General features: G+C 36.7%; 1 protein-coding gene, 1 long non-coding RNA gene, 1 other non-coding gene and 1 pseudogene across 81 annotated transcripts, besides 1 other annotated feature; 3 read left to right on the forward strand and 1 right to left on the reverse strand.

The window, feature by feature from the left end:
• ARPP21 (cAMP regulated phosphoprotein 21) lies at positions 12,401-168,034 on the forward strand. Of its 79 annotated transcripts, none has more exons than NR_170705.1 (22): positions 13,073-13,946; positions 53,335-53,508; positions 55,262-55,428; positions 56,396-56,437; positions 57,274-57,363; positions 61,287-61,431; positions 62,855-62,933; positions 63,629-63,688; positions 64,413-64,553; positions 80,522-80,630; positions 80,999-81,089; positions 82,517-82,618; positions 88,987-89,024; positions 90,846-90,905; positions 95,153-95,382; positions 102,851-103,084; positions 110,726-110,910; positions 111,762-111,866; positions 112,865-113,125; positions 117,387-117,513; positions 165,930-166,078; positions 167,249-168,034. NR_170705.1 is itself a non-coding variant. In XM_011533303.4 (22 exons), the coding sequence occupies exons 4-22, from the start codon at positions 55,300-55,302 to the stop codon at positions 167,504-167,506; spliced, it is 2,547 nt and encodes an 848-aa protein (XP_011531605.1). In that variant the 5' UTR covers positions 13,073-13,946; positions 53,335-53,508; positions 54,374-54,465; positions 55,262-55,299; the 3' UTR covers positions 167,507-168,034. The 79 variants fall into 79 exon arrangements, 69 of the variants coding, with proteins under 69 accessions (NP_001372419.1, NP_001372418.1, NP_001372417.1 ...); XM_011533303.4 differs by lacking the exon at positions 80,999-81,089 and adding an exon at positions 54,374-54,465 and having other exon boundaries at positions 95,153-95,385; XM_017005580.3 differs by lacking the exon at positions 80,999-81,089 and adding an exon at positions 54,374-54,465.
• ARPP21-AS1 (ARPP21 antisense RNA 1) lies at positions 23,745-25,509 on the reverse strand. The gene is made up of 2 exons (NR_046679.1): positions 25,256-25,509; positions 23,745-24,032 (listed from the first exon to the last, which is right to left on the reverse strand). It is a non-coding gene; the product is annotated as an ARPP21 antisense RNA 1 (long non-coding RNA).
• Positions 118,024-118,107, forward strand: MIR128-2 (microRNA 128-2). The gene has a single exon (NR_029824.1). It is a non-coding gene; the product is annotated as a microRNA 128-2 (primary transcript).
• Positions 230,745-230,794: a silencer, noted in NCBI's record as "silent region_14194". NCBI's record gives its function as "represses an Ori minimal core promoter by ATAC-STARR-seq in GM12878 lymphoblastoid cells {active_cell/tissue: GM12878}" and the evidence as "EXISTENCE:reporter gene assay evidence [ECO:0000049][PMID:35858748]".
• On the forward strand, positions 245,406-245,764 carry RPL36AP17 (ribosomal protein L36a pseudogene 17; annotated as a pseudogene).

A 288,358-nucleotide genomic window follows, 5' to 3' on the forward strand; every position in this document is an offset into this window, starting at 1 on the left:
ACATCTATCTGGCTAAATAGTCATTCCCTTGATAATCTCACTGTACTGCCCCCTCTCTTTTTTTCCACCTAAGTGCTCTCTGGCCTGGTTCAAAAATCACATTGCAGGTGTGTTTATCTTTTTGACTTTTAGTACTACTCTTCCTCTCCTAATAGACCTAAAGATTCTGAATAAGTTACATCCTTTCATTGTTTTCTTTCAGATCATGAGCTTCTTCTTGTCATAGCTATGTGCTGTGTGGGATACCCTATTCACTTATGTAATACTGTGCTTATTACTGGTGTTCTTCCATTTATATCCTCATTGATATTGCTGCCAAATAGCTTCCATCCACTCAGGACCTTTTGTTCCTGGATTCATTTTATTTAACAACCTTTCTGATTAAGTTAGGCATTTGTGTTCTCTAGTAAGCAAGACAAGTCCTTCTAAAATATTTTTATGATATATACTAGAAATTTTTCACATGTGTGGAATATTCCTCCAATTTTAAAACCTTTAAATGTATCTTTTTACATTCTATTCAAGTCAATTCATTAGAGTGCAAGGAGTTTGCATGGCATTGTTAGAGAAATAACACTAAATTTATTTTTAAATTAACTAGAAAATAAAATTTAAATATTATTTGTAAGAAACTGAGACACATTTCACAACTGACTGCAACACTCTGGTATATTAAAACATTGTCAATAACCATTGAGCACCAAGAAACATTCTTAAACGTTTTTATTTTAAGCAGAGGGACTAGCTTAGATTTTATCCACCCTGAATTAGTGAATAGATCCAGGAGGAAGACGTACAAAACACTTCAATAAGCCCTGAGAAATAGTTCCTCTGTTTATATGCATCTAGTGAGAGGATTTAAGGATTTCTACTGCCATCTAAGCTTGAGAGCTGCTGAGATAAGATCTTTTCTTCTCTTTCTAGCAAACTTTATTCTCTAGAAACTATCCAACTTGTTACATGCATCATAGTTGGTTGCACCAAATATGGTTGTGTTTCAGAGAGACAGATCTAGTCTCTTAAGTTTCATAAGGAAGACAAGGCATGCAGTAAGTTTAGAAACCAGAATAGAGACAGTGGCAGACAATGCAGTACAGCCTACTTCACACTATTTCAGATTTCTTTTTCCAGACTTTCTCACTGTGGAAGATGAAAAGGGAACTATGTGAATGCCTGGACTCTATTATGTGGAGTTATGGTAATGGGGCATAGTTTGTGGCAATAAGATATAAGCAGCAGAAACTAGTGTCTCCCCACTAGCCCCAGAAGCAAAGTCTTATGAGTTAGACTTTCCTTATTTGTCTTCCAATTTTCCTCTCACTTTCTCAGTGAAACTCAGGGGAATATTGAGTCCTGCTTCCATTATGGATGCATAACCATTTAAAAGATCAAATTTTCCTGAGACAATAATAAATTGAGGAATCAAAGCCAGAACATTTGGGAAGAGAGTTGAATATTGAAACAAGGGATCAGCATGGATTGATTTAAATATTTTTTATGGCTTGCAGCCTGAGGAGAATCAAAAGTCAGCCCTCTGTGGCAACTAAAACTCCATTCAAAAACCCACTGGCTTAATAGCATGAAGGAACACTGAATAGTAGGGAAGGATGTCTGGAAATGATATATCCAGAAAGAAGGAGCCCAAATTCTGTCTATAAACTCTTCTGAAATCTTAGACTGATCCCTGGCAATGCATACCCTGGACAGACTGCAAGCAGTCCAGTTAAAGAAAAAGAGAAATAATCTAAAATTTCATTTGATGACTTAGATATTGAATGTGAAGTTTGAACCCAATCAAGTTAAGTACCTGGTAAAACAAAAATATCAACAGTCTTCATTGGACAATAGTACAAAGACTTTCAACAATATAACATTCATATGATCCATGATACAATTAAATATTAATTGATATTTGAAAAGATGCAGAAAAAGATGCAGAAATATGTTAATCATTCTCAATTTTTAAAAAAGTCAGTGAAGGCTGACTTCTAGATAGCCCTGATTTTGAAATTAATAAATAACAACATTAAAGCAGCTATTTTAACTAAGATAGATGAGATAAAGGAAAATACACATAATAAATAAAACGATAGGCAACCTAAGTAATGAAATAGAGGATGTAAAAAGAATAAAATGAAAATTCTAGACCTGAAAATTATAGTAGCTGAAATAAAAAATTACTGGATAAAAGTGACTTTTAATCACGGTAAAGAGAACGTTTTGTTTCTGGTGGATTTAAGACTATATAAGAAATAAAAGTTTGCAACACTACTTAAGCACTCAGATAAAATAAGCTATGCAGTTATCAAAGAAGTCTTCAAAAAGCTTTTTGATATGTAGGTATGTATATGTATGTATATATTTATTATATATAATATATAATGTGTTATATTTATATAGTATATTACATGTCATAGGGTATTATATACTTCAAATGTTCATTAGTATATGTGTATGGATGTATCTATATATGTATATATAAATAGTTATAAAATATAAACAGTGTTAATTGTATAACATATAAAATATGGTATATAACATATAAAATATGGTATATAACATATAAAATATGGTATATAACATATGTTATATATTTGTAATATGCTATATATGTACACTTGCCAGTCCATGTTTTAAGAAGCTAGCACAACTGAAAAAAAGTGGAGCTAGATATAATACCACATAGCTGTCAAAGAAATCTAGAAACTTTTCATATGATATATATAAAACATATCTATAATATATATTATGCCATGTATATATTATATATATTATACCATGTATATATGTAATATATTATATCATGTAATATGTTAGATGGTTACATATATGGGTAAAAATACACACATACACACAATATATATGAAATTCTTGCCTTTAGCCTGGTTAATATAAACCAACCAAGGAAATATTGCTTGCCAATGACAGGTTATGTAGAAAGTAATATGGTAATATGTTTTATTGTGTAAATCTAGGTTATAGTGTTATAGATATTTTGGAGAAAGGGTGAAGTTCTTGCTTCTTCCTGCTAAAAACTTTAGGCTGGGCATGGTGGCTTACACCTATAATCTCAGCACTCTGGGAGGCCAAGGCAGGATCATTTGAAACCCAGAGTTCAAGACCAGCCTAGACAACATAGTGAAACCATTTACCTACAAAAACATTTTAAAAATTATCCAGGCATGGTGGTGTGCACCTGTGGTCCCTGCTACTCAGTAGGCTGAGGTGGAAGGATCCCTTGAGCTCAGGAGATCATGGCTGCTATGAGCCATGAAAAAAAAAAAAAAAAAAAAGACTTCAAAAAACTACTTACTTCATTTTACCATGCCATACTAAATACACTGTGAAGTCTCTTCCTCCTGGTCTAAATCTATACAAATGACAAAACTGCCCAGGGAAATTAGAAGCTGTTTTATCAGTGCATTAGTAATTATAGAAAGGAAAACATATATTGAAGAGGAAATTACATTGAGGAAGTAATCCAAGTCCTTTGCTTTAAAAATAGCACTTCAAAGGAGTTTCTGTCCCAGAAGTAGTAGCTTTCTAAAAAACAGAGGGAGTTCAGTGCAATTGAAAAGATAGCAATTTGCAAGACCACAATTGTTATCCATAGTTTGATACTAACACATTCATTCATTCACTCCTATTTTTGTCAGGCAGCATGAGAAAATAAATAAAAAGGTACATGACTATAGCAGCAGCAGTAGTTTTTTCATTTGTTTTTTATGTATGAAAGAATAAAATATACAGTGTAGGAATGATCTGAGTATGTGGATGACAAGTACAGTTTTTCCCAATAAATATGAAGTTAAAAAGTTACTATAAGAATAACTAAAAAACTGGAATATGTCAGAAATCATGATTGAAACTGAAATGCATCTTTAATTCTATGTTTTAAAAAGCTGCCAAACTTAGACTTTCAAGATCCAGATAATTCTCCTTTTTATTTACACTTTTCTGGAAGATAGAGAATCTTGGAGAGTTAGCACAAAATTATTTTATTGAGTTCTCCGATACCTGAAATAGATAAGGACAACCCAAGATGGAAAGGTATAGACCAATCTAAATTAGGAACATGTAATAAATCACTGGAAAACAAAACAAAAAATTCTAAATATATAGTCATTGAAGTAACATTAAAAACCAATTGATAGTTTAAGAATACTAAACATACTGAAAACTGACAAAGCTAGATATGAGGAAATCATATAGAAATCCATGCAGAGAGATAAGGAAATGGTGTGAAGGAAAACCCATAGCTCATATCTAATATGTGTCACAAAAAAGAATTTTAAAAAGACAATAATCATATGGGGAAATTATTTAGAAATAAAAAAAGTAAGACTCTTCAGATGAAACAAAAAAGTACATGAAGTCCCTAGTAAGATAAATGAAAACAAATCTATAAACCTAACCTAAACCCAACTCTGAGATTATCTATATCTATATCTATATCTATATCTATCTATCTATCTATCTATCTATCTATCTATCTGTCTACACACACACATATATTTTTGTTGTTGTTGTTGTTGTTGTTGTCCAGGTGGGAGTGCAGTGGTGTGATCTCGGCTCACTGCAACCTCCACCTTCGGGGTTCAAACAATCCTCCTGCCTCAGCCTCCCAAGTAGCAGGCATGTGCCACCATGTCCAGCTAATTTTTGTATTTTTATTAGAGATGGGGTTTCACCATGTTGGCCAGGCTGGTCCTGAACTCCTGACCTCAGGTGATCCGCCTGCTTTGGCCTCCCAAAATGCTGGGATTACAGGTGTGAGCCATCGTGCCTGTCCTGAGATTATATTATTTTAAAAGACATCCAGCTGTATGATTTTAAGTAAAGCATGATTAGAGTACGGAAAATACTCATGTACAATACAGAAAATTTGAAGGACTGTAATATATATTAGCACCTGCTAGCCAAAATAAACTTCTAGAGTGGATATTAGGGCTCCCAACCCCCAGGCCTCAGACCCATATGGATCCCTGGCCTGTTAAGAACAGGGCTGCACAGCAGGAGGTGAGCAGCCTGCAGCAGCATTGCTCCCTGAGCTCCTCCTCCTGTCAGATCAGCAGAGACATTAGAGTCTCATAGGAGCACTAACTCTATTGTGAATTACACATGTGAGGGATCTAGGTTGCGTCCTCTTTATGAGAATCTAATGCCTGATGATCTGAGGTGAAACAGTCTCATCCTGAAACCATGTCCCTATCCCCTGTGGAAAAATTGTCTTCCACGTAACTGGTCACCGGTGCCAAAAAAGTTGGGGACTATTGGGGGACAACTTTTGAATAGCAGGCAAAATAGAATATAAAGTAAAAGCATTGATAGAGATAAAAGACATTGAAATAAACAATGATCTATCAAGACATATTATTTATAACTTTGTCCCTGTTTAACAAAACATAAAGAAATACAGAAAATGAAAATTGAAATGATTGTAAGAAAAAATTCAAAATTCCACAGTTCTCTCAGAGACAGATAGATCAAAACAGATAGAATTGATAGGATAATAAATAAATGATACATTATTATATTTAATATTTTATACTAATAAAATGAAAATATTTTAAATAATATAAACAGTTTAATTTTATATATCTGAACATATAGATTTATATAGAATTTTGTACTAAATAAAGAACATGCATTGTTTTCAAGAACACGCAGACTATGAACAGAAATTGTTTATATCCAGATGCTACCTGATTTCTCAACAAATCGAAATTGTTGACTACAATTAAATTAATTTAAACCTAATAATAAATAGTGAGCACTCCCTCAAAAAGACCTTTATAAACTAAAAGTAAAAAATTATAGTAAATCATCCATGGGATAAAAATGAGAATTACAATGTTGAACAAAATAATGAGAAAACTCCAATGGTAAAACTTTTGTTAGGCAGCTAAAATGTACAAAGATGAAAAAATATATACTTAAGTGGGTATAATAGGAAATAAGAAATAATACAATTTAATGAGCTAAGCTTTCTTCTTCAAGCTGGGTATGGTGGCACAAACTTGTAGTCTCGGCTACTAGGGAGGCTGAGGTGGAAGCATCACTTGAGCCCTGGACAACATAGCAAAAACCTCATATCTTCTCTAAAGAGAGAAAGACAGAGAGAGAGAGAGAGAGAGAGAGGCTATAAAATAATAATAATGAAACAAACCCTAAAATATTAGAAAGATTTAAAAGATAAAATTATAAAGAGTAATAAAATAGAGAATGTAGATGTTTTAATCTGTTTTTTGGAAGAAAGAATAAAAATCCGATTATATTGATAAACATAGTCAAGAGATGGCACAATTTAAAAATTCTAAGAAACTAATAAGGTTATCATGAGAAGTAACATGAATATATAGCAAAAGACACTAAAAAAACCTGAAAAAAAGGAGAAATTAATCAATTGATCTTTGGGAAGACAATAGCAAAAGATTTCAGTTCTCCCCGAATCGAACTATAAAGTCAGTGCAATAACTATGAAAATATCAATGAGATATTTTATAAAATGTTTTAAGCTATTTCTAGAAATCAAATAAAAGACAAAAAGTAAAATAAAAAATACAGTCAAAATAATACTGAAAGAAGAAGAAGAATGGGGTCTTGCCTGGAAGACATGAAGCTTTATTATAAATTGTCAGTAATTAGAATATCGTGGCATTGGTTAGATGAAAACTAATTCTTATCACCTAATTTTAGAAACTTAGAAATATAAATAGCTGAGGCAAAGGTAGAAATGACTTAAATCTCATAGCTATGGTGGCAGATTCAGGACCAAAATTCTTGTCTCCTCAATCCCAGGCCTGGACTCTGTTTCCTACAGTACATGCTACTCTCTCACATGCTGTTAGACAAGTAGAGAGTTTATAAATTAGAACAGTCTGGGTCGGCTATAGTAATAAGCAATTCCAAATCTTTGTAGCTTAAAACACAATATTTTTTTCTTGCTTAATTACATATCTGACTGGGTCAGTGTTGAAGTCAGCTCCACATAGTCACTTAGCAACTTAGGCTGATGGAGTCTCTATCATCTTACAGCTGAACTGTCTGAACCTCTTCTGTCATTTGACCTTTTCTGTCACTGTGTGAGGGTCAAGAAGAACCTAGAGGACTCCACAGAGGCTTTTCATTGCCTTAGTCCAAAAGTATTATATGTCAGTTCCATTCACATTTCACTGGCAACAACTTGTCACATGCCCCTGCCTGATTCCAGGATGGCTGGGGAGTGTATTGAGCTGTATGTGCAGGCGGGTAAGAACAGGTAGATACTGGTGGGCTCTAGATTACAATTACATGTAGTAAAGTGAAAGTAAGTCTGCATTGTTCAGCTGATGATTCATATAAAATTCTTTCTCTCCCATTGAGGTTTCTAGTTTTTTAATGTATTCCTGAATATCTGTATCCTTATCCTAGGATTTGGAGAATAAACATATGACAATGTAAATCAAATAAGTGCTTTTGACTCTGTGGTTCAACTGTTTAAAATGATAAGCAAAGAAGGAGGATGAAAACCATGGTTCGGAGGTTTGCCCATGGTTCCCAGGGATCTGCTTTATTTATAGAAGGGAAAAAGGCTGGTCCTTAGTTCACCGAATTCTAACTTCTTGGCCTGAAAATGTTCCCTCAGCTTCCCCCAATATTTACCCTTTTTACAGAAACTAGAGCCTGTTTCAGGGAAAAGTCTGAAGAGAAAAGATAATTAGTAAACTCATAGAATTTTAAGAATTCTTTTTTCATAAGAAAAGTTTTTGCCTGAATTTAGTACAATTCATTCAAAATATACATAGAAAAAAAATTTTTTAAACATTTCTACTGATATATTTATTTTTAAATCTATACAATTTATACCAAGAAGTCAAAGGTCAGTCAACTCTTTGATAAAGATTAGTAATCAAAACAAAAGCGATTCTGAAACTGATACAGCATCTTCAAATCTGCTGTGGTGCCAAAATGTAAAATATAGATACTCTGAGAATGAGGAATTCAAATTTTAAAGATTTGCCATAAAGAGAAAAATTTCCCAACTTGGAAACCATGCCCATCAATAGCCTTGATTTATGTATAACATACACATGTTCTGTATTTAATAGACAACTATGCTGTTATAAATGCATTTATATAGTCAATGTCATGGGAAAAACCCCATCAGTTATTCTAAAGTAGAGAGCAGATTATAAAATAGGAAAGCAGATTATAAAGTAATATGCATTCTGTAATCCATATATGAAAACTATAGCTATATTTTTATGGTTATATATGCAGAGAGATTAGCTAAGCACAAAAATGATGGCAGTTTGGGTGGTGGTATACTGGGAGACTTTAATTTTGTTCCTTTTTTATTTTGTCCACTCACTTTTTTATTTTTTTTTTACAAATCTCTATACATTTTGCTAATGTACATTTATTTTGAAAAGACAAAAAACTTAAAGAGTAGCTTTGGAAAACAAGTTGTGCATTTATGCAGAATTATATATCCGTATATTGTTTTTCTGCAGTTGCTGGGTGTTGAACTACAATTGGGTTTCCAGGAAAGACCTAAGTTCTCTTTTGGAATATTAACACTATGAATATGTTTTACCTCTTAACTACACACACACACACACACACACACACACACACACACACACACCATTTTAAGGTATGAAGAACAGTTTAAAAATGTCCTGTACCTCATTAGAGGTGGATTGAAGCTGTTTTATTCTAGTGGCTAATTGATAGACCTTTTAATATCATCTCAGGGTCAAGAAGCCAAATATATTATTCCAAGTTCTGAATAGCTTGGTAACCTTTGTCTTTCTTTGTGTGAAAAAGAGAACTGTGTCCATCGTAGAAGAAAGTGTGATCTCTGGAACAGCAATGCAAGCGAGGCAGGATCATAGACAGTGGTTTGGCAAATGTTAGGTTATGCTCTGTGTCATCACTTCTTGTGTTTCAGAGGGATAACATTTACCTCTGTTTTCCCCACATATGCTTCTAATGCTCCTGCTTTCAGTTCTAGGCTAGGTTTTGAAAAATTAAAAACATCTTTTGTGGGTTCCATAGGAGACTGCAAACGCTTTGTGTTGAAGCAGGTCCTGGAGGGGGTGATAACATAGGCTGGGTAGAGAGGGCCTGCTGCTGGGCATCCTGCCTCCAGCCCTGTTCTGCATCAGAAAAAGTCCTTGCATCTGTGCTCTGCTGGCTGCCTGGCCTGCCTCAGCCACACCAAAGCCACGGATCCCTCTGGGCAGAGAGGGCAGAGGAAGAAACACAGTGCTCTGTGGGCCAGGAGGAGAAAACCCCCAAATATTAAGGATGTGTCTGAAAAAATGGTATATCTATCCTAAGAGATGCTGAAAAGAAATACGAAATTTAGTCAGCAACCTTTCTTGTCTCCTGATGCTCAGATCTTTTAGTGACAGGTTTCCTAACCTTCTCTTTAGCTGTTTCTCCTATTTATTCTTTTTGTCCTTCCTCTGATTCATGCTTCTCCATGAAAGTACCACACACATTCATTTTTGAGGAAATTTCTTGGTTTGCATTTTCAGCAAAGCATCTTTGTGCATGTGCAGGCCAGTGTTCATTTGTGGCCTGCCTGTGAGAACTCCAAGGGTTCATGGAGATAATTTTCTCATCCTATACACAGCCTACTACAGAAGAGACATGGCTGTCATCAAGGGATCTGTGCCATCAGAACATTTGGTTTCTAGTCTCCCAAATCCTCTTTGTTTTTGATCGTGACATTTCTTCATGCTCAGATGCATACATGATGTAACATTCTTTGTTGATGTTCTGAAATGTGTTTTAGAGTTATTTTGGCTTCACACAAAATAAGAATGGGGCTCAAAACTTTCTGGTTGAAAAGCTAATCTTTGGGGCTTTTTCTTTTCTTTTTCTCCTGCTTTTTGGTACTATGCATATTTGTAAAGCTTTACACCCAAGAATGGTATGTAATGGACCCTAGACTGTTTTGTTGGAAACAGGGCAAATAAGAAGTCTCTCTAGGGGATTTGTGGGCCTTTATTGTGGTGTGGGAGTATGCCCTAAAGGGGAGCTCCTCACAGCCTAATTGTTGACGAGTGATGAAAGTTCAACAGCACGGCAACTCTACTTCTCGCTCCAGCTAAAAAGTGCTTATAAAGGTAGCTGGGCTATTTTAGCAATTTGCCTTATTTTGAAAATCCAATTTGGTAGCTTCATTAAAGGGCACTAATTTAGTGTCTTAGGGGAATATATGTTTAAAGGAGCTTGTCAACAATCTTAGATGTTTGCCAGTGTATAGGTGAGCTCATTTCCCCAAGCTGGGGTTACCCGGTTACATGCATGCTCCTTGATTTCAAACATAATACAAAATAGATTCAAAAGTCCTCAAACCAAAAGAGTAACAGTACCACTCCCTCTTTCCCAAGTACCGCCTCCCATTCCTCAGCGTAGGGTGCTCTTGGTGCATAAACACATCTGCAATTGACATAGTCAATCTGTCACCTAGAGGTCTAATACGGAGGACAAAGGTTTTATTTAGTTTAGTGATAGTTAATATATGACAATCTAAGGGACTTAAAGCATGATAACTGTTTTAAATAGTTTAAAAAAATAGAAAAACTTTCTGAACACCTAGAAGAATCACTCATTGCTCACTGCATGCCTGATACTCCCAATGGTATATTTCAGTCCCACATTGGGACAAAAATTTTAAAGTTGAGTAGCTGAATGCTAATTATCTACATAGCCTCAAATAAACTTGAGCCTTCTACAGTTCCCACTATGTTGACAAAATATTATGAGAAAAGATAGAAAATTTAGTTGAAGCAAATTATTCTTCTTTGGGATGCTTTCTTTGAAAAATAAAGCTTAAAATCCATGAGATAATACAATAAATATTGTCATCAAGTTTGACAATACGCAGTTAAGCTATGAAATCACTGTTTCGTTCTTTCACATAGGCACTGGAGTATGTACTAAGAATACTGAGTTCTCCCTAGGTATAATTTCTCATCCAGTTTATAGAACTGGGTTCCATTTAAAAAAAATAAACTATCTGAGTGAATTCTGATTTTTTTTTTGTAGAGACTTTGTGTTATGATCAATCTGCTAAGGTTTCCTGTTAATAGATTACCTGTCCAACCATTCAGGAGATGCCGAGATGTAGTTCTGTCCAGAAGAGAAATCAAATACGCCAACTTTCTTCCTATGCAGTCTCAATTTCCCTCAAAGAAAAATAGGTTTTTCAGAATGACTTGAGATGAAGGGAAGGGTAGTAAATTAGAAATGCTTTCATAATTTTCCTTTAAATTTTATATGTTTGGAAGGAAGGAGAAAATACTTGTAAAAAAGCACTTCTGGAGATGACTACGTGGAAATGATCAGGATGTAGATCAAAGTAACAGTTTTGAATTATTTGGGTTTGGTTTGCCTGAAACCTCATACAGCAGATTCATTCTTATTCTAGTGAGAGCTGAACACCAAGGGAGACAATTTCGAATAGTTGGAAAATAATTACCTACTCATCAAGGGTCGGTACAACCTCATTCCATTTTTACAGTAGTTTCTAGAAGTACATGTATCATTTATTTGAGATTTATAATCAATATCTTAGCGTATATGAACACAGCCATAGCTGTAGAAATCACATTTCTATAATAATGCAAAGGCATTTATGTTAATAAATCTGTTTGTAATCTCTGTCATTATGGTTGGGTGTCAATAAGTGAAACTAAAAGGATGTGGAAAATTTCATAACATGTTTTATGCTAGTTATTTGTTTGTTGTCTATTCATGGGGTTACTAATTACAACTGGTAAAAGTTGATTTTCTCCTCTTCAGTTTATTGTGGGATGGGGCGTTCATTTCGCCAGATACACAGTTATTCAGTGTCTACATTTCAGAAGCTGAATTGCTGGATATAGTCAAAATGAGCTTTGGCAATTCCATGTGTGAGTGTACAACTATAATTTTGCTGCACATTAATAACAACCTTGCAAAGAAGCCCAGAATCAAATGCCTTGCTCTCAGCTGGGAGCAGAAAGCTAGAGTGGTATATCTTGGCTGGTGACCTATAATGTTGGAAAAGTAGGCTCTACATTCACTCAGAAGGAGTAGGTGGAATTCCGGAAATTTATTCACTCTCCTTCACTACGCCTTTTCCTTTTTTTTTTTTTTTCCTTCCTTGTAGTGTGTTAGTGAGTGCTCCGAGACAATGAAAAAAAACAATGAATTACAGACAATAAAAATAGTGCATCTCTAGAACAAGCGGTAAAATCAAGGCTTTTATTTCTTCAGGTGTCAACTCTGTTCCTTCCCCAGGTCCTACCCTGCCCAGGTTTCTGTGGCACCTCTGTGATTCCAAATCAGCGATCAGGTGGGCAGCGGTCTGGGCAGTCACCCACAGGGAGTACACTTGGTGCTGCACGTTCGGACTTTCAGTCTTGCTCAAAGCAAAGAATCTCCAAGAGCGCTGAGGCTACGGATTCATTCGGGTGGGGCGAGGTGTTATTATTGTGGGATTGTCTCTGCAGAGTTGGCCTGGAGAGTGAGCGGTGGAGGGAGTGGAACAAGGCTTCGTCAAGAGTCCCCAGGAGTCCAGGGGCGCCCCCGAGACGGGTACGCTGGAGGGCCTGGGCACGGGGGACAAGAGAGAATACATGCCTGCTCGCTGGGAGCAGGGAGGCGGTGTGGCGGGGCAGGGGGCAACGTGCCAGTTTTCTTTCTGATTAATGATGCTCACGCTGCTGCGCGTGGCTCATGCGCTTTGTCTCCAGCCTTAGGGCTGGCGGAGAACGGCCCAGGGAATGAGTGGTACCGCGGGCGCCCGGCGCACCCAGCAGGTGCCATCACTCTGGATGGGCCAGTTCTGGATGCTCCCAGTGGCGCAGAGGCGGCGACACTGGCAGGCGTCCGGCTGCCGCCACCTCCCGGGTGTGGCGGGTCTGGGGCCCGGGGTCTCCGGCCAGAGCAGCTGTGGAGCCACGTGCAACACGCGCGTTGCCCTCAGCCCGGGCGGGGACCGGACGCATCCGGAGCTGCGGGGAGGAGCCGGGCGCCGCCCCCGGCGGCAGTGCCAGCCGCGTGGGAGGGCACGGACCGGCGGAGGGGCAGACGACGGAGGCGGCCAAGCTGGAGGAACGGGACCGAGGGATCGACCGAGGCTGGCTGGCTAGGGGTGGGACTGGCAGAGCTACGGACAGGTGGGAGCAGTCAGACAGCCTGAGAGAGGGAGACCAGAACGCAAAGAGAGCGAGAGCATTAAGTAGGCAGGGAGAGGCACACAGAAAGATAGACAGCAACACTCGCGTGCTCCCTCCCTCCACACGCCCTCCTCTTACCGAGCGAAGCGGCCAGGGGCACAGAGTGGGAGAGGACTGTGGGCACAGAAGACCGGAAGAGGGACGCTGCATTGCTGGTGGGACGGAGGGATTCGGACGGACGGACAGACCAGCGCACAGACTGGCAGCCTGCGAGAGTGGCAGCTTTGAGAGCAGAGCGCAGCAAAGCGAGAATCCCGCGCCGAGCTGCTAGTCGGACCCACAGACGGTCGGACTGACAGACGTGCAGACGGACAGAAGAGCAGACAGGAGGCGGGGGCGCGTTCACTCCCGGCGGCCAGCCGGCCAGAGAAGGCGGCGGTGGCACCTTCTGAGCGCGTCCGGAGCAGAGACCAGCAGCAGCAGGGGCAGCGGGGACACAAGCCGCGACCGAGCCGCCGCCGCAGCCCTGGCTGCCACAGCTGTGTGGGATCCCAGCCGACACTGCAGAAAGCTCCTTTTACTAGCAGTTAAATAAATCGACCAAAAACAAAACAAACAAACAAACCCAACAACAACAACAACAACAAAAGCCAAGCCAAAAGCCAAAACAAACAAATCCAGCCAAATCAATCATTGAGAAACAATAATATTAATAAAATCCAAAACTAAATCAAACCAATCAAGGCACCAAGACGCAGGGGGGATATCCACAGTTCGATCAAGGTAATAATCAAGGTCTTCCGACGTGAACATTGCACGCCTTTTGTGGATTTTTAGAATTCCTTCTTTCTTTCTGCCATATATCTGTCTGTTTCTTTTGAATTTTTTCTTGTCTGTATTTCTTCTTCGTGTTTGTAGAAAGCTGATGTTGTTATACATGTATTGTGTTTTTTATGTTTCGTCAAGGAGGGATGGACGCTCCTTCCCCCAGAAAAGACAGAAATGGAAAGCTGGAAGTTGGCAATGATTTTCATCAGAGAAGTCTACAGTGATTTGTATAGGCTTTATGGTAGAAAGTTTGCAATGCTCTTTTTGAAAGAGACCTATTGAAGAGGTAGAAAGTTATACTCTGTTTGTTGTCCTGGAAGGATTGGGGTCCTAGGTCCCAAAGGGCTCAAGGGGAAGAATAGAAAAGATGTTCAGTTTTATTTTTACATGCATGAAATCTGTGCTTCATTGCAATCGCCAATTTACTCTTTTCTGTCTCAGGTTGTAGATATGGTGGTAGAATTGAGTTGAATTAGGCAGGTGTTTAGAAAGTTTCTTAGGAATAGGAATTAACTCATTCAATGTTTATGCATAGAAATATAGCTGAGGTGGATGTGGTTGCTGTCAGCTATTCAGGTTTGCTACCTGATCACCTCCTGAAGATGTAGGGTAAGGACAGAATCCAAGCCTAAAAGAAAAAACAAGGAGAGAATTGAAAGTTATAGGGGTGGGCAGTTATATTTCTTAAAAGGCTGGTAGAAATCATTTTCCTAAGAATGTGTTTAGAGTACAGATATTCATTTTAATCTTTGATTTCTTTAAGTTTTTTGATGTTTGATTTTCTACCAGTATGACACTCAGCCTCTCAAAACAAGAAGGACATTCCCCAAAGTTGAAATGAATCTGTATAAGATTTCATTCAAATGCAGAATAAATTCAAATGATTCCTAACCCCTCCTCATCTACTTTGGAGATAAAAACTGCTATGATTGTTTTAAGTAAACAGAGAAGTGGAGATGACAGGAAATCATTTTTCATTTGTTAAAAATCAGAAAACCTTTGACACACTTTTAGATAAATACACCTACTCCTTTGATCCTTTGTGTATGTATTACCACAGGGCTTAAATATCTTAAGATTTTAGTTAATGTCATTTTCATGAAAGACAGTCATTTGGAAGCCAAGAGCTCTATCTATGTTTTGTTCAAATAGCCGAGTAATCTACTATCTTGGCAGTAATTACTTCTGCTGCATTTCTAATGTGAATTGCATGTGAGAGCTTATGAATACACTCTTTTCAAGTGTATGTGGGTTTTCAAGGTATGTATTTGTGTTTGATCCTATATTTCCTTTGTTATAACATTCTGCTTTTCATCACTTTGACAGAATATTTGTAAATTTTCTGGAGAGTGAGTTTGGGTATATGCTTTGAGGAATATGCTTCCTCATTACAAAAGATATGGAAACATAATTGATTACTACACTTGCTTATCAATAGTATTTTGATTTTGTTTAAATGAAATGTTTAAGATACGTGGATTGCTATGCATTCATGTTTTAGATTTATCCTCTCCAGGCATGATTTATGCCATTCAATAATTAAAATAACTAAGTTACTTTAGAAAAAGTGCCTATTAAACAGAGTACTTTGTTTAGAGGACGTATATTTAAATAAACTTATACAGCTAAAGAAACTGACTTTCACTTCCTCAGTGACTTAATTTCACTACATGCTGATTTGTCCTTTGCAGTATTTAGCTCAGACCAAGACAGAATTGTATGTGCTATTAGATTTGCAAATTGCTGATCTCCCAGTGACTTTCCCTCTTAGATCCCAGTTGAGTATGGTTACCTTGAGAACTGTGGTATTAGCCATGTTAGAGCATGCTCCACTGGGGAGTTCTGTGCAGTCTATTTTTAATGCTATTTAATGAAGGAGCGAGCGCCTCACTCAGCAATAAAAGAAGCATGAGGGAAGACAGAGCAGTGCATGGTTATGGATACTGGACAAGGATATTTGGAAAGGTAAAGGCTGACCATTGGATATGGTAATTTTAATTAAGTCCTAATATATCATATGAATGGAAATATGGATTTTTGTTAGAGAATTATACATGAATAGTTCAATAGGTGTTTTCGTAAACCTCTTCACTAGTTCTTAGAAAGAAGACTCAATAATTTGAGTTTTTAAAACTTGAGGGACATACTAACCAGGGAGTTCCTGCATGCAGACTATTTTTAATACAAGCTGTCATATTCTTGGGTGGTGAGAAGTACAGAAATAATTTCAAATTCCTAAAATATTGTTCGGTGAAAGGTTTGGAGCTTGTAAAACGTTCTGCGAATAAAATAACTAATATGCTTCTAAGATACTACAATAACCTGAAGCTCTGCCTTGTGAATTGCTTCATTTTCTTTTATGAACTTGGAGTCTAGGTCCAGAATTGTCACAACTAAGAGAAGCAGGAAGTTTTGTTTGGACTTGATAGAATATTTGGGGTGTTTTCTCTCCTTAGAATTAAGATAAGCCCTACAGATTATCTTACTGAAGTCTAAATATTTTAAAAATATAAGTAGCAGAGGCAGCACTGGTAACTTTTGTAATGTCACAATAAAGGGCAAAATATCTTAACATTATAGTGTGTACAATGCAAGAAGCCATCTGTCTGCAACATTTGTATATATGCAGAACACCTGTCTTGAGGTAGAAAGTGAGAATGTTCAATCAGAAAGGTCTTGTGTTGATTTTCATATTAACAACATACTATAATCAGGTTATTCTTTTGTTCAGAGTAAAGCTAATTAGACAAAATGCTTAAGTAGTTGCAAGGTTAATAAACATAAGAGAAAGTAAGCAGTTTCTATTAAATGGGGAAGTTAGTCATATAATTTTTAAATGAAGCTGTTAGAACAATGTGCAAAGTTGATCTGGATTTTTGCCAATTCCTATGAAAAATAATCCCCAGAAATAAACTACTAAGGAAAATACATCACAATGAGTTACTGTGATTTTTTGTTTGTTTGTCTTTTTGACTTAGTTCTAGAGGAGGAAGACAATTCACACTGGCTAAAGTATTTCCCTTAGTGGTCATGCCTTTTGGACCACAATGCTGATACCTTTCTCAAGCTTCTCAAATCAGTGGGAATCCTCATCGGAATTCAATGTCTATTTTGTCTGTGGACAAGATAATGATAAGCTACATAAGTAGAGTGTAGAATGAGTCAGCCACTGAAGACACAATATACAAGGTAGCCAGAAGTGAATATGATTGAGAATTCTCATTAGTGTGAGGAGACAGTTTGAAGTCCATAAGGTTGGAAATTGCAAATTAATCATTTGTATATAAGTCAGTTTAATTCAGATCTGCTTTGTGACAAGGTTAGGAGAGAATGTGGGGCTTAAAGGTGATGTCGACAATGAAAGCCATTTCTTCTTATGGTAAGTACTGGCATCATTCTAACTGGTATCACATGGTAGTAGCCTATTTAGAAATTTGTGAATCTCTAATCACAAAAAGAATTGACTTCCTTAAAAATATATTATATCACCTGGAAAGTTCTGAATATATTTTAAGTCAGCGATGATGCATTTGTAAAACATATACTTCCTTTCTTTAGACAAAGGATCTTTATGATTCTAGAAGCTCTACATTTCTGTGGACTTGTATTTTATTTTTTATTCTAGCATTTTATGTTAAATATGATAAATGAATTTCAAGCAGCAATGTAAGCAAATGCTGAAGGACTGTTGAAGGAAAAAGAAAATATTAACAAGATGTATCTGTAACTAGATTTGTTTGCTTAGGGTGTCTTTGCTTCTGAGTGTTAGTTTCCTTTAGGTAGCTTTATGCCAAGTTCTAATAAATTGATTATTTGTAGTGCCTTAGTCTTATAATTTAATTAATTTTGCTCATCTTGGATTAATTTTGGCCCTAGATATTGAAGTACATGTTACTTGTATTTATATCATAACCAATGATCTATGAGGATTAGATATGAGCTGAGATATGAAGTATTTAAATTATATACATAATATGTTTCATTAAGAATAAAGTGCACGAGAAAGAATATCTGGTTCATTCAGCAGTTTTTAAATGTCTGGTAACATTGTTATCTTATAGTCTCAAAATCTGTGGTCTGAAGATATTTTCTTTAGGCATGACATGCTCATATAACATTTTGAATGCACCTTTCTCTAAACTTACCGAGACATATCTGTGCTTTGAGAAATAGCTATGCAGCAAACCAAAAAAGTGAATTGAAATAATTACATCAAGACAGTGGAGGGGATATTGCAAAAACAAAGGGGTTTGTTTGAATGCATCGAATTGCTCTCTACTTTCAGACTGAATCCTTAGCATCATATTATGCTCCTGTTTTTTAGTCACCAGTATAGATCCTGGAATTGCCAGGTGGAGAGAATGTTAATCACTGTCCATGGTCACAGTAGATCAATATTTTTAAATATCTTTACACGATTTGCCCAAAGAAATGTCTTTTGGCAGTTGTATAACCCCCATTTAATATACCTTTCAATGTGACAGGTTTAGAAGATTTTTGTATACGTTTTGTAATAAACTGATATATATTAGGATACAATTGTAATTGCGACATTAAAATGTTGAAGCATTAGAAGCATTAGTCCAAAACTGTCTCATTCAAGGAATATATTTATAATTATTTATCAGTCATAAATTCATACATTTTAAAAGTAATATACATTATAATTGTTCCTGTTATCTAGCAAAAGAAAATCATTTCTTTTTATCCAGATAAAGAGGGCAAGTGTCCACTAATAATTATCCCCTCTAAAAACAGGCCTTTTACTACATTCTCACATTTCACACTACTTCAAGATGATACAATTCTTAAATTAGAAATCCATTATGAATAACACACAAAATATTAAGATTTTGTTAACAAAATCCCTTCTGTAAACATTGGTTTTAAGATAATTGCAAATAAAATTTGTTTTTAGTTTAAGGGAAACATTCAAAATTTTTCACAAGAAAACAATTACGTCACTTTTTATTTCAAATATTCCAGCGAATTTTCTAGAGTTTTCTGGTATATTATGGGTAATGTTTCTATGAAGAATTGTAAAGTGTAATATATGATCTTTTTTTCTGCAGCTTTTTCATTGAAAACAAATTCACAAAGCATATCTACCTAGATAAGCCTAGTCATCTCTCACTGATACCCACACAAGTTAGGAAATAATTCCTTGTGGTAGGGACATTTAAAAGAACTAACTAGTTCCAAATTCAGTGCTGGAACTCTTAATAATGGATAAGCATTCTTTTACATTTGTGTTATCCTTGGTTGCTTCTTTATTATACACTAAATACTTGAGATAAGATCAAGAACTCTCCCTAGGGAAACAGAAACAAGAGAAGTGGTTTTCATATACTTAGCAGATTTCCTTTTAATTGCTAAGATACAATACTCATTCAGAACATTCTAGTCCATTGGATCATACACTAAAAAAAAATAGTTTATCCATGTTGATATATTTTGGTCTAGTTGAAATTGAGAAACAACAAGTGAGGTAAAAAATTTCAACATCTTTAAAGAACAAAATTGAACATCAATTTCTAAAAGTTTTATGGTCCTATGAATTGTGATAAAATATGCTTTGACACGTAAATCAGAAGGCCTAGCTATCATCTAAATGTTCAGTGATTCAAGTTGCTTTCAGATTATCTCACTACTGTTACATAGACCTAGAAAAATCGAGCCACTGGTCAATAGAGGGTGAAGGAAGAGCATGTCAACTCACCGAAATTCAATGACTCCTCGTAATTGTTTAAATTTTATTTGCCCATAAATTCAATGGAAAAATGGAAGACTAACACATTTATTTTTCAGCTTTTTGTATGTTTCTAAAACTGCAAGCTAAAGTCCTCACAAAAAGTTCTAACATAGAGAGATAAAAAAACTATACTCTGCATTTACATGTTTTTCTTAGTGTTTTGCTTGTTAATATCTATGTAACTTTGATGGAAATCCCAGCGTTGCTAGCATCAGATTTGATTTAATCATCAAAGAGCTTTTGGACAGAAAACAAGTAGATTTGATGTGAGTATGTGACAGAATCAAGAATTCTGCAGCATTTGCAAGCTTTAACTACTCAATGCTTCTTTAAAACAATTTTTAAATGGGTGTAAAGAAGCTTTTGGTTAAAAATATGGAACTTTATTTTCTTTGTTTAAAGAAAGAAGATTAAGGTTTTTAGTCAAATCATGATTCTTTAAGCCAATGTGGCACATAGCTGTATTAAAATTGCTATTAAATTCTGCCAAATTAATTAATTGTTAGGATTCTGCAGTCATATTGGACTACTTCATATATCTGGCCTATAGGAATGATCAAGCTAACACTCTTCGATGACTTTGTTTATATTTTGTTTATTTTAAATTTACTTAGATATGCTGATGTTGTAAGAAATTTTGGAAATTGTCAAACAACTGGCATTGTACTAAATTCAAAAATTTCACAGCAAAGAACTAGCTGGTATTAATGATTCATCATTTTTTTCACTCCCGTGTCATTTAACTTTGGTCACAACACTTTTTTGTGTGGAGATTCAAATTTCTCTCCAACACTGAAATTTTCACGTAATCACTAACAGTGTTCTGGAATGATAAGTTAATCTAGCATATAATCATGTTGCATACACATGCTGCAGCTATCTGCTTACCCTTAGCATTGTTAAGCACTCTGACAACTGAATGCCTTAATCTTTAATTATCATTATAATTATTGTCTTCAGCCAGAACTATGGATAACTTAGTGTTTTAGTGTTTTGTCATCATCGAGAGGTAGGAGAGTATACACAGCTAATGTGATAGAATGTGTATATTGCAACAAACTTATACATCTTCCAGGATAAGAATACAAATATCCCTCTAATAGGGAAATTATTTTATTTCAGAAATAATTGTAATGCCTGTGTTATTTGTCTGATATAATGTGGGAAGCTGTAGACAGAGATGTTTTGAATTCAGTGGAGCTTCTGATTGAAACTCAGATTAAAAGTAATAGAGAGGTTGTATACCAAAGGTAGGCTAGTAGCTTATCTGAGAGGGAGCAGGTAAATGAGCTGTAAGCAATGAAGGAAGGCTTTACCAAGGAGGCGCATGGCCCTCCACGAGATTCTACAGGTTAGAGAAATGCACAAAATTAGGATTAAAATGAAAGGTCCAGGGAAATAAGGGCTAAAAGTGGTGTATCTGAATCGCATTTTCTGTGACTTACCTTCATAAATATGCAATTCACCACATGAATTGGTGCGTGGTACTGGTGTTTGGTTTCTGGGTCTGAGTAAATAGTGTGACTATGGCCAAAGCTCTAAACCTCTCTGTGCTTCACAGTTTCTACAGTTAAAGTTGTATAGTAACACTGGTCCCAACTCAACAACTTGCTAGTTGTGTGACTTTGGCAACTTAGTTAATTCCTCATTGCTTCAACTTTCTCATTTATGAGGTGGGAATAAGACCTACCTTGCAGGATCAAAGCAGAAACAAAGCACTTGACACATGGATATTATTCACTTAAAAGAAACCACTTTTCTTTCACATAAAAAGTTCAGAAAGAGATTTACTTTTCTTACATTTAAGGATCCCCACCTCCATTTAAGAAAAAAAAATATTTTGGTAATTTGGAATACAGCTCTCCTTCATTGCTATCCCATAATGTTTCTGATGGTTAAAATTGGTGATGCTTGACTCTTTCTGTGCTATGAAATATTGAAGGCCAAGCCAAGGTAGTAACTAATCTCAGAAGTGTTCATTGCATAAGGAACATGATGCTTAACAAGGCCATAATCTTCTGCCAGTTTGTAAGGGAAGAAATGGTCTAATTCAGTTGTCTAAAATGTTAACATATGGGTATTATTTCTCTAGAACATTTTAGTTGTGTAATTTCTACCATTTAAATGGGGTGAATAAATAACCAAATCATTGAATAGGAAACAACTGGAATGAATCCATGAAGGAAAAACCTAAAATCCTGCACTAGTGGATGGGAGCTGGGACTAACAACATATTTGAGGTGACATGAGAGAAACATTTTTCTATTCTGCAACAAAGCAAATGGAGCTTTGGCCTCACCAAGGGGTCCTTGGCACTACCACAGAAGGCTTCAGCTTCCTGTCTCCAAGCACTGAGTGAGCTGTTTGGACAGGGCCGCTGATCTGGCCTCTGATCCTAAAGTATCTGCATTACTTTTGCTGAAATGAGTCAGCACTGTGCCTCTGTGAACATGGCCAGAGGAGGGAAAGACTTCTCTCGTAACTGAGGTTTAAACAATTGGTTCCCCTATCAAAAAATTGAGAGCCACAGATAGTATTCAACACAGGAGAAGGTGAGTTATACAAAGCAGTAAATCCATCAGATAATTGCATTTTATTTCCTATTATAAAACAGATGTCAGCATTCTTCTGGGGAATAGCCTAATCAACTATTTATCCAATAAAATTTATCAGAAGGTGTCAGAGAATAAATTTATATTTCTTTGCTATCCAAATATTTGTTGGAAAACAAACAAAAACAAGGAAAGTGTAGATATATTTTGTTCCTATATGGATACATATATATTGCTAGAGTCGACATGCTTACGCACAAGTCATTTAACTAACTTACGTTAAATACACAAACAAAAGGCCTATTTCCCAGTCCATTTTTCATTGTCCTTAGCAGTTCTTGGCTAGTATAGTGCTTGCATGTGGCAGATATTTAATCAAAGTTTGTTGAATTAAAAATTGACCTTTCTACTGATACTCAGAATTTAAAACCTACTCTAAATAAGGTTTTAATTGTATTTTTTCCCTGAAGTTTCAGCTTAAGCAGATTTGATATTCATTTTTTTGAGAGGACAAAAACCTGCCCTTATATGTAGAATTGTAACTGCACTAGCTATTATTTTGGTTCTTACAAAATAGTTTCTTCCTCAGATCTCAGACAATGACTAGGGATTTTATGGGAATAACAAGGCTCCTAAAAGTTCAATCTGCTTAAACTGACTACAAACATTACTTTTCCATATAAGTGGGAGGGAATTCATTAACACTCAGTTAATATGGTCTTGGAAGAAAGAATGAGGCAAAAGCACGTTTACAAATATTTCCAAATCATTGTTACACAGAGCTAAAGGCAACCCATCTTTACTGGATGTGTGCCTTTGGAGAGATTAACCATGGTGAAGGACACCCAGCATGTGCGGAAGGAATTCACTCCTCCAAAGAACTAAGCAAGTAGGCAGTGCTGAATTAGAAGGCAGGGGTGAGGGACAAAGGGAGAAGAGAATATTAACAAATTCAAGACTTTCAGACCCCCCTCCTGCTTTAAGCAGAACAGGTGCCACCAAGCTATAGGAAGCTCTTCTCTTCCTGCTACTTTGGAAAAATGATAGGAATAACCAGAGTTAAATAGAAAATCATTTAATCCAACTGGACCATTGAGAACTGAATTCACGTTTTACCCGATCTATAAAAATAATCTTGTTTGAAAGGAAGGGGTCCAGATGATTACAAATGAAATGAGTTTGCTTTCTTAATTTGTTTCCAACATTTTAAGAAATGCTAAGTGTAATGTTGATGGAATGAACTTCCATTCACCCATCCACTTTAAACACACACAGACACACAAACAAAAAACAAAACCTTATACCTTAACTTAGAAGAGGAACACGTTATCTTCTCTGAGACTGTGGCAGGCTTTAGGAACATGTAGAAAGCAATAGATTTTGACACCGTTGATATTCTCATCAGGAAGCCAGCAAAATACATTCGAGAACACATTGTTTCAAAGTAAGGGAACTTCCATGGAAGCCAAGTTAAGTAGCCAGCTGAGTTCTTGGGTGACGGCTAACAAGGCTTGTCTTTGCATCAGATATCATTACCATCACTCATTTATTCATTCTTATTTTTCAAGTATTTATTGAAGTTTTCTATGTATTGTGTCTCAGGCTAAATACTTGGGAAAACTTGATGTGTAGGATTTTATAGGCACTTGGATGAGATGAATGCATTTTAACTTTTCTGAACAATGAATTGAGTAATTGAGAGTTTCACAAAAATCCAAAGTGATAGGTAGACAATATCTTGGATGATAAAGTAATATGAATTAATTCCAACAAATTAGAAAAATCTTTCTTTACCAATAAAGTTAATTAGGTAATCCCTAGAGCGTACACTTTGAGGGTAGAAAAATATTGTTTCCAGAAAACAAACATGGAAGAGTGAGCACCACTGAGAAGCTTTGGTGGAGAGGAAAGTTCTGTTGGTGGGAATAGGCCACAAAGTAAAACCAACATTTAGGTTGCTCTCCAACAAGAAAAAACACCATCAACCAAGACAAATGTATATGAAATTAGTATGAGCCAGTCATATTCTCTTTTTCACTCCCATTAAATCATACATTTACTGTATTAGTTACTAGGGCTGCAAGTAAATGGTTGAAATTACATTGGGATTGTGAACTGAATCCACAGTTTAAGGTACCTGATCAGAGTAAAGTATAGAAAATACATGAACCAGCCTACGTATTTAGAATTAAAAATTAGGTTTATCAAAAGACAAGTTATTCTTTGAATTTGTTGTGAGATTCCACATTTGTGTGTTTGAGAAAGGAAACAGGAAAATTATTTCAGAAAAAAATGATAAAATATTATAAAATCTGTTAATCCTTAATAAATTAAAAATAGTGCCTGTGATCAGAGGAAGATGAAATTTAAATGGTTCTGTAGGAAAACCACAGAGGAATAAAAGATTTGATCTGTAGGTCATCTGAAGGATAATCTTTTTTTAAAGAAAAAGATGCATTATTTTTTCATTGGCAGCAAAAACAATTTAGATATTTGGAGGCAGAGAGATGTCTGGAGAAATATATATTGCCTCTGACCTGCCTCTTGTTCAAATACCTTGCTCTGAAATACTGAGAAAGAACCTACTTTTTGAAATTACCTGTAAGCGACAGGATTATGCCAGATAATATCTAAGATCTCTTCCAGTTTATAATTTCCATTATTTAATGACACTTTTTTGTATAATATTCATGCATCCATTTTTATTGGCTTGTTCATAAATGTTAACTATGCTTTGTTCTTTAGCGCTGAAAGTAAGCACTAATGCTACCCAACAGGAGTGAAATTTTTAGAAGGTGCTCTTATCAAGAATAGTTGGTTAAGAAAAGAAAATCTGGGTTCCCAGACCTGGGCTCAGATCCAACTCTGCAACTTAGTAGAAAGTTTCTTAAGCTTTCTAAACCTCAGCTGTTTCATTTCTAAAAGGGGATTGTTCTAAGAATTAAATATAAACTTCTTACCTCATTTCTTGGTACTCATTTTTTTCTGGTGATCATAGTTTTGGAGTTTCTTATGTCCTTATCACTATTTTTTCTTGATTGCATAGGCCTCACATAATTAAAGCATCCCCATAAAACCCCTCCCAGTGTTGAGAATGTTTTCATGATGTGGCAGTTATCTTGGATATTTTGTTCAGGCATAATTGGAATCCGTTTTCAACACAGCTATACTCTATATGATGAATGCTTCCACATCAATGGTTCTGTGAGGAGAGGCCATCTGTGAACACAGAGTGCAGGTCATTGTTTCTAGAAGGCACTCCTTGCACAGACAGCAGGATTTGACCTTTTATAAGCTTGGATGGGCAGTAGAGACTTTGAAAAAGAGATGTGGGTATTCATAGGTGATTCAGAATTCTATGTGTACACAAGATTCCATGCAGTATTTTATAATCTACTAATGTGACTCAGCTTTGGGTAAGATTGTAGTTCTGGTGGTGATTCACAGAGGTCTCCTAGATTTGTCTAGTAATACTGTAGAGAGTTTAGTCTTAGCATCCTTCCAGGAGCAATTTGGGACTGTTATCTAAGAACTAAGAATGATTTCAAATAAAATTACAGTAAACTTGTGACTTGTTCACTTTGCAGATAAAACCAATGGTTATATCCAGCAGAAGGCCATTTGTATAATAAAAGATTTGCCCAAAGGATCTAGCAAGAGAAGAGAGCTCTAAAATCAATTTTTCTAAAAATCACTGAAAACATTACCTCATTGTTTTGATCTAGCTGTGAAAATAGACTGTTTTTTATGTTTTAAGAAAGGATGAGGAGATATCACTTGTTTCATCATTTATTGATTGGATCCTTAGGCTTAAGCAGGGATCAAACAGTTTGCACTGTTAGCCAAGGCATTTACAGCATTGAGACAGAAGCAGACCTACAAACTTGAATGGGCTTATATATTTTACTGGGTAAATTTACCTAATATATTGAATTGACAGCTAAAATGTAGGTATTCCTGATGAGGTACATCGATAAATGGTAAAGAAGATCTACATGAAAGGAGTGTGATGTTTTTCTGAACTTGTTAGGGAAGCTACCATGTGGCCATTTGTGGAGGAAATCTGTACTTATTTCTGTATTGATTAGGTCATTTGTGCCATTTGTTCTGCTCTGCGGGAATTACTTCACTTGGCTTGCTCTTTCTGCACTCTGAATTACCTTGTTTCTCCAGGCAAAAATTCTTATCTGTATAGAAATCCAAGATTTCTGTAGCCTTGTGAGTATTATTTGCTGAAGGCGCAGGGACAGTGATAAGTGAAAAGTCAGTATTCTTCTACTGATTTTGAGTTTACCTTTGGATTATGTTTGATCAAAAGCTACATGTGGCATTGTGATTTCAAATAAATAATTTGTTTTATTGTCTTGTACTGTAAATGTTACCTGATATTTATAAACTCCCTCCTGTGTGAAAGGGACTTTGTGTGCCTATGTAATGTCCATACCTATCTACTTTTTGGCTGTAGTCATAGCAGTGACATTATCTCTGTTATGATATATTTAGGGATTCTTGTTGAAGGAAGAATGAAAGAAGTTATTTCATCCTTAATTTTTTTCTTTGTAATATGAATTACCCTGTAATATGTAACGGCCACACAAAACAGAGAATTCAATTATCTCATCTGGGTATCATCTAACTAAGAATCAGGAGCTAAGGGAAGTAGGTATAGTGAAGCCATGACAAAGAAGGCCATGGAAATTAATTTTTGAAACTGCCGCAAAGTACACGGAAATTTGTCTGCATGCTTCACAGATCTATACTTGTGGTTGCCGTTTATGGCACGAATGATGCCACGGACTATCAGCTCCTGATTTTACATATCTTTGGGACACACTCTCCCCCGGTGTCATAGGAAGGGGGTAGGTTTGACATCATGGTGATCTAAATTTGAATTCCATCTCTGCCTCTTACTCACCTAGCAAAGTTAATTAACCATTGTGAGTTTAATATTTTCTTCATGAGTTACGTATAAAATACTTGCCACATAATAGAAATGATAGCTTGTTCCTGCTTTCTCTACATGTACTGACTATCCATTAAAACATTGAAACTTCTAAGAATATGTACACTGAAATTGTATGTATATCAATATTTGTTTTGAAAATACTGTAAAGTTGTGGTTTGAGTCACAAATATTGTATCAGTCCATGAATAACTGGAAAAGAAAAGTAAAATAAATTTGGAGGGTTGTCACATTCTATAGCATTGGCTTTTATAAAGTGTCAACAAGATATATAATTAAGTAAAAAAATAAGGAAAAAATACTACGGCATATCTAAATCCATATTTGCACTCACCACCCATCTTAATTTGAAGCAGTGAGGTTTCTTTAGGGGACCCAGTGATTCACACTTAAGAACAAACAGATGCCTAGGAATAAGTGATTAAGAGAAAATATTATTTTTTCAGAAAATAAATGGTGATAAAATAGATGAAAAATGGTTTTAAAGATGCATATTAAGTGATGAGTGAAGTTTAAAGGAAAATTGCATTTTCATTTTTTTTCCTAATGGATTCACATGGTTTGAGCTTTTAAGTGCATGTTTTAAGTTACTCTTTTGTGATTGTTTACAGTTAAGGCATATTACCTTGCTCTTCAAATACGTGCTCTAAGATATTCCTCTGTAAACTCAGGGAAAGGCACTACATTATTTATTTACAACCTGTCTTCTGCCCCATGGGGGAGAAGTAACACCAGATAGACAAAGGTATGGAATTTACCGATATTGAGCATGAAATTATCCTTTCTAACTAATACGTTTCTCCTGCAATTATCTTCTGAAAAACTTATATAAGAATTAGCCCATGTGAGCTTTCTTCGCAGATTGTTTGTCCTCAATTTGTTTTCTGCCAAGCAAACCAAACACCTGGAATGCACACGCTCATTCCTTGACTGTGCTTTCAGTGTTTGTTGGCAGAGGGTGACGGTTGCTTTTAGCAGATGTGCAGGATCAGGGTGGCCTTTTTATCTTTCTACCCTCAAGGAGTCAGTTTCTCAGATAAAGGAAGTGGTGAGGATAACGGATGTTTCAGCCTTACCATTAAATAAAAGTTAAGCATAGTAGGTATAATAAACATGTTTATTAATTATTTGTCAAAGGTAGTGACTTTGTTAAAACATTTGGAAAGAGAAATTTAAAGACAATGCTTAATTTTTATTAAATATTAAATCTTATTTTATGACCTGAAGTAAACTAACAACCAAAATAATTTTCTTTGTTTTCCCATTTACCTAACTTGATGAAATGGAAAATCTTAGAAATAATATTTATAGGTAAATATAAGGATTTATTTTATATCAATATATTTTACATTATGTACATAAAACATATTGCTACAAACTTCTTAACCTAATTCATCATATGCATTAGCTAGGTTTACTCCGGTAAGTTTTAACCCATGACAAGGAAATAAACTTTATTTTACTTTTGAGAAATATTTCTGCAGAGATAACAGAAAATAAATGTGCATACTCTTTGATAAATATATATGTGTGTATATTGATATCTACATTTATATATGTATATATTTGAGATTTCTTATTATAAAAAGAATAATCTTTATTATTATGACTGATGGGGTGCTCCAGGCTAGCTTATTTTCTACTTTTTTTCTTTCTGAATTCACTTTTTTCATTGCTAATAAACAATATCCCATTAAGGCTAGGATAATAGAAGAGAATCAATGAAGAGTGGAAACTTGCCTGTACCCCTCTTCTCTGCACGTCACAGCTGATGAAATGGCAAGATAGTAATAGAGAGTAAGATGATGAATTTATTGTTTCAAATGAGGACTCAGGGGTTTCTGTACACTTTAGATTTTGATTTCATAGCTCTGCCCCAGTGACTAAAATGAGCTGTACTGTATGTCTTTTAAATGCCAATTGGTGATTCAGGGCCCATATTTTAACACAAATGAGCCATCCTATTCCTTAAGTGAATACCATTACAGAAGGAAGTAAATGTGAGTTTTCTTATGTCACCTCAAGGGGAAATCTCAGATGGTGGCCCTCCTTCTTTATCACATAGGAGAGTTATTTCTGAAGCAGTAGTTCTCAAAACATCATATACATGAGAATCACCTGAAGGTTTATTGAAATACAGAATTTTTGGATTCAGCAGGTCTGTGATGGGGCCCAAGTATATGCATTTCTAACAAGTTCTTAGTGATGTTGATGTTGCCAGTACATGAACCAGAATTTGACAACTACTGATCTAAAACATAAAACTTTTTGCCAGAATGTAGAATTTGCATGATTGAGATTTTATAATCTAAAAACAAAGGAATATTATAAAATTTCAAAACAAACTAATCTTAGAATAACTTTGAATTTACTTTCATTTAAAAATTATTTTTAAAACATATTTTTAAAGGAGTAGATGAGGATAGTAGATTCCACTAGACAGAGTTACGCAGTCTCTGTTTTGAATGACTATTGAATACAAATTTCTCTCTAAGATTGTGTGTACTAAGAGTTTCCAGTGTAGGATTACAAAATCCACTGAGATATAATAATAATCCCCTAATCCACAAGACTGGATATTCTAAAAATCAAGGAAAATTTTAAAATAAAAATTGGTGAGCATTAGAGGTTAAAACTGTCAACACAAAAATGTGAAGACAAAGATTTATAACAGCTTTATTTTAATTGCCCCAAATTAGGAACAGCTCAAATGTCCTTTAGAAGGTGGATAAACTGCAGTACATCCATAGAGTGGAATATTGCTCAGCAGTAAAAAGGAGTGAATTACTAATCGACACAATAGTTTGGATGGGTCTCAAGGGAATTATTCTGAGTGAAAGAAGCCAATCTCAAGTCATTGCAGACTGTATGATCCCATTTATATCACATGTCAAAATGATAAAACTATCATGACAAAGGGCAGATTGGTGACTGCTAGGAGATATGACAAAGGGAGGGGTGTCACTGTAAAGGGGTCGTATGAGGAAGTTAAAAAACTGGAACTGTTCTGTAGCCTGATAGTGATGGTGGTTATATAAATTTATACAAGTGTTAAAATTAATAAAACCATACAGCCCCTAAAAAAGTCAAATTTACTGTATAATAGTTTTAAAATTAAAAAAGGCAGAATTACACTACCATTTAGTTACATCAAGTAACTGAATTTGCAGTTGTATGAGGTAAAAGTATCAATTTATATAAATAAAATATGCTTTATTTCAAACAAAATAGATAAGAAGATATGATCTCTATGAGAATCATTCTTCAAAAATGGTACTAATTCCATTTTTTCCAGGCAGAGATCCTAGGCAAATTTTGGAATTTGGAAAAATCTGACTGACATAGTCCTTAACTGTGTTACCCCTGGTACCCTTCCCCTATTTTCTCATTCGGTATTTTTCTTAGAATCCTTTCCTGTAAACTTTGCTGCTTTAAAAATGATTTTCATGGACACGTTTATTCCTCTCATTTAGACTAACTGTGAAAAACTGACAGCCTAGAACTTTCATCCAGTTACCTCCCACATATATGTACACGCCCTCAGAAATTGCCATCCATTCACAACTTAAAGAGCCCAGTGGCTTCTGAAGGAAGCCCATACCATTCTGAAGTAGCTATAATTTTTAAAGACACTAAGGTCTCTAGAAATGTCTGGAAGATCAGGTCTCCAGAAGAATTGGCAGTTTAATTCTAGCCAGGGATCTGATCAGGTGATATCAATAAACATCTGTTGAAAAAATGCATATGTTTCTCTCAGTGAACGAGTTAATAGCTAATACACTTATAATGGCAACTCTGTGTGAAGTACTTTTCTGAGTACTTTATGTATATTAATGTGCTTAATCCTCTCAGCCACTTTTGAGGTAGGGACCCTTATTATTTGCATTTTCAGATGAGAAAACTGAGGCACAAACACATTTGGTAACTTTCTCAGAGTCAGTGGTGGAGTCAGTCTTCAAGCCCTTGATGTCCAGCTTCAGAGTCCATGCAGATAGTCTCAGTTGACTTAGTCCTAAAGGCAGCTGTGGGTTGAGGTTCCAACAGCCTCTGGTCTGCTTCATTCCTCAAAGTAATCTCCAAGCCCGAATCCTAGCATGGTGGTAGAGGTGAGGCTCCATAAACCTTAGAAATAGCTCTCCCAGATATGACAACATTTGGGCCTTGGACCAGTGGTCGTGCATCCACTCTACAGTAACAGGGGCTTCTATAGTTAATTTGATTCTCAGTTTTAAGATTACTAGAGAATCAAATGTTGAGTATGCACTTTTGTATGTTAGTGGGATATCTGAAGCAACATTACTGATAAAAAGTAATTGCACATTTCTGGATAGTGATAACTGGAATAATACTCTCTTGTGATAAAAGATACAGTTTTTACATGGTTTGGCATCTTTCTTTAATCAGTACCCATGATTATATAGGTGAGTCTTGCATTCCCTTCTTGGTGAACACATTCCAGACTCATAGATTGGGCATGGTGATGGCAGGCAGTGGAAAAAGCATGGGTTTTTGAGAACTGTGTTTGAATAATTTTTATGCAGTTTGACTTTGGGCAGGGAATTTTATCCTTTCTGAACCGTTTTCTTTCTTTCTCTTTCTTTCTTCTTCCCTCCATGAGTGAATGATTCGTTGTAGTGAGGATTAAAAACACTATGTGTAAAGTGTTCTTTTTGGCATTTTGTACATGAAATAATGTATGAAAACATGATACCTATTATCTGCTTGCTATGAGTTAAGATATCTGTATTTAAGTGGAATTAAATATGAACAACTCTGGGAGTTTGTGATGATCGTTATCCAGGTACCAATTTTTAGATTTACTTTCAAAATCTAAAAATGATATGCAATATCAATTTCTCTTGGTTACAAAGACTGGTGCCAAGGTTTTTCTCCTGATGACATACCCATAAGCCTTGTGAGGAAATAAAGTAATTTAAATATGAGCTTAATGCCAGCACAGCCATAGAAGTAAATACATGTCTATAAAATGAAGCACTTAATTCCTTTAAGTAGCTGCCTTTTAGGTTCTTTTCTGAACTGACCCCTTTTTGGCCCCCAGGCTCTGATGTGTAAGGCTGGACCTGTGCTGTGCTGAATTTCAGGAGAGAGTGTACAAATGTTACTCACAGTGTGAGTAGTGAGAGATGGAGTGCAGGCCAATCTTCTGCAGCTGGGAAGAGCAATTAGCAGCTTCATGAATTAGGGTCTTGTTTACACTGTTGTCCAAGATAATCATTTGTTTGTTTTAACTAAGATGCTCTATCTTCATCAGAGGCATCAATCCTCATATTTAAATGATAAAGTCTTTGAATTTCACAGATAATGTTTGGATTTCACAGCGGGAACCCCACACAGCACATATTCTCTCTTGCTGACTTTGATAATCAAGACATGAGCTATGTATATTGCAAGTTTTTCTTCAAATAGATATGAAAACACGATGTCATCTATTCTTGCAACATTTTTTACACAGACCCATTTTAAGAAATACTTTTAACATTACGTCCCAGCACACATACATACATGCTTGTGAATGCACACAGAGTCCACAAACACTTGTGTTCTTCATGTAGACACAGCACACAAGCTCAGATTTTTTGGTTAAATTTATGCCTTCAAAACACATTTTAAAATATGATAATATGAATATAATATAAATAGTTAATATTTTAAGCAATTGAAAAATTAATACACCTTTCTGGGTTTAGATGATTAGAAGACATTTATAGAAGACATTTACATTTTTAGAAACATGCATTCATTTCCTATTGTATTCTAGACATCTTGGCGGGTCCTAGAGACCCAGAGATAAACAAAGCACAATCCCTGCCCTTGGTGAACTTACAGCCTGACTCTCATATCATTTCAAGGCCCTAGGATAAGTGCTGGAGTGCAGGTGTGTAGCCTGATAGAGACATCAAGGTGAACACAGAGGAGGAACAGATCATGAAAAGTGGGCGGTAGAGAGCTAGGAGATTTGTTAGTAAAGGGTTGAATCTCATTTTGTTGGTTAATATACAAGTTTAAAGCAGTAATTCATCACATGTTGTAAGATGAGTTTCTCAAAAGGAGAAAACCTTTAGAGAATAAAGGTGGCTGGTGTGTTGTTCTGACTGATGGAGGGGCTTCCTGTTTTATACCAAAAGCACTGTATTGTTCAGGAGCAGCTCAGTCAAAAGACATTGGTCCACAATGACACCTGGGTGTGTAAAGAGTCACATAAGTTCTTGTAATAAAAACATCAGAGAGCTGTTTTATGACAAGAGTCACAGGTGTGCATTGCACCATCTGCTGGCATAGGGAGAGCATGAGAGGCTTTGCCAAGGGACAGATCAATGTTCTAGCCCTGACAAGCCTTCCTGGCATCCTTCTCAGGGATTCTCAGCTTTTGGACCTTGACTTCTTTCCCCTTTTTGACATAGAGCAAAGCAAGAGGTGGTTTAATAAATAATCATGAGGTATCACTTCTAAATTACTGAAAAATCTTTTAAATATCTGCATTTACATGGTTCTTTCCATTTCCTCCAGGAGAACACAGGGGGCTGGTCTATTCCCAATTCTGAATAAAACACAAGATGGTATCTATAAATGATCGGCCCAGCCACCAGAGGACCTCTTGCTCTCCTGCATTTCTTTGAATTTGTTCTTAGCCTCAGCTTCTGCCTCTGGGCCCCATCCTTCCAGATGTGAGCAGGCCAAACTCTTACTCTGCTTCCACCCCCTTATCCGCACATACACCATAAAAGTGCACCTCACTTTTTGCCCCTTCAAACTATCCTTGCTATTGGCTATAGTCTTTGCCCTCGAAATCTCTTCTGTGCCATCCTTGGAGAAAGGTCTGGAAAAGGAGAGCAATACTTGAACTCTCAAGGAAAGACAGAGGAAAGTTGCTTCTAACTCTCAAGTGTGTGTAACAAGAGGTTAAGATAATGACTAACTTCATTCTCAAAGTTCACTTCTTGGGGGATAATTATCAGATTCTTGATGGGTATTTATCAGTAAGGAGAATGACTAACTTTTGACTGAGGATTTTGAGTAAATGCTTCTATTCTTTTTTGTGGGGTACTACTCTCTTTATCTTACTGGATGGGAGATAGTTGTGGGTTTTTTTCCCTAAATAATGAATTAGTCTAATTTAACCCTTTATCTTGAAAATTAGTGAACAATCCTATAATGACTCATTTGGAAGTCACTGCTTAGCATACTTACTGAAAAACAAAGAAAATATGTAGTTGGAAAGCTAAATTGAGTAACTCCTTGTTTTTAGCAGATTATAAATTTCTTAAAGGCAGGTACAGGGCTAAATCTATCTTTGCATCTCACAATTTTTAGCAGACTTTTTTACACCTAGTAGGAGCTGGGTAAATAATAGTTTATCAACTTCACTGGCATAACAAGGCCTAATTACACACATGATCACATACACATGGATTACCTGTACAATTGAAACTGGACCCTCCAGGAGAGCGAGTGCTTTACTTTGACCAATTTAAATACAAATCTCAGCCTTGTAAAACATCAAATACAGAATATAATTTAATATTCTCTCATTGATTCATTGTCATAGTATGAAAATCAGTTATTGAGCTATATCGTGAGAATGGTGAATTTGTGCTGTTAAAACTTCACCTCCTCCAGGCATATCCACAAGGAGAAATGGCAAACAATGGGACAAAAAGAGGAAAAGAGATAAAGTGACTCTGTCAGTCTTTACCAGTAAAAGTCATGGAATACTGCTCAGCACATAGAAACATGCTGTAAGTGTTAGTTGCTGCTATAATTATTTAGGCAGCTCCTTTATTAGAATCTTTGAACTGCTAGTATACATTCTCTGCATGGAGTATAGAAACTTGAAAATAAATACAGCATAAAGAAATCAGAACACTTATAAATTTCTTATGACCGGCTATAAAATTCAAAAAATCAACAGTATTCAATTCTCATTGACCTTTTTATGTCCTGCCTCATCTCTCAAAAGAGTACTTTTGTAGGCAACAATAATACATATTTCCTGGAGAGAGAATGAGGCACAGTGGATGCCTTTGTATTTATTGTGTTACCTTGGGCAAGTTCCTTGACCTTACTGAATTTTAGTTGTTCCATGTGTATAAAGGAGACAGTGACATACCTGTTTCTGGTTGTGAGGTAATAAATGAGATACTTTGTAAAAGTTTTGAAACACTTCATGGGCACTAACTAATTTGTAATCATAGTATCTTGAATGCCTATTATGTGTCAGGCCTGGTGTTAGCTATTGGTGATTTTAAAATTAAGTTTGAGGATATAATTTTCGGAGGTGTTCACAAGTAGACATACTTTGGATTTGAGATTAGAGAATTATGTAGCATTATAGTGGCCTCTGAGAGTTAAAGGTCAAAATAGGATGAGATTTCAGGTGTAGAAGATAATTCACACCATTGGAAAGAATCATAGTGTGTGTGGTTTATTTTTAAGCATTAAATATGTGGTCCCATATAAACCAACTTAGCAGTACCAATTGGCATACATGTGCGTACTGTATGTAGTTTTAATACTTTTATAAATATTGCAAGATTTGGAGCAGTGATGAGGTGCCAGGTATTAGAGAGGTGATTAAGAGGAGCTAACAATGGCTTAAAGCAAAATGGTGATTGTTAACCTGGGTTTTATCACTACTGCAAAGCATTTTCAACCCTTCTGAAAGGATGTCCTGTGATGTTGCAGGTAGGTTTCTGGAAAGCATACTCTGAGATAGAGTTAAGTGTGCAGGATGTTTACTAAGGAGAGTTCTTGGGACCAACCCCACAGAGGGACAGGGAGGGGAGCAGGACTGGGCAGAGAGAGAAGGTGAGCTGCAGTTCAGGCCAGAGGATGAGGACAGCCTCTGCTGATCCTGCAGAAAGCTCTGCCACTGGAATGACCTTCAGAGAGTCCCACAAAGGGTTGAGATCTCAGGGCTTCTAGTACCCTCTTGATCATTTATTGAATTATTGGATATGGATTATTCTAGGAAAGAGTGTGCTTGAGGTAGTGCAGCTCTCTGCAGCAGAGACAGTTCAACAAGAGGCAACAAGACCTTGAAGGGAGAATTGTGCCCACCAAGTGAAATCTACCAGAAGGGTAAAAAAAATTAACAAAGATTGCATATTCTCACTTGTATCTGGGAGCTAAAAATTTTGATCACATGGAGACAGAGAGTAAAAAGATAGATAACAGAGGCTGGGAAGGGTGAGTGGCATAGGGAAGAAAGGATGAAGAGAAGTTGATTAAAGGGTACAAACATACAGCAAGATAGAAGGAATAGATTCAATGTTTGATAACAGAGTAGGGTGACTATATTTAACAAAAAGATACTGTACTCAGGCGATGGACACCCTAAATACTCTGACTTTATCACTATGTATTGTATGCATGTTGTAGCATTTCTCATGTACCCTATAAATTTGTACAAATTAAAAAAAAATAACAACAGAAACTTCATGATGCCTAGAGCAGACGTATCTAAATGCTTACCCCAGAATTGAATAAAAATTGTGTATTGCTGCTAGGGAGAAAAGGCTTCACTGGATTTGGGTCAGTTTTTTCAAAAAAGCTGTGATCTATACGGTTTTTAAACCCCTAACATTCTCCTTGGAAATAACAATCAATCACCTACAAATCAGAGTCTCTCCCACCTGGACTGAAGCCCAGTCTGGGCGCATAGTTCTTGCATCTGACAATGATTTAATCCCCAGACAAATTTTTATACTTTGAACTTTTTATTATGGAAATTTTTTAAATGTGCACAAAATGGAGATAATTGTGTAACAAACCCCCATGTATGCATCATGAAGCATCAGCATTTTGCCCTTCTTGTTCCAGAGAAATTTTTAATAGCACAAAGCACAGCCTCCCGTGTTGATCGGAGACAGATCTGGAGGGATGTGTCCTCGGAGCGGGGTGAGATTTCACAATGTTTGAAGGTAGGAACATCTCTTAATAGCACTGACGTGAGTGCAGTTGAAGCTGTCAGAGCCACGGTTCTGGGAAGTGGCACGCTCACCCCCACAGTCCTCCGGAGTAATGCTGGGCCATATACTCGCATTTCCACTGTCCCAGCTTGCCTGCTGGGCCGTGGGAATTGGATTTGGACCTGGAATGTGTGCTGATGCCTGAGGCTATCTTAATGCTTCATGGCACCCAAGAAGGCCATACTTGGCATCTCAAAAAAGGTGCAGGGCATTTAACATGTTTGCTTTAGTTTTGTAATTATGCTGTGTAACCGAGGGTCCTCTTGGAAATTGTTGCAAATGAAAGTGAACTGTCCAGTCGTCCGTGTTCTTGGCAAATTTTCAGCCCACTATAAAGCGAAAATCAAAATTTCTGTTTAAGAAAGGAGTATCTTCAAAAAAGCTTGCAGACAATATCTAAAGCAATGTTTGAAATCTTAATAGAACCCTGTGACTTGAACACCTAAACTATTTTTTAAAGTTTGATTTTGTTTTTAATTGACACGTACATATTTATGGGGTATAATGTGGTATTTCAACACATGTATTCATTGTGTAATGATCGAATCAGAGTAATTAGCATATCCATCACCTCAAATATTTGTCATTTCTTTGTGGTGAGAACATTAAAAATCCTCTCTTCTCGCTATTTGGAAATATGCAATACAATATTGTTAACTGTAGTTACCCTATAGAGCAATTTCTAGAACAGAACTTTTTCCTCCTGAGTGTAACTTTGTACCTGTTGACCAGACTCTCTCCATCATCCCTCCCACGATCCCTAGACTCTGGTAACTGCTATTCTATCATTTCTGATACCCTGCAACTTCAAGTCCCCAGGTGGCTCTGCCAGAGCGTTCACGATGACGTCCCATTCCTGTTAAGCTATGCCTCTATCCTCAGTGGAAACAGCCCGGGCGTTCCTAGGAGTGAATCAGCAGTCCGCTTTATCCCTTCGAATTGAGCAGGAATTTGTTGGTTGTTTGGCTCCGGAGCAGGTGGCGGCGGGGGCTGTGGCGGTTGCGTTTCCTCTTTGAGGTGGGGGCTCAGCTGTTTCCTTGGTCATGCGCCCCTGGTAAGTGCCTGGAGGAGGCAGAAGGCCAAGAATACAGCTGAGACTTGGTCTGCTGCCAACTCCCAGCAGCTGCTGCTCTGTTCTCTGAGCTGGAACCGACTCCAGGCTGCTATGTGGCCTGATCTGGCATTCAGGGAGGGGCTTCAGAGGAGTGTCACTTGCATACTCTGAGTGACTTAGCCCACCTGCTATTTTGTGTGTGTGTAACCTAATTCAAGTGAGACTTCTCCAACATTCGAATTACATGAAAAATGTTAGGTCACTGAAAGAAACAAACTTTTCGCTCCTTTGGAGGCCAATGAATTTGCAGATCTTAAAGGAATGATTTTAAAAGTTAAAAGCTGAGTGGACCACCCTAACTCAGAATACATGAGTTTAATATAAGTGTGTCTTGGTTTATATTTATGTCTGTCTACATATGCACAAAAGCAACTTGGAAAGAATACAGGACTAGAAGAAGAACAGAGTCTTAGGCTTTATGTGGCCTTTATGTAGATAAATATAAAGGACAACAGCATTGCCCTTGGCCTAAGCTTTTTTTTTTAATATGATAACAAGATCATAAGCGGCCTAAGCTTTTTTTAATATGATAACAAGATCATAAAACTCTCATGAAATTATGAGAGCTTGTTTTTGAAGTAAAAATTTAAAGTAAGTGGAAAGTTCTGAGCAAAGTGCTATACATGGACACTCTAAAAATATCTGCAGAATCAAAATGTGTACTTAGATACCACACACATACATCCATGTATCTAGTTCTACATTGAAGTAGTTAATAGGTCTTTTCAAATGACTTTAACACTGAGTTGTTTTGTATAGTGAAAACATTCATTTGGAGGTAAGAGGTTATATCAAACATTCAGGATTTAGTCATTTCCTATATTTGAGAAACAAGAAAAGAATCCTCTGGGTAAATATTGCATTTGTTCATGAAACCATCCTCATTTTCAAAAGCACAGCTGCAGATGAAGAGCTACTTAATGAACCCTATTCCATTTTGTAAAAAGTTAATACAACTTCCCCCTGGAGTCTCCTAGAGGGCAGGGCTGTACTCCAGTCATCGTTGTAATGCTTGTTCTCATCAAGGTATTTAGTTAGTGTATGCACAATATGTGGAAGGCAGTAAAATGTATCCTGCTCATTAATGGTTTTTTAAAGGAAACGTGATAGAATGTGTGCATTGTTGTGGTTTCTAAAACACCCAGATCATTGCTCACTGTATGATGGCTCAACTGGGCTGTGCCCATATCCTCAGAACCTCAACTCCAACCTTACGGTTCAAAGAATAGTGGTTGGAAGTAGGAGCTGATTAAAAGTGGCAAACCTACTTGGGGGATACTCAGTCAAGGAGATTAATAAATAGTATATACTGAGAATGATACAAATGAATACCGATGTTGTCACTTATACACCCTTCCCTGAATCTAAACCTACCAAGCAGAAGGGAATTTAATTTCTTTAAATGGAGTTATAGGGTATTCCCACAAACTGCTATTTTTTTCTGAAAATTTTTTACTGGTTTCTTGTAGAGGGAAGCAAGCTTAGAACAAAATATTCCAATCAGTGGCTCCACACAAAAATATCCCTGAATTCTTAAGAAATTTTAGCCCAAGTCATATTGCAAAATTATTCTTGACTTTGTTTTCAGTGATTTTGAGTTGTTTTGATTTTGACATTTATTCCAAGCACAAAACATATTTTATGATAATTTAAATGTCTATTTAATTAATCTTGACATTCTTTTGGCATTATTCAACTAGTTTTAAAATTTTTGTTAAATTATTTGGTTGTGTGTAGGTGTAGGGTTTTTATTTTAGTTTGTCTTTGACATTAATTTCAAACATACATTTTTATAGACTAAATTCCTTTTATTGCACATTTTATTAAATGTACTTCTTCTTAATTTTAGCTTTATTAACAATTTTTCCATTATCTTTACTTTTCTATTTTTTGATTAAATGGGTAATTATATTTCAACCACAAACATGCTTTACAGTGTGATTAACACTGCAAACAGGCATCCAAATTAATTCATTATTTTCTATCTCTTCTCAGTCTTTATGTTTACTTTTTCCAAATATAAAATTAAACAGGTTTTTTTGAGATTTGGAAAGGTTAGAATAAACATGCAACCTCAACTATCCCCTGTGGTTCTACCCACCTGAATTGCCACTGGCATCACTATGGCATGCCTTCAGTATTTATTGCCAGTCATGTAGTAACTATTATCCTCACTCATTTCAAAAGCGTATGGATAAAATTGAAGTCCCAGAACCAATCTGTCAGAATTTAGGCTCTGCCTCACCCCTAGAGTGAAATATTTGATATGCTTAATGTATCTATGACTCAGCTTCCTCCACTCTAAAATGTGACTCTTTAAGGGCTAGTCCTATTATCCTACATTCTTTAATCAAAATACTGTCAGGCACAGAGTGAGTCTCCAATAAGTATATTTAAATTGTTTTAAATTGATACTATTTATATTAACATTTAACTTAAGTTTTATTCAAAATCTCAAACTGTATCATAGCAAAACTAGTTTTATTTAGCAATCTGATTTGTGGTAGTGATAATGATAATGGTAAACTAATTTAAGAATGAAACCACAGTCATTTTGCATTGTGATTACGTGTCATAATCTCATGACTAGTTAAATTTATGTATTAATTCATTAAATAACTAATTCATCAAGTTATTATTGAATTCCAAGCATTCTACTAGATGTTTTAGTACAATATTCCTCATTTTAAAATAACTTATGTGAGAGAGGGTTAAGTCACTTTCAGATTCTTCTCAAAGAAGCAGTAATCTTTTTGCATTGACTCTTGGAAGTTGGACTCTATTTGTAGCTTCAATCACTTCTTAATATATTTGAAAGAGGTGCTAGATTAAAAGAAGAGAAAAAGATATGTAAGAGTCCTTCTAGTTAATTAAAAGGAAATGTAATCTAGTCTTAAATTGGATCATAATGCATGACAAGTTAATTTATAATGAAATTTTGCAATGGTATTGATGCAGTATCACTCCAAAATACTGCACTTTGGAAGTCAGTAAGTCTTGAAGATCACCTGCAGTACTTTTATTCTCAAAGAAGAAGAAGAAGAAGAAGAAGAAGAAGAAGAAGAAGAAGAAGAAGAGGAAGAGGAAGAGGAAGAGGAAGGAGGAGGAGGAGGAGGAGGAGAAGGAGAAGAAGAAAAGAAGAAGAAGAAGAAGAAGAAGAAGAAGAAGAAGAAGAAGAAGAAGAAGAAGAAGAAGAAGAAGAAGAAGAAGAAGAAGAAGGAGAAGAAGAAGAAAGAAGAAAGTCATAAAGTAAGTGAGAACACAAATTTCCCTCTCAGGAAATTCACAATGTCCCTCCCTCAGAAATTTCTTGCTACTATTCATGGTAAAGTATCATCTCTGACTTTGTTCTTATCCATTTTGGGGGAAGAGTATTCCTAAATATAGAAGTGTAAATTTTTGGAAGTGTATATTTTTTAATAAATTAAAATAAAATGGAAACCTAAAAAACAGAGCATTTTTAGTATTTGGATGGGCAGCATTTCTTTTCAGTTTTGCAGCATCACCTTAAGTGTGGCATCTTGGTGAGCCTAGTGGATTGCCAGTAGAGCAAATAGCCAATGTAGTCCACTGGCTGGCATGCTATCTTCTCCTTGCTCCTGCTGGAGTCTCTGAAGTGTAGAGCAATCATGGCCTAATCTGGAATTGGCATCTGGGAGTATGCCCAAGCCCCATATGAGTGGTCAGGCCACAGAGTTGCCAGCAGAGAGCTAGTGCTCCCAAAACTGAAAACGAAGTCTACCAGGATATGAGGATAGTTTTGAACCACACAGGATTTTAGATACCTGGGATCTGCCGTTTTTACATTTGCAAATTGCCAAGATTCAAATTACACAAATTATCTATGCACACACATAAATATTTAAAATTATGATACTAATAATGCCTTGTGAGACTGACTAAAAGTAGTCATTTATGTAAATATGCTTAGACTTCTTTGGTACTTGGAGATTCAAGTTACTTCTCTCGTCATCATGCATGTTTTGAGATGCAACAGGATCTCATTTTGTTCTTTACTTTCTTTATATCTTATTTCCACTGAAAATATGTAATCTTTGAGGCATAGAACACATTTTTCTATTTAGCAGACTTTATCAAATACGGGGAAATGCTATTCTTAATATAATACTTAACTATAATTATGAACAGTCCTCTCTGCTAGGTGCTAGCAATAAAGAATAAATGACCCCTTTTGTTTTCACAGTTTTACATTTATTTTTGCTGCAGCCTTCATCATATTAATACATTCCTCCAAATATTTCATATTCTACTTTCATATATTTGCAGGAGAGTTTTTGACAGTTGGGTCTTCCTTCTTTCCTTCTTTCCTTCCTTCCCTCCTTCTTTCCTTCCTAATTATAATTATGAGCAAAGAAAGGTAATAATTTCTCCCACTACATAAGATTTTTCCCAAATATTAGGCCTTAGACTTTATTAAGGAGACTACTCAACAAAAAGATTCCACTTCTGAAAGTACCTTGCTATATGTTACAAATGCAACTACTGGCTTCTCCTTTCTTATCTACTTTAAAATCTTGAAGGTTTCACAAATAAGCCCACAGCTCAGAAGCTGAGTATTTTATATTACATAAGATTGACAGATAGTTCATTTCTGTGATATATCAAATTGTAAATTTGATTCTTTTTTGGATAATTTTATCCTAGCAATTTCCACATCCATAGTTTGGATGTACACTCTTTTAAACGTTCAAAACCACACTTTCTTATGTTTCCGTTCTTTTGTGTAATGCCAGATTTTCAGCCTCCATTTCAGGGATCAGATTGTTCCATTTGTCATAGGAATGCCACATCACATTTTCTTTTCAAGTGCAAGGTTACACATTACAGACACCCAAGTGGGTGGGTTAACTTCACATCTTTCTTTCTGAAGTGTCAATTTGCACTAGGTGTACCAACAGTTTTCTTCTATTGAAGTGTCTGTAAAGTACACTTTAAGACTATTTTGTGTGCCCATCACAACCATGTACAAAGCTAATTACCCCTTCCAGGCACTTAGCTTAGGCATTGTAGAATCCATAAATAAAATCCCCAAATCTTCAACTTCATCAACAGGACTCCCCAGGGAGTTTCTGAGCACAGTTTAACCGTTTTTCTTCAGTACTGCATGGACCATTCAGCCCTGGGACCACACACCAATGTCTGTCATCATCTGAGTTCAGATTGACTGTGACCCTCCAAAATATCAATAGTTTCTGCCAGGTCCTTCATTTAGTATAGTTTGAGAATCTGCTTTTTCCTCTTTCTTTAGTAACAGGTAATGATAGCAGGTTCTAATAATTCACAGAGATTATACCAGCATTTATTTTTATAAGATCATTGAAAAGTATTAAATATTTTGAAACATGAACATTACAAAAAGCAAACACCCATTTTCTTTGACTCTGGCTTGCTAGGATTGAAGGGTCTTATTGTCAGGTTTGTGCAGGGAACACCCAATTAGGAGAGTCCATCATGCAGATGTTCACCTGAAAATGCTTTTAGTCTTGAATGTAGTTACATTCAACTCTCTCACTTCTCCTTCAAACAAGAATGTTTTGTTTAAAAAGGAAAAAAAAAGGAATATCAGATAAAGTCAGTCTTACAGCAGGCAGGGGATATGAGGAGGTTGACATCATCGGGTCATATCAGGCTTTTTAGGTAGAGCATGCTCCTGTGATCGTAATTCTCACATTGAATGATGATAGGTCGGCCAAACTCAAACTGCAGCCCTTCTCTTACAGATGACCAACCACATGATCTCTTTCAGTTATTTTCAAAGCAGGGCATCTGGAGTCCGATCAGCATTGCCACAGATGGACCCAGAGCCTGAGTGCTGCCTGCCACAAACAAACACACGCCAATTCAGATGGTTTAAGTGGGAAAGTACCTTCTGGCTAAGCTGTGGACACATTGAAAAAAAAGAAAAACACGCAGATTCTGCTCCATCAATGTGTTGTGAGGCTCCTGAAAATGTTTTCCTCCCAGGAATGTATTCATTTATCCTTTCAACAAGCTGGTATCGATAGTGCTCCTGCTCTGCACTAAACAACAGTTGGAAGATACACTGGCCTGCGGGCCCTCTCTGTCCAAGGAACTTAGAGTCTAGTGCTGGCATTCTTCATCTGGAACATTTATTCAAAACGCTAGTATTTAAAGCATGGCCCCAAACACAAGTCAAATCCTTGACAGCTTAGAAATAAAGGCTTTGAGACACTCTTTTGCATATTTATTTTCATATGCCATACATTTGCTGTACCAGAGTCTCTGTAAAGGCACATAGCTCCTTTCACTCCCCTGGCTGCTTTCCTTGTCTCCCAGGAAAAGAGACATCAGATGAAAAACACTTCTGCAACCCGCTCTTCAGCACTTGAGGTCCTGAACATGGACACTTTTCCTGCAGTACATCCACACCCATTCTCAGGTAGTTTTGTTGTTATTCTCTTGCGTTTTCCATTTAAACACACTGAAAGATATTTAACTGTGGTGAGGAAAAATTCCAACACAATGTTGCTACCAAAATAAATGCCAATGTCAAATGAATTATTTTATATTTCAAGTTGACCTATTTTCAGAAAGTCTGAGGAGAGTAAGAATGATTTCTTGAACACTTACATTTTTTTCTAGCAAATATGTTGATCTCAACACAGCCCTTTTTTGTTTTCATGACTGTTTTCAGTGGTGTTAATATGTAATTTTATGTAACACTATATTGGGCAATGTAGAGAAAGGAAGAAACAAAACAGGGAGAAAAAACAAAAGACCCTAGCATTTAAGAGGAGGCAGAGCAGGCACATGTGATGAGAATATATTATCTTCCACTTTGTAGTAGGAACACCGTTGCCCCTGAACTGTGTGGCACTTCCTCCTAAGGGGAAAAATGACAGTTCGATGAGGACCCTGTTAGAGTAAGCACTCAGAGGAAACCTCATGCAATACTGAAAGAAGTCAAGTGTGGAAGAAAGGAGAGAAAGACATTGCTTTATCTAGTATTTTTGTCACCTAGCAATATAAGCAAGGCCTAGATGTTTGGCCAGTTTAATTATGATAAATCATGCAATTAATGATGCCATCACTTTCTCAGAAAAACTCAGAAAGCACCAAGAGCCTGAAGAAACTCAACCACATGTGCATCATCAGTTCAAAGGTTCAGCACTCTCCTTTTATCTTTAATGAGAATATCTTTTCCATTGTCTCTGTTTTTCCTTACTTATATGCTTTAGTTTCATTAAGATAGATTTTCAAAATTAGCTTTCAAGAAGACATTGAGAAAACCCTAAGTTTAATGTTAGTAGTGTCATATGTGTTTATATTATATGCTTCAGTCCTCTGAGTTGCTTTGCTCTCAAATCCCTTTGTCTGCTGACTTCTGTAATTAGTTTCATAGCTGCTTCCTAGCAAGCACCATCTCTTTCCTTTCCCCGGTATCCTATCCAGAAGGCCACAAAATATTCTGGACAGTAGGAGATCAATAAATATGCCTAGCTCTCTGTGAATGGATAGACCCACTATCACAGAGCTTAACAAGACCAAAACCTTCATGAGATCCAAACCTCCAGAAACATGTCCTGGTTTTACTTTCAGGTACCTTCTAGTGGCTGTTGGTTTAGTTTAAGAAAAAACTTTATTGCCACATTAGTTTTCATAGGTCTTTGCATGATTAGATATCTTGGCCTTTAGGTGGAGGATGCAGAAACACAGCAAAGTCACATAGCCATTACTGATTAGAATCCAGGTAGGGCTTTAAGCCTCTTTTCATTCACTGAGTCAACAAATCCTACTATGTGCCAGGCACTATTCTTAGTATTGGGGTTAATATAGAGATACACAAAATAGGCAAAAATCCCCATGATTGTGGAGTTTACATAATAGTGGGAAGAGAATCTTTTTTACTACTTGGTTCAAATTTTGAGCTTTGTTAAAGAATGATTCATCTGCTTTTTCTGAGACCTGGGGAATCCAGTGATTGAACGAGCCATCAGCCAGCCAACTTAACACTAAAGATATAGGACAGGCAGACAGCTTGCTGTCTTCCCTGCTGTAGGCTAGCAATGAATAGATGTATTTGATGTGAGGATAAGATGTAATAATCTGTGTAGAAAATTCAGTCAAAAATTATCCCTGTAGTACTCAGTAAAAGGTAGTTGTAATGATATATGTAATAATCTATGTAGAATTATTAATAGATGTAATAATCTACGTAGAAAACTCAGTCAAAAAATACCACTGTAGTACTCAATAAAAGGTAGTTGTTTCATTGGTGTGGTTGTTGAATCTTGCAGAAAGAGAATGCTATTAAGATGTTAACACAAAACTATAGCTCAGAGCTGCCCTATATAACTGGAAACTCCCTTTGTTCCTGTGTCTTCTGAAATTCCACAAGCTATGCTTAGGATGGCAGCATACATCCGTTTCTGCTAATCTCTCTCTGCCCTCTGTCCCTCCCTTTTGGAAGTGGAGTACACCTCCTGTGACCATAGCTTCTGTGATCACAGATTCTATATGCTCACATTTTGCCTTTTAATTTTGAGGACTTGCCCCCTTTCATTCTTTTGCGCCCCTAGAAAGAAAATCCTTTCATTCGTTTTGCTGTTAAGGAGGGAGCTGAGGTCATAGATGGGCAATTTAAACTTCTATGTTGATTCCTTTTTAAAAGGTTTGGGAGTGATGATTTTGGTAATAATAAATCTGAAAAGGCAATATTAAGGCATGAAATAGTCATTTATGGTAGCAAATACAAAGTATTGACATAAAACAAAGATGTCATAGCAATGGAAACATCTTATTTTCCCTAATGTATATATAGGAGTAAACATGGCTTTTATGGACATTTCAAAAATCAGACAAAATAACAACTTAGCAATTTTTGTTTGCTTTTATTCATTTTACCTAAATGTCTCTTCCTTTTAACTTTCTTTGAGAAAGGTTTTAATAACTCAAACACTTAGCTCCCATTTTGGCACCTCTAACTGCATCACATTTGTTATTTCATTGTTTTTGAAATGACAGATGCTTCTTTCACATCTTGGAGGAATGAAGAAGAAAAGAGTTCATGTCAGATATAATGATTACTATTAAAATTAGTATTTCTCCCCCATTTATAAAAAATGCCTTTTTTCTTTGTGTTGAATTGTATGTTTTTGAACCCTTTAAACCAGAATTGAAGATATGCATTTTATGAAAAATTCTTGTTCCATTAGAGAGTGTCTCCAATAGAAATAACTGAAAATAAATAATGAATTGTTTTCTTGACATCCAGATAAAGAAGAAACTTTTAAATATTTTATTGAATTGAATTGAACTGGATGTAGAATGCAGAATTTCCAGTACCAGTTAGATTAATAATGCCCAAACAAGAGTATCATCATTTCAGAGGATCATTTCACGTTTTCATCCCTGAAATAGTACTTCTTGATATAGGAGATCATAGAACAGTGATACTGAGAGAAATATATAGGATAAGTGTGTAACTCACTGAGATTAAGAACATTTTTGTCTTAGAAAAGTTATATGGTATCGTTATCCACAAGATCCCAACAGTATTATTTAAGTACCTGTGAAATTTGTTTCAGTTACACAAGGAATCATGAGGCCATTGCTCAAGTCTGAGATCCTGGCTTTTTGCTTGAAGATTAAGGAGATGTTTTTTTTTGAAATGTTACCCGTGTTTCAGCACCAATATGGATTGTAATTAATTGTTCCACATTAAAAAATTATGATGCCTACCTACAAAACCTGGGTATACTTTATCTGGGAATAATGCAGGCATGTGATTTTCTATGTGGCTTTTGGAAAGATGGGCACTATGAGTTATAGGTGTGGAAGGAGGAAATTGGGCAGCTAGATCTCAGACAACTTTATGGCATTCTGATAGCTATGAAAAATGGGCCTTAAGGATTTTCAAAAGGAGAAGCTGAGCATAATATTTAGAAACCCAAATGTGTCCATGTGATTTGGGGGATAAAACCAAGAAAGAGACACACATGCCATCATCAGATGATATGCTCAGGACATTTCTGTGCAGTATTTGTAGGCTCGTTCACAAGGAGAAAAGATAGCGGTCCTGTGAAAAACAATGTGTGGGTCTCTCTTGCGACATACTGGGAATTAATTGCACAGATTAGGTAAACTTGCCCTATATTTCTAATAGAACCATCACTAGAGAAACACAGGTTATTGAAAAGAGCTCTGACACCCAGTCAAAACGATTATGTTTCCTGAACCATCTCTGCTTGTAGATAAGTCTGGTTCTAGATCTTGTCCAAATCATTGAATTTAATGTCAGTTAGGCTAACTAATTTCAAGCTCCTTTGCAGCTCTGTGGTTTTCTGGGAATTTGCATTTTTTTTTTAAAGTTTGCATCATGCTGGAGGTTGATGACACCACCTTTCATGTGGGTAAATTATGCCAGACTCTTAATAGAATGATGTTGGAAATGTAAGGTGGTGATTTGCCTGTATGGGTTATGGAAGTTTAGGCCATTTAAAAATCTTTGGACTGGTCTCAATGGTCACACACTCAAACTGAAACTAACCTTGATGCTGTCGGATTCTTGGCTTATTTTCTAGCATGGGAGCAGAGCCTTTGGCTTCTTTCTCTGTGACATTGATTTTGGTCAAAAAAACCCTCCTTATCTGTAGCAGAAATATGCACAAACTGGGCCAGTCTTGTGACAAGGCTGCCCATCAGCTATTGCATTCCATCCAGCTCTCTCATTCAGATTATTGACATCCTGATGTTTGTATTGTTCCAGGACCATATCCAGGGTAAGCTTTGGGAAAAAAATTATAGAGTTGTCTTTTTCAGTGAAATATGATGTCTGTTACCCTTTGTTGGTGAAAGCACATTGGCTGTACATGCATTGATTCTGGTGGAGGTGCAGGTGTTCTCTGAACATTGCATTTTCTCTATCTAACCTTTTTATTCTTGCCGTGTCCACATTGGATAGATAAATAGCAATGTATGTCACCAGGTACTGCTAAGATGAAGATGATGATGATGATGATGATGATGATGATGATGATGATAGCATTTAGTAGGTACTGGTGTGAGTCAAGTACTAACCATGGAATGTTACATCCACAGAACTAGTCTGTATACATATGTGTCATCAATATGTCAGAGGAAATTTTGTAAAGCAGAATTCCAATTTCCCCTCTTATAGTATCATTTTCTGCCTTTGATCTGTAGGTGTGTATATTAATTTGCTTATTTTTTAATTTGTATTCAGGAAGAAAAAAAGATTTTGAAATGTGAGATTGTGTTAGTTCCTCTGAATAACATGTCACAATGTAGAACATTCTTGCTCATAGTAGAAGCTCAGTAAAGACTTGTTATACAAGTGAAGAAATAAAACACTGGCACAAGGCCTTTCTTCAGATGTTTTTATTGACAACAGACTTTCCTTAGTTTTAATGGCATTCATGATTATTATGGTGCTACTCCTTTGCACAGCTTTGGCATCAGTTCCTTCCACTTTTGGCATTCTGCTAAATGTTGATCTTGGTTATGTTTGATCCAGGTTACTACACTTAAAAAAGAAAATGTGAGATCCTATATATAACCTTCTACATGTTTATAAAATGTCAGGCTCTTAGATTAAAGCTTAAACAAGGATGTTCATTAAAACATTTATATTCCCTGAAATCTTAACCAGAAAATTTATTTTCTTAAATGTCCTCCTCTGTTCTTCCAATAAAATGGTTCTCTGGCAATTTTGGCATTTTCATGATGGCTCAAGAATCTAACAGAATGCCTGCACATGAGGTTGAGTTTAATTAAAGGGTAAAGCTCCTGGTTGAGTGTTTCTTATACACTATTGAACGATTGCATTTTGGGTGTGTAATTAATGTGAAAATTTCTCATTGATATTTTTGATCACCTTGGGAAAATTTCAGACTTGCTAAAGATATTAGTATGTGCATTCTATTCATGGCGTTGTTGCTCTTATTTTTGAAATGATTACATCCCAATGACTTTTTTTTACTTGCTTTAAACTTAATTTTAAAGGTTCAAAATCTTTCTTAAACTTTAACAGAATAATTGTTTTGAGAATGGGTTATATGCTTGGCTTATATAGTATTGCAATATTTATATATCTATGTGGCAATTTGACAAATCAATCATCACCCCAATATACAAGTGGTTTTCATTTACAGAACCATGCCCAGCTTAAAAAGAAGAAGCAGTGCATATAAGCAAAACATTTCAATTTCAATAAGTAAATCTTGACTGTGTTGTTTCATCATAAAGTACCCATTGCTAATTTGGGTTAATATTCGTCCTTCTCTTGTTTTTAGCATAAATATTGTGAAGAAAGTGACTAATACAGTGACACTCCCAACTTATTGATAAAAATTTACCTTTAATTTCCCTTTCATCGGTGAACTAAATTATTGCCGAAATTTGAATCAAATCTGACCTTTCTTTCCCAATTGGTAGCACAGTGATTAATATGTGTAATACACACACACACACAGACACACACACATACACTTAGGACATATCTATTTTGATAGTGATGATGAAAGACAGCATATCATATGTGGTGCTTTGCATTTTGCCTTTGTTCTCCCTACCTTTCTTCCTCATCTCCACAACCTGAATTGTTACTGTGTTCAACTCTAAACTAAAGAAATAAGAAACAGCGTGAATATAAAGTGATATAGCAATTATTTTACTTGCTTTCTTCATGGTAAATAGTTTACAGCATTGTTGATTAATTTCCTGTAGCTTAATTTGCAAACTATTGACAACCTTCTCTAAATGCTACCCATAAAATTATGTTTAAAATAGTATTTCCACTAAAAAAAGATAGTAACTTTTATTTTGTGCATTTATATATAGTCTCTTCTTTCTCCTTCCATCCTTCAAACTGTAACAGTTGAAATTTGGCCAGAATATTTATTAACCAAATGTTGAAGAAAAGATATTTGTTGAAAATAGTTTGGGTTATTTACAAAAATGAAAGAAATTGAAACAGATCAAAATGAAATGGCAGTGGAAGAGTCCGGTTAGTCTGGTGAGCAGAAAGCTGAAGTAGGGTTGATTTCCTGGCACTGCTTTCTCAGCAAAGAGAACAATTTTAATCAGTTACAAAAATATTTGTGATCCATATGTTCCTCTCTGCTCATTCCCATATGCCCATTTTCTCTTTTATCTTGGTAGATGATGACTTTATGATTCAGGCATGCAAGAATAATACCTCGCTGACTTTAGAGCTCGGTGCTATTTCAAAACGTGTCCTGGTAATTACGCATACACATATATCCAGGCTGTCCCTGCTTTGAGTTAGTTATGTGAATATCAGTTTGTTCTTTCTCTCTTCCTGGAAAGAATTATATCTTGCATCCTCCTACTGAGGCTGGAATAATGCATCTAAGACTTAGTTTTGGAAATTACATTGCTGTTCACCTGCTGAGTGAACTGTACAAATATGAGGGTCTTAAAGAGAAATCAAAAGAGTTTCTGTGATCCTTGAGAACTTCATTCAACTTGGAAAAAGTACAACAGAATCCAGAATGCTTTTCGTAACCATCACTGACATTTATGCTAAGACATATTAGATAATGGGCTTCTTAGTTAAATAGTTTCTAATTTTTAAGACACGATGATTTCTATTTAATATTGAGTATTATAGTAGCTATGGTGAAACTGATCAAAATTGAAAAACTAAAATTACTATTGATTAGCAATCCACTTTTTTCCTAAATGCATGTCTAGCTCTCAAAAGCCATATAATTTCCAAAAATGGAAGAAACATAGTTTAAAGTCTAATCATCCATCTTCATAAAACATGAATAAATCCAGAAACTATTGACTGTACTACTGATTGCATTTTCAACAGTTGCTTTCCCCTTGCACAACAAATGGCTTTGTAACCCAATATGTTATTAATATAGCCACAGTAAAATCCTGTAAGGAACCAGCTGTGCTCATTTAAACTTGGGAGAAGAGGGTAGCAAGGAGGAGGGAGAGAGGGTTTCTAACTCTCAAACTACGTAACTGGGATGCATTTAGTGTTTTCATAGATAGGTATGTGTTGGAAGAGGTGTGCATGCTGTTGGATTTAGCCGTTGTGCACCAGAATAGCGTTATAGGGAAAAGGAAGAGATGCAGCCTGATTTGGGCAAATATTATTAGGAGCCCGTCTCTGTGTTTGCATTCAAGCTGTCTTTGCCGCTGCTCCTGTAGGAGTTGTGAGAAAGAGAAAGTGCACATTATAGCGTGGATTGTTTTCAACAGGCTTGAAGTTTGCAAATCTGCTGAATCCCTCTGTCAGTGTTTCTTTGCTGTCAAACAGAATGCCCAGCTGGCAGTGGCAATCCCGATGGGGAGGGAGGGCTATGGATAGATTGTGTTCACCCTGCAACAAGAATATTAGGAATTCTTCTTCCCAAACTATAAGTAGAGAGAAAAGAGCTTTCTCAGCCATGCCATTATAAAAGTTTTCTTCTTCTTTTTTTTAACTTTTATAGAGAATGTTTCATTAAATCAAAACCTTTCTGTACACTTTATTCAGGTAGCTTTCATAAAGAGAGAAACCACATAAACAGCATTAAAATGTATAATGTAATCTATAATTAAGACAAAGGCTTTGGTTAGAAAAAGAGGCAAGACTTTTGCTCATAGGTGATCCTGATCCTCATTGAGGCAAACACACAAGCTTTTTTTTTTTTTTAATACAAAGTGCGAGATTTCACTAAAAAAGGTTAAAATTGAAGTGAGTAATCTTCGGTGCATAATGCAATTGTTAATTTTAGCTCCTTGCGTGGGTGCCGTTCTGACTTGAACAGCCGGCTGTAGCCTTCATTAGAGAAGAAGCAGGCAGCTTGAGACAGGTGGAGCTGGATCAAGCTGTGAACGTGATTTGCTGGAAGCTGGTCATTAGTGTTAGAAACCCCGTCTTATTTATTTCATCCTTCACCCTACCATGATTATTGCAATTATTATTATTTATTTTTCATCTTTTTTCAGGTTGACGATGTGTCACACTGTGTAAGGGAATCGCATGGAGATGGGCATTCCGAACTGTTAATGGGGACATGGGACTCCAGTTGTCTCTGATCACTTGTGTGGATTTTCCTGGCGTAGAACGACAGAAGCCGCTAGTAAGTCGCCAAGACCTACAGCAGGAATTCTGCACCAAAGGTAAAGGTCTTGTTGTCTGGCTGTCATCTCATCTGCATTTTAGATTTATTATTATATAAATGTGCCTGCTTGCATCCAGCAGTTCACTGAATGTAACCATGACAGGATCTGTATCAGAGACTCATTTGGCTTGTAGTTTGGAGAATTAGAGCTCAATTTGTTCACTCCATTTTAAATCTGGTCATGTTCTGTTTTTTACTTAAATACTCTAAAAAACAAGTTAGGGCAACAGAAGTCCCCTATCCAATGCACTGAGAAACAAGCTGTTTGCCAGTGGAAAATGGAACTTTTTATTTTGTTAACCACGCATACTGAGTGCCACTGAAATATAAGAAATCCGTCAGAATGCACTGGATGAAATATCCTAAAACCTCCCAAAACCTGAATGCATTGCTTACTAGTCACTTTACAGACTCAAACTACCATCCTTTTGGAAAACCTCCTTTTGCATTCCCACAATCCTTTGCTGAATAAGCCTGTGTATTTTAAAGATATCATTAGATACCATCTGTTTTGTCATGGTAGATTTTAGCAAAATTTCTGTGGTTTGTATTTTTCTCATACTTCCTATTTTCAGTTGGAAATAAAGTTACTGAATTAGTAAATGGTAATTGAATACTCCCAAAGAAACATATTAAAACTCTTATTTGTCTAGTAATAATTACCATTGTAATGACTGGGAATGGGACAGTTATTGCTTGGGATTTTTTTGAAAAGAACTAACTTTCTAAGCTACAGCGCCTCTCTCTGCTTCTCCTTCTCCTTCTTCTTTCTTTTTACTTTCTTCTTCTCTCTCTCCCCCTCTTCCTTCCTCCTCCTCCCTCCTTCTCTTTCTTCTTTTTTTTTCTTTCTATTTTTCTCACAGCTTAAAAAAGTGAGGAGGAAGTAAATGCTAAATTATTCATGAGCCTCATTTGACAGCACATCAGAAGGGGAAGTGTCAGGGGTTTTATAAAGGTAGGGAGAAAAAAATAATAACAGATTTTAACTCTGAAAAGCCATTTCCAGTGTCTATAGACTATTGTGAGCCTGGAGAAGTAGCATTTAGTTGGGATAGCTTCACTAGAGCTGCCTGCCAAAGACTTCCTTCCACAGGATCTTGTCGCACCAGCAACTGACAGGAGCTTGGGAGCTCGGGAGCTTGGGAGAGGGCTTATGTTTTTAATAATGTAGCTGTCAGTTCGAAGCCTGGAAATGTTGACCCTCAAAGGTTTATTGCCAAAATTAGATACCATATTTATGCTGAATTATTACCTTTTCAATAGTTTTTTTTGACCTTGCAGACTACTGTATTCTTTATACCTAGGGAAGCATGTCTATGTTTGGAACCTGCAAATAATTTTTCAGTCATCTTAGAGATGCTGCAGAACATCAATGCCACATCTTGAGTCAGAAGTCGAGGGTCATTTGTTCAAAAGTTGGAGAAATATCCTCTTTTGTTGCTTCTTCTACTCTGTAGTGGAGAATGGGGAACTGGTAGTTGTGTGGGAGTTATGTGTCTCTAAGATTTGTCGACCCATTTTGATGGCAAGGTGTATTCACAAGTGTGTGTAAAGGGGGTGTGGATGGGACAACTGCATCTGCCTCTTGTGCATGCCTTGGGTACTTGATTTCATCTTGTTTTTTCCCCCTTTTGTATAAAATTCTCAAAATTGCTCATTTGGATTTGAATATGAAAGGAGAAATGAAATCTCTAAAGAATGATAGTAAATACCTTGCACTGACTTTATTTTCTGATATCTTAACCTTCTAGGGCATAAAATCTTGTTATTTTAATTTGCATCTGGGAGAATGTCTGAGCAAGGAGACCTGAATCAGGCAATAGCAGAGGAAGGAGGGACTGAGCAGGAGACGGCCACTCCAGAGAACGGCATTGTTAAATCAGAAAGTCTGGATGAAGAGGAGAAACTGGAACTGCAGGTGAGTGAGCATGAAGAGACCCTGACTCTCATACAACTGTGTGCAGCTCCCTTCTTTTATTTTCAGAATACTTTAGAGATTTATTTTTTAAAGAGTTTCACTGGTTATATCATTAGGAAATGCTAGTCTCCTACTTTTTCAATTTTTGTCACTTTTTGTCCTAACCCAACCGTGCTCTAAAATGTGTTTTGTGGGGAAAAAAGTCATAGGAAAGTATTTATTTTCTGAATTTGCACACAGCATCCCCTTACCAATTTCCAGAACACCTCAAGGTGTACATAGAGGGCTTCTCCCAAGGCAGCTTTAGACTAGCTGAGTTTTAAAAATGAATTTGCTATTCTGTGGAAAGATGAAGACTCAATTCATGGTAAACTAAGAAAAATCAAAGGCAGGTGTTCCTTTGACTTTCATGGGCATGCTAAGGCTCAAATCTTAGTAGCAAACAAGCTAAACCCTAGAATTCCCAGCCAAAGAGAGAGTACTTGAAGGAGGAAAAAAGACTGGGAGTGATTAAAGGAAATGAAAAAGTGCTGTGAAACATATCATGATTTACAAGGGAAAGAGATTCGGTAGAAGGAAAGCAAACTGCACTTACAAATAGCTTGTAAGTATTGATTTTCTTTTAACTAAACTACAGAAGTGTTAACTCTTTATATACCAACAGTTAACAAAGGCAGATAACTGCATGATGGCCAAAAAACTTCAAAGCTGGCTTTTCCTTGTCCCCTTTCCAATAGTTGTTATAAACAGAAAAGAGCTAAAAGTTAGTCAAAAGTTTTTTAAAGCTAGGGAAGGAGGAGTCCTCCCTAATGGTTGTGATGTTCTGTTGCTATTATTATTGACTTCTCTACTGTAGCCGGTAGTGACATTTTTCTCTCTTTCTTTCTCTCTCTCTCTCGGTTGTTGATTTACTGTTCGTTTTTGTTTGTTTTATTTTATTTTGTTTTATTTTCTTTCCAACATACAGAGGCGGCTGGAGGCTCAGAATCAAGAAAGAAGAAAATCCAAGGTAGGGTTCTTAACATTCTAGGTAGACCTGATATCATGGGTATAAATTACATATTTTACATCAGAGTTAAAGGATTTGCCAGCATTTCAGATGATTGTGTCCAGATATTGTGGGGCATCTCGGCTGTACTGGTGCTGGCTGTTTTTGATGGGGTTATGTTTATGCATGTCTTACTTTATGGCACTGCATATTTTTTAGTTAGAGGATTTAGTGTTCAAATAGCTGCAAATGTATGTATTTGATCCTGTGTTCACACTTAAGAGATTTGACAGTACTTTACAAAACAAATGACCACTTGTTTTGTGTTCACACTTAGAGATTTGACAGTATTTTACAAAACAAATGACCATTTGTTTTGTTTTTATTTTAAATAAAATTTAGAGTAGAAATTTTATTCTCACTACTTGATTTCTGCCTTGAAGTAAACAGATACTACTGTTTAGTACACACTCTTCATCCTTTTAACCATCTTCTCAGTCAAATCTCCTGCAAACTTAGTTTTAGTAAAAATTAATTTTATCACTTTTTCCTCCTGATATTTTCATGAAATGACAGCAATTCATTCTTCCTATGTTCCCAATGTGATGCACACAATTTACTAAAAGTATTTTTTTTAATTTATCTATTCACATTCTTCTTTACTTCTATCCCCATCAATACAGAGGTATGATGCTTTGAGCCAATGTAGACAGTACTGATTGGCAGACTTGAAGTTTGGTTTTAAAAATCTCATTTGGGGAAGTTATGTAAATGTGGAGATGATTTGGCAGTCTGAGAATGCTTCCTGTTTGTTTTCTTTATTTTCCTTTCCTTCCCTTTTCTTTCCCCCCTCCTAGTCAGGAGCAGGAAAAGGTAAACTGACTCGCAGCCTTGCTGTCTGTGAGGAATCTTCTGCCAGACCAGGAGGTGAAAGTCTTCAGGATCAGGTATATCCCCTTGCCATTATCATTAATTGCATGAATGGGATCCACCTTTGTGTGCATGACTCTTAATTTGGTGTTAAACAGTGTTTTGGGGGAGAAAAATATAATTGAAGAAAATAATTCATTTTTTGGCTTTATCCCCTGCTTATGCAACATTCTAAAATAGTTTAATGGTTTGTCACAGAGTATTAAATTTGTTTTTTTCCAGACTCTCTGAAAACTGCAAATGGAAAGGAATTCAAAAGAATTTAGATTAAAAGTTAAATAAAAAGTAGGCACAGTAGTGCTGAATTTTCCTCAAAGGCTCTCTTTTGATAAGGCTGAACCAAATATAATCCCAAGTATCCTCTCTCCTTCCTTGTTGGAGATGTCTTACCTCTCAGCTCCCCAAAATGCACTTGCCTATAAGAAACACAATTGCTGGTTCATATGAAACTTAGGAAATAGTGAATAAGGTGCATTTAACTTTGGAGAAATACTTTTATGGCTTTGGTGGAGATTTCTCAATACTGCAAAAGTTGTCCAGAAATGAATCTGAGCTGATGGTGACTTTAAGTTAATATTATTAATATATCACTGCATATTTTTACCCTTATTTTTGCTCCTTACAGCAAGATTAGTAGGTTATAAAAATTTAAATTTAAACAAAATTATTTCATGACAAAATGGGAAACTTCACATCATACTTATTTTTGTTTGCCTTTCAGGCATCATATTAGCTTTTATAAAAAATGGTCTTGCTGCTGAAATTGTACTTATTTTATCAGAGGCTGGGTGCAGTCAAGACAAAAGTAAAATGGTTTACCTGAGCCCAGGGGAGGGAAAATTGATTAAGATATCATTATTTTTGTTTGGTTTGGTTTTGCTTTTTTCCTCTTACTTTAATTGAAATACTCTGAATTCCCCTCATGGAAACAGAGAGCATTGAGAGCACTTTCTTTAAAAGGACCAAAAATAAATTCCTAATAGATTTTGTCCTAAGAGAGTGTTTTTTTTTCTAGCATCATTTTCTTTACATGCCACTCATGTCATAAGGCATGGACAGGCTATCTTTCAGTGGCCATTACTATGTTTCGTACACATGCTTTATTTTACTTGGGCTCTGAGAAATGTGTGGCTTTCCTTCAGCATTTTATTTGTGCTTCTCTTTTTAATGGAGATTGAAAAGGGAGAATAATGTGAATATCACGGCTTATATTATTAAATGTTGATTGATGGCTTGTAATGTACTGCACACAATATATGTTAACTCTGCAGAATGACAGACCCTGGGAGAAGTAATGCCCCAGTTGTCCCCCACTCCTAATGCCAGGCAGAGAAGGACAGCCTTTATAGACTTAATCTGCTTTTTGTCCCATTTGACAAGGTACCAGGAGGAAATTTTTTAAGGGATCAACTGTATCACAGTGCCCACTCTGGACCTAAGTCTAGTGTATCCATACAATTGGTGCAGAGAAATAAGGTGTAAATGGTGCTTTGTTCCTGCTGGTTCCAAGCTCAGAAACCAAGACTAGCTTTGTAGGAGAGAATGAGAGCCTGCAAGCCTCTCTTTGGATTGGCTGAGGAGTGGTGGGAGCAGGGGGTTGATAGAAAACATCCAGACACACATATAAGCAAGTGGCCGTGCTACCTTTTTAGAGAATAAAGAAACAGACTTTTGAGTTTATATGCAATGCCTTCATTAGGTACCACCGGCACTTACAAAATGTGCGGACTGAATCCCAGAGAACACTGGCAGATGTATACAGTATATGGATTGTATCGCTTCCCCAATGTTTGTAAATTCACAGTATTTGGAAAACTGCCTTCATTTTCCAGTGTGGGAAAAACTCTTGCTACCTGTATTACTTGATCTCAGACCCATACCTGATGGTTCAGTCTGTCCTTAAGTTAAAAGAATTTTGCTTTTCTAATGTTATACTATTTACCTGTCAGTGTATTACTGCAACTTGAATCACTCTTTTACTGTTGTTGGATATAAACTTATCCTGTACCAATGTATTTATTAACACTTGTATTTTATTATTGAGCATATCAATAAAAATATTAAAAAATAACAGATTGTTTTTTACCAACTCTATAGCACTTTTGTGTGTTCTTTCAACACCGTAATATATATGCATAGAAAAGATATTTTTTTTCCTGAGTATAGTATTTGTCAACACATGGCATCAGTTTGTACATTTTTTTATAGTGGATATTCTTTAGCCTCTGCTCATGCATTTATAATATATGTCCAAGCCTCTATGATTTTAGATTCATACATACAGAGGCTGGTTGTTTCAGTCAGTTTTGAAGAAGCAATGAGATGACCTTCGTGGCCTGGGAGCCCTCAGTTTCCCTTGATGATTAACTGTCAAACTGAATCTTCCCCACCTCAGCCACGTCTTCTGGACCAGAAATGTCCCAGTGATTTCTTTAGCAAGTAGAAGCAAATCCTATCCCTAGAACCTGCCTGAACCTTTGCATATTAAGACATTTCTGTCCCAAACTGCAATAAATGACTCTATAATCAAATTACACTCAGGTTTTACAAAGTTTATATATGTACATCCCCAGGAAAAATGTGTTGAAGTTGGAAAACTCAGCTAAGATATTTATGATGAAAGTATGTTTTATTTCATCATTTATATTGCGTGACATTATAAGCATAGTGAAACAGGGAGTTCACAGTGGAGCCCCTTCCATAAAAGAAACTTAGCTTCAGAGAACTTTTCTTTATGCTTGTTAGATTAGCCAGGTTTACTGAGAACCATTAAGAATCCCAAATTTGAGAGGGTACAAGCATCAATTTAGTCACATGTAGTGTGAGCATTAGTTTAATTTTCAGTGAGAGACATTATTAGTCATTGGGATTATTTTTTCCTACATCATAAATTTTAATGTCACTAGTGGAAGAAAGCTTTGCCATCAAATGATCTCTTACATAAGAATAAGTGGGCTTAACGTTGGTTAATTTGTCATAGTTTTAATCATAGCATAGGTTTTACATAAAACTGAAAAATATGATTTGGCTCATTCTTCTTCAAAACAGTGAACATACTATCAATCAAATTGCTGATATATGTGAGTTAATACAAAATAATCTATTTTCAGTGCAAAATAAATAAGAATAAAAGTGGATCCAGTCCCAATGCTGTAAATGGCCAATCTTAAATCAAACATCATTTCAAGACAATATTATATTTTGGAAAGGACTAACTGATGCTAAAATAAAATAATATTAAATTTTATATATTATTTATGAAAAATATAATTCTACTTCCTACCTTTTCTAAAAGGCAATGCTTATTGTAACTATTCATTATAATGATTTATTAGTAGTATTTATAAACAATTATAATAAGTTTATACCTAGAATTCCTGCAATTCTATAGTCTGCTTTTTCATAGTAGTAGAAATCATTGTTGACCTGGGTCTAAAATTGAGTTTTTAATTGTAAATTCAGTAATAGGGGCTTTCTTTATGTCTGTTCTATTTGTAATTATGATTCCTAGTATATGTCTGTCTTTGTGCCAATTTCCCCTTATAAGGAATTATAGAATAGAACTACGGAGGACTTTTTTTTTTTAATACAATGGCTGTGATGAGAGCTTACTGATAAAGAAATTTTTTCTAGATGTTTAAAAATAAACCTGTAGAAAAAAATAAGTATTGTGATCTACAGGAATTCAACTTGGTTAAGGTTAATATTCATAAGGCAAAGTTTTAGTACTAGATGTTCCTTATGACCTCCCATTGACTCCTGAAGATTAAGTCATTTTAAAGGGCAATTAATTTCCTGACAGGTTTAATTTTTACCATTTAGAAAAAAAAAATCTGCACCTGGTTTTCATTTTTCTATACTTTATAACCTCTATGCAAAATGGGAGCCAGACAGAGATGATTAAACCTGGCCCTAAATTATTATATTTTTTCCCCAACAGGAATCAATTCATTTACAGCTTTCCAGTTTTTCCAGCCTGCAAGAGGAGGATAAATCTAGGAAAGATGACTCTGAAAGAGAAAAAGAAAAGGATAAAAACAAAGATAAAACCTCTGAAAAACCCAAGATCAGAATGTTATCAAAAGGTGAATGTGAAAATATTTCCTTAACTTACTCAATTTGGGCACACACATAGTCACAGAACACATTCTAGATTTCACATGCATATTCACCTCCCACCAAACCCTGCATATGATTCTATACGTGTACGTATCTGTGTGTGTGTAAAAAATGTGAACTTGATTTTCTTTCTGTTTATAGTGTCATTACTTGTGTTGCTAGACAGGTTATTTTTAGGATCACATATTTCTTTGGATTCACATTTTAATCTTCTGTTTTCAGTGACAAGCTTGTACAAGGAATAAATATAAATCTGCCCTAAATTTAGGTTTCTTGGACCGATTAACTTGGATTGGTGAACAGTAATGATACCAAGTTTGATATCTTAACTCTCATGTTTATCTTAAAAGACAGAGAGTGGATTAGCAATTCTCAGTTCATAAGTGATATGGTCCCCAAAGTACAGATGTATATGTCAACGGAATACATGATTCACATTTTATCTGGCTCAGAATTTAGTCTCTGAACCCATCTACTATCAAGTAATGTTTATTTAAGAAATACCCACTTCTACTTCAATAAATCACTGTGCAAAAAGTCATACATTTACAAACTCAAAACCTACAGTCCAAACTGTCCAAATTTTTGCCATACCTATCATGGTACAAAACAAAACTAAGTTGAAATGAAGAGTACCATGAGTAAACAGGCTTGCAGTAGACTTAAACAAACAAACAAACAAACTGGACAACTGGGAAAGAATAGAGCATCTGGTCAACTGAGAAATGACAACCGCCTCTAACAGTTATGTGTTCTATAACCATACATCTGCTTATAATTGTTGTTTCTGCTGAGGAATATCTAAAATCCAAGGTGTATATGACAGTAAAGAAGTTCAGGTTTCTAAAACAGTTTTAGAAATTAAGCTTTGGACAGCATTAGGATATTTAAAAGTCTTGGGAATATTTAGTGTCCTCCTGTATTTTGTACCGATTAATAGATAGTCTCATAACAGAACATTCATTTTTTTTTTTTTGCCTTCTTTGTTTTAAGAGAAAAAGGGTTCCATGGGATCTCAAACTCTTGAGAGCTCTCTCTGTAGGTGGGAGTTCTGTCATGTGGGGTTTGTGCCCTTGTTATTTACAATGCAGAATGAACACGTGATATTTGACTCCACCTCTCCCCCACACCCAGACTGTGCCCACTTCCCCTCCTATGACATTTGGATCTTTCCATATTCAGGATTTATTGGGTGTTTTCAATCCCGGAATCTAATTTTCATTCTGATGTTATATTGCCAGATTGCTAGTTTTGAAACATGTATTTTTATACCAACAGCTTCACCTAAAATTTATCTGAGCAGGGGGAAACAGGATAGGTTGGGGAAACCTTTTCTACCCCACCTTTCCACCATCATTCCTGACAGCTCCGTCCTGCTATTTGTTTCAGATTGCAGCCAAGAATACACGGATTCTACAGGCATAGACTTACACGAGTTTCTGATTAACACATTAAAGAATAATTCCAGGTAAATTATTAAATGAGCCTCTTATTTTTAGAAGGATCAAATAGAATATTACAATCAAAGTTATTAATCCAACACTTCTAAGAAAGCCATTGTGAAATGCAGATACCTTCCCTGACGTCTTAAACTGTCTCCTGTATTTTTTTTCTACTAATCGTTTGCATGTTTACTTTTTATAGAGAGTCTTAGTAACTGGGTAGTTACCCAATTAATAAATTATACTTTAACAGTTCTGCTTTTCAGATCACAAAGAGATACTGGCTAAGGTGGAAAAATAGCAAATAAAAATTATTGTTGTCAAATAAGCCAATTATGTTTTAATGCAGCTATGTATTCATTTACAGTCAATACTTGGCCTTCGTTTTGTTCCAGTTTCCTATTTATTTGAAATATACTATTTATTTGATGGGTTTTTTGATCCTAGTACTTTGCATGCCATAATTAACATTAAGACTACAAAATTTAGATATTTCAATATACTTAACAAATAAGATAAGGAATACTCTTAAACAATGAAATAAATTGTAATGAATGAAATGAAATAATATGTAAATGGTCAGCATATTCCAAAGAAGAGTTAGGTATAAGTTTGTAGCAGCATACATTTAAGTAATCTTTTCCATACATTTAATTAATTCTTTAGGTTTTTGGAAGTGGAACATACATAAAACCTTTTAAATTTAACATTTATTTTGCAGGGACAGGATGATACTTTTGAAAATGGAGCAGGAAATTATTGATTTCATTGCTGACAACAAGTATGTTAAACTTCAATGCTGGTTAATTTGATCATGTATCCTAGTTTGGTATTGGAGTTAAATTGTCCATTCTGGAAAGACTTAGGGATAGACAAAACATTGTTTAATATGTTCCTTGATTTGTTAAATGGAGACATTATTGGAGTTAGGACTATACGCTGATGAGAATTGTTGCTTGGACCATGTGTGCTTCTGCTTGTTAAATTCCTGACAAAATGGCTATAAACAGTGGGCCACTGATTAGCATAGAGTAGCTGTAACAAGAAGAGACCCTTTTCATTTTTATTATAGTTTTTTAATGGGCTCCAGCTGGCTGCAGTCAGTTATGCCTGGAAATAATTGTGCTGCTTCAGTATAAACCGTGTAATGACACATCTCCATATAGACATCTGCAATCACGTATTATGTCACATCATTTGTCCTGTGCCTGGCCCCGTTGATAAGGTATCATGGACTAAAATACAATACTGTCCAACAGACATTACATTCTCTTTGGCAAGAGAAATGTGCAACTATGAAACAAAGATGTTTATTGTGGCTTAATCAATAAATCTATAATAAGTAGAAAATTTTTCTAGAAATTAGGACATTAAGTGATGCCAGAAATGCAATAGGCTTAGTGGTTTAGATGAAGAAGAAATAGTTTTGTGTGTATACTTGTAAAAAGGTATTATGGGCAAAAAATGAAAATGCTGATTCCACTTTTTCTTGAATTATGTTCTAGTAATCATTATAAAAAGTTCCCTCAGATGTCATCGTATCAGAGGATGCTTGTCCATCGAGTGGCAGCTTATTTTGGATTGGATCACAATGTGGATCAAACAGGAAAATCTGTTATCATCAACAAGACCAGCAGCACCAGAATGTAAGCCCCATCACTGTACTTATTTAGCATTTTCTTTTTCTCCTATGGATTCATTTATAAGATCACAGTATAAAATTCACAGTACATGACATTTAAAATGTGCAGTGTTATTTATCTCTTGCTCTTATCAGAAGTAGTGTGGCATTTATCTGTAGAAGATTATCTGAGAACCAAGAAAGTTTATAAAATTCAGACAATAAAGTGGATTTATTTCCTGCTCTTTTACATAGCTCCTGAAACATAATTTTCTTTCTTCCATCAGTACTCTATGAAATTACATACAAAGCTGTGAAAAATTTTGTCAAAATATAACTTAAATTAAAAACAATAGATATTTTTAAATGACCATGACATACACAGAATAATTGTTATTTTCTTTCTTCTTTCTTCTGCTTTTTTAGACATCTATCTTATTGTAGTTTCTGGAGTAATAAAAAGCTCCGAACCTAGAGGCAGAAATCCTGCCTCTAAAACCCAATTCTACTTACTAGTTGTGTGACTTGGAGCAAGTCATTTAAAATCTGCCATCTCAGTTTTTTCACCTGTAAAATGAGAGTTTTAAGCTAGATGAAACATCTAAGACTTAGCTCTAAAAAGAGGATGACAAGTTTTTTCCCCCTAAAATAATTGTTTGTTTTTCTCTTAATACCGGTTCATTGTTTCACTGAGTCACCAAAAGCATAATAACATGAGTAGTCATTTGCTTTGAAGCTTGGAGCTGTTTTTCTTGAACCTATATATCTTTGGAGTACCATACAAGCCAATTTTATAACAAAAGGCATGTTAAACTAAAAAAACTGCCCACATAAAGCATCCATTTTTATAATTTTCTTTTTTCACAATGTGCTTGGTAAACCGTAAATTGCATGCTCTTTAGAAATGTTACTGAAGGGAGCTTTTGTGTCAAGCAGAGTATCATGGTTAAAATACTCTATATTTTCTGCTCACCAGAGGTTGGGACAAGTGGGGATGGAGATGAGGCGCTTTCTCAACTCAAGCATCAGTCTGTGCTCAGCAGAGGTCGGGGGAAAGTCATAGTGAAGAGAGCACAAACTGAGAGATCTGGGACCAAGCATGGCTATTATTAATATCTCAGGGACAATGAGCACTCCACTTCTGTGGGCTTCAAATTACTTATATATCTGCAGGATAGTTTGAACTGAATCGTGTTTAAGGGCCCTTGAAGTTTCAGAATCATTCAGTCCTGTAGTTGCATTCTACTGTGTTAGCAAAACACATTTTAAAAATTTATCAGGTTCCTATTTTATCTGGTTGTTTACACATGTGCCTCATATTTGAATAGTAGTAAAAATTAAAGGTAACTTTTAGAATCCTTTATATCTTCCCTCTCCATGCAATACTCTTTGTTGTTGTTGTGTTGTTGTTTCTTATTCTTCATTTTTTAATGGCTTTTAGATATCATCATGCAGGGACATGCTGATTGCAAAATAGAAAAGCAGTTGACTACTTCCTTTTAATTTTTTTCTTCTTCTTTGTCTATAAGGTCATAGCAAACATGGAAAACTCCCATAGTTCAAGTATATTAAATGTGATACAGTTTCAACTGGTGGACAGTAGATTTATTTTTAACTTACACCAATTTTGCAATCACATAGTCATAAATACTGGTACATATGTTTTAGACATGTTTCCTCGGAGAATGGCTTTGAGAAAATTAAGCATTATATCAAGACTCCTGGTCATCTTTGAGTGCTGGCTCTAAACCTGATCTGCCCGGTATGGTAGCCAAATATGGCTATTTACATTTCAATTCACATTTATTAAATTTATATAAAATTTAAACTTTAAAATTCAGTTCCTCTATCAGGTGAGCCACATTTCAAGCAGCTATTGGATAGAGCAGATATGGAACACTGATATGATTTTAGAACTTTCTATTGATCAGCTCTTTTTAAATCCTTGTGTTTCCTGCAAGTTCCCAAATACCACTGGAGAACATAATTTGTCCTTTAAAACTTTTATTTTCTGGCTAGTAGGTATCATATTACTAGAATTTTTCACTTCTAGAAGAGTGCCAGCTTTTTTTTTAATTAATGGCCATTTAAAAATAGATGCCACATGTTTATACCTTTAGGAAGAGTTGAAAGTAAGTGTGTGCAGAGAACACCCTCTCGAAGGTACAACTGCTACAACAGGAAGGCCAGGGCTCAGTCTCTGGCTAACTCCTTACTCTTACACACCGCCATTTAGACACCCTTTCGTGAGTCAAAGCAAATCATGCCTAAATAAAAAAGGCAAATGACTGTATGTCATGGACTTTCAAGGTATTTACTGAAGTGTTGAGCTCAATAATGTTCAATTCATAGCTGTCATGTTCTACTGTTCTATTCTAACTACACTTCTGACCATCCTCTATTTGAGTGGCTGTTGAGGTATGGTGGTGGTTCATCCTCTATTTGAGTAGTTCTTGAGGTGGGGGTGGATAACTGATGTATTTTAGCACACGAAAAAAGAGGATGAATTAAATCTCTGTATCCAAATAGGAACAAATCACAGTTTTCAGAACCTGAATCATTGTCAGCAATTTTAGTGAAAAGAAGTGTTGTTTTGTGGAAAATTATGTTTGATTTTAAAAGTCTGTTGCCATGCTCTTTGGGGTTGAAGTTCAAAATGGGGCATTATATTCAAAACATTCTATTTAAGTTCTAAGTGTCTTGGTTTTTTTGGTTTTGTGAAAAACTTCAGAGTTGTCTTATCAGGGCAATCAACATGTGTTGGTCATGGGAACCATATTAACTTCAAAATATTTCTGGATTGAAATGTCTTCATTTATTTAAAGGAGGGAATACTGAGATGAGAATCCCATGTGAGTTTTGTGTTTGGGGAATACCTTTTCAATATCTAGAGTTTTAATGCTACTCCAGTGCAAACACATGAAATGCATATTTTAATGGCACTATAGTCTGAGAGAAATGCAGAAAAATGTGGATTGAGGGTATTTTTGTTTACTAAGAGGTAGAGGGAAAAAAAACTTCCTTTTATATTGTTCTTCTTCAGTGACACTTCAATACTACTCTGACATCATTGTTTAAATAATTGTAACTATTTCAGCTCCTTATTGGCTAGAATTTATTTCCCAGAATCCTGATTTTCTAGATGATAGGCAGGTTAAGTAACTATAGAATGTGACTTGAGAAGGTTGGGTTTTTCATGGAGAAGAAAGAATTTCACATAAAGTTCAAAATATTCAGATCATAACAATACATTCTGTGAGGATTACATATGTGTGTGTACTGCACTGACCTCTGGTATTTTTAATAATATACCCAGATATAATCTATCTGCTCTTTTATGATGAAAACAACTTGTCTCAGGATATACTTCTGTTTGTTAGATATCATCCCTTACTTATAATAACATTGCCTACAGCTAATTCATTTCGCCAAGCACTTTACATCTTGTAATAATATACATTTTCATGAGGTAAATGTATATTATTACATTTAATACAAAAAAACCTTACCATATAAATAATTAAAGCTTCATTTTGCAGAAGAAGAAAATTAGGCACAAACTGAGTTTTAGTTTGGGGCTTACAGGGAAGCAATGGTTAGCATGACTGGGACCTAAACCAATGTGTCTAATATCAAAAAGATTTTTTTTAATAATCTTATTCTCTTAAAGCAAAAATACCCAGAAATTATTGAGCAGAGCCTTCAAGAAGAGTCCCTGGATTGGCTAAAAATTGCAATCCTTTTAAGTCCTTTGTTGTCTGATAAAAAACAGTGATTGATGGACAAGATATTTTTGAAGATTAACTCAATGGTATCATTAAGTAACAGAGCCTCCCTACAACTTGATAGGTCTTGCTAGATTTGCTGTGCTTATTACTGCCACAAGATGTGATTTTTTGAAGGAAAGCATATATATATGCATTATATATAAATATATATTTAGATATTATACATAATATATATATTTATATAAATGTATATTATATATAAAGTTTAAATAAATATGAAGTTTAAATAAATATAAAAATGTAAGCTTTACTCCATTTCACTCTTTTTTTCTAAGAATGAAAAAGCCATATTTATTAATTATGTTCGTAAGAGGGGGTGAACCTCTTCATTTTGTTATTACAAAACTACTGCCACAGCAATCTGATTGTTCAACTCCATAGACTTATGCCACATCTACAAGAGCATCAAGTGCGGTGAGAAGCAATGAGACAAGATGGAAAGATAGTTGAAGTAAAGTCAACTGTCTAGAGATTTTACATTAATACATTCCAGGTTTCTGTAAATTACCTGATAAGAGCAGAGATGTTATGTTTTTGCAGTCATATAATATACACAGACAAAACTTTCCAGATACTGAAAACATATTTCCAGCAACTACAACTCACCAACAACAGACTTCGGTGGCGGTGGTCACACAAAAAATTACAAGATGGGATTCATGTCCTCAAACGTTTTACACTATAGTTATAGTGGGGGAATAACTTCAGAATCTCAGTCCTCTTAAAACTTGAAAAATGTAGTGCAACTCTTTGTAGATCCAAAGTAGACACGTAACAAATGTCTGGACAATAGCTCCATAACTGAAGGAACAGTATACCAAACATCCAGCAGAATGTATGTAACAGATTCATTGGGGACTACCTGCCCATCCATTTCATGGTTCAAATAGGCATTTAGGAAGGCTTTGAGAAAGGGTAAGACTTAAACAAATGTAGTAAGGAGGGGGATACATGGCAAGCTGGAGTATGGGCTATAAACGAACATAAGATAAAAATCTCTACATTTTTTTAACATTTACTAAGAGCTGGGCATTTTGTTGAGATGGTTGTGTTAGGTTTTCAGAGCCACCTAATGAAAAGGATTTTTTAAAATTATTTTTCTAACTTTACTGAAGAGAATATGTACCAAAGGGAAATTAGTGAATTGTCTAAAGTCATACTGCTGCACAGTGGCAGCAGGATGCTAATTCAGGATATTTGACCTCAAATCCAGGAGACTTTAAAATAATGCTCTACTGGCTGGAGGCAAATATGGAGAGAATGATATTGTCAATGACAGTAGGAGGCTACATAAGATTGAATAGAATCTTGAAGGCGGGCAGCTCTTAGAGCTTTAGAACATGAGGCTTGATGTGTATAACCTGATACTTTAGAAAGGTTAGTCTGGTATTGACTAATGGGATGTATTCAAAAGGAAATGACCAAGAGTAGAAAGACTTAGGTGAGTGCTGCTGTCACCAAGGCATGGGGCTGGAACATTTATGAAAAGTAGGAAATAATATTTGTGTTCATTTGGGAAACAGTTCAAGGTGGTACTGTCACCTGAGCAAACTGATGCCTTTAGAGAATTAGTAAAGGAAGTCATCTTTCCTCTGCAGCACTGCATTTTTGTTGGTGCTCAGAGCCAACCAGAGTAAGAACAGATTTGTGTATGTGACCAGTAGCCTCCAACTACACTTTTTGGTCTACAAATTGGGTCTTAATAGCTGGGACTCCTGTAACAAATAGAGTCACTGAGCTGAGAAGCCCTCCACGTTGTGTTCCTTCATCTTTAGTTAGTTCCTGTCTTCTATCCCATTGTAGGTTGCCAGAAATATGTTTTGCTCTGACACTTTTTTATTTTTTTATGGAATTTTTTGTCAGCTGTCAGATTAGGTGATGCTGCTGAATGAGACCCTTGCCAGGGTGAAGGTATTAGGGTCCATGTTATTTTGATATTATAAATGATATTTATAATAGATTTACTCTACATAATGTTACATTTTTGATATTTAGGATTTAGGTTAAAAATATGAATAGTGATCTTATCAAAATATTTTAAATGCCACAAATATGTGTGTCTTTCTATATAAGAAATTTTGCCCTTCTCTTTCTCTCACTTTCCGATCTTCAGTTTCTCTCTCTTTTACTCATTTTCTGTGTTTGACACAAAGCAGTTTATTGTTGTCCTGTTAGATATATTTTTAACCTTCCTCTTCTTCATCCCAGAGAAAGGAAGCACACTTAGAGTGTACCATTGGAGACTAGAAACCATCCTCTTGCACAAGTGTTTTCCAAAAAGCCAAGATCAGCCACAGGCAATGAGAATCCCATGTATTATCTGAATGTTTTTGCATATGTCAGAGCAACTGTTTAACTCATCCCAGATAATTTTCATGTTAAAAGATTGTCATCTTTTGAACATTTTTTGTCTTGTCTTTTACATCCACCCACTGTCATTGCCTCAAATCCCCTGCTCTGACAGTGCAGAGCAAATAAAGGAAATAGCAAATCCACTGAAAGAGAGTGGATACAGGCCCTAGAAACTGTGAAACAAAAATAGTGGCCGACAGGCATTGGTTTGAGGCTATACCTTAAGTGCCCAAGGACATATCCAGTGATCCTGAGAAGTGTGAGCCTGGGTATTTTGCCTGGAGTGATGAATGGTGTGTAGTGACTATGGCAGTTTGTTTGTTGTATGTTCCAGAAAGGATGAGTAACTGAGTTGGCTGTTTGGTAAATCATAAAAGCCATGAAACTCATTCTAGAACTAAACAAAGCTTCCCTATAGATAGAGCAATGGAAACCAATTGATTTTATTAAGAACCCCTGAAGTGATGGATAGTTATTACTACATCAGAAAGGAGGATCATGGGACTTTCCACTTTCTCAGTGGGTAGACCCAGACAACAGTGTACAGCAGTATGCCAAGGTCACAGAACATCTACTGTGCTTAGTTTTCTGAAGAGGCTAAAGCTGAAAATGGGAATCCTCGGTGTTTGGCCCTTAAGCATTTCACTCCCTGCAGGTGATTAAGTACATTTATAACAAAACAAAATAAAGCAAAATATGCTTTTCCTTCCGTGTTTATTATATTTATCTTCCTTTGGCTAGGAATGTGCGTGGCTCTGTGAATAAACTGAGCATCATCCTGATGTGGATGCTTCCTTAATCATCCTCTGAAGAAGACCAAGCATCAATTTATTTAAGTGCCTCTTAAAAATCTATGAGTGGTTGGTTGGCATCCTGTCATTTCTAAACATGGTAAATTTACTCTGCACTTTTTACAGGAATGGCAGTGAAAATCATCTGACTAGTTGCCAAAGATCAGAAACCTAAGAATCACATTGTTCTCAGGAAAACTATGAAACTTTATTTACTGAGCAAGACACTTCGTTTTTTAATCTATACTCAGGCTCAAAATGAGACGTATTTGTTCACATTGGTCAAACTCCATGTCATTTTCTTCAAATATTATATTTTCTCCATATTATTATTCTCAAATACCTTAGAGAATATAAGATTCTGTAGATGAGATAGGTAAATACTAGAAATATACCGTAAGAAGGAACATAAGTTTGTCGTATTCCTTTCCCTACTCGAAATTATTTATGAGCCTTTGAGTGTGAATGTATAATTAACTATTTTGAAAATGAAACATGCGTATATGTTCTATAACATAGTATCCTTAATATAATATTTTATAGAGATTTTCTGTGGAGTCATGATATGTTTAATAATTTTATCTATTTATTTATCTATTTTACTCATGACATCCTAGGTAGATAAAGCTAAGCCATTTTAAAGGAGAGAAAACTGAGATCCATCTCTTGTTCTTATCTAGTCAATTCACAGAAGACCAAGATCAAAATTCAGTACTACTGTCACTCAGCCATGACTCTTCTCCTAAAGTTAGAGAAAGAGGAATTAACATTAACAGGCTTAATACTCTTAAATAATGATGAAAGAGAAACAGAAGTAAACCAAGCACTGTTCTTTAACTCGTACCTATTGATTCACTTATACAAATTCTAATTTGCATTTTATTGCCTTTAAAATTCAGCAGAGAACCAAATTAAACAACATCGGTACTAAGTTAGATGGTAAAAATATGATGCCAAAAAAAAGTCTCCAGAATCACCGGACACACTGGATTCACAATTGCCTTGGCATACTTAGAAGTGACACAAAACTGTTTCATGTTCTTAAATTATGTCAGATGAAAATCATTTCTCAAGTGTTCGGTACTGCGCTTTGAACAAAAGAAGTATAGCCTATAGCACATGTTAATTCTTTTCACAGTTTATTTGAGGAGCCATGACAATTTTGATCAAGACTGTGTGTGTGTGTATGTGTGTGAATACATAGTATGTAACTACAGGAGTGTCTGTGTGTGTAAATACATACTACGTATCATACAGTTTAGAAGTTAAAAGTTCATCATACATATACCTACTAGAGATAGTATTGTCCTAAATGTATAATAGTTTTGGAAGAAGCAAGATTATTGTGGCTTGATTTCCTCAATCTGCATCTTTGCTTGCTATAGGCAGGAGAATTATGCCCAGTACCTGAGGGTTTCCCTTGTTTCTTCTAAATTCTCCTGTAGGGCTGACAGTGATTTTAGCACTTGTACTTTGGGAAGTTTTAGAGAATACTTGAAGGTGAGATTCTGGTTGTGTATAATGAATATGATAATAATAATAACATGTTTTAATGTTCAGTACAACTCTTCAAACAATAAATTGGAATCTATCAAGAGCAGTGCACATTTATGTAACACATTTTATCCCACAACCTGACTTCTTTCAATGTACAGCCCTTCAGGTACCACAGTGTTCTCAGAGGAGCATAGCCTTTAACTTCCCAATCTTCACTTCCCACCTTCTGGGCTTCAAGCCAGAAAAATGAAAAAAATATATATAGCTTTTATTTACACGTACCAAAAATATTTGGCAATTCCCTGTCAAGTAAACTACACTAGTAAGTCTGTACCTTCACTGGGACTGAAATACTGTATTTGCATATGGGCTTCAATGGAATGCTTTTTTATATAACATTACAATATATAAGCAGAAAGCCTTTTGTCTCAAAAAAACACAACAATTATATTCAACAGTTTCCAAAGAAAACATCACTTTCAGAAAAATATGACTGCCATATTTGGAAATACACAGATCAATCCATTATTTTAGTATTACAATACAGATTATATCTATCCTACTTAAGGTTAACTCTAAAGAAAATTTTGGATCAATAATAATGTTGTGCCTTTAGATTTTTTCTACTCAAAAAATATGAACGGTATAACCATAGTTTCTAAAATTTGTTAAGTGCTTTACTAGTGCCCAGCACTGGGCTTAGTAGCTTTCTCACATGATTGTGCATGTACGTAATCCTCCCAAGCAAGTTAAGTATTTTATTTTCTATTTTTTACAAGAAACCAAACAACAGCCCTCTCCCTCAGAGAGGTTAAATATATTGCAGAAAGTCACACAGTAAGATGCAGAGCTGAAAAGACGTAATTGTTTTTAGGCTTGCTTCTCAGTGTTATGTCTGTATGCTTTAAACTATTTTAGCTATTGAAACTATTGCTATTTCAAATATAGTATGCTAGTTTATGCCCATTTTATATAAAGAAATTAGGTTATGTATTAAAATGCAATGGTTGTTTTAAGGGAGTGGAGCTTTGAGTCATTGTATGTATTAATGCTACTATCATTTAATGTTCTTATAGCACTGAAATTGAAGGATGGAGAATTTAAAGAAAAAAAAAAAGTACACCAATACTTTATCCCTGATTTTAGTCAGTTTATTACCACTGATAAGAAAAGCCTGAGATTAGAAAACTTGCAAGAAATTAGTACCCTGGAGCTGAAGAAGAAATCACTCATCATCAGTTCAGTGTTGGAAGTGAAAAGAAGTGAATTCAACATGCAAAGTATTGTGCCTTTCTGTCAAAGTAGCACCAGAGAGAAGTAAATGATCAAATATATTGAACCAAATATCACATTTGTAGATTAACACTAGATTATTTGTTTATAGGTTTACTTAGAAAATACCACTGGAGCTTTTGAAAATTTTATTTTACTTTTTTTATTATACTTTCAGTTCTAGGGTACATGTCGGGCAGTGGGGGGCTGGGGGAGGAATAGCATTAGGAGAAATACCTAATATAAATGACGAGTTGATGGGTACAGCAAGCCAACATGGCACACGTATACCTATGTAACAAGCCTGCACGTTGTGCACATGTACCCTAGAGTTTTTGAAAATTCAAGGAGCCTAAAATTGTCCTAGGCTAATCCTAAATCTTAATCATGATTGAGATTGGTGATAAATCGATCAATGGAATCAATTTGGTGGAATCCTCAATTTTAGGCTAATCCAAAACATTTCAAGTTTTACATAGGGGCCAAACAATCTGTAAAATGATCCCCATGTAAAACTTGAAATGTTTTGATAATCTCAAGAACCTAGGCATATATTTGATGTTATCCTCATATTTTAGAATATATGTGTGCAGTATTTCCTAGATAATTCATATAAGATCATCCTCATATCATTTAGAAGAATTGCTGTTCTATAAAGTAATTTTTCTACTGTAGACATTATTTTCATTTGTGGAAATTCTAAGTATATAGGTAAACTTGAAGAAATAAGTCTGTTTTGTTAAGCTAAGTATATCTATCTGACCTGTGTGACTGTTAGGTGCTGTCGCCAACACCATGCTCAATATAGATAATCAAGCTCACGCACCTAGTATATAATATACCAGGTCTGAATTGCGGGTGATTACTTTCCCTTTTTAAAACTTCGTATTTTCCCCTTTTCTCTTATCCTTGCAATCTTTCTCTATAACATCATTATTTAGTATTCTCCTATAGATAAGAGAAAAGAGATCTTCAGAGTGGACAGTATGATTTAGTTATTCTCATTATATTATCATTAGTAAATGGATGTTTATATAGATAGATAAATCAAAAAGGACACAGCAATAAAGGGAGTGATTGACAGGGTAGGAGTGGTTGACATATACTAGATGGCCTTAGAAGCAGGGATCATAATTAAATCTGATATTTTTTAAAGTAGCAGCGCAGTAGAACAATTAAGAATTGATTTGACAAAACAAAATATCTAAATACCTATTTTAGGTGATTGTAATAATACATGCTATGAAAGAGCATGTTCTAAATATTCAAAATATGTGAATATGTTAAATATCTATTATCCAGTAATTGGATGCAAACCACTACTAAGTTGTTGAATTGGTTTTCTATCTTTTTAAGCTAATAATTTGCATTATTTTGTTGTTATACAATAATAATTATTTTCATAATCACAAATATATAAAAGGTTAAAATAAAATTGTCTGTTATCCCGCCATCAGACATACTTACTCCTAGCATTATTATTCTTACATATTATAGTTTCAACATAAATATGATCAAAGCATATTTATGTTTGTATTAATTGCTTTTCTATGTTACTCAATATTATTGGATATAATTTTATAGAGTCACATATCCTACATTACATACCTTAAATTACTTACCTAATCTACTATAGATTTTTCACTATTTTGCTGTTGTGAATGATGGAACTCTGCATTCATTTATTATTTTCTTTGGATTCATTATTAGAAATCGAACTACTTTGTCAGGACAAAATGATATTTAAAAATTTTTAAGTCTCCAAATCCACGTAGCCAAATTGTTTGCTACAGCAGAGGTACCGGTGTAAGAGATATCTTCCAAATGCATGTTGTTTTTAAATGTTGTGCTTAATGTTGTTGTTCATGAAAAGTCTTATGTTAAAGGAGAGTCAAAGAGTTGGTTTGCATTCCTCTGCTTATATATACAGTACACTATAGAAACAGAGAAGAATAAAATGAATTTTGCAAGGGTGTTTCAAAATTTGGAACAAGAGTTTGAGAGATGCTAATAAAGAACATTGGCTACTTAGCACTGCACATATTAAGTTTATAAGGTATAGTCTCATTTAAAAGAAAATGAGGTGGTATAAAATGACAAACTGATAATGCAAATTGTGAGATACACTTATTTAAAAAGAAGAACTAAGACTTTCCTATTTTCAATAAAATACATCCAAAATGTACATACTTTTAATTGAAAATTTTTGAAATATTAAGGGAACAGTGTCATTAGATTTCTCTAATTTGTTTGACTATTAAAGTGCTTTTGATAGGTGTCTTACACCATCAAAATACTTTATACTGTTGTGCATAGAAACTTTTAATTTTATGAGATACGTATACATATTGGTAACCACCTTTCAGTTACTCAGGGTGAAATTCAAGACTTTTCTCTATGACTCTACATATTCAGTAGAATTAAATTCTTCATTTATGTTTGGAAAATAAGGGAAGGATTAAGGTTAACTATTTGGAAGAAAAGTAATAAATCTGGTCTTAAGAACCTGACTGTAAGGTAAACTATTAAAATACTTCAAGATAAGAAAGATTAAAAATACTAATAATAATGAGTGCTCATCTATTTCAAGCTTCAAGGGGGAAAAAACTAAAACTGGGACTGAATGACTAGAACACAAGAGTTTGATTATCTTCACTCAGCCACACTGTTTGTCAATTCATGAGCTATGCCCAGTGAAGGAACAATGAAGAATTAATTCTGACTTTTCAGAGGTTTGATTGGGGTTGCCAAGAAATTGACCAGAAATGCCAGTGCTCTTCACTATACATGAACAATGAGTTTCACAGTAGTTATGTGCTACAAATTGTGGAAAAACATATTTTTACCTTCAGAAGAAGAAAGTATTTTTCACCTAGAATAAGCATTACATTTATTTTCCATGCTTTTTTGATGATAATATAGAGAAAGATAGAAATAATGCCATATGTACTAAAATCTACCAGAAAAAAAAAAGTTAGGCATGAATGATGCAGGGCTGTAAAATATATAGTGAAGTCTAGTCATCATTGATTTAATAAATACCACCACCTTTTGCAGTTTTGAGAATGTTTTCATCCAATTACATTCACATATTAATACATTAAAAGTTATCCATTATCATTTTAAATAAAGGTCTACAATACATTATTTTAGTTCTATTCATTTTATTGCTTAGAAATAATATTGCTACGGTGGTAAATTAACTTTGAAAGGGAGTTGAGTTTTCAAAGCTATAATATAATGGTACATTACCAGTAATACCAGTAATTTTTAGTTTAATCACTTGCAATACTTCAGGTATATGCCTTAGTTTGCATGAGCTTAAACTGCAAAATTGCTCTTTAGCACTATAATCATAAACAATTCTCTATAAAATCAACCTAGAAAAATTTTATTAGATTCACTTGAATTTTTAAGCAAAATTCAAATAGTTTCTCCATGATCATTCAATATTTCTGGAAAAATACAAAAGGATTAATAATTTGAACTATTAAATTCCAATATTTGAGAAAAACCTAAGGTGTTTGAAATGCAGTTATTAAGGATGCATTTTGCATAATTTGTATTGGGAAATATTTTTGCTCTAAACAATATTTATATTATTAATTAGAATAAGCCTTATGATTACATTTTAGTTATGTTGTAGATGCATTTTTTTCCAAATATATGAAAAACAAATAAATGACTACTACAAAGAAATGGAAATGATATTTTTAAAATAATGTTTAAATAGCTCTTTTAAAGATACAATGACACTTGAAACTTAGAAGTTCCAAAACTAGGAAGGCCACGATTTTCATTCACACTTCCATGTCTTCCCAAGATACTCTCAGATTTAAAACAAACAAAAACATTTGTTTTTGTAACATGTTTAATTTTGGTCAATATAAATTGAAACATAAATCTGATTTTTAAAGATCTCACTAATGCTCTAAATTTGAATTTATACTCCTACTAACCAAATTATCTTCTGATTTATAATTATAGGATTTAAAATTTGATATATTATTGTGACTTTTTTAATCTGTCCCTGAATTATAGTGATTTATGAATAGCCGCGCTAAATGTTCATTTGCTTATACATTGGTTAATTTATTTATTCAGCCAAATGCCTCTCAGGTACCAGGCATGGTTCTAGGCACTAAGACTTAAGTATTTAAAAAAGACAAGGTCTGTACTGACATGAAACTTAAATTCTAATTCTGGTTAGTGCTTTAATGCTTTTCACTTTAATGCTTTTCAACCTAAATAAGTCAATCTATAACAAATTCACTTTATGCTCATGAATCAGAAAGTCCACATTCTGAGATAATTTTATTTGTAAATGAACAATTACAGACTATTACAAACAAATACAAACAAAATTTCTGTAAATTTAGAAGTTAGTAAATCATTTCACTTAACTGGAGTTTATCAGATTACAGAGCCTGGGGATATTAGAAGACACCAAAATAGCATTGATACAATCAACATCTGTATTTAAGTCAGCATCCTAATTTCACTTGCTATGGAAAAAAAAATGTGTAACAACATATAAATATTGGATGAAAATGTTGGAATGCTTAAAAACAATCTGGAGAATTTCTAGTGTTTACAGGGAACTGCAAGTCTACACTGTAATATCTTTACAGTGTAATAAGAAATTGAAGTGTCTTGTGACTATGCTACACTGAAACATGTTTAATTTCTCTACTGTAAATGGCCTTTTCATTGTAAAGTACAGGTTTACTTCTTTAGAATACTAATTTTAATATGTCATATTCGCACTTTCAGGTTTTTGGTTACATTTTAAGTTTGGTGGAAAACATTTACATTGAAAAGTAGGATAATTTGATGGAGGAATTTTGTTCTTTATCTTGAGGTTTGAGGGCCTTCAGCCCACTGTGTACAATATAGAGGAACAAAACTGAGTCTCTGAAAGGATGTGACCAGGCTGTGTGATGCCTGTGGCTTACTGGGCAAATTCATAAACGTGAAATCAAAAGAAGCATGGAGGGATGGTTTCCTTCTCTTTAAAAGAGGCAAAAATTATTTGCTTCTGCACCAAACTTTTATTGTAAGGATCGAATAAGATATTGACACCATGTTCCAAAAATTATACTCAGTTAAAAAAACTCTAACTGATATTATTCCAGTTTTTTGCTATTGTCTGCTCATCAAAATTATTATAATTTATGTACACGTATTTAAGGAAAGAAAAAAATGCTTCTCATCAAGATTTGAATTATACACTTAAACTACTTCTTTATTTTCAAAGTGCTATTTGCTTATTTTGGAGCTCGGAGCAAATGATAAGTTTCTCTTAATTACTGGTCACTCATATTACACAACAGACACTGTGAGTGGCTTCCTAATGACTCAAAGCATAATGAACGCTGTAGGGACAGAAAACCTTCTAGGCTTCAGAAGTAATATATCAGATATGACAGAGACCCTTTAATGAGAGTCATAAATTTTAACTGTCTAAACCAGAAACAAACGTTTTAGCACTTCCTCTGTGGATGAACCCAAGTCCAGATCATTCATTGAGTTCTGTGGTCTGCAATGACAACTGTGAGAAATTAACAAGGAAGTGGAGCCCTTTCCTTTAATAATACCAAATGATTAAAAAGACCTAAAAAAAATCAATTGACTAATCAATAGTGTGTAACTGCTTGAAGCATTTTCCCCATGCTAATCAACCATTAAGTTGTTTAAACTAAATACCTCCATTTTCTCCAATTACTGAACCGATTTACAAGACATGGTCAAGGGTGTCAGAGTCTACTGGAGCCAGATTCCAGAGCTTTCGTTATTGGAGGAGACAGAAAATAATTTTTAAGTGATCCTCTCTCACTACACAGTCTAAAGACTCTTAAAAGGGAAGATGTGATAGAAGATATTCTGCCAGTTCCAGACATTGGTGAATTAATGTGTTACTCTCAAGTTCTAAACATGTATATTTGTTTGAGAATATGGGTAGGAAGTTATTTGAATTTAGGAGTAATAGAGGTCAAAATAACTAAAGAAAACATCTATACAATATATACAGGCAGGCCTTTAAATTTGTTTTTCAATTTCAGCCATGATGAGCAGCATGTAGCAAACAAGACCCCAAATTCAAAACAACAAAAAGTATTCTAACATGTGAAGTGACATATTATTACCTACCTGTATATTGCCAGCAACTCTAGTATGAAAACCACTTGTAAACTTTTAAGTTAAATGACACTGTGGGGGAAGAACAACACTAAAAAATAACTTTAAACAAGGGGGAAAAACTTTTTTATTGATATGTTTTACTTTGCTGGCAGACCAGAGCAAAGGTTTTGTGAACATTTAAAAGATGAAAAAGGTGAAGAATCCCAGAAGCGGTTTATCTTGAAGCGAGATAACTCTAGTATTGATAAAGAAGACAATCAGGTTGGTTCTCAAGTTTGAGAGTGGCTGACATTGTTGTTTTTGAAGGTGGGCTGACTGATGTTCATGTCGTCCCTCTGTTGTCCCTGCCTTCCCTCCAATCCTCCCCTGCCTCTGATACCACTGTCCTATCTCCAACCTCCTTCTCCTCCTTCCCTCCCCCTTTGGCATTCAATGGGTAGCAAAAAAAAATATGTCCTGGTTGCTTTAGCAATGGCTCTGTGTTGGGCTGCATGGGTGGTGCTTGGCGCAGTTTCCGCTGCATGTCTGGGAGGGTCGGGATGCCACAGGCTCCGAGCTGTGGAGAAAAGCTTTGTCAGTCGCATATCCAGATGTCTGTGTAACTATGGCAGTCGTTCCACTCCCTACAGCTTTGTCCTTCAGTTGTGCACAAATTGAGCTGGATTATCAATACGGACCGATGATCAACCGGTGTAGCTGTAAAGAACAAACCTTGTTATGGTGAGGACAGGTGGATTTTGCAACTATCCTAAAATAAGTCTTCAGAGAAAAGAATTGAGTTCATGTTTTAGTCTTTTATCCCCTCTCCTTCCCATGTTTTATGGTCCATGTAAATTGTCTGCTTGTTTTGCATGAAGTGTAGCAGAACTTTATCCTTGTGTATTTTGCTTGTGACAAAACATTATGTTGTTCTAGAGTAGCCTTATTTGTGGTACCCGGACAGGAGCAAAGAGACCTTACTAAATCTCTTCTTTAGATTGGCGGGGGGCTATGGGATCCAGGGTGATTAGAAGAAAGCTAAGTAAATGGCAAAAAAAAAAAATTCCATAAATTTTTAAATGATGATAACAATAGAAAGTCATATAAATGCCATTACAATTATACTTTGTGTCTCTGACAATCAAAATAGACTTTTTTTGAAAATGACTTTGCTTTAGAATTCTTAAAGGTAAGACAATATGCATCTCAAGTTATCATTTTAATCACTCTCGGTGAGTCATTCAGCCAGTATGTGCATCTCTGACGCACTTTTTAAAAACTTGTTCATCATTTGTATCTCGTTTCCTCCCACTGCCACCAAGCTACACCATGGCTCCTGTTGACTATGAAACATGTGCCTGTGTCATGTTTAGTGGGTGTCTGTTGAATGGATGGATGAATGTGGTTAGTGCAGAGCAGTTTGTGAGGAATGGAAAGAATAGATGGAAGGAGACTTAAGATGCAGGAAGTAGTCAGAAAATAGGATAAAGAGCAGTCCTCATGCTGGGTTCTTTGAAGCATTACTTTAGAGTTCTTGGTATTGACTCTTGTCAACAAACAGGTTTTTAAAATTTAGCCTGTAAACCTGAGGTCATTCATTCTATGCTAAATGCAATTCATGGGATCAGTCACTGAATGAATTACACAAATTAGAAGATGAAGAAATAATGTCCACATCTTCCTTTCTGTTAATTACTTTCTTTGCTCACTTGCTTTTTCTCCAGTCCCCAAGCTTTCAAAATGATTTCTTCCCTCAGCTACCTTGAACTAGCCACTTCCTCTTTTTTCACCGGCATTCTGCCTCCTTCTGAGGAGTCAGAACCACACAGGTAAGCAAGACAGACAGAGTCCATCAGTGATGAGCCATCACGTATGTGAATTGGCTGAATACCTGAGGCACAGTGAGGTGCACTCGTTTTGGAAACACCTGTGCTACTTGCATCCAGTGAGGAACCAACCAGCAGCAGTAAACACCTCTCACCATTGCATGTCATGCACACACATGGTACATGCACCCAACACAGCCTCCTCAGGAAACAGAGAGAATGAGATTTTTCAGGCTCCATTTGTTTAAGTGAACATTTATTATTCTTAGCTGACAGTTGCTTAACCACAGATTTCTAACAACGCAACTTGGATAACCCTCCTGATTTCTTTTTTCTGTTCAGCAAAACAGAATGCATCCATTTAGAGATGACAGACGAAGTAAATCAATTGAAGAGAGAGAAGAGGAATATCAGAGAGTGAGGGAGAGAATATTTGCACACGATGTGAGTAGTTGTTTTAATTGCCTCTTTAGTGCGCTCCTTCCAACAGCAGTAAGGCTTCCTCATTCCCCAGACAGCGAGGTGGCAGGGAATAAAAAGGCTGGAGCCAGAGAACAAATCAAACTGAAGAAAACTAGAGGTGATTTTGGAAGAGGATCTGGTTCAGGGAAGTGATAGAAACCTAGCCAAGGGTTTGGGTGTGTTCTTAGGATATGACTGGTGGGGGCATGTAGAGAGGTATGATTTTGGTCAGTGATACAGACCTTAAATACAGAAAGTGTTTGTCAGATTTGAAGAAATGCCTTCACCTCCACATTAGCCAGCAGATTACCTACCTAGTGTTGTTTTCTTTTTAATAACAACATTGTACAGGGTAAAGAATTACAAAGAAGAGAGAATCTGTTTATCTCACACACACATCCATATACAACGAGTATTTTCTGGGTTGTTAGCAAATATGGACATTTCATTATACTAAATTTAGATTATTTTTCTCCTCAATTTCAAATCAAATCTGTGAACAGTTTGTCAAGGGAATAATCATAAAACAAATCCGAACAACAAAAAAAATGGTTGGAATTTTTTATCTTTACCCACTATGGTCAAGATAAAATGCAATTAATTAAACATTAAAAGGTAAAAAAAAGTAGAGGCTGGATTTAAATGCAAGGAAAAGGGCAAGCAACTGCCATAGCGTTTTCATTCCATGCAATCATTTAGCAGCCTCCTCAAATGATGTGGGTTCTTCCCCCTGCGTCAGTAGAAGTGTGAGCTCCTTTGTAAGACTCCGTGGCCAACATGGCAAGCTTTGCTGAGTCTAGTGGAATATCTGATCTCCTGCTGTGATCTGCTTCTGGAGACAACACAAAGCCAGCCCAGAGAAGTAGGCTTCAGTGCTTAGCTTGGAGGAAGACTGCTGTCCTGAAAAGTTTCAGGCCAAAGCCAGTTTCTCTGATCTTCCAGCTGGTCTGGTTCCATTAATATGAAAGTGCAGGGGAGATTCAACCTCCTCCAGCACTGCACTTCTTTCACGTTTATATCCCGCCCCCTACAACCCCCGCCACCTTTCTTGAACACACTGAAATAGAATTTTGAAGATTGGATGATCCAGCTAAGAGCTCTGAAATTAGAAGAGTGTGAGAGAGAGGGAGATGGAAGTTACCATTGTTGGAGGTCTGGATGCAATTTTAGGAGACTCTGCATATGTGTAGGCTACTTAGAATTTTATTATGGTCAGAATTTTAGATAATGCAAAATACAGCCTGACATATGGTGGGCCTTTAATTGTGTTTGGTGGATACAAGAATGAAGTGATGAGATGATCTTTTCCAGTCATAATAAGGATGCCTACAGTGGCCTGGAAAGTAGCATTTTCCTGTCTGAAGACCTTCATAGAGCTTCATAGAGATAATTTTTTTGAAAGTTAATTCATTTTTTGTTCTTATTCTCTCTCTCTTGCTCTCTCTCTCTCTCAAACACACACACACACACACACACACACACACACACACACACACACATTTTCTCTCACACTCTGGTCCTGGCAGGTCAAGTAATTTATGAATGAGTTATGTTGAAAAGAAAATACAAATCACACATAAAATGCACATGCAATATTATGCTGTTTTTAAAGTTGTGTCACATTGTTAGACACTTGACAGCTAGGTGACAAAGTCTGTCACTAATGCCTGTCTGTAATGAAGATGACACCTGTCCTGCTTATTTCATTTGCCAATTCTCATGGACAAAGAGAGGTCACTGGGAGACAGGGTCTGCATGACTTTCTCTATACATTGCATTTCCTTACAACCTTGTTAACGAGATTAACAGCTGGGGATCTGGGTTAAACATTTTAGGCAAGTGTTGCTATTTGAAGCATCTATGCCCACATGCTGTATCAACAGTTTTTAAAAAATAAAAGCACATTTAAATGTGAGAAATCTTAAATGTCAAGCTATTGCCATAGCTTTTTAAATCCATGAAATCATTTGGCAGCCTTCTTTAAAATGCTGTGGCTTCTTCTCTCTGTAGGAATAGAGGTGTGAGCCCCTTTGGTAGCCTCCCTAGTGGCCAGCTCTTCCGGCTTTACTAATTTGAGTGGAGGACCAGCCTGTTTCTAGCATGCTTTTTAACTTGATATCCTAGGGCAGCGTTTTAAATTGGCATCAGGTACCCAGACTATACTCACAGAAGGGCTTGAAGGATTAACTGAAGTCCCAGACATCATTTGCAAATCATGTTCATGAACACGTGTGCATTTTTTAAAGAAATGGTCCCTATTGTATATCATATTCTTACAAGTTTCCATAACCGTTAAAAGGCTAAGACCCTTTCTCTTAGAGGGCAAGAAACACCTAGTGTCTTTCTCTATCTGTATAGCTCTGCTAGAGATATGCAATCATACCACTGGTATTTTCTATGTGTTAGCTATTTGTTGCCTTATAACAAAAAATTCCAAAATTTGGCAGCTGAAAACAAACACTTATCATCTCACAATTTCTGTGGGTCAGGAGTCTGGGAGTAGCTTAACTGGGTGATTCTAGCTCAGAGTCTTACATGAGGTTGCAGTTAAGCTGTCAACTGGGGCTGCAGTCATCTGAAGGCTTGATCAAGTGGTTATCTGCTTTCAAACTCTCTTACATGATTATTGGAAGGCCTCAATTCTTCACTGGCTATAGGCTGGAGATCTCAGTTCCTTACAATGTAGGCTTCTATAGGCTGTTTGGTGTCTTCATGACATGGCAACTAACTTCCCCTGAAGAAAGTGATTTAAGGGAGAAAGAGAGAGAAAGCCCAAGATGGAAGAAGCCACAGTCTTTTATAACCTAATCTTGGATATGATATATCTTCCCAGCTATATTGTCTTGGACACTCAGATCAACATTGGAACAATGTGGAAAGTACCACACAAGGTTGTGAATATCAAAAGGCAGGGATCATTGGGGGTGACCCTGTATAAAGAGGCTATTACTGTATCCTCTATTGACACAAACATAAAGGCAGCACACTTTAGGGGACCCTCATCTAGTACTTCCAGATCCCCAAATGATCATTACTAGTGCCCAAATGGCTGAGGCACAAGATCATTCTTTCATAAGATGATAATTACAGTATATTAAATCAATTAGAGAACAAATGCAAAGAATCCAGCATAAGGAAACTGTGTTACAGAACTCTAATCTTTTTCATAGCTGGTCTTTAGTTTAGTTTCTTCATAATTTGAAAACTGAGCTAACAAAGCGGCTTTCCTTGGCAATTATTATTTAAGCAGTGGAGTGATTTAAATAGGTTCAAATATTGCTTAAGTGTATTTTTTTGCTACTTGAAGTAAAAGTAGAAAGTTCAGAAATACTTCCTGGTATTTACAATTTAGCAAAAGTCAAATTTATTTTAAAATCAGAAACATTCTTGAATATTTTCCAAATATATCTTGGTGTCTAAGGTGTCTGTGTGTGTGTGTGTGTGTGTGTGTGTGTGTGTGTGTGTGTGTGTGTGAAAGAGAGAGAGTGTGTGTGTGTATGTGTTTGTGTGTGCTTTTGTATACAGGCACATAAAATATGTGATTTGCTTTGGGGATTTTCCAGAAAAAAATTCAAATCCACTTTGAGAATTTTGAGATTTTGAGATAAGACAAATTTCTTCATTATTTGAGAACTAAATAGTTGTAAGTCAAAACAACAATTTAGAATTTAGTACCTAAATAATAAATGTATTTTTTGTAGTCAATATATTTGAAATGTAATTCTTTTTTCCTTTGGCAAAACTTTATATTTAGGCTTATTTTATGGTTAATTCTATGCAATGTAACTGACTTTGGGAAGGTTAAATTGATAAAGCAATATACTTGAGAAGGTATGTTTTGCCTGGAGGCTAATTTCTGAAGGATATTTGTGTATAAATAGAGATTCAGTGAAGAGTTCATCTGTGGTCCTCCTAACATGTGCTGGGACTCCTCTTCAGTGGGGATGGGTAATAAGGGCATGTGGTGCCACCAGAGCTGAGGGTGGGATGTGGGAGAGAACTCTATAACCCATTAAGCAAAATCGTTTTTCTTCTTTTGAAAAGAAGCAAGCCTTTTATATCCGAGAATGCATATAAGTGACAGCTTTGAATGTTGCACTTAATTACTGTGACAATTTTATCTTTCTCTGCTATTAAAATTATTAATACTACTTTTTTTAAAAAAAAGTTTATTTTCATCAGCTAGTGAATCACAGCCCATAACTGTATCTATCTTATTTATGAAAATGTAGTTGAGGGGATAATGAGATAATTTTTTAGGAACTTTCCAAAGAAAACAGAAAAATACTTGAGATATTATTGGGTAAGGTATTTTTTTTTTATTTTTTTGAGACAAAGTCCCTGTCACCTAGGTTGGAGTACAGTGGCATGATCTCTGCTCACTGCATCCTCTAGCTCCTGGGCTCAAGTGATTCTCCCACCTACTCTACCAATAGCTGGAACCACAGGTGTGCACCACCATGCCCCGCTAATTTTTGTATTTTTTGTAAAGACAGGGTTTCACCATGTTGCCCACGCTGGTCTTGAACCCCTGAGCTCAGGCGATCTGCCTGCCTTGGCCTCCCAAAGTGCTGGGATTACAAGTGTGAGCCACCACTTTGGCATGGGCAAGGTATCTTTGACTTGCTTGTGTCTTACTTTTTAATACAGAGTTTGGGGTTCTTAACTCTCCCCCAAATGCTATTAGATTGAGTCTAAAGAGGTCACTATGTCCTTAATTAATTCCTTCAGACAAATAGAGTCTCAATAATTCCAATATCCAGACAAAACATTATAAACACAATCAACCACTTTCCAACTATGAGAGCTGAGAAGTAGCAAAGTATGAACTCATAATGTATATCTAAGCTAACCTCGCTTTCTTTTACATACCTTACTTGACTCCAGCCAATAGTAAAACCAAATTAAAGGAAATAAAAGAAGTTAGGACATTTAGTGTACTGTAAAGAGCCCTTCATAGGCATATCAATGGCACATCATTTATGCTTGTTTCCCTTTCATATATAAATGTCAAGTTTTTTAAAAAAGCTATTCTCTGAAAAGCTTTATCTTTTAATTGTCTCTCTTTGCTTTTTCTTAAATGAGGTTTTTGCATACTTGAAATTCAGGATGCATGTTAAGTGCAGCAAGGTTAAAGCATAAACGATTCTAGAGACACCTTCACTGAAATGCTCATAAAACTGAGAGAAACACCATGTCTAAATCTAGCCCATTGGCTTAGTGGAAGGAAATTATTTCTCTAACAAAATGAACATAGAAACCAATATTCTGCCTGCCTCTCAGAAGTGGTTACATTAGCAGGATCTTTTAAGTCAATAATTGGTTATTAAAAGGTTATTATTACTTCTTTAGTTTTATTTTATCTTAAAATTGACCTGTTAAGTCTCTATTTATTCCTGTAACAAGTCATTTATTCATCATTTGGAAAATCTACGTATATAGCAGGATGTGTATTTATTTATGTTTAGAAACTTAAGTACTTTGGAAATGGTTTTGTGTTACTTTCTAAATACAGTCACCCTATTATAGGACCACAGCACCATATCTTGTCTAGACTTCTCTTTTGTATTTGTTTAAATTTAATTTGATCCACCTTTCCTCAGCATGTAATGGTAATGGAATTTTGTCCTCCCTACATTGTGCATAAACACAAGATAGAAGAGAAATGAATGCTCGGTGAATAGAAGCTAAGAAGAAAGTCATTGATTTTCTATGTGAAAAACTGGCATATATTAGATGGAGCTTGATTTTTTTTTTTTAATTAGCGTATTTTCATCCTCACTTGTCTTCTGGCCTTCCCCTCTTACTTAAGATCAATAATTGATGGCATTTCTTCTATTTTGAGAGTCTTTCAGTCAATCTCTTTATTTCATGAGAGTTTATCATCACCAGGTAATAATTTCAGGATTGTGGCTTTATGGCTCTCCCATTCTTAACGTGGATCGCATGGAGTCTGCACGCTCTGCTTTGATTTGAACCCTTTCCCTTGGCTTCTGTTGTTTGGTGGCTGCAGCTCTGCAGCTCCAGAAGAAACCACTAGCTCGGAATCCGACGGCCACACGTTTCTCCAGCTGTTTCATTCACATTTCTCTTCTTCTGACCTCCATGCCGAACAGACTAAATCTAAAACCTGGAGACGTCCTGAAGGAAAAATACCCTATGCTGCATGAGAATTGTTTACTTTTCTAATCCTAACCAACCTTTTTCCTTTTTTATTTCTATCTTTTGTACCTATTTTTCTTAATTCTTTTCCCCTATGAGGGGAAAGTTAGTTTTAAAATCAGGCAAGTATTTGGGATCCCTCAGCATATCCAGAACTTCTGATCCAATGCCTTTTTTTTATTTTTCAGTCAGTTTGCTCCCAGGAAAGCCTTTTTGTGGAAAACAGGTAAAATAAAATTTACTTTTCCATGTCTTTAGAGGAACAACGTCTGTCATGTGTGTCTTGTGTATTCATAAATATATATCCCATATATGTGTGTGCTTGAATATATGTATTAGCAGATACATATATCTATGCGTACACACATATATGTTATTTAACACATCTACAAATGATCTAATTTGGAAAAAAAATTTTCTTTCAGTTAATTCCAAACAGAATTGTAAAACTTTTTCTTATTTAAAGTCTCAATTTCTGGTCCTTGCAAAGGTATACTTCCTATTACCTTCACCAGGCATTAAGAATAATAAATATGGAGACATCACAGGAACTTGCAGTTTCATTGGCTTATTTAGTAGTCTGCTAGAGGCATGCATATATTTGGTATTATTGGCCACTTCCTGTGCCCCATAACAATATATAGCTATACAAGTAACAATTGGAATAATATTTTCAGTTTTTTTATTCTAAACAATCTATTTTTCTTCATAAAAGACTTGACCTTGAAAATCTTATCTAAACTGGCCTAGATTTAGCAGTGTACCTGGCATAGGAGTTAGTAGGGGGAGGTAGTTGTTGTAAAATAAATGGGTTATAAAATTTAAAGAAAATCTTGGTGATAAGAGCAAAAATTTTTCAAACTTAATATATACCCTTCAAAAATCATTCTAAATTGACATATATATTAAAATGCCCCATTGATTTAATTGCGGATACTCAGGGCAAATTAAGGAATCCAAATTAACTGCACTAATCACATTTAAGAGGCATCAAAATGAGCAACTTGATTTGAAAATGTGGTATCTATAAATAAAGTGGTGGTTAATTTTATTTCAGGGTTTTGCTTAATGTGTATTCCTATACCATTGATTAAAATGAAGACTGTTTGATTAAATGCCAGTACTCAGAGAAATTTAAACTGGACATTAAAGATGATTGGCTTAAAAAATTCCATCATTCATATTTGCAGTTGGAAATCTTCAAGTAACGTGACTAAACCCCTTAATAGAATAACCTCTTCAGAAGAAGAGATAAAATTGAGAAACACATAAAAGGGATTCACAGAAAACTTCAAAGTCCATATATATTTAGACAAATATTCCCTATTTACAGTAAAATCAGTAATCCATAAGCATTGACATCTTGCAGGTGATTTCTAAAGGATTCCAAAAATACTCTATCTTTGCCAGAAAGATTAAGTGAGCATTCACAATTCAGATTCATGGGAAACCTTATTCTCTCGTCTTCTAGCCAATGATTTTCCCTATCTTCCTCCCTAATCTTATCCATTTACACTTGAGTGTCCCTTATATTATGTTGGATTATATCCCACATTACAATAATTGGTCACATATATATGTATTGCCTTCTCTTTAGGTTAACAGGTCTTGATGGTCCTGGAAACCAAAAATCTAAGTGACTTACCACCAAAAATAAATACATTTCTTGGATATGTGCCTCTGGAATGCCAATATTTCATTATGCCAAAATATGAAGAATAGTTTTAATATATTACTCTAAAAAATCACTACTAATGTATTTAATTAAATCTCTATTATACCTATATCAATCTCTTTTCTCCTCTTCTATTCCCTCTGCTTCCTCTTTCCTTCTTTTCTCCTTACCTAGCATCGGTGTCTTAATCCTAGGGTAGAGATCTTAATCCTATCCTATGGGCATTAATTTATTATGGCAAAATTCAACATCATATAAATAAAACTTTGTATGGGATTGATTTGTGCTGTAGTAGAGTACACATCCATGTAAACACAAGGCATTTAGTACCCTTAGGTTTTATATCATAAAAATCATGTTTTTCATTTCCAGTAGGCTCTTGGAAGACAGTAACATATGCAATGAGACCTATAAGAAAAGACAGCTCTTTCGGTTGGTATGGTTTACTTTCTTAAACTGTGTTTTTTTCAAATTATGTGGTAGAATCAATGTTAAATATTAGTGTACTCGTGTAAAATATATCTGTTCATTTAAAAAAGTCTGGTTATCTCTTTGTAAAGCTTGTTAAATAGCTAGCGTGGAAGTCATATTGGGTAGTATGAGATATGAGACTGGAAATCTATCACTTCGTCTACAATTCGTTAGGGTTCTTCTGGTTTTCTGCTTTTTGGGGGCTAACTTTGGTAGCACACTGTTTTGATTTTCCCAAATTAACTTTAGTAAATTACACTGAGTTAAATTTTCACTGACAGATTGCAATTGTACATACATTCTCAACACTGGAAAATAAATCAATGATAGCCCTACTTGGGCAACTAATTTTTAATTTTATCTGTTATATTATTTCAAACAGTGTGTTTTCAAGGGTGAATTTTATTTCTGAAGAAAGATATGAGGTTCCTTTCAATTAAAATGAAATACTTAAATTAAAATCTGTGTAGGATAAGGGGATAGGATGATAATTTTTTTAAAGTTCTATACTAGACTAGAAGCTCTATGAAAGCAGAGCGACCATACCCATTTTCTCACTGCTCTATTCAATGTATATCTGACATCCATTGTAGAGAAAAGTGTACACAGTACTATAAGTATACTCAGTATCCAATACATATATTTAATGTGTTAATGTGTTTATGAGTGTTAGGATTTACCTCCGTTGCAGGAATTACTACAAGAACAACAACAAAACTCTTATCCACTTAAAAGAAAGAAAATACTAAGAAAATCAGATGAATTGAATGTTGAGAAAGTACATTTTCTGCAATAATTCTGGACTTTAGAACTCATTATGAGTAAAATTAATTTGTTATCTTACACTTTGATTGAAACAAAAAACAGAAGCTTCTTTTTGGACTTCTTTCACTTTTCTAGATTGAACTATTAAGTTTATTATGAAGTCTTCCTTATGTATCATTAGACAATTAATTTTCTTTTCCACACTTGAAGATTTAAGAAAATAACTTTGCACTTCTTTTGAAAACTCAGAGAAAAGCTAAAATTTACCATTAGTCCTGCGCTCACACACTGTGACCTAGTTTGTTTAGGGTGATATAGATAAAACATGGGTTCTTGTCCCCTAAAGGCCAGTTAGTTTTACATAATCCCAAATCTGTCCCCAAGCCAGAGCTACCATATACTCAGGTTAGCCATCTCAAATATGGATTTCATCACCCACCCAAATAACCAAGCACAGAAACTCAGAAGGGTAACTTAGCACAAAGCCATTCACACAATTGTAAAAGCAATTCAAGATGTAGATCATCCCTAGCCCGTGCAAAAAAGATGCATTTAGACATAAAGGAAAATAAATATTTTCAGTTATGTTAATCAGCACAGAAGCAGAGCTTAAAATATATGCCTTTGTAACTACCTTGGAATGAAATTCTAGTTACTTACAAGAGGGCCCAGCTCCAATGACAGATATCTCATTACTATCATCTTCCTGGATTCCAGTAGGTGATTCCAGTAGGAGAGTAACCTGTGCAAAAAAAAAAAAAAATGCATATAGACATAAAGGAAAATAAATATTTTCAATTATGTTAATCAGCACAGAAACAGAGCTTAAAATATATGCTTTATAACTACCTTGGAATGAAATTCTAGTTACTTACAAGAGGGCAAGCTCCAATGACCAGATATCCCATTGCTATCATCTTCCTGGATTCCAGTAGGGGAGGAACAAGACTGGGCTTAGGAGAGAAGGGAAGACACCTGTGCATGTGGTTTTCTACAATGCCTATGATCCCACACCCAAACAGATTTGGAATTCAATACTGGACCGCACTTCAACACTGTTAAGATGATAGTGCAATATAAAATAGAGGAGTACAAAATATATTTTAATGTATAAATACCTAGGAATCATAAATTAGAGTTACACATTATTTTTGAATCTCATTAATGCTAACTCCCTAAAGCGGCAACTTAAATTTTCTTTTTTAAATGTACAGATTATGGCTTAGGACAGTGATCTGAGCTAGTGAGGTAGAGGTAGAGAAGTTAAAGAAATCTTAGGTTGCCTTATTGAGCAGGTGATGTGACATAAGTCTAAAGGAACTTCTTACAGCTCTAAAACTAGCTCTACCAGGGAGAAGGGTGTAGACTACAACACACTAAATTGCACCCAGAAATAGTGGTGGCCACCTTCTTTACCTAAAAGGCACAGTCACACTGGCTTTTACAGAAAGTCTGGATTCCTGCCATGGAGGTGCAGAGTTCATGGCTAAAGAGATTATTGAAGCAGAATTAGTAATGGGAACAAGGGATCACCCCCATATGGAGAGCATCCATCTCATGCATCCTGTACTCTGAGGCTAAGCACCACTCCCAAATCATCAAGCCAATGTTTTTCTATAATAAATATTTCAAATTAGCTGCAAATGAGATTATTGTCATATTTCTGGTGCATTCACAGTTGCTAAACAATGATTTTGCTAGACTTTGTAAAACATAGTTTAACATACTCATGATTATATGGGAGAAGAATGAAGTTGAATTTGGAGATTTAAAGAGAAGACAATCAGAAATGGAATAGCAAGCCCTTGAAAAGGCTATTTATTTCTCCGCTCTATCTCCCAAGGCTTTCTTGAATGTCAAAGGAGTTTAAGAGGTAAAGCCACCTGGTCATTGGTGAAGGTCTGGCATTCATACCTACAACTTGGTTTTCATCAAGTGGTTCTTATTTCTAAAACCAGCCATCCGTGTGGTACTGAGAACAGAGAGAATGTAAAATATTAATAGAGGATGGAGGGCACTGAGTATTTTCATCTAATCTTTCACTCGAAAGCGCTTTTTGTTTTGTGAATATTCTGTACCCCTTCCTCCCTTTGCTTTACAAAGTTCCTGTCACAAATCAGTTATTTCATTTTTATTTCTTGGATCCATTTATCTTCTTATGTTTGGCTGAAATAAAAGAAAAAGTTTAGTGAGTAAAGTTAAAGCAACACTTAAAATTTTCTTTGTACTGTCTGTACAATTTTGTCGGTGAGTATTTCAATCACATAGTGCACTTCAAACATCTCAACAGTACATTATTGTCTTTAAAATATTTTTCAATGAAGCTACCAATCACATCTGTGAGATTTGAATCAAGGCTTAAATATGTCTCATTGTTAATATGAGTTAGGTGTTATATTTACTGACCAAGATTTATATTCCCTTTACTTATTTATAATCCATTAAACCTTAAGGTATTTTACGGATGCATTATTTTTATCTTCAGAAAAAGCTTTGAATTTATTAACAAAGTTATGCTTTAGACAGATTGGAAACCAATGAAAATGCAAATTTCGTCAAATTTCTCTATAAAACACATGCAATTTTGCATATTTCTTAGAGATACTCTACAGTCTTCAAACTTCACTTCTGGCTATTGGATCTCTTCCAATACATTTACTCTTTTTTCTATTTGAAGTTTGAACAAATGTGTTCTTTCACCTGAGGAGCTTTTTTTGTTATTTCCATTGTTCCCCTTGGAAAGTTTTGTGTCAGTGTATAGTGTTTACACTGTTGTTATTTTCAAAAGTTTTTCTACGTGAAAATAATTAAAGGGTTCTTTCCTCTGACCATGAAGGTTAAACTCAGTGGGCAAAATTCTTACCATAGGTTAATAGAGTAATTTCTGTGATTTCTATCCTATCTGTCAAAGCCTTGGTGATTTCAGATGTGTATCTCATAAAGCTGGAACATGAATTAACAGCTTCTCTGGATCTATGTGCATTTTTCCATTGACAATTATTTTGTGCTAAAGAGAGAGAAAAAGTCTTCTTTGGTGGGAGTTACTTTTAGAATCATTTAAGATCACAATTACTTCTGAACATTAATTAATTATTGATTTGAGTCAGGAGAAGTTATCCCCCTATTCTATTTGCAAGAGAAATTAACAATTACATTTTATGACATGTCTTTCTAGTTGTTTCTCCTTCACCGACAGAGGGATCATGTAACATTTCTAGGTTTGGTTTTTCTGTTTGTAACCTATGTGTTATATGTGATGTGTCATCTGTCTATACATCATCAAAGTATTTGTAACACTGGGAGGCAACTGGTTTAATGAAAAGGGTTGGCAGGAAGGGTCTTGTGTGGATCACCTTCCAAGAAAAGCCTTGCTCTGTGCCTACCAACACCATGCATGTAAGGTAATCCTGTCCCTGTGCATCTTTCTGGTGGTCGTACTCCAGGGGCAACAGAGATGGCTCAGGGAGAACATCTGGGAGTCGACAGAGCAGCTCAGAAAATGAACTCAAGTGGTCTGACCACCAAAGGGCCTGGAGCAGCACAGACTCCGACAGTTCCAACCGCAATCTAAAGCCCGCCATGACCAAGACGGCGAGTTTTGGGGGCATCACGGTGCTGACCAGGGGTGACAGCACTTCCAGTACTAGGAGTACCGGGAAGCTGTCCAAAGCAGGTAGTTAGTACTGAATGTGTTTATGTCCTGTGGTATTTTTTGGATTCTACCCAAGCCATATGGTCACCATTCCCTCTGACTTTCAGTTGACTGATAATGATGATATTAATCACAGGGATAGCTGGAAATCAGAAGGTACAATTTAAATAGGTTACTGACTCTTTCCAGTTATGTGCCTAGGTCAAGTTACTAACCTCTCCAAGTTTCAGTTTTCTTATCTATAAAATGTAGGTTATATAATGTTATTCAAACCCATCTCAGTAGACTTAGTGTTTATGTATTTAATTTAAGCACTTAAGTTTACTTATTTAAGTTTACTCAGTAAACTGAAGTTTAAATTGCATTATTTATATAAAAATGATTACCATGGCACCTGCATTACAGTAACTACCTAGCAAAAGTTTGCTGTTCCTTTTAAATTTAGTAATATGAATTATTCCTTAAAAACACGCCGTAGGATAATTATAATATTAATAGCTTTCGTTCTTGCATTGGAATGCTGTTAGTACGATCCTGGACCTGGTTTTTAACCATTCTGTGCCTCTGTTTTCTTCATCTGATAAATAGAAATAATAATAGTACCTATATTGTAGAAATATTATGAAGACTGAAAGAGTCAGTATACACAAAGCAACTTGAATAATGTCTGTCAAGTTATAAACCCCCAATAAACTCTAGTTATTATTCATTTTTATTACTGCCATTTAATGTTTGCACCCCTGCTTTGCAGATAAGACAGGTGAGTGTCAGAGAGGTTTAGAGTTTCCAAGTTACCAGGTGCTTGTATGTTTTTTTCCAAGTGAAGCAAATAACGATATTCTGAGGTAGGTAGTTCAAGTTTGCATGAACAGTCTTTGGAAGGTGAGTGATAATGAGAGATCTAGGAGAGCCATTAACTTGAAACAACTTTAAACTGATGGAAGCATACACCACGATGCTCACATGAGTCTGCAAAATGCCCTCATGGTCGGCCATTTCTAGCTCTTCTGTCTCCCAAAGATTATTCACTATTGTTTTTGATTATTTTCAAATGTTCACAATTAAAATACCTCCTAAAATCTCAGGAAGGTGACAAATGACCATTCAGTAGCACTCCATGAACTGAAGTTTGTGATTTTAGTATGTAATTGTTTTTGCTTTGTTTTGGTTCTGCCTTAGAAAATCAAATTCCCTGACACTCTCTTGGTTTGGGTGGGGAGGTGGTTGGGAGTTGTGATTCTGTTGTATGCTCTGGGTGTCAGATTGTATGGGTGGAGCATTCAGGCTCCTGAAGTGACAGGTGAGTGGGAGGCCAAGGCAGGAGTGGGATGAAGAATGGAGAACCCCAGTTAGAGTTTAGACATGGGCTGCCCTGGACTGTGGATATTTTCCCAATCACCCTTTACACTGATGTTAGGGCCAAGGGGTTCCCCACCTCCATGCAAAATCTGGGTTCATTTGCTAATGGTTTAACATAATTAGGTTGTTGACAAATTCCTTCTAAAAATTATCTCATGTTTTCCTATATTAGGAGAAAATTAATAGCATTTAGTTACAGTCACTACATAATACACACACCCTGATTCTTGGAAAGATTCAGATGGGTTCACACTGCCTTTCTGCAATTTTTATTCACTAATTGGTGAGTTCTTGATTTCTTACTCTAATTAATTGCTCTCATATTCCACTATTGTAGCAACTGAAGTAAAGAAAATCCACTGTAGTACACTTGAGCTCTTGTAAACTAAGATAGGTTTAATAGTTTTAAATCTCCTTAAAATGTGAAAACCAAGTACTTTAAATGGTGCACTTAAAAATTCCAGCACACCAAAAGAGCTCTTAAGATTTTTAAATTAATAGTCATTCTTCATGCACCAACCCCCAATCACTTCCAAAGCAAAGCTCTTTGGAAACATTTAAAACACTTCAAAAATGTTAAAATGCCATGTTCTTTGAAGAATGATTAGAGATTGTAAGTGCTTCAGAATTTTTTTTCTTTTAATCTAAGTGTCTCCATTTGAAAGCTTGTCAAAGTGCAGGCATGGGAAGGGAATAAAAACTTAAAGAAGATCAAGGTAGGATGTCAAAACAAACTTACAGTTTCCCAAGATGGATTTATGAAGCAAAGCTGTCAGTCTGGCTGTCATGGAGCTTCAGAACAGCACAAGTTTTCAGTTTTTTACCTAATTGTTCACAGTGGAATTGCAAACTTTTTTATGACCTTTCAGAAACCAAGTCTGGAGTTGTGACATTTAAGTTACTCTTCTCCTCCTCTAATTACATAGATTCTAGCTTTAAATAGATAATAATGAGACTTTTTCCACATTGGAAACACATTTTCCTACGTTTTGGAAGGAAGCATATTACTGAAGTATGAATGTACAAGCACATTCTCTTGAGGCCTGGGCTGCCTACCAGATGCCCAACACACATTTCTGGAGGCAGATGATGCGATTGTATCCTCCTTACCGAAAGCACTTGAATGACACCTGTGCGGCAACCTCAGCTGTTTCTTGTTAATAGCAATGTGGTTGAGAAATAAGAGTATGACATCTGTTTCTTACCACATTGGCCTAGCTATACTGTCACTATTGTTCCCCCATCTTGATCTTCAAAGCAGGGTTTCTGAACTTTAGCTCCATCAGAATCACCCAAAGGACTGGTTAAATCCCAGATTGCAACACCCACCCCCAGAGTTTCTGAGCCCATAGGTCTGGGATGGGGCCTGAGAATTTGCATTTCTGACAAGTTCCCAGTTGATGCCAATGCTCCTTGCCTGGGAACCACACTTCAAAAACAACTGCTCTGGAGAAATAAAATGTACTTTTGTTTTGTTATAATAATTTTAGGTGGTCTGGCTTGATGTTTTCTGGATGCAAGGCTATTCCTGCTATTGTCACATTCCTTGCCTACATCCTGGAGTGTTTTTTGATCCAATGCAAGACACCCCATGTTTCTACCACTTCCTCTTCTTTGTCTTTATTTTTATTACTGCACTAACACATCGTGGATATTCTCTTCCTTCTTGTAATTTTGGAAGCTTTAGGTTATTCTACTGAACACTGACCCCCTGAATCTGGAAATATTTTCTTGAATTATATAATTCAGAAATAAAACCTTTATGATTTGTGGTCCTTGTAAAAGAAAAATTGCACCAGATGGTACAGGCAAAAGAGAATGTATTCATTATTATTGCAACAGGGATCAAGACTATGATCTCTCTTTTTAGAGAGAGAACTGAGCTCCACTGAATCGAAAAGCAGGAGACTCTTCAAGCACTGGGGTGAGCTAGTGGCAAAATTTTGGAGGACATTATAGAGGAAATTGGGTGATGTGATTAGGCTCCATGTGCTTGCTAATTGGTGCTGTGGAAGTTAGGCTCCTATCCTCCCACAGAAATTGAGAGATAGGGGCTCTATTTTTCATGATGATTAGATTTCAAAGGGATGGCTCCCAGGTACCTAAGAAAGAGCTTCCTGGATTGTAAAAGTGGCAAGAGGCTAGGAGATTTACATCTCAAAGGAGCATAAATGTTCTAAGTATAGGGAGGTGAGGAGCCTCTAGTCTGGAAGAAACCAGTGAAAAGTTTGGTCAAGCTGAGGGGAACATTAAGGTCATCTTCCTTACCATTGCTCACCATTTAGTCTGGTACCTTATATTTTACAAAAGGGTATGTTGAGGTCTAAAGTAGTCACTTCCTGAAGAAAACACAGCTAGTAAGTGGCAGAACCAGAATTAAAACCCAGTATCCTTCCTCCTTGGGAAGTATCCTTCCTCCCTGGGAATGTTCCCTCTGCTCCAAGGGAATCTGCCTATGTCCTTCCCCTTCTGCCCTGTCCTTTCCTGGCTTTTCATTTTGTTTTGACTTGTGATCTCTTTTTCTATCTTTTGTCATGTTTCCCATTTTCTTTTTTCTGCTTTTCTCTTGAGGGTTCACCTGAGTCCCTCACCTAGCCACTTGGATGTCTTCTTTTTTCTCCTCCCTGTGGCTACCCCCTAGGGTTCAGCTTCAGTTTCTGAGCTTTCCACTGTGAGTAGCATGGAATTTTAATCTAGTATCTCCTAGAACTTGGCACAGGCTTGGTCAGGGCCCTGGCCCCCGTCTGTGCCTTGCTTAAATGATAAGAAGATGAACATGACCTACAGGCTTAGAGAGCCATCTGTGGAGTCAAGTTGCCTGGGTTTGAGCTTGGATTCTGCCACAAACTGAGCTTTGGGAAATTTAACATATCTGAAGATCAGTTCTCATCTTCAAAATGAGGCTGCTGTAAAAGTTAGATTAGACAATTCTTATAGAGAAACTAGCACAGTGATTGTCACATATGCATACTGTATAAATATTTGTCATGGTTATCATTAAACCTCTGAAGAAAGGGAATCAGAAATACTTTTAACTCTCAGCCATTCTAAATCTCAAAAGTTCTCAAATATCAATTTCATTTTTTAAAAAATCTTTGAACACTTCCAGTCCCTTGCCTTTTAGTAGCATTTGTGTTTTATCACAAACTTTAGCAACACTGGCTGTGTGTGGAATATGGCTCTCCCTGGCCTTGGTGATTGATGTTTACATGCTGGTCAAAGCCAGTCAGAAGGGCCAGTTAGTAAATCCTGGCCATATGTTGATTGCTGAGCCATCCTTTTGAAGAGGTTTGACTTTATTTTCATCTTTGCATGTGCAGAGAATTTAAGCCAAATTTAGGTTTCCTTCCTTCCTTTAACCTGTGGAATCAAATCATTTACATTGTCTTCTCATTTCTCCTATTGATGCTGCTTTTTTTTTCCCTCAGGTAAGGGAAGGGTATAATGTTGTAAATCAGTGATTAATGGCCATCCTTCTAAAACCAAAATTAAATTACTCTTTGGATTGGATTGTGACACTTCAGTCTGTCTGCATCAACCCATCCCTCCTAACACACACACTCATGCCATCACTGGCTTATAGCTCAAATCTGAGTTAGGACGTGCTCCCTTGGCCCCAACTCTTTTTCAGTGCCTAGCCCCTCAGTCTGGAGATGAGCTGAATCATGTTTGCATAACATTAAATACCTTGGTACAGGAGGTTTTGTTGTTGAATTGTTTACATTGTTGCTGTTGACTCTAGTGTCAAATGTGTAACGTAGCATCAAATTATACACAGCAGGTCCATAAACACACACTACAGTCTGCATTGGGAATATGACCACAGAGTCATAATTTCAGTGATATAGTCTCAAAACTATTATTAGCATTTTCAATATTCTTTTTACATTTTTTATTTTTTCTCCCCATGCCTTATTCGTAGCCCCATGAGCATTCTAAACCACTTAGATGGAGCATCCTGAATTGACATAAAACTATCACTATTAATAATCAAGTCATGGGGAAAGCAAGAGAAGATGCCCAACTGAGAACACTTGTGACAGGCCATGGTATATGCATACGTACAATTTCAAGTGGCAATGTGGGGTCGTGATTAAAGCTTGAGCTATAGATCAGTCTGCACAGACCAAATTCCAGCTCTGCCATTATCTAGCTATATCTAGCTGACCTGAATTACCTAACTTCCTTTTACTTCAGTTTTCCTATCTGTAGAGGCAGTATTAGTCATCATTTAAGTGTTTATTCAAGTGCTTACGCATACTAAGTTGTCAATAAATATTATCATTCTTCTAAAGATTATCATGCTCTCCAATTGCCCCTCTTCTCTGCACTTACATGTTATGTTCCTATCACTTATTTTAAAAGAACTCCAGTTTAATTTAAGGGCATATTGTAGAATCTTGAAAAGAGTGTTAGTGATGGATTATATATTTTGACTTTAATAATACATAAGAATGCATTTTTAATAACATAATCAATAGTGTAGGCTGATGATTTAATCAACCTCGTGTACTACATTCTTGCAACCTGTGATATTACACAAGTAATCTATTAGTTTGAATTTGCAGTAATATAAATTTTACTTAGTGTGTTTTCTCTTGGCTTCTCTGGTTAATACCTAGTACCCAGAAGAGCTGTGGTTAAGGGTACTGGGGTTGCTTGTCTCTTGCTGTAGTGAAATGCCAGTGAGTGCCCAATGGATATATTGGGATATGTTTCTATTTTTATCCATAAATGGTGGGACAGAAGAGATTGTTAGATTCACCTTAGGGGCTTCTGCACACTGTTCCTGTTACCTGTGTGTTTGAAAAATTCAGAATCCATAAACATCACGATTATTTTACTATTCTGTGTCATTTAAAGGATACTCAGTCATTATAAGGCCAAGCCCTCTTTGGTCCACCTCTTAGCTATATTGATAAGACTTCTTCAAATATGTAAAATTCAATGCAGTACCATAAACACTTAAATATATTACATTAATAATAATAATAATAATAATAATAATAATAATAATGCCCACCATCTATTTGATTCCTTGCCTTTTTTTTTTTTTTTTTTTTTTTGACGGAGTCTGACTCTGTCGCCCAGGCTGGAGTGCAGTGGTGCAATCTCGGCTCACTGCAACCTCCACCTCCCAGGTTCAAGCGATTCTCCTGCGTCAGCCTCCTGAGTAGATGGGACTACAGGCACGTGCCACCACGCCCAGCTAATTTTCTGTATTTTTAGTAGAGATGGGGTTTCACCATATTGGCCAGGCTGGTCTCAATCTCCTGACCTTGTGATCCACCTGCCTTGGCCTCCCAAAGTGCTGGGATTACAGGCGTGAACCACTGTGCCCAGCCCATCCTTTTTTTTTTTTTTTTAAATCCTTAATATCTAAAGTTTCAACTTTACACACAAAAATAATAACATTCAATGGTTTAAAGTTGCCTCTGGTCAGATGGTTAGAAAAAGTCAGTGTCCTGATTCATCTTTGTCTCCCTGACACTCAATCACATTCTGCTAAACCATGCCACTCCTTAAAAGGGATCCTATTTGATTTTGAAATGTGTTTGCTCATATACACTATGATCCCAGGTCTTCTACTCACACATGAAGGTAAAAGATTATTTATGACTAGGCCCCTTCAGACTTCAGCTGTATAGGTGTCGGAGAACCAGTACTTCAGAACCATGCACATGAACTTCACATCATAGGGCTCTTCCTTAAGCTGCAGTCTCTTTAACCACAATCCCTGTCATTTTATTCATATTTTTCAGCTTAGTAAGACATTTCCATGGTACTAACTACTTGGGGATATAGGAGGGATTTTTCAGGTACTGAGTTCAGAGCTTTAGGGTACCCTTTACCAGTTTATCACCCTAGTAGTTTGTGAAAAGGCTGAGAGAAAGTTCTCATTCTTAATTCCTCTTTTCCCAGAAAATTGACACACTTGAAAAATAAGTAGCAAATATTTCAATAAAATATGAGGCCAAAATATGAGAGGGGCATTAGTTAATCTCATCCTACAGCATGCGTCTCAAATTCTTTAATGATGTGTCGCAGAAAAGTGAGCATTTAGACTCAGATTGGTGCTTTCTCTCATCTCTGTGTGTTCAATGATTTGTTGATTGTATCCCTATGCCAGGTTCCGAGTCTTCCAGCAGTGCAGGCTCCTCAGGATCGCTGTCCCGCACCCATCCACCTCTCCAGAGCACACCCCTAGTCTCAGGTGTGGCAGCTGGCTCTCCAGGCTGTGTGCCTTATCCAGAGAATGGAATAGGGGGCCAGGTTGCTCCCAGCAGCACCAGCTACATCCTCCTTCCACTTGAAGCTGCAACAGGCATCCCGCCTGGAAGCATCCTTCTTAATCCACACACAGGTGAGTTACTACCTGCTTTATCAGGGACACAAGGCTTTCAGATGTTTGTTCTTATGTTTGATCTTATGAATTTGCTAGCAAGTATTCTGAAAATTCCTGAACAGGAAAGCTAGTTGCATGAACTGTTATGAAGCATTTTTGTTTAGAAAGAGCAGATTTACAGCAGTATCTATAACTCTATATTTATATCTTCATATCAATATCTATATTGATGTATAGATATAGATATTTCCAGAAGCATCCACTTTTCTGTCTTTTTTCTTTTACTATGGTGTCTCTCATGCATGCTTAAGAGCTAAGACGAGAGAAAATGGTGTGATGAGTTGGGATATACTAATTAAAACTTTGTGTTTGTCAATCTAAATCCCCAGTTAGCTTGTATTATGTCAAAAGTGTTTTTGCATCCAAGGATCTTTCTGGAATTGAAGTATCAGTTGAGACATATAGTGACCATTAACTCTAGAAGTTGCTTTTTAACCTTAGAATTTCAGCCAGCTCCTATGAAAGGAATAAGAAACAGCAGTGGCGAAGAGAATACAGAGAGAAAATTATTATGTATTTTAGAAATGTCAGGCTTAGACTGATTTTGGTGGGGTTTAGAAAATTGTTCATTTTATGATTACGGTTTCTTCTGTGATGAATGGCCATTGGTTCTTTAATTTTGCATTTTTCTAGTGGGTCAGTTGACTTCCACATTGATTTCAAAAGACTGAGGGCACTGAGATTCTAACATCAGCCAATGAACTCAGGAACATCTGCCAATTTGCAGGGGAAACTTCTCAACCCGGGGCATTTTTGTCTCTGGCCCCAAGGCCATTCCGCAATATCTGGAGACATTTTGATTATTATGACCTGGGGAGAAGAGGGCTGCTATTGACACCCAGTAGGTAGAGTACAGAAATGCTGCTAAACATCCCCCAAGGCCTAGGACAGACTTCCACAGCAGAAGATTATCCGGAACAAAATGTTGGTGGTACCATGGTTGAGAATCCCCGGCTTAGAAAGCTTGACATTGACTAGTCACTTCTTAAGATGTCTTTATTAGAGACTGGCAATAAATGGAGTTGTCTTGAAAGAGATCTGAAGTTTGGTTTCGATCCTTCCAGACTATTTCTTCAATTAGCTAAACTCAAAAATGCAAAACTGGATAAGTATCTCATAAAAATTATCTGACTCAATCTTCTCACAAATGTAATGCTACTAGTAATTAGGAAATTCAGAGAAATATGAGAACTGTAGTAAAATAGTTACTTGAATAATTGCCACATTTTCATAAAACATATGGCACATTCCCAAGTCATGGTGTTTGATTGAGACATATTGAAAATGCCATAAGCTTGAGGGAAGAAAGGCATAATCATTTTATTGAAAACCGTTTGAAAGCTTCAGATTAGATATTTCTAAGGAGGATTTTTAGATTGCTTTTATTTTATCTGGATTATTGTAAGCACTATAAAGAAAATCAAAAGAACACTAGGATCATATTCTTTACTTTGGGCACTAATCAAAGTACTGTCTGACTTTGTTGGCTTAAATTCTTTCACTTTTAATTGAGATAGAGGGCTTGCAGAAAAGAGAACATTTTAACCACTTGTTTTGAGTGGTTTGTTTTAAGCAAAATTACAGAGTGTTTTGAAAAAGCTCAACAGAGTATTTTTAGGGTACAATGCAGGAATATTATTTGTAATGACAGCATAGTTGTGCATGTGTATGTGTATATTATCATCTATAATCTTGTTTGTAGAAAAAAGAAACAGAATGTTGTTTGATGCCAAGTCCCAATTCTTTTTCATTGGACCGAGTCATTTAGAGCTGTTATCAAAATATCTCTTTTGTAAAAGGATCCCAGCTAAGGAAAAGGATTTAATAACACTGTTGAACAGCTTCTCCATACATATTTTTCTGATCTGACAAATGCTAAATTTAAAATATCCTAAACCAAAAGGAAATGTATGCATATATTGTATACTATACAATGAGATGCAGGGTGAATTATGTTTCTTCTTTTCTAGAATATATTTATTTTGTAAATTGAAAAATATGCACATGTATGTGTATGTACATATATGCATTATATATAATGCATGTTATATATATATAGGTCTATCTTTAGTATATGTATGTGTGTGATGTACGTGTATCTACCTATCAAATTTCTTATATGACTTTTACTGTTGAAGCTAAAGGTTTGCCTCCTCTGGGCTGGAACTCATCTTTTTCTGTCATTGCTGTGAATCTAGAAACTACACCTCTCACCCTTTTTAAAGTATCTTTCTGCCAAGTACACAACAGAAATACTTGGGTGTTAGGAACCAAGATTGTATGACTATTTTGCTTCTCATTTGAACTGCCCTTGGGCTCATTTCCTTTTTACAACCATACTTAGAAGCTGTTGTGCAGAGGAGCCATACTTAGTTATTTTATTTTATTTGTTGCTTCTCCAGAATGGATAAAAAAGTCTTAGGCACTGTACTGGTGCTCAATAATTACATCATTATTGAAGGAATATCTACTACCCATTATATATGTGGGATGGATAATGGAGCAGTTTTTCAGCTAATGTCATATATTTGGAATGTCGTTCATGTGCAAAATTATAATTGATAAAACATCTGTTTTAAGCAAGAATAAGACAAGTAATGATTTAAAAATACTAAGGTATCTGCCAATCATGTGCCTACTAAATGAAAAAAAAATGAAACTTCCTTTGTCAGCACAATTGACTTGGCTCTTACTAAGTACTAAATATTTGGCACACTGAAATCAACCTACTCACATATACCCTTGCAGTTTCCCCAATATAACCATAACTTTTAATTTTGTCTGGCCTCAGACTCAGCTTTCAACAGGTCCATTTCTAACTTAGGACCTCTTGCCTGTTCTTTCTTTGCTTTTCAGGCATCTGGATGAGTGAGGTGTCACGGAGGCTGTTTTTCAAAGTTGTCCCTGTATAACATTTTCATTCTTCCAAGGCAAGCCTGGAATCTTGGGTTTGATCTTCCTCTGGTTGTCTTGGACCTAGCCTCCTTTTGGAAATTTTTAGCAGAAAGCTCAGCTTTGTTGGGCTATTTTACTTCAACTCAGTGCAATCCAGAAATGTCAACAGGCATTGGCATCCCTCAAAAACTTGTTAATGTTCATATATGTTATTTTGATATTTTTCTTGGCCATTATCTGGTGCAAGTTCAAGACTGTGTTATATAAAGTCATGCCATTTGCAGTGACTTCACTTTGAGGAGCCTTTTAGAGCTGTTCTCTTTCAAATGCTTCTGATGGACTTCCATAATTCTATATTTTTATTTTTATCAGGACTTCTAGCATCTATTAATCCAAACTGCTTACACTTTTTTTTTATTAAATGAATCATGAATTTTGTGTTCTGTCTATAAATGTATCTTTGCAAGGTCTAAGTTAATCCTTGTCTATCCATAATCAGTAGCTCCCTTATAATTTAACTATCATCTTCTAAAGACTAGGAAAAGAAAATCTCTTTCTCTCACCCCTTCTCTCTCTTTTTAAATAATTACCTTTCTTGACAGAAGGGTAAATTCAGAAATGCTTTGGTGTTCAAAACCAAGAGCGCATGATTACTTCACTTCTTGTGTGAATTGCCCTTTGGTTCATTTCTTTGTGAGGAGGGTCCATGCTTATTTTTTATTTGCTTTTTTTTTTTTCCTTTCCTGAGATTGATGGCAAGGTCTTAGGCACTGTGCAGGTGCTCAATAATTACATTATTATTGAAATAATATCTACTACCCATTATGCATGTTGATGTGGATAGTAAAGCAGTTTTTCACCTAATGTCATATATTGGAGAGAAATGAGCATTCTGCATTTAATCCTTTTCTCTGCGCCTGCTCTGCATTCAAAGTGCCCCGGCTTATTTCTGTCATTGCACTCTCTTCACCTATGCCAGCACCCATGCCAAGGCCTGCTGAGCGTGCTTGTGCAGTTTCTGACGTGAAAACCTCCTCTAGGCTAACTAGGCCGAGGGCCAGCCAGTCCGTTTTTCCTCTTTAGTCTTCGGCAGCTGTCATTCAAACTAATTGCTTGTATTCAGTGTAATTGCATCTGGATTGGTAGAAATCATGGAATATAGAGAGGCTGTCATTGCCTGAATTGAAAACCAATCGTCACCTATCCCGGGTCTCTTAGGAAATTGCTTTTGTTCTGTTCTCTAGCATCCATCTTCTTTTATGTTTCTCAGTTCTTTCCATCTCCCCTTGGTGAGCATAAAAATCAATTTTTTGTACTCCCTTCTCTTTCCAGAAGAACCTGCCATCTCTCTCTACTTAAGCGAATCCTTAGTGCTTTTTCTGTGCAATTATTTAGAAACATCTCCTTCTTCTAGCCCACAGCATATTAATCATATTTCAAATGGAGGACCTAGAATTTATCAAAAGACACATGAATATTTTGGGATTATATTTTAAAATTCTAGTTATGATCAGTTTTTCATACTTCCTTAGTTTTCATTGGGGTAAATCAAAAGCCATACAGAAATATAGTAAAAATCCTTTCTTTTTCCTTTCCATTGTGCATGTACATGTGTATGTGCGTATGTGTGTGTGGCTGTGTGTGTGCACAGCATGAGACTTATTTTGAAATAATTCCAGATGGAGTCGTATGCCTGTCTCTCTGATTTTTTAACAAAAGTTAAGTACTTACAATTTTTATCTTGTCTTTTTAAAATATAGAACAAATGAAACACAAGAAAATTAAAGATTAGAACACTAAATGGACTTACACATTTTTTAATATTGAGCTTTTAAAAATCATTTTCCAAATTGCTGATTTGGGAGGAAAAATGGGTTGCAGTTTTGAAGCTAGAAGAAAGTTATTTTTCAAAAAGAATATTCATTTAAAACAATAAAATGCATCTACGTGATAGGAAAACAAGTGCCTGGAAAATGAAGAACATAGAAAAAAGAGAGAGCAAGACCAAACAGTTGATTTTGTCACTGTTTTGCAAATATAATTCTGGCACATTTGCTTCCCCATCACAGCACATTATTGTTGGTTATGAAACAGATCAGAATTTAGATATGTTTCTGAATATGCAACATTCAAAGTTTCTTGTTACTAACACACAAATATATTTGCACTCAAAATTTGTGGTAATAATGGGAAATACTAACCTCTGGTTGCCATTCGTAAGTGAGCTGAAGTTAAGGCTTTTGCTCTCTACGAGTGAGCATGTTGTTTGGCCTTACTACAATCTCAGCATTTTCCTCCCCAACCTGCTCCATTTTACTTTCCTAATTTATTGAGCTATACAATATATAGGCGAAGTGCATGACCTGCACACATCTGAAGTCCAGACCTTAATAAATTTTTGCGTATATGAAAATCAGTGTGACTTCACTCAGAATGAGACCTAGAGTATATCTAGTCTTCCTATCAGTTTCCTCAGGCTCTCCCAGAAGTACTGATTTCCTTTATTTAGAATATTCACTTAGCTAATTAGCTTAGTTCCCATGTTATAACAGTCTGTTCTTGTATGAATATCGTATGTACTTTTTTTCACTAGAATGTCTCGTTTTCTCTGGGTCAGTTTTTAAATTCTTTACCTGTCTGTCTTCCTTTTTTATTTTTCTTTTTAAGACAGGGTCTCACTCTGTCACCCAGGCTGGAGTGCAGTGGCACAATCTTAGCTCACAACAACCTCTCTCCTGGGATCCAGTGATCCTCCCACCTCAGCCTCCTGTGGAACCACAGGTGTGCACCACCATGTCCAGCTAATTTTTTGTATTTTTTTTAGAGACAGAGTTTTGCCCGGTTGCCCAGGCTGGTCTTGAACTTCTGAGCTCAAGCAATCTACCCACCTTGACCTCCCAAAGTGCTAGGATTATAGGCATGAGCCACCATGCCTGTCCCTTGCTCCCTTTTGTTGCAAATTTTTCTCATATGACTGATGATCCTTGGTTGTTCTTTATTTATATTGTTGAAGAATAAGGCTGTTGTTCTTTCCTCTGCCATCACACGCTTCTTACCCTGGATAAGAATGCTCATGCAAGCCTTATGTATCAGAACAATGTATGGACTGAGATGCTTTAGAACATGTGCTAGGGCAGAGCTCAGCATGCTGCCTCCACCATCTCCCTTATGCCAAGATAAGGAGGACTTTCCACTGAAATATCAACCCCATCCTGGGAGCCCCATTCTCTCTAAGTATTTTGCTCAGGTTCCTAGAGAATATTTCTGTGACTTCAACTTGTGAACAAATATTCCCACTGCTCCTTTTCCAATAGGGTTACAGGATTTACTGAAAAGGGAAGAAAAGACTCACAAGTAGTTCAATGAACAGTTTGCCTATCCATTCCCTCATGTTCTGATGCTTCTCATTATTTATCTGCCAATACTGGGTGTTACTTCACCTTGAAACATGTCCTTCACCTCACCTGACTTCTCATTCATTGATTAATAATTTTCAGTTACGACACATTTTTTTTCATCGTTACCCAGTTGTTCCATGTACTCATTATGTAAAATTGGATAATTCACTTCAGTTATTTGGCATAATGGAAAGTGAATAGACTTTGAAGTCTTACTGACCAGGGTCATTTTCTAGTTCTCTCACTTACTGTTTTTTTATATTTCTGAATAGGTTGCTTGGTCCCCCTGACTCCTAATTTCTTTAGAGTGGAAATGAGAATATACCTCTGCAGGTTGTTAGGAGAGCTAAGATCATACATGTAAGGTGCCTGTTACTGTGCTTGCCACATAGAAAATCGGTTTGTTCTCTCCTTTATGCCCCCACACCCGCTCCTTGACTGCACTTTGCTCTTCTCCTTTCAGCTTTTTATTCCCATAATTTTTCCAGGAATGGAGCTTCATTTTCTCTTCTGAAAAACAGAGAAATGATACCTTTCTTCCTCACAGGAATTGTGATGAGGCTCAAATGATGCTATTTTGTAAACTATAAAATACTCCTCAAAGACAAAGCAATACTATGACGAATAGCAGTATTAATAATAGTAAACCATGCCATTATTTCATAAGGCAAAAGAATATATATTAGCTTTTCCATTACAAGATGATTCTGTGATGTACTACTTTTAAAATCTAAAACCCCGGGTATCCTTGCTTATGTCTATTTCGAGAAATGAGTGAATGGATATGTTATGTTCCATTGTATATTTATTGGAAGAACTGATAATGATTCTGAATTGGTGACAAGGCTTAGTAGCAGCAAAATAAATGTATTGGTAAATAACTTGTGACTGAATGTAGCTGGAGGTGTGTAACTGGAAAGCAGCCGTTATCCTTCAGTGTATGTTATCTCACTAATGGCTGTGAGGTGCAGTGCAGCAAAACATCTAGCTTTGTGAAGATTGCTTCTCCACAGGTCTCTCTACTGGGTACCTCCGTCCACAGATACATTTAGCTTTGGCAAAGCTCCCTGAAGGGGGTCGATTTATTTGCTGCTTCTTAAATTGCTATGGGCTCCCACTGTCACCTAGCTTAAGCGATGGGTCACAAACAGTAAGGTCTTCACATTGGTGAAGGTTTTGGGGTCTTAGATTTCCACTGCCCTGCCCCTTTACTTTAGGTTACTTTTTGAGTATCTAACAGAGTGGTTCTTCATGTCAAAGGAGAGATTGAGAAGCTTACCTGGACTAAGTTCTGATTCCATTGCAGGCCAGCCCTTTGTGAATCCCGATGGAACTCCTGCAATATACAACCCACCCACCAGTCAGCAGCCCCTGCGAAGCGCCATGGTGGGGCAGTCCCAACAGCAGCCACCACAGCAGCAGCCCTCCCCGCAGCCCCAACAGCAGGTCCAGCCACCGCAGCCACAGATGGCAGGCCCTCTGGTCACTCAGGTAGGGGGCTGGTTGGAAGGCAGGGAAGGGAAGTACCCTGAGATGAAGGCTACATAGTCCTCAGAGCAGCAGAGAATCAGGGAGAAGCGTATATTTTACACTCAAGCCTCACAAATAAAACCTGGCAGCATAGAGTTCTTTGCAGATTGACAGGATTTTATCTGAATCCTTAAGTTTAGATAGAGGTGAGTGCCCCATGCAGTAACTTGCAAGTTGAAGGCATGAAAGTAGGGAGAATAAATGATTTTTTCTTAGGTCTAAATGCCCTTTTTTTAAATGTATGGAGGAGGCTCTCTCAGAGACTGAACTCTAGGTCTTTGCGTCACCTTCCTCCCCCATTCCCGTCACAGATCAAATGCTCATGTCTGCAAAGAGTCAATACTGAATTCTTCATCAATGGGAAGAACAGAAATCAGTCAATTCCAGGGAGGACTGGCTGTTCCTACATACTCCTCTTAGAGAGATGCGGAGCTGCCCTCCTTTGCTGGGAAGACACAGATGCGTCCATAGAAACCTGAAGTGTTTCTGGTAGGCTGCTAGAGTGAAACTCATTTTAAATTCTTGATATTACTTATTTGTTTTGGGGCAGTATTTTCAGACCCAGAGGATCTAACCAACAATATCAAACGTACATCAGTAACTTCTTAAAGAAATAATCACTAAGTGCAAATGAGCCTCTCTCAAATGTGTCTGGCTCTGGTCTTTCAGAGCCTTGACTTTCCTTTGGTGGCTAGTTCCCCTCTCTGGAGTGCACTGAACCTAGAGAGCCTATGAAGGACAGTGGTGTGCATCTTGTGAGATTTCAACCCCAGTGCTTTTCTGTCAGCTGATCAATTTTTTCTTTCCTCCAGTCTGTCCAGGGGCTGCAGGCTTCCTCCCAGTCAGTGCAATATCCAGCAGTCTCTTTTCCTCCCCAGCACCTCCTACCTGTGTCTCCAACGCAGCACTTTCCCATGGTACTGTATTATGTGTATATGACTTTTTCCCCTAGGAAAGCATATTCTCTGATTTTACTACTTTTTTGTGTGCCACTGGCTGACACTGGGGTGGGTGCCCTGGGCTGACTGTGAGGGGGTATGTGCGAATGTCTCATTTCTGAACATTACAGCCCATCTCTGCAAAACAATGGTTTCCTTTCTGTCATCTGTCTGTCCCATGCTGAGTGCTTCTGTGGTCTGTTACCCTTTTCAGAGTATACCAGCAAAGAAGGAACTGAATGCCTTCAGAGTTAGAAATCAGGAACAGAGAGATACAGGAACTTTGCATGAGGGTTCGGGAAAGATCTCAAGGATGGTGTTGGGATGGGAACCATTATCACCCTATGCTCCTGATGTAGGTGCCCCCGCAATTCCAATCTCCCAATTTTCTTTCATTTTTCCCTCAAGTCACCAGGTCATTTTGAGCAACAGCTTAAAGGATGAACATTGCTCCTAAATTTTAGATCAGGCCAGTGAATAAATACTCCCTCATATAGTAATATAATCCCACCCAGCCTGTTGGTGATACTGGTCCTGGCTCCATCTTTGCAACAGCACTGGGGATGATGAGTATAGTTGGTTCTGCCTTATGGGTGTTCTCGAGAGGCAAATTCTGTGGTTTCTGCTGGGAAGACAAGCTGACCCTTCAGGACAGAACATCAAGCCTTCCTTGTGTGCAACACCACCCTGAGGAGCCTGTGCCTTCAGTGGAAAAATAATTTGTTTCCATTGAAAGAGAAATATTTGGATCAAAATTTTTGTCATCTCTGACTCTCTTGGGATGATTAAAACCTGATTTGTCATGTTGTGTTCTCTTGTTATGTTCTGGCTGAAGAATTATTTTATTTTATTTTTTCCAAATTGTACTTCCTGTCTCTCCCACAACTCCAAGAATGTGTCCTGTGTCTGCCTCAGAGTGCCTCTCTTATTACCAAGCTGATCCTGTGAATTCCCTCATTTATTTCCATGACTTGCAGAGAGATGATGTGGCAACACAGTTTGGCCAGATGACCCTGAGCCGGCAGTCCTCGGGGGAGACTCCTGAACCCCCATCAGGTCCTGTCTACCCATCCTCCCTTATGCCACAGCCGGCCCAGCAGCCCAGCTATGTAATCGCCTCTACAGGCCAGCAGCTTCCTACAGGAGGATTCTCAGGCTCTGGCCCTCCCATCTCCCAGCAGGTCCTCCAGCCCCCTCCCTCACCACAGGGATTTGTGCAACAGCCTCCGCCTGCACAGGTAGGTGTGCTTCCTCATGCCTGTGACCTACAGCTGATTTCTGATGCATTTTGACCTTTATCTTTCTATGTAGAAAATAACCAGATTCACTCCCTCTTCCCTTTCTAGTCTATATTAATATTCCTCACCAACAGGAAGTAGTATATTTTTTCATGCATCAGTTGTTCAAAGTTATAGGGCTCAGAAAGTGAGTTGAATGAAACTGATCCAACTGCCCATGAAAACAACAGGGGAATATCCCATTTTCCAGGCTGCTGGTACAGAGACCATAAGAAAGCATTCCCTCCCATGTGATATCCAGCTCAGGGGATTGCCTAGGAAGGAAAAGCCTTGGGGAAGGGAAAGGTCTGCACCTAGGAGACTTTCAATACTCTCTTGCTGCTGCCCCAAAAATGCATTCTTTCCTTTCTTATCAATTCTCAAGCATTTTCTGGGGCTAATCTGCTGCTCCAGGCAGGAGCTCCTCTATGAATATAAAGGAGGAAGGTAAGCTGATATCCACAGTCCTTTTCTCTCCCTAAGGGGAAGCAGAGCTCACACATCTCTCACAGGTAGCCATTAATCATATTTAATTGACTTGAGCATGTAAGACACCACAGATCACTGATTTTTACTGTCTTCTCAAAGACTGATTATGTGTTACTGTTCACCACCAAACATCTCTGGTACTCTCTTGGGTATCCCTTGCAGAAGATTAGAAGTGATTACTGTCAAGATATAAAATGCACAGAGGCATTTTCTGGTCCATTTTCAAGGCACACCGATCCCAAGAAAATTCCATCCTAATTATGAAGTATTGCATTGGATGAGCTGTTTAAAGTGCAGTGTCACCTTCGTATCATTTGTTTCACTGCCTTAACATCTTGAATAAATTATTTTCTTTTCAAGCCACACAAAACCCTCTACCAAGAAATAATTGTCACTAAATTGTTCATTTTATTTTGAGTGATTAATTAATAGTTCATCTTCAGTTGCCTTCTCTGTAATATCTCTTCAGAAGTGGGATCTTAAAAGATGTGTAAAATAAGTTTAAGTTACAGGAGAAAGGGCTTCATTAAAGTATTAATACTTTTACCAATAAATTAATAACTTCAAGCTTAATTATTGGGAAAAATAATTTAGCTCTTTTGGCCTAAAAAGCGTTTAAGTGTCCTTACTAATTTCTGCTGTCAAACAAAATGTAAGCAGAATGTTTAATTAAAGATCTTTAAAATAAATAAATAAATAAATGAAAAATTAGCCAGGCTTAGTGGCTCAGACCTTTAACCCCTGCACTTTGGGGGGCTGAGGCAAAAGGACTACTTGAGCCTGGGAGTTCGAGACCAGCCTGCACAATATAGGGAGACTTCATCTCTGCAAAGAATTAAAAAAAAAAATAGCTGGGTGTGGTGGCACATTCTTGTGGTCCTACCTATTTGGGAGGCTGAGGTGGGAGAATCGCTTGAGCCTGGGATGTCAAGGCTGCAGTGAGCCATGATGATATCTCTACACTCCAGCCTAGGAAACAATGCAAGACCCTATCTCAGAAAATGAAATAAATGAGTAAATAAGTAGATAAATATTTTAATAGGAAAGTCTTTCTTCACTGAAGGAATTTCAATATTAATCCACTGCAGAAACAAAAGCAATTCATAACCCCTCTTGTGTCTGTGACAGAAATACTTTCATTCCTTCTTTAACAGATTTTTAAAAAGATAGAAAGAGAGGGAGATAAAACAGGTGTCCATGGTTCATAATCAGTCTAGACATTTATGAACTTCTTTTTGAAGAATCACAGATAAAGGTATAGGCTATAACCCATAGTAACTTTCAATTTAGTAAACATTTTAAAATCTGATTACCCAACTATGGAACAATGGAAATAACTTAGTTCAGATTCAGCCCACAAATATGTGGAAATATGTTAAATTTCTGCAGAAAATGAATCTATTTAATAAATGTAAAGGTCGATTTCATCTGACTCATCATGTATGCTTCCTAAATGCCCACTGGAAAGGTGAAGTGAAAAGCACATGGACGAGACAAAGAGGGATTTGAAGAAGGGAAATGGGAGAAGTGCATATTTTTTATAGTTTCTTCTTTCTTTTCTCTTCTAATCCACTCCTTTTTGGATTCTCCATATTTTAACATGATTGGCTGAAAATATACATTTCTGAGCTTTGGGGCTATTCTTACTCCTTTCTCCCTTCACCTCTCTCCTTTCAAACCTTTCATACTGATCTTTTAAAAGATTGCTGTTAACCTGGCTTTCTTTCCATCCTCTCTAAGAGAGGATGAGGTTAGACCAAGATCTCATTTGCTTCATCCGGTTGGGGATCATAGTTCCTAAGAGCTAACCAAAGCGCCACCTTGGAGTGGCGCTGGATTCAAGTAGCCAAATCTCTAGCACAGCTTGTGAAGGTATCACAGAAGCTATGTCTGGGGAAAAGAAAAAAAACAAAACAAACAACAACAAAAATTGAGTTCAAAATTTTTTTCCATGCAGCTGTACTTTTATTGTAACCATTAGTCCTCATCAGAACATTTTTAAGTATAAATTCCTTCATCCCTGAGGATATTTTATGTTTTATATTGAACATAAGAAGGGAGATCAAGGAATAGATATCACATTCATGAGCTTACATTTAAGCAAGACAGTCTTTTCTAAAGGAACAAAACGCTATTTCCTAAAAGACATGTAAATATAAATGCTGACAAATAAATTAGATGAAAGTTGTTCCTATTTTTAATATTGGGAGGCATCTGATGCATAATGGTAGTCATCTTTAATACCACCAAAGTTTGCCAGAGCATAGCTAAATGCTATTATTACTCCAGAATTATTTGTTTTTTATTGTTATAAACTGCCTGACAAAAAAGAGAGAAGTAGTAAGAGCGAATCACTATAAGCAAGGTATACAATGACTTAGTTGCCAGATACTGACCCAAGATTGCTTTAGACTCATTCAGCCTCTTGCCCTTGAATATCCATATGTTATGTAGCCACAGTTATAATTCATCATGATTCCATGAAATTGCAGAGCTACAGGTTCACACAGATTAAGTTATATTTTGTTCCCACTTTATCCTCAGGCAGCAAAATATGTTACATATGTTTCAACAGCAATATTGAAATAGAAAAGTGTTTCCTATTAGACCTGAGCAAATCAGAAAACAAAATAACCATGAAAATCACAGTTCTCAAATAATTGACTTGTAATTTTATCCTATGTATATAATGTTTGTAGGCGGTCTACTAGGGTACTTCAGTTGTTATTTTAGAGAATATGATAGGCGAAAACTCAGAAGCCCAGAGATAGAAAATAATTAACTAAGATCAGTAAGAAAGTGACCTTAATATAAATGAACTGAGGCAGGCAAAGAAGTCTATCAGATCAGGAAACATTTGATTTGGATCATAATCAAATAATCAGAATAATTTTATTCATTCTCAGTCATAAGAAAGTTAAGAAGGTAGCATAAACAACATTTTTATCATATTTTCCCTTTTAGATTGAACATACTTTTTTGAATAGTGGTGTGTACCAATCATTCTGCAATGTGCTTTGATAGACTACCATATTTCATGATTGCATTCTCTGCTCCTTTTAGGCTACAGATCAGCAGTTTTCATGTTTCACCCCTGTTTCCATTAGAAAAGCAATTCAAGTTAGATATAATATTTAAAATGTAGGTTTTCGTTGTTGATGATAACTGTTTCACTCTCTCTTGTTTCATCTAAAAAACACAAAAGTCTTGTTTTAAAACAACCATTGTATGATCACGACTAGGTCAGCAATTGAGCAGGATTTATCACAGATGGCTCATCTCTGCTCCATATGGCTGGGGTGGCTTGACTAGGGCTACACTTACATGCCTGGAACTGGAGGGTAACCAGTCAATTGGGGGTACCTGTGTTCCCCACATGGCCTTTTTCTGCAGCAGAATAGTCTAGACTTCTTTATCTCTTGGCTGGGTTCCCCGCCTACAGACGTGGAAGCTGCAAGTCTTCTTTAGGATCAGACTTGAAAGACTCAGACATCATTTCTGCCTCATGGCGTTGGTAAAAGAAAGTCACAGAACCAGCTCAGATTTAAGTTTGGGAAATGGATTTTGCCTCTTTACGGGAGAAGTAGCATGCACATACACATAGGCATGGGAGAAGTTTGCGGTGGCCATCTTCACAACCTACCACAATTATAAGACGAAAGCATATTTTAAGTTTAAAAATTTACATTATCTACATTTTCATTCTCTGCTTTCTTCCTCCTTTCTTCCACAGATGCCTGTATATTATTACCCATCTGGTCAGTACCCTACCTCAACCACGCAACAGTACCGGCCCATGGCCCCGGTTCAGTACAACGCTCAGAGGAGTCAACAGATGCCACAGGCAGCACAGCAAGCAGGTACTTGGAATCTGTTTCCCATTTGCTTCTCAACCCAGTTATTTTTGCTGGTGAATCTTGTACTCTTTGGATGAGTGTCCAAGCTTGGCAATTTAAACCAGCACATTTTCTCTACCCAGAGAAGATAACAAAGCATTTGATTGACTCTGTGTGGAAAAGTAGTAGGTACAAGAAGGTGAAGCATATGTCAGACTAGCATCCCTGGCATGCATGTTAAACAGTCTCCATAAATTATTTTTTGATCCTTCTTCTGTTAAAGCAGAAAGTCAACCATGTCCGTACCTTTCTAGTTCATACCTTCTTTTAATTTTTTTTTTCTTTTCAATTTGAAGAGAGTGCTTCCTCTGTTCTTAAGGCTAGGGAACCAAATTAGGTTGTTTCAATATCGTGCTAAAAGATACTGCCTTTAGAAGAAGGCTATTGACAATCCAGCGTGTCTCGGTGGAACTCTGACTCCATGGTTCACTTTCATGATGGCCACATGCCTCCTGCCCAGAGCCCGGCAGCCACTGTGCAGTGGGAAGGGGGGCCGATACACTGTACGAGAGTGAGTAGCAGGTCTCACAGTGAACCGGTCTCTTTCCCTACTGTGTCACACTCCTAATGGAATGCCGTTATCCAAAGAGCAGCACGAACCCGACAGGGCTGAGTGGCTTGTGCTAGGGAGAGGTTTGTGTCATTCCTGCTGACCAAACTGCAGGAAAAACTGCTAATTGTCATGCTGAAGACTGCCTGACGGGGAGACTCTGCCTTCTGTAAGTAGGTCATGTAAAGAGCACGTGCTCCTTGCTGCTACTCATAGATGCCTGCTCCGTGATCTGATTTCTGCACTGAATCTATGTTATGCATATGGAATGTATACAGATACATGTATGTAATATATACACAATATGTACCATTTTTATAACCTATGAGAAAAGTGCAGTTCTTGCCAAGGATTAGCACCAATCACAGACATCCTAAGAATACCAATGCTGACACTGCTAGCATCCTGTCAGATTGGAGAAAGAATTAAATTCCCCCGTATTGTGGATGGTTACATGTTCTTTGGTTTATCTCATGGCCTATTTAAAGTCTGTGGGAGAAGAATTAGAGAAACCTATATCTTCCAGCCAGATTTTGTCTTGTTTCAGCACTGTATTAGTTTGGGGAAGAATATATTTGACCTCTGAATTGACTTTAGACTTTTACAGTGTTTTGAGAACACTAAAGGGTTTCAAATAACTATTTATTTTTAAAAAATCACTTGGCAATATTTTCTCTAATTTGTGGAAAACGTTATTACCTTTATCATTTTGGTGGTAACGGTGCTATCAGTTTAGATACATGCTGTAGAAATGTGTTGCTTGCATTCTGGACTATCTTATTTTATGCTAACGTTAATTAAAGGGTTAATTTACAATCTTGAGGATCTTGGTTTAGAGGCTATGTGCAAGTTTTCTACTTGGTTACTAATGCCTTTAGAAGAAAAAAGATGCAGATATCTAATTATAATGATTTTTATTAGGTTTGGTGCCATTGTGTGGCAATTTTTAAAGAGATTATTTCAGTCTTGTGGTAGAGTGTCATCATACAAAGAAACGCAGTTACAAAACATGCTGCAATCCACTAAACCCATAAACTCTAGATCTATGTGAGGGGATGAGAAAGTTAGATGAATATGATAACTGGGCAACAGAATTAGATTTCAAAAAAGTTTAGGCCTCCCCCACTGACTTCTCCATTGCTTTTTCTCCTCTTCACTAACTTTGTTAGTGGATGTCAAAACAAGAGACAATATATGAGGCATTTTTTACTCTTTAATAAAGCACAATGGGAGAATTTAGGGATGTGGAAACACCCTCTCCCATTCAGTTAGAGACCTCACTGGCTCCACCTACATTCCATGGCAACCTGGTAGCTTTGGTTTGTCACATTCTCCCACATCACCGCAAAAATGACCCTCCCAAGGTAAGATAATGACACTGTAATGAGAAGAGTGCACTCTAGAGCAGCATCAAGCTAAATATAGAAGCAAGGCAGTGCCTAGGGTGTCAAGGAAGTGAGTGCCAGTTAATGTGGCCTGTACAGGGTGAGGAAGTGAGAAAAGTGAAATGATCATAAACAGTATTGTCCCCAGAAATGATGGCATTAGTATACACATGCACACTGAGACCTTTGGGCTCTTAGTTTTTGTGACCACCACACTGGATACCTGGCCTAAAATCCCAACACAGTTTCCACCACAGTGATGAATGTACCTAGTATTTGGGAAAGCAGATGGTGTTCCCTGACCTTACAGAGAATCACTTCTGCTAATAAAATCCAAGTAACCAGACCACACAGTGGCTCTTTGAGAGTGCACAGAGGCTCTGGGTCCTACAGCTGGGCGTCCTTTTGTTGAGCCTAGGGAGACTAACAGAAACTTTCCAAATGGTCATGGCAGTCATTTGTGAGAGCAACTCTATGTGGATGGACTATCTCATAGAGGAAAGAGCCTCTTCAGATAACTGTATAAGTTATATTTTCTGGAAGAACTAGAAAATAAGACTTCTCCATCTTTAAGTCAAACTATGGGCTACTATCAGCATGTCACCCTCCCACAGTCATGTTTTAACTTGTTCTTCCTCCTGCCTCCTGCAGCTGTGTGTCTTGGGATCTGACCCTTTTCCATCTTCATCTGATAATGACACCAGATTATGTCATAACATCCTCAGCTATCACGTGGTTAAAATTAGAGTGAGACAGAATTATGTCAGTTAAAGTCAAATGAGATTTTAATCTGAATTTGCTTCTTGGCGCTGTTCTTAATCTTTATTTAATTGCAGTAAAAAGCCTCTCTTCCTTCTCCTACATTCTTGCCAGAATTGAAATCTCTGTCAGTTACTACATCTTTCCTAAGACTTAAAACTCTACACAGTGAATTTTTGTAAAGTGAACTGGACACTATACTGTTGATTAAATAGGACACCTGAGTTCCCCTGTGGCACAGTAGGGAGACATAAGTTCTTTATCCTGGTGATTTTGTACTCTTCATCCGATCAGCACATGGTAAAAGGTCCTAAACATGTGGAAGAGGAAGCCTATGTTGGTGGTAATTATAAATAAAGAACACTAATGTTGGGGCCAGGTGTGGTGGCTCACACCTATAATCCCAGCACTTTGGGAGGTGGAGGCAGGTGGATCACCTGAGGTCAGGAGCTCGAGACCAGCCTGACCAACAGGGTGAAACCCCGTCTCTACTAAAAAATATATAAAAATTAGCTGGGCATGGTGGCGGGTGCCTGTAATCCCAGCTACTTGGGGAGGCTGAGGCAGGAGAATCGCTTGAACCTGGGAGGTGGAGGTGGCAGTGAGTCGAGATTGCACCATTGCACTCCAAATCCAGCCTGGGCAACAGAGCAAGACTCCATCTAAAAAAAAAAAAAAAAAAAGAACACTAATGTCGAGAAAGTTTAGAGAAATCAAATGGTGGAGTTGCAAAATGATATTTGGAATTTGTAGCTACATTTGTGAGAAAAATAAAAAACCTTCAATTTACAAATATCTCCAACAGAAGAATCCGTTTATTGCCAATCTGGCATTATCAGGTACCTCCAATAGTGGGGAGATGGTTTTCTTTCTGAGGGAATTATTGATAGCCCAAGTCTGTGTGGAAGAGCAGTTATCAGGATAGGTGCACGGCCTCATTAGCCAGGCATGGTGGTACTTGCCAGTAGTCCCAGCAACTTGGAGGAGTACAAAATCACGAGGATAAAGAACTTATGTCTCCCTACTCTGCCTCAGGGGAACTCAGATTTCCTATTTAATCAATAGTATAGTGTCCAGTTCACTTTATAAAAATTCATTGTGTAGAGTTTTAAGTCCTGAGGTGAGAGGATTGCTTGAGCCTGGGAGGTTGAGACTGCAGTGAGCCATGATCATGCCATTGCACTCCAGCCTAGGTGACAGAGCGAGGCCCTGTGAAAAAAGAAAAAGAAAGAAGGAGGAAAGAAAGAAAGAAAAAGAAAGAAAGAAAGAGAGAGAGAGAGAGGGAGGGAAGGAGGAAGGAAGAAAGGAAGGAAGGAAAAGAAAGAAAGACAGAAAGAGAAAGGAGAGAGAGAAAGAAAAGGAAGAAGGAAGGAAGAAAGAAAGAAAGAAAGAAAGAAAGAAAGAAAGAAAGAAAGAAGAAAGAAAGAAAGAAAAGAAAGAAAGGGAGAAAGGAGAGAGAGAAAGAACAGAACAGAAAAGAAAAGAAAGAAAGAAAGAAAGAGAGAGAGAGGGAGGGAGGAAGGAATAAAGGAAGGAAGGAAGGAAAAGAAAGAAAGAAAGAGAAAGGAGAGAGAGAAAGAAAGAAAAGGAGGAAGGAAGGAAGGAAGAAAGAAAGAAAGAAAGAAAAAGAAAGAAAGAAAGAAAAGAAAGGGAGAAAGGAGAGAGAGAAAGAAAAGGAAAGAAAGAAAGAAAAAGAAAAGAAAGGGAGAAAGGAGAGAGAAAGAAAAGAGAAAGAAAGAGAAAGAAAGAAAGAAAAGAAAGAAAAAGAAAGAGAGAGAGGGAGAGAGGGAGGGAAGGAAGGAAGAAAGGAAGGAAGGAAAGAAAGAGGAAAGAAAAGCAGTTATCAGCTTATGGCTTGTTTATAAAAAGACTGTAATTTTAAAATCATTCTATCTTTGGAAGACTTGGAAGTGAGAATATCTTAACTGGAAACAGAGTTTCTCAACCTTCAGATATTGAAATGAAGTGTTGATGAACAAACATTTCATTCCTTAATGTTTTAAGTTTATTTTAGTAGTTAGCTCTCATGCCATTTTTTTAGTTAGTACCTGTGTTGCTATGGTTTTGTTCTTGTTGAGAAACATATTTAAGGCCACAAAAATATTAGCAATTATCACATCTCCCATTGACTCGGGATCTCTAGTGGGCTAGTTTAATCACTACCACAAGTTTGCAAGGGAAATACACCGTTCCTTCTTTACAGATAGGTGAAACTATTGCTCAGGGAGGTGAAATAAATTATCCTGGGTCTCAAGGTTAACTGTGTAGGGAAAAGCACCCAGACGTGACTGGTTTTAAGCCCATGTGTTAAGCATTTTATTGGAACAACTTAAACATGGTTACTAGTTTTGCCTTTATATGCTAACATGGATGATTGCATAAAAACTGGCATGTGAGAAATAAACCAGCATGCCCATGTTATAGAGGCAGGTAATATTTAGTTAATTGTTCAAGTACACAGGTTGACCTAAAAGCAGAAAATATAAGAGCCTTGGTCTTCTGCCTCCCTACTGAGCTTGGGGTTCCATATCACTTTGTAGAGATGATCAATAACAACAAATGGCAGAAAGCAGCTGAGACATTTACATTCAAATCACACACTAGAAAGGAAAAGAAAACAAAAAAGAGTTCCTTTTAAATGGTTTCCAACTCCAAATTTCCTATGAAGTTTGACTTAAAAAGAAATATACTTAGCTTCATTCTCGGCTCTCCAAAATCTTGGTCATTCCTAAAAGCAAAAAAAAAAAAAAAAAAAGGAACTTATAAAATCCTATGTGTGTTCTATGTGTGTTCTTAAATGGGAATTGGGGGAAGAAGTTTGGTTTAGTGTCAGAGTAACACTAGCCTCATAAAATGAATGGGAAAGTGTTCCTTCCCTTTCTATTTTTGGAAAGAGATTGTATAAAATTGGTACTAAATCTTCTTTAAATGTTTGTTAGAATTCTCCAATAAATCCATTTGACCCTAGAGATTTTCAGAAACATTTTTTTAACTTTGTATTTTAAGATAATTTCTGGAGATTTTAAATTGTGAGTTAATTTTTTATGATTATAGTATTCAGATTATATATTTAATCTTTGCTTAGTTTGGGTAGTTTGTGATCATTAAGGTCTTCGCCCATTTCTTCCAAGTGGCTGAATTTAAGAGTATAAAATTGATAGTTTTATTTCTTTACTATCTTTTTGTAGCTTCAGGATATGTTGTGATATCCTGTTTCATTCCTGGTATAGATGATTTTTAACTTCTCTCTTTTTATTTTTGTCAGCCTTGCTAGATTTATCAATTTTATTGACCTTTTCCAAGAACTAGCTCTGTTTCATTGATTTTTCTATATTGTTTTAGCTTCAATTTCACTGATTACTGACTTATCTTTATTACTTTATTATTTTCTTCCTTCTGTTAATTTTAGGTTTATTTCGCTTTTTTTTTTTTTTTTGGTGGTTTCTTGAGATAAGAAGTTAGATTTTTAATTTGAGATTTTTTTCTCTTTTTTAATGTAAATATTTAATGCTATAAATTTCCCTTTCAGTCTTGCTTTAGCTGTGTCCCACAGATTTTGATATGCTGTATTTTCGTTTTCATTCATTTGTATATATTTTTAAATTTTCTCTGAGACCTTATCTTTGGCCCGTGGATTATTTAGTGGTGTGTTGCTTAATGCCCCAGTGTTTAGAGATTTTCCTTTTGTCTTCCTGTTACTGATTCTTGATTGATTCTGTGATAGTTAAATAACATATTCTGTATGATTTCAGTTCTTATAAAATTTTTGAGGTGGTTTTACGACCCAGGAAATAGCCTATTTAGTTGAATGTCCCATAAGCACTTGAAAACACTGGGTATTCTGTGGTTGTTGGGTGGGATGGTCTATATATATCAGCCAAATCAGGTTGGTTTATTTTGTTGTTCAGGTATTCCGTATTTTTTCTGTTTTTATGTTTACAGTTCCATCAGTTGCTGAGAGGTGGATATTCACAACCCCACCATAAGACTTTCTAAAGCCCTGGAATGAATTTCAAGGCAAAAGTTGCCTCCAGTGTCCCTGACATGCAAAGACAGAGGAGGGACTTGGTTTTTCAGACCATGCTATCTTTTAGTTCCTTTTGCAATTGAATAAGAAATGTTTTATCACCTAAAAAAAAGTTAACATTTCATAAAAATAGTCTGGAAGGTGAAAGTCCTGTGAACAGTGATTGGGCTTTGGGTGAGCTGTTCCTATAAGCTTCTGCCCGCATCTCTCACTTGCCAGGCTTTCAGCCCTGTTGCTTAATGCCAGTAATACTACTTTAGGTTTAGGTAGAGGAGTGATGAAGTTGACCGTTTACAAAGGACAGTTCAACAATCTGCCTTCCTAATAGACCAGGAGGGTCTATATTCTTGAATGCCGTGAAGATAGAACAATACGAAATCAAGACAGCTACATAGCAGAGTAAAGAGGGTAAAAAAGAGCATGAGGGAACCTTAAGTTAAATTAAATTATAACTGCAGCAAATCATTTGATATGGATTCTGAAACTGTAGGGATGTGTCTCACCTCTGCTTTATAAAATCCCTTTTCTCTTCTACCCTCCCCTACTCCCAACTATCTGCTGAATGATTCATTTTGGGTAAAAAGCAGTTTCATAGAGCATTTTCCATTAAAATGTTTTACTTTTGAAATTACAGTTCAGAAGGAGGCCATGAAAAAGAAATCCTAAAAATGCATAGTATTGCAAAACCCATGCAGCTTTTATGGGGCTTTCTTATGGTGATTTAATGTACCTCTGTTCTGCGTGAGTAAGTAAGCGATACTCCAATCTGCCTTGCAGTAGTAGAATTGGAATTTCTCACGGAAGACAATAGTGGAAGTCTTTGGAATTTTTTGGAATGTCTTTACTCACTCTTTTCACTTACATTTAAGATAAACCTCACTTTGGACTATCCCTTACAGTCTGCTCAACAGCCAGAATGAGATATGAGTACTATGAATATAAATGGAGTTTAAATACTTAATTTTGCTAAATGAGGAAAGTGAGGCTAGAAGGCCAGTCTCTGGTCCAATGCAGTCTCTCTTGTCAGAGCCAGAGAGGGTCTTCTGCTACTTTAGCACCTACAGAATTAATGACAGATACAGATTTCAGAAACTCAGCAAGTTTATTCAGTCTGACAAAGTCTGACTTGTCAGAGTCTACTCTGCCTATGTAAACTCAAAACCATCTAATACCTGCAAGTTGTAAAGAGAGCACACAAATAAGAGGAAACAGTATCTCAATAATTTGGAAATACGTCATTACCTATCCCCACTCATAAGAAAAGAACTGGAGATTCTCCAACTGTCAGAGTATGATCTTTTTCTTCCCAGATAGAGAAGGTGGAAATGAGCCTTTGCAACAGGCCTCTTGTTTGTTGAGCTAATTGGGGAAGCTAACGATGGATGCAGATAAATCAGGTTGCAATGAACTAAAAATACATGCAAATAAAAGATATAGGAAAGAATGGTGAGGGAAGAGGAAACCAGGTCAGGGAATGTATATCCTGTTTGTTTTATTTTGCTGACTGATACTATGATAACAGTATCAATCAGGAATCTGCAGACAGCACTCTGACCTTTTGGATCTAGATGCCATTGAATCAATCCTGTATTCTACATCTGAGGAAACGATGTATGTTTAAAGAGTTCTTTGGTGAAGAATTGTGAAGTTGGAGGGGGTCAGCCTGTCAGAAATACAAACTTTAAAATAGGCCAGTTTTTGTTTCCCTCTGGAACAAAAATTCAAAATGCCTTTCAACTCTTCAGTTATAGTTATTCAATTCCCTCTAGCTCTTCTGTACACAAATCAACTCTAAGCCTCTGAAGATTCGTAAAAACATCTTGCAAATGCTATCCCCAAGCCCTCTCATGGGAGATGAGAAGGTTACTATAACCAGGGTCCTAGAACTTTAATGTGCATGGAAACCCAGATCTTGTTAAAATGCATTTCAGTGCAGAAGCTCTGGAGTGTCTTGAGATTCTACATTTTTAGCAAACTCCCAGGTGATGCTGGCGCTACTGGTCTACTGTTTTGAAAGCAATGTAATAAATAGTACATTTTTATTCATTGCCAGCTCATATACAAGTTGTTGCAAAGGGAGAGGACCTACCCAAATTCATTATTTTATTTCACATTATTTGTATTAGGCACAATTCTAATATTTCATAGTCAACATTTCTAATCTTGTGAATTACAGCTAGTATTTAGAATTAATATGCTAATGTTTACAAATCCAAATTTTAAGAAAGCATATGAATATAATGTGATTCTATAACATAGCAGACACTCATAAATGCATGAATAACATGTGTACCTATTTTCACTTTGGTATGGCAGGAAGTGTGTGTGTGTGTGTGTGTGTGTGTGTGTGTGTAAGTGAGAGAGAGAGAAAGAGAGAATATTCATTTTAGCCAGATCTCTTGGTGGTTTATTTTTCCCTTGTGGAAAATACGGTGCTTCAGGTAAAGTTGTTGTGTGAATATTTAAAAGGCTAAAACAGAAATCTCTCAACCATCTAATTCAAATATAAATAAGAGCAAAACTGTGGTTAAATATTATGAAATAGAATAGAATGACAGCCTAACAAATCAATTCATGTCAACATATGAATATACACATTTTGTGTTTCAAAGTTCAAACACCCAAGGAATATGTCTCAGACCTTTTGGGAAATTTTCAAAGGTATAATATGTTTCAATTTTGGTACGCCTAGTGATTTGGGAATTTCAACAAATTTAAAATAAGAATACTTCCATGAAAGCTCATTTCAGTTGTTCGGATGGCAGAAAATAACCAGACTGTGAAAATGTATCCCTATCACCCTTTGCTCCTGGCAGCTCTTTCCTTCAATCATTTCAGTTTACTCTTGAATGAATAATAGTGGAATGGACTTAGTGGCATGGCTGGCAGGAAGATATGATTATCTGTGGAACATGTATATTTGAAAAGAGACCAAAGCCACAATTTCTTTTCTGATAGTTCTTCATAGAAATTCAATAAATAGTAACGTGTTTAGTTTTTTTGTTCCTTCTTTTAGAAGTAATGTTTCTGATATAATAGCGAGCTGTTAGTATTAACAGCTCCAAGTAAGAAATAAGGTTATTGCCTCTTTAATGTTGTTCTGAAACACATTTGGGATGGGGCAAAATGTACCTTAATGGAATTTACAAATTTATTTAACCAAAGCAGTTGAGTAAGGGTTGACAGTGAATTCAATATTTTTAGCTTGACTGATTAATGTAATTGTCAATGTAATTGAGAAGGTTTTTTTTTTTTTTTTTCAAATATCGCTTTTCTCATTCTTTGTGCTTCTGCTGTTCTTCACCTTGATTTTTTTGCTCCTTGGGGTTGGCTGGAGATGGGGAGAAGGAGCATCAGAGCTGAAGAAAGAATGTGGAATACTGGTATGACCAATAAGATGCATTAATTTATAAACAGTAGGATTTTTGTCTTTATACCTTAATTTGCCTTCTCTAAGAGTTGATGATTCTTTAAAAAGATGTATTTTCCTAATAAGTTACATACATTTTAATATTTAGAGTCCACTATTCTTTGTAATTTTTATTTGAGGAAATAGGTGTAACTAATAACACTAAGAGAAGCAATGCAAAAGTTGTTACACTTGACAGCTCTGAGGACATGATTTATACTTTGGGTGTCTGCATTATTATATTTCCAAAAGCAGAGGGGTGAGTTATTAAAGAGTGACACGAGGACTTAATTGTCTGATGTCTATTAACATCAGTGGGAGGAGTCACATGGATGAATCCTTGTGGAACATGCTGTTCTGAAAATATTAGTTTGAAAAAAGTTTCTATGGAAATGTTCATGTGTTTCTTTCATTAATTGGTCTAATTATTCCATTTACAAAAATGAGAATGAGAAGTATAACACTGGGATTAAGAGAAAAATTAACATTATTAAGAGAAATAATAAGAATCATGCTATTTTTAGACCTAAAAATCTTACACATTCCCAAAAACGGTATAGATGGCCAGGTTCTCTCTATCCCCTAGGAGGTTACAGTAAAAGGAATTTGTTCAGCACATTTGCAGTAATTGCTTTAGCACTTTGTATTTTATGTGATTTTTGGTGTTTAAATTTACATTTGTTATGCAGTTAAGAACTACTGGTATTATTAGAATTTTCTGTAAAGATGGAAAGTAAGACAAATTATAGCATTATCTGTTTTCTTTACTATACAAAAGAAAGTAGAAAGCAGTCGTTTGGCGAAAACAGAAAGAAAAAGGAGATTTGGATTAAAGATGGCAAGAAAAGAAAGGTGGCAAGTAAAGCATACACATATATGTTATTGAAAGCTCTAGCATTTCTTTGCAGTTTTTCTAGGAGACAAACTAAATAAAAAACAAAATAACCCTAAAAATTTCAAACTGCTTTTTCCAAGAATGTGATTTACCTGATTATTTAACTGAATGAAATCTTGACTCTCCCTTTTACTTTTCTCCTCCTTTTGTTTCTTGTTAATTTTTTGAGAGCAATTTCTGTTCTCAGTTGTCACCTACATCTATGAACTACCCTGTTTTTCAGTCCCACTTTTCTTCTGAAGCACATTTAAAACAAACAAACAAACAAAACTTTTTCATTGTCTCCACCACCTTCCCAAACCTAAGTCTGTTTTCTCATTGTATTTTCTATCTTTAACTCTTGACTGTACACAAGTTCCCTGCAACTCTCTTTATACTCTTTTTTTCTTTTTATATTAAATAAAATTTGCACTTCAAACTCAGGATGCTGCTCATGTTATGTTTTAGTTGTCTGCATTTTTCTCTTCATCAGTTCTTTTTCTTTCTATTCTGCACATGTCTCTCCATTATGAGATAGGACACTTCATTATTCCAGAGACAGTCTCAATCTAACAGCCAAATAATGAAGAAGAATTTCTGGGATTTTCTCCTTTTCTAGTAAAAGACCACAAAGAGTACCATGCTATTTCTTGTTCACCGTGGTATCCCTAGAGCCAATGTAAATTTGGCCCTCAGGATTTGTGACTTCACGTAGCAATTAGTTGTGACAAAAGAGTGAAGAGCATCTTAAGTAGTGTTATTTTTATCTTGCTTTCCAAATTCAGAGATGCAGTGGTACCCATGGGAAAACTGCAAGGCTTTTGGATGGTGTTTAAATTTTTCATTTCCAAGAACTACACATTTGGGTAAAAACTTTAGTGGTATTCCAATTTTGAATAGAAAGCAGTTTGCAAATTGCTGAACTTATAAGACACTATCTCAGAAGTAAGTACCCCTGAAAGACGCTGCTTTTTAAAACTCTTTCTTCATTCTACTGTCTTTAGACATGACTGCTTACTACAGGGACACAAACGCAAATTCAGCAAAACCAATCAGCATGGGCTCATTTTACTCATTACCTCCTAGTTTGTCTATTCCCCAGACCAACAGCATAAGATCACAGTTTTAATCACCCCCTCCAGCTCTGAAATACCAAGAGCGCTTCTGTCCAAATGAGTGGCACATAAATGTAATGGTTCCACAGCAACAATCACTGTAACCTAGGAAGGCTACAATACTGTCTGAAACTCATCGAATTAGTATAATTCTAAAAGAAACACTGTAACTTAGGCACTCTGTTTAGAGCTTATGCGAGTGACAGTCTTATGAGTGGGTTCACTAGTTGGTTCAGTAGTTATAGTATGATTCCATGGCTGAGGCATATTTGCACAAACGTTCTTTGGGAGAGTATGTTACCAACGTGCAGTAGCCTTCACATTTATGCTCCTGTCCAAAGCCACGAAACCACCACAGACCTTCCCCATGCTTTCATTTAGGTGCTATTCACAGTTGTCAGCCAATCCTTCCTGGTGGGTGATAGTTTTGATGGCTCTTCAGTGACTCCCACCAATCCCTAATCATGAGGAAGATGCTTAATCATGGGGAAGATGTCAGCCGACATCATGATTCCCACACTGTTTTTTACAGGTACCTAGAGACTTGTAATTCTCCCAGATGCTCTTACTGCTTTGGGGATTGTTTTGTTGTTGTTGTTGTTGTTGTAATAGGTCCAGCACAATTGCACCCTTTATAAGCCACTGTGTGTCATATTTGTTCTGAGAATAAAAAATAAATGGCAGAAAGAAGGTCCAGATTAAAACCAAAAGCACACCTTGCAGAATGCAGGATATTGCAGTAGAACACACATTTTGAGTATTGTAGGAATATGCAGTAAAATCTGTCAAGCTAGCTCCAAGTAGGTTTGCATTAATTTTTGTTTCCTAAGGAAAACAACTTATAAACAAATATCACTTTCATTACTCATTTATGCATGGGCAGTGTTAAGTAGCCAGTGGTGTGGTATTATGATACAGAGTTCAGAGGGTTTGAAGTGCCTTTTAGTGATTTTTTTTTTTTTTTTTGAGACAGGGTCTTTCTCTGTCACCCAGGCTAGAGTCCACTGGCATGAGAACTGCAGCCTTGAACTGCCGAGCTCAAATAAGCCTCCTACCTTAGCCTGAGTAGCTGGGATTACAAGCACCCGCCACCACATCTGGCTAATTAAAAAAAAAAAAAATTGTAAAGATACGGTCTTGTTATGTTGCCCAGGCTGGTCTCAAACTGCTGAGTTCAATTGATCCTTCCACCTTGGTCTGCCAGAATGCTGGGGTTACAGGAGTGAGCCACCACACCCAGACCCCTTCAATGAATCTTGATGAATAATTCAATTTTCCCAAGTTAAGACCTAGTAGGTCTACCTGCTAGAAAAGGCTCAGCTTTTGCTGACCTGGGCCTGTGGAATTGAGATGAGTCAAAGAGAACAATCCAATGACAAAAAAATAAATCCGAGAAAAAAGCTCCAGCCTAGCTGAAAATTGTAGCAAGAATCAGGAGAAAGAGAAGACAATCCAAGTGGTGGTTTTTGTTATGTTTGTTATGTTTTCTTTTATATGTAGAATATTTTATAAATTGTGAAAACAATGCAGTGCATAAAGAAGGCTTTTTGAAAAGACCTCAAAACTTTATGCTAACACAACAATGAATTTTTAGTTTTGACTCTTCTCTTTCTGCCTTTGAGCCTATGTATATATGCATGTTGTAGATTTAAACATGTATTGTGATCATAGAGTATCGCAATTTCTTATTTATTTGGTATTATATTTATTCAAAACTCATTATTTTACACTTGATTCTGATTTCTGTGAAAATTTTTTAAAGAAGTAAAACTGTATTTTCAGATTTCATGTGTTTTACATAAAAATTCAAAGCAATTCACAAAACAACTGGTAGAACTAATTAGTTAATTTAACATTGTTGCAGAATAGAGGGACAATATACAGGAATCAACTGTGTTTTTACATACTTGTGGAAAACAAATAGAAAATTTAAAAATTCTATTTATAATAGCAACACAATTTTAATAGTAATAATTAATCACAACATTCCTGACCTTGTGGCCCAGGGAGGATTAGATCATTGCCTCATTCATCTGAGAACCACTCCTTGAGCCCTAGACACAAAGCAGTGTCTTGTAGAGAAACAGCAATTACAACTTGAAATATTTCTCCATGCAGTCCTTGCTTTCCTGATTTCCTCATCAATAAAGAAGCATATACTTGGGGGGCGGGGGAACTAAAGCTTTCAAATCTCTCATGTATCTTCTTTAGCTTCTACATTCAACAAATATTTCACAATAAACTTTGGTTTTGCTGCTTCTCTCCCCAAACAAGGACAATGCCATAGAAGTTTCTGAGTATTTTTCCACCTTCTGTCAAGGGCTTTTGTCTTTTTAATTTCCCATTGTTAAAAATGACACAATTCAAGGAGCTCACACTCTTTGAGTTGGAGTCTACCTCAAGTGCCTCTCTGAATATGCTACACAAAGGAGACGGTTTCCTTAGCAACAGGAATGTGATGAGAAAAAAAAAAACATGGAAATATTTGCTCCCTAACTCCTTCCCCAGCACCCTTCAGCCCTGCTGTTTGCCAGGCACAGAAACTACGCTTTTGACAAGAATTCAAGCTCCTGATTAGTTTAACCATTGTCTATAAGTCCCTCTACAAACCACTTGCTCTATTTTTTTCATTAATGAAACCAGTTCAGCTGTGGAATGGTCATTTTCTCATTAGTGCCTTTAGCTGTTCTTTTCTATATATTTAAGTAAAGCAGAGAAAGGGAAATTGGGTTTTAAAAAGTGTGTGTGTGTGCATGCTTATGTGTGTGTGGGTGGTGGGTGGATATATGAATGTGATTGTCCAGATAAGTGGATTTTAAGTAACTGATAGCATTTATTTTTACATTTATTTCCAGTCTCTGAAATTTGCATGTAAGATATATTTTAAACTCTGGCAGGAGGCAATGACATGTTTAGTGACCTCTATGAAAAGTAATGTATTAATTTGGCAGTACTTATGACACACTTATTAAGTGTGCTTCTGAATAAACCCCCATGAGGTTAATGTGGTTTTCTCTGTATATTAAAAATTGGCAAGACAAACGTAGGTATATGAACTTACAGATAGAAGACTCTAACTGAGGTCTAAATCCAGGGACATCATTCAGCAATATGGAGATCAATAGATGTGATTTTCAGTCCTAAATGCTCGCTATGCCTAGGAAACCAATAAACCCACATCATTTGGGGTCCAAAGCACAACCTTTTCCCAATACAGTTTGTCCCTCTTTCCTGTATCTTTTACTTACTCAGAGCAATGACATAATATGCATATACCGTTGTTGTTCATTTCTAAATTATTTTACTGCTGAGCTTATCAGCTATTGAAGAATGTTTGGTGTGTTGTAGACTTTCTCTTTTTTTCAGGTAATTGAACAGGTAATTGAGCCACCTGTTCAGCTTGGAACTTTAGGAATCTATGAGTTTGCCAATATATTTACTGTATCTTATTCAGGAAGAAGTCTTCCGCATAAGTAGAAAAAACAAAAGAATTAGTATCTGCCATTTTTTTCTTTCATTTTTTTATTTTCATTTTTTTCCTTTCATTTTCTCTCTCTGTGTGTGTGTGTGTGTGTGTGTGTGTGTGTATGACTTAAACAACTGAAATTTATTTTCCCACAGTTGTGGAGGCTAAAAGATCATAATTAAAGCATTGGCAGATTTGATTTCTTCCGAAGCGTTTCTCATTGATTTGCCAATGTCTGCCCATTCTTTTTAAACTGAAGAATTAAAGAAAAATATTAAGTGTGGAAAACCAATGTGCTATGCCAAAGTGTTCTTATAATATGGCCAACAAACACTAACACTTTGGATTGTTTTACCACCAGCTAGCATTAACCAAAATAGAAACAGTGATCCTGTGTTCTTCCCATGTCGAGCCACTCGGTTGTTGTAAGAATTGCAGTATACCTTCAGGAACTAGAAGGCATATATTAAGCATCACATTGTATCTTCATGTGTATTTATAAATGGATCTTAAAACCCTAAAAATGACATGCCAGGGTTTATTCAAGAGGCTGTAAAAACACTAAAAAGACATCCAAAAGCTTTCCTTTCTCCCCCTTGTTGTCGTTGTTGGTTTGTAGCGACAGTATCTGACTGTAAATTATGTGACTCAGTAATGCCAGCTCTCAGGATCCCAGGGAGCTGTCTTCCTGTCTCTGCTCACACTGGTGGCCCTCAGGGTTGGTGGCATTGTCTTGAAGACTGGATACTTGAATTCTGTCCATTTGCCTGCTGGTGACAGCCAGCACTTGTACGATGACAACTGCCATCTGGCTCTTTCTGCTAGATTTGTAGCAGAAGCCTCAGTTGAGTTTGGGGGATGCGAGATTCTCCAGGGAAGGAAGAACCTCTTTGAAATCACCACAGATGGCTTTATTTGGGGAAGATAACAGGCACAGAAGTAGAAGGAGGAGGTAAAAAAAAAAAATCCGCTGGGAGTTTGATGTCTGCTCCTCTTAAAAGAACTTAAGATGAACTTCATTGATTGATCAGGACTGTAGTATGTGCATGGAAGAATTTGGAGGCATTGTGAAACCAAACTGAAACTTTAAAGATTTTGAAATTAAGCAGCCCATCATGGCACTGTGGATATTAGACTTTCCTAAGGAAATGTGTGAATGTGATGTAAATTTGCCATGGGAAAAAGTGCATTTTCATGGTTCCTAAATCATTGTTTCTTGAGAGATGTCCCACCCACATTAGGATTGGCAGGGTGGTGAATGGGCTTATAAAAAAAATGCAGATAAATGGATCTTCCTGAATTTCTGAGGGCTGGGCACCACCTTCCCCAAAAGACTACTCAGTTTTTGTGGGAAGAGTGCATTTCTCTAGTCTCTTTCAAAAGCACTTTTTTTCCCTGACTGTAACAGATTCTAATGCTCAGGCAGATCCGCTTTTCTAAAATGCATTCTCAAGCAATTAATATGCCATTAATATTTAAGAACCACTGCCCTAAAGCTAATCTACTTTGAGAATTCTTCTGAGTTTTATTTTCTTCTCTATGTTCAAAGGAATACAAGTTGGCAAGTATACCACTGAGTTCAAATCGAGGGCAAATTTTCTTCCACGTTTTCAAAGGCATCTAGGTTGTCAGGAACACTGTCTAATACAGCAAATGTTTGCTTTCTCTATATTTAGAGATGCATTTGGAGATGATTAAAACTATAAGGTGGGTGGGTAGGCAACGTTTAGATGTAGGTAAGGTACGTGAAAAATTTGACATCTGGCTAGCAGTTTTTGGCTACTTTTAACACAAATCTATTCATAAGACCTCTGTGTCTTCAAAAGAGCTTCTTCTTTATACAGTAACCCCACACACATGAAGACAGGGCTGTTTATTTGGGAACAGCCCTCCTGCACCACCTCTGCCTTGTACCTTAGTGTCTATGGAGGTGACCTGTTGCCACTGTCAGCAAAGTTTGTGCTTTACTCTGTTGCTAAAAAAACAAACAAACAAAACCAAACCTCTGGTTTTAAAGGGCATATTTCAATATTCTCAGAGGGAAAAATATCTGAGTGGAATTAAGCTCCAGTGAGATTCTTGATTATTCAATGGTGAAAAGTGGAAGCTAAGATAAGATGGATTCCCAGTATATGGAGACTAGAAGGATTAGCACCTCAGTCACCAGTCATCTGAAAGCTGTGAGCAAAAGAGCTTATGTCATAAGTTTTGTTTCTACAGGTTTAATTTCTAAGTAGAAGCAGAACACCAACTTTGTAGCCAGGCAGTTATTTATTCATTTCAGCAAGTGTTTATTGAGCCCCTACTAGGACGGCACACATTCAAGGAAATCTGAAGACACAGACTGGCATCATTCCACACTGAAACCGTTGATGCCATCCATCCATGAGTCCATTCAGACCTGCTGTGATTTTTACAACATGTTTAAATAACAAAGAATTTTTTCCAAACACATATCCCTCAACACCAAGGTCAAAAACTTTATAATAACTACACAGACTCTCTCTCTCCTCTCTCTCTCTCTCTCTCTCTCTCTCTCTCACACACACACACACACACACACACACACGCTTTTGGAATACATATCATTATTCTTACACTTAAAATTTTATTTTGTCAAGAGTCAATTGTTATTCTTCAAATATTTTCAATTAAAATTACAGAGATATTCTGTGGTAAAAATATTCTCCTTTGTGCTAGTAAACAAGATGGACTATATCTTGAACATGTTAAAATGATATTTGTGATTAATATCAGAGAAGTGCTGATATTATTTCTGAGTTTTTGCTTATTTGCTTTCTACATAGAATCAATAAAATTGACAACTAGCATTGCCTATATATGCAGGTGTGATACTATTCAGGGTACTAGTATATTGGCCACTCATTATGAAACTTTCAGGTCCTCATATATTTTCTTTTATTACAATGATCTACTTATTTCTGATAAATATTGGATTCATAGAGGCTAAAGGGCTGGGAAAGGAAAACATTCGTGACTACTTACAACCATTTGATACGAGTTGTGTCAATACAGACCTCACACAGCAGACATGCAGTCAATATTTCTTGAATAAGCAAATGACACACTTCCCTAAAATAACACTAAGTATTAGTAAAAATGGTTCAAAAAGGAGGGTTCTAAGACGATGGTTCCAATTTATTCTTAATTTGAAGGCAGGCATATATTGAGGTTTTATAAAACCCTAATTTAGCAATGTTTTAATGGCTAGAAGTTTAAAACCAGACTCAGACACTAGAGCCAAGTAAACTGTAAGACACGATCACACTCTGAGATTATTCAATGCTGGTGAGGAGGGGCCATTTCTCTGCTGTCCCTCAATGCCTTCTTTCATTAAACATTACTGATTCTGATGCCCAGACACACCAGGTCTTCTGAGTATTAGAAGAATATTTTAGACTTTTAAAATAGCATCTGGAGAATTGAGTCAGAGGCTACAATGGGGTACATAAATATAGTATCAGACAGTTAAACATGGGGAACCACTAGACAAGAGTTCTAATAATAATAGCTCTGTGTGTCTTTTTAAAAATTTAATTACACAGCTAGGGTTGAGAAAAATCCTTCAAAAGTCTCTGATCTAATTAAATGGCACTCTTCAGGTGCGTTAAAACACCATTGGTTTTGATTAATAGTTCTCTTACCTGCCTCATTTCTGCCTCTCTTGGGTATCTCCCTTACAACTGGGCTGTTGATAGAAGGTGGAATTTTTACATGGCCTTAGGGTGACACATTAGAGTTAATGTCATATTGTGAATTGAAGTCCCGTGAGGACCACCTGGAACTGCAGTTTGTGCATCTGGTAAATTTTAAAAGTCTTGATATGTGTTTAACATTCAACTGTCTCTCATTGATGTGCCTCACCAAGGTGTGGAGTTGAGTACTGGCTGACCCTCTGCCATGCTTGTCACCATGCAGTTACAATATTATGGACAAGAGCTATTATCTAATCCCATGGAACCACATGGAGCTTGGACGGTCACTAGAATGGAACAAAACCCCTGAAAATCCTTTAGCGGCTATTGTAAAATTGAATAGATATTACAGAAATGAATCTGGTGCATTGATCTTGACTTTGAAGGCATAACTGACTTTAGCGGCAGTTTAGATGTCTGGGTAGGGCCATCCTACAGTACCAGTATAGAAACCATGTGTTAAATTGTATTATTTCCGAAGTTTTCATCACCTTTGAGTATTTGTAGAACTATTCAGAAAAATCTTCATCAACAGTAAAATTTGGCGATGATTACTTTGTAACTCAAATATTATTTTCAGGCCGGGCATGGTAGCTCATGCCTGTAATCCCAGTACTTTGGGAGGCCAAGGTGGGAGGATCACTTGAGCCCAGGAGTTTGAGACCCGCCTGGGCAACATAGGGAAATCCCCATATCTCCAAACAAACAAACAACCATACAAAAGAAATATGATTTTCAGAGAGGATTGAATTGCTAAGGATGGCTACAATGAAAAAAAAAGTACATTTAGAAAGAATAACCTGTTTTATGAAATGAAATTAAATATTAGTGTCTGTTCCTGCCTCATAGAAGATTATGGCAAAAGTTTTCACTTTTTTGGTAACCTAAAAATATAAGGTGGATGAAAAAATAACATTTAATTTTAACCTCTAAGAAATCTCTTAGAGACACATATCTTGGTCAAGAAGAATTATAACAGTATAATATGCATGCTTTTGCATGATAAATAGCGTTTTTAGAAATGTTTACTTTTATTATCATGGCTTTGATTTCAAATGCTGACAGCTTGCACTAAAACATTTAAAAGTTGTCAACTACATAAAGTGTGTGGCAAAAGATTTTATGAGGTTTTTTTCCTCCAAGTATTTTCTTTTCTTCTCTTCAATGGCTGATGTATGCTCCTGGGCTTCTGAGTTAAATTTGGATTCTTATGTGCTTTCCTCCATGCATTCCCGAGGTGAGATACTGATTTATGACAGTGAGTGGATATTCCGGGATTGACCACAGAAAGTGACACACCTGCATCCCATACTTCAGGTGACCTTCTTAAGCATAGTTTTCTTTGGTCACAAAAGAGATTACTAAGGACTCAGAATACAGAGCCAAAAGGCAAGCCTAGATAATGTTTTGTGGGGTTTTAGTGTTCTGTTTGCATATATGTATACATTTTGTTTTTCTAACTGGTTCTGGAGAGATAAATGTAAGGACACCACTTTTACTAAAAAATTATAGTTCTGCCATTTGTATATCATAGAAATACATATGCATAGAGGAATATAGAGGAATTTTACATTCTTATTGAGTGTGGCAAGCAGTTTAACATTCATTATTTCTAAAACCTTTTCACTTCACAGGATCTGATTTAATGTTCTATATTCCATTGATTAAATGTGAAGTTATAACATCAGAACTAAAATCATAAGCAATACATTATGTTCTCATGTACCTACTATTGCTAAAGGACAAGGAAAATTCTACTTAGGTTAATTATTTTAAATCAAAATTATCCGTTTTAAGTAATTGAACTTATATGGAATTTTTGCAGAAATTATATCATTTTTCACACCTTACTAAACAATATATACACTGATAATATTATTATTTGTTGTTACCTTAAATATCCTGAGCTTACCCTTCTTTTTCAAGGTTTACATCTGTCAAAATGTCAAATTCTAAGCAGGATTGCCTTGCCCTCATCTTTTTTCTTCTTCGGTAATTTGTGTTGAGAGAGTGATAGCAAAGCTTGTTAGAAACATGTCTGAGATTGATTCTGAGAGATAGTTAAGAAGCTCAGCTAAGAACAGAAACCAAGCGAGTGGGGTAGAAGGGAAATGCTGTAATGTGTAGTTAACTGGATCCCCTCTTTCACCCTGAGTCCTTCAGTTTATTGCATAAGTGAAGCATCAGTATACTGAAATCAGCCAGCAAGCTTTCTTGTCAGTTGAGCATAGCTGGGATACAATTTTGCACACACCTTCTCGCCAAGGAACAAAACTCCACCATTCCAAACAAAGAGGTGACATGTAAATGTAAATGAAGACAGAGTGCTTTCAATGCTTCTTAAAATAAATTGAAATGTAAGGAGTTTCTTCCTAGTGAGTTATAAAATGAGAAAGATAGAAAAGACAAAAATAAGTCTTTTAAAATAGGTTAACCTCAATAATTACTACATATAAATAATTTATTCTACATAATGGAATGGTTAAGCATAAGAACTAAGGAATTTGATTTCCTGAGTTAAAATTTCTGCCATTTATATCTGTGTGACCTTAAACAAAGTAACTACTTTGTGGCTCAGTGTTCTCATATGTAAAATAAAGAAGATCTGAGGACTAGCTCATCAAGGATTAAATACAGTAATGCAAGTGAGGGGCATTTAGTGTTTGACACATAGAGAGCAATGACTGATTATTAATGTAGCTCTGGGTACCATGTAGAGCCTGTACAAGAAATGAGCACTGATTCTGAAAACTATTCTAAGTACCCCCTCTATTATTTATGTGGAGTATCCAATAACCAATGCATTCAGTGATCTTCCACGGAAATTTAACTCTCTGGATTTTAAATGCTACTCACATGCAACTAGAGTCATGTTTTTATTCTTTGAAAACAAAATGGGAATTTTGAATTCTATTCATTTGGTTAAATACAGCCACATGGCTCTCCCAAGTTCCATTCTGAAACTAATTTGTAAATCTTCACAAGTTGGAGTAGTAATGGCACACATACTTAAGGTAATGTTGAATGCAGCATGGAGGTGCCAATCTCTTTATTGATGTAAACAAGAGAGGCTTTGCTACTTAAAAAACAAAAAAGAAGAAGAAGGAGAAGAAGCACTAACACAGAATGAAATAATCAGGTGCTAATTTGTTTCTTTGCCTGCCCTAGATGCCACTGTATGTGAAGGATTATCATAGAAAATGCATTCTTTCTGGAATTTTGAGCCTTTAGGCATTTGACGTGCCAATTGCCTTCACTTGGTTGTAGTCTGTAATTTATCACTGGAGTGTCCTACCCTGCTCAAACGCACCCTTTGTGGGCAGAGGCAAAGCTAATATACTCTCCAAGTATATTTGAATTGCTTCAATAAATCACAGCTGCCACTGTAAGCAGTTTTATCATTTGCCAGAACAATAAGTTATCATTTTACCTTATAGATGCAATGCTTTCCAAGACTTTTATTTGTGTAAATTGTAATGCACCATCACCTATTTCTTAAAATACAATTAAGAAGCTCATATTATACATATGTGTGTGTGTGTGTGTGTGTACATGAATATATAAACATATTTTAAGGTGCAAGGAAGTATTCCAAGGCAATGGTGTGAGCTTACCAAGAAATGGGGCATTTTTTATCCTGCTTATTTTATAGCAGCAATTACTATAATGGTGTGAGCATTAAATGCTTGGAATTGGGGTTAAACTTCATTTAGCTCTTTACTGCTCCAGTGTCTCAGTGAAACCACTCTGTAAAGAAATAGGACTAAGCACAAATCATTCCTGTTAGGCCTGCCATGCATGAGATGGAGAAACCTGATGTTTTAACATATTGTCCACCTCTACTGATAACTCTACAGACAGTCATTTCAATAAATCAAGCTGTGGAATCAAATTTTTGGCCATAGTGATCTCTGGGACTTACTTTCAATTTCTTCTTTATTTCACGATGACCAAACCACAAGTCAGAATGCACCTGACTTAAATCCTTTAGACTTCTGAGGAAGTAAATGTACTATATGAAGATATCATGTCTTAAGTTTCTAATAAGGCAAAAATAATCTAACTTTTATACTGTTTCTGGACTCTCTTCACCATGATGGACAATAAAGTGTGCTCTTTTTTGTTGGCCTGACTGAAAAACTGCTTAATATTTATAAATTAATTTGCCATCAGTTCTTGAATGATAAGAAAATAATTTTGTTTGTAATTGCCTCAATAGTTCACTCCAAGCAGAGAAAAGAAGTCTATAAAAATGCCAAGTTTTATAATTAGAAACTAATTTATTTGTTTCAAAGCCAAGTGTTTTCCTATGTACATGGTAATATTTGAATTAGCTTTAATTCTGTCTGCATTTATTAACAAGAAGGGACTTATATGTCCTATCATGAAATTTCAGACTTTTCCATGCAGCTCTGTCAGTTTGCAATGGCTGTTTATTTTTATATTACACTCCTTGATAGCCATTACTAAGAACTTCATAAACCTCCTCTTCATGCCTGACTACAGGATCTCTAACCCAGTGTTTCTAGGTGGTGGTACCATCATAAAACCCTTGAACAAAACTCCCAGCCCACCAGTCCTTAAACATTATTATTCAAATCAGCATGGGAACTCTGCCATCATCCCCATCATTCAGGTGCACCCATGCTTTTCACCTCATCACTCACACTTACACAGTTTCTGGCTCTATCAACAACTTCCTTGCTTGTCTGAGGCCTGACCCAATAAACGCATCCAGCTCCAGGCTCATACCATGCCCAGTGCCCCATGCTTTTCCGTGTGTGTGTGTGTGTGTGTGTGTGTGTGTGTGTGTGTGTGTGTGTGTGTGTGTGTGTGTTTGCATGATGAATGAAGGATGGAGAGGATAGGCTTGAGATGAGGATTCAGATTCTCCACTGTTTTAAGTAGATAGAATTTTGCCTTTCCCCTTCCCATTTCCTCTTTTCCCCAGACCCTCACCTCATTCCCTTTTCTCTTTTAATCCATGGAAGGAAAGTGGTTTCCTGTTCTCCAGGATAGATTCAGCTGGCAAATTCTACTCCAAACAGTAAGTGGAAGGAGGCCTATCATTTGGAAGATTTGGTCATTTTCAGAAATATGGAACATTGGCTAACACGGACATATAGTCTAAATTCTTTTCTAGAAAACCAATTATGTGAGACTATCACTAGTTTATAATTACTCATTTAATAAAATAAAAATAACCGATATTTGATTTATGATAGCATCACTAATTTCAATAGTAGTGTGTCTTTGAAGAAAAGAAATATACAACAAAAGGAGCATTACTTCGTGTATGATTGCTTCTATAAGGAATCCCATTCACAAATTTGCTTTTTACTAAAAATCCCATTTTAGCATGTTGAGTTTTACATTTTTAAGGCTTAATTAAGCATGACTCACTCTGATTTGTCTTATCACTGAAAGGCCACCTGCACCCTTTTCTAAATCATTACCATAATACAGTGTTATTACTATAATCATTTTATCATTAACTGCTTGCTATTTATTGTCATGTTATCAGAGTATCCTTTAAACACTAGAATAACATTTTTAAATCCTAAATTCACTTTACAGGCATAGTTTACTAAAGAATTAGAAATGTTATATGTTACAGATATTAGAAAAGGCTAGTATATAAGAATCTCTTCTTTGAGTGTCAACCTATGTTAAGCCTAAGTGAAAGGTAATGGGAAATGATTATCAATAATCCTTGAAGAAATTTCTTTCTCTCTCTTCCTCTCTTTCTCTCTCACTCTCTGTCTATACATATGTGTATATTTATGTGTATGTGTATATACATGATTATATATGCATATGATTATATACCTATATCTTGAGAAAGTAAAAATCATCTGAGACCGAGAAAGTAGAAAGCTGCACAGCCTTTCATCAGGCTGCAGTAGCAGACACAGATTATTCCAGGAGAAAAATTAACAGGAAACAACATGCCCGCGAAGAGGCACTGCAACCATAGGGTATCATAATAACCCTTTTATTTGAGTGACTACTGCCCTCTCCACTCTTGCCTGGAACACCTATGTTACTGTAACATAAAGTAGCAGCCTCAATTTACAACCCAAGGGTGGAGCTTCAGGTAGACATTTCTGCTCACAAGATTCCACATCTATCTTAGCTTTGTGGTTCCAAAGGAAATAGGATCCTGAGTCTGCTATGCAGTCTAGGCAGGATGTTGACTCCTTGACACAGCCCCGCTTTGCTTTAAGTCTGTCAAAACACTGCTTCATTTAAAAATTATTTAATGGTCCTGAGTTCGCTATCTTTTGTTGCTGAGATACCCTGTGGCTCCTCTGCTTTACTGCCTCCCTCATTGCAAAGAATAATAATTTGTCAGACTGCAGTTTTGATCTTGGTTATCTTAGGTTCGCTAGGCTAACACTATCTCTATCTATCCTTCCAAGCCCTTTTGATGATAATTTGGAGCAGACTTTCTTTGTTCCCTGCATAGAAAAGAACACATTCCCGTAACTAAAGCCATACTATCTTGCTAAGAAACAGAAAAGGCCATTTGATATGGAAACAGTGGTAGCAGAGTCATTGCTTGGAAGGGCATATGGTGGTTTGGCTTGAAAATGTACAAACAATTTATTGCTAACTACCAAAATAAGAAGTGTACAACTCTTGTGGGAGTGTGGGAGTATGTAGCGACGAAGAAGTTTCACAATCCAGGTGACTCCCTACTTAAAGTTGCCATGTTGGTACAGTTAACAGAATACACTGCATCAGTGCAAATCTAAAAGAAGCTAGAAGCCTTCTCCATCAAAACAGTTGTTGACTACAAAATACTCATTCAAAAAAACATTTTTTATATTCCCTGGGATGAAATCCAAATCTATTTTATATGAGACTCTGCTTCCCTGCATAGCCCCAAACTATGCTTCTAAATTATCTTATAGAAAGAACATCTTAGTTCCGTAGATGTCTAAAATTCCTCCTTTTATTCATTTCTTTTTCTTCATCAACTTGTCCTAGGAAAGAGTGGGTTGGTGTTACCAAAGGTAGTTTATTTCAAGATATATATTGGCAAGATTAGTAAAATGGTTCAGCATTCTTAGCCTTGGAACAGTTTGATGCTTTCATAGCTCAGGCTGCCTCCAATCTTAGAAATGTGGCCTTTCATCTCAATTATCTGGAAACTGAGCATTCTAGAATAGCATATGGTTCTTTTCACCACAGGCAGAATTTACTGTTTGTAGTCAAACAGTTGCTGCCACATTTTTAGAAGACTCTTGAAGAATGGTCTGAAGACACACCCAGCCTTTAGAAAAGTGAATGCACTTGACTATGAGTTTTCATTGGTGGGCAGTGATTTTCCCACCTTGTGTGGATTTCACAATTGCTGAGCACTATTTTTGAGCTTGGTAGATAGCCTGCCAGAAGAATTAAACATAAAATGCTTAAATTGTAAACAGTAGCCTGCTGAATGTATCCTATGCCACAATTCTTTATGCCCTAATCAACAGTTTGTGTCATTTATGATTTATTCTACAATGAAAGGCTATGTTGAGAATCACTGCAGTAATATATCATTTTGATTAGTAGATGGCTGTTTGGTGCAACAAATAGAATGAATTACTAGTCAATAAGGAGGATCCAGGATTTTCAAAGTAAAGCAGGACAATACTCATCAATATTGGGTAAACATTAAGGTCATGAATTGAGGGAGCTGGAAGGGTCATCCAGTACTCTCATTTTTAACCTGAAGAAACTGCGGAATAGTTGGATATGCACCTTGCTCAAAGCTACAGAGCTCATCTGCGAGTGCCCTGGGGCTCCACTTAGAAATAATTTTCTTTCTCTTTTGTCGAGTGCTATCTCTCCCTAGGACCTACAGTCCCACTTGGCCAGCATGGGAAGTCAGAGTGTTGATGGTCACAGTTCTTTGCAGGCTGGCGTTTCCTGACCTCTGGGCACATTGGTGACCATTGCCTCAGAGTTACCTGCAGGTTCCACTCTCTAGAGTTAAGAAGTTTATGTGAAGTATCACATAACATCAGAAGGTAATGATTGTTTTTTTTTTTTTAAGATGCAGTCTCACTCTGTTGCCCAGGCTGGAGTGCAGTGGCATGATCTCAGCTCACTGCAACCTCCACCTCCTGGGTTCAAGCGATTCTCCTGCCTCAGCCTCCTGAGTAGCTGGGACTACAGGCGCCCATCATCATGCCTGGCTAATTTTTGTATTTTTAGTAATGACGGGGTTTCACCATGTTGGCCAGCCTCGTCTTCAATTCCTGACCTCAGGTAATCTGCCTGCCGTGGCCTCCCAAAGTGCTGGGATTACAGGCATGAGCCACCGTGCCTGGACAGGAGGTAATGATATTTTATCTATCAACATTTATTCAACAATAATACAATACATTTCTTAGGCACCTATTGTGTGCAGGCATCACACTGCATAGAATGTGCAGGGTAAGCAAAATGTGAACAGTGAGACAAAGATAAATAATATAGAAGTAGTCTCTTAAGGGAATTATAGTCAAGAAGGAAAGGAAAAGTGACTGAAAATCATGGCATAATCATATAAATTAAAGCATTTTCAAAGGCCTTTGGACTATATTATGTTCAGATCAAGAGTTTTATTTTGTTTTTGTTTTTTGTTTGTTTATTCTTAATCATGTTAATGTAGACTGACTTTAACAGACCTTAAGAAAATCTAATTCACATCAGGCAAGATTTATTTTTTTTAACAACTTAATATCAGATTTGGTTCAGGCTTAATATTATCTTTGTAACTAGCAAATGTAGCTGTTATTTGAAGCCATTAAAATACTAAATTTGGCTGCAGCTGGTTATTGCACCCAGTCAGAAATGTAAAACTGATGAATTTGACAAGTTTAATTTGAAGCATTTGTGGGCATCTGCTGAAGTATGAAGTATCCGTATCAGTTATTCTTGGAAATGAAATGAAAAGAAAGAATACTTAAATGGCAAACATCTTCCAGAGCTGAAAAAAATTGTGTCATAATAATATTTACCAAATTGTCCTAATAAAACAGTTCTGTTTGAATTTTAGAATGTTAGACTCAAAAGAAATCTTAAACAGATCCAGTTTAGCCCAGGCCCCTAGCTTTACAGTCAGATTAATGATGAGGAAACTGAGGCCAAAAAAAGTTAAGTAACCTACTCAGAGCCTTACTACTCAGTAAAATGTCATGAGCTGATATTCAGTTTGCTGAACAATTGGTTGGTGATTAGTCCAGCACTCCAGCACTCCTTGTTTTAGCAGTCAGGTATGTTTTCTGCGCTCAGAGATGAGTCAGCATCCTCCTGGGTGGACCTCAAAATCTCACATTCTCTACCACATTTCCATTATGCCTTTTTCAATCCCAACATGTTTTTCTTCTAGTCCAGTGAACTTACTCTACAAGATATAGTCCTCCTCTCTTTTTATTCCACTTTATTTTGGGCAGTCATCTGTGTGGCAATCACAGATTTATTAGTTGCAAATAAATGAAAGAGCTTTGGATGCCTGAAAACAGCTGCACAGGCTTGCCTGGGTTGATGCATTGATGTCAGCCTCCGAGCTCAGGGTGTGTGCCAGAGTCTGGATCAGCTGCTCTTACAGAATTGCACTCCTATAACACAGTCTGTCATTATTAGGTTGCAATTATTTTTGCCTACAGCTGGCTATTTTTCATAGCCATTTTACTTTTTATCAAAGTGAGATAAAAAGGATTTTGTGCTTGAAAAGCTGCTGTTTTGGCCATATCTTGAGCATAAGCATTGAATTTCTTATCATTCATAGGACTCAAGCAGGGTCTTGAAAATGAGTAGAAAGTATATCATCTTAAGGATAAAACATATTGTTACAATATAATGCATTTTTGGTGAACCCTGGGAGTGGCGTACTCTTAGCAGGAAGTGAATTTCAACTTCAAATCGTTTTTTAAATTATAATTATGGGCAACTTGAGTGCTTTCTATATACCAGACAGTTTGCTTAAGGGTATTACATGGCTTAATCTTCTCCCTGACCGTATGAGATTGATATCATTAATTGTGTCACCTTCCCTATTTTACAGATGATGGAAGTAGAAATTTGGCAGGGGAAGTAACTGCCGTAGGATATACAAGGAGTCTGTCTTAAAGACCAGGTCTTTCCATAATAAATTGCCTCTCATGACTTGACAATTTATGCCTACAAAATCAAACAATAATTGTATTTACTTCCTCCCTCAAAATGGTTTTTACCAGTGTTAGAATGTTTGCATCCCCTGAGACATCATTAGATGTCTAGTCATGGATAGTAGGTATCAAATAGCAGCTCTCTCACACCTAGGTAAAGTGGTTGTAATCATTTATTTTTAAGCTACTGAACTATGTCCTTCATCATGATCTTGTTAATAATGCCAGGCCACTAAGGAGTTATAGTTCATGAAATTTCATCATGTAAGCTTTCCAAGGGCCCTCACCTGCTGAAATGACAACTTTTTTTAATTAAAATTTTATCCTCAAAAGTAACAGCCGTATGTGTTTTTTTAGTTAGTTAATAATAAAACTAATTATTGTGCTACATCTTAGACTACATCTGTTTTAAATATGGGCACTTGTAGCTTTGTGTTCTCTGGCATCATTAACAAGGCAATATCAACTAAGCTGATGATTCTATCAGGAGGTACTGGGGACACATTTTAATCAGACACATTTGTAAGGCAGTGACTGTGTCCCGCTTTTGCTGTAAGTCATATTGATGGTGAGGTACTAAAGCTTCACTGCTCAGTTAAGTGTTCCTTACAAATGTAGCTATGGTAAGATAGAGATCATTTCCAAAAATGTGCTTACTGACTTGATAACAGTTTAAAAATGACTTCCTATCAGGTGCAGTGCTGTGCGCCTATAGTCCCAGCTACTCGGGAGGCTGAGGCAGGAGGATTGCTTGAGCCTAGAAGTTTGATGCCAGCCTGCGCAACATAGCAAGGCCCTTATAAGAAAATTTCCCATATGATAAAAAATGTTTTTAAAATATGGCTGAAAATATTACTATGTGAGACAAAATTTATACTTTGGGATGTCATATCAGGAAAATTTGCTTCTACATTAAATTTACAAAGACCTCTCCAAGCTGTGGGTTGTCCCTCTTGGATCAGTCTTAGATGCCTGAACTTATCTAAGTGACATTGAATTGCTCTTTATCAATGGATATGCATTCTTTGTGAATTCTTCAAGCTCTCCCTCCCTCTTCTACCCCCTTTTAAATACTTAGAATCCTTCTGGAGGAGTGTATTGAGAAGCAGACTCCGTTTGAATTGTGTTATACTTGGATGATAAAGAATGAGTTACTCATCTCTCCTGCTGAATTAAGGATTTTCAATTCTGGATTCTTGTGACTGGGTTTCTGGGCTTCCAGAAGAAACCAGAGAAATTTTATTCAAATTGCTTTTATATGTGCCTATGTACAATTAAGTAGAAAAGTGGTTCTAGAGAAATTTTCTCTGGAGAAAGTTTCAGAGAAATTTTATGCAAAATAACTTTTGTATGTGGCTAGGTACAGTTAACTAGAAAAGGGCCTCAATACTTTTATCAAATCTTTGATGTGATCCATATTTCTTTATAAATATTAAATGTCAGTGTCCTTGATCAATAATTTTTCTTAGTAGTGCCCTGTTCTTCCCATTTCAAAGATGAGTGAGAAAACTAAGCAGCAGTTCCTAAACTGAGGACTGAAGGTTTCTGGGAGTTTCTGCTGTTAAAGATAGTAAGTAAAATATGTCAATTTAAATAAGATTAATACAAATTAATATAACCATTCTATCCCACCCCACTCCCCAAAGAAAGAATTTTGGAAATGCTCTCTGAGTGACTGGTAGTAGAAATTCGATGAGGGAGCATGCCACAACTTAATCATTCATTTCTGTAGGCACTGTTTTGAACCTAATTAGATGCCAAGCTGTTTTAAATAGTTTTAATCCCTTGTCTTACACTGATTAACTTACATGCATAGTGAACAATTGGTTAAAGACAAAGAAAATGAGAAACAAATGCAATTTATCAGGAGCGCAGAATGAATCCCATTTCTCTAAGTTCATTTCAACAAAACTTTCACTGTGTTTATAAAAATGTATATGCATATGCATACACATGAAAACACAGTGTATGTGCATATGTGTGTAAATGTACATATGTGTGTGAATGTGAGTGTATATACATATGTGTGTGTATATATATGTAGTTACTGTACAATTTACCATCTGAGCCCATCCACATTTGACAGGGAAAAAGAGGGCTATTAATAAATAAACTAGAGCTATAGCCATTAACAGACATATCTGGTCATCCCATATAAAACTGGAAAATTTGTGTTTTATTAAAACAAAGTTAGGAGTCAGAAAGTTGGATTGGATTTTAATCTTCATTTTATGCAATATATTTTACAATATATATTAAATATAAGCTACTGATTAAAAATAAGCAAATAAATTCCAAAATATAGAGACAGAAAATAGTGACATTTATATCTCATTTCCTTTTTTTTGAAAGAATAAAGGCTATCTATAATCTGTAATATGTTTTTCTGTGGATAAGTGCTTGCAGTGAGCAGCATAAATGCTTTTGTCTTATTGATCAATTAGAAACAAAACACAAAGATCAAAACCAGCCAGCTGACTTTTTAAATGCATAAAGTGTAATATTTTCAAACATTGTTTGGATATTTTGTCTATTTTGGTACTTTAACATGTCTTTAATTTAATGTCCATTTTACTATTTCTTCAGTCCCTAAAGCCCAACATTTCAAAATATGTCTGTTTATAAATCATATTTTTACATAAATAGAAAATAAATAAAACACCATTTATCATTTATTAAATGGGGAAAAGTAAAATTGTTCCATGTGTGTTGAGAATGTTATTAAACATTGCATTTTAAAGAATATTAGAATATTATCAATAATATGTTAATTGAAATATTATGCTTTCTTTAAAAAAATCACTTGCTCAATCTTTTAGTGCACAAAAAATTTACAAAATGGTTACATTAGAAACACTGGGAAAGTGGAAGATTCTCTATACCTCTGCAAGGGACTCAGATGTGTTAGGTACTGAGAAGCCCTGTAATAGTCTAACAAGTTAGAAGACAAGCCCTTCATGACAGCAGCTGGCCAGGGAAAGCAGAGGAAGGGTGGGCAACATTTTGTGTCTTATCTTTGATGCAATGACACGGAGCTCCACTTAATAAGTCACCAGAAAAAGTTGGAAAGGTACCTGCTTGAATCCAGAGTGCACTCAGCACCCTTTTGCCCTAGGATGGCTTTGGGTGAAAGACAGTTCTCCTTTGATGGGGAGAAAATGTAGCCTGTTGTAGGAAGTGTAAGCATAGCTTTGATTAGGAGACAAAGGACACAGTGGAACTGAGTTTATTCCTTATATGAGGACAAGAAGGAGACCTCAATTTTCTCCGAATACTTGGTGACACATATGGAGTAGAGCTTCTAACTAAGGAATACAGCAGACTGGCTGTCCTAAAATTACAGCCCAGAAATCACTGCTCTCCCAGGGATGGGAGTCTGGGCCCAAGTGCCTTTCTAGGTGGTTCCTGCCTGGATATCTGCTTCCCAGTTAGGACCAGCTTGACCTTCCACTCCCTGCTGTATGGAGAGTTTTGCCTACCATCATTTTCAGAGCTGCTTCTGCCACTTTTGCTACTAGGGATTAAAATTTCTCTATAATCCAAAGGCAGAAAAGAGCATTCATTGCCTGACCCATGTTCTCTTCCATGTGACTAGCACATAATGGCTGTACCTCGGCTCTTGTGGAAATTTAGAGTGTGGAAGCCGTAGAAGGAGCAGTTCCAGGAATAGTGTGTGTGTGCCTTTGTTTTTGGCAGATCCATCTTGATACTACCAACACCCAGTTTGTTCTAAATCTATGGAATAATTCTGGAGAGAATGAAAATACCCCTATTTACTGAGCACCATTTAGTGGAAACTAATGGTAACTACTACACAGTAAATGCCATGTGCTGAGCAAGTCACGTTACCTGATAGCTACCTGACCTTCACAAAAGCCCTGGGAAAGTGGGAATTAACTTGCTCCCAGTTAATAAGCAAGAAAAGTGAAGCTCAGAGATATCAGGCAACTTCCCAGAGTCTCACAGAGTCAGTGGTTGGAAGAACTAGCATGGAGCTTGTGAATTTCCCATTAGAAAGCAAAAATTCCTTAGATTTAAACCAGAAAACTATTTAGTCTCATTTAAATATCACTTCATACTATTCACCTTGAAGATGATTGCTTTAAATATTTGAACAAATTATGGCTAAATGTACTAAACTTGAGACTAACTTCCAGTATAGCATTTCTAAACCAAATATGATGTCAGAATTGCAAGGACCAGTTAAGGTCATTGTAGAAATAAACTAGATCCTCCTTTTTTCTTTTTCATTTCCCTGAAATAGTCTTCACCCATTGTTATCTATTTGATCTCAGCCATCTGGTTCTGCAGCCAGAGAAGGAAAATGTCAAATTCAACAAAATGAGTAGTACTGCTTGAGATGAATCATAATTTAACTTTTTTTTTGCTCTACAAGATATTTAAACAGTAACATTGCTTAATAATACTTCCTAAGTTATTATCAATTCCCTACAAACGTTGCCATTTCATCCAAATGGAAAGGCAAGCATTAGGACTATGAGTCAAACACTCTACCCTAATATCTAATGACATATAAATTTGAGAGTTAACATTTACTTTAATTGCTGAAGCAGTCATGCTAAGTGCATCATCTGACATATTACCAGGTGTTAAAAAGGGTAATTTCTGAGGGGAAAAAAGTCTCTAAAACCAAGAGACAGTATTCCACTAAAAGCGTTGTTCATCTCTTTTAAAAAATCTTCAGTTAAATAGATTGCCTCAGTAGTTTGGGAAATGGTCCCTGACATGGAAACATATTTCTGTAATCTTTGAAGGGAAGGGGAGTGCTGGTTATTCTCTGTGTTTCCTCCCAACACATAGCCATTCTCTATCCATCTCTCCTGACCCCATGAGCTGCATCTGTCAGGTTCCTTTGCCCCCTGGTTTCCACCTGGGTTTTGCTAATGGAAGGCATCAGCTGCAAGAGATCAAAGGGCAGAGGGAGAGAGAGCAGGCAGAGGGAGAGCCAGCGAGCAGTCCTCACCGTTCCCTTTTCACCTTGGGATGCAGCTGGTTCTGGCAGGCAGCCCCTCCTCTCAGCTCTTGCTAACTGCTCCTAACACTGGTTTCTCCCCTAAGACCTACAGACAAGGGGAGAAAACAGTTCCCTACTGTTATTATGCTCTGGTGTCTTCCTCACTTGTTGATCCCTCAACTTACCTACTCCCTTTGTTAAAACCTCTTCAATTGAATCATTTCAGTGGAATTCCATTGCTTGACAGGACTCTGAGGAGATGGGGGAAAAGTCACTAAAATACCTGTGTCCTAATTCTGGCACTACTAAACTGTATGGTCTGAAACGATCTACACAATTCCTCGAGCTTCACTTTTATCTTCTATAAAGTGAGAATAATAATGATACCCACTTCACAAAGCACTGAGCCCCGTGAGTACAATAAGGTGCACCAGGAATTGTTACTATTAGTTTGAATAAAGAAAGGAGACTGCTTGCTTTCCTGTTTGAGTTAGTGTAAGTGTAATCCACTATATGGCCTCCTTGAAATTTTGTCTATTGGTAATTAACTACTAATATGTATTTCTAAACTTTGGGATAGAATGATAGAAATGAGCTGATAGTTTTAAAAGAGATGGTTTGATTCCATTTTTTACAACTCATACATTTCTTGAACCTCCAAAACTTATATTTTCTTTCTCCCTAATGGCTTACTCTGTGTTATCTTAGAAAAGTTTGTTGGTAGATACTGGGGGCAAATTAGGTAAGTCCACTTCACATATAAAAGATGTATTCTCCGGGTTCCTAGTAATGACACAATAGCAGCAGAAGTGGCACAATTGGGGGAAGAAAATGGCTTTTTCTCCCAATTATGAAGTACTTGTGGACTATTACCAACAAAACAGAACACAATTCCTCAGTGTGAGCATTCAGGAAGCAAAAATATTTATTGCAGTCTAGTCTGCCACATTTGGAGGAAGCACCGTGGCATGTATGTTGGGGAAGTTAGTTACCAAAAACTGGGATTTTGTCCCTGATTTATGAGAAATTCTGTGTGTGATCCTGAACAAGAAGCTGTCTTACTCCTCTAAACCTCAGCTGCAGCACCCAGAGTTTCTTGTGCCAGGATATCACCACATCCATTGTGCATACTCAAGATAAATGAATGTAGGCTTAGTGAGGGTCAAAAAAAAAAAGTGGGGGGCAGGTGGTGGTTAGAAAAGCAAGTAATACCACCTCAAGGAGGAGTAGGTGAGATCCAGTCTCTTGTTTGCTTTTCTTTTAGGTAAACTGTTAAAGCATATTCATAAAGGAGCAAACTCACATTTACAACCTAAAAAACATCAGGCTATAAGAATCTCATCTTGTTTTCCAAATGCCTTGCCAAGTTTGAGAATGCCAAACAGAATCTGTTTCAGATGCCTTTTTCCCTCCCTTTTCTCACTCCTCCTTTTAGTCCCTTTCCATATTCCCTCCTCCTTTCCCTTTCTGGACCTGTCATTGCCCCATGCCAAAATCAAGAAGTAGAATTTAAAAACTGTGCTGTTAGAAGGAACCTCTTTCACATCCCCTTGCCCAGAGGCAAAGGGGATAAGAGAAAGTAGTTACTGTCTGTCCAGATTTTTTTACACTATTGTGATAATGATAAATCATTCCCCCTCTGCACTGGCAAGGCTTTGGACTCTGTGTTCTGTATACGTTGCCTCTTCATCATTTTCTTCAAGTTTTTATTTGCTAGCTTTTTTTCTACCTATGTGCCATTGCAAGATACTTATGGAGTGGCTGGAATAGGACAGTTTCTTTATCAGCATCATCAATGAATGTTCTTGAGGCACTGCATGTGAAATACAGGGCTAAGCAAACATGTTTAAGATATGCTTCTTTTCCTAGAGGATTGCAATCTACCTAAGAAGCAGGAGCTAAATAAGTAATAAAATGCAATTCAAAGTCATAAAAGTGGGGAGTGCAAAGAATGAGGAATGGGCAGTTGCATATATTGGTTATTGCCAGAGGCTGAACCACTGGTGTATGTCCTACAAGAGAGATATTAGCCTATCCTGACACCTTTTGATGAAAATATTGTGCCCATTTTACAGATAAGAACAATGAACTAAGAGAGTAGAGATGGCCTCCCCCGCAGTGTAATTTGCCAGATCCCACTACTTACTCTGTGAGGGAAAAAAAATAATGAGTGGGCTAAACAATAGGAATTCAAGGTAATGTGTTTGAAAGCCAAGGCCCAACAGAGATTCTCGAAGTGTGGTACCCAGACAAGAAGCATCAGCATCACCTGGGAACCTGTCAGAAATGCATATGTTTGAGCCGCAACCGAAACCTGCTCAATCAGAATCTAAGCGTCTGGGCATTAAGGCTTAGCAATTCGTATTTTAATAGGGCCCCAGAGGTTATCTGGAGGCAGGCTAAAGTTGAGAATCATTGACCCAGGAACAACGTATTTCAGCTGGATGGGGAAGCAGGCAATCAGAGACAGAGGCGAGATGGTGAGGCTGGGTTGAGTGGCAAGCAGTGATAATCCAAAGCTCTGAGATGGCAGCCTGCAGACCTGGCTGGGTGTGAATGGGCCTACTATAGCACCCCTCAGTGAGTAGCCTGGTGTCCTGCTGAGGATAAAATGTGAGGACTGTTCCCAGCTTTCTTAGACCACGTGGTCCTGCTATGTCATTACTCTGAAGACAGGGATCCCTCTGCCTGAGAATTTAGATAGCTGGTTGTCCCTTGTGAGGGAGCTCCTCTGCAGCCTCAAGGGAACTTCAAGAAAAGAGGTTTATGACCACTTAAAAATACTCATGGCTTCATTTGGATGCTTATAAAGCACTTTTAATCATGATGAAATGCAAGTATTGCCTTTGAATGCCTTGAGTTGAAGGGAAAAGTTAACGAGTGAATGATTTGAATCATTTCTCTTCTTAGCCTGGAGCAAGCCATTAAAAGAATGAAACTTCTAGTCAAGATGGAAACAGCCTGCCCCAAAGGGATGATTGAAAGAGTCTTCAGGACAGGCATTTGTCCTTTAGTTTTATTTTCACTTTAATTATTATAAAATCTGATTTAAGTGTTGACCATAGCCTCCAGTTCCAGCCAGCTGAAAAGATAAGCACATTTGTATTTGTGTGGACAAGTCTGCAGACTTCTTATTGTTGTCTCAAGCCAGACAATACAACCCTTTTAAATAACAGTTCCTCATAAGGTGAGATTAAAGATATTTCTTCTTGCTGTTACCAAGGAAAATCATGATCTAGTTGATTATGTACATGAAAAGAAAGTATCTCTTGGCTATTGCTTGGGGTTGTGACATCATCTGGTGTCCACTATCTTTACTTTGGGTAAATCATTGCTGTAATATTGATGAAATTACAAAATAATGGAGAATCAGAGGTCATGTTCCCCAACTCTAACTATAATGAAAACTTTAAAAATGTTTAGTCCCAAATTCTCCTTGGAAAACATTGGTTACAGGTAAAATACATAAATTTATATCAAACTTAGTTGTGTTGTTGTTGTTTTCAATGAGCTATACATTAGATAACCTAGAACTAATCAATTGCTGTTGAGCTGTAATGAAATGTAAACAAGTGGACCTTGTATTTTTTATGGCATTCTGAAATTTAAATCTAACTGATTGTAGCTAACTGAACCTTAAGGAAAAATCAGAGGAAACTTGATCCTGAAAACATTAGCACTTAGCATTTTGTACGTACATATGCTCAAATATGTATCCATGGTATGGCAAAAAAATATCTTACTGAAGCCTGTTTCAGTTTCTTCATGGAAATTTCAGTTGATTGTCCATTTTAGTAAATAATATAGAGCATGTTATTCCTATCAACCGATCCTGTCAATTAATTTAGTTTGCAGTGGAGAGTTTGTGGGACCATGGACTTCTCCTTGATCTTTAACCAAGTCTTCCCTGGGTTATTGCAATTCCATGTGGATCAAACAACACTAATCATGTTCATAAAATAAATAAGCACATATTTCCTTCAGGTTCTTCTCAGAAGTTATCTTGGGTAGCTTCTGTTGTCTTCCCAGAATGATGTGACAGCATTTGGTTGTAACTCCTAATAAGCTCTCTGACCTGTCTTGTATCCTCAAGAGGAAAAACCCCAGGACACTTTGCTGCTGGATCAAATAAAGTAAATAGTAGTAGTAGGTGACATGGAGAGCTACTAGATGATTCAGAGGGAAAGTTAAACTCTCTGTCACCCAAATCCCAGCCTTCTTGGTTGTATGCAACCGTTGATGTTGAATGTGCTATGAATTATGACAGGTTTATAGATTTTCTTACTCTTTCCCAGGTTTTTCATTATTTTAATCTCTCCTTTTAAAATATACTAATTCTTACATTTATACCATGTTAAAACAGCAAGAAAAACAAAACTATAAAATCCCATCAACCCTATGCCTCCCTCTGGCTCTCTGCTCCTTTCTCTGCCCAGCATGGTGCTTCACTGCCAGGCTTCTCAAGCTTCTCAAAGGAATTCTTTTTCTTCCTGTCTGGCTGATGTACCCATCACTAGCCTTGCTTTTATTGAGGTCACCGGTTTGTTTGTTTTTTTAACCTAGGGTCTGCTGTCTTTTCTTCCTTGGCAGTTCTGCAACTGTGGTCATTGTCACATTTTTCTTTCTTGAAACACTCCCCTACTTCTTACTTGATACCATTCTCTTCTGGTTCTTCTCATTTTCCTACTACTCCTCATTCCCCATCCAGGTTTTATTTTCTCAGCCCAGTATTTGAATATGATTGTGCCTTACAACTCCATTTTGATAGTCTTCTCAATTGGTACCCACTCATAAATATATTGTCTTTAGAGCAACTATGTCCTGATAACTTCCAAATTTATGCCTTTAAGACAGGCTGTTTGTCTGAGCCCCAAACCCCAGACTTTTTGCTCATGTGTTTACCGATCATCTCTATATACTTGTTCTTTCTGTATTTATAGCTAAGGCACTGCATTCCACTTCCTTACCCAAACTTGAACCTGGAATTTATTCTTGTGTTTTTTTTTTAATTTCTTTCACCCCCTCCTTGCCGCTCATAGATGCCAGTTTCTGACAGTTCACATCCTACATCTATCTCTCTCTCTGATGTGTCTCTTTTCTCTGTTGCTGCCACCCTTTTCTTAACTTCATGTCTTCATCATCTCTGCCCTGGATTATTGCTTTTGCTTTCCAGTAGACTTTCTACTTCCAGTTATACAACCCCACATTGTCTCATGGAGAAGTTTTATGAAATGGCTGTTGATCATTTCATTGCTCTGCTTATAAACCTTATATTGCACCTTAAGTCTTTCAGCATTAAATTCCAGTTTTATAGCACGCTTTTCAAGACTCTAGGATTTGAGCCTAGCTCCATTTCTATCCTCTACTTCCTCTGCCTGTTTCTAACCTATTGCTATGCCTGTATATTTACAATTCTCGAATGCATTTTTTTGTATCTTTGCCCTTTGCACATGCTGATCCTTATGTTTATGCCTCTTTTATTCTGATTATTTCCACATTGCCCTACCCCATTAGCAAATATCTGCTCATCTAATACTAGGTTCAATATGACCTCCTGGAAGCTTTCCACTGCATGCTTCTCATATCCCTACACACAATAGAAGTAAGTACTCTTTCTTCAGTGATTCTAGAGTTGGAGACAGGTGCCTATCCAAGTGTACTGCAAGATTCTGTTTATGGCCTGTCTCCACCATTTGTGTAAGCTCTGTAAATGGCTTTTATGGTCATTTTTATACCAAGTGGCAAGAAGAAATAGTCAATAACATTGTGGAAAAAAGAATCAAAGCAACAAAAATGTACATGAACTGAAAATATGATTGCTTGACATTGAATATTAGGTCATTAGCATGCCAGAGCTATCTCATGCTGGCTCACAAGAGCCAAATGTTTAAAAACCAGGAATCTTGCCAGCTAGTTGTTAAGCCCTTTGAGGCTTGAAAGTAGGCATGGTGGGAATATTTACACTAGGGAAATCAGCAAACACCACAAATCAGCGCTTTTGTTTTTCAGAGAGACAGTTTTCCAGCAGACTACTGATATTCATGATTACAGTGCAGTCAGTTAATTCATGCTATGTCCATCAACCATGTGATAGCACCAGAAATCATAGACTCATGTTCTGAAAGTTCATATCCTAAATAACTCTCTGTGCCTCTTCTTTCCATTCCTATACCACCTTGCCTTAGTTCCTGTCTTCGTTGTCTTTGCCCTAGAAAACTACTGTTGCCTCCCAGTAGATGGTACCACCAGAACAATATTATTGTTAAACCTACCACTAGAACAATCTTTGAGCAAGAGTCCTGCCAGTCTGGAATCGAAGAAGTTAGTTATCGTTGACTCCTTGGGAATAATAATGTATAATGCTTTATTATATAAAGAGGGCACTTTTAATTTATCATCAGTTGCTTATGAAATAATTTCTTTTTTTTTTTCAGTTGCAGTGACAGGTGGATTTCTACAGACTGAATCTGTGGCCATAGTACTTATTTCAAGATAATTGGCCAAGGCTAGGTTACATCCTGTAGCCATGCAACAGTGACAGTAATTTGATCACAATAATGCTGACCCCATGACTTTTGACTTCATAATTATCTTGCTGTAGTCAGCTGGCCAACAGCACTTCATCAATGAAAATATCCACCAGGAGGAATATTATCATGGGGACAGTTATTAGAGCCACCTCCATTTTGACTTTGCCCCAAGCTTGGTCTGGGGAAAAAGCTTCTTAAAGTTGCCTCAGCAGTAGTTTGCTGCCTCCCAGCCTGGTTTTAAGTATATCCATAATTAACACGACGGGTAGAGGTGCAAGAATGCCACATTTTCTTCTAAGCCATGCAACCTCATTAAGAAAGTAAAACGTTTGTGAGTCTTTCATGCGGTCTTTCTCCCTCTGGGTTGTTGAAGCTCTCTGGATGTCAGCACAGCACTATGGGCCAGGAAAGTTCAGAGAATTACTTCAATAATATGACAGCCTCTTCCATTTAAAATGGAATTCAATGCTGGCTTCCCTTGGAGGCATTCATTGAAATTCCGTGCATGATCCATTCCTCTAGTCATTTAACAATGTGTCTCATGTTTGCCCTGATTTAAAGAAAGAAAGAAAGAAAGAAAGAAAGAAAACCAGCTTTGTATTTGTGATAACATGGATCAGGATAGTATAATTGCAGTGAAGAGGCCCCTGAGCCTGCAGTAATAGGATGGTTCATCTGATGTGTACTGCCATTAGAAAATGACCCATGCATGAATGTTCTCAGGGGACAGTAAAGAGGCTTTTAAGAATTACATTCTGTGTAGTATGAAAGCTAATGAGCAAAAGAGGAAGTACGAAGAAAAACTACTGCTTCAGGAAGCATGGTTCCACTTAGGTAGGGCCTGTCACAGCTCCCCTCAAATTCATTTGGATAGACAGGCCATTACTAGGATGACTACTATATTACCCCCATGCCCATGCACACTCCCTGCAGGTCATCCTGTACCAAGTTCCTAAGGAATTAAAACCAGCGAGTAATAAATGGTGAGGAAAAGAAAGAGGATGGATACAGCAACTGCCAATAAATAAGTTAAAAAAAGACATTTACGTCAAAGATGAAAGAAGTCGTAATGAACTTCAACAGCAAAAAAGAAAGTTAAAGGGAAAAAAGCAATTTCTGGTACATCCTCTTTCCACGTTATGCTATTTTACTTCATATATAAGAACAGAACAGTACCTAATTATGATTTCAAGTATATATATTTTAACCGTATCTTAATTTGTAAACATGTTTAAAAATAATGTCTCCAGTCTAGTCTATACTGCTTTCTTGTTTTAAAGGTTTTACTTGGCCGGGCGTGGTGGTTCACGCCTGTAATCCCGGCACTTTGGGAGGCCAAGACAGGCAGATCATGAGGTCAAGAGATCGAGACCATCCTGGCCAACATGGTGAAACTCCATCTCTACTAAAAATACAAAAATTAGCTGGGTGTGGTGGTGCGTGCCTGTTTTCCCAGCTACTTAGGAGGCTGAGGCAGGAGGAGGAGAATCATTTGAACCCAGGAGGCAGGGGTTGCAGTGAACTGAGATTGCACCACTGCACTCCAGCCTGACGACGGAGTGAGATTTCATCTCAAAAAAAAAAAAAAAAGTTCTACTTAGGGTTTTAGATTACATAAATTGGGAGGTTGGCATATAGGCAAAAGAAAGAGTCACACCTTGTTTATCAAAGTTAACAAACTTTGACAAACCAAGTGGTTTGTCAAACCACGTTTACATTGTCATTCCTTGGATTTATCTCCTGGGAGTTGAATTAGAGTAAGATAGAGGCTATAAAGGCCAGTAAAATCGATGCCTTCCTTGTGCCCGAGGACCCCTGGTTCTGATAGGCTTCATTGTGAGTGAAACTGTGGAGGCTGTCTTCTGCTTTACGTGAGGGAGAAGTTGGAGGCAGGAACATCCATGACCCCAAAATTCACCTCTCTGAGGCATAAGGCAGTGACTCCTCTTTCACCAAACCATAGTGATACTAAAATATCAAGCTGTGTGTCTGTTTTCTCCACCTAAGGCTACTGTGAACACCACAGTGCTATCAATAGATGAAGCTAGAAAATATTTCTGTCTTAAAGGTGATGTGCCCCAGTAATGAAGTGAGACAGGAAAAAAATCCATAGTGTTCACAGAATTAGAAAGCAGACTGACAGTAGTCTATGAATTCCAAAATTAGAAGTGGCCTGAGAGGTCTTTATTTCTCCAGGCCTTCATCTGATGTCCCAGGTTGTTTGGCAGAGTCCCTGTGTATCTTCTTTTTTTATAACCTAATTTTATCTTTCAAATAATATAAATGCTATTCTTGTTTCTAAAGGCCAAGTTACTTTCCCAGAGGCAGCCAGTAGCCTGGAACAGTCAAATCATTGAATTGATCTTATATTTAAGCAGAATTAAGCTATTTGCACATTTCAAGATTTTAAGATTATTTCGAGAAAACAAACCAGAATAAATATAGTCTCTTCAAAGATTGTGAGGAAAGCCATTATTTGAAATGGTCCTAGTAATTAAAAGCTATAGTATCACTGATTAGAAATGAAGTAAATGAAGGGACAAGAGTCTGTTTGAATAGCCTCACCCATACCTCACCCCTCAACTGTCTTCCTGGTGTTTCGCTCTCTAAGTAACATGTCTTCAAACTGTTAATGAGTGATATGAGTTGATTCTGATAGGCAGTCATGTTTTACATTTAATTTCTCTTGTTTTTCTTTATTTGATATTAATAAAGTCTTGTTCAGCAAACTGTGGAGCATAATTCTTATCTTTTTTACTTAATTGTTTTAAATATTGAGAAAACAATTAACATAATAAGCAGTCATTGAATACTTGCCACATAAAAGGGATGATGTGAGGGCTATGAGAACTAGAAGAATGTATAAATAAATGGTACTACAATTTAGCACAGAAAAGCAAGGATGCCAAAGTCAGAAAACCACAATTTAAATTTTAGCTACAATTCCTCGTAATAGCTCTGTGACCTTGACAAGTTACTATATCCTCCTAAGTCACAGTTTTCTCTTCTGCAAATGGAGTTTAGTAATATTGACTGCCTCCTAAGATTGTCATAACAAGAGCTTAATTCACTGTTTGGCTTAGAGTAAGTGATCAACAAATATAGCTAGTTTATAATGGAAAATCCTCAAAGAAGATAAAGTACAGAAGAATTGACAGGGAGCCAAGAAAACAGAACCAGGCAGATACTGTAAAGTGGCAAAATGCAAAAATTGTAAAACTGCAGCTAAAGACAGGGCTTTTCTGGATAAGCAATTTTCTTCTTCATATTCTTCACCAGCTATACTATTAAGCTAAGCTACTGTAATTCTACCTCACACCGTGTACAAAGAGCAGAGTTTGATTCAGAATCAGGGCTCTTGCTGGTTCCTTTGAAATTTGGAGAAATATTCGTATCTTGTCTTCAAGAGAAGTAATTTTTATATGAAGCAGCTTGCTAACTCTAATCATTTGAAAAGACATTCTACCATATTAAGATTACTTCCCTTAATAGACACATGTATATCACACTGCTTGGGTGGACTGGGAGAGGCTGTGAGAATTGGCCAGCTTCTGAAGAAATGTGCTTGGTATAGAAATTTGCTGTCTTCAGTATACCGCCTTCCCTGTTTCAACCTCCATAATTAACAGCAGGCATACTAGAAATGCAGAAATAGAGATTACTATTTTGTCTGTCATTTCATTCATTTCCAAAATATTGAAACTGTAACAAACTACTCAAATAAGAGTTAAAATAATATCAGTCACAACCATGCCAATCTACAATCCCTAATCAATTTACATTCTAATTGTTCATAATTGTGCTACATGAAGATAAATGTTTTCTTGACTGAATATTAACCAAATGCCCTCAAACTACAAATAGTATGCAACTGTTGTATTTTAGTAGAAAACCTATTCCATTTTCAGATTGATACAATGCAGACATTTTAAATCTTATAAACTCCTCGATCTTTGCCAAGTGCGTTCTTTTATTTGCTAGGAGGCATTTGTCCATTCCTAACCTTTTTACCTCCAGAAAATAAATGACACATGTGACTTGAAAATTGAATCGATCTTGACTGAAAAAGAAATAATAAAAATAGCTAATGTCTTTATCATCTCTGTAGCAAGCCTACAGGGCAGATACTGTTGCTGCTTCAGTTTTGCAAGATGCATTATATCTTGCTAATCCTCAATAAATATGAAAAAGTGATAATTTCACAGCTAAGAATTGACAAACTGGAACACATTTCTCATTTGAATAGACAAGATAAGCAGTTCTCACCAGTGCTGCCATCTCTGCCTTCGGGTGTGTTGTGTCCCAGGCAGGCACTGTCGGTTCATTCATAGGTCACTGCTATTTTATTTCTGTTTGTCTATTTCTGGACCAGAACTCAGATTCACATCCAGACAGCTGCCTGTCTTAAAGACCATTCTGCTCTACCTTCTGTGACATAATTTAAAGAAATGAGTAGCCCCAATTAAACCATTGCAGGTGTAAATTTCTTGCCTGGAGAGAGAATTGAGAAATGAATGGGATTCATGAATATAAATTGGGCTCTCCTTACACTAAAGTTTTCATTTTGAAATGGTAGAGTATTCACTCCCCACATAAATCTGTATTTGCCTTAAGTGTGTTTACCATGGGAACCCCAGTGTAAAGCTCGTAGCCCATTGCTATGCATAACTGAATATTAAAGTTCACAAATCATTAGGCAGAGGAGGCCTGGAGAAGGAGATGCTGTGGCAGGGCAGCTGCATCTGGGCTGGCAGCAAAGACGAATTCTGCTCTCACAGGCTCTGCACCTTTACTAGGATGGGGCCACCCAACCTGCCCACTCTTTTTCTCTTCTTAAATATTATTTAATATTAAGGATTGCTTCTTCTTCCAACCAAGACATTCTGCTTTCTGAATGTCTTAACAGCTCTATTATTTTCCCTTCACCCAATTTTGGTTTAGAAGATGGTGTGTTAAGTGAATCTCTTATAGGCCACCTAATTTATTTTCAAACAAATGCCTCTGTGAAAGGATGGAAGGATTCAATAAGGAAATACGTAAATAATCTTCAGACGCTAAGCAACCCGCTTCTCTTTCCCCCACTTCCCTCTTTTCCTTCCCTCCTTTCCTCTCCATCTTTTTTGTTGTTGTTTGTTTACATTGTAACTGTATATATTCTGTGAAGATCCATTGAGGCCAATTGGCCTTTCAGTGTATAAACAAATATAATCCAAAGTACTAAATGGCACTCCTCTCATTTTCAACTTGTGCTTTCAATCTTCAGCCAGAAGTAAGGCCTTATTATATTCACAATTATATGGACTTGAGAATGAGTGTACATTGCCTGCTCTTTGCTGTAGAACTAAATCAGAAGGAAATCTGTTGGTTATAAGTTTTCTATGATCATCCCAAGTTATTTTCTTATGTATATAATAATTCATGCTACAAAGAGCTTGGTGTGGTTTGGAACAATGTCATAATAAAATGGTAAAATAGCCACAGAATTTTTCAGGGCAATTGGATGTATGAATCACAATGGGAGACCTAGACAATGAAAAACAATCGGAAACAATTTTCTGCAATTAATGTGAAAATAATTTTCTCTCAAGTCTCTCTGCAAATGAGAACAGAGAAGTAGAAGTAGTGAAAATGGTAATATGGGATTAATCACATTTCTTGTTCCCAGGTCTGATGGTTTTTCCTTATTGTATAAACTTCAAACACTGTAGGTATGCAGAACTCTGAGCTGATCTTGTTATTCTTAAATAGACCTGCCAAGCATATTAAAGGAAGGTTCTGACTGTCTGCTGTGGACAGAATGTAGCTCAAGGAAATGTGGTTATTACCCTTAATTATATTCGTAATATGTGGTGTCTTTACAATAATTTAAAATAATTCAGTAAATTGAAACCACTATGAAGATAATTTAGGGTAATAAGAATGTAAAACAATGGGACACATAAGGAAGGTCAAAGGGTAGCTTTTTAGATTACACACTGGTTCCACTTGCCAATTGTAGGCATAGGGCAGACCTCTCAAATTGGCCTTTTCCCAAGCTTGCTCTCCAATTCTCCAAACTGAGGACACCTTGCTTCTATCTCATTTGATGAACTGAGCCAATCTCCTAATTCAGTGACTATTTGCAAGCCAAATTTTCATAATATTTCTGAAATGAATGAAGATACATTTTGTATATCCAAGGATAGTTAAGTATTTTCTTTTATAAAGACTATAATATAATGTGGTCCTTCTTTAATATAAAGACTCTCAGAGGCACTCAATATATAGATTACTTATGAATGATGCATGTTGATTAGCTAGTTTTTAACTTTTGGTTTCAATTTTTAAAATCCGATTGTGAAAGTTAGTTCATATTTGTGTTAAGAAAATCTAGGATTTTAAAGATTCTTTTCTCTCAGAGAATTGTATTAAGATAGCAGTTCCACTTACTCTTAGGTGCTCTACATGGTTAATAATATGAGCTCTGGAAGGAGCTTATTATACAGCATAAAATGAATGTCTTTCATTTCTCTACCACTGTGTCATTTTCACCTAAATCATAACTTTCTTCCCAACATTTATAAGAACAATCGACAGGCTTCCTTTATAAGGATGCATTTTAAACCACTCATTGAAGTGAGGATTTAAATAACTAGAATAAATCAATTCTGGCCTACCTAAAAAAATAAAAAAAGACAAATGAAGGCTAACAAACTGACCCACCCAGAAAGACATGAACAGATAAATTTTTGAATATTGTATTCTTTATTATCTATTATATGTATTAATACTTGGTCACATATTGGAGTATTTTACCAAAAAATTCTCTCAGAAGCTAGTGGTGAAACAGAAGAAAAGCATCACATGCGTCCCACTTGCTGTTGCCTTTTTGTCTAAGGCAGTGGTTATCGTGAATTCCTCAGGGTAGCAAGTCATTTGGTTCACTAGGACATAAAAAAATAGAATTTATCCAAAGTTAATGGGCTGTTTGGTGGTCTCTATGTGTGAAATGAGATTGTCCAGGAGAAGAGGATAGTCAGGGAATGAGTCAATTTAATTTTAAAATAACTTGATAATCTGTGAATTCTCCAAATATCCTCAAAACCAAAGAAAAAGCCAAATATGAAAGGTGTAATTTATAGTAGTCAATTGGTATCAATAGAGTCTTCTGTTTTTGTGCCATGAATAATTTATCATTGTCACATGTATTCAATAGACCATTCTGCATAACAATAGAAATGTCAGTGAATTTTTAAAGCCATAATCTTGTTCACTCTTAGAAGTAAAAAAAAGAGAAAATGCATTCTTAGGGAATAAACATCTGATAACACATTCTGAATGTGGAGACTGAGATGTCTGAAGGCTGCCTTTTGAACCAGTAGTTTTACCCCATGAAACATCACTGTGTTCTTTCTGCACAACCAGTTCAAAAGATCTCTTTTCTTCGCAGGTTACCAGCCAGTCTTGTCTGGTCAACAGGGATTCCAAGGCCTAATAGGAGTGCAGCAGCCACCTCAGAGTCAGAACGTGATAAATAACCAACAAGGAACTCCGGTGCAAAGCGTGATGGTTTCCTACCCAACAATGTCTTCTTATCAGGTGCTCATAAGCAGCTTGGAAAATTGTGGGTTTTAAAGTAGAATTTGCCAAAGTGGAAGCTGTGGGTCTGTCCCTGGTTTGGGTGGCTGGCTGGGTAATGCGTGCTTGGTCCATAACTGTTGATAATTTACTTTGAATCAAGATTATAATAGAAAAGTAGAAAATGCAAAATACATGCTTCTGTCACTACTGTGGCTTTTGAATGCTCTCCTAAGTTTATTTCCATATAACTTCATATTCATGGAAGAAAATACATTAGTCTACAGTTTTATTCATAAAGACCTTTGGAAATTTTATTGCATTTTGCTTATTGGTAGAAAGTCCTCATGACAAATTCCCATTCATTTTTGTACACACCCAAATAAACTTCATTTTTCCATAACTTTAAGTTATAAGAGATTTTAATATGGCATCTCAGATTCATTTAAAGGGCATTTCTGGAGCCTAGCAACTACATTCTCTGGACTAAACCCAAGTTAAGTATTTTAAAAGTGTTATGTATCCTTTTGTGATGTATATTCTAAAATACCCCAGAAGTAGAAATAAAGAGTTAGTGAAATGGTATAATAATTAAATTTAACTGTACCAGGTGCTTCTGACCCTAAAGGACCTATTCTAGGGCCCCTACCCTACTATTCTGATTCACATTGCATCAACTTCTACCTCCACCTCCACAATAAGTGTTCTCTAAAGTTGCAGGTTGAGAATATAGTAGGTGCCCAGGACAAAAGCCCTTTTCACTGTGGAGGACTCCAGGCCACTTTGCATAAAATCAGAAAGGGAACATGGCTTTTCAAACTGAGAGAAACCCAGAGTGGAAGATCTAGACTATAGTTTCTAGAGGTCATTGAGAGAGAAGGGAAGGAAACTCAGAACTAACACCTTCTCAGCATCTACTGCATTCCAGGCAGTGTGCCAGGCACTGTACACCATCCCTTCAATCCTTTCAATGGTACTTTGAAGCATGTATGTCATTATCGCAATGGACTAGGGAATTAGAGAGGTTAAGTGACTTTCCTAATGTGAAACAGCCGATAAATGGCAGAGCTGGAATTGATGACCTGTTAGGTCTAACTCAAAAGTTTGAATATTTTTCATGACACCATGTTGTTTATTGTACAGACCAAAATAGTCTCTTCATACAGGGTTCTTGCTTGTGTCTTTTTACAGGTGCCAATGACCCAGGGTTCTCAAGGACTGCCCCAGCAGTCATACCAACAGCCAATCATGCTACCTAACCAGGCAGGTCAAGGGTCACTCCCAGCCACTGGAATGCCTGTTTACTGTAATGTCACACCGCCCACCCCTCAGAACAACCTTAGGCTGATTGGCCCACACTGCCCCTCCAGCACTGTCCCAGTGATGTCAGCTAGCTGCAGAACAAACTGTGCAAGTATGAGCAATGCTGGTTGGCAGGTCAAATTCTGAGAGCTCTGGCTGTGGTACATTTCTTCAGATATTTCTCATGGCCTTTGATGGAAGAGGAACAAGGTGGGAAAACTGGCTGAGGACTTAAGTATTCACTCAACACTCAAATGATTGCTGCTGGTATTCTGTAAAAAATAAACAAAGACTAATATACACGTTAGCTGGTTAATGGTGCATATTTCTGTCATGTCTGCTAGGTATGCCTTTATAGCTTAGCTAGTGACATGAATTCATCAAGGTAAGATTTTCTCCTACCACTGAATACCACTGTGTAGATTATAATATCCCTAATTTGGATTAGTTTTGTACTTTGTGTTGAGTTTGTGATGCTAAAAGTATTTAAAAATTATATACTAAATCACATTGTACCAAAGCTGTAATGGAAAAGCAAAGAAGAATTGATGAATTGAAGGAATAATTTATATACATTATAGAGTTTTCTTTTTTAATGGATATATACTGTATTGTAGTGTTTAATCAAAATAAAACTATTTGACCTTATGGAGGAAGGTCATGTTTTTACCACCAGTTTGGTTCACTATGTCTTCCAATGTGTGTTTTCTTATGTGTCACTGTATTCCCTTCAAACACTATTTCATGAATACCACATGGAAAAGGTATTTCAGGCATTTATAAGTAAACTGCCATCACATGGGAATATGCCGTAGCAAAGACTTAACGAACTGTAGTTTATTGTCATAATACTAAAGGGTCCTGAAAATAAGATGGCATCCATTTGATTCATTCATGGAGTTTGCAGTTTTAAAATATATACCTTCCTATTAATTATAGGACTATTAAAAGTATGTAGTTATACTTCACCAACTAGGAAAACCTGCATGTCATCATTAACAGCAGCCATATACCAAACCCTGTTCTACCTTCATGTGAGTTTCATTATGTACCTGAAAACAAGGTAACTTTGTTTAGAGGAAAATCAGAAGAGGCATGGTCTAATCCTGCCTGTTTTATTGGGTCATAGAATGGAAAGTGCCACTAGTATTGACAGTGAGTCAGTAATTCAAAAGTGCTAATGTTTGTCCCAGTAATTTAAAACAAAGTAAATATAGCAATGATTTAATTGCAAAGATCTAGAACATTGGCAATTCCATTTAGATGAAGCCCATGTCTACCTAATGTCTCTCTGAGAAATAACAGAGCTGTGAACTCTGAGGTTTGGCCCTCCTGGAAGATATTAATGGGGAAATAAAACCCCTGTGTTTTCACTTTAATATCACAGTACAATGACTAATAGTTTTGTATTTTATATTTTCTATCTAAAAACCATGATTACCAATGAGAGGAATATAGGGAGTATATCTGGATAATTTCTATTGTTTTTCATATTATCACATTCTATGTTAGATTTGCTGTTTTTATGTTGTTCAGCTGTGGGTAGAGTTAAGCAGCCGGTTAAAAACTCTATCTAGCAGATTACCATTACTTCATTCTATACTATTGTTTTCTTTTTCCTTTGAAAGGGAACTCTTACATATACTCTAATTGGCTTTATTCCTTATGAAGTCTGTTCCATTTTTTTCAGATTTCAGTCTACTAGTATTTCCGTGGTCTACTCTGACCATGAAAAGTGTTGTAACAAAAGGATGTTGCATTTTTTTCTTATCGAGCCATTAGCTACTCTGAAAAAAGCACTGTGTTTGCTTAATTAATACCTTCCCCTAATGGAAATATGGGATTGGCAAATATTCTCCATTTAGCTTTCTGATGTTGGCAGTTATCCTAAATTTAAGAATCCAAATATGAGCCTGAATATTTATTTTTTCCATAAAATTTTGCAAACTTTTGACATTTTCTTTCAAGATCTTTAGAATTACTGAGGCTTCTTTTCTATGGATTTGAAATATATGGTATGTTAGTGGTAAAGACAGGGCTTTACACCTAAAGAAATTTCATTTGACCACTTTTCTCCAAAGATGTAGCAGTATCTCATGTTTAGACATTTGATATTTATTGTATAAATCCATTTGGATATTGTTGCAGGCCAAACCTTCTTTCCTACTTTCACAAAATACTCCTATACATCTGTCTTAGTCCATTTTTGTAGCTATAACAGAATACCTGAAGCTGGGTAATTTACAAAGAAACAAAGTTTATTTGGCTCAAGGTGCTGATGGCTGGAAAGTCCAAGATTGGGCAGCTGCATCTGGTGAGAGCCTCAAGCTGCTTCAACTCGTGGCATAAAGCAGGAGAGCAGCTATGTGCAAAGAGATTACATGGTGAGGAAGGAAGCAAGAAAGAGAAACCAACAAGAGTGAGAACTCACTCAACCCCACAGGAGGGCATTAACCTGTTTATGAGGGATCTGCCCCAGTGACCCAGACTTCTTTCATTAGGCCCCATCTCCCAACCCTGATACATTGGGGATCAATTTTTTTTTTTTTTTTTTGAGACGGAGTTTCACTCTTGTTGGAACAAGAGTGCAGTGGCTGGAGTGCAATGGCATGATTTCAGATCACCACAACCTCTGCCTCCTGAGTTCAAGCAAATTCTCCTGCCTTAGCCTACTGCGTAGCTGGAATTACAGGCAAGCAACACCATGCCTGGCTAATTTTTTTGTATTTTTAGTAGAGACAGGGTTTCTCCATGTAGGTCAGGCTGATCTCGAACTCCCGACCTCAGGTGATCCGCCCGCCTCAGCCACCCAAAGTGCTGGGATTACAGGCGTGAGCCACCATGCCCAGCCGAGGATCAAATTTTAACATGAGTTTTTGTGGGGACAAAACACATCCAAACCATAGCATCAGCATCATGGTATTCCAAATCTTAGATTATGCTTACTGTTTTGTTGCATTAGAATTTTGGGGATGGCTGTGTAGAAAGATGGTTTTATTAGTGAAGCATTTCCAAAACTTATTATCAGGAGAACCCTTAATTTCTCATTTTAGTTACTAATCTTATCACAATCACATTTTGTAAGTACAGATTATTCAGTTTATAAACATATCAAGATATAGGAAAACATATAGATATATAAATATATTGATATATTGCTATACTTATTCCTAATAATTCTCTGTAACCCTATATGAATGTAAAAGAGAATAAGAATGACTTATGCATTCATTTTTTTCAGCAAAATTTTATTGCATACTGGATTATATTCCAATTATGTGGCACCACTCAAAACAAGAGTACATATAAATTTAAAGCACTTAAATTTATCTTGTAAATGTTATCATACATTTTGTTATTGTTTGATAGTTGTAACTAAATGTTGTAACAAGAACACCAACACATTTAAGCCATAATCATGTTATTGATTTAATATAGTTCTACAGGGTATGAGGTGAGGCAGCAAAGTGTGTTATACAACTTTATGGAAATGTGATTATGTAGTTTATAATAAAAATATTTGGAAGACTTAGAACAGAATTGTAAATCATCATAAAAAACAAGTGCAGTATCTATGAACCAGAGCAGTTTTTCAAGAGAGAATTGAAGAATGAAGCAAATACAATCAAGGAAAAAAATGCTGCAGCAGAAATGGATTTTGAGATTTAATAAATGCATATTTAGACTCTGCTTCCACTTTTGCTAACAGCTAAAGTGCAAGGGGACACTTTCATACTCCCATTCTCCTATTACTTGTGTTCCACATTGTATTAGTCCATTCTTACACTGCTATAAAGAACTATCAGAGATTGGGTAATTTATACAGAAAACAGGTTTAATTGACTCATAGTTCTTCATGGCTGGGTAGGCCTCAGGAAACTTACAATCATGGCAGAAGGTGAAGAGAAAGCAAGGCATGTCTCACATGGTGACAGGAGAGAGCGAGCGAGGGGGAACTGTCACACACTTTTAAACTGTCAGATTTCATGAGAACTCACTCACTATCATGAGAACAGCATGGGGAAAACCAAATCCATGATCCAATCACCTCCCACCAGTTGTTCCCCCAACACATGGGGATTACAATTAGAGGTGAGATTTGGGTGGGGACACAACCAAACCCTATCACATATATACAGGTACAAACAGTGGACAAAGCTGCAGGCCTACCTCTTACCTGTGCCTTGGCACTCACATCACAGCACCTTGATCATTTATAAATAAAAAATAAAGCATTAGAAATACTTAACCCTCAAGGTGTTATTAAAACAGATCTTTTGGGTTTTGAAGTCAAGTAATATCTTATATATAAATGTAAGCATTTTATATAAATATTAAATGAAGAAATTTTTAAAAATTCCATGGAAGACTGTTTCCTTGGAATATGTATAGTTATATGAAACAGACTGTTGCAAGGACAATCATAATTGAGAAACAAGGTAAAACAAGGTTAAACAATCTTTCCAAAAGCTACCAAATTTTTGGAAACCTTTAATTTATCACTTTATATTATAAATTTTTAAGAAGAAGGCATAATTTGCATAGTTTCTCCAACATATTTGAACACAGTATCTTTTGTTCACAGAATATATCAAAAGACTAATATTGCAAGAACCATTTGTTTTTTTTAATTGTGTTAGAGAATCCCAAAACAAGAGCACAAATAGATCTCTTTTAATTCCATAGAAACAGTGTTCTGTATCAAAATGTAATATCGCAACCCTACTTCCAACGGTGGCATATTTTGGTAACTGCTGTAGTGTGAACTATTGAACTATTTCTTCTGTGAATATGTGAATCTGGAAGGTCGTGCCATAGTGCCAGACTTTCTGGATCTTTATTTAATTCTTAATGTTGAAGGGCTTGATATCTATATTTATATCTTCAATTATGGTTATAGTCATATAGATATACTTGTCTCTACTGATCTCTTACACCTTTATGTGATTGTAAAAGAGAACGAGAGTGATTACGCATTCATTTATTCAGCAAGTTTTTATTTCACACTTACTAATTTCAAGACCTCGAGCCACAGTCTATGGAGCTCCTACCCTTAAGAAGCTTATGAATTTTTGAAATACATTATATAAGTATATAAATAAATAAAAATATAGGAAATTAACTATAGGTCTCATGTGAAAAATGTTGTAAAAATATCTTAGAGAAAGAAACGATGGCTTCTGGCTGTGGTTTTATGAAGCTTTTGTCGTGGATTCTATTGGGTAGATGAAATTTGAACACACAGAGATAGGATGGGTGGGTTATAACCCCAACCAAGATAAATGCCTGCATGGAAAAGAAAGAAACATGGGAAAGTATGCAGTATAATTTAGGTTGCTTAGAGTAGGAAGTGGACAGCTAGAACAAAAAGAGGAGGCGTACAGGGAAATTCATAATGGGCCTGATTGGCACGACCTTAAACGCCAGGCACAGAGTTAACAGGCACCCACCGACTCCTGCAGACTTTTTATTACAAGATGATATGACCTCAGCATGGTTTATAAAGAAGTATAGGTCTCAAAAAGTAGGATAGGTTACACTTGAAAGTCCTCTTCTTTCAGAAAGTGGAGACGAATGCAACAATAATTAAAATTTGCCACTGAGCTACAGCTACCATTAGCATTGTTGGGAAAATTCAAAAATGATTTCTAGCTCCAGACTCTTAACACTGAGCCACTGAGCAGTTCTGTTGGATGGTTGGATGCACAGCAATACTTTAGAGATATATGTCTCACTTTTCCCTCTTGGACACGACCTTCTGCATCAGGGCACATAAGTGCCCTGTCTTAAGCTGCATCACAAGGCATAGTCACTATAATCTGTCAGGGAAAAACAAATAGAGACTAAGCTGGAATTGGAAGCAGCATTGGAAGGGCTGCCACGTCTCCATCACAATATATTCAGTATCAATGCACAATATGCAGTGAAATCTAATATCAGCTCCCTATTCCCCCTTGTATAAAAAAATGGTGACAGTACTTTTTCATTATGGCTCAGAATCTTTTTTTCTGGACTCTTCTGGATGCCACTTCTTCCACACAAGATTAGAAATCTTTGCTTCTTCCCATGTTATTCTGTCCACCTTTTACTAAGAAAGGTTGTTCTCTTTAGAGTTTTAGCATTATTTTCTAGTTTTCTGCTTTAGTTTTTGTTTCAAGTTCAAATCTTTATCGCCTGATTTCAGCGGGGTTTTGCAACCTCCAATCTTTTCCACAGAAATATTTGCCACTGTTTTGTGTCATCAGCGGCAAGAGCTTTCACTCGTTGAGATGGGTCTTCTGCTTTTCCCAATAATGTGTACCTTGTAGGAATGAGAGGCAGCTGATACTCTTCTTCTGTAGAGGAAAATCACTACCTTATTGATATCGTAACAGAAAACTGATTCTTCTGCTGGGCTTGATGGTGCTTCCTCTACGACAATATTAAACACCTCCCTGACAACAGAAGCTCAGGGAATACTTTGACATTTGTGTTTGTTATTTGGTTTGTTTTGTTTTAATGCTTTATTCCATTTTACCCTCAGTGTTGGAATGGGAGAGAGAAGAGGTCAGATACAGCAAACAGAAGGAGATATAAATCTGAGTAGGAATGAGGCTCAATCTGAATTTGATGGATAGTCAATGAACAAATTCAGCAAGTATTCATGAAGATGTGTGGGCAGATGACCCACAGGCCCAGTCCAATTTGTCTAGATAGCATCCTACTGGGGAAGAGCTCAACTTTTTAAATACTCCAGGCTTCTCACCTTTAGCGTCTGGCGTATATAGATGAGAGGGCACGTAGGGATTAGGGATGGGGAGGAGACCAGGGAGGAAGAAGGTAAGGCATATATGTATAAAGGTTCTGGAATTAAAAGTAGGGAAGTTTATTGTGAAGCACTGAATCATGTTTCTAGCTAAAAGATCCAGAGCCTCCATCAGAATAGCCTAATAAAATAGATCTGATGGTTAAATGTAGGTGATACTTATGGCCATATCACTCACCCTGTATTCCCAAGGTTTTTATTGCACTAATAGTTTGAAACCACCAACGTTTGTGTTATCATGATGCTACCATAAGACTCTCTACCCCCTTGCAGTTCTATTTTTTAACATGATATTTGCAGTTGTTTCTCCCATGTTATTGAGAAAGTCAGTCAGTAGGCATCTCTGTGTCTGCAAATGTGTCTCTCCCCTTTGTGTAAAAGGTTAGTGAACCTCAACTAGTACAAGGTTCACATTTTTTGAAGAAATATCAGTGTGTTTGCCTTTCCATTAGAGGGTCACTTAGAGAAACTCTATGTACATAGTGCATTCTTGGTCACTTGCCTCAGTCCCATTAATTATTTCTAAGCTAGTGGTGTCATGGGATCCCTACAGTGTAGCTCCTCCAGCTGGAAGTTTCTGTGGCTGTTGCCACCTTTGCCCAAGTTTTGCTTGGGCCTGCTGGGCTTATTCTGCCCACTCAGCCTGTCAGGCTGCACTTGGCTCATGCTACCAGCCCAGATGCCACACTGCCAAGGGTGTGGAGTGGCAAGGGGTGTGTGAATGAGAGAGCATGGGATCCAGCCATTGTGCACACGGTGGCACACCAGTTGCTGTGGAAGGGTAGGCAGCTCCAGGCACCAGCATAGGCATCAGCTCTGTGCAAGGCTGTGGTTTGACCAGGTGTAACACAAGCAGCTTCCACTGCGGGCAGTGGGGAATGCAATGGTGCCTGGAAGCTTGGAGACACCAGGAACCACAGAGCCCCAAAGGGGGTGTCACACCCTGGCTCAAGGAGCCCTTAAGTCTGGCCTCCCTGAAAGGCCAGAGCTCTTCTCTCCTTGTCACTTGCAATGTGGCAAGCACAGGCAGCAGGGGTGGGGAGTGTTGGGCATGTTTCAGCCCTGTTTGCATTACATACATGTCTTTCAGTTCCACCATTCAGCAGGTGTTGAGATCTTCTCCCATGTCAGGGAAGAATGAGGTATGCAGACAACTAGAGGGTGAGCAAGGTGGAGAGGTACTTTATTGAGCACCTCAGTATAGCCCTCAGGAGACTCAGAGTGGGTAGCTCCTTTCCACAGGCAGATCATCCCAATGTCTGCAGCCCTCAGTGGAGAGGAGACCCGGAGTGGGTAGCTCCTATCTGTAGGCAGGCCGCCTGACTCTACCTGAGTCTGACTGAGTCCGGGGGTTTTTATGGGGTTCAGAAGGGAGGAAGTCTGTGTTAATTGGTCCATGGGTGGCCACAGGCAGGCCCAGTAAAAGAACCATAAGTTCTCACTTGGAGCCACGACTCCACTGGGAACATGGGGGACAGCCTGGCAGGGATGCCGGTGTTTGCAGCCGTGGCTGGGTGGCTGCAGCTGTGCCCAGGAGGATGGGGCTCCCATCCCACAAACTCAGAAGGCTTAGGTGGTGATCCCACAATCTCCGTGGAGCATGCAGCCCTGGTGGCACCTTCCCTGCTGCAGCTGCTATCTTCACAGCTACCGCTACAGACAGGCTGCTGCTGCAATCTGTGGAAATTTCAGAAACAGGAAAATCACCTGCTCTCTCAAAAAACAGGATGCTCATCTGTCATTTTCAAGTGTTTTAAATTTTTGATTCAGAAGAATAAAGCTACATTTTCAAATGAAATGTGCAAGCCAATTTCATCCTTTTGAAAGAGAAAGGAATTAGTTAAGGTGCTTAATAGTAATGTAACAGAGAGCAATGGCCTGAGACTGAAAAAAGTAGCGATTTAAATTGGACATTAAGAACATTTCACTTAAAGCAAGGCCAATTATACAGTGAAATAACTTCCTAAGGGAGAAACAGTGAGATGCCATTAAAAGAGTTGTTAAAAGGAACATAGATAAAAAACACTTGCAGCTGAATCTGCTGAAGGATCATTTTATGATTTATTGCCTTGCTATGCCTATATGTCTTTCTCACTGGAGATTTACCTGGCTTGGTTAGCTTCCTTTACATGCTGGCAAGACTCATATTGTACCAGAGGACTAGGATGTCTGTATTCCATTTTTCTTTATGCAAAATGTAAAGCTCTAAATGAATTTGGTGAAAGAGGCAAGTGGAATGTAGGGAGCTAGTGTTGTGAAAAATCTACATTGTGTTAGTGCCCTAGGGTTATTTTTGGCATACACATGCATATGCACACACAGACACATATATACACACAAACAAACATGTATGTCTATTTAATGTCTAATTCTGTTGAGTATTTATCTATATATTATTAAATTTTATTTAAACTTTCTTCAAGAAATTAATTGATGGTTTTTTTTCAAATTGGTGGCTCTTCATCAGTCTGTATTCCTGGGCTTGGGGACGCATACATAACAAGGATATGATGTGGATTCCTCCACACTGCCATATTGCTATACCTACAACACGGGATATAAAAAGCATCCTTTAACTTATGTAAGAAGTCCTGAATTTGAATACCATCCCCCACCACCACCACATACACACACTCAAACACTCGCTGTGGAATTTGTGCAAGCTCCTTAACCTTCTGCGATTTTACATTCTACATTTGTGAAAGGAAAAGAAAAATGCCATATTGGCTAAGCAGTGTTCATTTATAGAGGTTAAGCCAATTTTTATTATACTTTTGTATATTGTTCTAAATGAACCAAAAGGCTGACATATTGACCTGAAAGATTCCCTGAAATTCTTACTATTAATGTACTTCCTGGAAACCTATACATTTTTAGTGGATATTTTGAGTTTTCTCTTATGCTGTCTTAAAGTGCCTTCACAAAGGAATTCCTCTTTGGAGACTTCTGTTAAGATCAGGCTGTTTCCCAACTCATTCAGGAGAAGGGGCATGCCTGACCCTCACTCAGCCTCCGTTGGTTCTCACCACTTTCCTTTCACTACAACTGCATTCGAAACCCCATCTTCCTGACTGTGGGGTCCATCTTCTTTCTTTAGACAGGTTATTCAGTCTTTGGGTCATTATCTACTAATCTCCAAAGTAGAGATAATGACTCCTCCATCACTTGATGGCTTTAGGAACAAAGTGAGATTTCAGATAGGAAGCTCTGTCTAAGCATCCATCCCTGGAGTTTCCAGTGCAGTACCATGTCCCTAAATGCTCTGATCAATTGTGAAATTTCGGTGATTCATGTCCAGTAAATGGAGTGGGTGGTAGGGAATGAGACTTTACGATTTCATGTATTTAGGAAGATCTAAAAGTGTCTCTGATGATCAGTTAGATTAGGGTTAGATGACCTTTGAGATCCATGACAGCTCTAAGAGACACTAATGACCTATGTAGACTATTTCTAGATCATGATACACAAAATCCAATTCATCTAGGTTATTCAGGGCAATAAGGGTGTTTAGGGTAATTTTCTGAGTGTAATAAGGGATACTCAAGGCCATGGAGATTTTTTTTCTTTTAGAAGGTACAAAGCTTTCAGGGACAGATAGAATTTGGAGAGATCTGCAAAAAATTTAGTCATCCTTTACAGAATTTATTTAAAAAATTAATATTACTGTCCACCTGCAGGCCTTATACTATAAGGAATAACAACATTTGTATAGTAGTCATTGTGCTTCAGAGGGTGATGCAACAAGCATGAAGGTGAGGGTGATGTGTGTCGATGTTTTAATTAAAGGCAAACTAGGCAGAAAGCCTGCTTTGTCCAGGCTGCCAGGAATGACCAGCCCTTCTTGTCCAGTGCATGTTTTTCCTAGGCATTGTATCCTTGGAGATGAAGTCAATGACAGAAGACAAGGGGAAATAATTTTTATCTTCTATTTTTTTCTGAATTATTTTGCTATTTTGAAATTAAGGCTTCTTGATGTATTTATTAAATATATGTTCATGTTATACAAATTAATTTTGTTGTGGTCTCCAAGGAGCCTTTCTTACATTTCAGAATCTAAATCTGAATTTTTCTGTGTTTTCTGTTTCTCTGAAAAAATATAATATCTCTATATTTATTGAACGGGCAGGAAAACAATTGTGATTCAATGTTTGCCTGTGGCTGTAATTTATCATTCCTTTTTCTGAAATTAAACAAATGGTTCTCCAATTAATGCCTTTATACCTGTCTTCATAGAAAATTACTCTCAGAGCAAAACACAGGAATAATTTATTTTCACCTAGGAAATAGCATTCTTCTCTCTAATAGACAATAATGTCTTTGAAATTCATTATTTTTACCTTTTCACCCTGGCTGCTAGGAAGCTTGTAGCTAGTTTTTGCTCTTTAAAGCTTTCCTCATCAATAAAATGTTAACAGAGTTTAGCCTTTGTTCCACTATTGCTAATCAGGGTATATTTTCCTTATGGTATAAATTGTTTCTATTCTCACTAAGATGTTTTATTTAGTAAGATATACTTCATAAACTTTTTAGGTATAGGTGAAGGTATTTATTAAATCAATCAATCTTTATCTCACACCATACACAGAATTCAATGACAGATGTATTGTAAATGTACTTGTAAATGTTGAAGCTATAAAGCCTTTAGAATAAAACAGAATCATATTTTTATGGCCTCGAAGTAATCAGAGATTTCTTAAAGAGAAAAAAAAAAGCTAATGATAAAGGAAAAGATTATAACTTAAACTTTTTAAAATGAATAATTTCTTTTCATCAAAAGTCCACTAATAAAATACTGAAAAAGGAGGCACAAAATAAGTTAATCTATGTATAATCCATGTAAATTGCAAGTCACCGGTACAAGACATATAGAAAATACAAATATTTCTAAAATCCATAAGAATAAAACAGTAAAGTCAATAAAATAATGAGCAATAGAAGTTGAATATGTACTTCAAAAAAGATGAAGCTTTCCAATAAATATGGAAAAAGATGTGCAACCTAATTATCCGTTATGGAAATGCAATTTAAAACCATATGAAATATTACTATCTAGCCACCAAAATAGCTAACATGAAAAAAAAAGGAAAATATCAAGTGCTAGAAGGGGGTGGAGCACTGAAAACTCTCATGCATTGCTGGTGGGAGTAAAAATTGGTAGTCATTTTGGAAAACTGTATGGTAGTATCCATTAACATTAAATGTAGGCATAACCCTCTATTTGTATATTCAACAAAAATAATGCATACACTAAACAAAATATGTGTTCAAGAATGTTTACAGCAGCACCATGTGTAACAGCAAAAAAAAAAATTAGAAATGACTGAAAGTTCATTAACATAGAATGGATAAATATCTTGTGGTATTTATTGAAATATCACAAATTCCATAAGTTATACAATAGAAAATTATATATCAATGAGGATAAATCAATTAGTGCTACCTGCAAAAACAAGAGTGTACTTTATAAACACTGTTGAACAACAGAAGTCAGTTATAAAAGAGTACATATCATCTGATTCCACTCATGTAAAGCTCAAGTAATCTATGCTGCAAAACCAGTATAGTTTTTACCTTTAGAGAGCTATACAAGGGCGACACAAGGGTGCTGATAGTCTTATATATGTTTTTATCTATGTGTTGGTTATCCAGGTTTGCTCAGTTTATAGAAATTCATCAATCTTTCCCCCTCTTCTTTTTTTGATCACGTTTCTGTATGTCTGTTATACTTTCAAATTATTGAATGATTAATTAGTTCTCTCTGGGAAATACCTCCTACCAACCCCTTTCAATTGTAAAATATTCTCACTTTTTCATCTTCTTGACAAAATGATAAGAAGTGTTCTGGTGATAAGTATTTTAAAATAACATTTTCATCTGGTAGAATATGTTTTAATGAGAAGGGGGTTGATTTAAAGTACTTTCTATTTTTTGTACGTGTTGGTTGGTTTCTTGTTCAAGTATGGAAGGCAAACTTAAGAAATCTTACAAATTAGTAATTATCTCTGTGGATTACTCAGTGTTGTGATTTTAACTACATTGATCATGACTGTCTCTTGAAATCATTGATTATAGAAGATCCACGCCACTTTTTAGAATTCTTTAGAACTGCCTGGAGTCCTGGTTCCAACAGAGATGGGATTGTGTTAAGTCCTGTTGTGACAGAAAATATATTCAGTGTGTATGAGATGCTCCCTCTCACCCTCAATTGGATCCTTTCTCTTGAAAGGTGGAAGCGTCTCCCTCCAGCCCTGTGTGAAAATTGGAGGACCCACTGCCTTCTCTCTGACATCTTGGACTAAGAATCATATTTTCAACTTTTAAAATTTGAAAACAATGACATCCGTGTATAAAAGAGAAGAGATTTTAAAAGGATTTGCTTTTTATCATTCAGAAGCAGTTCTTCATTTCTGTATCAATCAGCTTTACACTGGATAATACTGCACCAACAAAAAGCCCAAGTACTTAGAGGCCTACAAAGCAGAATTTATTACTCACTCATGCTACAGGTGTCTCATAGGTTGGAGTTAATCCTACCCCCTGTGTTGTTGGTATTAAGACCCATATTATGGCCTGATCAGCAATTGTGCTCAGACCTTGTTTGAGCTTGGTTGAACTTGGTTCATTGAGACTCATCCATTATTTCCTTTCTGCAGGGCATACTGGAGAATAAAAGGAGCTATGGGCCAGGTACAGTGGCTCATGCTTGTAATCCCAGCACTTGGGGAGGCCAAGGTGGGTGAATCACCTGAGGTCAGGAGTTTGAGACCAGCCTGACCAACATGGTGACACCCAGTCCCTACTAAAAATACAAAAAACAAACAAACAAACAAAAAATAGCCGGGCATGGTGGCCAGCACCTGTAATCCCAGCTACATGAGAGGCTGAGTCAGGAGAATAACTTGAACCCGGGAGTCGAAGGTTGCAGTGAGCTGAGGTCATGCCATTGCACTCTAGCCTGGGCAACAATAGCAAAACTCCATCTCAAAAAAAAAAAAAAAATAGAGGACCTATGATGTTGACAATCATCCCTGCACCCTTTGGGTCTTTAATGGTGATACAACTCTCTGCCAACCACCTGGCTCACAATTAGGATACTATTTTGATTTTTTTTTTGTCCTGGCCAAGGATAAGGGACAGTTTCAGAGGTTTCCTCTTGGCCTTCCCCACTATGATGGTCTCATGTGCAGGTCAAGGATTCTATGTAGAGGCTACTCCAACTGCCAGATTCGACAATTTTCATTAGACATTTAGGAACTGGAGAAATGACTGCTACATGGGATGGTAAGCCCAGCAGGTGCACTATGAGCCCAAATTAGCCGGGTTTCTATTTATTGCCTGGACCATGTAAACCCTATTCTGACAGGACCTGTGATGACATTTTAGGTGTCCAGATGCCTATCAACATGAATGTGGACTCTGTGTCCAATAATCCTTGAAATGTCTGGATATGCCCCTGTCTCCAGCATATAGTCCAGTAAATAGCTGTGATAGTTAACTTTATGTATCAACTTGACTGGATAAGAGGATGCCCAGATATGTGGTTAAACATAATTTCAGGATGTGACTATGAAGGTGTTTTTGGAAGAGATTAGCATTTGAATCTATAGACTTAGCAAAGTGTGCTTCCCTCCCCATTGTGGGTGTACATCATCCAATCTATTGAGGGCTTGAATAGATCAAAAAGGGGAAGGAATGGAGGCTTCACTCTCTCTCTGCCTGACTGCTTGACCTAGCACATTGGTCTCTTTTTGACCTTGGTGATCAGGCTTTCAGACTCAGACTGACATCTACACCATTAGCTGTCTGGCTCTTGTGACTTTGAGCCACACCACTGGCTTTCCAGAGTCTCCAGCTCGCAGAATGCATATTGTGGAGTATTTCAGCCTCCATAATAATGTAAGCCAAGACTGTATTATATATATACATATATACAGTCATGTGCCACATAGCAATCTTTCAGTCAATAATAGACTACATAAATAATGGTGGTCCCAAAACATTATAATACCTTATTTCTAGTGTTTCTTTTCTATGTTTACATATGTTTAGACACATAAATACTTACCATTGAGTTGAAATTGCCTACAGCATTCAGCACGGTAATATGCTGCACAGGTTTGCAGCCTAGGAGCAATAAGCTGTACTATACAGCCTAGGTGTGTAGTAGGCTATACCATGTAGGTTTGTGTAAGTACATTCTATGATGTTTTCACAATGGTGAAATTGCCTAATGACACATTTCTCAGAATGTATCCTCTTCGTTAAGCAACATGTTAACTGTATTTATATCATATTCATTCTGTTTCTTCAGAAAACCATGACTAATACAATGCCTATAAGTCCCTTTGAGGAAGCCCTGAGAAAAATCATCACAGTATATGCTTGCCACAGTGCTGCAGGGTCCTTCTGTGTATTCGGTGAATAAGTTCTGGATGTGAAAACTGGCTCAAATATGGGAACTGAGCAAGAGATTGTAGCTTTTTGTTGGATCAATCACTTTTAACCTCCTTCTCCTCCGCTTTTGCTTTTTTTTTGGTGGTAGATATTGTCTGCCTATTTTGTTCCAAGGAGCATCATACTGTGTCAACCATCTCTACAACTCCCTTCAGGGCAAACATTCTGGGCTGCCTTTCCAAATTGATCTGTCATTGCAGTAACTGTGGCCCCTAGCTTCCAATGGCTAAGCATAGCCACCTTACACTATCAGTCCAGGGAACCATCATTTCTATGGATATTAACACACCTAGCTCTATAACCTCTCTCTCCTACCATCAGCCTGGCCTGCAGAGAAGGCCACCACTGATCTTAAAAATGCTAGTTTCCTTCTCACCACCACATCCCCTGCTGATCTTCATGAATTATCATAATGTCCTGATGTCCTCTGGGCCCTCCTATGAAAGATAAACCTCTGGTGGGTTCTCTGACTTTTTATAGTATATCCATTCCACCAAGCCCATTTCCTCACCGTTCTTATTCTTCCCTCTACCATCTCTCAGGGAAGCTTGGGCTTTTTTTCTTCTTCAGGGCTGACCATCAGCTTTTCCAGGACTCTAAGAGTCAGTCTGCTCAGTCACGTAGCTGCACTTCACTGAAAGTAGAGTCTGGGAAATACATTGCTGATTAGAGGGCCACTTAACAGCAAGAACCCTACAATATGGAAATAGAAACACAAACCTTTGGTGGAAAGTGAGTCTTTTCTATCACTAAGAATCAATAAAGCTAAAATTAAAAGACTAATGAGATGTTATAATTTTGATGGGACTGATAAAAAAAGAGAATACAGTGTAAATAAAAAATAAGTCAATACTCTGACCATTTATATGCCAATACATTTGAAAAAGAGAAAAAGTATTTGAAAATTATTAATTATCGAATTGCTGACAAGTAAATACAAAATCTGGAAAACATGATGAAAATTTTTAAAAATACATATTATAATTAAAGATATTCCAACATCCAAATACCAGTCCCAAAAATTTTACTAAGCAATCTTACATACATTCTTCCAGAGATGTTTTTAAAAGGCAGCCCCCACAAAAATATCTGAGTCTGCTAAAACCATGAAATCAAAACAAAACAATAAGAAAAAAGTCAAATTACAGTCCTCTTCATTTATGAAAATAGTTGCAAAAATTCAGATTAAAATATTAACAAATGGAACTCAACTATGTCTATATATGTTGCATTGACAGATCACATGCATTTATGTATATATCCTAACCAAGTTGGTTTTATCCCAGGAATGCAGGACGGTTTAAAATTGGTAAAATTAATTAATATAATTTGCCATATTAACGGATTAAAATATAAAGTTATCTCAATAGATGCTGAAAAACAACTATTTGATACAGTCTAACATGCCATTGATTAAAAACAACAAAATATCTCTATCTAGCTCACTAGGCTAAAACAGTAAGTGTTTTAATTGAAGAAAAAATGTATCTAACACAAACTTATAGAAAACATATTACAAATGACACACTAGATGCATTCTTTTTAAAATTAAGGACTCTCAAGGATGCTTGGTAATAAACATATTTATTGATTATCATACTGGTTATGTAAACCAATGCAGTTAAGTATGGAGAAGCAATAAGGGATATAAAGATTTGCAAAGAATTAACAAAGCCGTCTTTCCCACATAATAAGATTGCATACATAGAAGAACCACGTAACTATAAAGATAAAATATCATAATTTATAAAATAAAAATCTCATATAATCAAAACACAACATATAACAGATTAAAATATGTACTTTATTAATTAGAGTAAAACATAAGCAGCAAACATGAAAAAATAGAGAAGATATACATAAAAAGTGTATGTAACTTACAAGACTAAAAAAAATACATATCTGTACCGATGATATGAAAGAACTTTTCAATCAAAAACAGTAAAAATTTTGAAGCACATGTAAAAGACCTAAATAAATGAAACATACATTTTGTTCAAGATGTATATTTCACTGATAACTCAATTTCATACAGATGTTAAGACAACAATAAATTAATGTATTCATAGGGATAAAATAAAGGGCCCAGAAACAGACACATTTATATATGAAAATAATGCAATGCCAACTGCGGGAAAATAATATTTCACCTAAAACCACAAAGGAGACTGTTTTTAATCTCTATAAAAATAAAACTAGATTCTTATTTCACAAGAGACACACAAATAACCTTGAAGTAATTAAAATTCTTAAAAAAAATAGCAAAGTCATAAAATGTTAGGAGAAACTAAAGAAAAATGTCTTTATGCCCTCAGGTTATTACAGATTTGTTTAGAGAGGACAAAATATCACAATAAAGGAAAGTTATTAATACATTTTGATTATCATAACATGTAAAACTTCTCTACAAAATTTCACCATTTCAAGGTGAAAAGAAATACTATTAACTCCAAGAGATTGTGGGTCTGTATTCAAAATATAAAAAGAACATTTGTAAATCAATAAGAAAAAGACATACAATCCAATGGAAAGATACAGAACAGAATTGAACAACCAATTTATAAAGTAGTAAACTTGATAATGAATAAATATTTAAGTAAATAATCTCACAAATGATCTTGGAAACGACAATTTTAAAATTCTTATACCATTTTACTCTTAATCGCATTATATGTTGCATTATATGTTATGTTTTGGTATAACATTTTTATTGTATACATTGCGATTTTTTTTCTTTATAGTCATTTGGTTCTTCTACATAAGCAATCCTATAATGTGGGAGCCACAGCTTTGTTAATTCTTTGCAAATGCTATACCTCAGCACCTAAAATTTTACTTACAGAAGAACACCTAAGAATACCCCCTTGCACAGGTAAATAATATTCTTCTTCAAGGGAATATTTAATGGGCAGTGTTTTTACTTGCACAGGTAAATAATATTCTTGTTCATGAGAATATTTAATGGCCAGTGTTTTTAAAAGAGGAAACTTTGAGTCACCCAAAATGCCTAAGAGTAGGAGAATGGACAAATTTTTGCATTAATAACATAACATATGATACAACAGTAATATGAGTGAGCTACAGTTGTACATAGTACAGAAAAATCTCAAAAACATAAATTTGTGATAAAATATACAAATAGAGGATAAATAAAATATGATACTTATATAAATTTGAAAGCAGAAATACTACTATATATGATTTATAAATATAAGTAAATACAGTATAATTAAAAACATGTAATAAAACATATATGTGAATAATTACCACTATATTCAAGCTAGTAGTTAATTCTGGGGAGAACAGGGTAAAGAATGGAATGGGTATATTTACACAAGAAGCTTCAAATAGGTATGAAATACATGATATGACACAAATGTAAAAAAACGATGATTTCACAAAAATAGATGGCTAAACACCTGATTGTTTGCAAAATTTATTCTCTGTATTTCCTGAAACTTTGACATTTCAAAATAAACATTTTAAGATACATAGAACAAAATGTGTTGTGTTGTTTGTTTTAGTTTTATTTCTTCACCTTTGAGTCTTCACTTATGGTATTGGTGAATCTTTGTTATTGAGAAATATCCTACATTCCTTCTTATAAACATTATAACTTATTAAAGAGACAACTGTGTGGAGACTTGATAGTTGGTCCATGAGCACTGCCATCATTCCTTCCCCTGTCTTAGGAGACATGTTGCCTCACATAATCATCTGAATACTAGCCAGCTAGGCATAAAACTTTCTTAGCAGAGAAAGTAGAGGGAAAGCAATATTTATGAAAGAAGTGTGTGTGTGTGTGTGTGTGTGCACGCACGCACGCGTGTATGTGTTCACCTCAGGGCCTCATTTTTTGCTAAGATGAGTAAAATTACATTTCTCATAACTTCCTGGGGCATTTGAGTATCACTGATACTTTTAAGTTTAGTTAAATTGAAATAACACTTCATATCTGTTTTTATTATCGCTGCAAATACTATTTACTAGACATTGAATACCAACATCACAGGCTAAATGAAACAGATCATAGGAAAGGCTACAGACCAAAGACCATTAGATTAACTATATTTAGGATTTTTTGAAAATGCATATGGTCCATCAGGGCCCTGATTACTCTTTTAATAACTACCAATATCCACTAGTGAAGCTGCTCAGGAGCCCTGAGTAACTTCTGCAATTTCAGGCAAAATAGTAAACGTTTCAGGCTTGGATTTTCTCATCTAAGGATATTATTAAGCTTCAACATTATTTTTTTTTCTTGTTTACAAAAAATTTTGTACCACACCATAGCAGTAGGAAATTATTGAATTGTAAACTTTTGCAACTAACAAAACTGTAGACAGCATTTAAAGTTAGCTGAGGCCCCTAGAGTAAATTTTGAAAGATCATAGTGAGAGTGTCAGAATTAGAATTCAGATGTCCTGCTTTCTGTCTTAGTATGTATTCATTCTAAAGTGAATTTACTCCATAATTCTCCTCTCACTGGGAAAATGAAACATTATCGTTAGTCTCTGTACTTTTTATTCACAATGCCCAAGTAAAACAAAAAACATTATAAGATTCTCAAGAAAGAAAGAAAATCAAATAATAGAAGCAAACTCAAAAATAATTAAGACACAGGAGTGGCCTAGTGCAGTGGCTCACACCTCTAATCCCAGCACTTTGGGAGGCCGAGGTGGGCAGATCACTTGAGGACAGGAGTTCAATACCAGCCTGGCCAACAATGCAAAACTCAGTCTCTACTAAAAATACAAAAAATAGCTAGGCATGGTGGTATGTGCCTGTAGTCCCAGCTGCTTGGGTGGCTGAGGCACAAGAATCCCTTGAACCCGGGAGGCAGAGGTTGCAGTGAGCCAAGGTTGAGCCACTGCACTCCAGCCTGGGCAGCAGAGCAAGACTGTCTCAAAAAATAAACAAATAAATAAAATAAGATATAGGAGTTAGTGAACACATTTTACATGGCCATAATAAATAAGTTAAAGAAAATAGACATTTTAAATGGCTGAAATGATGAAGAATTTTAATTAAAATTTGGAATCTATAAAAACTAATTAAATGGGCATTCTAGAACTGAAAAAAATATATGTAATACTGTGAGACCTACTGGAGGGATAGAAAGAGACATTTAGAAGAAGGTAGGATTAATGTGAACTCAAAAACAAATGAGAAAATATAAAAACTGAAGGAGAGAGGCACAAACATGATGGAAAGGGCAGAACAGCATAGGAAATATGTAGGCTGCAGATGGTCTAACATACATGAAATTGTAGGCCCAGAAGAGGAGGACAAAGAGCAAATCGTCAAGGTGTTTTCTAAAATGCTAAAAGTTATCAACCCACAGATTCAACAAACTCAAAACAAACAAACAAACAAACAAACAAACAAAAAAACACTAAAAATTAATACAAAGAAAATTATACAATTACTTAGTCTATTTTGGTGGAGCACAGCTGGGCAGTTTATTTGATATTGGCTGGGGTCATTCATGGATCGGCATGCATGATAAGCTGCCAAGTTGACTGATGGCTGGATGGTGCAAGTATGGCCTCAGCTAGGATGTATTGTATCTGCTCTGCATGGTCGTCTGTCCTCCAGTAAGCTATCTTGCTTATTCGAATCTATGGTAGCAAGGCAGGGTTCCAAGAGAGGAAGAAGGCTGATAACTAACACAATGTAACTTCCACCACATTCTATTAGCCACAGCCAAACACAGGACCAGACTACATTCAAAATGTGGAAAAATAGTCTTAGTTCTTAATGGAATGAACTGCAAAGCTACACTCATAGGAGTGTCGATATGGGGAGGGGAATAATTGCAGATAATTTTGTGAACAATTTACTAATGTTATCCAGGAAAATCAGAACTCTTGTACACACATGCCATTTCTTCTATTTCATGATAATAGTTTGGGTTATGTTTTATGAAATGAGAAAAATTAACAAAAAAGAATGTCGTGTAAATTTAAAACTAAAAGGAGTGGTAGAGACTTCAATCTTTTATAATACACTGCCTTCCAAATGCCTGTCTCGAAACATTCATTACAAAATTCTAGATGTGTGATCACACTTCTAGCCACACGTCTTAACATACGCTTCACTTGGTTATTAGAAGATTTTCAGTTTTGCACTAGTTGCTAAAGATTTCAAGTAAAGTCCAAATTCTAGTCTTCTCTTGAGAAATAGAAGTTCCAGAGCATTAAGATCATGCTGCTTCATCAACTATTAATGCATAAGATAATGTTTTATGCGTCCTCGGCATGCCTCTTTCACGTTACTAGCTTCTCTTTTTTAGGTTACCTTCCTAACCTTTAGAAGCTTTGGAGTTTGTAACCCCTTGCTCTATACTATATACTCAAATCTCTTGTTAATTCAGTTATTAACTATCAATATTAGACAGGATAATTAATTAATGTATTTTTCTTAGTGTAGAAGAATGAAACATAATGAAAACAAGTTATCTCTTCCCCATTCTCTGCCCTCTATCTCAATAAGAATTAGCAATGCATTACATTAAAGATCTTGTAATAATGCTAATTCAGACTCAGTGGGTCTGGTTGGAACTTGAGATTCTGCATTTCCTTTTTTTTATACTTTAAGTTCTGGGATACATGTGCAGAACGTGGAGGTTTGTTACATAGGTATACATGTGCCATGGTGATTTGCTGCACCCATCAATCTGTCATCTAGATTTTAAGCCCTGCATGCATTAGGTATTTATCCTAATGCTATCCATCCCCTTACTCCCCACCCCCAATAGGCCTTGGTGTGTGATGTTCCCCTCCTTGTGTCCATGAGATCTTATTGTTCAACTCTCACTTATGGGTGAGAACATGGGGTGTTTGGTTTTCTGTTCCTGTGTTAGTTTGCTGAGAATGATGGTTTCCAGCTTCATCCATATCCCTGCAAAGGACATGAACTCATTCTTTTTCATGGCTGCATAGTACTCCATGGTGTATATGTGCCACATTTTCTTTATCCAGTCCATCACTGATGGGCATTTGGGTTCCAAATCTTTGCTATTATAAATAGTGTGAGATTCTGCATTTCTAACAAGCTCCCAGGTGATGTCTTTGCTGTATGGATCCCACAATGAGCAGCAAAATCCTGAAGAACTGCAACCTCCCTAAGTTCCAGGGCAACATTTAAGAGGCTTTTTTTCACAACCTAAAGTTCAAGAAGATAAAAAACTGGATTGTCCAGGAGGAGGGTAGATTGCTGTTTGGACAGTGCATAGGAAGAATTGTCCAGTACAAAGGGAAGATTCCTAGGCCTGGAAAAGAGCTCCTGTAATTAGTAGGGATCTGTTTCTACCAAGAGCCAGCCTCACAGGGGTAACAAGAAACTGGTAAGTCAACTAAAGATGACTCAGGTTCTGACATAAAGAATAGTGGTAGCAGAGCAGGCTTCAAGAACACAGGACCTGTGCAGTCACACAGAGCCCTATGCTCAGAAGGGCGAGCACTTGGTTTAAAGATCTGCTGTTACCATCTAGAAATCCTTAATAAATTTGAACAAAGAGCCTTGCGTTTTCATTTGGCCCTGAGCTCCACAAATTAGGTGGCTGTTCCTGAGTACCGTGAAAGTTACCTCAAAAGATCCCCATTTGAAAAGAAGCAGAAGGAAGTCACCCATCTTTGAGAGGTGATTCTTGGGTTCAGATAATAAACATGTAAAAGTTATCATTGTGAACTTATCTCTAAGCTCATCCTACCCCACACCTCCATACTCCCCATTCCTCCATCACCTTTGAGTGTCATTTAATGTCACCTAAGTCTCAATACATTTCTGCTGCCTCAGAAAAGGGAGTCCTCAAACAAGATTGAGCCTGAATTTTTCGTCACTTAGATGAGTACAGGCTTAGAATTAAATTTACTTTGATTTACATAACTAGTGTGTGTGAGTGTGTGTGTGTGAGTGTGTGTGTGTGTGTGTGTGTATGTGTGTGTGTAGATAGGGTTTCACTGTGTTGCCCAGGCTGGTCTTGAACTTCTGGTCTCAGGGATCCTCCAGCCTCAGCCTCCCAAAGTACTGGGATTACAGGCACGAGCCACAGTGCACAGCCTAATATTGCATTTTCAAAGTCTTGTGTGGTAGATAAAGGAACATAACCACTGCATAGGTTTAGAAAAACAGATCAATCTGATTAACAATTTTATAGGTGGTCAAGAACAGTTATAAGTATACAAACACCTAGCCAAAAGGACATGGTGTCAGCTAAATTGATTGACTGCTAAATGGAGGGTAGCTGGTGATTACATCTTTTCTACAGATTTTGCTGTATCCACACCGTAAAAGCAGTGTTAGTGTGGGCCATGAGCCAAGAAGGGAAGAGAGCTGCATTACAGGGACCAGGCATTCTGGTGGCATTCATTAAAATCAAATGCTGTCAGGCATCTTGAGTGATGAACTGGAGCAGAAAGCAATTGACATTTGTTCAGATCTTTCAAGAGACGCTAGATGTGTGAACAAGAAGAGTTCGAAGATCTTCATTAGTCATGAAGTGATGCATCAAAGCTTGCACGGAAGCTTTGATGCCCAGAGGCCCAAGAAAATACATGTGTCAAAATCAGAAGTGAAGTCCATGTTGATTTTTTTTCTCCTTTGACATCAATTGCCTTGTTCGTGTAACATTAATCTCACAGGGTCTATTTATCCTATATGATTAGAAATTAAGACACAATTGACAATGTCTATATAATCTAGTAAAATTGAACTCTGTTTTTTTTTCCTTTAAAATGGAGCAGGTAGTTTATCAAATACCTACCACTGAGAAATCTGCTGCTTAGCACAAAAGGCTGTAAAAGAATACAAAGATGAAAGCCTTGGGCATGGGCAATCGAGTTTATACTTTCTATAGATAGATAAGACATGGACAAACATGAGGTAAAAAGTCATGTCACGTGAAGGATACTATGAAAAATGTTTACAGTTATTGTGAATCCAGGAGCTTTATTCCTTTTTGGAAAGTTTGAAAGGGAGGATTAAGAAACAGTTGATAGAAGATGATTCACCCTTCTTGCTCAGTTTTAAGAGATTGGTCGAGTTTGACTTCTTATTGTTAATGGGAAGGCTTTTCTAGGTACAAAAAGCAACCTGGATAAAGATGTGGAGGCAAAGAAGAGTGGGCACGTATTCACTTTGAGAGAACATTAGAAGCCTAATGTGAAAGACAAGTGGAGGGCAAAAATGCAAAAGTCGGAGAAAGTCCTAATCCCTAGTTGGTTCTAATGCTTTCAATTGCCTGTATATTGGTTTATGTATTCATTTTTAGAGAACTTTTTAAAGCTTTAAATATTCTTATGCTCATATTGATTCCAAAAACGGAGACACTACAGAGTTTGCTATTTTTTACAAATGTATTTTTAGAGCAGTTTTAGATTTATAAAATTATTGTGAAAATAACACAGACAATTCTCATATATGCCACCCTCAGTTTCCACTATTGTAAATATCTCACATTAGCATGATACATTTGTCATAATTTGTAAAGTAGTATTGTTACACTTATTAATCAAAGCATGTTCATTTTTCAGATGTCATTAATTTCCTTTTTTTTCCTTTTCTTTTTTTTTCCTTTTCTTTTTTTTTTTTTAATTATACTTTAAGTTTTAGGGTACATGTGCACATTGTGCAGGTTAGTTACATATGTATACATGTGCCATGCTGGTGCACTGCACCCACTAACTCGTCATCTAGCATTAGGTATATCTCCCAGTGCTATCCCTCCCCCCTCCCCCCACCCCACAACAGTCCCCAGAGTGTGATATTCCCCTTCCTGTGTCCATGTGATCTCATTGTTCAATTCCCACCTATGAGTGATAATATGCGGTGTTTGCTTTTTGTTCTTGCGATAGTTTACTGACAATGATGATTTCCAATTTCATCCGTGTCCCTACAAAGGACATGAACTCATCATTTTTTATGGCTGCATAGTATTCCATGGTATATATGTACCACATTTTCTTAATGCAGTCTATCATTCTTGGACATTTGGGTTGGTTCCAAGTCTTTGCTATTGTGAATAATGCCGCAATAAACATACGTGTGCATGTGTCTTTATAGCAGCATGATTTATAGTCCTTTGGGTATATACCCAGTAATGGCATGGCTGGGTCAAATGGTATTTCCAGCTCTAGATCTCTGAGGAATCGCCACACTGACTTCCACAATGGTCGAACTAGTTTACAGTCCCACCGACAGTGTAAAAGTGTTCCTGTTTCTCCACATCCTCTCCAGCACCTGTTGTTTCCGGACTTTTTAATGATTGCCATTCCAACTGGTGTGAGATGGTATCTCATTGTGGTTTTGATTTGCATTTCTCTGATGGCCAGTGATGACGAGCATTTTTTCATGTGTTTTTTGGCTGCATAAATGTCTTCTTTTGAGAAGTGTCTGTTCATGTCCTTTGCCCACTTTTTGATGGGGTTGTTTGTTTTTTTCTTGTAAATTTGTTTGGGTTCATTGTAGATTCTGGATATTAGCCCTTTGTCAGATGAGTAGGTTGCGAAAATTATCTCCCATTTTGTAGGTTGCCTGTTCACTCTGATGGTAGTTTCTTTTGCTGTGCAGAAGCTCTTTAGTTTAATTAGATCCCATTTGTCAATTTTGTCTTTTGTTGCCATTGCTTTTGATGTTTTAGACATGAAGTCCTTGCCCATGCCTATGTCCTGAATGGTAATGCCTAGGTTTTCTTCTAGGGTTTTTATGGTTTTAGGTCTAAAGTTTAAGTCTTTAATCTATCTTGAGTTGATTTTTGTATAAGGTGTAAGGAAGGGATCCAGTTTCAGCTTTCTAAATATGGCTAGTCAGTTTTCCCAGCACCATTTATTAAATAGGGAATCCTTTCCCCATTGCTTGTTTTTCTCAGGTTTGTCAAAGATCAGATAGTTGTAGATATGTGGCGTTATTTCTGAGGGCTCTGTTCTGTTCCATTGATCTATATCTGTGTTTTGGTACCAGTACCATGCTGTTTTGGTTACTGTAGCCTTGTAGTATAGTTTGAAGTCAGGTAGTGTGATGCCTCCAGCTTTGTTCTTTTGGCTTAGGATTGACTTGGCGATGCGGGCTCTTTTTTGGTTCCATATGAACTTTAAAGTAGTTTTTTCCAATTCTGTGAAGAAAGTCATTGGTAGCTTGATGGGGATGGCATTGAATCTGTAAATTACCTTGGTCAGTATGGCCATTTTCATGATATTGATTCTTCCTACCCATGAGCATGGAATGTTCTTCCATTTGTTTGTATCCTCTTTTATTTCCTTGAGCAGTGGTTTGTAGTTCTCCTTGAAGAGGTCCTTCACATCCCTTGTAAGTTGGATTCCTAGGTATTTTATTCTCTTTGAAGCAATTGTGAATGGGAGTTCACTCATGATTTGGCACTCTTGTTTGTCTGTTGTTGGTGTATAAGAATGCTTGTGATTTTTGTACATTGATTTTGTATCCTGAGACTTTGCTGAAGTTGCTTATCAGCTCAGCCTTTGGGCTGAGACAATGGGGTTTTCTAGATATACACTCATGTCATCTGCAAACAGGGACAATTTGACTTCCTCTTTTCCTAATTGAATACCCTTTATTTCCTTCTCCTGCCTAATTGCCCTGGCCAGAACTTCCAACACTATGTTGAATAGGAGTGGTGAGAGAGGGCATCCCTGTCTTGTGCCAGTTTTCAAAGGGAATGCTTCCAGTTTTTGCCCATTCAGTATGATATTGGCTGTGGGTTTGCCATAGATAGCTCTTATTATTTTGAGATACATCCCATCAATACCTAATTTATTGAGAGTTTTTAGCATGAAGGGTTGTTGGATTTTGTCAAAGGCTTTTTCTGCATCTATTGAGATAATCATGTGGTTTTTGTCTTTGGCTCTGTTTATATGCTGGATTACATTTATTGATTTGCATATATTGAACCAGCCTTGCATCCCAGGGATGAAGCCCACTTGATCATGGTGGATAAGCTTTTTGATGTGCTGCTGGATTCGGTTTGCCAGTATTTTATTGAGGATTTTTGCATCAATGTTCATCCAGGATATCCTTGGTCTAAAATTCTCTTTTTTTGTTGTGTCTCTGCCTGGCTTTGGTATCAGAATGATGCTGGCCTCATAAAATGAGTTAGGGAGGATTCCCTCTTTTTCTATTGATTGGAATAGTTTCAGAAGGAATGGTACCAGTTCCTCCTTGTACCTCTGGTAGAATTCAGCTGTGAATCCATCTGGTCCTGGACTCTTTTTGGTTGGTAAGCTATTGATTATTGCCACAATTTCAGATCCTGTTATTGGTCTATTCAGAGATTCAATTTCTTCCTGGTTTAGTCTTGGGAGAGTGTATGTGTTGAGGAATTTATCCATTTCTTCTAGATTTTCTAGTTTATTTGTGTAGAGGTGTTGGTAGTATTCTCTGATGGTAGTTTGTATTTCTGTGGGATCGGTGGTTATATCCCCTTTATCATTTTTTATTGCATCTATTAGATTCTTCTCTCTTTTTTTCTTTATTAGTCTTGCTAGCAGTCTATCAATTTTGTTGATCCTTTCAAAAAATCAGCTCCTGGATTCATTCATTTTTTGAAGGGTTTTTTGTGTCTCTATTTCCTTCAGTTCTGCTCTGATTTTAGTTATTTCTTGCCTTCTGCTAGCTTTTGAATGTGTTTGCTCTTGCTTTTCAAGTTCTTTTAATTGTGATGTTAGGGTGTCAATTTTGGATCTTTCCTGCTTTCTCTTGTGGGCATTTAGTGCTATAAAATTCCCTCTACACACTGCTTTGAATGTGTCCCAGAGATTCTGATATGTTGTGTCTTTGTTCTCATTGGTTTCAAAGAACATCTTTATTTCTGCCTTCATTTCTTTATGTACCCAGTAGTCATTCAGGAGCAGGTCGTTCAGTTTCCATGTAGTTGAGTGGTTTTGAGTGAGATTCTTAATCCTGAGTTCTAGTTTGATTGCACTGTGGTCTGAGAGATAGTTTGTTATAATTTCTGTTCTTTTACATTTGCTAAGGAGAGCTTTACTTCCAACTATGTGGTCAATTTTGGAATAGGTGTGGTGTGGTGCTGAAAAAAATGTATATTCTGTTGATTTGGGGTGGAGAGTTCTGTAGATGTCTATTAGGTCCACTTGGTGCAGAGCTGACTTCAATTCCTGGGTATCCTTGTTGACTTTCTGTCTCATTGATCTGTCTAATGTTGACAGTGGGGTGTGTTAAAGTCTCCCATTATTAATGTGTGGGAGCCTAAGTCTCTTTGTAGGTCACTCAAGACTTGCTTTATGAATCTTGGTGCTCCTGTATTGGGTGCATATATATTTAGGATAGTTAGCTCTTCTTGTTGAATTGATCCCTTTACCATTATGTATGGCCTTCTTTGTCTCTTTTGATCTTTGTTGGTTTAAAGTCTGTTTTATCAGAGACTAGGATTGCAACCCCTGCCTTTTTTTGTTTTCCATTTGCTTGGTAGATCTTCCTCCATCCTTTTATTTTGAGCCTATGTGTGTCTCTGCATGTGAGATGGGTTTCCTGAATACAGCACACTGATGGGTCTTGACTCCTTATCCAATTTGCCAGTCTGTGTCTTTTAATTGGAGCATTTAGTCCATTTACATTTAAAGTTAATATTGTTATGTGTGAATTTGATCCTGTCATTATGATGTTAGCTGGTTATTTTGCTAGTTAGTTGATGCAGTTTCTTCCTAGTCTTGATGGTCTTTACATTTTGGCATGATTTTGCAGCGGCTGGTACTGGTTGTTCCTTTCCATGTTTAGCGCTTCCTTCAGGAGCTCTTTTAGGGCAGGCCTCGTGGTGACAAAATCTCTCAGGATTTGCTTTTCTGTAAAGTATTTTATTTCTCCTTTGCTTGTGAAGCTTAGTTTGGCTGGATATGAAATTCTGGGTTGAAAATTCTTTTCTTTAAGAATGTTGAATATTGGCCCCCACTCTCTTCTGGCTTTAGGGTTTCTGCCGAGAGATCCGCTGTTAGTCGGATGGGTTTCCCTTTGAGGGTAACCCGACCTTTCTCTCTGGCTGCCCTTAACATTTTTTCCTTCATTTCAACTTTGGTGAATCTGACAATTATGTGTCTTGGAGTTGCTCTTCTCGAGGAGTATCTTTGTGGCGTTCTCTGTATTTCCTGAATCTGAACATTGGCCTGCCTTGCTAGATTGGGGAAGTTCTCCTGGATAATATCCTGCAGAGTGTTTTCCAACTTGGTTCCATTCTCCCCATCACTTTCAGGTACATCAATCAGACGTAGATTTGGTCTTTTCACACAGTCCCATATTTCTTGGAGGCTTTGCTCATTTCTTTTTATTCATTTTTCTCTAAACTTCCCTTCTCGCTTCATTTCATTCATTTCATCTTCCATCGCTGATACCCTTTCTTCCAGTTGATCGCATCAGCTCCTGAGGCTTCTGCATTCTTCACGTAGTTCTCAAGCCTTGGTTTTCAGCTCCATCAGCTCCTTTAAGCACTTCTCTGTGTTGGTTATTCTAGTTATACATTCTTCTAAATTTTTTTCAAAGTTTTCAACTTCTTTGCCTTTGGTTTGAATGTCCTCCTGTAGCTCAGAGTAATTTGATCGTCTGAAGCCTTCTTCTCTCAGCTCGTCAAAGTCATTCTCCATCCAGCTTTGTTCTGTTGCTGATGAGGAACTGCGTTCCTTTGGAGGAGGAGAGGTGCTCTGCTTTTTAGAGTTTCCAGTTTTTCTGTTCTGTTTTTTCCCCATCTTTGTGGTTTTATCTACTTTTGGTCTTTGATGATGGTGATGTACAGATGGGTTTTTGGTGTGGATGTCCTTTCTGTTTGTTAGTTTTCCTTCTAACAGACAGGACCCTCAGCTGCAGGTCTGTTGGAATACCCTCTCGTGTGAGGTGTCAGTGTGCCCCTGCTGGGGGGTGCCTCCCAGTTAGGCTGCTCAGGGGTCAGGGGTCAGGGACCCACTTGAGGAGGCAGTCTGCCCATTCCCAGATCTCCAACTGCATGCTGGGAGAACCACTGCTCTCTTCAAAGCTGTCAGACAGGGACATTTAAGTCTGCAGAGGTTACTGCTGTCTTTTTGTTTGTCTGTGCCCTGCCCCCAGAGGTGGAGTCTACAGAGGCAGGGAGGCCTCCTTGAGCTGTGGTGGGCTCCGCCCAGTTCGAGCTTCCTCACTGCTTTGTTTACCTAAGCAAGCCTGGGCAATGGCGGGCGCCCCTCCCCCAGCCTCGCTGCTGCCTTGCAGTTTGATCTCAGACTGCTGTGCTGAGATCACAGCAATCAGCGAGACTCCGTGGGCGTAGGACCCTCCAAGCCAGGTGTGGGATATAATCTCCTGGTGCGCCGTTTTTTAAGCCCGTCGGAAAAGCACAGTATTCGGGTGGGAGTGACCCGATTTTCCAGGTGCCGTCTGTCACCCCTTTCTTTGACTAGGAAAGGGAACTCCCTGACCCCTTGCATTTCCCAAGTGAGGCAGTGCCTCGCCCTGCTTCTGCTCGCGCACGGTGCGTGCACCCACTGACCTGCACCCACTGTCTGGCACTCCCTAGTGAGATGAACCCGGTACCTCTGATGGAAATGCAGAAATCACCATCTTCTGCGTAGCTCACACTGGGAGCTGTAGACCGGAGCTGTTCCTATTTGGCCATCTTGGCTCCTCCCCCATTAGTTTTCACCTATCCATTTTTTTGTTGTTGTTCTAGGGTTTCATCAAGGATACCACATTAAATTTAGTAGCGTTGTCTGCTGAGGCTTCTCTCAGTTGTGACAGTCTCTCAGACTTTCCTTGCTTTTGAGGACTTAATAGCTTTAAAGGTTGATATTCAGGTATTTTGCAGAATGTCCTTCAAATAGGGTTTACCTGATGTTTTCTTTGTGATTAGGCTGGGGTTGTGGATCTTGGGAGGAGATGACAAGGTAAAGTATTATTTTCATCACATCATATCAAGGGTACATCATATCAATATGACTTATGACTGTTGATGTTAATATTAACCTTAATCACCTGGCTGATCTTTTATGTCATGCTACGCCACTGTAAAGTTATTCTTTTTTTTCCCACATTTCTGTACTCTTGGAGGAAAGTTACTGGGAACCATTCATACTTCAGGAGTCGGGAAATTCCATCTTACATGTTCCACATTAAGGGCTGAGTATCTTCAGTTGATTATATTTGTGTGAGACTATTTCTAGGCTCAGTATTCTGTTATATTGGTCTATAGGACAGATATTCTATTAAAAATGCTATGCTGTCTTCATTACTGTAAACTTATAGTAAGTCTTGGTATTGGTGGTAAGTCTTCCATCTTTGTTCCTCAGTGTTTTGATGCCTAGGTCCTTTGCCTTTCTATTTAACTTTAGAATCAGGTTGTCATTATCTACAAAACATTATTTTACTGAATTTTAATTGGAATTGCATGAAATCTGTACATCAAGTTTGAAAGAATTAACATTTTAGCATTATTGATTCTTCCAATCAGTTAACACAGATTATTTCTCCATTTATTTATTAATAGATCTTCCTTGATTTTAACAGTGCTTTGTAGTTTAAAGCATATAAATTCTGTATGAATTTTGTTTATTAATATCTAATATTTCAATTTTTGTGGTGCTATTGTAAAAGGCATTTTTTATAAATTTCAAATTTCAGTTGTTCATTCTATTATATAGGAAAGCAAATGGATTCTGATCATTAACCTTATATCCTGTAATATTGCTATGTTTGCATATTAGAAATGAGAATGCTTTTGTTGATTCTTTTGCATTTTCTACATAAGCAATCATGTTGTCTGTATATAGAAATGGTTTTTGTTTAATAATTTCCAATCTACACACCATTTATTTCCTTTTCTTATTATGTTCTAATAACTAGCATATCCCATACAATGTTGACTGGGACTGGTGAAAGGTATGTACTTGTCTTGTTCCTGATCTTAGGGGGAAAGTTTCGAGTTTCTTACCATTAAAAATAATGTTAGCTATATGTATTTTTTTTGTAGAAGTTCTTTTCAAAATTTAGGAAGGCTCTATCTAATCCTTTGTTTGTTGAGAGTTTTTATCATGAATTGGTGTTGAATATTGAGAAATATTTTTCTACATCAATTAATATGGTCATATGATTTTTCTTCTTCAGGCTGTTGATGCGATGGATTACAGTGATTGATTTTCAAAAGTTGATTCAGCCTTGCATACTTATAATAAATACTGTTCAGTTGTGGTATATAATTATTTTTATACATTGTTGTATTTGATTTGCTAATATTTTGTTGAGAATATTTGCATGTGTGTTTATGAGTATTACTGGTCTGTAGTTTTCTTTCTTGTAATGTCTTCATCTGGTTTTGGTACTGAGGTAACGCCAACCTCATAGGATCAGTTAGGAAGCATTCTCTGTGCTTCTATTTTCTAAAAGAAGTTGTGAATAATTGGCATACATTTTTCATAAATATTTGGTATAATTCAGAATTAAAATAATTGGGCTTGATTCTTTCTATTTTTGGAAAGTTATGAAGTATTGCTTTAACCTTTTGAATAGATATAGGTCTCTAGTAATTGAATAATATCCTCCAAAATTCATATCCATCCAGAATCTCAAAATGTGACCTTATTAATATTTGAAAATAGGATCTTTGTATATGTAACCAATGTAAAGAACAAGATAGTGACATATTGGATTAGTACATGACCTAAATCCTGTGAGAGTATCCTTACAAGAAAAGGACACAAGAGAAACAGAGAAAATGATATGAAGACAGAGGCAGAAATTGGAGTGATGTATCTACAAATTAAGAAACTTAATGTGTCCACAAATCAAGAAATTCCTGGGATGGGTGGTTCTGTCAACATCTTGATTTTGGACATCTGGACTAGAAATTACAGAGAATGAATTTCTATGTTGTTAGCCACCAAGTTGGTGGTAATTTGTTATGGCAGCCACTGGAAACTAACACAGGTCTATAAAAATAATCTAAAGTTCCTATGTAAGTTTTTGAACCATGTGTCTTTTGAGAAATTGGTCCATTGCATCTAAGTTATTATATTGTGGGCATATATTTATTAACAGTATTGCTAAAGGAATTATTGTTTTAATGTCAGTGGAATTTGTAGTGATGACCACTTTTATTATATTGGTAAATTGTATCTTCTCTATTTTTCTCGGTTAGTCTATCTAGAAGCTTATCAATTTTATTTATCTATGTTAAAAAAACTAGATTTTTGTTTCTCGGATTTTTCCTATTGTTTTTCTGTTTCAATTTTATTTGATAAGTAGTCTGATTTTTATTATTTCATTTCTTTGCGTGTTTTAGGTATAAACTGCTCTTGTTTTATCAAACCCAACCACATATCATTAAACTCATCAAACTTACCATTTTGCTATTCTGACCAGTTTACAGCTTTAACAGCATTTGCTCCACATAAGCAGATGTCAGCTGTGACTCTCTGGGTATGCCTGTCTTTCCAGATTTAGAGGTGACCATTTGCCCTGAAACTTCATTTATCTGATGGATCAAAAACAAATCATTGATTTCATTTTGTGCAGTTTTCATTGTTGTAAGGACAGGAAGATAGGTTCCAAGTTCTTTACATGCTGCAATTAAACTGAAAAGGTCTCAGTTCTTTTTATTTTTTAATTGAGTACTTAGTACCTGCCAAGTATTATTTAAGTATTGAGGGTTTTACAGTGAATAATGCCTCAATGAGCTTACATTACATTGAAAAAGGCACATATACGCCATGGAATACTATGCAGCCACAAAAAAGGATGAGTTCCTGTCCTTTGCAGGGACATGGATGAAACTGGAAACCATCATTCTCAGCAAACTAACACAGGAACAGAAAACCAAACACCGCATGTTCTCACTCTTAAATGGAAGTTGAACAATGAGAACACATGGACACAGGGAGGGGAACATCACACACTGGGGCCTGTTGGGGGGTGGTGGGCTAGGGGAGGGATAGCATTATGAGAAATACCTAATGTAGATGATGGGTTGATGGGTGCAGCAAACCACCATGGCACATGTATACCTATGTAACAAATCTGCACATTCTGCACATGTATCCCGGAACTTAAAGTATAATAAAAAATTAAAAATATAAGCAGTAGAATTCATTAGTTTCAAGAGTATAGTAAGTTTATGTGAAAATATTCTAATAGCTTTGCCTATAATACAGGGGAAGAGGGTAAGGGAAAAAAAAGACAGAAATAAGCGAGTAGATAAAATAAGATAAAATAATAAATAAGGCAATTTCAAATAGTGGAGGTAATGGATAGTGATAAAGAGTGATGGGGGCTAATTTCGCAAGTGTGATGATGGAAAACTTCCTTAGGAGCTTCATTTGGGAGAACTGAATGAAAAGAAATAGCTAGTGCTGTCAAGTGCAAGAAAATAGATTGCCAATAAAAACACTGAAGAGTGAAGAGCTCTGAGCAGGGTTGAGCTTGCTTTATTTTGGTAATCCCAGGAAAGCCAATGTGGTTGTTGCTGAGCAAGCTGGGGAAAAGCTGTAATAGATGAAGTTGGATGTATTTGGAGCACTAGGCAGGGATTAGAACATGTTGGTGCTGATGGGAAAGGATTGTAGGCAGAGTTTTAGAGAGAGGTAGGATCAGAGTCATCCTGGACACTTGTTTGACAGAGCCTCTGCAGGCACCCTCATAGTGGTTGAAATTCACATACAACATAATTTATTGCTATTGTGTTCACATTTTTCCCACTCTTTCTTTCTTTGCAGTAATTGTAAAAGTAGGCTAGAAAACATAGAAGAAAATAATTCAAAGATTTTCTTACTTTCCAACATAAACCAGATGATCCAATAACCATAAATACCTGCCTCACCTGTAGAGAGGACAGATTAAACTACAAAGCAACATGCATCCAAGTAATCTGAGACTTTCTTCATGCTCTTGGACTTGTTTATATGCGGTTTCTTTGTATCTCTCCCTGACTCTCTGTTGCTCTCTATTTTGTCTTCCTTCTGTCCTCTTTCTCTTTCTCTCCCCTCCTTTTTTAAACCTTGTTCTGTCTATCTATCATCATTTATCTATTTAATCGAATCTAATCTGATCTAATTCAAGGATCTGCAAAGGTAAATCTGTCAGCTTTGCAACATTAGCTTGACTAGAGAAATTTTATGCTTCAACAATATAGAATTATTTGCTTTTCTTCAAACTAATTCTGCCTCCGCTGTTCATGCTGTTTTCCTTCCCTTTGGTTATCACCACCCTGGCTCTCTCCTACAGAAATCCTGCCCTTCCTGTAGAAGTCGGTTCAAATGTTATCTTCTCTACAAATGACTTATTGAGAATCAAAATACTAGAGATGACTTTTGGCCTAGGGAGTGTTGAATATGAATTGTGCTTTGGGAAAATTACTCTGATATAAGTATGCAAAGTAGGTTTAAGATAAAGAAGTAAAAGGGAATATAGTTCAGGTTTGTAAGGCTCAGAAAGCATGACTTTTAATAGCCTGCAAGCCATTTTCCTCAACTCCCTGCAGGTTTTGTACTTTTTCCATAGTCATACGTGTCAGTGGCACAAGGGGTCAGTAATTTTATTACTTAATGTGAACAAATGAGTTCTGGATGTTTGACGGAAGAGGCTGAGTCTCTGTGATGATGACAAAATCAGTAGCTTTCTCTCTGGAGTTGAAAGAATACTATGTAAACATGGCTGTGAGTCACACGTATTCAATTTAGGCAATTGCATTTGGACATATGATGATTCTATCTGAAAATGGAATCAGTCAGGGAGAAAAATGGACTTTGTGAGGCTGAACAAATAAGTCACTCACCAAAAATTGAAATTTTCATTTTATCCCTGAGTTCTTAGATAAAGCTGTCCATGTCTCTGAATCTCAAGACACTTCTTCTCTTTTTTCTCCCTTGTGTTAAATAAGATGAAGTGTTTGAGTGTGTGTGTGTGGTGTGTGTACATGTACATGGATGTGCATTTACCAAAGGTCTACAATGACCCTGATGTGTTTAGTGCACAGCAAGATGCAAGGCAATGTAGCTATTGCTGCATTTGTACACCTGCAGCCTGCATGGCATGCTTTCTCTCTCTCTCTCTCTCTCTCTCTCTCTCTCTCTCTCTCTCTCTCTCTCCTACCACCTCCCTTGCTCCCTCCTTCCCTCTTACCACTACCTCTCCCTCTCTACTTTCTCAGTCCAAATCAAAATGAAAGTGATAATATGATGTGCCTTCACAAGCTAATTGGACTCCCAAAACCAAATAAAATAACACTAGGTTTCTTTGGGAATCTGAGTTAACTAACTTTATATCTTCATGTTTGTAAAACTATGATTTCTACTTCTCTTGTCCTTCAGTCAGAGCTAATCTGAAATGTGCATTGTCATTATTGTTTCTAGTGGCATATGGCCTTTGTTTATGAGCAAGACCATCCCCTAACATGCTTTAAGTTACTGAGGCAGCAATTGTAGGTCAAGACTCAATCTTCGGAACTATATTCCACATATTGAAGTAGTAGTAGTAGTAATAGTAGTAACACTATATATCATTTATTTGGCAATTATTATGTATCAGGCATGGTGCTAAGCATTTGATATATAGTATTTAATTTAATCCTTTCAGTCAACCTCTGCAATAGCATTACTATTTTTATTTGGCAATGAGGGACTTTAGGTGTGTACATAGAGCACACAACTTGGAAATGTCACATCCTGTGTTCAATCCCAATCCTACTGGAATTGTTATCCTAAGGACTTGCTATGCCACCACTCAGAATCTTTAAAAGGAGAAGTTCTTACTGCTAAGACTAGGAGATATATATATAGTATAAATATAGGATATATATTTATATATAGTCTTCATAGGCAATATAAGAATGAGAACGGGCTAATTTTAGGGGACCACTACAATGGCATTTTCTGTACTGAATAAAGGAGCAAGAACACATGTAAGGTGGAGAGGAAAAGACACACTGAGGTTGCTAAATGAAATTCAATCAGCGTATATTGATTTCGACTAAATGCAAGGTATGGATAGGCACTAAACAAAGGATAATGAATCTGACCCAGTCTTTGACTTCAAGCACAGTCAAAAAGAAAAGAGGCTCATATAAATAACAGTTAAGGCCAGATTATTTTAATGTGCTGTAACAAAGATATTTAATACATGAAAGTGCATAAGTTATTACAGAACTAAAAACCCCAATGTCTAGGCTAATGTTCCTATGTCCTTTATGATAAGGGGCTTTCTTAAATCTCTACCCACACAGCAGGTATCAGCCACCACAGTGACCTTCCAAGGGCAGGGGGCAAGGGGTTTGAAGGGTGGGCTTTCTCATTATCTCTTGGAGCAACTCTCAGAAGACAAGACAATCAGATGCCAACATACGAGATAGTGTTCCTTAACTGCACTACACTTCATTGGCTGCAAAGCCCCAAATACCCTCTGACTCATGGGAAAGGAAAATTCAGTTGCTGCCCTTGTTTATGCCATGGTTTTCCCTCTCAGTTCACAATTACCAGGTTGTGCTAGTCAGATTGAAATGACCATAGAGTGCAGCAGTTAAGGGTGTGGTGGAAGCCAAATCCACCTCATTCCACCACTTACCTCAACCAAATCAGTTTTCTCATTCTCCAAAACAAAGATAATAATAATAATTGATTCAAAGCTTGTGGTATGATAAAGTGAATTAATATGAGTTAAACTGGTATATTGCCCTAGCTACACAGGTCTCATTTTAGCCTAAAGAATGTGCAGACTTGAGCAATGTGCTATTTCATGTGTTGGTGCTTCTTTGCACAATGCTCCCTAATTATTCAAAACACTAGAAGTTGCTTCTCCCCATCCCCTTCTATTCCATACAAGCATATGTGGCCATTAAGGCAAATTCACACTTGTCTTTGAAAACTGAAGGCAGACATTGCTTCCTTGAAGCCTGTCTTGCAATCTCATAGGTATTTTTGTTGTGCTTTTTACATGCTTCATTCCTGCAACTTTTTAAGTGTCTATGTGTTTTCCTTATAAGTGTTGGAACACCACAATGGCAGTCTTTGTCTTTTTTATTCCTCTAAGCTCAGTATTTAACTTGGTTCCCAGCACATAAAATTGCTAAATAATGTGAATTAATAAATGAACGTATGATCTGGTATCAGAATCTGTGGCATTGCAATCTTGTATGAGTCATCTAACATCCCAATACTTGAGTACTTCTTTATCTCTAGCTAAGAGGAAGTTATCACTGCTTGCTCTTGTTTGCTCTATGCTGCTTTTCTAAAGTTTAACCAGTTAATCATCAAAAAGCACTCAGAAGATAAGGCATATGGAACATTGCCACATGGTATCAAAATGCTAAGGCGTCCCAAAGAGACCTACCAATCAGTGAAAAGTCATGGAATGCAGCCTCAAGCACCGGATATTCTAACAGCTGCTGAATCTTGTCTGCATTTCATTCTGGTGTCAGAGATCCTAGGGACCTATCTATGAGCCCTGCCGATTGAGTCTCAGCTCTGTTCACACCTGTTTGGATGTATCATTGAAGAGTGAACGTGTACCGCCACTGCACTTGGCTCTGATATTCAGTTTCACATGTGTTCTTTATGTACCTAAGGCAGTTGCAAATCTTCTATAGTTGTGAATTCTAGTGTCACAGGAACTCAAGGCTAGGATTGTCTAAAATGGGCTGGCATTAGCCCTGGAATGCAGTAGTTCATTTTTTCATCCTTTCCTGGGTTCTGTGGCATGAATCAACTTGCTCCTTCAAGGTTTTCTCATTGCACACTTTCAGCTTTGTCAGATACACTGAGTCAGTTACCACTTGCCCATATTGTTTCCAGCATCCAAAATTAATTAAATTAACATTTTAAATTGGCTGTTATCTCCTCACTAATTCTCAAATTGCCTGCTTTCTTCCTTTACCTTATCCACCTCTTTATTCCTGTACCACCATTTTAGTGGAGTTTAGACGAAGCGAGGTAAATGTATTGGTTTTCATTAACATATTTAACTGAGAATCTTTGTATATATTTGCTTCATTACCCTCAAACATTCTCTGGAGGTGGAATCAGGAGCCAAGAGTGGACCAAAAAAAAGTTGGGTTCTGGGAAGAACAGCTCTCTCCAGTCTGTATCCTGGACTGGATAATTTGAGAGAAACTTTCAAGCCTACTGGCTAATGAAGCCCTCACAATTATAGTCAAGATTGCTGGTATACCTCTCATGGAATCAGGCAGGGACAGACCTCTCATGAAACTTTACACCCAAATCAGACTGAACCAGAAAAGTGAGAGAACAGGGCTCTATTGGATTGAAGGTTAGTACCCCTTATAGGATTTAGAGATGGGCCTATTTTTCAGCCTTGCCAGTGTACTCTGACCAGGAAATTTCATTTCCCAAGAGGAAGGAAAAGTTCTTCAATAGGTTTCTGTATGCCAAAGTGCATACGTCATCTTCACATAGGTCTTGTAGAACTGACAAGGTGGAACCAAACACAGGTTCAGCCGCTTACAAAATCGAATTACTAGAATGAAGTACTGTAGAAGGAAAGTGACTTTATTTTCCAAAGTTAGCAGTGGAGAAGTGGTTCAGATTCCCACCTTAATGAAACCACTTCAAAATTCTCAGGCAAAATGCTAGGGTTAAAAAAAGCAAGTTTGGTATGGAGGGCGAAGTTATGCAGGATAGGGGACGAGGTGGTACAGATCTACACGACATGCTCTGATGACTGACCTTGAGTTGTTGCCCATCTGATGAATGGGCTGGTGTCATCTCAGGATCAACCCAGTTGTAAATTAGCTGCAGTCTTGAACAGTCTTGAAATAATCTCTTGGTGGGGGAGAAGTCCATAGTCACCTGGATTGTCTCGAGATACCGTCTCTGGAACTTCTAAGCGAACATAATTAGATAAGCTAGCAATGCAAGGAAGAAAGGTGAGTAAATATTATTTATTTCTTTCCACTCTCCTGGTGGAAAGGAGAGTAAATATTATTATTTTACCACTAAAAAGTTAATACAAAAGGCCACAGAAGGAAAAGGGGGAAAAAAAGTTAAAAATAGAGTACTTGGTTACAAAAGGACAACACTGAAGCCTCTGACTGTCACTGTTGGCTGAATCACCTCATGCTGCCCTAGCCCCATCCCTCCTCACTCGGGGCTTTCTTCCTCCTCAGGAGTGCTCTTTGTTCAATTTATAAAAGGTTAACCTGCTTCAAAATTTTAGTTTTATGTAGCAACTGATTACTTCAGAATTTCTTCCCATGTCCCCAACTCTGCTGGTTGATTGACGAGCTTGTCCCAACGTGAGATTTTTTGTTTGTTTGTTTGTTTGCTTGAGAAACAATAATGAGATACATTCTCCCTGGCTTGGTCTCCTGTTGCATGGGTTTTTTTCTGAGCTTACCGCCAAATATTGTCTTTTCACTCTGTAGTCTAGAACAAGGTTTTAGAAGTGAAGATGATATTAAAGAATGATAGAACTTGATATCATTAAAATCAATCAGTTTACTTAGAAAATGCCCACTAAATAAGGATGTGTGTGTGTATGCATATACATACATATCTCCATCTCCTTATTTCTTTCACTTTTGTGAACTGTTCCCATTAGAATGGGTGACGAAATTAAATTGGAGTTATTTTTTTTTCTTTTGGTAAGTTAGTTAGCTAACATTAAATATGCTGAGAAAACCTAAATAAACCAAGTTGCTTCTGTTAATCATTCAGAGTGCTATAAACAAGCCCTTTAGATCCTCATTTTGGATCTTTTCTTCTAAACTACAGTATATTTGTCCACTTTGAAGGAGGTATTCTTAGAATCAAACTGTAGCAGTTTTCTAAGTTACCAACAGTGAGGGCTCTTCATCCATTTTTCATGCGAAATCTCACAGACAAAAACAATGGGATTTCTAATCTGTTCACATTCTTATAGTATTATTGTATCTTCCTACTCTTTCCCTTTTGCTAAAAAGAATAACAATTACTAGATGATACAGTCTAGCAGAATAATCAACCTGGGCATCTTATAAAAACAAGTTCTTCAAGATGTCAATGGCTTCTTTCCATTATCCTCCTCCTCCTCCTCCTCTTCCTCCTTCTCCTCTTCCTCCTCCTCCTCCTCTTTCTCTATCCTTCTTCTAATACTGATGCCTGGTTTAACTAAAATAAGGTTTTCCAAAAAGGATATTAAGTCTATTTAAAACTTGAAAAATACAAACATGCAGGATACTTTTAACTGTTGTATTCTTAGTGTTAAAAATTAAATGTACTTTTAAGACTTGACTCTTCTCTCATTTCCTATCCTCCTGTGATTTAGAAATCCCAAATTGATTTGTCAAGACAGATCAAAGAGAAAAGAGTATTTTCATTGGGCTTATTGCTTCTCAGGGTGAACAAATACAGTGAGTTACAGGCAAGAAAAAAAATGCATGGTGACCCATACAGCTCCATTACATTTTACAAGGGCGACTAATGATGACATTTACTATTCTCCTATTAAATAGAAACCACAGTATTCCCATTTTACCCCAATATCTCTGAAATATATTATAGTCTAATACCATGGCTTTATTTTGAAAGTCAAGAATTCTTGCTATTTCTAATGTTTTCCTCCATATCACATAATAATGCATTGAGTGCTGTGACCCCAATACCACTCAAGTCATCATGGGCACTCTCTTTTAGCCTTATTGTTTTCTACCATAAAATGAGGTTACAATATTCTACCCAGGTATAAGTTTACCTAGACTTGGAAACAAAGAATTCCATGTCAACCTCACTCCAGTTATCTTACTTGTCTTATACATTTGACTGTGTGTATGTCTGTGTGCATATGTGTGCAAATAGGCATACCTCAGATATATTTGGTTTTAGATCACCCCAATAAAGCAAACACCATAATAACACAAGTCATACACATCTTTTTGTTTCCCAGTGCATATAGAGGTTATATTTATACTATATTGTACACTATTAAGTGTGAAATATCATTCTGTCTAAAAAAAAGCAATATACCTACTTTAATTTAAAAATACATTACTGCTAAAATGCTAATGAGCATTGGAGCATCATTTTAATCTTCTTGCTGGTGGAGCATTTTATCTTGATATTGACAGTTGCCAACTGATTAGAGTGGTGGATGCTAAAGGTTGAGATGGTTGTAGCAAATTTTAAAAATAAAACAACAATGGAGTTTGCCTCATCGATTGACTCTTTCATAAAAGATTTCTTTGTAGCATGTCATGCTGCTGCTGGAAAGCATTTTACCCACAGTAGAACTTCTTTCAAAATTGGAGTAAATCCCCTAAAACCCTGCCACTGCTTTATAAACTAAGTCTATATAATAGTCTCAATCCTTTCTTCTCATTTCAATCATGTTTCCAGCACCTTCACCAGGAATAGTTTCCATCTCAAGAAACCACTTTCTTTGTTCACCCATAAGAAACAATTCCTTGTCCATTCAACTTTATCGTAATATTGTAGCAGTTCAGTCACATCTTCAGGTTCCGCTTCTAATTTTAGTTCTCAGGCTATGTCTGCCACATCTGCACTTACTCCACTGAAATATTGAACCCCTCACAGTCATCTATGAAGGTTTGGAAACAGTTTCTTCCAAACTCTTTTCAATATTGATATTTTGTTCTCCTTCCATGAATCATGGATATTCTCAATAGCATTTAGAATGATGAATCCTTTCTAGAATATTTTCAAGTTACTTCACTCAGATTCATTAGAGTAATCATTAACTATGGCAGCTATAGCCTTGGAAAATGTACTTCTTAAATAAGAAGATTTGAAAGTCAAAATTACACTTTATCCATGGGCTTCAGAATGGATGCTGTGTTAGTAGGCATGGAAATAACATCAGTCTCCTTGTACTTCTCCATCAGAGTTCTTGAGTGACTATGAGCAGTAATATTTTGAGAGGAATCTTTTTTGAGCAGAGGGTCTCAACAGTGGGCTTAAAATATTCGGTAAACTATGCCGTAAACAGATGTGCTGTCGTCCAGCCTTTTTGTTCCATTTATAGAGCACAGGCTGAGTGGAATTAACCTAATTCATCAGAGCTCTAGATTTTCAGAATGGTAAGCGAGCATTAGCTTCAACTTAAAGTCACCCAGCTGCTTTATCCCCTAACAAGAGTCAGCCTGTCTTTTGAAGCTGTGAAGCCAGTTATTGATGTCTCTCTAGCTAGGAGAGTCCTGGATGGCATCTTCTTCCAATACAGTATAACGCTGCTTTGTCTTTACTAAAAATATGTTGTTTAGTGTAGCCACCCTCGTCAATGATTTTAGCTAAATCTTCTGCATAGCTTGCTATACAACTTGCTACTTCATCTTGCACTTTTATATTATGGCTTCTTACTTTAAAGTTTGTAAACCAGTCTCTGCTAGCTTCAAACTTTTCTTCTGCAGCTTTCCCACCCCTGACAGCCTTCATAGATTTAAAAAGAGTTGGGACCTTGCTCTGGATTAGGCTTGGGCTTAAAGCAATATTGTAGCTGGTTTGATCTTCTGTGCAGAACACTAAAACTTTCTCCATAGCAGCAATAAGGCTGTTTCACTTACTTGTATGTTCATTGGAGTAGCACTTTTAATTTTCTTCAAGAACTTTTTCTTTATATTCAAAACGTACGTAACTGGTTGGCACAAAAGACTTAGCTTTCACCCTATCTTGGCTTTAAGCATGCTTTTCTCACTAAGCTTAATCATTTCCAGCTTTGGATTTAAAGTAAGAGACATGTAACTCTTCTATTCACTTGAACACCTAGAGACCACTGTAAGATTATTTATTAGCCTGATTTCAAAATTGTGTGTCTCAGGGAATAGGGAGGCCCAAGGAGAGGAAGAGAGACAAGAGAATGGCTGGCTGGTGGAGAAGTCAGGATGCACACAACATTTATTGACTAAAGTCCCTGTCTTAAATGAGTGCAGTTTGTGGCACCCCAAGACAACTACACTAGTAACATCAAAATCACTGATGACAGATCACCACAGATACAATAATGAACACATTTGATATATTGTGAGAATTACCAAAATGTGACACAGAGATACTAAATGATCACATGCTGTAGGAAAAAATGGCACCAATAGACTTAACTCAGGGTTGCCACAAACCTTGAATTTATAAAAACTGCAATATCTGCAAAGTACAATAAAAGAAGATATGTCTGTATATATGTATATATTTATTTACATCTGTGTGTGTGTGTATGTGTCTGTGTGTGTGTGTGTGCATGGGGAGGAGAGAAAAAAAGAAACAGAGACAGAGATTAAAGAGCAAAGAAACAATATAGAAAAGAGAGGCTTAGGATCAATATTTGTGTCTATGCTTATATCTGTTTAGTTGTGTATACACATAAACATACCCACCTATAATTTCACTGTGGCAGAAAACCAAAACCAACAATGATTACACCAACATGACAGGAAAATGTTCTGAAACGAAACATTTTTTCTTTACCTTTACATGGGCACAGGGTGAAAAAACACAACACATTTAATCCAAGAATATTGCCATTTTGTTTGTTCAATGTGAGCATTGCAAAGAAGGTAGAATTATGCTCACATGAATATGTCACATGAACATTTGCCAGTTTGATCTTTGCGCAGTGCAAATGTTTCATGAATTAATGTCAACTCTTGTTCTTTTCCAGATGTTGTCAAATTCCTGTCATTTTTTTAAAAAAAATCAGCTATTTAACAAGGGGAAAAACACCGTAGCACGGGGTATAATTTTGGAAATAAAAACAGCCCTTAATGATAGCTGTGGGGTGTGTGTGTGTGTGTGTGTGTGTGTGTGTGAGAGAGAGAGAGAGAGAGAGAGAGAGAGAGAGAGAGAGAGACAGAGAGAGAGAGAGAGACAGAGAGAGAGACAGAAAGAGATGCAGGGAGGTAAAAGATGAAGACTAATCACATTAAAGAGTATTTCATATCACGAAAATACATACCGTTTTTGTAACAATAGCTGCCTGATTTTGAGGCCTCAGAAAGAGATTTATTTAAAAGGGTCTAGACTGCAACAAAACAAATGGATCAAGTTCTTGGCTGCTCCTTAATGCTCATTGAGCAAAATGAGTCAGATTTAGAGCAGTTGATCAAGAGATTTAAAGGGCATTTGTCTTATCTCAGGCAATATAAATCTGTGGACAATGTAAAATAATATTAGTAAATATTTTGTTAACTTTAATAACATTTTCCTTTGGGAATCATAACCAGAATCTATCATTTACTCTATAAACAGAAGGATAATCTATTGAGGTACTTACTTATATTTTGTTTTCATTATTATGGTAGGTGAAAAATAACAGAAAGTGTCGTCTCTCTCAAATCCCTCTGAACTTTCTGGAAGAGATTTTGACTTCTCACTATGAAAAGAAGCTCATAATGTATATTTAAGACCCAAAGCAGCCACTGCCAGACATGCCAAATACAGCAATTCATGGAGGCTTTAGTTGCAAGGGAAAGGGAAGAAAGAGATCTTCGGATATGGAACACAAAGGTGGGCCAACTATGGCAGAAGAACATTTTTGACGGTTTCTCTAAGATTGGGAAAGAAACAAGTTTGATGGGTTTTCTGTGAATGGGAGACATACGACCAGTTCCGCTGCAGTGCTTCTTCAAGATACAGGACCATTTATGGGATGACAAAGTAACCCCAAGTATACAGAGTAGAAGTGGAGTCACCAGAAATGGCCATGGCCCGGGACCTGGGGTAAAAATTCTCCATAGTTGAGATAAGCCTAAAAACAGCTGAACTTCTCTCTTGCATGAAATTATAAATACTGGAATTTTGAGTAGATCATCGGTGTCAAATATGGAATGAAGATGGATGCCCTTCCTTGTGCATTCTTGAATGCTGAGTCCATAAAATTTGAATATTCTTGAATAGGGGAAGAGATTCCATAGCTCACGACTGTGATTGAATTTTCCACTGGCTGATCCATTCAGGATATCTTACCTGTTCTATGTGAGTTAATAAAAGAAAGGACTGTGACATTTTTCACAATGGAAATGTGAAGTAAAATTTATAGCAGTTACAGCATTTATTTTGCATCCAGGCAGATTTATGAGAGTAATGCTATAAATTAGATGTTCCCTTCACTAAAGGAGTTTACATTGTAGTGGAAGATGAATCATCGATTGCCATATTGAGTTACTGGGTCACTAATAAAACAGAGGTCAGTCCAAAGAGCTATGGAGTGAGCTGGAGACAGGTGAGGAAGAAAAACTTTCTCAGGTGAGGCAAAATGAGATGAATCTTGAATGATGACTAGATGTATTGCAAAGTCATTCATGGGAATAAGACATACAAATCTTGAGTAAGCTGAAGGAAAAGATGAACTCTTTGGGCAGTGGAGTTGAAGTTGCTTTTGGGTTATACAGAGAAGGATCTTCAGCAGGCAGGTAGGTGTTTAGGTCTGTAGGTCAAGGGAAAGGTGAGAACTAGAGCTATGGGTGAGTTATCAATATATCCTGTCGATATCGAGGATATCAGTGATGCTGGAAGTCGTAAGAGTACTTGAAGTGGTCCAAGCAAAAGGGGTCCACTGAGAGAAATTTCCCTGCGGAAGACTTACACTTAAAGATTATAGTATTAGGTGCCTTGACACTCTGAGATTCTGCAGGGTGAACTGAATCTCTCCACACCTTTGTCCAATTTTGCACATACTTTAGCTTGTGTTTTTATCCTCCTTGCCAAATCTTCCACTGCTTTTATTTTTCCACATCTTATTGAGATTTCTTATTCACTGATGTTCCAATTCAGATTTGTTTAGATTTACAGGTTGATACTTTTACACTCCTTTATGTAATAAAGAGTCTTTTTTTAAATTTTTGATGACAACTTTTTATTTTATTTTATTATTATTATACTTTAAGTTTTAGGGTACATGTGCACTTTTAAGCCTCATTCCTCTTGCCCTTCTGCCCCACATCTGGGCAATATGATAAGAAAGCCTGGGTGTTCCTTCCTTTGCCACTGAGGTGAAGTTCAAACCATGTGCAGGTACCCTAACCTCACTTCCACTCTTAAACAATAAAAACTCCAAGCCAGTCTCTTTTTTCTGATCTCTCAAGCCACTTTCAGATCATTTGGGAGCCACCTTGAACTCCTCTGAAAGTCTCATTATGTAAGTAAAAAGCCTTTGCATACTCTCTTGGTGTGTGCGTGTGGTGCCATCAAAGTCAACATCTGAACCAGGTTTTGGGGAGTTGTCCATCTTGTCTCAATGAGGCAGATAAAATACTTCACTAACATTTTAATCAGATCTTTGTATAGAGAGGAAATACATTCAGATGCCCAAACCACCACTTTAATGGATGCCTTTCTGATGCCACTAACTCCAGGTCTCTGGGTTGTGAATGATAAAATAATGATGCAAGCATATTTGTTCACCACCTGACACAAAGCTTTATTGGGATTCCAGGTGGGCAGGAGTCACCATAAATGTATGTTTTTATATTATAGTTTGATCAGTGGGAAAGGCAGTTTTCTCAATTTATGGGCTATACAGATGAGAGTTCAAATGAGAATGTGAGAAGGGAACATATTCATAGATTAGGATGATCAGCTGCTGTGTGTGCAACTCTTGTTCTTCCAGATATTTTTTATTTGAAGGAGCCACAGACTAATCAGCATAGCCCTGAAATGTGTTCTTTAGGCCCTAGAAGTTACACAACATCTATTCTTTATCCCCACATTGACATTTTACCTAACAGAATCCAGTATGATCAGGAGGCAGAGAAATACGCAGAGTTAACACATTTAGAAAGGTGCTCATGAGTTGGGTGGGACTAAAGCAACTCAGAACCCAAATATATCCTTGATATTGACAGTGTCTCTGCAATTCCAGAATGATAAACTGAGGGGTCCCAGACTTGGCTTATTAAACCTGTCTAAATTTTCACATCCTCTGACAGGTATAATAAGCTACTCTTTTTGAAAAACTTTTTTTCTAGAAGTGCGAAGATATAAATATAGCAGTGGAATGTCTGAAGAGACCCAGTACAGTCTTGGGTAGGAATCCCACTCAGTTTAAGTGGTACCAGATGCACCACTTAGTTAGCAATGTTCAGATTCAATCCACATATAAAAGGGACAGTAACCTTGCTCTTATAAGCACTGTATTGCAACTAAGGTAAATTAACCAGTCTGAATTTCCAAATCATGTATTTCCTAGCTCCTTAGAACCAAGACTCTACTGTGGGTCTCCAGATTAAGACAACATCCTATAATAGTAATGAGTGTGCTTTATGCTGATCTAACTAGCTGCATTCATAGGGGAAAGCATATTGGAAAACTAAAACCTGTTGAAAGAGAATCTCAATAAAAGCGAGGTTATGTGGGCTATCACTAAGGGATTATCCCCCAAATCTCATTTAATGTGGCCTTTATTTTTTATAATGAAGTCTACAAATTTAAAGCTACATGAAAGCCTCTTGGCTTAAAACTGGTACAGGGATGAGAGAAAGGCAGAGCTTAGTCTAAAGAAATAGGAAAGATCCGATTGCTAATGGCCTTGAATGTTAGTTTTAAACGTCTATAATTAATTTGTAGCAAATGGATGGGTGGAGGGTAGCTTAGAAAATTAAAGCAAAACAGTGGCATGGTTATGATAGAATTAAGAAAAATAACTATGTTGCTCCATATAAAATATCTGCTTAGAAAGGATTGAAAGTGGAAGCCAGGAGATCAGATGGGTGCCCCTGACAACAATCAAGCCAAGAGATGTTGAAAGTTTGACCCAAAGCGGTGGCATTTGAGATGGGAAAGAAGGGGTGAACTGGATATATATTTGGCGAGGAGTTTGACTTGAGTTTGACTGTGGATCGTTGGCAAAAAGAGCAGTATGAGAATGAATTCTAGATTTCTGGCCTGTAACAATGAGTGAATAATTATACCACCAATAGAAGGAGAGAGAGAGAGAGAGAGAGAGAGAGGAATTGGTTTATTTAAAAAAACCTAAAAGTAATAGTTACGATATATCAAATGATTTTGGGTGCCAGACAATCGGTAAAGTCTTTTACATAGTTACTTTTATTTAATCCTCACAATATCCCTGTGGGGGATGGATTATTTCCCAATTTTACAGTTAAACTAAAGTTTAGCAAGATTGATTACTTCCCTGAGGTCACCAGTTAATAAATTGTGCATACAGGTTTCACATACAAATTTGTCTGATTTTTAAAGCAGTTTTGATTTCTGCAATTCCACCAGTGATAACGAGTTATTTTATGAGTATGTAGCAGAGGTACTTGTCCTGCTCTAACTGCTGCTCATTAATTAATTCATTTATTCAGCAAAATTCATTTATTCAGCAATAATTACAACAAAAATATATAGACAATATCTTTTTTCAGACTGTTTCAACTAGGGAAAACAGATTTCTATTAAGTTGTTATATTTTGCCTGCCGTATCCTTTCATTAATGTGCTTTCCACTCTGTTCTGATGAATTATTACAAATCAGTGTTAGCTATTATGGGTACTAATAACAGTAGCATGTGTACTAGTAATAGACATCCAAACCTGAGTGTGATACTCATATTTAAAATTCCCCATTTATAGTAAAAATTATAAATCCTCTGTAATATCATCTTCTAGTCCATATTGGACACTAATATGAGGTTTTGTAACAGCAAAGACTGGTGACTTCTCCAGAGCCGCATGCCAGATCAGCGATATCCACAACTCCTAAAATTTATTCAAGATTAATTTTAGGGATATCACAGACTTAGTTAACTTCACAAGAACATCTGGCAAAGAGGGCGAATTGCAGCTGAAATCTAGTCCAATTTCCCCTTGCCAAGCGTCAGTCCATAGTTCCTTTTCCACAGTTTCATTGTTCCTTTTTCACTGTCTGCTCCCTCAAGCCACACATCGATGCAGCTGTGTCCCACCAAATGGAGGGAGTGTTATTCCAAATTCCCACAAAATTGCCTTGTAGGCTAGGGGTGACCACAGCTGGTTTGGGTGCCTACTTGTGGACCCTGACTACAGTTTGTGAATGAAGAAGTGCAGTCAGTACTGCAGTTTACCCAAGATTTGCTTTTTAAAAGAAAACATTCTAAGTATGGATAAAAATACATTTGCCTTTCGACTATTTACAAGTTTTCAGGTGTAACTAAATGGATAGGGATGAAAAAAAATAGGATTAAAGAGGCAGAATGAAGCATGTTACTTTACATGCCATCACATTTCTCCTAATTATTATCAATAATAACAAGAATGTCACATCGTTATGTCTGTTCTCTGTATATCTATAATATCTTCGCTACTATTTAAAGACTACAAATGAATCATGGCTTGGAACTTCACAGTGGGAGAATTGTGAGGGCTTTATCACATCATGCCCTGAATGAAAAAAAAAAATGCTTTCATCTTATTGTTAAAAAAAAAGAGTGCCTAAGTCTGTCTGAATTCATGTTCTCATGGCAACATATTCTGAGACTAAAGGCTGCACCAAAATAGTACAAAACATCTGGAGGTGACATTATAAAGGGGTCAGTGTTTGACCACCAGCCAATGGAAAAAAGTTATATATATAGAAAATATATTCTATGTATCCCATTGGATGTATTTTCTCCTTTTACTCATGCCTCTCTGCTGGAGTTCCATATTCCTGATTTTCTCACTGTTGCCCTTCATGACCATGAAACCTTTGTTCACCCATCCATTCCCATTTCTTTCAAGTACTCTTTGAAGTTTATTAAAGCCACTTCTCTCACAGTCGTTTTAGATTTTCCCTTAAGTAGCCTCTAAATCTGCAAGTCCCTGACCTTGGTCATTCTGGTTACTCTAAAGTGGTGCCTGTAGATAACAGATATTCCAATGACTATATCTAGCTTAATGATTCTCAAATTATTCACATGGGCAGTCAGTATCATGAGGTCCTTGGGGAGTCATCATGAAGATGACTAAAAATTCAAATAAATGGTGAGAGTCACAATTCGGATGTTTTAGATGGATCGGATGTGAATGCTTTAAGCTTGAAAAGTCAAGCTCCTATGGTTAATGGGGAAATTGCTCTTTTATTAGATACCATGGAGACGGAAACTGGGGAAATTAGTGACTTTTGCTTCTGGTGATGGCAGTCTAAGAAAATTAGACCAACCATATTGCTGAGGACAATTAGAATCACTGGAAATAAAGCCTGTTTAAAGACACTGGATTGATAGCAAGGCTATGAAGAATTCCCAGAAAAAAAGACCTAGAAAAACATGAAGCCCAGAGAGGTCAGACTGCCATTTGAGGTTGCTTTTCTTCTAAAGTCCTCTGCAGAATTTAGAAGACAGAGAAACTGAGAAGGTGAGCAGTACATCTGACAACCTCATGGGTTTGGGGGGGAGGTGGGGGCAGGGATAAAAATTGGATTACCAACTTGCCAAGTATAACATTTCACATTTTGGATTAGAATAAAGGTAGGCAAACTTTTCCTATAAACAATCAGGTAGCAATGATTTTGCCTTTGCAGGCCATACCATTTCTGTTGCAACTACTTAAATTTGTTATGTAACTACTCAAATTTGTTATTGTAACATGAAATTAGCTGTAGATGATTCATAAATGTGTGTGCCTATGTCCCAATGAAACTTTATTGCAATACCAGGCACTAGGGCTTCTTCCCAACAAAGAGACATAACCTAGGAAAGGAAAACTGGAAATAGAAGTGCTTTTACATGGACTACATCTCAGCTTCAATTCACATCAATCCCTGAAATTAGACTAAAGTGACCACGATTATTGTGATTCTAGGCACTTGCCAGATATAAATTCAAATCATAACTAGAGGAAGATATAGCCTTCACAGTTCCCCCCAATAGTAACATCTTGTATAATTATAGTACAATATCATAACCATGAAATTGACAATGTTACAATCCACTCACTTATTCAGACATCACCAGTTTTACATGCACTCATTGTGCATGTATTCATTTATCATGTGTGTTCATTATAATATTATCACATGTGCAATTACATGTGACCACTGCCACAGTCAAGATACAGAAAAGTTCCATCGAAAGTATTTTTCATGTCATCCTCTTATAGGCACATCCACCTTACTCCCTCACTCCTCCCCACTCCCTGGCAACCACTAATTGTTCTCCATCTCTATAATTTTGTCATTTGTAAAAATTACGTGAGTGGGGTCATATAGTATGTAACTGTATTAGGTTTTCAGGGCTGTCATAACAAAATACCCCAGACTGGATAGCTTAAAAAAAAAGAAATATATTAGCTGACAGTTCTGGAGGCTAGAAGTCCAGGACAAAAGTCTTGGCAGGTTTGAATTCTCCTGAAGCCTATCTTCTTTGCTTGAATATTGCTACCTTCTAGCTGTGTTCTCATCTGGTCATTCCTCTGTGCAGATGCACGCCTGATGTCTCTTCCTTTTCTTGTAAAGACAGTAGTCATATTGGATTACAGTCCCACCCTAATGGTCACATTTTAACTTAATCACCTCTTTAAGACCTTGTCTCCCAACAGGGTCACATTTTGAGGAACTGGGGCTTGGGACTTTACCATACACATATGGGAGGGTCACAGTTCAGCCCATAATAGTGGCCTTTTGAGATTGGCTTTTTTACTTAGCACAATGACATTGAGATCCATCCAAGTGGGTGTGTGTATCAATAGTTTGTTCCTTTTATTGATGAGCAGTATTCTACACTATGCGTGTAGCACAATATTTTTGACCATTCACCACTTAAAGGACATTGGGTTGTTTATAGTTTTGAGCTATTACAAATAAAGCTGCTATAAACACTCAGTGCATGTTTTGGCATGAATATAAGTATTTGTTTTCCTGAGATCAATATCCAAGATCAATTTCTGAGTGTTTGTGGTAAGCACATGTTTAGGTTTAAGAAGCATATTTAGTGGGTAAGAAACTGTCATATTTTTTCCCAGAGTGTCCGTACCATTTTCCATGTCAAACAGCAATATTTGAGTGATCTAGTTTCTCCAAACACTCACCAAAATGCCATGTTATCAATGTTTAATTTTATAATTTTGCTAATATGTTGTGGTTTTAATTTTTTATTTCTCTAATGTCTAATAATATTGAACATCTTTTCATATGATTACTTGTCATCTGTATATACTTCAGTGAAATGTCTGTTAATGTATTGTGTTCATTTCTTACTGGGTTGCTTGCTTGAGTTTTTATAATTCTTTATATATTCTAGATATTAGTTATTTGTTGGATATGTGGTTTGCAACAATTTTCTCATTGTTGATAGCTTGTCATTGCAACCTCTTCATGGAGTCTCCTACAGATCAAAAGTTTTAAATTTTGATAAAGTAAAATGTATCAATTTTTCTTTTTTTCAGAACTTGTTTTTCATGTCAAATATAAGAAATCTTTCCTGGGCTCTGAAGATTTACTCCTGTGTATTTTTCCAAAAGTTTTAAAGTTGGTAAAAAGTTACATTTTACAGTTAATGGGTTCTATTTTGAGTGCATTTTTGTGTAAGATAGAGAGTTTAGTTTAAGGATCATTTTATTACTGCGGTTGAATTTATACCTGCCATTTTGGTATGTGATTTCTATATATCTCTTGTTTTTTGAGTCTCTCTCTTTCTAACTTATCTCCTGTTTTACATTAAATACATTTTTTAGTATAACACATTTATTTCTGTTGAGTTTTACCATATTTTTTAGCTATTTTCTTATTGGTTGGCCTAGAAAATAAAATATCTATCTTAATAATTGACTTCAGAATACTAGCAACAAAGCAGATAGAGAATTTTTTCTCCAATATATCTCCTTTCCTTTCCTGTACTTTGTGTTCAATATTTATATGTTATGCACCAACAATACAATGTTATAATTATTGCTTTATATCATTTTGTGTATTTTAAACACGGTGTAAATATGTAAGAAAATGTATTTATAGAGTTTTAAAAAGTTATTTATATGTTTTTTGTTTTTTATCTGTCTTCATTATTTCCCGTGGATACAAGTTATCATCTGGAGTCACTTCCTTTAAACCAATGAGCTTTTTCTTTCATGATTTTTAAAGCAAGTGTACTAGCAACAATTGTTTCCATCTTTGTTTATCTGGAAAAATCTGCAGTTTGTCTTCATTGTTGAAGTATAGTTTTGCTATTTATAGAATTTTTGGTGGATTTTTTTTAATCTTTCAGAAATTTGAGTATGTCATTCAACTGCTTTATGAACTCCATTTTTTCTGACGAAAAGTCAGGCCTCAATAGTCTTTTTCTGACTGCACTGAGTCGTTTCTCTCTTGCTGCTTTCAAGGTCATGGTTTTCGACAGTTTGACTATGATCTGTCTAGGTGTAATTACTTAATTCATTCTTCTTTGAGTTCACTGAGCTTCTTAGTATTATGGATTACTGATTTTCATAAAATTGGAAAGGTTCTTAGTAATTATTTTGCATATATTTATTTTTTGTTCCTTTTTCTCTCTCCTGTATTTCTGAAATTCATATTACATATATGTTGGTATGCTTGATTGTGTCCCACCAATCTTTGAGTTTCTATTGTTCTTCAATATTTTTCTTATGTATTTTTCATATTGGATAACTTTTGTTAATCTATTTTGTAACGTATTAATTCTCCTGATATTTCGAATCTGCTGTTAAGCCCCTATGGTAATGTTTTCTTTTCAGTTTTTACCTTTTCAAACCCTTAGTTTCCATCTTTTAATTTTAACTTCTTTTTAAGATTTTCTATTTGTTGATTCATTGTCACTATACTTTCTTTTACAAGTGGTTTCCTTTTTTCATTACCATATTTATAATATCTGATTTGAATTATTGTCTGCAAAATCCAATATCTGAAAACACTCAGAGGTGGTTTCTGTTGACTCTTGGATTTTTTTTTTTGTTTTTACTGAGTATAGATTATGCTTATTTCTTTGAGCGCCTTGCAATATTTTATTAAATAACTTGACATTTTATATTTATTTGTTGGTTTGTTTATTTTGAGATACAGTCTCACTCTTTCTCCCAGGCTAGAGTACAGTGGTGCAATCTTGGCTCACTGCAACCTCCACCTCTCGGGTTCAAGCGACTTTCATGCCTCAGCCTCCTGAGTAGGTGGGATTACAGTTGCACACCATCATACCCAGCTAATTTGTGTATTTTTAGTAGACACAGGGTTTCAGCATGTTGGTCAGGCTGGTCTTGAACTTCTGACCTCAAATGATCTGCCTGTCTCGGCCTCCCAAAGTGCTGGAATTATAGGTGTGAGCCACTGTGCCCTGCCATACTTGACATTTTAGATAATACATTATAGAGATTCTGCATTCTTTCTTCCCACCTCCCACAAGGATTGATGTTGTTTTTGCTAAAGTTGTTTTTTTTTATAACTTGTGTGAACAGAATGTGTGATGACTATCTACCTTATGATGTCTGGCTGCTAGTGTCTTTGCTGATTTTTAAAAAACACCTTGTTTTTGTCTTTAAGCCTGCTTTCTTAGTGGTTGCCCTTGTGAATGTAAAACTTAGTGTTCTGCAAAAGATTGGTCAAGAATTGCACTCAAATATCTCAAGTCACTAAGGCTTCCATTCTCTACTAATGGGTTTGTTTGTAGGTTGAGAAGTGCACTCAAAGTTCAGATTATTTCCAAGCCTTCCCTGGCTTTTACTCTGTGCTGGTCTTTTATGTTTAAGAAGCACAAGTGCAGGCTCTGTCAGTCAGGAAAATATGAGTGACCTGGGTTCTGACACTTCCTCCAGTCATTTCAGGAAATATAGTGAGTGTATTAGGTCTCCTATAGGGCTCTCTCACATTTAGGATTTCCCCCTTAAATCCCTGGCAAGTCCGCTGATCTGTGTTTTTGACCCCAACGAACAGCAATTGACCATCTTTCTCACTTGTCTCTGGGATCGTCACTTTGACTGATAATGCTTCGATTCAAATGCATTTCTATCTGGCAATGACAGCGAAGCTTATTGTTTTATAGTTCACCCCCAACAATAGAAAAGCCATATTGACCGTGCTTGGGGGAAGATGGAGGCAGCCCCAGGAAATAATAGCATGTGCCTATATTCTTTATACCCAAGTTCAATAGTTTTCATGAGTAACCACTTACCAGTTTGTTGTATGCTTTTGGTTACATTCTGGAGCATTCAAACAGTTGTTTTGGGCCATTTTGTCCAGCTTCATAGTTGTATTTTGGGGAAGTGACTCTTTAAACTTTTCGCCTCATCATGCCAGAAGTCAGAAGTACTACAGGTCAGAACCCACAAAGTACTACAGGGTTTTGAATCATTCTTTCCCTGATGGTGTGTAGAAATTACTTAGCTCATTAACACTTCCATACACATTTTTTCCTTTCTTTTACTATGGTTCCTTTTCTTTGTCCTTATGTTTTATATATGTCTCTATACACTTTGTATAGCAATAATTTTTTGGTGTCTAATCTTACAAACATGTCTTTTAATTGGCTATTTTAATGCAGTTTTATTATTGTAACAATAGCAACATTTGCATTTTTCTATCTTTTTTCTTCAGTTTTTCATATTTTTTCTTCCTTTTAATATATCATGGTTTCTTTTTTTCTATTTTCCTTCCCTCTTCACAGGTATAAACATTTTGTATTTACTGTACATTTCTTTAATAATTACTTTTGAAATTATAATGTACTTCATTTTTTAAAAATCAAATTAATATTGTTATAAACCTCTCAAACAATACAATAATCTTAGACAGTTTAGACCCCATACATTGCCTTCAACTTTTTAGCTCATAGTATTTTTGGTACCTATGATTTAGATGTTAAAAGATACGTACTTTTGGTATTTCTGTAACCCTGTAAATTAGACATTAAAAATATTCTCCTATGTTGTCAGTGCTTGCTAACATTTACCTATGGTTTTCTTTGCTCACAATTCCTGTTACATTGCAGAGCAGTTTGGGGATTATTTTTCTTTTATTTTGAAGTCCTTTAGTGAAGCTCTCTGGATAGAAAATTTATTTTTGTTTTTCTGGCATATCTTTATCCTCTTTAAACAACTTTAGGTTTATTTCAGCCACTTTCATGCTACTACTGACATTTTTTGAGTTCTTTTGTCACTGCTGAAAAATCAGCTGTCTTATTTCTATTTTTAGACAATCAATTTTTTCACTTGCTATGGAGAATTTTTTTTATTTGGTTTCATGCAGTTTTACTATTATGTGCTTTGTTAATATATTTTTCTTCATCATGGTAGAGATTTCTTGTGCTTTTTAAATTTGAGGTTTTATGGCTTAAATTCCTGAACAATCTTTATTACTCTCTTTTTATATCATGCCTTGCCCATTCTTGCCATAATTGTCTGATTAGATATATTTTGGGTCTTCTAGTTTATCTCCAATATCTCTTAGCTTATTTCTTATTTATGGTTTCTAACTATTGCAATCTGTATAATTTCCTCAGCTGCTTCTTCCCATTTTCTCTTTGTCCTTAAGCTGTGTTCAATCTGTTGTTTAACTCCTCTTTTGCGTTACTTCAAAAAATGTATTTTTAATTTCTGGAAGTACCATTTTTGGTCAAATATCCCTTGTCATAGTATACTTGACCAAAAATGGTACTTCCAGAGATTAAAAATAAATTTTTGAAGTAATGCAAAGGAAGAGTTAAACAGAGTAAAGTATTAACCTACAGAATAGAAGAAAATAATTGCAAACCACAAAACTGATATGGAGTTAATACCCTCAACATAGAAGTAACTCCTACAGCTCAACAACAATGAAGGAAATAATATGATTAATAAATGGGCAAAGTTTTAAAATAGATTTTTCTCAAAAGAAGACATACAAATGGCCAACAGCTATATATAAAAGGTGATCAATAGCCATAATCATCAGGGAAATGCCAATTAAAACCACAATAAGATATCAGCTTACACGTATTAAAATAATTACTATAAAATAAAACTGAAAAGATAACAAGTATTGACAATGACGTGGAGAAATGGAACATTTGTATACTGTATACTATTGGTGGGAGTATAAAATGGTGCATTTTATACTGTGAATAACAGTATGGAGTTTCCAAAAAAAAAAAAAATAGAATTTTCATATGATTCAGCAATCTAACTTTTGGCTATTTATCCAGAAGAATTAAAATGAAGATCTTGAAGACGTATCTGCATTCTTATGTTCAGCATTATTGCTTATGTGCAGCATTATAAGCAATAGTAAAAATTTGAAAACAACATAAATGTTCATCAGCAGAGAATGGATATAGACTACAATGAAATGTTATTTAGTTTTTAAAAAAGAAGAAAACTTTGTTATTTGCAACAACATAGTTGAACCTGAAGGATGTTATGCTAACTGAAATGACACAGTCACAGAACTAACACTGCACAATTCAATTTATCTGAGTAACTGAAAATAGTAAAACTCACAGAAACAGAGAATAAAATGATGATTAACAAGGACTGTGGGAAGAGAGAAATGGGGAATTGGTATTCAACATGTATAAAGTTTCAGTTATCCAAGAAAAATAAGCTCTAGAAATTTGCTGTATAACAGTGTACCTATTATTAACAGTAATTTATTATGAACTTAATATACATCAAGAGAGTAGATCTTATGTTGTGTTCTTACCACAATAAAAAATAACAATTTTTTATAATTATTGCATCTTATTGACTAATTGACCCTTTTATCACTTTATATTTTTTGTTTCTTGTGTCAATTTTGACTTAAAATCTATTTTTTTCTGATGTACATATAAATTGGTTACCATTTGCATAGAGTATATTTTTCTATTACTTCACCTTCAGCTTATGTGTGTGTAAAGCAAAAGTGCATCTCTTACATACAACATGTAGTAATATCTTGTTTTTTTTCAAATCTATTCATCTAGTGTATTCTTTATTGAGGAATTTAATCCATTAAATTTAAAGTAATTGCTGATGGAGAGTAACTTATTATTGTCATTTTGTTAATTGTTTTATGTTTGTCTTCTTCTTTTATCCCTCTCTTTCTCTTGTTGTCTTTCTTTGTAATTTGTTAATTTTTGTAGTGATATACTTTAAGTTTTTTTTATATTCTATAGGTATTTTCTTTGTGGTCACAATGATGTTTACATAAACCATCTTATAGTTAGAACAGTCTATTGTAAGCTGATATAAACAACTTCATTTACATACAAAAACTCCACACTTTTACTTCTTCCCTACTCCAATACTTTGCAATTGATGTCATAATTGACATGTCTTTATAGTGTGCATTCATTAACATATCGTATATTTTAAAAATATCTTCCTATTTTTACTTTTATACTATAATTCAATGTGATGTACTTACCACCATTATCATATTACAGTATTCTGTATTTGTCTATATATTTCCTTCTACCAATGAGGTTTATAATTTTGTATGCTTTCATGTTGCACTTCAGCATCCTTTCATTTCAATTTGAAAACTTCCTTTAGCATGTCTTACAAGCTAGGTCTAGTGGTGATGAACTCTCTAAGCTTTTTTTTTTCTTCAAGTTTTATTTTCAGTTCAGGGGTACCTGTGCAGAATGTGCAGGTTTTTACATAGGTAAACATATACCATGGTGGTTTGCTGCCCAGATCATCCCATTGCCTAGGTATTAAGCCCAGCATCCATTAGCTATTCTTCCTGATGCTCTTCTTCCCCCAAACCCCACTTCTGACAAGCCCCAGTGTGTTATTTCCCCCATGTGTCCATGGGTTCTCATTATTCAGCTTTCACTGGTAAGTGAGAATGTGTGGCATTTGGTTTTCTCTTCCTGCTTTAGTTTGCTAAGGATACTCCTTTCATATCCCTGCAAAGGACATGATCTTGTTCCATTTTATGGCTGCATACTATTCCACGGTGTATATGTATCACATTTTCTTCATCCCGTCTATCATTGATGGACATTTAGGTTGATGCCGTGTCTTTGCTATTGTGAATAGTGCTGCAATGAATATACATGTCCATGTATCTTTATAATAGGATGATTTATATATTTTGGGGTATATACTCAGTAATTGGATTGCTGGTTTGAATGATATTTCTGCCTCTTGGTCTTTGCAGAATTGCCACACTGTCTTTCACAATGATTGAACTAATTTACACTCCCACCAACAGTGTAAAAGTATTCCTTTCTCTGCAACCTCACCAGCAACTGTTGTTTTTTGACTTTTTAATAATAGTCATTCTGACTGACATCTCTCTAATCTTTCATTTGTTACAAATGTCTTTATCTTTTCTTCATTTGTGAAGGACAGTATGCCTTTTGCAAGGTATTACATTATTCATTGATAGCTTTTTTTCTTTCAAGACTTTAAATATACTATCTCACTCCCTTCTAGCCTATAAGGTGAATGCTAAGACATCTGCTGAAAGTTTTATGGAAACTCTCCTCTATATTACAAGTAGCTTTACTCCTGCTTTTTTAAAATTATCTCTTCTTCTTTGACTTTTGACAGTTTGATTATATTGTACTATGGTGTGTTCTATTTTAGGTTTAGCCAATTTAAAATCTGTTGGACTTTATATATGCTTTCCTCACTAAGCTTAATTATTTCTAGCTTTTTATTTAAAGAGAGAGGCATGTAACTCTTCTCTTCACTTGAACATTTAGAGACAATTGTAGGGTTATTTATGAATGAAGTAATAGTGTTGTGTCTTGGGAAATAAGGAGGCCTGAATGAAGAGAGAGAAATAGGGTAATAGACAGGTAGTGAAACATTCAGAATACACACCATTTATTGTTTAAGTTCACCATATTATGTGGGCATAGTTAGTGGCACCACAAAACAATGAAAATAGTAATATCAAAGATCAATCACTGACCACAGATGAACATGATAGACATGAAAACAATGAAAAGGCTCGAAATATTGTAAGAATTATTGAAATATGAGGAGACAAGGAGTGAGAACATACTGTTTGAAAACTGGCACCAGTAGACCCTCAATGTAGGGTTGCTACAAGCCTTCAATTTGTAAAAAAAAATGGAGTATCGGTGAAGTGCAATGAAACAAAGCACAATAAAATGAGCTAGGCCTATACAAATTAAGAAACTCATAAAGTGACAGTATATTATGTTTACCTTGAGTTTTATTCATTACATTATTCTTCTTTCCTATCTGAAGTTTCCAACCTTCTCCTGCTTTTATTTATTTTTATTTTTTGAGAGCTTTTTTTAGCCATTCCTTAATGGTCAATGTGGTAGCAACAAATTCTCTAATTTTTATCCATCTTAGGATGTCTTGAAGGATAGTATTGCTGGATATAGGCTCAACCTTGACTTTTTTTTGTCATTCAGAGTTTAAAAATCTGTGCCACTTACTTCAAGCCTCCATGATTTTAGATGAGAAATCTGTTATTCAAATTGGTGTAACTCTGTAGGTAATATCTATTTCTATAATTTTGTCTATCTAGCTATCTAGCTGTTTCTATTTTTTTCTTTGTGTTTAGTTATTTAGCGTGTAATTATGATGTGTCTTGGTTTAGATTTCTTTAGGTTTTCCCATCTGGAGTTAACCCGATTTTTGAAATTTGTAGATTTATGCCTTTCGGCAAGTTTGGGAACTTTTAAGCCATTATTTCTTCAAATATTTTTCCATCTCACACTCTCTTCTATTCTCTCCTGACTAATCAACAGTGCAAATGTTGAACTGGTTTTTATTGTCAGGTTCTTAAGGCACTGTTTTTTTTGTTTTGTTTTGTTTTCTACTTTTTCTTTGAGTAAATTTCATTGCTTTGTCTTCAAACTCACTGATGCTATACTCTGTCCTCTCCTCTCTGCTACTGAGTATCCAGATTTTTTTTAAATATTGGCTATCATATTTTGCCTTTCTTTTATTTGATTATTTTTATAATATCAATTTTTAATGAGATCTCTTTTTCATCATTTTCAATAAAATTCATAATTGCTTATTGAAGAATTTTATGATGGCTGCTTTAGAATTCTTGTCAAACAATTTCACCACTGATTTACTTTGCTATTGACATCAGTTGATTGTCTATTGTCACCGAACTTGTGATTCTCGGTCCTTTGTTCTTAGTATATCTCATATCGTTTGCTCATTATATTAGAATACTTTTGATCCTTTTTCAGTGTTGTATTTTAGCATGCAGTTGCCTTATTTAGGTTTAGTCTGGCTTTAGTTTAAGTTTTGTTCTGGCATAAATTCTGGTTTGCTTATGTGAGCTACAACCCCAGTGTGTTTAGATTTCAGACCCATTGCAATGCTATTGTAGAGGTTGAGGTGTTGGACCTGGGTCTCATTATAACACTCGCTGGAGATGCTAAGCTTCTCTGATACTACGTTTTTGGGCTGATGACCCTACCCACAAGTAGCTGGTTATGGAACAGGGGTTGGATAGTTGCACTGTGATTTTGCTGCTGCTGCTGCTCTTGTTGCTGTTGCTGCTGCTGTGGTAGAATTAGACCGCTGGCTGGAGATCTGGCTGTGGAGTGGCCAGGGTCCTCGCTGCCACTGTGGACTTTATTTGCTCCACTGGAGATTCTCCTGTGACTTTATGGGTAAATTGGAGATACTGCCAGTGTGTGGTTGTGAAGAAGGGATTGAAACACCCCACTGGCTCTCTGATGTGCTTCGGCTTCCCGTTCTTTAGCCAGGTTTTCTTATTTGTTTGATCATTTTGTCTACAACTGTTGGTGGTTTTGGATTGCAGTCCAAACCTCTCCAGTCTCCAATCCACAATACAAACAAAAAACAAAAACCCAGAGAACTCACCGTGTTCTTTCCTCAAGTCCTGATATCCCTAATAAATTCACCTTCTTCTTACCCAGAGTTATATTTTGGTTTTCTGTTGAATTATTTCTAGGGCTTTCAGTTGTATTTAGAGGAGAGGAGGAGGGAAAGTGAGTCTATGCCATCTCTTTTCAGAACCAGAAGCCCCTAGTTATTTAATTTTTAATACTGCAAAAAACTTTTCATTAGGACATATGTCTTCATATGCCCTCAATGCACAAATGGCCTCTCAAAGTGCTATCTCCCAGTAATATCACCTTCATTGATATATGATCACTGCCTACTGGATATCTCTTAAATGTGCAACAATCATCTCAGACTGAACATGTCAGAACAAAATTCTTATTTTCTTCCTCAAAAATGCACCTTCTAAAATCTGCCTGTTTTTTGTAAATGCCATCATCATAACATCGTTACCTGATTTTTAAGCCTGCTCCCCACAAAAGAATTATTCTTGGTTCCTCTTTTTTCTTTCGCTTTCATATCAAAGCCAAGATCTATCTGCACTAGATCAAGTAGATCTAGCTACACTATTTTCTAAATACATGTTCACTCTAACTGCTTGTTATCATGGTCACTTCTACCATCATCTACTCTGCCTGAATTACTAAAACAACTTCCTCATTGATTTCCTGCTTCCATTCTTGGTGCGTGTATAATGGTCTCTTCTAGACTTTGTAGCTAGAGTCATTTTTTATTAATGTAATTGACAACATTTCAGTTCTTTTTTAAAACCATTAGCTGTCTGCTTCTGCAATTAGAAGAAAATCTAAATTTTTAATCACGTATTTCCAGACTCTACAATGTAGAGTCTATATGACCAGATGCCTGGCTACTTCTCTGAACTTTTTATAAAACTTTCTCCTTTATTTACCAAATTTCAGCTACTGTAGCCTCTTTCTGTTCTGCAAACATGCCAAACTAATTTACTCTTAGCATACTAACTTCTTTGACTGCCTGAAACAGTCTCCCTAGTACTTTGTGTGAATGATCGCTTTTAATCCCTCAAGTCAAAGTTCAAACTTCTTCCCAAAGATACTTTTCTGTCCACTCAATTTTAAGTATCCTCCTGTACATCTACCCAGTCATTTTCTTTCCCTTTTTTCCCCCGCTAACATTTGTCACTATCTGTAGATATATTATGTATGTGTTTAATTGCTTGGTTACATGTTTATTGTTTCTCTTTCTTTCTCATTTGAATATAAGCTATCACAAGCAGAAAACCTATTGTTTTTGTTCCCTGCTATTTACTCATTAATAAAAACACAATCTTGTACTTAGTAGGTGTAATAAATATTTGTTAAATTAATGAATGAGTAATCTCTCTTGATTTCTACCCAGTTGTAAGCCATTAGCAATACAGGGCTTGCTTTACTTACCTACAATGCCTGGTATATCACAGTTTCTCTGTATCACATAAATTAATCATTTTGAAATGCTGATAGTTTTGCTTGATTAATTGTTTGGTATTTGTCATTCTTGACTATTGTGCAAGGACATGCCAATAATTTGAGTGGAGACAAAAATGAGCTTAAAAGAGTTCATAAAAGGCTTGCTATAAATTGATTCTGTTTAGTCTTCTCAATGAATCTATGCCAAATCAGTGTTACTCTTCCCCCAGATGTAATTTTGGCACTGTCATCTAAACCCCTCTGTTTTTGATCCTTACCTTCTGACTCTTTTGCCTTCTTCTACCTCTTTTTTTCTTTTTCAGTTAATTCATAAAGTGGGGTGTCAAGGACAGCTGGATCCATGTAGCTAACCAGGTGCTCTAATGCTACAGGTGCTCTTCGTGACTGAGCCAATTATACTTATTATCCCCAGAGAAAGGCAACTTCAGTGCCACCTTTAGCCTTCTTGGGGACTTTAAGTGATCAAAGCTTTCTTCTTTGAAGTAGAAAGTTTTATTTATTTAAATAAAATCAATAGCAATGTGATAGCAAAGGGACTCATATGTTCTCCAGTTTGCACATGATCTTCACACTTTTTAGGAAAAGTTTACTGGTTATAGGATCTCAATATCTATGAAAGGGAGACCCCAAGAAGGAAGGAAACATGAATGAGAGTTGACAGTTCATACCCACTAGAAGACAGCTACAAAATGTTATTTGAAATGAAAAATGGTTTAAAAGTGAGTTTCTCCTTCATTGGAGACAGAATGTTTGGGTACATTTCTGAGTCAAGTGCTGTTTGAAGTATTTATCAATGAAGACAAATCTATTTTTAGCAAAATGCTTACTCTAGACTTTCACTCTTCATCATTAAGTAAAATCTAGTGTAATTCCCCCTTTTCCCATAAAACGTCCACATGGAAAATCTTGTCTTTACTGAACTCACTGTATAATTTTACTAGTTCAAATGCTACCTACTCTGTGAAATCTTACTTGTCTCAATCTAAGTTGTGAGGAGCTTCCTTTAATCATATGATATTAAAATAATCTGTTTAGATAGCTATCTCTCCCAGTAGAATCTGGGACCATGACTCAATCTCAATGTGTCTTCAGAAGCTAGAGTTGTCTAGCTTGTCTTATTCACTAAAGTATATTTAAAATGAATTTAGGTGCACACTGTGTTTCGTGTCTCATTACTTCTTCTTGTTTTTCTGTATCAGGAGATGATTTCCCCCAAAGCATCACTCAAAAACCAATTCTGAATAGATAAGGGCCAAAGGTTGAATGTCTTCATCTATTAAGCTGCATCCCCTTAGGAGTAGGAAATTATGTCTGTATTTTCTCTCTAATGCTGTACCTAAAGATATGTCTGACGCAGAAGAGGCACACAGTAAATATTGGCTGAAAATGTAGATACAAATATAACTTTAAAAGGAAGATTAGTAGTACAAAGTTGAATCTGTAAATTTGACTTCTGAAAGTAACAGTCTAAGTTTATGCTGTATTTGTAAAGCAGAAAGAAAAAAATAGAATTACTCTTGTTCAATTTTTTCTGAGACAAAAATTTGCTGAGCTATGTCAATGCCACAAATAGAAGGGGGCAAAAATCCAAGTTCCAAGATGGACTGAAGCTGTTAAAAAAAGTTTTACATTTTCAACCTAGAGATAATCTGTTATTGAGAATAATGTTTCCTTTAATTCCCTAAGAGATTGAATATTTGCTGAATATTCTTGTACTACTTTCTCTCTACATTTTGGCAGCATAAATTGTTAGACTTTGTGTGTTTTGGGTGTTTGCTGTGTTGCTATTTTTAGCCCTCAGTACCAACTGAGCAACAGAAAAACCGGGACTGGAAGTAATAAATTAGGGTTCATTTTTGAGCAAGATCCATCTCAGAGAGTGGTAGGTCCCCTTAAAATTCTTAGAGGAGATTCTTAATTTAAACAGATTGTTGCATTTCCATTCCTCATCTAAAGTTTTATTTTTAAGCCCTTGCTGGGAAGGGTCTAAACATCAAATGAATTTAGATGTTTTAGCCATACACTTCAGTAATTTAAGATCAAATGTTGCTTTTTTATGGAGGGGAAAAAGAGTTATCTGAGAGTTTCTACTTGTAGACAAATAGAAACTTCTGACCCAGGTAAACTGTACCCATGAATGCCTCGATGCATGAATCAAATAATGCATGAAATAATCAATGCATGAAAGAATCAAATCATGGAGATAGGAAACGAAAATATGATAGAAAAGTAGGCAAAGACACAATATAAAGTATTTATTACATAGTTTGATTTTGTTTTATGTTTTAAAATAAGAATGAAGAAACACGTGCCCCAAAAATGATAACTTTACTTTCCCTCCTTTAAATTTCTAAATGTAGAAATTTGGAAATACTAGAGGAATAGCTAGCATAATGTCATTCTGATTCTTCATTCTAACCTAACGCCAATAGAAAAGACAGTAGATGACTGACAGAAATAGACAACTTAATCTAAAATGTATATGAGAAGACAAAGCCAAAAGATAGTCAAAATAATGAAGGAAAATAACAAGGTGGGAAGCAAGAAACAAAGATTTATTAACAAGATATAAAGATTTGTTTTAAAGGCTACCAATTAAAACAGTGTAATTTTGACTTAGTGATAAACAAATAGACCAAATTGAAGAGAGCAGAACTCTAAGAACAGACTGATGGCAAAGTAGAATTATAATCCTTGTTATATTTGTCATTGCAGATAAGTGGGTAGAGGATGGATTACTCAATGGGTAGTGTCTTCTACATTTGTTATACATATGGGGAAAAAACAAATTACAATTCTGACTTTTCACAAAAATATTTTGTGGATAAACTGCTTAAAAGTGCAGGGCAAAACTATAAAACATTAGAAAAATATGAACTATTAATACATGTATAACATAAAAGAGAAGTAGTTCTTAAACAAAATGTAGAGAAATAATAATATGACTACATTAAAAGAAATAAATGCCACCTCTGAAAACCTACCACAAACAAAATGAAAAGACATACCACAAACTTAGAAAAAATATTTGTGTCATATTTATGACACAAATAAATATGGCATCAAAATAGTATTCTTATCTAAAATTGTGAGACTCTCAATATGAAAGAGATAAGGAATATAGTAGAAAAATGGATAAAGGACTTAGGCAGGCACTTTACTAAGAGTAAACACAAATAAACTGTGGGAGTGACGTAAAAGTAATTAAATCATGTATTTAATTTAAAGTTGTTTTTAAAGTGCAGTCCCTTAGGGCATCTTATGAGAGCATTTGAAAGTTCTCTATTGAAAAACTCACATTATTCCAGACCTCAAAAAATGTGCATGCATACAGTTGCAGGAAAAATTAGCAGCTCACAGGAAGAAAACTCATGAAATACCCAGAAAAATAAGGGATATAAGCTAGTCAGCAGGAACAGCCTAAAAATTAAAGACACTGAACTTAGGAAATGACAAAATAAAATGTTTAGTCTTTTATAAATAATTCATTTGAAAGGATACAAAATATGAATAAGGAATACACACATTTTTAGGTCCCTCCCCCCCAATGCTAAATGACGAGTTAATGAGTGCAGCACACCAGCATGGCACATGTATACATATGTAACTAACCTGCACATTGTGCACATGTACCCTAAAACTTAAAGTATAATAATAATAATAATAAAAAGGAATACACACATTTTTTAAAAGAACTTTAAAAATAAAAAATAGGTAATTGAAATAAAACATTCATTGATAGTGCAGAAATAATGTGATGAGATGGAAGATTTTAGATGCAAGGAAGAGTAAAAAGCAAAGAAAGTAGTACACGTGGATGTATAAACACAAATATTTACTGGTAAAAAAATAATAATTCTACTTAGAGTATTGTTCACAAAAGAGTAAGAAACATGATTAACTTTAAAACATAAGTGTTCATTTTAAGATGTAAAGTCTACACACTAAAATATAAAAGGAATATATAATTTACAACAAATTTATCAAAAAATACAAAAACTACAATAAAATATTAATTCTAAAGGCAATAAAAAGAGAAGAGGAAACATTTTTAAGAGGTTGGTGTTGACAGAATGTAGAAGATATCTAGGAAAGCCTACAGAGTGTTGGCATTTTGCAAAGTGCAGGAGTGTTATCAACACATTAGGTGCACTGTCAAAAATAGTCCAGGGCCCATGTGACGTGAAATTACACAGGCGATCCTCCTGGTGATTCTTCCTCAGGGTGGCGTTTTAAAAATGCCAAAGGACACCCCTAAACAAGATAAAATCAATCAGGGGAAACATGTGCACTAGCCAATTCTATCTTTGAGAAAGTGTTGGAGTCGGGTTGAGAAGAGTATTTATTATTTATTTATTCATTATCTATTTATATTGGTAAAGGGTGATACACAGGGACAGATGTGGATTGAAAGTGAAACGAATTTTACTGAGCTTTCAAGTTTAGAACTCATGTCTACCATATATCTCCCACTGATAAGGATATAGTCAGCAAAAATAATCAAAATATTTTTAATCTACTTTGGTTTATGGGTATAAGCTGGGACCACCACTGCTATTAAGATGCAACCCAGAGCAACTGCTATATTGAGTTGGAAGAAAACACAACAGCTTTCTCTTCCCTGACAACACAGCGGCCTAAGGGTGCCTGAAGAAATGAGGATGAGTAGAAGGAAGGGAAAGATTCTTTCTTCATTCTCCTACTCATTGTATTTCAGTCCACTTTTCTTTTAGTGCTGCTCGTGTGATATGAAACAGTTTAATCTCCTGAGTTCAAATATTGTTGTCCACATCTTATCTGTGTGGCCTCAGGTCAGTTATTCAGTGCCTTAGTTTCATCACATGTTTGTCCATCATCATAGTTATACTACCCACCATCTAGCCCTATTGTGAGTATTACACGGTTCACAATATGGATGGTTTACTTATAATAGTGACTGGCCCATAGACAGCACACAATAAATGTTTACTCTTTTTGTGGCTTACAGACAGTCATTTACTATTTCCAACATAAAAGTGACCATTTAAGGACGTGAATGCAGTTTGACCTAAATTTCAAATGTGTGCATTTTATGTATATGTCGCCTATTTTTTCTTTTCACTTATATAAAACTTATAATCCAGCTTGTTAGTGGATGACAAGAAAACAAAATTTAGCGGTAAGTAATTTGCAAATTATTTGTTATGAAATTTAACACATTTAACTTCGTTTATGCTTTTTCCTTGATGTTATAAAGACAGTTTTAAGTTGGATACTAAAGTTAGAAGCGACCAAGTTATAATTAAGTTACTGTTTTCCAGGTAACAAGTATTATTAGTTTTTTTGCCTTAAAATATTAGATTTTTGTTTCCTTTTTTTTTTTTCCCGAGACAGAGTCTTGCTCTGTCACGCAGCTGGAGTGCAGTGGCGTGATCTCGGCTCACTGCAACCTCCACCTCCCTGGTGCAAGCCATTCTCCTGCTTCAGCCTCCTGAGTAGCTGGGATTAGAGGTGTGTGCCACCACTCCTGGCTAATTTTTGTATTTTTAGTAGAGGCAGGGTTTCACCATATTGCCCAGGCTGGTCTCGAATTCCTGGCCTTAAATGATCCACCCACCTTGGTCTCCCAAAGTGCTAGGATTACAGGTGTGAGCCGCCGCACCCAGCCTACATTTTTGTTTTCAACTTTCAGCTATGGTTTCCTGTAGAAAATCTGAACTTTGAAACATCTCAGATCATTTTAAAAGATTATTCAGAAGGCAAGTAGCTCTTTTGTGGATAAAATATTCACTGGCTTCATCTGAACTTACTATTGTCATACTTTCTTCCAAATAATCAAACTCACCACTCCAGTGCTTTGGTCATGGCTTGGTTTATGAGGATATATCTAACAGAGATCTTGAAAAAGAGATATATTAAGTTATTCCAGAAATACATTTTCACAAAACCAAAAGGAAAACAAAAACCAAATGAGAAACAAAGGACAAAAGTACATTTATTTCCATTTATTGCTTGAATTGCATTTAAGTTACGTATATTTTTTTAACAGGATGTTAAAAAGGAAATCATTGTTCTAAATAATTTATATCACACAGTATGTTAATGCCTTTGGGAAAAATGTTAGGTATTAGTAACAATTTTTAAAGCATTATTAAACAAAAGATCACTTAACCTAGCTTCTGATGATTTCATTATTGGGATTCAGTAAGGTCCATTGTTGCATGTAGTATCTTATCATTATGACCAGAGTCCAGATAAAGTGTAATTACTTGGTTCTGTGCAAACACCAGAAAGTTTTTCCTTTTTGTATGCCTTAGGAATTCTTTTAAAACATTGAATAAAGCTACAGTCAGTTCTTCTAGGGGAGATGGAAGATTCATTCACTAATCATATGTTCTAGACTTTCCAGAATAACTTCCTATACTACAGAAACTGAAAAGAAATGAAAGCTGCAATTGTTCTTGTAGTTAGAAGTCTGCATACAACTTACTTTCTATCAGTAACATATACTTGCTCTGACTTGAATTAGAAATAAGTTGATAGCAAGCAAGGTGTCCATTTTGCAAGTTCTGGTTAAAGTGGGAATGCCCTGGCCCAGAAGATAAACAAGTTTTGTTGCAATTTCTTGTAACCCAGTGAGGCAGGAGAACAGGCTCTGGAGGCAGTGAACCTAAGGCCGATTCATGCTGACTTCCTAGAACTAAATCAGAAGGAAAACCCCAACTTTCATGCACAAGTAACAGAAGGACCAGAGGCTACTCTGTTTTCAACCCCCACCCCACTTTTCTGCATGGCAGATAAAAAATTGAAAGTATTTCTGATTGGTCCCCTCCCCAAACCAGTCAGACTGGTGGTAGGTCAAGTCTTCATTTGCATAGGAGTATAACTTTGTAACTTCACTTCAGCCTCCGATTGGTCACTTAAGACAATGCTTGATCATGGGCCACTTCTACATTTCCCTAGGGTTTAAATCAAGTAACCAATGGGAAACCTCTAGAGGGCACTTAAACCCCAGAAAATTCTGTAACCAGTGCTCTTGAGGCACTTGCTTGGCCCACTCCCTTCCCTGTGGAGTGTACTTTCAATAAATTTCGGCTTTTGTTGCTTCATTCTCTTTGCTTTGTTTGTAAATTTTGTCCAATTCTTTGTTCAAAATGCCAAGAACCTGGACACCCTCCACAGGTAGCACCAGATCACTAATAAGGTGATATGTTTCCAAAACCAACAGTTCTTGCGATAGTTTTCTGCTACCCAAATTTAGCTAAGGTGATTTGTTTCTACAAATTGGCGCAGTTGCTTTGTGATTTTGAGCTTCCTGGCTGAGGCAGAGGAAGCAGTTTTCTTTATGAGCTAGTGTGCTGTGTTGTTCTAAGGGTCATCCATAGAGCCTCAGCCTGGAGACTGCTCCCGTGGTTCATCCAATAATTTTGTAAACCTTTAATTCCATGTATTACACTCTGTATCTGCTTAAACTGTCAAGTGTATTTTTGTTATCAACAGTTGAGTTCAAACTGATATAGTATTTGGTACCAGAATAGGTTGCAGACAAGAATAACATCCTTTAAGTGCTTATTGAATGTTAAGGACTGGTGGCAGTAGGATCTTGAAAGTGAAAGGTAGGTGAAAATTTAATCATGAATAAATTCCAATGACCACTGCTGTTTAGAAAGTTGTAGATTTTTTTGGCCAGGTGCGGTGGCTCACGCCTGTAATCCCAGCACTTTGGGATGCTGAGGCAGGCAGATCATCAGGTCAGGAGTTCGAGACCAGCCTGACCAATATGGTGAAACCCCGGCTCTACCAAAATTACAAAAACTTAGCGGGGCATGGTGGTGTGCGCCTGTAATCCCAGCTACTCAGGAGGCTGAGACAGGAGAATCACTTGAACCCGGAAGGCAGAAGTTGCAGTGAGCCGAGATTGCACCACTGTACTCCAGCCTGGGTGACAAAGCAAGACTCTCTCTCAAAAAAAAAAAAAAAAGAAAGAAAGTTGTAGATTTTTTTACACAAATCAACATGGGCCTGAGGCTGGATGTGTAACTACTGATCAGAAAGAAATAAATGTGTACTTCTCTCTTCTCTGTACAGATTTGCAAAAAAGTGCAAATTTACTGTTGCCTGGGGGGATATCAGTCTACTTTCACCATTTTATCACACAGATATCAACTCCCATATTATCATAATTTGCTAAGTGAAATGAGACAGACACAAAAGGACAAATGGTGTGTAATTCCACTTATATGAAATATCTAGAATAGGAAAATTTATAGTGACAGAAAATAGATTAGAGGTTCCCAAGGGCAGAGGGGAGGGAAAATGGTGAGTTATTGCTTAATGGGTATAAGGTTCTTCTTTAGGGTGATGGAAAAGTTTTGGAAATTGATAGTGGTGATGCTTGCACAACATCATAACTATAATTACATCATTGAATTATGTCCTCCAAATAGTTGACAATTTTATGTTATATTTTAGCATAGTAAAAACATTTCTAAAAATTAAGGCCCTTCTTAATTTTTTATTCTGGGCCTTTCTAGCTAGAAGAGCTCTTGGTTCCTGGGTAGTTCTATTTTGAATCAATAATAGAAACTCCTTCAGTAGGTGACACCTGGAATCTCTCACTGGAGCAGGTGTGCCTGTGTGTCTTAAAGGTATGGGAGTCAACTGGAAGACCTACACAGACCTTAATAACAGTATCTGTCCTTGAGGGCCATGGATGTTACATTAGTTCTGCACAATTATTTCAGGACTTTCCAATTTGAAGAGTCCAAATAGATAACACAAAACAAAGATGATCACAGTGTCAGCTGGGCTCCACATTCCAAATTCAGAAAGCAAGGTAATTCTCTGCCTATAAAGTAATTATCATATGCAATTTTATTTTTTCAAGTTTCAATACTAGAGCTCATTAAAAGTCATAGAAAACAATAAGTGGTATCTAAGACAATGAAAGCAGACAGCAGAAACCTTTTGGTTTCAGCCTATTGACATGCCTATCAATAAGACAGATCTTTTGACTCTATTGCTTGTGTATTTAGGTTTGCTTTTTAAATGTCTTTATTTATTCAACAAACACTCATTTTTTTGCCAATAATGTTCCATCTGATATTCCTCTTAAGAGCTTAATTTTGCTTCTACGGAATTAAGATATATGAGGGAGAGAAGAAACTCATGTAAACCTTCATTTCCTTTTCTAAAGTATTATCTGGAACATTGCTGACTTCTTGCAGTGTCAGGAAATTGGAACATTAGTAACCTCAGGTATGAAGTTTCCCTTGAAATTTTGTTCTTTCCCTTGCAGTTTATCTAATTGTCTCAATTCCCTTCTCTTCTTGGACCCTGTGTCACAGGTGTGCCTCTCTCTAAGGCTGTGTCTTAAAGGCATTGTAATCCACCGGAGGACCTTTACAGACCTTAATAACACAAATTGTTTTTATTCTCCAGCAACTGCAGCATCTCCTGCCTCCCTGGGATAGTCCGCATTTATCCCCCACAGTCCTTTGTGTATGCATATGTTAGAAATGCCCAAGTACTCCTCAAGCATTGATTGTTGGAGTCTGCTGAAGGTATTTTCCATTCTTAGGAAGAGGTCTTTCTGGTAATTTTTAGCTGTACACAGTATTCCTTGGAAATAATTTTCATTTATTGATGCCTGACAGTAAGCATCAGAGGAAAAGTTCCACTGGAATTCAAGAGGTTTGTCTTCACTCAATTTCCAATTATGCTGCATTTTCCTTTTATATTCTACAAATTTGATTGATTGCTTGTTTTAAGGAATGAGGTAAATTAAGCTCAGTCAACTATCTGACATGCTTGTAGCTTGAGACAGCTGAGGAACAGGTGGTCTAAAATGCATAGCCCTTTCAGTTAATTTAGTGGACTCACTTGAATCTAATTCTAAGAAAACCCATCAAGCTGTCAATCAAAGACCCTTGAGTGAAGGGAAGGCAAAGCAACAGGATTAAAGCAAAGCAATTATATTCACCAAGCAGAAGACTTTATTTCATGAAAAGAAACAGCAATGCCAACAGATGTTAAATTGGATTAGCTGAAGTTTGTGTTTGTGTTTGGATTTGGATATATATTTTTCCCTATAACTTTTCTGAAAAAGTCCATAGAAGTGTTCTATTTTACTTTTAAGACCAAATAAGCCACTGTATAATCTCTGTTCACTGGCTGGAGTTTGCATTTTTCTTTACTATGATGGGTGAAAAAGTTTTCTGCTTTAAAAACCAGGTCTTTGGCTTTCTGTCAGTACACACGATTTTTGAAACATGGTGTCTTCTATTCTCCATCTGTTATATCCCTAATATTTATTAAAACTCCTAAACACCCAAGATAGACCAGTTAGGTGTTATAACACCTAACATAAACAAGTTCTAGAATGTAAAATAATGCCTTGTGCAGTAGGAAATTGAAAAGCAGCAGCCCAGTAGAACAATGGGCAAAGGATATGAAATGAGGGGGTTTCAAATGGCTAATTATTATCAGGAGATTCAACATTGGTTAGCAGTAATCAGGGAAATGCAAAACTGTATTGATCTGGATTGGTTACTGTATGGTAGATGCACCTGACAGTGGTAATCTGCTCATACCCTAAGAATAATCCTGTATGGCAGATGCACCTGAATGTTCAGGTTTTGGCGCTAAGGAATCCAGGAGTAGCCAACCTGGAGATCCATTCCTTATCTAAGAGGAACATCTGTGTCCCTGGCCCAGCCCCTGGAAGCATGCCATACTAGAGATCGAGACCCTTTGTTACGGGTTAAACGAAGATTGCCAGGTGGAGGTTGTTAGGGGGAGAGTGTTAAGTGAAAATTTTGTGTAAACTGAATGCTTTCTGAAAGTGGTTGCAGTTTTTCTGTCCAGCCCACCACCACTGGACTCTCTCCCCTGTATAGAAGCTCCTGATAACACCCCATGTCTCATTCTCTGGTTCTGGGTCTCTTCTTTGGCCTCTTGAACCTGGTGCCATCCCCGTTGGAGTCAATAGAGTTTTGGCACGACAGCTACACACTGTGTTCTATTTGTAAAAAGGTATTGAGATGTACACATGTATACTTTTCTGTATGTTTATTACATTTCAATAAGGAGTTGAAAAAGGATCAGAAGGTAAAATACTTAAAAAAAGATGTCAATTTATACCCTTACAGACTGGCAAAGATCTGAGCAACTGAAATATCAAATATTTTAGAGTTGTAAAGAAATGTGGTACCTTCCGCACTCTTAGTGGGAACATAAACCGGTACTCTCTTCTGAGACAGAAAAAAAATCTGGCACTATTTAGTGGAACTGAGAATGCTCAAACTCTAGAACACAACAATCCCACTCCTGGATATAACAAAAAAATTATAATTTAGGATCTCAAGGAGAAATGTAAAAGATAATGAGTAGAAATAACAGTTCCTTAAATCTGATATTAAATAAGATATGCACATAAAGTGCCTGGGATCGTGCCTTTCACCTATGTGGACCACATACATACATGGTAACTAATGTGGCAGGGAAATGGAGAAGATGGAGATGGGACATACCTTGTTGGATGCAAGAAGAAATGCAAAAATAACTGAACTCACAAAGTTAAATGTGTTTAGGAGTAAATGACATATTTCTCCCTCGATTCCTAGGCTTGTGGAAGAAAGAGGAAACAAGAGAAAAAAATTATTTGCAGATGAGGAAGTTCATGACAAAAAGGTAATGAAGCCTGCCTGAAACAACTCAAGTTTCCAAAATGTCTCTGGGGCCACAGGAAGCCTCAAAAGCCATCCTTGGAGTTCAGATGATATCCTGAAAAGCCACTGAAGAAGACAAGGACTTATGAAGTGACAGAACAAAGCAAAGAAATTATATTCAGCTGACATAGGGAATGGCAGAAGGGTAATGAAAGAAGAAGGCCCAGAAGCTGGAGATAAATCAATGAGCAACAATACAGGCAAAAGTGAATTGGCTAGGGCTAATTGGGTTTAATAATTATCATCCCCTCCTCACGCACAAGTGCATCAAAGTAGTTTTGTATTCTCCATCATAAAGATAACCTCCCCAAATTTTATAAACCTAACAGAGAAACCCAAAGTGCCCTATCTCTAGACTCCACTCCAGACAAATGCCTTTTTCTTTTTCTTTTTTTTTTTGTTTTTGTTTTTGTCCTGTTTATGTTGAAAGAAAAGACATTACAGGTGCCATCTGTTCAGCTGCATCACCTCTAGAACATTGCCTGGCGAGATCATAGAGGATCGCTATATCCCAAGGATTAACTAACTCTCCCATAGTTTCATTTCTCATGCCTTACTTTTTCAGTACAAAATACATGCTGTTAGGGATTACCAGAGAAGAAATTCACAGCAGAAACAGCCAAGGAGACAATCTTGCCTTCATCCTGAGTCCCACACAGGATGAAAGAGGTAATCAGAGGTGTTACAGCCTCTTAGACATGTGTAGACTATTGAATTAATTACACAGTTCCACTTTCTCCTGTGTGTCTGGAAATCAAATCCAAAATAGCTACAAATTCTTTGGAGAGCACACCAATAGGTCACTAGCCAGATTCACATTTTATATCATAAGGATTGATTTTTTTTTTTTATCTGGGATTGCATAAGGAGACCATTGAAACCTACATAATTGTTAAATTTGGACAGATTTTCAGCATTGTAAAGACCACGAAACCCCATTTGGCCCCCTGTGGGGTCTTATTATTGCAGTCAGTTAGCTAAATAAATGTGTAATCTGTAACTGCTGGCATAAATTACCTATTTCACAGCCTTCTTCAGAGCATGAAAAAACATCAGAGAGAGACATAGAAATTCTTTTTTTGTAATGCCATTTACTGTGGGCAAATTGATGAAACAGCTTATGTATCTCCTTCACTAAGCAAGTGACCCCTGAAGGGGAATGCATAGCAGCTGGAATTGTTCAGCCAATCAAGGCAAGCAGGTGTAGATGTGACCTACTCGACTTTGCAGCTCAACTTCACAGACTTTACAGATGGGTTAAAGTCTTGCTGTTTTCTCAAAGCTTGGGCCTGTGTCAGCAGCAGCAGCAGCAGCAGCAGCATTGCCAGGGAGCTTATTAGCACACAGATCCTTGAGCCTCACCCCGGACCCACCCGAACAGAATCTGCATTTAAAGCTCCCCAGATGATTCATGTGCACAGTAAAGACTGAGAAGAAATGGTTTGAAGATATGATACTGAGCTGATAAAAAACTGCCCCCGAAGCTATCTGAGGTCTAAGCTCACCACTGAGACATGAGGAAGAAGGATATATGTACTATATTTGTTTACATGGGCTCTGGAATCAGAAAAAAAGGATACAAACACTGGATCAACCTTTACTAGTTCCGTGCCCTTGGGTAAGTTGTCAATCTCTTTACTTTCAGGTCCCTTAACTCTAAAGTGGGATAATAATATTACTTCATAGGATTGCAATATTCATGCTGAGCTCAGAGAACGTTGCCTCTGAGCCCTCAATATCAGTTCTCTTTCAATAGTAGTATGATTCGAAGGTATAGATACTGATGGCATAATTTGGGAAAGCATAACTGAGTCCTATCACCTCTGCTGCAGACCTTGATTATCCTTGATTATAAATACTGCTGCAGGGTCCTCTGCTTGCCTCCTCCTGGCTCAGTTCTCTGCAAGAAAACGTGGATCCTCCAATGTAAGATTCGAATACATTTCTCAGTTCCACTGATATTGGGTAAGAGACCACTTTTTACAACATCCTAAGGTCTTACATGGTGAATAAAGTAAGGCAAAGAAAATGTATAGGGATCCTTTCCATGCCAATAGCACTCACACAAACATGATGAATGTTTCTAAAACCCACCGGACTTTCTGTAAGAAGTGGGGCAAGCACCAACCTCGCAAAGTAACACAGTACAAGAAGGGCAAGGATTCTCTGTAGGCCCAGGGAAAGTGGCGTTCTAACAGGAAGCAGAGTGGCTATGGTAGGCAGACTAAGTAGATTTTCTGGAAAAAGGCTAAAACTACAAAGATTGTGCTAAAGCTTGAGGGTATGGAGCCCAACTGCAGATCTAAGGAAATGCTGGCTATTAAAATACGCAAGCATTTTGAACTGGGAGGAAATAAGAGAAAGTGCCAAGAGATCCAGTTCTAAGTGTCATCTTTTGTTTTATTACTGTATTAGTCCGTTTTCACACTGATGATAGAGACATATCTGAGACTGGACAATTTACAAAAATAAGAGGTTTAATTGAACTCAATTCCACGTGGCTGGGGAGGCCTCACAATCATGGTGGAAGGTAAGGGAGTTGAGGATATGTATAATGGGTATAAACATACATTTAAACAGAAAAGAATGTTACAATGTTTGATAGCAGAGTAGGATGACTAGAGTTGACAACAATGTATTGTATATTTCAAAATAGCTAAGAGGGGACTGCAAGTGTTTCTAACACATAAAAATCATAAATACTTGAAGTGATTGATATTCAAACAACTCTGACTTGATCATTATACATTCTATGCATATAACAGAATACTACACATACCCCATAAAAATGTATAAACATATGTCAATAAAAAGTGAGAGAAGGACCGGGTGCAGTGGCTCACGCCTGTAATCCCAGCACTTTGGGAGGCCGAGGCAGACGGATCACTACATCAGGCGTTGGAGACCAGCCTTGCCAACATAGTGAAATTCTGTCTCTACTAAAAAAAAATACAAAAATTAGCTGGGCATGGTGGTGGGCGCCTGTAATCCCAGCTACTCGGGAGGCTGAGGCCAGAGAATCGCTTGAACCTGGGAGGCGGAGCTTGCAGTAAGCCAAGATTGTGCCAATGCCCTCCAATGCAGCCCAGGCAACAATGAAAGACTGTCTCAAAAAAAAAAAAAAAGTGAGAGAAGACACTTATTATAGCACATATAACTGACAAATGGCTATGAATATGTAAAGAAGTCATATAAATCAATAATAAAATATAACCTATTTTTTAATTGGCAAAAAAATATTAACTTCATAAAAGAGAATACTAAAAATGCCATAAACATGCAAATGTGCTCAATCTCATTAGTCATTATGGGAATGCAAATTAAAAAGACAATGAGATACTATCATATTTTACTAGAATGGTGAAAATTTAAAAGACCGAGAAATTCAAGTGTTGCCAAATATGTGGTACATTTTGAGGGCTCATTCACAGCTGCTAGAAGTACGAATTGAAATTACTGCCTTAAAAAATTATTTAGTGTTACATACCAAAGTTTAATATGTCTATACACTACAATTCTACTTCTGGTTAAATATAAAGTTAGAAATAAAATGAAAACATGCTGTATAATGTGTATATAAAATATATCCACTTTTGCACCAAAATGCATGCATAAGAATTTTTATAGCAGTGTTTTTCATAAGAGCCAAAATTTGGAATTTGAATATGGCTCAAAGTCCATCAAGTCTAAATAATAAATCGTGATATATATTTATACAATAGAGTACTTTACATACAACAATGAAAATCAACATTTCACAGTTAGTTATACACAGAAACATGGATGAAACTCACAGAGAAACTAAGTGAGCCAAAAAAGCCAATGCAATAGACTATTTTATATACAGGGGTTACCTATAAGATAGGGATTGCCTTTTCAGAAAAAGGGAAGGATAATTATCAGGAAGACCAAAAGGTAGCTTTTAGGGTTCTGGTATTCCATGTCTTTACCTAGTGGGAATTACATAGGTGTACTCATGTTCTGATAGTAAATATGTGAGATTTTCCTGCATGTGTTATACTGTAATAAAAACTTAAAACATAGGGGTTTATTTAGTGGCTACAGAATCTTGGTTTGGGAAAATGAAAAAATTCATGAGATAGACAGTGGCAATGGTTGCACAACAATGTGAATGTACTTAATGTCCCTGAACTGTACACTAAAACACGGTTAAAATAGTAAATTTTAAATTATGCATATTTTACAATAACAAACTTTAAAAATAAAATAAATGCAAATAAAATCATGTAAGAAGAAAAGCTGTGAGATGACTCATTAACACAGCATTGGTTAAAGTACAGAGGAGAGTTGAGCAACACGCTTAGGTACCCCAGCAGACATTATGTTATGTGGAGCAGTATGGGGAATTACCAGAGAATGCTGAGCAGATGTGTGTCATATTCCAAGGTAAATTCTGTTAACTCTGTGAAACTGGTAGTGATACATGAAATTAATATGTAATATACAAAATTAATCAAAGTAAGAATCAAAAGTTTCCCAAATCCCAAAGCAGTTTTTATTTTGTGAAAACAAAAACAAGCAGACAGCAATTTGAGAATGTAGGAGCTTTTAGCTGATTGCTGTGTTTCACTCACGTCCGTGTGAAGATACCACCAAACAGGCTTTGTGTGAGCAATAACGCCGTTTATTTCACCTGGGTGCAGGTGGGCTGAGTCCAAAAAGAGAGTCAGTGAAGGGAGATAAGGGTGGGGCCGTTTTATAGAATTTGGGTAGATAAAGGAAAATTACAGTCAAAGGGGGGTTGTTCTCTGGCAGGCAGAGTAGGGGTCACAAGGTGCTCAGTAGGGGAGCTTTTGAGCCAGGATGAGCCAGGAGAAGGAATTTCACAAGACAATGTCATCAGTTAAGGCAGGAACTGGCCATCTGGATGTGTACGTGCAGGTCACAGGGGATATGATGGCTTAGCTTGGGCTCAGAGGCCTGACATTCCTGTCGTCTTATGTTAATAAGAAAAATAAAATGAAATAGTGGTAAAGTGTTGGGACAGTGAAAATTTTGGGGGGTGGTATGGAGAGATAATGGGCGATGTTTCTCAGGGCTGCTTTGAGCGGGATTAGGGGCAGCGTGGGGACCTAGAGTGGGAGATATTAAGCTGAAGGAAGATTTTGTGGTAAGGGGTGATATTGTGGGGTTGTTAGAAGAAACATTTGTCGTGTAGAATTATTGGTGATGCCCTGGATACGGTTTTGTATGAATTGAAAAACTAAATGGAATAAGAGAAGGAAAAAAACAGGTATAAAAGGTCCAAGAATTGGAAGGACCTAGGACATCTGATTAGGGAGTGCCTAAGGAGATTCAGCATAGTCCTGCCAGCAAAGATTATTTATTTACTTCAAGAGTTTAGAGTGGCAGTTTAGGGATAGCACCAGGAGATATCAGCTGTGATGGCTTGGAGAAACAGTGTAAACTGGCAATGTAAACAAGAGCAGGGCATGTATGAGTAGTTGAGAACGGTGAATAAGTATGACTAGACAGAAGATAGTAGGGATGACAAGTTTTTTGGGGGCACAGTCTAAGTTGCTCCAGTGTCTGGAATGAGACTGAGGCCTAATAAAAAGGAGCATCTATACGGGAGCTCAAATGGGCTGTACCCTGTAGCATTCTGAGGACAGGTCTGACTTCTGAGAAGGGAAAGTGGTAAAAGTATTGTCCAGTCCTTTTTAAGTTGGTGGCTGAGCTTGGTGAGGTGTGTTTTTAAAAGACATTTAGTCCATTCTACTTTTCCTGAAGACGGAGGACTGTAAGGGATATAAAGGTTTCACTGAATACTAAGAGCCTGAAAAACTGCTTGGCTGATTTGACTAATAAAGGCTGGTCTGTTATCAGACTGTATAGAGGTGGGAAGGCTAAACTGAGGAATTATGTCTGACAGAAGGGAAGAAATGACTGCGGTGGCCATCTCAGAGCCTGTAGGAAAGGCCTCTACGCATCCAGTCACAGTCTCTACCTAGACTAAGAGGTATTTTAGTTTTCTGACTTGGGGCATGTTGAGTAAAGCCAATTTGCCAGTCCTGGGTGGGGGCAAATTCCTGAGCTTGATGTGTAGGGAAGGGAGGGGGCCTGAATAATCCCTGAGGAGTAGTAGAATAGCAGATGGAACACTGAGAAGTTATTTCCTTTAGGATAGATTTCCACGATGGAAAGGAAATGAGAGGTTCTAAGAGGCGGGCTAGTGGCTTGTACTATAGCATAGCCTGCCTTTGCTGGTGTGTGGCGATTAGGCCTGGTGGAACTGCCATCAATAAATCAAGCTTGATCAGGGTGAGGAACAGGAAAGAAGGAAATATGGGGAAATGGGGTGAATGTCAGGTGGATCAGAGAGATACAGTCATAGAGGTCAGGTGTGGTATCAGGAATAATGTGGAAGGCCAGATTGAAGTCCTGGCCAGGAACAATGTTAATTGTGGGACTTAACAAAGAGTGAGTACAGCTGAAGGAGCTGGGAAGCAGAAAGTATGTGTCAGGTATGAGGAAGAAAACAGATTTTGGAAGTTATGAGAAATGTAGAGAGTGAGTTGAGCATAGTTTGTGATTTTGAGGGCCTCTATAAGTATTAGGGTGGCAGCAGCCGCTGCATGGAGACATGATGGCTAGGCTAAAACAGTAAGGTCAAGTTGTTTGGACAGAAAGCCTACAGGGTGCAGTCCTGGCTCTTGTGTAAGAATTCTGACCGCACTAACCATGCCTAGGAAGGAAAGGAGTTGTTGTTTTGTAAGGGATTGAGGTTTGGGGGATTACTCGGACACAATCAGCAGGGAGAGCACGTGTGATTTTATGAGAATTATGCCGAGATAGGTAACAGATGAGGATAAAATTTGGGCTTGATTGAAGTAATGGGACCTGTCTGTGAAGCCTTGTGGCAGTACAGCCCAGGTAATTTGCTGAGCCTAATGGGTGTCAGGGTCAGTCTAAGTGAAAGCAAAGAGAGGCTGGGATGAAGGGTGCAAAGGAATAGTAAAGAAAGCATGTTTGAGATCCAGAACAGAATAATGGGTTGTAGAGGGAGGTATTGAGGATAGGAGAGTATATGGGTTTGGCACCACGGGGCGGATAGGCAAAACAATTTGGGTGATAAGGCTCAGATTCTGAACTAACCTGTAAGCCTTGTCTGGTTTTAGGACAGGTAAAATGGGGGAATTGTAAGAAGAGTTTATAGGCTTTAAAAGGCCATGCTGTAACAGGCAAGTGATAACAGGCTTTAATCCTTTCAAAGCATGCTGTGGCATGGGATATTGGCATTGAGTGGGGTAACAGTGATTAGGTTTTAATGGGATGGTAAGGGGTGCATGATCCGTTGCTAAGAAGGGAGTAGAGGTGTCTTATACTTGTGGGTTAAGGTGGGGAGATACAAGGGGAGGATGTGAAGGAGGCTTTGAACTGGGAGAAAAGGCGGCAATGAGGTATGGCTGTAGCCCAGGAATAGTCAGGGAAGCAGATAATTTAGTTAAAGTGTCTCGGCCTAATAAGGGAACTGGGCAGGTGGGGATAACTAAAAAGGAGTGCTCGAAAGAGTATCGTCTAAGTTGGCACCAGAGTTGGGGAGTTTTAAGAGGTTTAGAAGCCTGGCTGTCAATACCCACAACAGTTATGGAAGCAAGGGAAAGAGGCCCTTGAAAAGAAAGTAATGCGGAGTGAGTAGCCTCCATATTGATTAAGAAGGGGACGGACTTACCCTCCACTGTGAGAGTTACCTAGAGTGTCTGTGATGGTCCTGTAGGCTTCTGAGATGATTGGGCAGCGTCAGTGTTCAGCTGCTAAGCTGAGAAGATCTGGGAAGGAGTCAGTCAGAGAGCCTTGGTCCAGAGTTCCAGGGGCTCGGAAGTGGCTGCCAGGTGAGTTGAACAGTCCAATTTTCAGTGGGGTCCCGCACAGATGGGACATGGCTTAGGAGGAATCCTGGGCTGTGGGCATTCCTTGGCCCAGTGGCCAGATTTCCGGCTCTTGTAGAAAGCTCCTGGGGGAGGAGGTTCTGGAGGAAACCCTGGCAGCTGTGGTTCAGGCGTTTGGAGTTCTTGTGTGCTGGAGATGTGGCTGGGGTTTGTCTCACAGTGGAAGCAAAGAATTGCAACTCAGAAATATGTTGCTACTTGGCTGCCTCTATTATTGTACACCTTGAAGGTGAGGTTAATTAAGTCCTGTTGTGGGGTTTGAGGGCCAGAATTTAATTTTTGGAGTTTTATTTAATGTCAGGAGCAGATTGGATAATAAAATGTACATTGAGAATAAGACGGCCTTTTGACCTTTTAGGGTCTAGGGCTGTCAAGCATCTCAGGGTCACTACCGAATGAGCCATGAAACTGGGCTGGGTTTTTCATATTTGATGAAAGAGCCTAAATGCTCACTGATTTGGGAGAGGTCTGATAAAGAAAAAGGAGCATTAACCTTCACTATGCCTTTAGCTTCAGCCACCTTTTTAAGAGGAAATTGCTGGGCAGGTGGGGGAGGGCTACTCACGGAATGAAACTGTAAACTGGACCGGATGTCAGGAGGGGAGGTGATAAAAAGATTATAGGGTGGAGGAGCAGAGGCTGAGGAAGAATTGGGACCTAGCTCGGCCTGGTGAGGAGCAGCCTGGGGAGGAGGGGAGAGGTCAGATGGGTCTGTAGAAAAGGAAGATTAGAAAGACTCAGCGACGCTTGGGGTTGGGACTGAGAGGACAGGTGGGAGGGAAAGAAGGAAGATTTGGACGAGTTGCACTGGGCACAGAGACTAGGGAGGGACCGATGTGTAAAAGAATGCCTGGACATCAGGCACCTCAGACAATTTGCCTATTTTTTGACAAAAATTATTTAGGTCTTGTAGGATGGAGAAATCAAAAGTGCCATTTTCTGGCCATTTAGAACAACTGTCAAGTTTGTATTGGGGTCAAGCGGCATTGCAGAAGAAAATAAGGCATTTAGGTTTTAGGTCAGGCGAGAGTTGAAGAGGTTTTATGTTCTTAAGAACACAGGCTAAGGGAGAAGAAGGAGGAATGGAGGGTAGAAGGTTGCCTATAGTGAAGGAGGCAAGTTTAAAGAAAAGGGAGAGTAGAGACACAGAGGGAAGAGGTTCAGGGGCTCTTACCTTCCAGAAAAGCGGGAAAGGGGTCGGGGCACAGAGATATGAGGTCGGGGTGTGGAAATAAGGGATCGGAGCACAGAGATATAAGAGGTCGGAGCATGGAAATAAGGGATCGGGGCACAGAGATAAGAGGTTGGGGCATGGAAATAAGGGATTGGGGATTCTTGCCCCCTAGAAAAGCAGGACTTGCCAATAAGGGTGAAGGAGAAGGGGTTGAGGGGTTCTTGCCCCTCCCCCAGAAAAGCAGAGAAGGGGTAGAGACACGGAGAGAAGGGGTTGGGGTACTTGCCCCTCCCCCAGAAAAGCAGGACTTACTGCTAAGGGTGAAGGACCAAGGCAGGCGTCCCTGCGTGGTCTGACACCTCTGAAACGTGAGTGAATAATCAGAGCAGCGTCCCTGCAATGATTAAACACCAAGGGAAGCCTGCCTTCCCAGTCCGTGACCGGCGCCAGAGTTTTGGGTCCATGGATAAAATGTGTCTCCTTTGTCTCTACCAGAAAATGAAAGGAATTGAAATTAAGAGAAGGGAGAGATTGAAGTGTGGCACCAAGATTGAAAGGAGAAAGAGGTTGAGGGATAGTGAGGGAGGTTGGAGAATAGAGTAAAAAGAGGCCTCCTACCGGATTTGAAATTGGTGAGATGTTTCTTGGGCTGGTCGGTCTGAGGACCTGAGGTCATAGGTGGACCTTTCTCACAGAGCAAAGAGCAGAAGGACAGGGGATTGATCTCCCAAGGGAGGTCCCCCGATCTGAGTCATGGCACCAAATTTCACTCACGTCCGTGTGAAGAGACCACCAAACAGGCTTTGTGTGAGCAGTAAAGCTGTTTATTTCACCTGGGTGCAGGTGGGCTGAGTCCGAAAAGAGAGTCAGTGAAGGGAGATAAGGGTGGGGCCGTTTTATAGGATTTGGGTAGATAAAGGAAAATTACAGTCAAAGGGGTGTTGTTCTCTGGTGGGCAGGAGTGGGGGTCACAAGGTGCTCAGTAGGGGAGCTTTTGAGCCAGGATGAGCCAGGAGAAGGAATTTCATAAGACAATTTCATCAGTTAAGGCAGGAACCGGCCATCTGGATGTGTACGTGCAGGTCACAAGGGATATGATGTTAGCTTGGGCTCAGAGGCCTGACACTGTGTCTCGTAAGAAAGACGTGGGAGACAGAGGGCTCTGAGATATACAGTAAAGGAGGTGTCTTTGGCTATGTCTAACCCTGAGCTCCTAGACCAGATTACAGAAACCAGGAAAAATAGGATTGGTGATTGGACATTAATTTTTGTGTACATCTCAGCTAGTGAGATAATAAGAACCTATCACAATAATTTCTAGGATTAAAACATCACCATCACACAAAATTTACCATAGATGCACAACACAGCCAACTTGATAAAGCAAAGTGTCAATTTTTATATATATACATGAATAGATAACTATAAAAATTAATTCTTAGGGATGCTTGGTGCTGATCTCGGTGGAGCAGCCTAGGTCGGGACATTGAATTTCTGAATTCAATGCACCTGACTTTGGATTTCCTTCAGAACTAAGCCCACTTCCACAATTTTTATATTTCAAGTCGAGTGTTTTATAGTACTTGTATTTTGTGTCTGTTTCATTTCTTTTGCTTGTTAATTGATTTTTCATTTATTCAGTTGTTATTTATCCAGACTCATTGAATTATGAATGGTGCTAATGGAATTTAAAGATGAAAGACATCTGAAACTACACCACAAAACACTTATATTCTAGTAAGTTACATCCAAACAAGCAATTACTATAACCATAAAAGATGAAAGAAGTCTCCCCACATCACACTTTCTTTTCAAATGTTCCCCTTGCTATCCCTACAGGATACCTCTTGCATTCCTTCTTTTCTAACATCTTTCCCTACACTTCATTCTTTATTCCTCTGCTCACCGACACTCACACTGACTTTGAATACAAGTTTAGAATTGGTCTAATGAACAGATAACAAGAATGTATTTCCTCTGCTGTTTTAAATAACATTGTTTCCAGCTGAATTATCTCTTTCAGTTTGTATGTACATCCTGAGAGATCATTGCCTAATTTTAGTTAAAGAAAAATGACAAGTGGAGTATGTTCTCATGATGTCTGTGTAGCAGCAGCTTTTCAGTGAACATGGAAACTTGATAGTTTTCATCTCAGAAGAAAATAAAAATTAGGCAGAGACAGTAATGGTGCATTAGACAATAAAAAATATTGAGAATATATGGAAGCAAATAGAGAAATTATAGATATACTTTTAAGTTTGGTTCCAAATCCAATAAACATTGCCAGGAAATAGCACAGATTACAATTGGAAGATATGGCTGATTGTAGGGCCCATTGCTGGACAGAGAGGAATGCATAGGCTGTTGGAATTTTTGTTTGTTTTTTCTGTCTTTGATCACAAGGGCTCATGATGCCAGAAGCTCCCAACAACAAATAATGATTCCTGTTGACCATGGTCCGTGTTGCAATTTCCATGCTTACCTGTCCGTAGCATAAGCCAAGTCAATTATTCATAGCATCAGCAACTTGACTTCCCCCATTTCCAGGATGCTTCTTCAACATTCTAATCCTAAAATGTGAACACCTTAATGCTGATATATGATGTATTAAATAAGAATCAACTGTCCCTAACTCTCCAAATTGACCCTTCAAGGGAAAAGAGACCCTAACTTTAAAAAAAAAAAAAACTAGTTTTCCAGGGTCACCACCTCCCAAAAGACAAAATAGAACAAAACAAAGCCAAAACAGCTTCACTGTGTATTAAAATACAAGCGGTTATGAAGTTTTAACAACTGTATACATTAAACTTGCTCTCAGGTGGATTTTCACCTGTTTATCCCCACTGCCAGTGTTCCAGTACGAACCCTCATCATCACGTTCTGGATTGTGACTGCCACTGCCAGCTAACTCTTCTCCCAACTTCTAACTCAAATTAATGGAGTGGACTCTCCAAATAGATCTGATCATCCATGGCTTCCCATTGTCATGGGGATTGCATTCAAATTCTTCCATGTGGAATACAAAGTCTGTCACCATCAGGTCCCAAACAATCTTTTCTCCTCTGTCCAGAACTTCCCCCAGCTTGCCCCAGATTTCCTGTGCTCTTCATGTGCTAACTTCTGAAGATCTCCTACTGTGCTGCCTTTATTCAAGCAGTTTCCCCTTCCAGGAACTCCTTTCGTGTTACCAGCCATTTGTGTTGTGTATAATATCAAGTTTAAAACTGGATTCTGTGGTTGCCCTCTTCCAAAAAGTTATTATGTATTTTTATTTTCCCATCCTAAGGCTTCCATGATCTGATCCCTGCCTACATCTCCCCTCTAGAACTCCCTCTTTTCCTCCTCTTCCGAGGTCTCCCATTCTCTATGGGCTGATTCTTCCTTTTCTCCTGGTACATTTCTCCTATTCCTGTCTCAGGCTTCTTCCTATAAACCATTACTGTATGTGAATCTTGCCTCCATGGTCACTCCTAGAGAGGTTACGACTCACTGCCAACGTTCTGACTTATCACACATTAATTCTTTATTCACACATATTCACTTTCTAAGTAAATGGGTAATTGTTATGACTACTGGACTGAAATCTCCCTGAGGTCAGGGGTAGTGACCTGATTGTCCTTTGCCTACATCTGTAACATAGTAACTATTCATTATTTGTTGAAAGACCTCAATATAATAATGAAGTAAATATAACATTTAAATAAATATAAAATATATATTAATCATAATAAAAATAATAAAAGTGCATTATAGAATAATTACAGACTGTCAAACCACCATCATTTTCTCCACTAAATGCAGTGACTTATCCAAGAGAATATGTCTTCATAAAACATCATAATTTGAGAATATTTTTAACTAATTGGAGAAAAGGCATTAGGAAGTTTTATTTATTTCAAATTCACACAATCTCATGCGTAAGTGTTCTTTGAGGTTACTATGTTTAAAGTACACAATAATAATAACTTAATTTTCTTGTTTATGTATAAATTTTTGCTAAAGCATTTATAGTAGCATTATCTACTAAACTTATCTCCTTAAAATATGATTGGCTATCAAATAGTTTGAAACTAAATAATACAAAAAAAAAGCATAAAATCAAATACTTTTACTCAAATTCCACGGATTCCAATGAAAGGAATGTCAGTTGGGATATTTTTACTATGTTTAAGCTTCTAATACTCTCAGTTACATTTTAGCCAGTTCACATAACCCTAATGTTGATTGAAAATTGTCATGTGCTCTACATATTTCTCATGTGAAGACATTTATGACATCTCTTTCAGAGGGGAAGCTTTTTCAAGTTAGAAAAGTCTTTAGTATTATTGTTACAGCTATGATTTGGGGGTACACTGCTGTGGGCAAACAATAATGAAGGTCACTGAATCAATTCTGGACTTTGGGCAGAAGGCTAAGAGATATTATGGTGCCCATTGTGAAAATAAATTATTTGGTTTGGGCATAGCTGAATACACTGTGGGACTGCACGCCATTCAAAGAATCTATTCTATTCTTTTTCCTAAGACAGATATGACAGCAACACTGCACCTTAGACTTGGGTGCCAAGTGGTCTGAGATCAGATTGTTCAGCAAAGTGCTAAGAATTGCCAGGCTTCAAGCAGTCCATGTAGAAAATGTGGGAGTTCTGGTCCTGTAGGACTTGAGTTTGGGCACAGCTCTTCCCCCCGGGAGGAGAAGACCAAAACATTCATACAAGGCAACCTCGGGGAGCTCTGAGGTAACTCATTAGAAATTCTGGCTGCCATCTCCATGCATACCTTCCCTATTCACAGGCTCTTGTTTTCATGATGACTGAGTAGACACTGAGTCCAAAATATTTTTTTCTTTCTCTCTAAGGCACTGAATATAGAATGGCCTGGAAACTTGACTTGTTAACAACCAATCAAAGGAGAAATTAATCTTTCAGTGATAACTGGATGAATATAAGAACACAGAAAAAAAGGTAAGGCAACTGTTCTTTCTGTGAATACCCGCTCACGCCTGTTAAATCATCTATTCCTACAATGCCTCTGTGAAGTAGATGTTACTAGTCCTCTTATAAAACTAGAAAAGCTCCTTAAAACTAGAAAAAGGAGAACCAGTATGCTGAATAAGTGACCCAAGACTTCATTGCTCCTGAAAGGCAGTCTTGTCTGAATCCAGACACCATTTGTTGGGGCAGATTTTCTGTGGTTCTTTTCGGAGTTACTATACACACAAAACAGTTTGTTTTATAACTATACAAACTGCATGAGTCAGTGATTTTTGTGTTATCTGCAGGCCCAAGATACTGTGTCAGTTACTTTCTTTTTTCATTCCTACTCCATTTAATCCTCCACTTCAATAGATTTGCTCAAATTCTAATTAAATCAAAAATCAGGGGTTTTCTAACTTTCTTTAATTGATGAAATCCATTTAAAAAGTAAAGTCTAAGTCAGAAATCCACAAAATATAAATGACCACAGAGAAACTGCTTTGACTGAACTTGGGGTGGGAGATCCACAGACACACCTTTCACTCAAATATAAATAAGGTGTCCCTGAACATTTTTTGAATACTGAATACTGAAGTTTCATGGACCATGCCAATTTGAAAGCCACTGCTTTCATCAGAAGGTTTGCTATAGAAAACAAGTGTCATGTCTAGCCATGAGTTTTCTGGTTATTTTTCTCTGTCTTGGACAGAGAAGGCCATTCCCAGCAGGAGAAGTGATGGTGGCTCACAATCTGTTGAGTTGCAGCAGCAGCAGCAAATGAAGGACAGCATTTTTCTAAAGTTTTAACTCACAAAATGGGAAAAATCACCTCATTACCCCAGAGGCCTGTTACTGCAACTCAATTGTATGGTATACAAATGTTTATGTCATAAAAATTATGCTTTCTATATATCATGTTGGCAATTCAACTACCCTCACCCTTACAGTAAACTCCTATGACATTGTGTGGATTTGCAGTTCGAGTCCATTTGTCTTTCTGATCCATTAATAGTGCATTTATCATCAAATGAACTTAAAATTATTTGCTGCTCTTTGCTTTCAACAATGTGGATGACCAAGGCATTGACACTGGCTGATGAATTTCACTATAGGGCAGAGATTATGAGTACACAGGAGGCTGGTACAGATTTAATGAAAGGGGAGAATAAGAGATTCAGGAGAAGGTAGAAATCAGAACAAAATGCAATCACTGAAAAATTTACCCTTTGTAATAGTGCTTCTGCAAATATGAGGTTACAAACACAGCTCCTCTTTCTGACATTGACAAGGAGGGCCCTAGAAGTGTTTACATCATTCCTGCATCAATAGATTTTACTTACTGATTTGTTCCCAGAGCCTAAAATGGGAATGAATATTATACTTGTCTTTATTGCTGAGTGGTAAGAAAAAACAAGATTTGTGTGAAACCAGTGTTGCCTTGGCCTCAATTTGTCATTTAAAATATGTAAAGATATTCAGCTGCTTCAATTCAGTGGGTTAATCAGATAGTCATTTCAGAGACTGTAATGTCAGACATCAACTCTCTATGGGCTCCTTCAGCCATTATACCTATACAATCACTTCTACCTTTAAAACAAAATCAATAGTAACAACAATAACAAAAAGTGACTTTTCTGTTCCTTCTAGGAATTATCCAGTTTGTGCTTTCAAAGCCAAACAATAAGCCATCTCCTAACTCAATCTCTGCATCACCAGCTTCATTCTGGATTCTAAAACTTGACTTTCCTTAATGCTGTAACCTAATTCTCCCCTTTCAAAGAGCAGGGAGCACAGCATCAGGAACTCCATGGTGTGTCTGGAGTTTTCAGGCTGTTTGCGGTGGCCCTGAACTTGCCCAGAACTCATCGAGTTACCTTAGAAGTATCCAGAAAGAGAGAGGAGACTGTCTTTAAGCAGTAAGTCTAACCGAACCATGAATTCTAAGTGGAAAATAGGAAGAGCAGGAAAATTCTGGGGAGAAGCAATGAGAAGGAAAACTGGGGTCCAGATGTGGAATTTCTCCATTTTTTATAAAGAAACTAATCCACACTAATATAAGCAAGGAGTAAACATTGGCACAGAATTTCCTAATTTCAGCAGCCTTCAGCTTATGACAGTCTTAGGATTCCAAGAGGTAATCTTAGGATCTGATCTTCTAAAACTGCCTTTGTGAAAATTATAACAGTGAGAAAATTATGACAGTGAAGGAGATCTGTTGAGCTGCTGCAGTAGCAAATGAAGGACAGCATTTTAACCAACTTCATCTTGCCTTTTACCTCTAAACTGCCTTTGATCATTCCTGGACATGGGGGAGAAGTGTTTATAGTTTAAGTGAAAATAGGCCTTCCCAAAACTAAACCACGTTTTTAAAACAATGAAAGTCCATCAGGTTAGGAAGATGAGAGGGGCCTGAATTCTGCAAAGACGTAGGAATAAATGATTACCAGTCATTGTTCTGGAGGTCACAAAATTTGCAACTTCCCCAATTACTCCTATAAATAACAACACTATTATAGAACTTTGGCCTACTGGCCTTTTAAGATGTCTTTTCAGATTTTCACATTTCTGAATAATGGATAACTCCACCCAGACCAGAGACTGCTCTGTGACCCTTTCTTGGAAGTGGATGCAGAGCATGAGGACTGTTTTCTACACACCTATAATTGGATTCCTCACCAATAAGCATTCCCCATTCCTTAACTCCTAGCACACCAAACTATCCTTGAAAAACCCTAGCCTCCAAATTTTCAAAGAGGCTAATTTTAGTAATAATAAAACTGGTCTCCATTTAGATGGCTCTATGTGTATTAAACTCTTTATTGTTGTATTAGTCTGTTTACATGCTGCTGATAAAGACATACCTGAGACTGGGCAATTTACAAAAGCAAGAGGTTTAATGGACTTACAGTTCCATGTGGCTAGAGAGGCCTCACAATGATGGCGGAAGGCGAAAGTTACCTCTTACACAGTGGCAAAAGAGAGATTGTGCAGAAAAACTCCCATTTTTAAAACCATTGGATCCCATGAGACTTATTCACTATCATGAGAACAGCACAGGAAAGACCTGCTCCCATGATTCAATTACCTCCCACTGGGTCCCTCCCATAACACACAGGAATTCAAGATGAGATTTGGGTGGGGACACAGCTATACCATATCAATTACAATTCCCCTATCTTGATAAATCAACTGTATCTGGACAGCAGGACAAAAGAACCCACTAGCTAGTTATATATCTGGGGGCTCATCCAGGATAACCCTTGTGGCTACCTGCCTGTGGCTCGGCAACCCCTCACTGGCAAAGGATCTGAAGGCCAGCCCAAGCAGCCACCTAGTGGGAAGTGGATATACTTCCCAGGTCCACTGGGTTTGCTTCAGTCTGTCCTCATCTGCCACCACTGGTCGTTCAAGTCAGGGGTACTACTGGAATCATACTTCAGACTTTTTATCTACTTCCCAATAACTTAGTTTATCCATTTTTTCTTCATTAATGCATGAATAAACTCCTCACAGAAATTCCTTTCAGTTGGTGGGATGAATTTCCAATATCCCACACATTTTTCCATGAATGTATTGTGATCATGTCAATACAAACCTGATAATGTAATACAAACATGATAATGTAAATAAGCCCACAGAGGAATATTTTAGAAATTCTATTTGGGATAAATCTCTCACTGCTCAGCTTTTCTCTAACCCTTATGATGAGGAAACAACACGGTGAGGAACAATCTTACTTAAGGAAACTAAAAGCATTCAGCTGCCACAGCCAATGCCAACATTGAACTCTTTGACCCAGAAGAGAAGGCCAATGCTTTGACAGTTTCCACTTCTACTTGCTTGTATACCCACCCATCCAAGGTGCTCTCTGAAATTTAAAATTAAAATTCTGGGAAGGAAAGCATTTTCCCCCTCAACTTGTCTGAATCTACAATATCAAAAGAGGCACCCAAGCAGAGCAACTCCCAGAATTAGACAAGACCCCTCTGTCTCAGGCAAACTCAACAGTGTAACAAAAATCACGTAACTTTAGCATGATGGAGGGAGGAGTGCAACATACTCGCTCTTTCAGAAACAACAACAGAGCTGCACAAAACTGTCAAAACCACTATTTCAGTGCTCTGGAAATTGGCCAAACACATGAAACAAACTGAGGCACATGTATTCATTAAACTATTTAACTTCTCAGAAGGACAAAGCGTCTTTTCCCCACACCATCCCAGCCTCCGCTATTTCTCAGTGTGGTCTTTGAACCAGGGCAGGGATTAGTTCCTTTATACAAAAGGACCAAGAAAGATCCCTCAGCCCTTCTAAAATGTGAGGTTCTAACAAAAAGACAGCTGTCCATGAACAAGGAAACAGGCCTTCACCAGACACCAGCTGTGCTGGAGCCTTGATTTCAGTCTTCTGGCCTCCAGAACTGTGAGAAATAAATTTCCATTGTTTCTAAGCCACTCAGTCTATGATATTTTGTCATAGCAGCTCTAATAGACTAAGATACTCTTAGTGAATCTGGAGAAAAGCTATTAAGATAGACCTTATTCAAAAGACTCTAATAGACATATTAATTTTTAAAGTATTATTATAAAGCTCCATTAATTTTATAAATATTATAGAATAGGAATTCAAGATTAGCACTATCCAATATAACTTTCTTCAATTATGAAAATACATAGCTGTGCGGTTTGATACATTGGCTGCTATTCACATGTGGCTTTTGAGTACTTAAAATGTGGCAAGTATAACTAAGAAATTGAATTTTTTATTATATTTCAATTTTAATTAATTAAAATTAAAATAGCCATATTTGCCTAGTGGCTACCTTGTGAGACAGCACAAATCTAGACAGAGACCAAATATATATTATAATTTGGTTTATGGAAAATGGATATTCAAAAACAATGGAGAAGGAATGGATAATTGTCACAAACTACAGAATATCTTTTTAAGGCTTTCCACTTAAAAAATACAAATTAAGATAATGTGATACTATTTTTACTGAATTAAATTGGCAAAAGAAAAAAAATTAGCCATTATTAAGTAAATTTGTTTTCTAATGCATAGAAGAATGTGTAAACTTTATCTTTAAGACACTGCTAATTGTAGTATCAAGGAATCTAGTTTCTGGAAGAAAATTAGGTGTGCATATGAAATAATTTAAAATTGTGCTAATAGTTGACTCAGGGATTCCACTTGTAAGTAATGGCTTCAGGAAAATAAATTAAATAAGCTAAGTATTGGTATGGGTTGAATTTAACCCACACCCCAGAGATGTTTGGAAACGTAATCCTCATGGTGGTTGTATTAAGATGCGAGGCCTTTGAGGAAGTGATTAAGTCTTGAGGGCTCCACCGTCCTCAATGGATTGTGCTTTATAAAAGGGCTGGAGGGAACTAGCGTAGGCCCTTTTTGCTCTTCTGTTCTTCCACCACATGAAGACACAGCATTTGTCCCCTCTTTTGCCCTTCTGTCCCTTTTACCATGTAAGGACACCTAGACGGTACCATCTATGAGGAATGGGCCCTCGTCAGACATCAAAGCTGGCAGTGCCTTGATCTTGGTCTTCCCAACTCAAGAACTGTGAAAAAATAAATTTATACTGTTCATAAATCACCCAGTCTCAGGTATTTTGTTACAGCAGCGCAAATCAACTGAAGCAAGTGTGCTCACTACTGTTTACAATAACAAAACACTGGTAGGAAGTTACATATTGAAAAAGAGTTTTTTCATCCTTTTAACAGTGTTTTTCACTGAGCAAAAGTATTTAATTTTGATAAAGTTTCATTTACTGATTTTTTTCTTTTTAATAGATCATGTTTTTAATGTCATGATTAGGAATTTTTCCCATCCCACAGACTTTTTCCTATAATTTCTTCTCAGACTTTTATGTTTAAATATATATATATATGTGTGTGTGTGTGTGTGGGTATTTTTTTTTTTTTTTGAGACGGGTCTCGCTCTCACCCAGGCTGGAGTGCAGTGGCGTGATCTTGGCTCACTGCAAGCTCTGCCTCCCAGGTTCACACTATTCTCCTGCCTCAGCCTCCCAAGTAGCTGGGACTACAGGCTCCCACTACCTTGCTCGGCTAATTTTTTTATATTTATTTTGTATGGTGTGAGGTTTAGGTCAAGATTTTTTAAGATTCTTTATTTTTTCTTCTCTTTCTTTCTTCTTTTTTTTTTTTTTTTTTTTTTTGGCCTATGGATATCCCAACTATTTTTTTAAAAGATGGTTTTTCTCCATTGAATTTTATTTGTACCTTTGTCAAAAATCAGTTGGTAGTTGGTTTTACTTATGTGAAGCTATTCCTGGGTTCTGGGTTATACTTTAATCCTTAATAACTTTAGAGAAAATAATTATCTTGTCGTGGCCTTCAATGTATATCTAAGGCCTATCTGATTGCCCTGTCACATGTCCCTTGATTTTCTTATTTTTCTTCTTCCTTTCTTCCCCTGCCCCTATATCCTCATAGAATTATCTATGTGGGTTAACCATCAGTTTATCAGTTTATTAATCAAATCACAGTATTTCTTTGTGAAGATAGTTCTGCATGAATTTTTTTTTGATGAGGGAGAGACATAGATGATTTTAGGTAAACAGATATAGAACTTCCTTTATTGCGGTAAAGGAATATTGTCTTTAATATTTTCATTCCCAATTGTTGTAACTTTTGTTCAGATACATTTTCTATGCAAATATTCTCTTTTTCTGCCTTCTCTGTATAAGTTGTTTACTTTTATCTATCTGTGGCTTTCCATTTTAAGTGTTTTCCAACTTATTCTTCATGACCATGTATTTTTACCAGTAAATTTTTTATTTCCTTTCCAATTTTAGTGCAACTTTTATTTCTGAAATGGCTTTATTTTCAGTTTTTAACTGAATTGTACTATGTCCCCTTTTAGCTTTTTACATAAAATATCACCTTTTATTTGGTCTTATGTCTTTTTATTTTAATATATCTTTAAGAATCTATACTCTTCTCGATTTATTTAATACCATGGAAAGCTGTTTTGTGTTACCTTTGCTTCAGTTTTTAGGATTAATGATTCTGCTGACATGTATCTTAGAGGTGGTATGACATAGTAGTTAGGGGTGGTAATATCAGATTGCCTGGTCGCTAATCTCGTCTACTACCTTCTTAGATATATGATTTACTTAACCTTGTTATGTTTTTTTAATCTGTAAAATAAATGCATAATAGGAAGTTAATTGTGAGAACAGTACCCCTTGGGAAGAGATTCCTTTAGTTTAATATAGTCCTAAGAAATGCATCAGTGAGGGGAGCACCAGAATTCTTGAAAAATTCTTTAGTGAAGATCAGAGAGGACAGTGGAAGACGAATTATGGAACTGGATTTCATGATTTCAGTGTAAAATAGGATTCTGGAATGACAGATTTCATGTGACAGTGCTTAATCTTTGGAGTCAGTTATATATTTACTGTATATAACCATAGAATTATAGGAGTGGCCAGAGTGTTTTAACCCACATGAATCTGTGTCAGTGACTTTTTAATTAATGTTTCCTAGAAACAATATAGATGAGCAATATCTACTCATTGCTTCATCTATATAACCAAAAAACAAAACTCTCAGTCTGGTGTGCACAGTCTTGACCCAGGTCAGTATACAGGAAATTGAAGGTCTTTTCTGAGTTCACAGACCTAAGTCAGTCCCCTTAGAGATCCTTGATGGAGGGAGAATTGGTACTTTTGTGAGAAGACTGTGCTGCGAAGCCACGCATGTATACTATAAAACTTCCTTTAGACCTTTCCACAGAAAAACCTGCTGCTAAAAACTAGGTGAGTGTGCCCTGGGGAAAGAAATATCTAGCGTCTCTGTGGGCCATTAATATAGATTCTGAATGTAAGAGAGACTCAAAAAGCTGCTGTGGTTCACAGGTCAGAGTAGGGCTTATGAAAGGCAGGTGATAAATATAGTCTTTGCTTAAATCTATTTCACTGTGAGTCTAGCAGATCCAAAGACCCAAATTGAATTTATTTCACAGTAACCAGCATCTGGTGGATTCCTTACATAGACTCCAGTGGAATAAGGGCTTTTATAGTAGAAATAGTTATGAAAACATTTGGAAGCCCACCCTTCCCAATAAAAACAATAAATATCACATACATGGCAGGGAGTGCATAAATTTTTGTCCTCATCACAAAGTTGAAAGGTTTAAAAGTGATGATTTCTATCATATTCTTACTTGTCTGTTTGGTCCATGCAAAGCTAAATGAGTTTGGAAAACTATTGTGAATGATTAGTAAACCTAATGAGGTTAAATGCATCTCCCATTTCAAATGTGGTATATTTAAACAAATTAACAAAACTTCTGTCACCTGGTTTGCAGCTATTGACATGGTAAATGATGTTTTCTGAAATCTGATCTGAAAGTACAATTAGAAATTTATCACCTTGGCAGGGCATGGTGACTCACGCCTGTAATCCCAGCACTTTGGGAGGCCGAGGCGGGCAGATCACTTGAGGTCAGGAGTTTGAGACCAGCCTGGCCAAGATGGTGGAAACCCCATCTCTACTGAAAAAAAAAAAAAAAGATTGGCAGGGTGGTGCATGCCTGTAGTCCCAGTTACTTCGGAGGCTGAGGTGGGAGAATCATTTGAACCCGGGAGGCAGAGGTTGCAGTGAGCTGAGATCACCCCACTGCATGCCAGCCTGAGCGACAGAGAGATATACTGTCTTAAAAAAAAAAAAAATTCCCACCTTTACCTCTGGAGGATAGCATTTACACCTTCACTTTCCTAATGTCATGGTTATATTAAACTAGCTTGATCTCTGGGGAAATATAGTCCAGAGGATCATAATCACCTTGAGTCTCAGAGAATGTCCCGTTGGCCTATTACATTGATAGCATCAAACAAATTAAACCTCGGAGAGCAGAAAGCAGCAAGGAGCAGATACATACAGGTGTGGTGCCATAGCTATTGGCCACCTAAAGTTTCACTGAAAAATCACGGGCATGAGACAGATTGATTAATAGGAGAGAAGGCATACATATGTATTTAATATGTATACATTGGAGCCTTCAGAATAAAGATCCAACTTTCCAATGAGTTACAGAAACTTATATACCATTTTGAGGTTACGGAAAGAATGGAGGCGTCAGTCCTGGTAAAACAGGTTATGGTATTGAGGAGAAGAGGAATTCTATCGAGGGACAATAACTGATTGTGAGGGAAAATGACTGGCATTGAGATGAACTAATTTGTAAAGAGTTGTCTTTAGAATTTAAATGATCCTTGGAGACAGTCTTTGTACTAGTAAAAAGGTCTGCTCAGGTGAGGTCACATCTTGGTCTGCTTTAATGAAGTAAGTATTAAAGTATTATCTGCAGAGGATAATGAGATAACATGGAAGGAAAGAAAGAACAATTATTCTTGGTGGGTCTGGATCTTAAGCTGATAAAGGAACTTCAGCTTCTTTGGAAGAGATATTTGTGAGGGTAAGGTCAGAGAGACCTTGAGGCTTCCTTAATTCAGTATGTCAAAAGGACATATTTGAGAGTATCAGTTTCTGAGCCCAAACACAGGAAAATGGTTACTCTGAAGGTAAACTGGGGAAAGAATACAGTGGGCCAGACTGGCACAGAGTTTGGGGTGAGGCATTTCAATGTATGTATTTTTATGTTCTTTTGATTTTTGAACTGAAATTTATAATCAATTCAATACATAATCAGTTCTTTGTATCTACGGATTCTGCATTCAAGAATTCAACCAACCACAGATCAAGCATATTGAAGAAATAGTAAAAAAAAAAAAAAAAAAAAAATACAGCAGTTAAAAATAATACAAATTAAAAACATAGTATAGCAACTATTTTTACAGCATTTACATTGTATAGCTATTATAAATAACCTAGAAATGATTTAAATTAAATGGGAGGATATGCGTAGGTTATATGCAAATACTAAGCGATTTTATATAAAGGACTTGAGCATCCACACATTTTGGTATTCAAGGGGTCTTGAAATCTATCTCCCATAGATACTGAGGGATGATTGTAAAATATAAAGTATTAAACAAAGTAAAAATTTAACAGCAACCCTGGTTAAATCCAACTTTCTACCTGCTCCACACTTATACCTGTGCAGCAGAATGATGCTGGGGAAAACACAAAACCTGCTGACTGATCTAACTTTAAATTAATTACCATCAATCCCAAGTAGGCCTTAATGCTGCCTGGCAACCATACTCAATTCCCCCAGCTTATTCATTTTCTTACTATCTGAGGGTACTATTTCATATTTTTCTGTCTCTTACAACATCTCACCTTTTACTCTCAGTTGAAGATCTTGCTTCCTAATTCACGTAAAAATGGATCAATTACAAAGTATATCTTGCGATTCATATAGATCAATTATATATCTAACAACACCTGCATCTGTGTACTCTGCCTTTCCTCATGTCACAACAGATCAACTATTTGCCTTCATTTCTAAAAGCATTTTCTCCCATCCCCTCTTGTTTACACAAGGACAGTGAAACCACCTTTGCAAAGATCATGGCAGCAAGGGAAGTCTAGCATGGCTGACTCCATTCTGCCTCTCGCCTCATCACGCTGGCTGTCCTTGCTCATTTCTTGGCATAGGCCAAGCTAACTAAGGGAGAAATTTGGTTTAAAGTTTCACTTTGAAGCAGGGATGAAATAGTCTCTCCCTAAAACTAACCCCCTCCTTGCTCAGGGATAGAAGCCACCTCAGGGACTGAAGCCACTTAATGAAAGGCCATGAAATTAAGATTATGGGACCTGAGTTCTTCAAAAATGTAGCTATAATTTCTATAATTCCTTACTACTCAGGAGTCATATGGCTAGAGGTCAGAAGGTTTGGGACTTCCTTAATTCTCCTACAGATAACATCGTTATAACAATAGTGACGTTATCTGTAGGAGCAATTGAGGAAGAACCTGAAATGGGTCTTTTGAGGTGTTTTTAGACTTTTGCATCTGACAACCAGCTAACCCCACCTCGACCCGTGACTCATGAACACATGACTCAACTGGACATGTGGCTCCACCCAAGTGTGGACTCAGCACAAGCAGACCCTTTTCCACACCCTTATGATTTCATCCCCAATCAATCAGCAGTACCCATTCCCTAGCCGCCTACCCATCAAATATCCATAAAAATCCTAGCCTCTGAGTTGGCATGGAGGCTGATTTGAGTAATAATAAAATCCTGTCCTTCCACTTTGCCAGACTTGTACTAATTAAAACTCTTTCCATACTACAATAATGCTATCTCAGTGGGTTTATCTGTGCAACAGGCAAGAAGAACCCACTTTGGGTGATTACAACAGCACTCTGCAATATTCCCCTTTTAAAAATATTATCAGTTTCCCCCTTGTAAGACAAGTAGCTGTGCGGCAGTCAAGAGTAGGCTGAGGTAAACATCTGGTGCAGCATGACACAGTGGGATTGGAGCGCAAGCACACAATCCCGTGCATTATATAATCACAGTTGTGTAACCATGTTATGGGTAGGCTCATCACCTGGCTCTGAGCCACTATTGTCTGTGAAGTACATAAATGTATCCCTGACACTGTTAGAGTGAGTACATAATAAAGGCATATCCCACCTGCCTATGGCCCCACCGAGTGTTCTTTCAACGACCAGCCACCCATCCACCAATTCCCCTTGGGCCCCAGCTAAGAGCCTGACACCCCTTCAATGAGATTATTCATATTGGCATATGAATGTGCTACTATTTCTTTTATAATAAAAATCTATCTTGAACACATTTTCCTCTCAAACTACTCCCTTTCTCATCAAAATACTACTGCTGATTATAAGTGATTGTATCTAATTTATCTCTTTACGTTGTGTCTTTATATACACACTAATCAGTGATTTTCCCCAATAGTCCATTGAAATAATTTTAAAAACTTCATATTACTAAATCCAGTATTCAAATGTCAGTCTTTAGATATTTTACTTAAGAGAAGCACTTTACAAGGTTGATCCCTCCTATCCTCCTGCTAGCAATAAAATCATGACTTGGACTCCAATTTAGGTTTTCTTTCTACTCCATTAGCTGCTACTTCTCAGTCCTCTTTGTTATTTTTGCCCTCCTTTTCCTGATCTCTGCAGGATAGTATCCTAGGGTTTTTCAAAGCTAAATCAAAGTCACAGATACTTATGTTCCTTAAATAACCAGCAAGTGACCTCCTTCTCAGTATCACCTTCAAGACCCTTGTCATCCTCCAGAAACAAATCTACTCTTGCCCAAAGAGTTTGCTGTGTCCTACCAGAGACCCTCTGTATAGATTTGAGTTGTATGGCAGCCCAGAACACTCATCATGCTCCTCTGTCCACATCACAGAAAAGATATCCCCTTAAGATGTAGGAATGTGGGAGAGTAATCCAGAAGCAGCATCCACGCACCTGTAGCTGATGGGCTGGTGAGTAGTAACGTATCTCTCCACACCCCTTCCAGACACTTAAATAACTTGAGAGTCTTATTTTTGTAATCCCAAAAGACCAATGTCAGCCAAAGTTTAGGGCAGAGTGACAAAAGATGAATGGCTAGACTAGGGGTACACTTTAAAGTTACCCTTAGCTAGGATACCCACCTCCCATTCTCAAGCAAGAACACATCAATGTTAAGTAATATTTCTTCATAGTGAAATTATATTATTCTCACACTCAGGGGTTTCTTAGTAGGGAATCCCTAGTAAAAATTTATTATTTTTCTCATTTTTCATTTTTGCCTTCATTAGTTTCCTGTAGTGTTTCTTCTTGTACCTCTTTGTGCTTTATTAAAGCTCAGCTGTGAAAATTATCTTACACTAAAGAATATAAATAAACATTTATTTAGCAAGATGAGGAAATTAGGGAGATACAGTAAAGACAATGGAGCTCATTAAACAAGCACCAGTGTTACTAATGCTCTCTCACTCATTACTCATTCATTTCACTGATTGCTTTAACAGAATAGGAGGCATCATTTCTCACCTAGATAATCCAGTCATTCTCTGTGGATGTCAGAGAAGACAAGTCCATGAGCCCTAGTTCCTGGGAGTGAGGGTGTGAATCATTAACACTTTATGTACTTGTGTATTATTTCTCTCCCTCTCACTCTCTCTCTTTCTTCCTCTATAAAGGAAGCAGAAGGAGGTTATAAGAGAAATATGAGTTTAAGAGTTCATCTCTAATGGGAGTTTTATACTCAGCATTTGGTGGAAACAAGTTCAGGGGATCCAGAAATCAACATTTACTCTTTATATTGCACAGTAGTTTATTTCTCCTATAAACGTGTGTTTACAAACTCAGCTCAACACTGATTCTACCACTGGAACTGCAAGAGGCCTCCTTTAATCCAAATAACAGAAAGTATCTGTGACATATTTATTCACAAGTGTTGTTAAAGTTCTTGCAATAGGAGATACGTAGAAACTAATTTTTAGATTCCACATCAGTTAAGAGAATCTTCAAGCCTCTTCTCTTTACACATAGGAGCAGATTGAAAGAAATTATTATCTATATCTACATAAATGAATGGAAATGTGTCAGTTACAGCATCTCATGAAAGTTGCTGGAGGGATTTTTGGCAAACTTGGAGGGGCTGTTTGAAGTGGACCTACTTAAAAATATAGGCTATGTGGCATAAATAGAATTCACTTTGGTTTGACTTGTAAGATGAGGACTGGCACATCACAGAACTGGGCCTTCACCGTCTAGAGTACCTGGTTTGCAATGGAGCTGTTCCTCAAGAGAATGGCAAACAACAGGTGCTCTGAGGTGAGTATAATCAGTAATTATTTAAAGAAGGCTAGTGATTCCCCTGATAATAATGCTGGTTAATAGATCTAGTAATGCCGTAATCACTAACATTCTCTAAACTCTCACTATGTGTCAGGAACAATTCTAAGACTTGTGCTATGTCATCAAATCTTCAAAATAATTCCACATGTAAGGTATTTTTATTAACCCCTTCTCACCTCCCCCCATTTTACAAATGAGAAAAAAACTAGACAAAGTAAATGCTCATAAAGCCAGTAGGCAGCAGTGTTAGGAGTAAAGCACATCTGCTTATTTGAAAGCTATTGTACTTGATGGCTACCTTCTAAGACATTAAAAATCAGTAACACAAATAAATCAAACACAGAAATACAAATACTGCATTATCTCACTTATACGTGGAATCTCAAGAAGTCAAACATAAAAACAGAATAGAAGGTGTTTGTTAGGGGCTGAGGTTATGGGGGAAATGGTAGGACTTTGGTCGAAGAGTATAAACTTTCAATTATAAGAGGATTAAGCTCTGAGGATCAAATGTACAGCATGGTAACTATAGTTAATAATAACCTATTACATACTTGAAATTTGCGAAGAGGGTGGATCTTAAGAATTCTCACCCCCGCCCCCCACACACACACACACATACACATATTGCTAACTTTATGAGCTGATGGATGTGTTAATTAGCCTGATTTGTAATTACTCTATAACACATATGTACATCAAAATAACACATTATACACCTTAAACACGTACATTTTGTGTTGTATATGTTTTATTGTCAATTATAACTCAATAAAGCTGGAAAAAAATTAGTAACACAATCTTCACCAATACATCCCTGGTAAAAGGAGATGATATAAAAGTCAGCAAAGTCATCAGCGAATTGACAACAGAAGAAGCCAAGCGGTTTGTAATTTAAGTTAGAAGGTTGGAAACCAGAGATTAGAGGAAACCCACCATGGAGCAATACAAGCCATGGTATAGGTAAGGACCAGAGAGAACTCCTCAACTTTCTCTGTGCTTTAGACATACAAAAAAATGCAATGGAAAGGCAGCTTGAATCAGAACAAGAAACTGGTACCTCTTTGGTACCAGTCTTTTCTTATTGTGATAAAATTGACAATTTTATCAATTGTCAAATGTGGAGTGATAACTAGCCCTTCTCGGAAATGACTACATGGAGACGTCAAAAGAAAAATCTCAGCTAGATAGCCATATGCCCAGGTAGAACTCTGGTACTCTACTACAGAAATATGGGCAGTCAGCACCCAGAGGTTTTACAAGTCACCCCTGCTCTCATTTAACCCAAATGAAGAATTACTTTAATCAACTGATCTTAGAGGTACAAGGACTGGATTCTTCAATTGGTTGGTTAGGAAAAAGCATAAGTGGGCTTTATTTTATTTGCTAATAATAAAACAAATACACATTTATCCTGGAAATTTTTGAATGTGCCGAACTGTATAAAGAAATATAAATTACCCATACGGCCACCCTTCAGAGGTAATCAATGTCAGCTGACACAATGTTTTCAGACCCTCTATCTACTGCTAACTTCGGATCACAGATGACCTACTAAAGACTGAGATGTTCTAAAGGAAACTGATTTATAATTAACAAAGCCTGTATAACTTGTGCTGAAAGTCTATGAGGAGAAAATCCTCTTTTCCCTTCTTCTCAGGCTCTGAACAACCATTTCTTCTCCTGTGATGGACAATTTGATTAAGGCAAACTGCCTACACTCAGAAAAAGTGACATGTTATTGGGGCAGAGGATTTTGCTGTAGCCATTAGAGATAAGATTGACTGGTGATACAGAAATATGTGCTTTTCTAGGAGAGCCAGAGCCAGATCTTCAGATAGCACTTCCTTTGTTAGCTTCAGACCAAATTCAACAAAGTACCTAAGGGAAAGAAATTAGTTGGCAAATCACTTGCTTATCACATCTTTTCCTATTTTAGGGCTGTCATCCTTTAAGGGAATATGGTGGGTGAAAAATTGACACTTCTCCATCACAGAAGGTTCTTTCTCAAGATTTTGTTACTTTGTGTTGGGAAAGAGCCCTTCTCCAAGCTCTCTCCTTGGTGAAACTAGCATAAGATAAGGTCAAGGACAACTTTCAGCGACATTTCCTCTTTGCTTTTATAGAGTGCATTTGTGTTTCTGATGGGTGCTGTAAGAACTGTACATGTGTTCACATGCATACAGAAATACATCTCTTTGATGTATTCACCATTCAGCAAATATTTATTCACTCTTGTCAATCTCTATGTGCCAGGGGCTATTTTCATTGCTGATGCTGTGGTTATAAAATCACGAAGCCTCTGCCTTGATAGAGTTTACCTTTTAGTAGGTGATACAGACAATAAACAAATAAATAGTATTTAGTATTATTTGAAGTAATGCCAACCACAACTAAAGAAAACTTAAAAGCATCGAGCAGACATAATCGGTAATCAATGCTTCTATTTTACATGGGATAGTCAAGGGAAAATTCTCTAAGGAGGTGCCTTGGAGCAGACATATGAATAAAGTGAAGAAGCAAGTCCATGCATAACTGCAAGAAAAACCAAACAGACCAAGAGCAAATGCAAAGGCCTTGAGAGCGGGGGTGGGGGTTGGGGGGGTGGAATGTGCTTGGCTTCTCAAGAAACAGCAGGAGGGAAACGCTTGTGCTGGAGTGAGCAGAGCAAATAGGAGTGAGAGGAAAGACCTTAGAGATCAGCTAAGCAGAGCTTTTTTTTTTTCTTTTATTATTATACTTTAAGTTTTAGGGTACATGTGCACATTGTGCAGGTTAGTTACATTTGTATACATGTGCCAAGGGTGTGCTGCACCCACTAACTCATCATCTAGCATTAGGTATATCTCCCAATGCTATCCCTCCCACCTCCCCCCACCCCACAACAGTCCCCAGAGTGTGATGTTCCCCTTCCTGTGTCCATGTGATCTCATTGTTCAATTCCCACCTATGAGTGAGAATATGCAGTGTTTGGTTTTTTGTTCTTGTGATAGTTTACTGAGAATGATGATTTCCAATTTCATCCATGTCCCTACAAAGGACATGAACTCATCATTTTTTATGGCTGAATAGTATTCCATGGTGTATATCTACCACATTTTCTTAATGCAGTCTATCATTGTTGGACATTTGGGTTGGTTCCAAGTCTTTGCTATTGTGAATAATGCTGCAATAAACTTACGTGTGCATGTGTCTTTATAGCAGCATGATTTATAGTCCTTTGGGTATATACCCAGTAATGGGATGGCTGGGTCAAATGGTATTTCTAGTTGTAGATCCCTGAGGAATCGCCACACTGACTTCCACAACTAGTTTACAGTCCCACCAACAGTGTAAAAGTGTTCCTATTTATGCACATCCTCTCCAGCACCTGTTGTTTCCTGACTTTTTAATGATTGCCATTCTCACTGGTGTGAGATGGTATCTCATTGTGGTTTTGATTTGCATTTCTCTGATGGCCAGTGATGATGAGCATTTTTTCATGTGTTTTTTGGCTGCATAAATGTCTTCTTTTGAGAAGTGTGTGTTCATGTCCTTCGCCCACTTTTTGATGGGGTTGTTTGTTTTTTTCTTGTAAATTTGTTTGAGTTCATTGTAGATTCTGGATATTAGCCCTTTGTCAGATGAGTAGGTTGCAAAAATTTTCTCCCATGTTGTAGGTTGCCTGTTCACTCTGATGGTAGTTTCTTTTGCTGTACAGAAGCTCTTTAGTTTAATTAGATGCCATTTGTCAATTTTGTCTTTTGTTGCCATTGCTTTTGGTGTTTTAGACATGAAGTCCTTGCCCATGCCTATGTCCTGAATGGTATTGCCTAGGTTTTCTTCTAGGGTTTTTATGGTTTTAGGTCTAATGTTTAAGTCTTTAATCCATCTTGAAATGATTTTTGTATAAGGTGTAAGGAAGGGATCCAGCTTCAGCTTTCTACATATGGCTAGCCAGTTTTCCCAGCACCATTTATTAAATAGGGAATCCTTTCCCCATTGCTTGTTTTTCTCAGGTTTGTCAAAGATCAGATAGTTGTAGATATGTGGTGTTATTTCTGAGGGCTCTGTTCTGTTCCATTGATCTATATCTGTGTTTTGGTACCAGTACCATGCTGTTTTGGTTACTGTAGCCTTGTAGTATAATTTGAAGTCAGGTAGTGTGATGCCTCCAGCTTTGTTCTTTTGGCTTAGGATTGACTTGGCGATGCGGGCTCTTTTTTGGTTCCATATGAACTTTAAAGTAGAGTTTTCCAATTCTGTGAAGAAAGTCATTGGTAGCTTGATGGGGATGGCATTGAATCTGTAAATTACCTTGGGCAGTATGGCCATTTTCACGATAATGATTCTTCCTACCCATGAGCATGGAATGTTCTTCCATTTGTTTGTATCCTCTTTTATTTCATTGAGCAGTGGTTTGTAGTTCTCCTTGAAGAGGTCCTTCACATCCCTTGTAAGTTGGATTCCTAGGTATTTTATTCTCTTTGAAGCAATTGTGGATGGGAGTTCACTCATGATTTGGCACTTGTTTGTCTGTTGTTGGTGTATAAGAATGCTTGTGATTTTTGTACATTGATTTTGTATCCTGAGACTTTGCTGAAGTTGCTTATCAGCTTAAGGAGATTTTGGGCTGAGACAATGGGGTTTTCTAGATATACAATCATGTCATCTGCAAACAGGGACAATTTGACTTCCTCTTTTCCTAATTGAATACCCTTTATTTCCTTCTCCTGCCTAATTGCCCTGGCCAGAACTTCCAACACTATGTTGAATAGGAGTGGTGAGAGAGGGCATCCCTGTCTTGTGCCAGTTTTCAAATGGAATGCTTCCAGTTTTTGCCCATTCAGTATGATATTGGCTGTGGGTTTGTCATAGATAGCTCTTATTATTTTGAAATACGTCCCATCAATACCTAATTTATTGAGAGTTTTTAGCATGAAGGGTTGTTGAATTTTGTCAAAGGCCTTTTCTGCATCTATTGAGATAATCATGTGGTTTTTGTCTTTGGCTCTGTTTATATGCGGGATTACATTTATTGATTTGTGTATATTGAACCAGCCTTGCATCCCAGGGATGAAGCCCACTTGATCATGGTGGATAAGCTTTTTGATGTGCTGCTGGATTCATTTTGCCAGTATTTTATTGAGGATTTTTGCATCAATGTTCATCAAGGATATTGGTCTAAAATTCTCTTTTTTGGTTGTGTTTCTGCCAGGCTTTGGTATCAGAATGATGCTGGCCTCATAAAATGAGTTAGGGAGAATTCCCTCTTTTTCTATTGATTGGAATAGTTTCAGAAGGAATGGTACCAGTTCCTCCTTGTACCTCTGGTAGAATTCGGCTGTGAATCCATCTGGTCCTGGACTCTTTTTGGTTGGTAAGCTATTGATTATTGCCACAATTTCAGATCCTGTTACTGGTCTATTCAGAGATTCAACTTCTTCCTGGTTTAGTCTTGGGAGAGTGTATGTGTCGAGGAATTTATCCATTTCTTCTAGATTTTCTGCTTTAAACACAATGAAAAGACATCATCATGGCACAATCACTCTCTGGTTTCTCCCTGCTTCTGCAGCCCTGAAGCCTAAACTTTTTCACAGGATACCCACAGTCTTTGATAATCTGGACACCATTTAATATTCAGCTCCAAGCCTAGCCCACAGTCACTATTATTTTTTTCAGTTGTACTGAGCTAGCTTATGTGTCCAAACTTCCCAGGTATTTCCTTGCCTCTTTGCCTTTGTGTGGACAATTTTCTCAGCCTCAAATGCCTTTATCAACATTGACCTAGTGAATTATGATCCTCTGAGAGAAAACATCTTTTATGGAAGGCTTTTTCTGGCTCGTACAGATAATCACACTTGTCTTTATGCTATTTCTAGCATATTTTATAGCTGCTTTGTAGTAATTACTTGTTTGCATTGCTACTTCCCATAGAAAAAGTTGTGCTTTGTGCAGTCACAGACTAGGTCTTTTTCTTTATATGCCTGATGTAAGCACATGTAAGTACAAGGTCACATAGCACAGTACAAAATTAATAAGTGACTTCTGAATAAATGAATGAGCTTGTGCGTGCCTAAATGCATGAAAAGTTGTCTGAATGAATTTGGGATTTTGTTTTACTTCAGGTCAATGATACAAAAAGTCATCACAAAATGGACTTCTCTTTCATTCTTATTCAGCCAGGAAAACAATTTTTGCCTGAACTTTTTCTTCTTCTAATAGAAAAGTGCAAGTGAAGTGAATGTCAAGAATGTTCTATGCATGAAAAATAAAATAGCTACATAATACACCTGTCAAAATGGTGTTTAAAATAAAATGCTACCAGACCCATATGACTGAAGAGGTTTTGTGGGAGTTGCTATTATAAAGCAGTTTTTAACACTCTGCTCAGAAAATTGTCACCTACGTGAAACTTTCAGAGCAACTGTGACTTAGAGTTGCAACTGCACTTGACATTACCAGTAAGTCATTTTAAACATTTCATGCATCTATTCATTGGTTTGCAAATCTATAGAATGGGCCAACTTGTATGTTGTAAAGGCTAAGTGTGAAAAGAATGAAAGACATTTTAAAATTTTTCTTTAAATAAGTTTGTCCTTTACTTAAGGTAAATATCTAAATTTAAAATAGAATGCTAAGTATATGAAAGTAATATGTTTCTAAATATTACATAGGAATAAGAAACGATTTCCAATATGATTTAATGATATAATTAAGTTGGAAGTAAAATGTCTTCATAAAAGTTGAGATACTAAACATAAGAAGTAGGCTTAGGAATTGAACTAAAGATGGTTTTATTGCACTATTTATTCGTGTCCAACTTCTATTTTCTTTTCTCACTTTTCTAATTACCTTAAGTGCTGTTTGTCTTCTTTCTCTAGTCTGGGCAGGGCTGGGCTGGTCAGTTTCTGAGGTCCCACTTGCAAAGCCTAATAAAGGAAATGCTCAAGGTGAACCTGTGGTGGACATTGAAATCATGGATGGGCAGACCTAATGCAAATGTAGAAATCAAATTTGGCAATTTTGACTTGGGAGTCTAAATGCATTAACAAAATGGAGGAAACAAAGGAGGAATTGACAGCTGAGGTCCACAGTGTCTATGAAAAAGAATCAAATTCTGTAAATTATTTAGAGATTTATTCTGAGTCAAATATGAGTGACCAAGGCCCAAGGCACTGTCTCAAGAGGTCCTGAGAGCATATGCCTAAGGTGATTGGATTACAGCTTGGTTTTATACATTTTAGGAGAACAGAAGTTACAGGAAAGGAGGAACAACTCAAAGTGGGGGCTTCCAGGTCATAGGCAGATTCAAAGATTTTCTCACTGGCAATTGGTTGAAAGAGTTAAATTACTATCTAAAGATCTGGATCAATGGAAAAAAGCATCTGGGTTAAGATAAGGAACTGTGGAGATGAAGGTTCTTATTATGTAGATGAAGCTTCCAGGCAGCCTTCAAAGAAAATAGATGGTAAATGTCTCTTGTCAGACCCTGAAAGGTGCCACATGCTTAGATAATTTTTTCCTGGATCAGGAAAAATTTTCTCCTGGACCTAGAAAGGGAAGAAATCTATAGAATGTTGATTTTCCCCACAAGAGATAGCTTTGCAGGGCCATTTCAAAATATATCAAAGAAATATACTTTGGGGTAAAATACTTTGATTTCTTTCAGGCCATGCTGTCATGTGATGCTATACTACCATCAGGTTGGAATTTGGTCTCTTATTGCTACAAAGAATCTGTTTAGTCAGTCTTAAGATCTGTTTTAATGTTAATTCTGGTCAGTTGTGCCTGAATTCCAAAGAGAGGGGCATTCAATAAGGCATGTCTGACTTCTCCTTCCCATCAGGGCCTGAACTAGTTTTTCGAATTTACTTTGTAATCCCCTTGACCAAGGGTAGGGGCCCATTCAGTTGGTTGGGGGACTAAGAATTTTATTTTTGGTTTACAGCAGCCAGGAGAAGTAGGCAGCAAGGGAAAGAGTGGAGAAGAGAGGAAGAGGTAATACACCTAACATTTATTCAGTGCTTACCATAGTGTCAGGCGTTATTTAAAATGCCAGAAGCAGAGAGTACACAATTAGCCAACAACATTCTTGCACCTACCTGGATTAGACTTGGTTATCTGTTGCAATAATTACCTGGCACAGGTGGTTTGGTTTATAGGAGGACCTGCAGTGGTAACACGGATAGCCATTATTTTCCATGACTTCATATCCTCTTGATTCACTGCTTACCACTGGTGTTTCTCCTTCCCTTTGTTTTCAGTTCTTTAGTTTGATTGTGGATTCCTAAACCAAAATTACTAACCTTTTGATTTTCTCTAAATATGTTCCCTTTTTGACTGGAAATACTGTCAATACTTAAACAGGACATCTAATGATGATTCACAGATCTTTAACATTCTCCCTAATCAACTGCATGTCATAATCACTACTTGGATGTCCCCTTATCACTTAAACTTACCATGGTCATCCTTGTCACTTTCAAAGCAACTTCTCAAGACATTAACGTAATTAACGTAATTATACATTTTAGAGAGTTATTTTAGACATTATTAATTTGTTCATTTTTTATTTGCAAACTGATTGATTCTAGGTTTCATGTCTTTTTCTACATGGTTGTTTAGAACACCTAGCACAGTGCTTGGCACATGGAGGGACTCATCACAGAATCAGTTTATTGAAGCAAACTCAGTAATAAGTAAATATGAAGCAACTGAGTGTCTACAAAAACATAATTTAGTTAAAATATTTGAAGCTGTTCATAAAACATCTCTAGCAATAGTTTCAACCCTGGAATCTGTGTGTTCATAAATTATTTTCAAAATTTCAAGGAACATAAAATGTACCATATATTTTGTTGAGAAAAATTATATACTTACTTTACAGGAAGGGAGTCTTGATCCAGACCCCAAGAGAGGGTTCTTGGATCTCACACAAGAAAGAATTCAGGCCAAGTCCATACAGTAAAGTGAAAGCAAGTTTATTAGGAGAGTGAAGGAATAAAAGAACAGCTATTCCATAGACAGAGCAGCCCCAAGGGCTGCTGGTTGTTCATTTCTATGATTATTTCTTTATGACCCCAATGGCTGCTGGTTGTCCATTTTTATGGTTATTTCTTGAGCAAATGCTAAACGAGGGGTGGTTTATTCATGCCTCCCCCTTTTAGACCATAAGTGGTAACTTCCTGATGTTGCCATGGCATCTGTAAACTGTCATGGCACTGGTGGGTGTATAGCTGTGAGGATAAACTGAGGTCACTCTTGTGGCCATCTTGGTTTTGGTGGGTTTGGGCCGTCTTTGTTACTGTGACTTGTTTTATCAGCAAGGTTTTTATGACCTGCATTTTGTGCTGACCTACTATCTCATCCCATGACTTGGAATGCCTTAACCATCTGGGAATGCAGCCCAGTAGGTTTCAGCCTCATTTTACCTAACTACTATTTAAGATGGAGTTGCTCAGGTTCACACACGTCTGACACCTACACATATATGGAATAACACAGAGATTTCAATAGTAGTGCCATTTAAAGCACCAAACAGAAACCACAAAATTTTTATTAATTAGGGCTAGTAAAAGAAAATGTGATACATCAATAAAACAGCATACCACATTAAATACTACGTGTATGTCTTTGTTCAAGAGAAAATCATAAGGTACAGAACATTGTGTGAATATTATTGTTCCGCTTGGATTTACTGGAAGAATGTATACTGTACATGAAACTGGGAGATTAGGATTATAGCTAGTGTTAGGGTTAGTGTTTGGGGCAGAAGCTCGAAAGTCAAGCTTACAAGGAAGACTAAGTTTTCACTGTATATTCTTTATAATATTTAAATTTTTACCAGATGCTTACATTAGCTTTTTTTTAAAGAAAAGATAACATCTCCAGATGATTTAGACAAAAGACAAGACATGTAAAAATTGCAGAGAAATCTGAGACAAGGCTTAATATTCAAATAAAACCAGAATGAATTTCAGAATATTCCTTCCAAAGCATTCTTCTTTTAAGATATGACATTATAGCTCAAGGGATCAGAGTCAATATTCTTGGATAGCTAGAACTTTTTGTAATGACTTTCCTGTTCTTTTTGTTCCAAGAGTATCACCTTCATTTAGTATATACCTGAAAGAGTCAGGAAAACTTACTTGGTGCTAGTTAGTTGCAGGTTTTGGCAGCCAAGGCTGTAGATAAGCAAAGGGGAATCTTTCAAATTTCTCATTTATGATATTTAAAAACACATTTAATCTGTGTGAGCAGGTTTAGAAGTACTGTAAATCATTTTGTGTGAATTGTAATGATAAATTATAGACTGAAGAACGCCCTGAGAGTAGGTATGATGTTTCGTATGCCTGAATGGTCTTGGACTGGGACATTGCCCAAGTCCCAAAGTACATTGGCTTCCTTATAAAAGTATTTCCAACTGTTTTAGCTAACTCTTCTTTCTGTCCTCAAAGTTACCAAAGAACACAGAAATTATGCAAAAGTGGGTTCTAATACAGTTTTACTTTTATATAGATAAGGCATATAATCCCACTAAAATTTGTTATATACAAATGAGTCAAAGATGACTTTTGTGAATTGGCCCCTAGGTTGCTTACTTCTTCAGTATAACTGAAATTTTTATATAGCAGATGGTTTTAAACATAGCCCAAACAAGCACATTTTAGCCATTTAGAACCTGACTGCTTTGCATACGATGGTAAAAATCTGGTAGCCATAGATGAGAATAATTTCTGGTGCTGTTGAGCAGACATCACTCAGATAGGTAAGCCTCCTTTCTGATCTTCCTCTCCCCAGGAATTCCCTTTCCCTCTTCCTCTTCTGAGTAGAAACCCCCACTGCCTCTAGCCTCTGGCCAGATGCCTGCTATGAAGGACTTGCCTGCATGCAAACCTGTCAAAGCAACACTCAATAAAGCTTGTGTGCGCTACTGCCACCTCGTGGTCGATTATTTTCCTTACTTAGCCCCCAAATCCCTTGAATTGTAGCTCCTCCAAATTGAAATGATTTTTTTTTGAATTATAGTAATATAACTTCGAGATAATTACCTAGTTCTGATTAGAAGATGCAATTTGTAGGGTGAAAATAAATTGTTGTTAACTTGCCTTGGAGAAAAAAACTGAATTGCATGGGTTATCACTACAAAGAGGTTGAACTTTCTCATTTCTAATTTACAGTCTGAAGATAATGAGCTATTGTTAGGTTATGTAGTCGACTTAAGGTCACATAATTAATGACCTCTTAGGTTTTGAACTTAGGATATTGTTTAAAGAAAAAGCTTAGACTAATAAAATTTAACAGAATTTAACTGAGCAAAGACTGATTCGTAGAATCGGGCAGCACCCAGAACCAGAATACGTTTAGAGTGGCCCCAGGGCTGTCACGTGGTCAGACAACTTTTAGGGACAGATAAAGAACAGTGATTTACAGAAAATGGAAATGAGCTACAGAAACAGCTGGATGGGTTACAGTTGAGCCTTCAGTTAATTTGAATCTGCCTTCAACAGTTGATTGCTGGTGATGGGCTGAGACTGTTTCTTTTTAATAGAGTAGGTTACTGTCTGTTTACACATCAGATGAGGTTACAGTTAAATATGTTGGATGAAACCTTTAAGTTTGATATTTCCTTTTTCCAAATTGTCTGTCTTTTCTTCTTTTACAAAGTAATAAGGTTTATCTTCTTTTTCTATCTTCTCTTAATTTTTTAAATTGATGGAATTTGAGTTTTTACTTCAAATTTCAGCTATTATAAACAAATAATTTTGTGTTTTGTGCTGTATTGGCCCGTTCTCACACTGCTATAAAGAAATACCTGAGACTGGATAATTTATAAAGGAAAGAAGTTTAATTGACTCACAGCTCCACATGGCTGCAGAGGCCTCAGGAAACTTACAGTCATGGCGGGGAGGCAAAGGAGAAGCAAGTACTTTTTTAACAAGGTGGCAGGAGAGGGTGAAGAGGGAAGAGGCCATTATAAAACCATCAGGTCTCATGAGAACTCACTCACTATCAGGAGAACAGCATGAGGGAAACTGCCCCCCATGAGCCAATCACCTCCCACCAGGTCCCTCCCGCAACACGTGGGGATTACAATTCCTATTGCAATTTGAGATGAGATTCTGATGAGGACACAGCCAAACCATATTTTGTGCATTAAACAATCTTACGCATTTAACCTTACACTTATGTGATTATTTATGTATCTTTCAAAAGTCTTGGTTGCAAGTAACAGAAACCAAACCTGGTTACCTTAAAAAGTAAAAAAGAGTGCATCGAGGGGCCGTATTTTCCTCATGGAGATGAATGGAACCTGGGAGAGAACTTTGAAGATAAGTAGGAATCAATTAAACTCCAGAGGGCTGGGCAGCAGGAATGCTAGGGAAGGGTTTCAGCACAACAATTCATTCATTAAAGTCATTACAATGAAACAAAACATCTCTAAACTGCCTTACCACCCTGTGACATCAACTTGAGGAGATAAAGTTATGGGAGCCAGCTCCTGATTGGCAGAAGTCACTTGTTTTCTGAGTGAGGAGAGGATGCATGCGACCACTTCAGCTTCCATAGAGGACAGTTGCTTCTACCTGACAGGTATCTCCAAATCACATAGGTGAAAAGAGTGCACTCATTATGGGTTTAAATTGCATTTTAGGAAATTTGAAAATTTTGAGTTAAGATAAGAATGTTTTAAAAATAAAATCCATTTGACTTCCCATTTTCTATTAGGGTATGAGTCATTTTCTTACTAATTAGTAAGAGTTATTTCTATAATAAGACAATTAGTTCTCTGTTACAGGTAATTAAAATATTAAAAATTGATTTGACTTTTTATTATATATTTTAATATGCATATGTATCATTTTCTTTTCCTTCTATGCACTATTTTGCTAGTCTTACAAAGTCATCTCCAACTGCAAGATTATTGTCATAAAAACAAAGCAAAAGCCTCTTGTTCTTATTTTAAAAACTTCCATGGTTTTGTTTTCAGTATCTAAAAATTCTACCCATTACCTGGAATTTATTTTAATACTAGAAATAAAGCAGCATTCAAGCTTTATTAATTTTAAAAAATTGATTTGTTGGTTGCCTCTTGTCTCAAATGACTAAAATGCTATCTGCATCATAAAATTAATTCTTACATATATTTAGCTTTACTTTTGGACAATGCATTATTTTCTGTATATTTTAATTATTGTATACTTATATATGTTTTAAAATCTGATTGGACTAGTTCCTCTTCCTTATTCTTACTTTTCAGAACTTTCCGAGAACTGTTTCTACTTATTTTTACATATTAATTCTAAATGTAGCTCTACTGATTTCTTAAAAAATATTTTGGTTTGGGGACATTTTACATTTATGTATTATGGAGAATGGATATCTATAAAATATTGAAACTTTCAAGGAAAGAAGCATTTTATTTTTTTTACATGCTTTTGTTTATTTTTTAACCAACCAAAATTCTGATAACCTCATATCCATTGTATGGACATAGCACACTTTGATTATCCCTTCATCAGTTGATGGACATTTGGGTTGTTTCCATATTCTGGCTATTAATAAAAATGCTGCCATGGACATTCATGTACAGGTTTTTGTGTAGACATATGTCATTTCTTGGGTATAGATCTAGAAGTGAAATTGCTGGGTCATATGATAACTTTATGTTTAATATTTTGAGGATCGTCAAACAGTTTTCCAAAGTGGCTCTACCATTTGACAGGCTAATCAGCAATATATGAGACTTCCAGTTTATCTACATCCTTGCCAAGATGTTTTATTATAGTCATACTAAATAGTAAATGTGAAGTGGTATCTCAAGCTGGTTTTGATTTGCATTTTCCTAATGACTAATAATGTTGAGAATCTTCTCATGTGTTTGTTGTGCATGTGTATATTTTCTTTGAAAAAAACATTCAGATTATTTGCTTATTTTTAAAACAGATTATGTTTTCCTTCTTTTATTGAATTATAAAAGTTCTTTACATATTCTTGATAGAAGTCTCTTATCAGATATGTAATGTGCAAATACTTTCTCCTTGTGTATATATGTCCATGGATTGTCTCTTCACTTTTGCATGGTGTCCTTTACAACATTATCTGATTTTGAGAAACTCAAATATTCCCATTTTTCTTTTGACACTTGTACTTTTGTGCCAAGAGCCAAGGCCCTAATCCAAGATGATGAAGTTTTACCACAATTTTTAAAATAGTTTTACTGTTTTAGCCTTTCATTTGTGACAATGATGCACTTTGAGATAATTAACTTTTCTGTATTGTATAAAGGAAGGATTCAACTTCATTCTTTGCATGTGAATATCCAGTGATCTCAGGACCACTTGTTTATATTATTATTTTGATGTAATAGTGAATTCTCTTTTAAAATAAATTGTTTTCCTCAATATTCAAAAATTAGATTGTTCTATGTTTTAGATATTATTATTAATGCTATGTAGAATTTATACAAGATGTTTGTAAACTTTTATCTCTGGCAAAGTTTAAATTTCATTAGATATATATTATATTAAAAATTGGAAGAAATTGTCTGGGACTAGTGTTTAATTGGTCTAATAGATTATTGCTACATTTTTGAACATCCTCTGTATAATGATTTGCAAGGATTTTTCATTTATTCTTAGGTAAGTTTGGGTAACTTTCATTTTTCTAGTAAAGAATAATTAATTTGTATGCTTAAATTTCCAAGTGGTAAAATTTTTTCTTCCATGTTTGATTTAATGTTTAGCTTTCCAGCATTGTGATCTAAATAATATTTTCTGCATTGTTATGTCAGATTTCATTTTTGCATAATAGTCAAATTTTGTACATTTTTCATAATATTTGAAAAGGAAGTAGATTCCCTTCTTTTACATTATAACAGCTAGTAAAAACACCCACTGTACTTATTTTATTGAATTTGTGATTTATACTTTTATAGCCTAACTTATTTTCATTCTGCCTGATCTATCATGAACCAGGAGATATAAATGGGGTTGCCTACTACTATGTCTTGCTTAATTTCTCTCCTTGGATTTTGCTGGAGATTTTGCTTTATGCATTTTCATTTTTAAAAATTTCGATGCGGCCTGACACGGTGGCTCACGCCTGTAATCCTAGCACTTTGGGAGGCCGAGGCAGGCAGATCACAAGGTCAGTAGATCAAGACCATCTTGGCTAACACAGTGAAACCTCGTTTCTACTAAAAATACAAAAAAAATTAGCCAGGCCTAGTGGCATATGCCTGTAGTGGTGGCACACACCTGTAGTCCCAGCTACTCGGGAGGCTGAGGCAGGAGAATCGCTTGAACCCAGGAGGCAGAGGTTGCAGTGAGTTGAGATCACGCCACTGCACTGCAGCCTGGGCAACAGAGTGAGACTCCATCTCAAAAAAGAAAAATTGGATGCACAGAAATTTATGAAAGTTTAGATATTCTTTGTAATCATGACTTCATTGTTTCATGTTCTTGCTGTTGCTGTTCCACAGTTTGAAGCTTGATTTTAACCATGTCAAATATTAGTATCTCAATATTTTCTTTCTCTTAATTTGCATTTGCCTATTTTTTACCAATCATTTTATTTTTTACTTTTCTTGGTCATTTTATATTAGATACGTCAAGTATAAAATATATGGGTGAATTGTGACCTAGTGGAATAATCTTTTTTTTTTGCCATCATAAGCTACTTTATTCTCTTTATTTTACTTGTGCCTGTGCTGTATAATTTCTATCACTCTATTCATTGCTTTCCTTCCTTTCTTTTAATACTTCTTCCCATTGTTACACCGTTATTTTTGTGTTTATGTTTACACCTCAGTATCACATGGACACTTTTCTCACTTCAAAAATTCCCCCTGTATATGCCGCCACAGTCGTTCTCCTCCAATCCTTACACGTTCACCTTTTTCAGAATATCATATCAATGGACTCATACAATATATAGCCTTTGGTATCTTGTTTATTTCATTTAGCAAAATGTATTTAAAATTTATACAGATTGGAGGGTGAATCAGTGGCTCGCTCCTTTTTATTGCTGAATAGAAGTTCATTGTATCTAGGTACCAAAATTGGCTTACCTATTCTTCTGCTGAAAGACCTCAAATATGTTTCCAGTGTTTGGCAAATATGAGAAAAGAGTTGGTAAAAACATCCACATACATGATTTGTATGAAGATAACTTTTCATTACTCTTTAGTAAATAATTACGAGTTGGATTGTTGGGTCATATGGTAAGTGCATTCTGAAAAAAACTGCCAAAAATGTTTTCCAGTGTCTGTGCCATTTTGCATTCTCACCAGAAATGAATGAGCATTCCTCTTGCTTGCCAACATTTGGTATTGTCAGATTTTGGATTATTATTATTTTATTCATTATAATGTGTATAATACTGTATTATGGTTTTATTTGCATTTATCAAGACTAGTGATGTTGAGCATCTTTTCATTAATATAATTGGCATCTTCTTTAATAAAGTGTTTTTTTCAGATCTTTTGTGCATTTTCCTAATTAGGCAGTTTGTTTCTGTACTATTGAGTTGTTAAGAGTTCTCTACATATTCTTGATATAAGTACTTTATCACATATATGACTTGCAAATACATTTGTCCATCTATATATCATCTTTTCATTCTTTTGAGAATCATTTTAAGAGCAAAAGTTAATTTTGAAAAAATATAATTTATCGTTTTTTAACAGAACATGCCTTTGATGTTGCATCTAAAAATTTATTGAGAAATCCAAGATTACACAGATTTTATCCTATGTTTTTTCTAGAAATTTAAAAATTTTATGTTTTATTTTGAAATCTGTGACTCATTTTTGGTTCATCTTTGTGTGAAATGTGAGGTAAATGTTGAGTTTCATTTTTGCATATAAATATCCAATTATATTAGTAATATTTTCTTAAAAGACTGTATTTTATTACCTTTGATCCTTTATAAAAACAATCAGTTTATTCCATTTTTTAAGCATATATTCCTGGGCTGCCCCTTCTGTTCCACTGCCCTATGTGTCTACTGTTTACCAACATCACACTGTCTTGATAGCTATAGTTGATACTAAGTCTTTAAATCATGTAATTTGAGTCCACAAACATTGCTTTCCTTTTTCAGAATTGTTTTAACTATTCTAGTTACTCTTTCTTTTCATATAACTTTTAGGATCAGCTTGTCAGTATCT

This window comes from Homo sapiens, chromosome 3 (assembly GCF_000001405.40).
Source record: "Homo sapiens chromosome 3, GRCh38.p14 Primary Assembly".
Taxonomy (NCBI): domain Eukaryota; kingdom Metazoa; phylum Chordata; class Mammalia; order Primates; family Hominidae; genus Homo; species Homo sapiens.

What these genes read in the sequence shown, in the direction of transcription:
- ARPP21 (XM_011533303.4), top strand. Translation starts at nt 55,300, where the DNA reads ATGTCTGAGCAAGGAGACCTGAATCAGGCAATAGCAGAGGAAGGAGGG. An exon ending in AAGAAAGAAGAAAATCCAAG is followed by an intron (nt 56,438 to 57,273) that starts GTAGGGTTCTTA and finishes CCCCCCTCCTAG; the next exon opens with TCAGGAGCAGGAAAAGGTAA. An exon ending in GATCAGAATGTTATCAAAAG is followed by an intron (nt 61,432 to 62,854) that starts GTGAATGTGAAA and finishes TATTTGTTTCAG; the next exon opens with ATTGCAGCCAAGAATACACG.